The sequence below is a fragment of the Periplaneta americana genome, chromosome 1 (genome assembly GCF_040183065.1).
Source record: "Periplaneta americana isolate PAMFEO1 chromosome 1, P.americana_PAMFEO1_priV1, whole genome shotgun sequence".
In the NCBI taxonomy this organism is placed as follows: domain Eukaryota; kingdom Metazoa; phylum Arthropoda; class Insecta; order Blattodea; family Blattidae; genus Periplaneta; species Periplaneta americana.
The window spans coordinates 505,624-789,549 of NC_091117.1; the positions used below are offsets into that span (position 1 = coordinate 505,624).

At 37.0% G+C, this 283,926-nt stretch overlaps 6 protein-coding genes across 7 annotated transcripts; 2 read left to right on the plus strand and 4 right to left on the minus strand.

Moving 5' to 3' along the window:
- Positions 1-20,787: 20,787 nt before the first annotated feature.
- Positions 20,788-89,419, minus strand: LOC138696537 (protein maelstrom homolog). Its single transcript, XM_069821669.1, has 13 exons — positions 89,313-89,419; positions 85,355-85,503; positions 79,357-79,561; positions 69,960-70,106; positions 64,434-64,570; positions 57,109-57,211; positions 56,551-56,723; positions 53,137-53,316; positions 50,688-50,780; positions 38,441-38,555; positions 33,777-33,854; positions 29,400-29,492; positions 20,788-25,873 (listed from the first exon to the last, which is right to left on the minus strand). The coding sequence occupies exons 2-13, from the start codon at positions 85,496-85,498 to the stop codon at positions 25,818-25,820; spliced, it is 1,524 nt and encodes a 507-aa protein (XP_069677770.1). The 5' UTR covers positions 85,499-85,503; positions 89,313-89,419; the 3' UTR covers positions 20,788-25,817.
- A 10,734-nt stretch (positions 89,420-100,153) lies between these two features.
- Positions 100,154-201,690, minus strand: shtd (anaphase promoting complex subunit 1). Of its 2 annotated transcripts, none has more exons than XM_069821455.1 (33): positions 201,298-201,690; positions 201,076-201,213; positions 199,630-199,888; positions 194,135-194,229; positions 190,466-190,619; positions 188,116-188,246; positions 183,856-184,046; positions 182,158-182,403; positions 180,744-180,927; positions 176,827-176,990; positions 172,846-173,050; positions 169,251-169,311; positions 168,339-168,488; positions 165,053-165,363; positions 161,833-161,982; positions 159,285-159,455; positions 155,663-155,843; positions 151,970-152,304; positions 151,326-151,510; positions 149,084-149,321; positions 147,986-148,148; positions 146,675-146,854; positions 143,087-143,269; positions 138,034-138,160; positions 136,329-136,553; positions 130,547-130,748; positions 122,812-123,240; positions 121,028-121,095; positions 114,700-114,838; positions 111,912-112,100; positions 107,825-107,993; positions 104,299-104,430; positions 100,154-100,328 (listed from the first exon to the last, which is right to left on the minus strand). In XM_069821455.1, exons 1-33 carry the CDS (start codon positions 201,319-201,321, stop codon positions 100,213-100,215), a joined length of 5,895 nt encoding a protein of 1,964 aa, XP_069677556.1. In that variant the 5' UTR covers positions 201,322-201,690; the 3' UTR covers positions 100,154-100,212. The 2 variants fall into 2 exon arrangements, with proteins under 2 accessions (XP_069677556.1, XP_069677644.1); XM_069821543.1 differs by having other exon boundaries at positions 199,630-199,861; positions 201,298-201,689.
- On the plus strand, positions 163,517-164,995 carry LOC138708238 (uncharacterized). The gene is made up of 2 exons (XM_069838581.1): positions 163,517-163,626; positions 164,362-164,995. The coding sequence occupies exons 1-2, from the start codon at positions 163,517-163,519 to the stop codon at positions 164,993-164,995; spliced, it is 744 nt and encodes a 247-aa protein (XP_069694682.1).
- A 678-nt stretch (positions 201,691-202,368) lies between the features above and the next one.
- wrm1 (wurmchen 1) lies at positions 202,369-218,282 on the plus strand. Its single transcript, XM_069821924.1, has 3 exons — positions 202,369-202,525; positions 207,775-208,019; positions 209,929-218,282. Exons 2-3 carry the CDS (start codon positions 207,797-207,799, stop codon positions 210,093-210,095), a joined length of 390 nt encoding a protein of 129 aa, XP_069678025.1. The 5' UTR covers positions 202,369-202,525; positions 207,775-207,796; the 3' UTR covers positions 210,096-218,282.
- A 2,069-nt stretch (positions 218,283-220,351) lies between these two features.
- mRpL17 (mitochondrial ribosomal protein L17) lies at positions 220,352-224,888 on the minus strand. Its single transcript, XM_069821793.1, has 3 exons — positions 224,570-224,888; positions 224,169-224,379; positions 220,352-221,306 (listed from the first exon to the last, which is right to left on the minus strand). Exons 1-3 carry the CDS (start codon positions 224,765-224,767, stop codon positions 221,164-221,166), a joined length of 552 nt encoding a protein of 183 aa, XP_069677894.1. The 5' UTR covers positions 224,768-224,888; the 3' UTR covers positions 220,352-221,163.
- Positions 224,889-242,586: 17,698 nt separating this feature from the next.
- Positions 242,587-273,384, minus strand: LOC138696763 (helix-loop-helix protein 1-like). The gene is made up of 3 exons (XM_069822189.1): positions 273,362-273,384; positions 255,998-256,118; positions 242,587-243,271 (listed from the first exon to the last, which is right to left on the minus strand). The coding sequence occupies exons 2-3, from the start codon at positions 256,099-256,101 to the stop codon at positions 243,031-243,033; spliced, it is 345 nt and encodes a 114-aa protein (XP_069678290.1). The 5' UTR covers positions 256,102-256,118; positions 273,362-273,384; the 3' UTR covers positions 242,587-243,030.
- Positions 273,385-283,926: the final 10,542 nt, after the last annotated feature.

The following is a 283,926-nucleotide window of genomic DNA, read 5'->3' on the forward strand; positions in this document are numbered from 1 at the left end:
GAACTTTCTCCGTTCTCCCGTAGTCATTTTCAGACAGACTGAACACGTCCTGAAATTCTGTCAGTAGATCGTGGACTTGTCTTCTTTCTCTTTTGCTTAAATTCGCTGGCAATTCTCGAGCCAGCTCTTTCAGTGATGGGTCTAGATCTGGATGTGGTCGGTGACACTCCTCGTTTTCTGCCAGCGACGTCACAGATACCACCGGCTCGACGTTACCTAGTACAGTTCCACTAGGCACCTCCTTGTCCCGATTGGTGACATTCAGGACCCTCACCGGTACCACCTTCTGATTCGGGAGTAGGGATCTGGCCACATAAACCCCATCTATCGGAGTTGTTTGCGAGTCAAGGAGCAGGTTTCTCTTAGGTTGTCCGTCCAGTCTTGCCGTCACCACCATCTCGCAGCCTGCTGGGATTGTCACTTGATTCTCCAGGGTGAGTCTGCTGGCCATGGGTTGGTCTTCGACGTCCCTCAGAAACACTTCATCCTGACCAAAACGCAGGATACGGCGCCTGACATCCACCGTTGCATCGAAGATCCGCATGGCGTCGAGTCCCAGGATGACGTCTTCAGTGATGTTGGCGACGAACACCCACATCTCCAGTTTCCTCTTTCCCAATGTCAGATCCAGGAAAACCTCTTTTTGGATGGGCAGGTTCTCGCCTGAGGCAGTACGTAGTTCATACCGGCGCAGCGGTGTCCTCCCAGGTAGTCCACGCACGACTTCCGGTCTGGCGATAGTGAGCGACGCCCCGGTGTCTACCAGTACTCTGCATGGGCGGCCTCTTATCCATCCGTCAGCAATCAGCCCATCGTCGCATCTTCTGTTAACCGTCTTCAAGATCAGCCGAGGGGATGGTGATGACGGCGCCGACGTGCCCCTCGTCGCATCGGCCCCTTTTAGTTTTCCTGTTTGTGACCAGATCGGTCACAGTCCCTCCTCAGGTGTCCAGGCTCGCCGCAGGACCAGCAGGTGGGCACTCCTCGTCTTCGTCGCTCGGGTGATTTCGGTTGACGTTCCTCGACGTCGGCCGCCGCGACGCTCCTAATCCGGTGCGATGTCGAGACGTTCGCCGTCAATTTTGCTGCCTCCATCCTGAGGGCCGCCGCCAGAGCTGCGTTGATGGTGCGATGCTCTGCTAAGAGTAGCTGTTGTTTTATTTCCGGGTCTCGAATTCCGCTGCCGAAAGTGTAGGCCGCCTCTCCAGCGATGAAGTCATTAGGTAGGCCCCTGAGGGCCTTATGGGCAAGTTGTTCCACCGCCATCGCGAATTCTTGCAGGGACTCTCCTGACTGTTGGACCCTAGTTTTTAGTTGGGTCCTAAATGCTGCAGCAAGTTGATGGTCACCATAACGTCCCTCCAGGGCCGCCATTATCTCAGCGGCTGTCCCATCTTCTGGAACGCTGTGAAGAATCTCCGACGCCTGTCCTTGAAGCGCGGTCAGCAGCTGAGTAGTCTTCTCCGCTGGGGTCCACCCATTATGTGCTGCGGTGGCCTCGAACTGGCGACGGAATATCGCCCAAGACGTCGTACCGTCGAACTTCGGCGTCTTGACGTTGTGATGTCTGGCTGAAGGCGATGATTCCGCAGGGCCACTATATGGAGTCCTCAACTCTGTGGCCGCTTCTTGCATGGCACGTCGAACCTCCTCGGCAACTATCTGTTTATGTTCTCTAGCCTGGCGATCCACCAACGCGAGAATGTGCTTGTTTTCCTCAGCGTGTTTATCCATCATCTCACTCGTCTTGTCCAGCAACTCGGTCGTCTGCTCTTGACGACGCTCGAGATCACGGATTTTGCCATCGAAATGGTCTACCTCCTGTCTCAATTCGGTTACTGTCTCGTTTATAGTTGTAAAATTCTTGTTTAGGTTGTCAAGATCGGCTTTGAGTTCGTCTTTCACGATGGCGACAATTCCATCTACGTGGGCCGAAACGCTTTCAATTTGCGAAGTAACGTCATCTTTCACTCCGCTTATGTCACTTTTCATCTCCGTTTTCACTTCACTTATATCGTTCTTGACCTCACTGATGTGCTTGTTCATGTCGTTCATGTCGTCTTTCATTTCTGCTTTCACGTCACTTATATCACTTTTCACCTCACTGATGTGCTTGTTCATTTCTGCTTTCATTTCCGTGATGGCTTGCAGGATCTGCTGTAGGTTCTCCATTGTCGATAATATCCCACTTCTGACACCAATGTGATTTTATTAGTAACACCAATGTAATTTATTCCTCACAACAATAATTCCTTTCTACAATTCGCCTTAAACGCTCTCGGCAACAATTGGAATTTTCACTCAACACAGTATTCGTTATAGCACTCCACCGACGACAATGACAATTTACTTGGACTAGTACGAACAACAATGAACTGTTAATCTTAACTAATATTTACAAAGCACTATTTACAACACAGTAATGTCAGTTCCCAGTTCACAGTTCTTCTATCTCAGTCACTCGAGTTCACAGTATCTCGAACCACAGACCTTCAGAGACAGTTCACTGTACTCGAACTCGGGTCCCTCCTACTGCGGTCCACTGCACTCGAACTCAGGTCCCTCCAACTGCGGTCCACTGCACTCGAACTCAGGCCTTCGGATGCTGACGCAGATGCGGACGCACACTCGAGTCGAACTCCGGCTGGCTTGCTTGCTCTGGCTTTCTCACTGACTGAATAACTGAAAACTCTGAAAACTGCCGTCGTTCCTTCGCGACCGTAATTTATAACCACAGCGACGTAACATCGAAGGTTCGACCCGTCTCTAGAGATGGCATTCCAGAGAAATCCAGGGCCCTCTCCTCTCTACCAGCACCAGATGCGCGCGCAAACTCGTCGCGTTACGTAATACACCCTCTCTCTTCTCTCCACCGCGCGACGTCACTCAATGTTCCGTGGAGCCTGTGCGATCTGCTTTCATGCGGGACGCTGGTCGTGAGTTCGATTCTCACGTCGCTGTCACAATATTGAACCAGTTGATCATTTTTAAATGTAGTTGGGTATGGAGAAATTGAGGTTATATGATTATCCTAATCGTTTTAAAAATTGATCCTTTTTATTGTATATAATATAATGGATAAATTATTTTAAGTCGTGCATTAACATTATAATATTGAGTCAGAGAATAAAAATTAATGAAACATAAGTATTCGGAAAAACATAGGAAAATAATTACAAAACAAAACAGTTGTTCAGAAAGGATTTTACACAAGATTAAGTACTGGTAACCAATGGTGTTATTATTTAAATCGTGCAATAACTACATAATTTATAATAAGATGGAGAAACTACCGCCAGATTGCTGTTATTGTATCATGCGCACGCGCAAACCTACGATGTAGAGGAGAAAATATCAGTCACAGAGTACTGAATACGGAGCAGATTTCGATGGCGATATTTTGTCACAGATATTTCGCGTCATCAGTCACAGGTTTATCTGTGACAAAAAAATACCTGTGACAAAATATCGGTTTGTGAAATATCGGCCATCTCTACCTGGTATCCGATAACGCTGCAAATATGGTTGGAGCCGCAAGATATTTAGGGTGGAATCACATTCCATGTTTTGCACACACATTAAATCTTGTTGTGCAAAATGCAATGGGAGAAATAAAAGAATTGCGAGGAAAAGTGAGAGCAGTTGTTGAATATTGTAAAAGAAGCTCTCATGCTCTTTCAAAATTGAAGAACACACAAAAACAAATGGGACTCCCCGAGCAGACACTAAAGCAAGAAGTAGCAACACGATGGAATTCAACACTGTTGATGTTCGAAAGTGTTGTGAAAAATAGGGACGCAATTTTGTCCTCATTAGCTATACTGAATCCTGCTATTTTGATTTCACAGGAAGATATCCAGATAATTGAAGAAATGTGCAGGATACTAAAACCATTTCTAGAAATCACCCTGGAAGTAGGCTCGGAAAAGCAGGTCACAATTTCCAAGCTCATATTGTTTGCTAGAGGACTAACAAATTATATTAATAAGTATAATCAAAATGATAAGCACGACGTCATAAAAGCAGTTGTTACGAAAATTGGTGAAGAACTGAAGAAACGCTTCAAAGACATTGAAGAAAGAACCATTTTAGCAGAAGCTACATTACTAGATCCCAGGTTCAAAAAACAAGGCTTCCAGAATGAAATTGCCTACAGAAAAGTGAAGGATTCAATTTGTCAGAAAGTCGCTTCTGTAAGAATATTTGAGGGTGAAGATGGTAAAGAATCGAATGTGACAGTGGATTTAGAAGAGAGTGGTGAAGATGAAAGTGCGATATGGGGCGAGTTCGACTCCAGTGCTAAAAGTTCCTTCAGTCTTGTAACACCAACTGCAGCAGCTATAATTGAATATGATAAGTTCATCGAAGAACCTTTATTAGGAAGAAAAGCTGATCCATTTAAGTGGTGGCAAGAAAGGAAATTGTACTATCCGAGGCTGCACGAACTCATGAAAAGAAGATTGTGTGTTGTAGGGAGTTCTGTGCCTTGTGAGAGTGTGTTTTCCAGAGCTGGAAATACTTTAACTGACTTAAGAAGACGTCTAACGTCCAAAAAACTAAGGAAGATAGTGTTCCTGAACTATAATTTGTAATGTGAAGAAAGTGGAATTTTCAACATATTTGTGGTCGATGAGAGTCTACATCATTATTTTCAGGTAGGCCTAACTACAAATTTCTCTTACAGTATTATATATTTATATTATAATTATTGTGTTCAAGGGAAATACGTGTTGGAACGATTAGGCAGACAGCTGTAAATCGCAATTCATTTCCATCTCGTCCGTCGGTCTTTGTATTATGCTGGAAGAAAGAGGCGAACATGATCGGGCTGTTTGAATCATCGTATTTCATTCGGCAGAGTTCGGTAAAGTTCGGTCAGGTTGTGGATGAGTACTGATATAACGGAATAATATTCTGTGGCGCAGTCGTGTCGCTGCGATGTACTACAGTAACGATTCTACGATTCGTTTGAACGACGATTACTTGTATCGACGAATCGATTCGCACGATTCTTTATTTCGATTCGTTCAAGAATCGACCCAACTCTAGTAAAAACTAGTTTCAAAATACAGATAGATAGAAAGTGAGTTTTCGTAAGATCTAGAATCAATGACAGGTCAGGTTTGGTTTGTTTAGGTTTTTTTTAGCCTTTTACTAAACAAAAACCTAAACAAACCAACCTAACCTCACACTGATTCTAGATCATACGAAAACTCACTTTCTATCTATCGTTGTTTGCTTAAACTAGTTTTTACTAGTTGAAACTGGTTTGACGGATTTCGGGTTTTAACGGTAACATAATATATAATATGGAATTATCACTACATTAATACATCCATTATTTCACAAAACACACACTGAAAGAATTAAATGTAATTACTATTATGAAAGCCGCTTATAATGCTAATATGAATTTCATTTCAGAAACTTTAATGATTAAAAACCGCTAGTATTCTCGCTAAGCGGGATAATATAATTTTACCCGCGAGACGGTTATCCAAAAAAGCTAGATTTAGCGGGAAAACCGCTGAATTGGCAACACTGGATGTCAGTTACATAGTACTTACAGCGCTCCAAGCGGTTAGCAACTATCGCGAGAAATGCAAAAAATCATCCCAAGCTCCGCAACTGTATATACTAAACCGTGCTTTATATCACGTCTAGTATAAACAGTCACGGAAATCAATACGTAGTAAATATGCATCCATAGATAGTTGCTAACCACTAGAATCGCTAATATCGCCTCCTTACAGACAACGCGAAATAGCACCGGCAGTCTATTGTTCCTAGCACCCTCACAACTCAAGCTTCGTGCATATGTATTACGTATTGAGCTTCGTGACTGTACAGTATAACTGTGACTTTACCACAGTCTAGTATATACAGTCATGAAGCTTGAGTTTACTTGACTGAGTTTGCTTGAGTTGACTGAGATAATATTACAACCAACAACATCTTGTTGCACTGAAAGTTTATATGACCGGAGATCAAGCTGACTTGCTTTTGACTCCTTCTTTAATTTATAACACTTTGAAATTGTTCAGTCTAGTTCTTCAGTCCTTGATGTTAAACCATGATGAATTTGTAAAAGATATGGCTGGTATAACTTGGGTTTTATTATTTATGTTTGATGATTAAACTTCTGTAGCAGAGGATTTGGATGATTTTTCAATGTTTGTATAAATTTGAATTTTAAATTTTCCGAAAACTCTTCAATTGATGCTATGTCCAAAACTTCATGTAAAAATTTATTGGATGTTGTGTAATCAGCTCCAGCAATTGTACGCAGAACTGTTCTTTGTACACCACGCAGTCTTCTCAGTAGAGACCCATTGACAGATGACCAAGCTGGATATGCATATAGGAGGCTAGCTCTGATTATTGTTATATAGAAAGTTTTCTTAGTCCACAAACTCAGCGATGGCGACTTGAATAAAGAATACAAACGTTGGAACATAGCACATCCTTTGGCAGCAATTTTATTCATGTGAGGCTTAAAAGAAAGTCTATGGTCCAAAAGTATTCCCAAATAAGTTGTTTCTTTTTGATTTGGAATTACTACATCAAAAAGTTTCAGTTCAAATGGTTCTTGCGGTCTTCTTTTAGTGAAAATTACTACAGAACTCTTAGAGGCATTGATTTTTATTTTCCAATTTATGAGCCAATTTTCTATCTTGTTTAAGTAATCCTGTAAATTATTATATGCAATGTGAATATCCATGTCTGAAGTGAATATAACTGTGTCATCAGCATACTGGGCGAAGCGACAGTTTTTGTGGCGAGGGAAATCTGCTGTATAGATATTAAAAAGTGTAGGTGATAAAACTGCACCTTGAGGAACACCTGCATTTATTGGTTTTTCGGAAGAGAATGTGTTATTGATTTTCACTTTGAAGGTTCTTTCTGTTAGGAAGGTCTTTATGATATGCACATAGGTATCAGGTAGGTCAGACGTTATCAATTTTATAAGCAAACCTTGAGGCCATACAGTATCGAATGCTTTTTCAACATCTAGGAAGACACAAACTGTGTGTTGACCACTAACTATAGTGGAATTTATGTGATTACATAAACGATAGAGTTGATGTGTTGTACTGTGGTGTTCTCTGAATCCAAACTGTTCATTAGATATGTAACATTTTTGTTGTGAAATAAATTTTAAGATGATTCTTTCCAGGATTTTACTCATAGTATTTAATAAAGTAATTGGTCTTAAATTTTCCGGATATAATGGGCTCTTTCCTGGTTTTGGGAGTGCAATAATAACTCCTTTCTTCCATTCATAGGGAAAATAATTTAATTGAAGACAAGAGTTGAAAATCTTTGTGAGATGTGTTACAGCTGGTAAAGGAAGATTTTGTAATAACTGATTATGAACATGATCAGGACCAGGTGATTTCGTAGGGTTTAGATCTTTTATTATGTTTCTTACTTCTGAAGGACAAATAATTTCTGGTGAACTTTCTGGACGTTTACTGAAATAGTTTTGAAGTATGAATTCTACATCACGAGTGAAATTATCATTACATTTTGCAAGACTGTTTGTTTGACACCGTGATTGTAAATCTCTGGCAATATCTGCTTTGCCTTGATCGCTATACACAACTGTTCCATCACAGTTCTTCAGCGCATGGTTTTCAGGTCTGGTTCTTTTCCCTGTCAAGGCACGACTAATTTTCCACAATTTTGAAGGTTCTGATTCACAAAGAAGAAGTTTTTCATCAAAATTATCCTGTCTGAGTTCTGTAAGTAAGTTCTTGACTTCTTTTTGAATTTTGTTCAGTGCAGTTTTATCTGCACGAATCTTGTATTTCTGCCATCTTCTTCTGAGTACCCTTTTACGACTTAGAAGTGATTCAAGTTCTATATTTTTATATTGCACTTGTTTATATATATACTAGACTGTGGAGACATCTAGCATGTAGCGCTCCTAGCCACTCCACCTCTCAAATCAGGCGGGAATTCAAAACTTATTAAAAAAAAAAGTTACACAATTCTTCTTCACTTTGATTCTAAAGCATAACATTAATTTATTATGCATTACTTTTTTTAGCTTTCGGATTCTAAGATGCACTTTTTTGTGTTCTTTCTTCCTTTTCCTTTTTCAGTGACTATGATTTAGTACACTGACACATTATTTTGTCAGTAAACACATTCAATTTACTCAAACCAAGAAATGGATTCGGAACACCTCAAAATCTGTGCTTCAGTGGCTGGTCATGATAATATCTTTGAAAAATATTGGAGTGCAAGAGGTCAAATGACTTTTCTGTCAAACGCCTGGCATTAGAAAACGAAAACAACAACAACATTCAATTTGGAAGTTGGACGAAAGGTTTGTAAGCCATTAAAAAAAAACAACTGCTAACCCCTAATATGTGCAAAAAAAAGTGCAATATGGGCAACTGACTGCCTCCGTGGTCTGTTGGTCAGCATGCTGGCTTCCACATCTGGAGGTCCTGGGTTTGCCTCTCGATGAATGTTTCTTGAAGGAAAATTGCCTGAGTGTCTAGAGTTTGTATGAATGTGATTGTGATTGTGCCGGGTTAATATTAATTAGCCAATCTTCAAAAATATAAAATACAATATATCAGGACTGTCATTGGGCAGTAAACTGAACACACGTTTCAGCATCACATTGTTGACAAGTAACACCATCTGTTAGCACAACCATAAAGTATTAACAGATGCTATAGAGTTACCAACAACGAAAAAAAAAAAATGGGCAAAATTACATAGAAACTGGCCAGTGAATGACTGGAAGAAGGTACTTTTTTTCGATGAATCACATTTTGAGATTCATGCCACGGTGTTACATCCATAAAGGATCCGAAAAGGTTTCATCAGCTCATCTGTAACAAGCAACGAAACACCTTCTCCCCGCCTCCCCCCAAAAGGTAATATTCTGGGGTTGTTTTACACACGAAGGGCCTGGATCATTAATTCCCATCAGGGGAATGATGAATAGTGACAAGTATATTCGCATACTGGAAACTAGAGTCTTACCGCAGCTGCAGGAATCCTTTCCAGATAGCAACAAGACTTGGCAACATCTCGAAAGTTCTTCAATCAGAATAATATCGAGGTACTCCCTGGGTCAGGAACTCACCCGATGTCAACAGGACTAACTTGCGGTCAATTTGCAAAAGGAGAATGGCAAAACTAGATTGTTCTACAAAAGAAGAAATGATTTGTTCCCTCATTCAAGTTTGGATTCGCAATGAAATAATTAAGATGATTTGTGAAAATTGAGGGAAATCCATGCCAGATCGTGTCAGTGATGTAGTTACAAACGAGAGAACCGCGTAGATTGAGGTACAGTGAACATCCATTTTATTCTGTACTTGTAGTTTAATGTACTCAGTATGGCTTGTGCGGATTAATTTGCATGCTACTGTATAACCAAGTAGTTTCTTGTATTCAACCTCAGCAAAACTGCAGAAATTCTTTAAGGGCTCAACTCTGACAGTGTGTGTTGGAAATAATAGTAGATTTTGTGAATCACCATTTCTGCATCACTAGTAAACAATCAGAAAGTTTTGTGTTGTGCACAATATGCACTGCACAACCAATGTCAAGGATTTCATGATTAGTTAGTGCCATTTTAAGTTTGCAGAAAGTACTGGTGGGTCCCCTAAGTGCTGCTCCACCAAAATTGCAGTTGGTATTAATCGGTAACAGTTTCTGTAGTTTTGTTGGGATCATTCATCAATGTCTAAAATTTGAGCATGGACATCATGTGGCAGTAAAAAGTACCTAACCTAACAGGAATAAAAGCATCTGTAAAAACCGTAACATAACGGACTTACTCGAGTTTCTGTTGCACGTTTACAACAATGGCTTCACACTTCTTGCGACCACAAGAGAACTTCTGTTCAAACCAGATTTGTACAAGTTTGAATGATTTTCTTCAACACGTGGCATGCCCAGGTCCCTTCACGATCAGCTGGATGATCCTGCAGTAATTTCTGCCTTTTATGTTTGGTTGATTTCAAAGTCGCTGAAGCTACAGAAAACTTGGTGATACAAATGGTGCAATGAACAGTCCGCGTTTTCTTCATGAATGTGAACCTACAATATAAATGAAGTATTTATTGATTATAGGCTACACACAATTACCAGGAGTTCAAATGCATTTAATTTTTTATTAATAAATATTTTGACAAATTGTTTCATTTCCAAGTGTAACTTATGTACTTTATTCTTAGTATATCAAATACTATACATTTTTATTTTCTTGATCCAAGTTTAAACAATTACAGTGTTTTCATGTTGATTTTTGTTCGAAACATAATTTCTGTATAATTATTGTGCAAGAGAGATTTACTGCTGAAAATGTGCGGTTCGTAAGTAATTTTACTCCCTTGAAGAATAAGTGTAATACGTAATGTGGAATTTATAATCCTTGAGTAGTTAAATCATTCATTTACATTTCACAAGAAGAGTTTGTAAAATAGTCCCAATTTCCTACACAGTACTGATATTTTTTTTTAATTGCATGAACTGATCAAACATATTTGTCTTTTAGTCAAGTGAAACAAAACAAACAAATAACATTAAGTTCATAAAGAATCAAGTGATCAAGTGCCATTTTCTTGAATAATGGCAACATTTGAAGGACTGTTATAAAATGTTATGTTTTATTTAACGACACTCGCAACTGCAGAGGTTATATCAGCATCGCCGGATGTGCCGGAATTTTGTCCCGCAGGAGTTCTTTTACATGCCAGTAAATCTACTGACATGAGCCTGTCGCATTTAAGCACACTTAAATGCCATCGACCTGGCCCGAGATCGAACCCGCAACCTTGGGCATAGAAGGCCAGCACTATACCAACTCACAAACCAGGTCGACTCATTTGAAGGATATTGTTAATTTTGACACCTAAGGAAAATAATTTACGTCTTCATCTTCATTTTGACATATGACACTCTTCATTTTTCTTCTTGGATTGAATAGTGATAGAAAGCAACTACCTGTCCTACACGAATGCGGCTCTGGCGACCGAGTCATGGGGAATAACCATTTCATACAACACTCACTGCTGATCTGCCCACGATAATCCTCCCAACTAGGCCTGACCAATGGCAGGGGTGGCCCTCCATACCATGTGGGGTGAGAAAGATACTGTGCTGATGAAATGCTTCCCAAAGCAAAAAATTCCAGAGTAACAGTCCTCCATTCGGATCTCTGGAAAGGGACTGAATGGGACAAATACATCCCATGAAAATATTATAATGGAACTCAAGAGGTTTCAGCCCTGACAACTCGGAAGATACTATACAGAGAAAATGTAGACGAGTTTGGCATATTGGAAGCCAACATATCAGAAGATCAAAAGAATATTACAACATGAAAGGATATAATAACATATCTACTCCCCAAGAGAAGACAAGTAGAAAGTGGAATTTTAATTGGAGTCAAAGCAAAGAGAATATCAACATTCAAAATTGAAAAATAAATCAATCAAACTGATAAAATAGAAGTTGCAAAATTACAACAATAGAAGAACAAAGAGCATTTCACAATATATTTTATATACAACCCCTCAAACAATGTACTCAAATCGGATTTCTTAGAAATTGCAAATAGAACTATATTAATTGCAGACTTTAATGTACATTCGAAATTATGGGGTTATGTAGATACCTATCACACAGGCAAAATCATAGAATACTTTCTAAATACCAACAAGTAGAAATAATATACCACGAAGAACAAGATGCTACCTATACTCACCATACAGGTACCGGTACCACTACTAATCTATAGTGTCTTCTAACTTAGTAGAAAAGACAAAACGGAGAATCCTTAAAAGCTTTGGTTATGGTCACAGAGCTGTATTCGCTGAAATTCAATTACACAAAAAAATCAAACAAAATACGAATTAAAAATTCTTGGAATTTAAATAAAAAAAAAAAAAAAAAAAGGAACTGAGAAGGGTAAAAATTATAATTAGAAGAAACATTACCAAATGAGATTGAAGAAAATTTAAAATCACCAGACGCAAGCAACAATAAAATTAGCAAAATTTTGATTGAAACTGCAAAGAAATGAAATGGTCAGGACATATAAACCATTTTGGTCAAAAGAGTTAATCAATTAAAAAATGATGAAAATAAAAAAGACAGAACTAATGTATTAGAATGGAAACAATGAAAAGTGTAATTTCTACGATAAGAACTGCTGAAAAATTACATTACAGAAAATATGATAATAAAGCCAATAGATTTCTATATACTACAATGAAGAAATAAAATATTCCAAAACAACCCTTCTTACATAAAAACAAAATAATTTACTTACTTACAAATGGTTTTTAAGGAACCCGGAGGTTCACTACCGCCCTCACATAAGCCCATCATTGGTCCCCATCCTGTGCAAGATTAATCCAGTCTCTACAATCATATCCGACCTTCGCCCATATGTGCTACATGCCCTGCCCATCTCAAACGTCTGGATTTAATGTTCCTAATTATGTCAGGGGAAGATTACAATGCGTGCAGTTCTGTGTTGTGTAACTTTCTCCATTCTCCTGTAACTTCATCCCTCTTAGCCCCAAATATTTTCCTATGCACCTTATTCTCAAACATCCTTAACCTCTGTTCCTCTCTCAAAGTGAAAGTTCATTCACAACCATACAGAACAACCGGTAATATAACTTTTATAAATTCTAACTTTCAGCTCCTTTGAGAACAGACTAGTTGACAAAAGCTTCTCAACCGAATAATAATAGGCATTTACTTACTTACTTACTGGCTTTTAAGGAACTAGGTTCATTGCCACCCTCACATAAGCCCACCATTGGTCCCTATCCTGAGCAAGATTAATCCAATTTCTATCATCATATCTCACCTCCCTCAAATCCATGTTAATATTATCATCCCATCTACGTCTTGGCCTCCCCAAAGATCTTTTTCCTTCCGGACTCCCAACTAACACTCTATATGCATTTCTGGATTCGCCCATACGTGCTACATGCACTGCCCATCTCAAACGTCTGGATTTAATAACAGGCATTTCCCATATTTATTCTGTGTTTAATTTCCACCCCAGTCTAATTTATATTTGTTACTGTTGCTCCAAAATATTTGAATTTTTCCACCTCTTGAAAGGATAAATTTCCAATTTTTATATTCCCATTTCATACAATATTCTGGTCACGAGACAGAATCATATACTCTGTCTTTTCGGGATTTACTTCCAAATCTATCTCTTATAATAATAGGTGATTAAAAAATTGTTTCTCTATTTAACACCAAATATACGTCACTCAGAATACCAAAACCATACAAAAAGCAGAAAATGGTTAAAAATGAGATCAAGGAAAAAAAAAAACTTCTCACTCAACTTCAATAAATAAAATATTTTACCGACACTTGATCAAGTCAGAACTTGATGCTGCAATCCAAAAGCTAGTAGTAATGAAGAACCTGGAACCGATAAAACAATTAGGACCTAAAGCTAGAAATGCTCTTCTAATATTTTATAATTATATTTGGAACACTTCAATCCCATCAAATTGGAAAGAGGCCATTATTACTCCTGTACTGAAACCAGGAAAAGATGCAAACAATATTGATAGTTATAGACCTATATCACTGACCAGCTGTATAGCAAAGATTATGGAAAGAATGATATCAGAGAGATTAACCTAGTACTTGGAAACAAACAACATTATATCAGCATTTCAAGTAGGATTTAGAGGTGGTCTTACTAAGTCAAGATATTAAAGAAGCATTTAACGAAAAGAAAGAGACATTAGCAATATTTGTAGACCTTATATCTGCTTGTGACAATATTTGGAAAATTAATTTAATCAGAAAAATAAAAAAAACTGGACATAACTGGCAACATGTTACACTGTATCTTCCAGTTCATCACACAAAGATATTGAGTCATTCCATGTCAAATCGCACAGCAATAAAACACGACCTTCTCGGAAATGGTCGAATTTTTTTTCATGAATTCCAGACATCAAATAAGGAGACCCGTATTGTTTTATTTTCACAATTATTAATTATTTGTGTAGTTATGACTATCTGAAGTTATGCAAATTATGCGTGCACTGTTACATAAACTCACTTGGAACTCTGTGTCTACATATAATTGAGATTTGCGGTTTGGCGCATTTGAAAGACTAAATACAACACTTTTTATTACTTTAGGCCTATCACAAATAAATTTAAAATTTGGCCTATTTTTTTAATCATTTCTTTTTCAAAGCAAAATTACTATATTAAATAGCCAAGTTAAAAATCTGAAAAAAATATAGACTTGTTCGCTGATGTATTATCTGTAAACTACTGCATTTATAAATATGGGATCGGCACCCATACATTTGTAACAATTTATTTTCCGGAGGCATGCACGCGCTAGCGATGCCCAGCTAATGAACTGCTTGCAGCCATAGGCTAGAAGGCTGCCAGTGGAAATTTCCCGTTGCATCTGATGTCACCATACTAATCATCAAATGATTAATACCTTAAGGAACAGTAAATATCTTATCTAAAGTTATTTTATTATTGTCAGCTCAGCTAAGAGAGGAAGCCCTTCACAGTGTTGTATGTTTATACTGTAATATAGCCACGTGTTTGATGATAGCAAGGCTGTGTAAGGCAGTAAACAGATGGCAGGAGACAAAATATAGAAGAGAAAAATAATCCGTTTGGGTTTGAATTTCACGGAGTGACGTGACTTCTATACAACATGAGTGATGGTAAAGATCGCGTAATATATAACAAGTGTTTAAATCCATTTACCTTCCTAATCACACTTAAAAAAAAAGTATACTAAGACGCCTAAGTCGCGATTTATTGATAAAGTTCAATTTAGCGGAGTCTTTGAATGTGCGAATATATGATTCATGCCGTAAAAAAGTCTATCATCTTCCGGATAGGTCAGGTGAAATTATATGTGAAGCCGGTAGTTCTTGTGATATTAATAAACATGAATCAAAGCGGACAGAGAAAGTGATTATCCCAGTTCTTCTTCTAGCAGTTCTATGGATACAGTGCTAGAAATCACTAATATTGAGGAATTAAACAAGAGTTTGATGTCAATAGAATCCCCTATCAAGAAAAGAAAGCTACAACAAAAACGATACCCCCGTGAAAGGTTTCAAAAAGTAAAAGGCTCCCTAGCATGTAAAGTTTTTCATGTAGACGATGCATCGTCATCCCTTCAAAAGTCAGCCATATTTTATTTTTGACGGAATGCAAAGAAATGTACAAGCTGAAAATTACATAGTTATTGCAGACTTTTCTGAAAATTATTCATTTGTAATAGAAGATTCAATGTATTGGAACATATGCCAAGCCACAATACATCCTTTCGTAGTATATTTCAAAGAAGGTACAGAAATTCGTCACAAAAGTATTGTCATCTCAGAAACCATGAAACATGACACCGATCCCTTTCACTTTTTTCATTCCGAAGCAATCAATTTCTTAAAGCAAGAATTCAACGATATGAAAAAAAATCATCTACTTTTCCAATGGATCAAGTTCACAAAAAAAAAGAATTTAAAAAATAATTGCTTACATGAAGACAATTATGGAATTAGTGCTGAATGACACTTCATTGCAATGTCGCATGGTAAAGGTCCATGTGATGGCATTGGAGAAACTGTTAAAAGACTTGCCACAAGAGCCAGCCTATACAAGATCCTATAACAACACCCAAAAAAAAAAAAAATGTTTGATTGGTCACAAAAAAACATTTCTAACGTGTCATTTATATTTTGTCCATTGAATAAGCACAAAAACCACACTGAAAATTTGCAGGCCAGATACCATAATCTAAAACCAATAACTGGTGCATTAAAATTACATTCTTTCATTCTGTTGTCAAAAACTGAAGATTTAGTAAAACAATTTTCTTTCAAGAAAGAAGGTAGGCGAATGAAAATTTAAAGTGTGAATGAAAAGAAACATTTAAAAAGCATAATGTACAAATATTTGAAGATATCATAATAAGTAAATTAGCAGCGTTTCCTCGAGTGACTTGATCCGTACTGGGTGTAATGTTTCAACATTCAGGCAATCATCCAGTGCCGATAAACCTCCCAGCGTGCTTTAACGCTTCCCGTCCACTGCTGCTGCGCCAACCGCTACACATTGTGTCGTAAGTAATTAAATTTCCATTAAACTATTGAAGATCCCATTCTGATTTTTTCTGGAATTATTAAGAATACTTCAGTGCACCTAGTAAGAATTTTTTTAGATTTTTAATAGGGCTATTTCACACTGATATATAACTTTTAAAAATTGAATTATAAAAAAATATTTGTAATAATTATATTAAAATTAGTTAGTAAATATTTAATAAAAGACAGTACTTTAAGCTTTTAAATGCGTTTTTTCAAAAAAATTTTAACATCAATATTGTCAGAAATATGACGCTTTAAATGTTGCATTGTGAGACATTTTTAACGAATTTTAACATGTAATATTTTAAAAACATGTGGACTTAGGAGGAAATAAAAATACACTTGTTGGTTTATTAGACCCATAGAGTTGGTAAAAAAATATAAACGCAATCAGAAATATGAAGGTCAAAATTTGTATAATTTTGTTAGATTTGACGTGGAATGACTCAAATAGTCGAATTTTTTTTTCATGAATTCCAGACATCAAATAAGGAGACCCGTATTGTTTTATTTTCACAATTATTAATTATTTGTGTAGTTACGACTATTTGAAATTAAGCAAATTATGTGCGCACTGTTACATAAGCTCACTTGGAACTCTGCGAGAGTTGGGGTTTGACACATCTGAAACACTAAATACAACACTTTTTATTACTTTAGACCTATCACAAATAAATTTAAAATCTGGCCTAATTTTTTAATAATTTCTTTTTCAAAGCAAAATTACTACATTAAATAGCCAAGTTAAAAATCTGAAAAAAAAAAATATATATATATATACACACACACACACACACACATATATATATACTTGTTCCCTGATGTATTATCTGTAAACTCTGCATTTAGAAATGTGGAATCTGCATAGGCCTACATACATTTGCAACAATTTATTTTCTGGAGACATGCATGCATTCGCGATCCCCAGCTAATGAACTGCTTGCGGCCGTAGGCTAGAAGGCTGCCCGCAGAAAGTTTTATGAAATCCCCCATTGCATATAATAACTGATGTCACCACACTACACAACAAATGCATTCATCCATCAAATGATTAATATCTTAAGGAAAAGTAAATATCTTATCTAAAGTTATTTTATTATTGTCAGGTCAGCTACGAAGTGGAGCCCTTCACAATGCTGTACTATATAACGATAGCAAGGCTGGGTAAGGCAGTAAACACATGGCAGAAGACAAAATATAGAACAGAAAAATAATCAGTCAGAGTTTGAATTTCATGGAGTGACGTGACTTCTACAACAAGAGTGACGGTAAAGATCGCATAATATATAAGAAGTGGCTGCAAAAGGGTATCTGTCGGATACAGGGGGGAGAGCCATTAATCCTTCCCATTGAAGGCTTTAAGGAACCAACCTGGACAAATACCCAATGTCCCATCCCTACCTTCCCGTGGTGCAGCTGTTAGTAAGCATAATTTTACAAGCTGAACTAAAGGGAGGGGCTACTCAACAATTAGCACTGGTCAGCTTGATGAGTTAATGACTGAATTTGGTATAATTTTCCTCTATCCAATACCTAATTCCCTCTCTACACTTTCCTATCCAGTCCTCTGACTGAACTCTTACTTTCTTCGACCCCGACAGCATTAGAGCATTCGAGGCCTAGGGGTTCATTTCCCTTTCCTTCCTCCTCTTTCTACTTTTCTGTTCCTAGTGCTGACCTGCTATGGCACTAAAATCGTCCTCCAGTGGCTTAAGAAGGGAAAGCTGGTGATCAACAAGATCTCCCAGCTAGGTCCAATGGACCCGTCGACCAACAGCAGGTGTGGTCCTCCAGACATTCTGGGGGTTGTGTGTGAATGAAGTAGCCACCAAAACGTTAAAATATGGTGTTCACTTAAATCGGCTACAACTTGCCATTTTTTGCCCATTGTGCAACTCAAACCAAGAAATGGATTCGGAACACCTCAAAATCTGTGCTTCAGTGGCTGGTCATGATAATATCTTTGAAAAATATTGGAGTGCAAGAGGTCAAATGACTTTATTGTCAAATGCCTGGCATTAGAAAACAACATATATAAGAAGTGTTTAAATCTATTTCACCTTCCTAATCACACTTAAAAGTATACTAAGACGCGTAAGTCGCGATTTATTGATAAAGCTCAATTTAGCGGAGTCTTTGAATGTGCGAATATATGATTCATGCCGTAAAAAAGTCTATCATCTTCCGGATAGGTCAGGTGAAATTATATGTGAAGTCGGTAGTTCTTGTGATATTAATAAACATGAATCAAAGCGGACAGAGAAAGTGATTATTCCAGTTCTTCTTCTAGCAGTTCTATGGATACAGCACTAGAAATCACTAATATTGAGGAATTAAACAAGAGTTTGATGTCAATAGAATCCCCTATCAAGAACAGAAAACTACAACAAAAATGATACCCCCAAGAAAAGTAGAAGGTGCATCGTCAAAAGTCAGCCATATTTTATTTTTGATGGAATGCAAAGAAAATATACAACCTGAAAATTACATAGTTATTGCAGACTTTTCTGAAAATTATCCTTTTGTAATACAAGATTCAATACAAGGTGTGCATTGGAACAAATGCCAAGCCACAATACATCCTTTCGTAGTATATTTCAAAGAAGGTACAGAAATTCGTCACAAAAGTACTGTTGTCGTCTTAGAAAGCATGAAACATGGCACTGATTCCTTTCACTTTCTTCAATCCGAAGCAATCAATTTCTTAAGCAAAAATTCAATGATATGAAAAAAATCATCAATTTTTCCGATGGATCAAGTTCACAATACAAAAAAAAAAAGAATTAAAAAGAATATCTGCTTACATGAAGACGATTATGGAATTAGCGCAGAGAATGGCACTTCTTTGCAACGTAGCATGGTAAAGGTCCGTGTGATGGATTGGAGGAAGTGTTAAAAGAGCCAGCCTGCACAAGATCCTATAACATCAAAAAAAAAAACTGTTTGATAGGTCACAAAAAACATTTTTAACGTGTCAGTTATATTTTGTCCATTGAATAAGCACAAAAACCACACTGAAAACTTGCAGGCCAGATACCACAATCTAAAACCAATAACTGGTACATTAAAATTACATTCTTTCATTCCGTTGTCAAAAACTGAAGATTTAGTAAAACAATTTTCTTTTGAGAAAGAAGATAGGCGAGTGAAAATTTAAAGTGTAGTGTGAATGAAAACAGACGTTTAAAAAGCAAAATGTTGTTGTTGTTGTTTTCTAATGCCAGGCGTTTGACAATAAAGTCATTTGACCTCTTGCACTCCAATATTTTTCAAAGATATTATCATGACCAGCCACTGAAGCACAGATTTTGAGGTGTTCCGAATCCATTTCTTGGTTTGAGTTGCACAATGGACAGTTAGGGGACTGATATATTCCAATTCTATGCAGGTGTTTGGCCAAAAAATCATGGCCTGTTGCCAATCTAAATGCAGCTACAGACGATTTTCGTGGTAAATCGGGAATTAACTGTGGATTTTGATGCAGAGAGTTCCATTTTTTCCCTTGGGATTGTGTTATCAAATTTTGTTTGCTGAAGTCTAAGTATGCAGATTTAATAAATCTTTTTACAGAGTAATACATAGATTTAGTAACAGGTCTGTAAGTATCTGTCGGATACAGGGGGGAGAGCCATTAATCCTTCCCATTGAAGGCTTTAAGGAATCAACCTGGACAAATACCCAATGTCCCATCCCTACCTTCCCGTGGTGCAGCTGTTAGTAAGCATAATTTTACAAGCTGAACTAAAGGGAGGGGCTACTCATCAATTAGCACTGGTCAGCTTGATGAGTTAATGACTGAATTTGGTATAATTTTCCTCTAACCAATACCTAATTCCCTCTCTACACTTTCCTATCCAGTCCTCTGACTGAACTCTTACTTTCTTCGACCCTGATGGCATTAGAGCATTCGAGGCCTAGGGGTTCATTTCCCTTTCCTTCCTCCTCTTTCTACTTTTCTGTTCCTAGTGCTGACCTGCTATGGCACTAAAATCGTCCTCCAGTGGCTTAAGGAGGGAAAGCTGGTGATCAACAAGATCTCCCAGCTAGGTCCAATGGACCCATCGACCAACAGCAGGTGTGGTCCTCCAGACATTCTGGGGGTTGTGTGTGAATGAAGTAGCCACCAAAACGTTAAAATATGGTGTTCACTTAAATCGGCTACAACTTGCCATTTTTTCACTCCAATGTGAAATGAGTACCATTAAGGTAAAATTATCCGGAGGTAAAATAGTCCCCCAATCGGATCTCCGGGCGGGGACTACTTTAATGGTACAGAATCAACTAAACATCTTACAATGGAATGCTGGCGGTATAACATCAGCCAAGAAGACTGAACTAGCCAATATACTCTCAGATAATAATATAGATATCTTCCTTATTCAAAAAAAAGCAAAATGTACAAATATTTGAAGATATCATAATAAGTGAATACAAGTGTAAGTTAGCAGCATTTCCTTGAGTCACTTGATTCGTACTGGGTGTAATGTTGCAACATCCACTGGATCATCCAGCACCGATAAACCTCCCAGCATCCACTGCTGCTACACATTGTTGTGTAAGTAATTACATTTCCATTAAACTATTACAAACCCCATTGTGATTTTTTCTGTAATTATTAAGAATACTTCAGTGCACCTAGTAGGCATTTTTTTAGATTTTTAATACGGCTATTTCACATTCATATCTAACTTTTAAAAATTGAATCACAACAAAATGTTTAATAATTACATTAAAATCAGTTAGTAAATATTTAACAACAGTATTTTAAGCTTTTAAATGCATTTTTCAAAAAAAATTTTACATCAATATGCTCAAAAATATGAGGACTTAGGTGGAAATAAAAATATTCTTATTAGTTCATTAGACCCACAGAGTTGGTAAAAATAAATAAATGCAATCAGAAATATGAAGGTCAAAATTTGTATAATTTTGTGTGATTTGACGTGGAATGACTCTACAAAATACAGATCAGCTACCTCTAGATACAGTAGAATCCCTTTTAACCGGCACCAAAGGGACCAGGCTAGTTCCGGATACGAGATTTTGCGAGATAATTGAATAAGTACCGGTATATACAAATAAAGTTCGTATTTCATGGTGCCAAATGTTGAAACTGCAGCCATATGGAGCTTATTTCTCTATCACCTTGCTCGCAACTGAATAAATATAAAAACTGTGGATTTTTTTATTAAAACACATCACACAACATAAATAATACATTAATTTTGGGTTCGAATATTCACTGAAAACGAAAGTTCGTGTGAACTTCCTAATGTGACAACACTGATGGCCCAGACTGTGGCAATGTGGCAGATTTAAATTTTTTTTCGGCCCAGCCAAAAGTGCAGTTGTTTTGGTATTGCCGGTTATGAGGGATTTCACTGTATAAGTAAACTCAGTTAGGAGTTCCCAAGGCTCAGTGTTAAGCACAATATGTGTTAGTGATCTACCAAATGAAATGGAAAGTTTAGGGGTTAAAACTGCTCTCTTCACTGACAACCTGGTCATATGACACTCACAACCATCACACAAAATAAAAACTACCCAGGCAGCATTGGAAAAACTTCACTCATGGTGCAAACGTAATTTAATGATGGTACTATTGTTTGAACTTGAAAAACAAGCACCGCTAACTTATGAAAAGCTAATCATACTCCAAAACTCTGAAAAATGGACACAGTACAGCAAATCTAAATACACTATGAAGAAAGAAATTAGATTCATACAAGCGGTACCAAATTAAAAATACCAAAGCACAAGGAAAATATATTGCATAGTAACGCTCCAGTTGACAGCATTACAATTAATCATAACCTACATTTAAACGAAATCATTAACAGGAAAGAAACATCTCCTGAAGTAGCAAAGTCTATTGCATCAGAAACCCTTCATACCAGATATCGGCTTAATAAATGAACACACATTTATACAGATGGATCTATATTAGATGATGATGATGAAGAAAGTGGTGGTGGAGAAACTTGTCAGTTCTTCTAGTTTTGTAAAAGTGTGGGAAGAAATACTGCTACTAACTTTGATGGAGAGATTGAAGCCATTTATACTTCTGTCCAAAACACATTCATTTGGTTACACCACTGCAAAATTATTGTCATATTATCAGTCTTTAGCTGCAATTCCGGCAACAGCATCCACCACTTACCCCAAAATGAAGAAAATTACAGAAATACATTCTATGATTAAGCAAATTTAAAAACTTGGAAAAAAAATTAGTTATGCAATGGATTCCGGCACATTGTAATACACAAGAAAACGAAAAAGCTGATGTGCTAGCTAAAAAAAAAAGACTCCAAAATCAAACAGAAAACAACTGCATTCCCTTATGAATCAATAAAACGAATAACAAAGAAGAAAATGAATGAAAGTTATCATAAGTTGATGAACGAAAATTGTAAACTTAAGGCTCTTAATCAAATTCCTAAATTGCCTCGTAAATCTGCTGTTGCCAAGTTTCGGCTTTTTACTGGACATGATTCTCTAAGCAAACATCTCCAGAGAATTGGCATATTTCCAACACCACATGCCCTGAACATGAAGACATGGACATGGACCATCTGACGCATTGGGCAGCACTCCAGAATTTTCAAGATATCACCTCCAAATATTGGGAAGCAAGAAGGAGAATAACTTCAGCATTAGATACATACATATTCTTCATTGCATACAAAATGTAAATTTATATATTAGCATTCGTGTTTATGCAAATATTTGGCGCTTGGTTAAATGCTGCATAACACTATCCACATTGCTCATCTAACGAAATGGGACAAATAGGCATCCCAACAAGAACTGTCGAGACACCAGGGCAATGGGACATCTGGTCACTTTATTAGTGTTCCATCTGTGTAACTTGGGCAACTTCCTCTTTAGCAGGGTATCAGTTTTCACTTGAATTCTCCACTCTGAAACCAATATTGAGAGCTATAAGCCAATTGCGTGACTGAAATAAACTTGGTATGGCATGCACTAAAATGTAATTTGTTGAACTGTGTTGAGGTGCATGCTGAACAGAAACTTACCATCAACACTGACACGCTTCACGTCACACGTCTATCCCCAGTATTACATTCTTCCACCTGGTGACCAACTTTTAAAGTAGCTTTTCATACAACTTGGATCGTTTATCCATTTTGTACTTTAGGCACGTGACAGTGTTCATGCTAAGCCACTAGATGGCAGCATCAGTACCTTTTGCACTGAAAGTGGACAAGAAGCATTTTTCCTGCTTGGTATTGAAATAATGTTCGTATTATGCCCCCAAGTTAAATCTGCATCCCATGAATGCAAGAGACAAGCGCTAGTAGCTCTAATTGCTCTAGTTGTTAGTATACAACCTACTGTTTCGTCTGTGAGTGAGGTCATGTTACAAGAGATAATGCAATGAGTGTGTGTATGTAAGAAATACGGTGCTTAATATTAACACTCTCACAGTATTTATATGGGTAGAACACTTTCAGCACCTTCTATACAAGTCTATTCACGACTATCTCATACAACTTGCTGGCATGAACAGTAACCATCTCTTTATCAGCTTAGTATTTACTCATAGGTCACAAAGGCCAGAGGGAACGGTGATTCACATTCTTTCTGGACGCATAGTACAATTATTTAAAAAGATTGTAGTGCAAGGCAGGGTATTGGTATTTAAATAAATCTCGGTTTGAGTAATTTATTATTACTTATCACGTGTAACTATCCACTTCCAGGTACAATTTAAAATATGATCTGAAAATTCACGTTATCCAATCCGACGCGTCTTTGATCCATAATCCAGACTCAGCAAAAGTTTCACTAAAAAGTGAGATTAAGATCGTGAAAAATGTACAGAAGGTGCTGAAAACTCAGATATCGTATTATTCTTCTTTCAAGGATGGGAGTGAGGAAATAGCCTGTCCACTTCACTTGCATGGTTTGGATTAGTGAGGTAATATAATTCATCATTAATTCAGTATTCAAGAAATGTATACAAAGTGTATGAAATTAACTATCACAGCCAGAATATGACAACTGAAACATATGAAAATATAATATATTCTATTGCAGCAAACTTTTCATATCCAGAAAATGTGGAAACTGAGTGTAACTCAGCACAAAATTGTTCTTGTATTTACTCAGACCACACTGTATGCCACCAACATTTCCTAAAAATTGTCTCATGAACAGCATAGTATTACAGTAAAATCGTTTTTACTTGTTACGAAATAGTATTAAAGAAATAAATAAGAATGTATTACCTTCCAAATAATGGTGCGATGATAACTTTATATTGTTCAACCAATTCTGAACTGCAGTTTTCTGTATATGTCCCTACACAGCAATGCTCTTTGTAATAGTAAACTAGATACATTAAATTATTATTATCTCAATGACTTGAAACAGCATCTGCATAACATAGAGCAGGTGCATTGCTGAATGCAGCATTACAAACCGATGTCATCATTACTCAAGTCTTTCTTGTCATTAAGAACAAATCATATTTTTAAATAATACAACGACTGGACACATGACCAACGTAAGGACATGAACAAAGATTATACCCGCTGGCTTTTACCTGTAATAACATAACACAATATATTAAAACCCATTCATTCAAATCTTCCATAAAATGAAAAATTATTAGTAGGGTTAGCATACATGAACACCAATGTCCGGATTTTTGGAAAAAATATAAAACTAAAAATTAGGAACGCAGTATAATAATCTGTGGACTTGGACTGTTCTCAGCTGCGACACATTCCACTTCCAGGCCACCGAGTTCCGATTTTTCTGCTTCAGCACTGTTTACTCATTTTGAACAAATAACCATAACAATAAACACGAATGTTCAGTTCTGAAGAGGGGCTCGTAGTGTGAATATGTTATAAATCTTGTTTCTCAAATAACAGAATGCCGAAGAGAAAGCTTGAATTCATAGGCAAATTGTAGAGAAATTATCCGTGCATGACTTGCAGTGTAGGCCTGTGTTTGAACAGCCAACAAAGGACGTGAAGATCTGGATGTGTGGATGTTATTCCGCAAAATAGACAAATTATTTCGTAAAGTCAAATTCAAAACTCGACGAGAGTGTATGTGCTGCAGAAGACAGCCCTTCTAACTCAAAGACTGCCACTATTGTGAACTCAGAGCATTCTTTTCTGCAGAAGTACTGCTGACAATTACATTATGCTTGGGAAGGGGAGATTAAAGAAAATTAAACAATGCTAGAGGCCATCGGATATTCTGATGGCCAGTCAAAATCTACAGTTGTTGAAGATGGGTCACACACCTCTTGGCATGTCAACATACGTTGGCTCCAGCACCTGAGGACGTACAAATTTTTTCCAGCTATAAAATAATTTTTTCTGTCACAAGACAAGTCACTAGCAATCCTCGGTTCAGTGATTAATTTGTACCATTGCATCTTCATTAATTAATATGTACGTACAGTATGTATGTATGTAACTAAGAAGAATTCTGTGCTGTAAATGTTGGTTTATTTTGAGGGAGGGGGACCATTGGAACACAGGCAGGAAGTGCAATGTGAGCATTTCCTATTGGGAATGAATTTATAAACTCAGAAACTATCGTCTCAGCTAAAAATAATTATGAACCATCAGCAATATAATAAAGTAAAATTTTTTAAAACTTCAATGCAGTGCAGCGTCCATGTTAGTCCAGCTTCAAGTTGCCAACGTCAGTTTCCAACTTCGGAGTAAGTGAGCGCCCTGAAAGCAAGACGTAAGTATCGGTGAGAGAGCTCAAGCTCTACATTTGTTACACTTTTCATCTATTCAAATTTCAAATCAATGTCGTATCATTATAAAACTTATATAACTTCCGACAGTTGGCAGCACATGCTCACTTCATTCAGTCACAAAATATAATATTCACACTAAAATCTTGATTTTCATCATTCTATTAAGCAATAGGATTGTCCAATTTTTCTCCTCTGCAATTTTATATTTTTCGCATTGGCAGACAAAGCAGAGAGTTCAGATGTCAACAATATAATGTAGAATATTGTGTTAATAGCTAAGCCTTCCTTACAGCATTTGTTCAACAGTGAGGCTGAGCCAGACACGAAACTCAATAAAGTGACAGATTTTACAAGACAAGCGTATGTAGGAGGGATTGTCTAACACACATTTCCTCTTTACCATATTTTTATGTTAGTTCATTTCAGCAACAGACAGACTGCATTCATGTGTTTGTGTTCCTAGTACTGTGTTGTGTGTTAATAACAAAGTCTGCAGCTTCAAGTGTTAGCATTACAAGTAGTCCAACAATCCATGACCTTGAGAATAAATTCCGGGTGACAGAAAGTGTTACACATGAAAAGGCATATTGTCCTCACCAAACAAAATTTGGATGACACTGGACATCACTTGGAAAATTCCCCTAAAATATTGCTTTGTCATCTTTCACAGAAAATTGATATCATACAGTTCTGTGTAAAATGTTACAAACTACAAACTTACAGTGACCCTGCAATCAGGCCTTCTACTTAGTTTCTTATGGAGGAAAGAATGATAATGATAATGGCGAAAACCCAAGAAAAACCCTTCACCATAAATTCCTTCCTGACCCAGATGGCGATTGAACCCATTTTGTGGGTGGATTTTTAAATGGTAAAATTAACCATAATCTCCGGTTTTTTTTTCCTTCTCGAACGAGGATTGTGTTAATATCTCCCCAACAACAGGTATGGAAGAGCCCTTCATGAAGAACTAAAATAGAGTATGAGTGGTGAGAGGACGACAATGTGGAAATTATTTTGCAAATTTTTTTTCTGTGAGTTAACCAGAGAGGGAGCATTCCAGACAGACGAACTTCATAGTGGGAATGTGATTACCTCAACCTACATCCACGTAACTTTGAAACCACATTCAAGTGAGGAATGTTGATGAAATTCTCTATAAATAATAATTCCCATGTCTTAAACTGCAATTCGAAAATGAAGCCTTACGTACAGGCATTGTATGATGCTGTATGTCTATCAATCAACAGGTTATGTCCAGTAGCAATTCTCTACTCACAGTCAACTTATGAATGTCATGCATTTTGAAACATGAGAGATGTAACTGACACGAATTTTTAATTTATTTATGTATTTCGTATTGTAATTAATGCTTTCGTGTCTTCCTTATCCACTCAGCCATCAGGGTCAGATGTTTAACCAATACATACATTAGCATAAAGTAAACAATTTTACTTATTCTAATAAAAGGCAAAACAATGTGCACTGCTGCCATCATAACCAAATTACTCCAATGTTACTAGTATTATACTAGATTACAGAGGAACCCTGCGTATTGTGCTTGCACCGGCGGGGAGCGTGTTCCATTACTACCGGCATCATCAACTTCGAAACGCAAAATTTTGTAGGAATGCTAGAGCACTTGTCTTTTTTTCACCTAACATTCCACCAATAAATTCGCTGTTCAACCATATACTTCATTCTCCAATTGATTACTTAATACACAAGCAACAGTCACACACACACACGTTCCGGAGATGGAGACAGTCTTCAGATATGGAGGGTAGCTATGAATATATTGAATAAGCAGTTGTGGACAGCTGATAAGGGGTGGTCCTCCAGCTTGAGGGTTGGGCAAAGGGCTAACAATCCCAAAATAAGCCTCAGAATGGGACTGATTCTCTGGCACGACAACAGCAAAGGAATAAGGTTATGAGATTTGGTACTTGGAACGTAACTAGTCTTTATAGAACAGGAGGGGTAACATTAGTAGCTAAAGAACTAGCTAGATACAGAATAGACTTCGTGGGAGTACAGGAGGTTAGGTTAGATGGGAACGGCATGTCACAAATAGGAGATAACTTCTTGTACTACAGGGAAGGAAACAATAATCACCAATTACGAACAGGATTCTTTGTTCATAAAAGAATAAAATCAGCAGTAAAAAAGGTCGAATTTATCAGTGACAGGTTATCGTATTTAGTACTTATGGGTAGAAGGTGCGATATCACAGTTACAAATGCTCATGCCCCTACAGACGACCATATGAAGGATAGCTTCTATGAGGAATTGGAACACACTTTTGATCAGTTATCTAGATACCACATGAAAATTTTATTGGGGGATTTCAATGCTAAAGTAAGATGGGATGATGTTTTTAAACAGACTACTGGAAAAGAGAGCTTACACGTAACTAGTAATGACAATGGAGTTAAGTTAGTTAACTTTGCCACATCAAAAAATTTAATTGTGAAAAGTACAACATTTCCTTGTGAAAAGTACAACATTCCCGCATAAGGATATACATAAATATAATTGGACTTCTCCAGATGGATTAACACACAACCGAATAGATCACATCTCGATAGATAAATGAAGACATACTAGTATTATGGTTGTGAAACTTGGACTCTCACTTTGAGAGAGGAACAGAGGTTAAGAATAAGGTGCTTAGGAAAATATTTGGGGTTTCTTGAGGGGTGAAAATACAGGAGAATGGAGAAAGTTACACAATCCAGAACTGAACTCATTGTATTCTTCATCTGACATAATTAGGAACATTAAATCCAGACGTCTGAGATTGGCAGGGCATGTAGCACGTATGGGTGAATCTAGAAATGCATATAGAGTGTTAGTTGGAAGACCTGAGGAAGAAAAGACCTTGGAGAGGCCAAGGCGTAGATGGGAGGATAATATTAAAATAGATTTGGGGAAGGTGGGAAATGATGGCAGGGACTGGATTAATCCTGCTCAGGATATGGACTGATGGCGGGCTTATGTGAGGGCAGCAATGAACCTCTGGGTTTCTTAAAAGCCACATAATGTGTAAAACAGTTAATGATAGCTCATATCTGGCTTCACAGACTCCAAGTTCCCGGACTCAAAATGTTCTGTAGAACATCCCCTATTTCCTGTTTTATTTTTGTACATTTTTACTGAATCACAATGTATACACACTTACCCGCATGTACACACAATCTTATGAATTAGTATGTACATTGTTACTTTAATGACGAATTTATTCACTGAATATTGTATACAACATAGTAGAATGTAAATGAAAAGAAAGTTAAATATTATTCAAGTAAATACACACTTAAATCAACATTTATAGCATATTCTGAAGAAAGAAAACCTTAATACCATATTGTTACTGCAAGCCATGGATATGATCCAGTTCAACGAAATTAGTTTTTAGTGTACACTGGAATTTAAGTTACCAGTTCCAATATGCGACAGAAACCTTGTAGAGTGCAATAATATTCAATGCTCACCTCGACCAAGACTGATGGGATTGGCCAGTCTTGCAGCCATTTTTCCACGTCCAGTCACGACAATTGGATCACTATTCATTACCCCGGTTGGCACTGCAACATTCAATATTGTGTCACTATCTATCATAAATGTATATAAACCATAAACTAAACCCTTCAGAAGATTCACGAGAGCTTAGGTTTACATGTGAACGAATTTGTTGTGTATGACTCGCTCTGCTTTATAGATCAAGTGTCATAACATTACACAATAAACACGTTTCCCTAGTCACACGACCCAGGCACTGCCCAAAGTGAACTTAATTAATTTTTTGTGTCTAAGCCTGTATAATCTTTTCGCTGTAAGAAAAATCCTAATATAAACAATAGCACGTGACTGAAGTGAGGCTTCATTGGCCGCTGTTTGGCGCCATAGATTCTCAGTACGTGTTCCCGCATACTGTTGTACAGCTGTCAAAAAAAAAAAGTGGCCGCACTCGTGAACAGTGAATATTTTCAAAGTCCACTTCGGGTCGCGGCGATGTTACACGATGCACGTGCTTGTACAAGCAGTTCCGTAACTATGAAATTTTTCCATATCTGCGCCTTGTAGACCAGCGGTAGAGTGCTTGTTTAATGATTCAAAGGTTGTGGGTTTGGGCCTTCTTCAAGTTTTCATTTTATTTTTTAATCGTTTTTTAGCGATGTAAATGATATTCAAATCATCATTTATATCCAGTTATCGTTCTTTATGGATATCACATTATTTATATTTTGTTATCGTTCTTTAGAGATATGAATAAAATTCAAGTCATCATTTGCATTCTGTTATCGTTTTATAACAATATGAATAATAATAATTATTCTTGTATCTCCAATGGAGGTTAGCCCTATTTTACATATGTATGTTAGGGCTATAGTTTTATACACAAAAAAACATAAGCATAAAGAGAAATGGAAAAGAAAATTAAATTAGCTTACGCGATGTAAACAAAACTAAACAATCCGTAAATTAGGCATTGCGATTGCAAAACAAATATCAGTTATCAATTTGAAACATACAAAAACATTAACAACACACATACGTAACACTTCTATAACACAAATACGCAGCTTTCCGTACCATACATCATAAATTAATACACAATAGTCACACAAACACAATCAAACTATAATTACGACATTGCGACGACATCAAGCATCCCATAACTGACTCTCATACATAACAAATCAAGCATCCCTTGCAACACATACACTTCAACATAGTAACCACACTTTTAAAAGTTACAAATTTGGCTCCAAGAAGAATAAATAGGACACTGTTACTAATTACTATTCTTCTACAATTTCTTAAATACATCTGTAATAAATCTGTGAAATTCCGATATAAATAATATTCACGTTTTTTATATTGTTATCGTTCTTTAGCGATATAAATAATATTCAAGTTATCATTTATATTCTGTTTTCCTTCATTAGCATTATAAAACAATATTCAAGTTATTTATATTGTTATTGTTCTTTTGCAATATAAATAATCTATATTTTATGTAAGTAATTATTATAACACAAATAACCATCTTTCTTTGTAAAATAGGTTATTTTATTTAGATAATTAAATACGTATTATATAATATCTTATATTAATTAAACAAATCGATATTTATCATTTATATTCTGTTATCGTTCTTTAGTGATACTGTATAAATAATATTCAAATTATTTATATTGTAATCGTTCTTTAGCGATATAAATAACATAAATTTAATATTAGGTTTGGAAAAATGCAGTTGCATAATACTGCTATTAGTTTTTCTTTTTGTATTGTTACATTATACTATCCTGAACCACAATAAAATAAAAAGGATAACGAGGAATTGAACCTGAGACGTTGACATCTAAATTCCGACGTTCGTCCGCTGAGCTACGAGGGCAAAAGTGTGAAAACATTTTCGAAAAAATTGGCCTAATCACACTCTAAGATTTTCTGATGATTCGTAGAAGCTAGTCCAGGATGCGGGGGAGGGGGGCAAAGGCTAATTGAGATTTCCCGGTCTCTGATGGGGTCAAACATCCTGATAGAATTAATATTTAACCCTTGCCGTGACTTTCGGTGAAGTCCAGAGGGCCCAATTAGTCAAATCCACTCTCCTCATCTCCACGCTTGGGCCCCCTGGAATTTAATAAGATGCGAAAGAGATAGTGGTGTGCGGAAAGCAATGGGATGTTACTGCATTTAGGCCTATTCTTCCCAAGAAAAGCTGCAAACATGAACAAAGGAAGCTTTTAATAGAAGAAGAAGGATCTTCTGTGGACCTCTGGAAAAAGAACTAAGGAAGAGACTAGTGAAGTGCTTTGTGTGGAGTGTGGCATTGTATGGGGAAGGAACATGGACATTACGACGAAATGAAGAGAAACGAATTGAAGCATTTGAAATGTGGATGTGGAGAAGAACGGTGCGTGTGAAGTGGACAAACAGAATAAGAAATAAAATTGTGTTTGAAAAAGTGAGTGAAGAAAGAATAATGCTGAAACTGATTAGAAAGAGAAAAAGGAATTGGTTGGGTCTCTGGTTGAAAAGAATAATAGACGACATTAGGATACGTGGATCATATGCGGAGACTAAGAGGAAGGCAGAAAATAGGAAAGATTGGAGATTGCTGGGTTTGCAATGAAAGACCTGCCCATGGACAGAACACTTATGTATGTATGTTCAGAATGCCTGGAATATCGTGTCTAAGAACAGTCGCTATTTGCAAAGACTAGTCAATTCCATGCCCACTCGACTGCAAGATGATTGAGATAAGAGGAAGATAGACTAAATATTGAATTGTGGCTTTTTGTTTTGTTTTTTGAACGCTTAATTGTTTGAATGTTTTAAGGCCGACGCCAGTAAATTTGTTTTGTTTATGCCACGAAAGATATTTTGAGAATAAAATCTTTTTTCTTTCCATTTGCAGCCACAATATCATAATGATAAAGTCATGGCATAATGTATTAATGAACCTGATGTTAATTACTAAAATAATCGTAAAAGAGAAAGGAGCCATTATGTATAGTTTGTCTCTCTCAAAAAAGAACATAAAAAGCACGTGGTTGTAGTCGAACGCAGGACCTCATGAATAAGAGGCCTGAACGCTACCATTACGCTATCGAATAACACACAGAATACTTCAATTATAACTGTAGATATCAGGCAACGTGGTCCAACAACATGTAACATCGCCTGTCTCCGAATTGTAGCGAAGATACCCAAAGGGAACTTTGTTTCAGGAGAGCGGCCACTTTTTCTTTTGACTGTTGTACATTCTGTTTCATGTTAAACATTTCCCGTTACTCGTCAAGCAGGCCTAATCTCACTACTATGCAGTCGATTGCTTAGTAAACATTAACTTCATAATTTCTGTAATTAAAACTCACATAACTTATTATATACAGTTAAGACTATTTGTTTTTCTCCGCTTTTGAGAGGGTTTCCACTCTTATGTTTAATAACCACACACACTGAGGATGCAGAAGCCATACTTCAGTACCACGTGCTTATGTGAACAACTACGAGCTCAAGTGACGCCAGCTTGTTATAAGAACAGACTACCTCGGTATTAATGTTGGTATTCATCCGCATTCATAGTACATAACAAAATATAAAAGTAGCTTTTCTTTTACATAGCATTTTACATTTGAGTGAAGTTATATGTTTCATTGTATTTAACAACTAGAATTCAATTTTTTATTTTCAAATAATACAAGATTATGGTTTCCAAATACGAACTATATTTTCCTGCGTCATGTGAGTGTTTAGACTGTGAGCCAATCACGGGTATGACAGCCACTTGCTTGTGTTTACATTGGGATTTTTCTTACAGCGAAAACAGTATACACTGTCAGCTCGTTAACATCACAATGAAGAATATACACAATCATATTTCAATTTTCGGTCCTTACGGAAGTGGAAAGTATATCATTTAATGCAAAGCCTGTCTCTCTATTCCATACAATGTTAATTATAATTTCTTTACCCACAAAGCATTTGAAAATGACATCACATCAGTTCTGTAAGTATAGGCCCAGCCAATTTAACCTAGGTGCAAGATGGCTGTGGTTTAGGCTGGTTGCATAATTTGCTAGCCATTTCTTGAAGGTAGCGCACCCTCCACTACAGCATGCATGCTGTGATGTCACATTTTAAAATTTACTGTGTTTGTGTTTTGAAATGAACAAAGAAGATTCAATTTGTTCTACTAAACTGTGTATCAAATTATTTGAGTTTTTAGGCTTTCACAGTGAATGTGATCAAAAACAAATTGTCCTGCAGGTTCCATCACCGGTCACCTACTGTCTGGTTAGTTTTATATTGGGATGCCACTTCGTTCTACTGGAGTTAATTAAAAGAGTTACCTTTATTCTTTGAAGATCCAATAGCAGGAAAGTTTTCTTCAGTGAGTTCCGGAGCACGCATCACACTAAGTGCAACAGCTGCAACACACAATTCAGCATAGCCAATGTATGCATTTATTCACACTGCAAATGGGTAGTGGTGACTAATAATTACACTCAATAATGACAATTAATAATAAACACAATTAGTAATAAATTATGCAATGTTCATTTACAACCAATAAACGAACTATCCCTATTCATATTCAATGTTATACAGGGTGGACCGCTTGAATGTACCTAATTTCAATTGTATGTGACTGGTGAACGGTTGAAGACAGAACCTTACGGTAACGTTTATATGAAAGGAAAACTCAACAAGTTTCGAATCCTGTCGGTAGATGGTGCGCAGACACGGCTTCTTTTCGTAGATTGTATCGATTGTCAAAATGGCGACACCGCAGATGAAAGTGCAAACTGTGTTGTGGTATGCGAAGTTTAAATCAATTGTTAGAGTTCAAAGGGAGTATCGACGAGTGTTTAACCACGATGCTCCAACTGCTAAAAGCATTAAGAAGTGGCACAATACATTTTTAGCTACAGGATCGGTGTTGAAGAAGCATGGTGGTGGTCGTAGAACATCCGACGAAATGGTTGCAAATGTTCAAGCTGCATACGAGCAAAGCCTGTGGAAGTCATTAAGAAGAGCTTCGCAGGAACTTCAAGTGCCAAAATCAACATTGCAACGAATTGTCCACAAACGTCTGAAACTGTACACATACAAAGTGCAGCTAATGCAACGTCTGGAGCCAGATGACAAACCCAAACGAATGGAATTCGCCAATACGATGCTAGACCGTCTCGGCACTGATCCTGATTTTATGTCCAAGATTTTCTTCTTGGACAAAGCCATGTTCCATGTGTCAGGTAACGTGAACCAGCATAATGTGCGGATCTGGGGATCGCAGAATCCTCACGCTATACAAGCACACGTTCATGATAGTCCCAAGTTAAATGTGTGGTGCGGTATGTCACAGCAGCAGGTTATTGGACCGTTTTTCTTCGCCAAGAAAATTGTGTGTGATACCACATATCTTGACATGCTGGAATAGTTCTTCTTTCCACAAATTGAACACCTGCAGCCTAACATCCTTTTCCAGCAAGATGGCGCTCCTCCACACTGGTTCAATGACGTTCATCCGACTTTAGACAACGTGTTCTCTGGCCGTTGGATTGGTAGGGGAGGACCAATCGTTTGGCCCCCGAGACCTCCGGATTTAACACCGCTCGATTTCTTTCTCTGGGGCTACGTCAAAGATAAAGTGTGCGCCACTCTAGTCAGAGACCTTCGTGATCTTCGGGAGCGCATCTAAGAGGCTATTGAGAGCATTCCAGAAGACATGCTCCAACATGCTTGGCAAGAAATCGTTCACAGTGACAGCTGGAGCTCACGTATAGATATGGTGATGTGCATATCGAAACTTGTTGAGTTTTCCTTTGATATAAACATTACTGTAGGTTTCTATCTTCAACCGTTTACCAGTTACATACAATTGAAATTAGGTACATTTGAGCGGTCCACTCTGTATTACAGTTAAGGACAATTACTGGTTATTGTATTTACCTGAATATAAGCCGCACTTTGTTACTACATTAAGATTGACGAAATATGCCTGTGGCTTAAAATTGTATACGAGTGTTCAAGCAATATATGCAGGCCTGCATACATAAAATTAATCTAAAATGCACTATGGTTTATATTCAGATAAATGCAGAATATTTAACATAGCAGAATTTAAATATGACTGACAGACAAGTACAAAGTTTAGTAACAGAAAGCACTCATCAGCCCAAGGCTTACTCCTATCGTTCAGAACGGCCCTGGAATATTGCATTCTATTGACGAGCTCTAACCAATTTTGTCTATAGTCAAGGAGATATTCAACTACAGGGACTATAATGAGTTCATTAACTATTTAATCTGACACAATTCAAGGAACTAAAAATGTAATTACACAAATTATATTTCATTAACATTTTATTTCAAGGTCTTACACTATTCATGAAAGAGTGTACTATTTGGCCATGTGGGTAAAATGGTTAATGTAACATATGAAGGACATTATAAGGAAAAAAACTGATTGTGACTTACAATACATTAAAACACAGGTGCGCCAACACCCACTATTGTGAAACTTGGGGACTTGGTGTGAAACTGAAGTAACTACAAAAATTGACATTTTTAGGTTTTTACATCAATTGATAGCAAATTCGTTCTTCTACTTGGCTACAAAAAATCGTAACTCAGTTTCGAGAAGTCTTGTATGTAATACAATTCGTAACCACAAAATGTGATGCTATAGTTCATCTGAACTAAGAGTATTGCCTGCTGCCAATAAGACATCTGTTGTAATACGTTAGTTAGCCCTCGAACTCTGCTCTACTACAGAGTTGGACAGATAAAAGAGGCCCGTCTCATTTCATTTCATTTGAAATTATGTTGGCAACTTACAAACGATTTATAACTGTTGTTTGCTATTGTAATGTAAAGAGTTTTTGTGAATAAGCATGACATATTTAATACCAGAGCGAATATTCATTACAGAGGTGTACATACATACCAGCTCTATCAAGGAAACACGGGAATTAATCAGGGACAAATATCCCCTTGTCCAATACCAGCGAAATGTAGTAGTCAAGATTTGGTGTGAAAATGGCGTACGGATAGGTCCACTGCAGATGTGACAGGGAATAGAGTGCCTTTTGTCAGGAGTCCTCAAAAGTCAACAGGTTCACACAGAATGAGATACAGCATTTTGTCTGATGGTACCTGAGTTCCACTGATTTCTTATGATGTGGTGCACACAAAATCAGATGCGATGAAACAGTCATAAGCAGACAAGAGGAGACAACATTGACTGACTGCTTGAATTTAGTAGCAAAGAGATGGTCTGATGGCTGCAGTGTACTGCACATGCGTGATAGGAATTCTACGCAGAAATTCTTTATACACCAGTCGGGCCTCGGTCAACAAAAGAAAACCCCCTTCAGGCAAAGTACTAATACTCATTCAAGTGACATCTTTTAAACCTTTCTCGTCACTTCTTAGTTCTTGCAAGAGCCCATTTAGGTCACGTCTTTTATTTCATGTATCTACCCAAAATGTACATTTATTCTGTTCTTCCAAAATTGTGAAAATGCACTAAGACGTCATTTTCTAGGCTAGGGCAGTTTCCCAAATCCACACAATCGGCAGATCAGTTGTCGCGAGCAACAGTGTTAAGCAGAAATTGTAATACTAGGCATCAGACAACAAATACATCACACGGCACCCATTACTGCAAGAACAAAAATTACCAACAGTGACACATGGAATAAATCTAACCTGGGAAAAATTAACAAAAGGCATCAAAAAAGTAAAAGCTGTTCTAGGTGTCTCCATCAAAACTGGACATCAGATATACAGGAACGAGACGAAGATACTACAAGAAATGGAGCAGAAAAGAGAAGAGCTGTGGCTGGAATTCTTCAGCACAGATGCCATGATAAACAGAACAAGAACTACAGAGTGTGCCAGTCGTTCTGTGACAGAGATCATATCAAAGAATACAGCCACACACATTCCGAGGACAAGTAGAATGATACAGTGTGAAAGTTAAACCATTACTGTATGAGGCAGTCAGCACAGCAGCTTTGACCAATAGAAATTATCAATTTACTGGCACACAATTCTTGCTTTCTTCTTATAGAGTATCATGATGCCACAACAACGAAATTTGAGCATTTCGTCTGTCTGTTTCACAGTGTATAGTGATTTCCATAAAGTATTGGATGTTCCTATTCAGTATTTACAACTCCTTTCAACCAGGAATGATATACACAAAATATAATTAATGGTCTTTCCAGGACATTAAAGACACACAATAGTGATTTAATCTAGAATCAACTTCTTACATGATAAATTAAACTAAGTAGCTGCTATGGCCACAAAAATTTTCACATCACAGAATTTAATTATAAACTAATGTAATGCCTAGGGTAACATTTTCAATCTAAAAATCTGTCATGTAAAAAATTGCTCTGCAAAATTTAAGCAATCCTATCCATTACGGAAATAGAGCAAGGAAAGACTACAAATTTATTAAAGCCTACATAACTGTGAGCCCAACGAAACTTTTAGGGCTAGAGATAATCATTTTGAAAATTAAAGTAAACCTAGGCATTACAGAAGTATAGCACAAAAGAGAAGAGAGAACGTCCATAAATTACTTACGCTTGAGCTGTATCTTCATAAGTAACAAAGTCAGACTCTCATTATAAAGGATGCGGTAATACCTTTTCAAATTTCAATGAGTTTTGAATACTGACTTTTATAGAAAGCGAAGTAATACAGTGAAATCTCATTAACAAGGTTGTCTAAGGACCAAAGAACTGAACTTCCAGTATGCATTTTGTGAAACTGGCACTGGGACTAATGAGATTCCATTATATGGGAATATAATATACATGAATTTGCCTATTCTATGCCCCTTAGGTGCTTTTACTTAAACAGTACCATTTATAAAGGAAGTCGGATATCTGAACTTTTTGGGACTAAAAAGAATGTCTAATCTAGAAAACAAAATATACCTCTTTTCTATGCATAGCATATTACAGCAACAGCATCACAACATGACACTACTCACATTGTGTCTTTGGTAGCCGAAGAGGTGCCAATGACTCCTGGGGTGCTGCTTCTTTCCTTGGTTCGGCTTTCTTACTGACAGTTACAACACCCGGCATGGCTCCCAATGTGAACAGCTGAACATAAAATCAATTTAGTGTCACCCTGTATGCTGTGCAATGTAGTATTACACATCTAATTTTTGAGCGAATGCTATAAAGAATTTGGACGCAAGCAGAGGTGTCAACCTTTCAGTAATCCCATGGTGTCTGTGAAAATTCAGATATGAAGCATATTATATGTGTATGTGTATGTATGTATTTATTCACAGTGGAAATGGGTAAATACCAGGTGGCAGTGGTAACTAATTACACTCAATAATGGCAATTAATAAAAAATACAATTAATAATAATACTAATAATAATTAATAGTAATAATAATAATAATAATAAATAATAATAATAATAATAATAATAATAATAATAATAATAATAATAATAATAATAATGAGCATCCTAAATTAAATGAAGCACGATCACTTAAAATAACATTTAAAGTAAATCTAATTTGTATCTTAACCCTAAGTTCGAACTAAAACCCACGAGTATGATATGTTCATACATGCACAAGTACCTTTCAGCACTACACTCATTTCGCTGTCAATTCACTCACTACACTGGAACTACGACACATTTCACTGATACTATCCTGAGTCAGCGCGTAACGTTAGGGCCTGCAATGTAGGTGGGCCCGCCCGGGGTTTTAAGGGGCCACAAACACCACCCAAAAAAAGAGAAGAAAGTAAAAAAGAAGCCCAGAGCCAGCGTGTCCTTTCCCTAAAGATCCTAAGCAGGATAACAGATCCTTTTCCACGAAATATTACGATAAATTCACATTAACATGGCAAATGGTTGTGTTATTCAATTAAAAATGACTCTGTTTACTGTAAACCGTGCTGGCTCTTTGGACAGCAGAAGTCGTCTTCAGCTTGGAAGGAAGGGGTCCCATAATTCCTTTTTCCATACACTATGATATGCGGACTCGAAGTCAATGAAGAGATGTGTTGTTACATTCTCCTCCCAGCATGTCTCATAATGAATATCAAATCTGTTGTGGATCGACTACTTCTAAAGTCTCCTTGGTATTCTCCAATAATTTCTTCGTAGTACGGTTTTAGTCTATTGTATGCCACGTTGAACAAGATCTTATATTTAGCAGTGAAATCGCTCTACAGTTACCACATCTCAGAGTGTCTCCCTTTTTATGGATAGGAGTAATAATTCCATACTCCCAGTCACTAAGGATGTTTTCTTCCTCCCAGATCTTAATGATGATTTTGTGCATAATCTTCTTAACCTCATTACCGCCATAATTTAAAAATTCAATTGGAATCCGATCACATCCAGGTGCCCTATTGTTCTTCATTCTGTCAATCGCCATTTCAGCATCTACTAAATACATTTCCACACTTTAACCAAAAGCATAGTTACGCACATATGAACACATGCAATTCGTGGCATAAGAAAAACACAGTTGACTCGGGTATGGATTCAGAACTAAAGAAAAGTAACATATGGAAACAAGTCCTTGAGCGTATCATGAATGTTATGTTAACTCTGGAATCCAATAATCTAGCTTTTCGGGGACATAGGGAACAAATTGGAAAATCAAACAGTGGAAACTTTTTAGCAATCATCGAACTTCTCGCAAAGTACGAGCCTGTATTATGCGATCTCATAAATAAAACAAAATATACACAAAAGTACCAAAGCCCTTCTATTCAAAATGAGTTAATAAATTGAAAAATGAGTTCTATTCAGTCAATACTTAACATAAACACAATAAAACATGTTATAATAACATTTACACAGATTTTAAAAGCAAACGTTTTTGCCAATTTTGATTGGCATCTTCAGGTCGTGTAGGTCGAATGGAACATGTTATAAAAAGTGAACACTTGGTATATGACGTTAAAAACCAAAGTTACAACTGTAATATCACTTAAAAACAGAGAATGAATATAGCAAAAAGCCTCCACGATGTGTGAAAGAGGCGTGTGTGAACCAAGGAAACAGCAAAACTCTTCTGTCATTGCAGCTACAGTTTTCAAGATAGATTTGAAGATGCTACGAACAGGTCAGTCGTGTGGCCGTTATGGAGAGCAGGAAAAATCCTGTAAATTGTAAGGATAGAATGAAAGAATATTTAGAAGCATTTAAGTATTATTTAAATCTTCTAAAACAATACTTACAAAAAATGGAAGAACGTCTTGAAATCCATGAGGATGGCGACACGACGGCATTCCGTACCAACAACAAACTTAATAATATAATTCCCAATAACATTCAAAATTACAATAAATTTGCCAATAGCGGTATCTATCTATTACAATGTAAAAACTGTCCCAGTAAATACGTTGGCCGAACAAAAAGGAATTTTCGCATGCGTTACAAAGAGCACGTCTCTGACTTCAAATTCAATAGGAATAAATCAAAGTTTGCCACGCATCTCATTTCCCTTAATCACGAACTTACTGGCATAGAAGAAGCCCTTCAGGTCTTAAAGACTATTAACAATCATAATTATATGAATACTGCGGAGGAACTATATATTACCACCTTTTCTAATAATAATGATAGCCCGCTACTTAACGAACAATACCCAAATTCAAATAATCCGCTGTTTAAAATCACACGCAAGTAACGGTCACTCATCCACTAGTCGTGCAGTTTTCGTCATACGCTACCACTTAATGTAAAGATCAGAACTTCTATCTGCTGTAATTATATTTATGTTATTGATAGGTTATACATTTGGGTGCACTGATACATTTTATTTGAGGGGGCCCGAAATTTTACTTTTGCAAGAGGGCCCGTATCACATTCGTTATGCCACTGTCCTGATTTCACTAACACTTCAAAAACATTTCACTGTTCAAATACTTTCCACTACCACTATAAACTATAACACTTCACTGACACAAACACACTTCACTTACACAACACACTTCACTTACATAATACACTTTACACTTCACTGGCACAACACTTCAAATAACAAAACATAAATTAAACTCTTTAAATAGCGTGTATAATATACTACCGTCTATTAGTAAAGTCCTTAAGCCTATTTTAAAATACATTTTTGGTTATTGGTAAAGCCTTTAGTAAGTCTGTAGGTAAAGCATTCCAGTCCCTGATAGTATGATTGAGAAAAGAAAACTTTCCAGTGTCTGTCATCGTCTTCTTTTCCTCAATTTATGTGAGTGATCGTTCCTTGAAGGGTAATTTGGCAGCTGCTACCCATTTTTTATTTCTCTCCAGGCAGGCTCACCTCTATATGTTTTGAACATTGCACATAATCGAATTCGCGTTCTACTATCCATGAGTGTGTCCCATTTTAATGGTGAATTAATACGACAACACTTGAGAGCCCGTTTCTGAATCTTTTCCAGTGTCTTAATATGTTCTAATCTGTAAGGATCCCAACATGCAGCACCATATTCCATTACTGGACGAACTAATTAATGACTTACATGCAATCTCTCTGGATTTATCAGAACCTTTTCTTAGTCCCTCATCACAAAGTGTAACGCTCTCCATGCTTTTCCCGCTGTGTCAGTAATGTGTTCCCCCCGCCGAGATCACTGCTAAATGTTATTCCTAGGTTAACATTTGTTAACTTTTGGAATGGTGTCACCCCCTAACGTATACGATGTGATTATTTTATTTCTTTTCCTTGCAAAGCTGACGATTTTGCTCTTTAGAGAATTTATTTTCATTTTGTTGTCCATTGCCCAATCTTTATTCTATTGAGATCATTCTGAAGAAGAGTAGCATCTTCATAACTTTTTATTTCCCTGCATACCATACAATCATCCGTGAATAAGCAAACTCTGGACAATATGTTAACTGGCAGATCATTTACAAAAGCCAGGAATAGAAGGGGCCCCAAAACACTCCCTTGTGAGACTCCGGAAGTAATTTCTATTGAGCTCGATAATTCCTCCCCCACCTGTATTCTCTCAGTGCGACAAATTAAAAATTCCTTGATCCACTGGAGTACTCTGAAGTCAATTCCCGTTGATTGTATAATCTTTTCGCTGTAAGAAAAATCCTAATGTAAACAATAGCATGTGACTGAAATGAGGCTTCATTGGCCACTGTTTGGCGCCATAGATTCTCAGTACGTGTTCCCGCCTACTGTTATACATTCTGTTTCATGTTAAACATTTCCCGTTACTCGTCAAGTATGCCTAACCAAACTGCTATGCATTCGTTTGCTTAGGAGACATTTACTTTATAATTACTGCAATTAAATTATTTTTAAGTCTTATGTCTTCACAATGGGCGGTTGAAGGTACAGAAGCCATACTTCAGTACCACGTGCTTACATGAACAACTACGAGCTCAAGTGAGGCCAGCTTGTTACAAGAACAGACTACCCCGGTATTACTGTTGGTATTCATCGTTCATAGTACATAACAAAATATATAAGTAGCTTTTCTTTTACGTAGCGTTTTACATATGAGTGAAGTTAAATGTTTCATCGTATTTAACAACTAGAATTCAATTTTTTATTTTCAAATAATACAAGATTATGGTTTCCAAATACGGAACTAAGTTTTCCTGCGTCATGTGAGTGTTTCGACTGGGAGCCAATCACGGGTATGACAGCAACGTGCTTATGTTTACATTAGGATTTTCTTACAGCGAAAACAGTATAGTTTAACCAACAATATGTCATGTGGAACTACATCGAATGCGCGTGAAAAGTCAATAATCACTGCATCTACTTGGCTATTTGAATCTATTCTGTCTGCTAAATCCTGACATACCGTTACTAATTGACCCTCACATGAGTAATCCCCCAGAAACCCATGCTGACAATTATGTAACCAATTTGAATCATTCCAAAGCTGTCTTAGATATGTGTTCCATCTGTTTGCAAACCACAGAGGTGAGGCTGACTGGTCTGTAATTTTTTTGTATCTGAGCGAGACCCTCACTTATAAATTGGCACCACTACTGCATTTTCCAATCTCGCAGGACAGTACCATTGTTTATTGATATTGCAAATATACACATTAAAAATGGAATCATGGCTTCCCCTCCCAATTTTAACATGTCTCCGGCGATACCATCAGGTCCTACTGATTTATGAGTTTTCAATTCAGAGATCCTTCTCCTTATGTCCCTAGGCTTGACAGAAACTGACCCTCATTTTCCACAAAAGCTAAGTTAGGTATTATTGCTCTCATCCCAAAAACAGTGACGTAATAGGAATTTAGTTTTTCTGCTTTTTCACTGCCCTGTACAATAAATTGATTGAGGTCATTTTTTAGAGGACGGCTTGAATAGTAACCTTGCATCATCTCTTCACACATTTATAAAATTCCCCCCACCTGTTTTGTTCACCTTTGAAAAGTTTATTTAGGTAATTTTCCTGCACTATCTTTTTCGGATTAAGCAGTTCTTTCGATAGTTGTGTGAATTTTGTTTGTTTTACAATTCTTTCCTTGCGCTGGCTGTAGGATTTCCTTAGCTCTCTTTTCAGTTTCCGTATGTATTTATTATAATATTTCGGATCGAGATTGTTTGATAAACATTTAACTGGAATAAATTTCTGTATTCCTGTTAATATAATCTGCTTGAACTCCACCCAGCATTCTTCTACACTACTGCCCTTTACTACCCATAATGAGTACTTTTCTCTAAGATAATTCTGGAAGTCTTCTCTGTACGCTTTGTTATATTGCAAGATATTTTCGTTCTTTGTTCCGCTTTGTTTGTACTTAGCATTCCATAATATTTCAAGAATTACCACGTCGTGGTCACTAATACCTGGAATCACTTCAATACCTGCGACTATTTCTTAAAAGAAATATGTCTAGTAAGGAATCTCCCCTTGTCGGCCTATCTGTTACTTGTATTAAGTTATGTTTCCAGATGAGTGAGTTTACTAATGACTGAGCTTGACCCATCCCTCCCTTTATTATACCCTGCCAGTTTACCTGGGACAAATTTAGGTCTCCCGTGACGATAACATATTGATCATGAATGTGTCTATTTTCCAACATATCTCTTATTTTACACAGTACGTTCAAGCTTTCTTTTGGGGCCCTGTATAAACCGATGATATGTAATAATAATCATCTGCTATGTCTACACCCAACATTTCGAACTCTGAGTCTTTAAAATTTTCAGCACTCTGCAAGCACTCTTTTACACATATAAAAACACCTTCCCCTGTTCCTACACAGTCGCATATGTTATATAATCATTTCTAAATACTTCTGAGTCTGTTACTTCACTAGAAAGCCATGTTTTCATTCCTATTATGACGTCAGGATTATGCGAATCTACTAGGTTCCAGAATTCAACTGATTTATTATAAATGCTTCTACATTGACCTGCAGCACTACTAAAGACTTGCTATTACACGACATAATATTGCTGATCCCTGTTGTTTCTGCTGTGGCTGCCGCTACCACCTCCGTCTCTCCCATTGCCACCGTCGCCGCCGTTATAATAGTACATACTATTTGCCGCCATCATTCTCGGTCGTTGCTCCTCTGCATTGACGCTGACCTCGAAAACAGTGCTCCTAGTTTCGTCGCTCCTATTCAATTTAGAGGACTCCGTCACATCCCAGGTCCCCGTCACTGATCCACGAATTTGGGTCCATGAATGTTGCTCCCATTCTATCTGCCATCCAATCGAATGCCTCATTGATTCGCCCAATCAGAGTCCGGTGAAAAGCTCTTCGCCGCACTATCCCGCTGATAATTATCTTTGCCTGGGGGTGCAGCTCCTTCGTCCTTACTGCCAAGTCGTACATATCTCCCATAGCATACTCAAATCGTCGCCTCAGGTCATTGGTCCCCACATTTAATATTATAGTTTTTTGTCCCTTTTCTCCTAATGCTTCAATTTGTGTCACTTCTTTGATTCATATCCCCGGGTAGCACAGCACTTCGAGGTCCTTGCCTTCCTGTCCCACATGTCGCACCATGGGATGTCCTATCACTACTATCTGCTTCTCCTCGCTCGCCTCCCCCTGTCGTTCCTCACGTAGTCGCCTGTTCTCTGCTTCCATGTCTCAGCTGCAGCTTCCTTTTCAGTTCAGCCACCTCTTTCTTCAGCGATGCGATTCAATTTCTGTATCCATGGCCACAACTATGTCCCTCATACATTCCTTACATCTCCAGTTCTCCTCAATATGCCGGTCCCTCTGAAATGAAGCCACATCAAACAGGTGCTGCACAGAAGACCATCCTCGAATTGTTCCTGCATACTCTGCACTTCACAGGTTACACAGGTCCTGGGTTCAGTTCCACTCCTCCAATCTCCAACAGCATGGCTAATATCAGAATCACAAAACTGCTTAGTATCGGTGCATTCTACCCGCTCTCTGTGATTACCTGTTCTCGACTCAGGCAATATATAATTATATACGAGTATAATATGCTTCATAGCTGTAATTATAACTACAAGTCACCCGTCGCTTATATGGAGGACGGGGGGGGGGGGGAGTTCTATGGCATGTTTTGCACTTCACCTGCAGCTTTTCTTGCAGCATAACTCTCCTTGTTGTAACATCTTGATCTTCTAGATCAGTGTTGATGTGTAACACGTAGCATTGCAAACACAACTTTACTTAATGTTTTATACTCTACAATCTGCTTTTGGCCCAATTTGCATCTACAAGGTTCATCCATGAAGTAAGTTCTAAACGCGTCCAGAGATGCATGACTAGTTGGACGGGAATGCGCATGCGTAGCAGTATGTGGGAATAATGCGTGCAGTTTCAGTCTTGTGACGGCAGCAGTTATTGCACAGCACTAGGAGAAAATGGCTGCACTGATACTGTCTCCCATCAACTGCGAGATTCGTGCAGTTATCCGATTTTTGCACACTCAGAAGCTACCTCCAGCCAATTGTGCAATGTGTATGCACCAACGTTATGAGCGACAGTATGGTCAGACAATGGTGCAGGCAATTAATTCACTGAAGGCCGAACCATCGTGCACGACGAAGACCGTAGTGGCCGACCATCCCTGGTGACGCCAGAACTGATGGAAAGTGTGTGGCAAACACTTTTGCAGAACTGGTGCTTCACAATTTCGGAACTCTCTGGTCAATTCCCCTAGATGTCTCACTCACTGCTGCACTTAATCGTCTCCCGGTGGCTTGGTTTTCGGAAAGTGTATGCAAGATGGGTGCCAAAGCAGCTGACAGATGAACACAAAACCAACGTCTGGCCGCAGCATTGACATTCCTCCAGCGGTACGCACAGAAAGGTGACGAGTTTCTCGACAAGATGAAACATGACTGTCACATGCCACACCAGAAACAAAACAACAATCCATGCATTGGCGGCATAGTGGTTCACCTGTCAGGCCAAATTCAAGCAGACAATCTCTGTCAAAAAATCACTGTCTTCTGGGATCAACGTAGTGTCCTCATGTACGAGTTTTTACAGTGAGGGGAGACCGTTAATGCTGAGTGGTATTGTCAGACATTGCAAAGTCTGAGGAGGACGATCCAGAACAAGAGACATGGCATGATGACAAGAGGCATGCTTTTGCACGACTCCATACAGCCAATCATCATCATCATCATCATCATCATCATCATCATCAGCATTATGGCCCTTGTAGTTTAGCCTTAGCCTCCTTCAGAACATCCGACCAATCACTCCTGTCTAATGCTCGTGTTCTCCATCTTCTAATTCCAACTTTTGTTAGGTCAGCCTGAACATCATCCAGCCATCTCAATTTAGGTCGTCCGACTTTCCTTCTTACTACTGGCAATGCGCGATTGTTCTCCATCCTGGCTACATGTCCCAGCCACTCTAACCTGAGTTTTTTGTCAACAACAATGTTAATATCTTTATATAATTCCTTTAACTCGGCATTTGTTCTGATTCGCCAAAACCCTTGCTCATAAGTAGGCCCAAAGACTTTTCATAATACTTTCCTTTCCCAGGCATTTAAGATCTTTATTGCTCTTTCAGGTAGAGTCCAGGTTTCACTTCCATATACTACTATTGGTTTGATAACAGTTTTATATATTCTTATTTTGGCTTTTCTTGAGATAGTTTTATTCTATGCCCAGAGACCTCGGTTCCCAGCTGCAATCCTCTCTTTTATATCAGTCATAACATCATTTTTGTCTTTCACCATGGAAACTCTATCAAAATTTAGTATTATTTAAATTAATCTTATTAGTATTGTCATTATTCATATTATATATGTATTTAGTTTTATCATTGTTAATTTCCAGACCGGCTTTGATTGCTTCAGCTTCTATTTGTTTGAGTATTTCATCCATTGTCCTTACATTGCGTGATAAGATAACATCCGCATATGCTATATATTGTGCCGTTCTATTGATGATTGTACCTCCTGGGTTTATGTTATCTTTTGAATAATTCTATGTAATCCAACATTAAACAACATAGTAGATAAGTTATCACCTTGTCTAATGCCATTAAAAGTTAAAAAGCTTTCAGAGAGTTTATTTTGCATTTTAACTTTGTTTTGAGTTTGTGTTAAAGTTTTTTTAGTTAAATTAATCAGTTTATTGGGAACTTCAATTTCGCCTAAAGTTTCTAGAATATAATCTCTGCTAATGCAGTCAAAAGCTTTTTTAAAGTCAATATATAATTGGTGCAAAGGTAAATTAAATTCACAAAACTTCTCTAAAATTAGGCGTAAAGAAAATATTTGATCTGTTGTTGATCGACCCTTACGGAAGCCGCACTGGTATTGTCCAGTGTTGCTTCTATGTATGGTTCTAAATACTTAGCTAAGATATTAGTGAAAATGTTATATGTAGTATCTAGCAAAGATATGCCTCTATAATTCTTACACTCAAGTTTATTGCCTGTTTTATGTACAGCTACACTCTAATCACTAGGCATTTGTTCCTGATTCCATATATCCACAATCAGATTATGAATACACTTCCACAACTCCTTTCCACCCTTTTTGATTAACTCTGCATTAATCGAATCTTCTCCTGGTGCTCTATTGTTTTTCATTTTCCTTATTGCATCATATACCATAGTATTTGTTGGTACTGGTATGTAAGGGTCAGGTTCAAAATAGGGTACATATATATTTATATCTTCTTGTCCTCCAGAACTCAAGATTCAGTCCATACTTTTAGTACCTGTAGTTCTCCAGTAATTAGGTTTCCATCTTTATTTTTACATATCGTTCTTGGTTGAAAGCCCTTCTTCTGTCTTCGGACACTTTCAAAAAACTTTCTGCTTTCATTTTTTCCAAATTTTTCATCTAAGTCGTACAATAAATTTTCTTCAAACATTTTCTTTTTCATTTTCCAAACATTTTTAGCATTTCTCCTTCCTTCTTTGTATTTATCTGTTGCTGCTCTAGTTTTCTTTTGTAGCATAACCAGTCTGAGTTCATTTCTCTTATCTATCATTTCTTTGCATTATTGAACAAACCAAATGTTCCTACTTTTATTCTGCGTAGTCTGAATGATCTCTGAAGCAGGTGTAGGTATATTTTGTTTAATGAAGGACAATTTCAGTTCAATATTTATCTCCTGTATCCAATGCCACCCTACAGCCTTGACCTCGCTCCAAGTGATTTTCATCCCTTCCGTCTCATGAAGTGCTTTCTGGCAGGAAAACGTCTGTAAATAGTGTAATAAATATTTCTTACTTATTAATGTTTTTGTTTTCTTTATCGGCCATTGGAACTTACTTCCTGGATGAACCTCTATTCTAGACCTATTTATAATGTAATCAGGAAAAGTACCGAATTTCCTCTTCCAATCGGTTGTGTCCACCTTCATTAATCAAATACGGAAATCTGGCAAGACTCCATGTATCACACATATTTGGCCAGACACAATCTCGTAAACAACAAACAACAGATCTGGCAAGACTCCATGTATCACACTTACCTGGCCAGACACAATCTCGTAAACAACAGATCTGGCAAGACTCCATGTATCACACTTACCTGGCCAGACACAATCTCGTAAACAACAGATCTGGCAAGACTCCATGTATCACACTTACCTGGCCAGACACAATCTCGTAAACAACAGATCTGGCAAGACTCCACGTATCACACTTACCTGGCCAGACACAATCTCGTAAACAACAGATCTGGCAAGACTCCACTTATCACACATATCTGGCCAGACACAATCTCGTAAACAACAGATCTGGCAAGACTCCATGTATCACACTTACCTGGCCAGACACAATCTCGTAAACAACAGATCTAGCAAGACTCCACGTATCACACATATCTGGCCAGACACAATCTCGTAAACAACAGATCTGGCAAGACTCCACGTATCACACATATCTGGCCAGACACAATCTCGTAAACAACAGATCTGGCAAGACTCCACGTATCACACATATTTGGCCAGACACAATCTCGTAAACAACCGATCTGGCCAGACACAATCTCGTAAACAACAGATCTGGCAAGACTCCATGTATCACACATACCTGGCCAGACACAATCTCGTAAACAACAGATCTGGCAAGACTCCACGTATCACACTTACCTGGCCAGACACAATCTCGTAAACAACAGATCTGGCAAGACTCCATGTATCACACTTACCTGGCCAGACACAATCTCGTAAACAACAGATCTGGCAAGACTCCATGCATCACACATACCTGGCCAGACACAATCTCGTAACAACAGATCTGGCAAGACTCCATGTATCACACTTACCTGGCCAGACACAATCTCGTAAACAACAGATCTGGCAAGACTCCATGTATCACACATATTTGGCCAGACACAATCTCGTAAACAACAGATCTGGCAAGACTCCATGTATCACACATATTTGGCCAGACACAATTTCGTAAACAACAGATCTGGCAAGACTCCATGTATCACACTTACCTGGCCAGACACAATCTCGTAAACAACAGATCTGGCAAGACTCCATGTATCACACTTACCTGGCCAGACACAATCTCGTAAACAACAGATCTGGCAAGACTCCATGTATCACACTTACCTGGCCAGACACAATCTCGTAAACAACAGATCTGGCAAGACTCAATGTATCACACATATTTGGCCAGACACAATCTCGTAAACAACAGATCTGGCAAGACTCCATGCATCACACTTACCTGGCCATACACAATCTCGTAAACAACAGATCCGGCAAGACTCCATGTATCACACATACCTAGCCAGACACAATCTCGTAAACAACAGATCTGGCAAGACTCCATGTATCACACTTACCTGGCCAGACTGAGGATCAGGTGGCAATTTCCCATGGTCCACAATCCTGGGCTTCATCCACGGATTGCTTGAGCACTGTGGAATGTCTCCTGCCTGTCGCAATTAGAAACGGAGTTTAAGTTAGAAAAAGAATAATTATTGCAAAATTATATTTGTGCCAACTGCAAGAAGCTTGAACAACGTTGTAAATAACTGTACAGAAAGACAAAATCAATAAGTTTTGCAGAAAAAATTTAATTTGTTTCTTGGAATTTCATTACTTTGAACCCATGTTACCACACTCTAGTAGAGTAAATCATTAGACCTATGTTTAAAATCAATTTACATCACATTAAAATATGTCTATTTTTATGAGCACTACAAAACACTTGGAAAATAAATTTCTTTACGAGTTGGTCCTTCAAGATTAAATTTATTGCAAGCAGAGTACTAACTGTCGTTACTGAAAGGCAGTTTTTACAAGATTCATGCAACTAAACCCTGCTATCTCACTCATTACACAATGGAAATGTTGCAGCGTACTGTATAATTAAATCAATTAGAGGAAATTGTTCACTTAATTTGTTAACATACATTAAATGTACCAATTCCTTGAAATCCATTCCTAACATCTACTGCTCAATACCTTGTTGAATAGTGACTATTCTTTTAATAAACTATATATCGATGGCCCAATTAGAAAGGGAAGCAACTCAAAATTTAAAGTTTGGAGCAACCTGAATTTTAAAGTTTCATATTGCTGTGAAAAATCCAATTAACACACACTAATTTCAAACTTACAATATATATTAAATATCATTAACAGAATTTTAACAACCAATTAAAACTAGAATTAACTGAACAACTCCAGAAAGTATTGTATGGTAATAAGTTACATTCATAGTTCTAGATACAACTTGAAAGTAATTCAGGAACAAACGATTTATAAGTGATAATAAATTAATTAATCACTATATAATAACAAAGCTGTATTTGAAAATATAATAGATTAAAGTCAATGATATTTATTTATAACAAGTGCAGCGAAGCGCATGGGTATGGTTGGTAAGTAAATAAATACATAAATAAATATTGATTCTTAATGTATCTTTTCTCAAAAATTATCATTGGCAGAAGTATGAATATTTTTACACTCATGACAGCAGCCATATTGCTACAAACTGAGGAGTACAGAATCTGATGATATCTTCATTACCATCACATATAAAATATCTGAAGAGTTCGCAGGAAAAACGATGAATGTCACATTTCTGTTAAGGATTACGTAATGATCTAATTGAGTCTATAACTGCAAGATGTAGTGCTGTTTCTATAGAAAATAAAGGAAAGGATTACTGTATCCGTGGTGATAATTCTCCTTTTTACCATTTTTCATAAGAACAACATTAAATTTTGCAGTGATCCATTGAATTAGATAATGACATCAACCTTAAGAAAACTGTGACATTCATCGTTTTTCCCGCGAACTCTTCATTTGTAATTTTCAGCATATCCAATCGAAAAAAAAAACTTTTTCAGATATTTAATATGCAGTATGAATGATGTATCAATATGACTGTTCGTTATTTTGTGTAATAAACATCTGTATAAGATTCGAATGAAATTAAACTTGTAATTTCCGAGAAAATGAACAATGAACAATGCAAAACGTATTTTTGAGAGATACAGCAATAAAAATAAATTTCATTATTGGTGCTATATAGTCTAAATACTTCAAAACATGCTATTTAAATAAAAACCTTAACATTTAATTCATGTCCGCAGAATTTCCAGATCTCATTATTAGTTCATAAATATCTCTGATTTAAAATATTCAAGTGTTAAAAGTGGTGTACGCAAGATTCAAAATGGATCTCTGATTTCATTTTCTCCATAATCATTTTCGTTTCTAAAGTTTTTTCAAGTGCATCCAATGTGATTGCTACATTTTTGGACATTTACACTGAAAGTTTATATTTTTAGAAGTCGACGAGTAAAATGCAACTGTGGCTTAAACTGTGGTCAGAAATCGCCAATACATAAATCACGTATAACAGAAATTCAGAAAGTCATTTTGGTAAGGGCATTGAATGTGAAAAGCAATCTTATGCATTTTCATTTCTCGTCACTGATTTTTGCTTTCTCATTATAAGAGATCTAAAGAAAAAACAAAAATTCATGAAAGTACACTGGAACTTCATTTAGGTCAGTCGGTACAGTAACTGGCTACAGACTGGGAAGTCCTGGGTTATGCTGGGATTTTTCTCTCTGCCTGGAGTCCACTCAGTCTCCCATTAAATTGAGTGCCGGGGTGCTGATCACACAGCCAAGGTTAAAAGCATGAAGCTCTGCCTCCATGTGTCACCTTCATACTGGCCAACATTAGTGAAGAGCAGAATGGTTTCCACAAGGTGCGACTCTGTACTGAGTGCCTCATTTGTGATCCGTCATAATGCATTGATTTATTTACCACACTGGACGGTCGGGATGACAGCTTCTGGTAGCGCGAGGTATCAGCCTGTTTGGGACAATGACTGCCTGGCACCAGGTCGATGCCCAGGTCCTTGCAGCAGTGGTCCAAGATCAAGAATGCCCAGCGCCTCACACAGGACAGGCTGCAGTACGGCAGGGCGTCTGTCTCCTCGTGGAACTGACAACACAACAGTTCTTTATTAGATGAGTGAATAAACGAATAAATAAATAAATAAAATAAATGCATAAGTAGATAGATAAATAAATGAAATAATATTAACATAGTACACATATCTAAAAAAATAAAAAAATAAAAAAAAAATATGTTAGGAAGTTAAAATTTTGTATAGGTATTCAGGACCCAAGTGCAATAAAAGCAGACTATTATTATATTCATGTAAAAACTTCCAAGTAATTTTACATAAAATATTACCGTTAATTTTATTTAAAGTGATTTTTAATAAAATAAAATCTGTGATAATGTTTATTATTAACAACAACATTAAGCTTCTCACACAATTTGTTTCTGAGATATGTCCACTCATACATATATGCATGAATACCTGCGCTTATTTTTTCTAGAATTTAGCAAAGAAAAACTGGGGTGCGCACATTATTTGGAAGACAAATTATAGCCAATTTTATTTTTCTTTTTAATTTTCTCTCCTAAAATTAGGGTGCGTGGAGTATTCGCATATATAAGTACATAAAATAAAAATATATATATATTTTTTTTCATAACTATTTTCATTAACATGTTACATGTTTGCAGATTTGGTTTATACACTGCATATCATCTGCTCGAAGCACAAGGAAAGGCATGCAATGCTAGACATGTTCACACTTTTAATTTGGAAGTTAGCATTGCAGTAATGTGTGCAGTCTATGCATCGTACATCTGCTAGAAGGTTCTACACATGGCTGCAAAACACAAAAATTTCTTCACTAGCCAATCAATGCAGAAGTCTGAGTTCTCAGGTCAGCAGCATTTCCTGAGGAACATCAGTGAAGCACTGCTACTGTGCACTACATGTAACCACGAAAGCTGTTCTTCCATTCCTGCAGTCAAACAAAGTATGTTCTTGTTGTTGTTCAACAAAGACATTAGTCAATGGTTATTAGAAGAGAAAAATTCGCTCCAGTGCCGAAGATCAAACCCAGGTCTTTGGTTCTACGTATCAAGTGCTCTAACCACTGAGCTATGCCAAAGTTCAATCCACAGCGCCGAATCGAATCCCCCTCCTCTAGTGTTTCTCCCTTCGTGGCCTTACTCCATGTTGACATATCTTAAGTCAACTGTCATTATTAGGGCCCGGAAGTTCATGCCCTAAAAACTATGAAATATGCATGGCAATATGCTCTTAAAAACTTGAAAATATGCTAATAAATATGCACTATTACATTAAAAGAATTAATGTCCCTTGGCAGTAGACAAGACGAGTTAGTATTAACAATAATAAACTTACATTATTCCTCAGAGGTTGAAGCAGAAGTGACCCCGCTGCCAATGTTGACTGGCAGTTCACAACCATCACTTTGCACAAATTTTCAACTGAAAAACTTCGTCTATTGTCTTGCAAAACACTTTTGTAACGTGAAAAACTTCTCTCCACGTCACAAGATGTTACTGAGGCATATTTAACTGCTGCACAGAGAGAGGCAAGTCCCTTGGTGTGGCAGACAGTTTCCTTCCAGGATGGCTCGAATATCGCAGATCTTTTATAACCAGGATTTTTTGAAATTACAGAATTCTTTCTCTTTCACTTTTTGTCCTATACTACCAGGAACAGAACTTACATTTCAAAAACAGTAAGTGATTCATTTAAGGGAGATCCTACAGCTTCCAGTGACGTTATGGCTGTTGGTAAGAAAGAAAAATGGGCAGATATGAAAACAAAATTCTCTTCTAACCCAGTGCCTGACAGAATATTTTGCACTATTTCTATTGATGTTGCATCATTCAAGTCCAATGAATTAACAGCCTCTTTGTCTATTTCTATGTGCGGAGCATAATACAAAGCTGCATCCAGCCATGTTAACTCTGGCACAGGAGGAAGTGGGATATTGAAGGAGATTTAACACAAATTCTCTGTGTAGAGACCACAAATTTATCTACCAATTGGAAAGAATTACGTATTGTCTCAGCAATGTGTTGAAGAGCATGTGCCACACAAGTTATATGAATTAAGTTAGGCAGTGTTTGTCCTGATTTTACCATGTAAGTACCTGCATCATTAATAAATAAAAGTAGCCGGTCGTATTTGATTCCAAGGAGTCCATCACACACTGGGTCACAGTTACATTGTTAGTGGCTGGCAATTCACATACATTAAGGTATCGTCTTTTGTTTCTTATTTAAGGCACCGACAAATATATTAGCAATAAAATGGCCCTCAGAATCAACAGACAACCACACAAACTGATCTGCTAGTTCAATTTGTAAATTTGACAATACGTTATTGTAACCATGTCCTACGTAAGTCTTATGCAATGTACTTTCTTCAGGCATGTTGTCGAGTGTATTTAGAAGAAAATGTTTTAATGCGGGATTATTAATTTTCCACAAGGGAATATCAACAGCTAAAAAGGCTTGGCACAAGTTGTAAGAAAATTAAGTAACCCTACTTCCTAAACACTCTACTAGTTGTTTTTTAACAGGCTCTTTATTTGTGAGTTTTCTGCTTAAATTCTCCTTATGTTTTGTTGTGTTTATGTGCTGAACTATTTGAAATCTTTTCTCACTCCCTACATTTTTCTCACACGCTCCACAAAACAGTACCCCTATTATCTGTAGATATTAAGTCACACTGAAAACTCCTTCTGTAAATCAGTTAATCTAGCACTCGAAGTTGGTCTTATTTTCGGCATTTAAAGAACTTTTAACAGACACTTTATACACAACACCGTTACATTACACAACTGCCAGCGGCCAGCCAGGCACATACATGAAATGATGATGAAACAGGGGATTCACTGCATGACACCATTACATCGGCATTACTCCTCGCCACAAGATGAGTTGCATCATGTTACTGCCAATATGATCCAGATTAAAAAAAATAAAAACCCATAAAACTCATTAAAAAAATATGCGATACAGGCACTAAAATATTAAAACATGATGCATTTATCAAAATCACGAAAATATGCAGTTATATACACCATAAAATCATGTTCAAATAACTGAAAATTTCACAATTCGTGCACACAATGTATAAGCATACTAAGAAAACACATGCAAATACGTAACTTCCGGGCCCTAGTCAGGATTGCACTCAAGTGAGTGGTGGCACTGTTGGGCAAAGTTATGGTAACAATGGTTATTAGAGGAGATAAATTCTTTACGTGAAGACATTAGTCCTCTTGCACTCCAGTGTTCTACATGTATCAAATATTGTAATTCAACACTCACATCACACGAGATGCCCCTCGTGAAGTTGAACACGTCCCTCTCTAACTCCCGCTCAGCTAGGCTGAATGCAGGAAAGCCGACTCCACCCGGTTTGCTAACGCAGGCGTTGCGCAGCTCAAAGAAAAGTTTTGGAAGGGGATACACACGGAACATTTCTGTCTCACTCCTGAAATCTGGACACAAATAAAACAGACAGCTTACAAAGCAGCACGAGAATTCTTGGTGCAAAGGGTTACGAAACTTACTACCACTGCCTCTCTGATTCATACTATTCCCAACATGCTAGTTAACATTCATCTGGAAATCGTTGGTGGAACCGAAATGAACAAAAGAACATTAACATGATTCTTAAAATTTTAGCATGACAAACAACGTGTTAGTGCATTTTAACATTGTTGTTGAAAGTGGCCCAATGTTTCAAAAGTTACTTTTATTATCTTTACAATGCTATTTAACAACATATTCGTTTAAATGTAGAATTTAAAATATGGAATTCTACTCCACAGATGAAGCACTACACTCTGAACTAAGTTGCCTACTATTCAGTTCTCGACATACCTGCGACACTTTCCTGTAGTCTCCAGAGAACATTCTTCACAGCATCCTCGCAGTTTGGCTGAGTATAAAGAGGCGGCAAGAAGGAGCCATCTCCTGTTGCTTCCTGTAAGACACAATCGGATCGGTGCCTTCAAATAGTGTTTCCTTATGAAGATATGTAAATCTATCTTTAATGAAAAAGTGTTTTTTTAATGCAGAGGCACTAGAAATGCAGTTCAAAAGCAATGAAACATAAAACAGACGAACAAACAAAAAACACAGACAGCAGCCAGAACGTAAGCAGTCAGTAGATGTTACAGCAGGACACTGACACAACAGGTTGGGCTGCCAGGCTATAACAACTTCCTTCTGTGGCTAATCTGGTAATGACTTCATCATATTATTCCAGTTCCGGTAAAGCATGAAAAAGTGAGGTGACAGTATGGAAGATTTCTTGTACTGACAACTGAATGAAAAAGTGCATGACATAAAATTGCCAATATGACGAAATGTAAGTTATAATGAAAAATATGTGTTTATTCGATGAATTAAGAGGCGTACAATGTTTACTAAAGAAGTACACGGCACATAAATAATCATTTCAATGGAATTATTACATGATGAAGAAAGTCTATAATGAAATACATGCTTCCTGTAATTGGCAATACAATTAATTAAACTGTTAAAAGATTCATAAAATGTTTAATGAAGAAGTACGTGGTATTTAACCGATCCCCTGACTTAAATTGTTACAAGATGCATAAAAGATGACACCATGCGCTACTTACTTATTACAAACCACATAAGATATACTGTATAACGAAAAAGTACGTGTTATATACTTGACTATTTTGCTGATATTCCAATTCGCCAATAATGTACAAGAATCCATCAATCAGAGCAGCTATCAGTGCAATCTTGTTGCTGATGACCGACAACTGAGGCGGGTAGAAGCCAAGGGCTGTAATTGACATTTCTAAAAAGTTATTTATGTGCATCCTGAGTGAACTAAAGGGATATATCTTTTAACCATGTGACACATTAACATTTAAAATTAAAACTTCAAGGAATTTACGAAAGCTTAGTAACTTTTAATCACATTTTTTCGAAAGTAACTTAAGTGCACTTACAGCCCTTGCTTCTGACCGCCTCAACTGTAACATCATAATCTAGTTATCAATAAACATCAGAATGATCAATCAACATAGCTTTCCTCAGCATGAAGTACACACAATAAATTTATTTTTTTCAGAATGTCACTTTCATAAAAATGAATATTTCCATTATTCCTCTGTAGAGTACTGGCTCTGGTCATACAGTTTAAGACACCTCCTTGGAAAATCTATGTATTAAAAGTTGATCACTGACTTAATAATATCATTGGTAAAAGAAAGGCAAGACCAAATCTCTGTGTTTTCTTAGAAGTTACAACAATGATTGTGTTTTTATTTCCTACATGTTTTAAGTAAAATTATCCGCTTAAGAAAATAAAAACATATAGATTATTTATTCACTAGTTAAAATATTATTAAGTTCCACTTTTTCCCATAAATGGGTGAGGAAAACAATACTGCGAAATACGCAAGCTACTGACAAAGAATATTGATTTTTTTTAAGACAAAAACGAATAATTTTAATGGTATTTAATTTTTTTGTTTTTATTACTTAATTTTTAGTGGCATCTGCTTGGCTCTCCCATGGAATCCATTGGCGTTTTTCATAATAATCTGTGTCTTTCAAGCTCCAGATAGCCCATCTTTTAGTTCAGCTAAATTGGACACACATTTTCTATCATGTCGACATCTGCAATGCTTACAGTCAGGTAACCCCATACCTTTCTTTTGGACGCTAACTCCAGATATTTGGATTTGATTTTTCCACTTTTTCCCGAAAGACCCTTTGCGGCCTTGAAATGATAATTCATTGCGCTCTTTTCAACAGTTTCTCCTTGCTACATTGATATGCTTGTGGTAGACGATCTTTCCTTGCCACCATCTATTAACAACTGCCATGTCTATTTTTGTAGTGGTAGCATAGTGGTGCGGTTTTGTTTGACCATTAATTGTATTCCTGACACGTAAATGACAAATTGCATTTTAAATACTTTTATTAATGGCCTCCACATCACCCCTTATAGACATCCGATTCACCCACTTCACAATTTTTATTATTAATATTACAACATTATTTGGGGAAGCTTGAAAACAAATCACATTAACTGTCTATTAATTGCAAATACTTGGAACAGTAAAACTCCTGTAAATAAATATAAAAAACACGCAGCATTTTGTTTAGAACTACATTTAAATAACAGCATTTTGTTTACTATTACAAAAAACAAAACTAAATTTACTTTTTACTTAAATGTAACTTTTCATTCTGCAAAGAAACTTTACAATGTAACATTTGTTTGGATTAAATTTCTGCACATCAAAGCAAAAAACTAAAATTGTTTCAATCGTTTACCATCATAACACACTGCTCTCTTAAGCTGACTGAGTATATTGGGAATTAAATCAATGGCTTTCCCAAATCACGCTATGAAATGTTTCATATAAAACTATTTTTATCTCGAAAAGGAAGCAAAAACGATTAGATTATATTAAACTTTTTTGTTTGAAATATCTCAAAGAGTAACCCCCTGAAATTAATGACATTACTTACGATCTACCCTGTAAATGTCGTGGTAGTTCTTCTGCTGTTGCATGGTCTAAAAAGAAAGATTGAAGATGCTAGGACTGTATTTTTTTTTATCTTGAGACCAATATCTTATCAATACTTGAAGTTATTTTCATTCTATACGTTTGTTGTTTCAGCAAACTGAGTAGTGTAGTATGCATTTTGAGCATCTCTAATCATTTGGTTATGAAAATAAGGATGTAATGCATCAGTGAAGATAACCAAGTTCAGTTTTTGACAAAGAAAACTCAATAAGAACAGAACACTATAAACAAACACATCCTCTATTCCACTGCAGGAAGCAGCAAAATAATCACTGACAACAGATTTCAGAGGCAGTGTTATCCTGTCTTGGCTTTAACACTACATATTGGATGGTACTTGCAGCATGGGCGCCAACTTTTAATGCTCCCACTCTGACACTGATGTAAATCAGTAAAAGTAAATTAACGTGGGATATTAACATTAAACAGATTCAGTAGGCTAAGCATGTAGCATGTATGGGCGAATCCAGAGTTGGGAGGTCAGAGGGAAAAAGATCTTTGGGGAGATCGAGAAATAGATGGGAGGATAATATAAAAATGGATTTGAGGGAGGTGGGATATGATGAAGGGACTGGATTAATCTTGCTCAGAATAGGGACCGATGGTGGGCTTATGTAAAGGCGGCAATGAACCTTAAAAGCCATTTCTAAGTAATCTAGTAAGTTAAAATCTGAGGGAGAATTGCTACCTCATAATATTATCTCTATTCCAGATTCTGCATATATACACACATTATATTATAAATAAAAGAAAATATACACCAAAATGATTGAATAATAACATACACTGTGGTGAAAAAGAATTTCATTGATAGTTATCGCAAATTTTTTTAATTGCATCATGTAAATTGGATAGATTTTATTATTTTTTCAACTCACAATGACACGCAAGTGAAAATTGAAACCTAACTTAATTTCAGCACAAAAATCCAATGGGTGCTAGAGTCCCGGTGTCTATGACTTGTTACATTACACATCTGCTGGCCACACTGAAAGTTCAGCTGGGCTGACTCTGGCTTCTAAACGAAGTTAGAGTGGTGACGACTTTGTAGACTGAGCATGTGGACTCACAATCACAAATAACACAATGCCCTTCACTATCACAACACAATTCCCTTCACTAACACATAACACAATTTCCTTCACTATCACATTTCCCCTCTTCTCACCTACACAGTCTGTCTTAGAGAGCCAAGAAATCTGGAATCTACACTTTACCATTTTTAGATTGCTTTCAGAATCTGTAACAAAAGGAAACGTTGTTAAAAACTTACTTCAACAAAATCACAGAAAATCATAGAGAGGTGATGCTCAGGAAGCAACCTGGTTGCAATACATTCAGTATCCCTAAGGATTACATTTATATATCCATCATACACAAATTTGTAAACTATGAAAAACAAGAAAGATAACTTACCTCAATGGTGAATAGTGTGTGATAATTCTTCCAATCCAAGGAAAAAGTAACAAATAGAAGCTGCAACCCTGCATTCTGAATTTCACTTACATCTCCTACAGTTACACAAAGTGGAACCATGAGATGAAAAAAGACATCCCACAAGAACTAGAGATGGAACATTTGTCGCTATCAAGATATCCACTGAATGTCCAGAACACAGCGATTAAGAATTATAAATCTCGAGGCAATAGATCGTAACACTATAACCTGTTATGACGATGATGTCCAAATAGTTATCAATTTTTCAAGTGAAACAGATAATCTCTTCTGACAACTCTCAAGCTTTAAACAGAGTTACTATAATTTTTTTAATTGTTTTAGAGAGGGAGATTTAGAAAAAAGTGTAGAAATTCGAGAAATCGAGGAAGTGATACAAATTTTAAATGATGCAAGATACAAATATCAACTAGGTCTTAAAATTTTTATGCGACAGTCGTTGTTCATGTATTTCAATAATTATATTATGCACAGAAAATAGTTATATGGAAATCTTAAAATTACGTTTCTAACAGAGGGTTTTTTCTCCCTTTATTTTTTTTTGGCATCCTATTGTATTTGTAAATACATATTTTCATTCCTTCTTTACAAATTCCAATGAAATATGATATAATGTAAGAAAATAGTACGCATTAATAGCTTTATTTCATTATTTATTTAGTATTAAATGTCACGTCAACATTTTGATTGAACGACAAAATGAGAACCTCTTGTGATTCTTTTTAATCGCTTTATTATCAACTGCAATGGTTATCTAGCATCTGAATCAGATGAATGTGATAATGCCAGCAGTGAAATCAGTGCCGAAAGTTACCTAGCATTTGCTCTTAACATCCCAGGAATTTCTTGTGATATTACCTATGACACTTTTGAACTATAAAATAATCACAAGATGCATAAAGGAACAGTATGAGACTTATAAATGATAATATGAAATAAATTATTATGCCATAACAAAAAAGTATCTGGCTAACTGATAATGTGATGAATTACCTTACAAATGCATGTGAGGCATAATTAACATGTGGAATATAACCGACACTGATGAATTAAGTTATTACAAGACACACAAAATCTTTAATAAAAAGTATAGGTTATGTAACTGACAAAATGATTTAATTGTTGCAAGATATATAAAATGTATGAAGAAAACGTTATATGGCATAGCATGACGAACTAAATTATAAAATGCACCGCATACATAATGAAAAAGTACATGGCATATAATTTACATGATGAATTACATTTTTATAAGATACATACACATAGTGAAAAATTATGTGACATTTTAGAGAACTAAATGGCTATGAGACACACAAAACACGGCATCTTCACCACATCACTCGCTTCCTAATATTAATAAGTGAAGCTCGTCATTAGGAATTACTGGGATTCTGCATTAGAAGGAGTCTTAAAAGCTCGGATAAGACATTTTTAATATCACTGTTGTGCAAGTTGTGACGTCACCACAACTATTTTTAAATGGCACCTATACTTTCTTTATATCATATAAAAGAAAATCTTCACAACCAAAGATCTCATTCTTTTAAGTGAATCTGACGTTTGTAGAACTTGAGGAATTTACAAATACACATCTTGCAACATAATTTTGTCACAAATTGAGTTGTATAACTTCAATACTTATAATTGAGAATAAAACTGTTAGTAAATTCTTTAAAACGAATAAATTAATTTCTGATTAACTTTATAACTTCTTTATGGTGTTAACTTTTAGGCAATTACCTGGCTGACTAGTTTCCAAGCGATATTTTTCATTGCCCAAAGCCTATTTCCTACAAAGAAGTTGTAGTTCACCGATACAATCCAGAATGTTCTGTAGCATTGAGATATGGGGGCACTATAGTAATAGAATACAAGATAAATATTGTAAACGAATTTCACAACTTCCCAACTCAGTGCCCAGGAGAACAGCAATGTTGGAATGTGGTAGGTGTAGCAGTAGGGGAGAAATTTTGGTAAGAATAGCAAAATTTTGATTTAGAATTTTAAAAATGGAAGAAAACGAGATTGTTAAGATTTGTTACAGATATTTGGTAGTAATGACAATAAAATAAATTGGGCTAGCACTTTAAAAATTGAACTTTACAAGATTGGACTGGGACAACTGTGGAGAGAAAATCATGAAAGTCAAAATTATGTTTTGAATACTACAAGACAAATGTGTAACGATATAGAAACCAACAAATGTTTAGTTACATGAGTGACAAAACAATTACAGGAAAGTTAAAACTGTATGGAGTCAAGAACCATACACAATATCTGACAGAAATGGTGGAATTGGTGGAATTGGTTTTGCATGGATTAGGTTGGGAGTGTGGACACTGAGAGGTTTTAGAGGTAATATAGAAAATGACAGATGCATATTACGTGGCGAAATAGAAACTATAAAGCATATTGTTAACATGTGTCAAGATAGATTGGAGTGAATGCAGTTTTATAAAAAAGAATGGCTAAATTTGAGTAATGAAATTGTTTTAGACAAAATATAAAAAATTATAAATGAACAAATAATAAAATCCTTACCAACATACCATTGGAAAGTAAGAGAAAACCGAATTAGGGAAATAAATAAGTTAAAAGACATGTAAAATAAATAATGTAAGAAGGCAATTACAAACATGTTTCCAGTAAAAACAATACAGAATGAAAGTATAACATGAACAGTAGCGATGTTAATTTTTATGACTTCATGCCTTAAATCAGTGGTCAGTAAAATGTTTATTTTATTGCACTTAACAGCAACTGCAGAGCATTAAAAAAGTATAAAGTGTGTGAGCATATATTTAAATCAATGAGCTAAAGCGTCATTGTAATTAGAAATTACTAATTATTAGGCCACATATTGCTTACCGTTGCTTTATGCGCAGTCTTACCTAGCCTAACCTGCCAGATATTGATATTAAATATTTTCATGATTTTACACACTTTTGTTATTCAGCTTTGTTTTTACATAAATATGTACATATTTCATACCTTGATATTACATAGAAACCCAGTCCCTAGTTATAAGTACCAAGTATGCAAACTATTAACAAGCAGATATGCAATAAAGTATTTTCTACTAATAAAGGACAAAAAATTAATATACATTCTTTTTTGTGCGATCACAAAGGGTTTTTAAATGAGCACTCCAAATCTAGCACTTACAGTAAGAAAGAGTTTCACATGTTCCAAGATCTTTATGTAATTCGTTTCGCCCCCAAACTCCTCTGGTGGCACAGGAATCTGGTGTGACTCGGCCGAATGCTTGTCTGCTTCAAACTTGTACCCCAGAGGTATACTACCTGCAATGCAAAACATGAACTAATACACATCAAACTTGCTGCCTGCAACATATGCGCACTGTTCAAAACATACAGAGATGAGCCTGCCTGGAGAGAAATAAAAAAATAGGTTGCAGCAGCCAAATTACTCTTCAAGGAACGACCACTCATATAAATTGAGGGAAAGAAGGCAGAGGACGGACACTGGAAAGTTTTCTTTTCTCAATCGTACTATCAGGGGCTGGAATGCTTTACCTGCAGACTTACTAAAGGCTTTACCAACAACCAAAAATGCATTTAAAAATAGGCTTAAGGACCTTACTAATAGACGGTAATTATACACAGTATTTAAAGGGTGTAAATGATATGTTGTTATTGAAGTGTTGTATCAGTGAAGAATTATGTTGTATCAGTGAAGAAGTATGTCGTGTCAGTGAAGTGTGCTGTGTAAATGAAACGTGTTCCTGTCAGTGAAGCTTTATAGTTTATAGTGGCAGTGCAAAGTATTTGAACAGTGAAATGTTTTTGAAGTGTCAGTGAAATCAGGATAGAATCATTGAAATGTGTCGTAGTTCCATTGCAGTGAGTGAGTTGACAGCGAAATGAGTGTAATGTGGAAAGATACTTGTGCAGATATGAACATATACTCGTGGGTTTTAGTTCGATCTTAGTTTTAAGATACAAATTAGAATATTTCAAATGTTATTTTAAGTGATCGTTTCATTTAATTTAGTATATTCCCTGTTGTTGTTATTATTATTACTATTATTAGTATTAATTATTAGTATTATTAATTGTATTTTTAATTAATAAGTTTATTATTGTCATTATTGAGTGTAATTAGTTACCACTGCCACCGGGTATATACCCATTGCAGTGTGAATAAATACATACATACATACATTGACTCATGAACTGAAAGCTCTTTTAATTATTAATCACATAAATGGAAGAAAGAAAAAAAACACACACACACCATCCCCACCCCCACACGCACGCAAGAGCTAAAAATAAACTTGAAGTTTTGGAAGTAGTATAGGTTTCTGATGCTTGAGGCTTATCGGTTACTCTGGTCTAACGCACCATCAGCTACACGGGCCACCTGTCGGACTTGCCAATGTTGACGTCACACCACTTATATCATCTTCATTCTGTATAATCTCAAATCACAGCCTATTGCTGCTTCCATTATGTATTTGGCAGTGTTATTATTATATTGCAAAACATCTGTGCAACACTATACAAAGCACTCATTCGATTTGTAGCCATACGCGAAACTATATGATGGCTGCTGAAAATAAAATTGATTCCATCAGAAAAAAAAAATCTTTGGACCAGTCAACAATGGAAAACTGACAGATATATCAAAGAATTACACAAAAAATTATCATCATCTCAGAGCTCAAACAGGGAGGACTGGTCTGAACGGTGGTAGCAGCAGCAGCAGCCAGTGTTTAATATTCCTCAATGGGGATCGGGTATTTGCACTAAACTGATGGCAAAAATAAAAAATTCAGATCTTACATAAGAGCAACAGAGGCAGTCTATGTAAAAGAGAATATAGAAAAATGATGTCGATTATACCCCGTGTGGTGACCGAGGTTAAAGAATGGTCCAATGTAGTCCATGCATGTCGTGAGAGGCGACTAAAATGGACACCCAGTGCCTGGGGGTATAACTAGGTCACCCTGCCTTCAGGGGGTATAAATATGGAGGCAATGGGAAGGTTACCCATCAAACCACTTCACATTGGGCTAATCACCCATGTGGAGGTAAAAATGATTCCAAGATTTAAACATAGCCTCAGATTGGACAGATCTGTACAATGACGACGACCACAATGGAAAAGGAAAGTGAGATTTGGAACACGGAATATAAAAACAATCGCAGAACTGACACAAGAAATGAAGAGTCATAAACTGGAAATGCTTGGGATTACTGAACTGAAGAAGAAGGATATACTCTACGGTACTCTGGATAGAATGGGTAGGTATAATCAGCTTGAAGCTAAAGTGAGTGGATGGACACCAGTTAATTCAAGGATAATGGTCATAAATCCCGATTCAGAAATTGAAATGTCGTTCATTCAGGTGTATGCACCAACAGAAGGTTCAAATATATTAGAGAAAGAGGAATTTTATGTACAATTCCAAAGGATTGTGGACAAGGAGGTAGATAATGGACGTCATGTATTAATAGGAGGAGATCTTAACGCCAGGATTGGGCAGGATAAGAGAACAGGACATGGACGTCTGTGAAATCATGGAGGTGAGAGGACCCTGAATGAAAACGGTAGGCGACTAATAGAATTTTGTATTGAAAATAAACTGCTAGTGGGAAATTCCTTCTCCCCTCATAAATCAATCAATCAATCAATCAATCAATCAATCTTCTTAATGTATCCAGCTGTTTGCTGACAACATAAAGTCCACTATAGTCCACTGTAGTCTATTCAGTTGTTGTTTTTCACGAGAAATGAGGGGTATTTTGATCGGTGTTCATTACAGATGCCTGTTACTAGTAGCCAGAGTTGGGGCGTAGTCAATATATACTGCAGGGCTGTGTCTTCTGCAACTGGTACTGATGATTTTAATTTACTTCTTTTGTGGTTTATGGATGGACAGTATAGAAGAATGTGTTCCAGATCTTCATCATGATTATTACACCACAGACAAGTAGGATTATCAGAAAGGTGAAATCGGTGTAGGTACAATTGAGTGACAATGTGACCTGTTCTGGCTCTTGTTAAAAATGTTTGAACATGTCTGGGCAAGTTTTTGTACATTTTCAGGTCATTTGGTTTCTTTTGTACAGACTGTAAAATTTTTCCTTTGTCAGAAGAGAGCCAATTGTTGATCCATAGGTTTGTAAAATGAGATTCTCCCCTCATAAAGGAGTACATAAAATCACCTATGAGACTGAAGTATTACAGATTACTTTAGCTACAACATTATGGGTGTCAAGGTCATTAGAGGAGCAGAACTTGCAACAGACCACAGATTGTTAGTGATAGGTACTAGGTTTGAGAGGCCAATTAAACCCAAAAACAAGAAGTTTGAGGTGATTAAGTTGAAAGAATTTCAGAATGAAGGTAAAAAGACCCAATATGCAGAGATGGTGATGGCGAGGTTGCAAGGAAGGGGACTTGAGGATGAGGATATCAATGGACTGAAATCAGTCTGCAGAAGAAGTGTGTGGGAAAGCAATAGTAGATACAAGCTGGTGGAATGAGGAAGTGAAGGAAAAGGTGCAAAACAAGAAGGATGCATGGAAAAGATATATTAGTACTCAAGCAGAAGAAGGTAGGAGAGAATATGGTCTGATAAGAAGAAATGAAGTAAAATGTGTAGTGAATGAAGCAAGAAGGAAATCTTGGGAACAGTTTGGAATAAAGCTAGAGAGAAGAACACAAGAAACTTCTGGAAAATATTAAAGGCACTAAGAGGGAAATATGGAAAGCAGACAAGAACAATCAAGGAAGGAAATAATCTTATATCAGAGAAGGGAGCAGTGCTAGAAGATACTATGAAGAAAAGTTCCAAAAACCTGAGGTCGGACAAGAAGAAGAGGGAATCATGTTCGCACCATATGAAGATATAGAACTAATTGAAGTAGGAATAGCAATTAAGATGGGAAAATCAGCTGGTCATGATGGGATAGCCCCAGAGCTAATTAGGTATGGCGGAGCAACTTACTAAGCTGATCCAGAAAGTATGGGAGGAGAATAGAATGGAAGAAGAATATAATTATTCCGCTGCATAAGAAAGGAGCAGCTATGACCATCTGTCTCTCATCCACAGTATACAAAGTATCCGACTCAGAAGATATGGAAGAGGATCGGATGGCTTTTCGACCAGGAAGGCGACACAGGATCACATCTACACCATAAGAACAATGATGGAGAAAAGCATAGCTAAGAATAAGGATCTATATCTAGCGTTCCTTGATTTGAAAGCTGCATTCGACTCCATTCCAAGACAACATGTATGGGAAGCATTAATGGCAAATGAGACTGCTGAATGCGGTGAAGAATGTCTAAAGCAACCGGTGGGAATAGTTCGAATGAAGGTGAAATGTCCGGAGAATTTTCAATGGAGAAAGGAATTAAACAAGGGGATAGCCTCAGCCCATTGCTTTTCAATATATTTTTTGATGAAATAAAAATATGTAAATGACGAACCCACAGAACGAAGTTGGGTATGTGGAGAATGACAACAGTGTATGCATATTAATGAGACTTCAGTATGCAATATTGGAATGGAATGAAGAACTGAAGAGGAAAAGAATGGTAGTGAAGTGAAGTAATGTGGGTATCAAAGCAGGATAGAAAGGTCTGTGATGGAATGCCTCTAGAGAAAGTAGAAGCTGTTGAATATCTCAGTGTGATGGGAAAATTGAAGAAGAAGTGTTAAATACAACTAAGAAAGCAGTTTCAGCCTACTGCCAAATGAATAATATTATCATAGGAAAGTCAGACATCAGCAAGAAAACAAAAATGAAGATTTACAACTCGATAATGTATGGTATGGAGAGCCTTGCATTACAAGACAAACACATGAGTAAGATTACTGCTAATTTCTAAGGAGAGTAGTAGGGAAAACCAGAAGAGATAGGATCAGAAATGAAAGAATCCGAGAAGAGGCTGGACAGAGGAAAGCTATAGCATGGTAGTGGAGGAACGCCAATTGAAGTGGTATGGCCATGTTAAAAAGAATGGGAGAGGAAAGGAAAGCAAAACAGGTTTCTGAAATGCGAGTGGAAGGAAGACCACGTATAACATGGGAGGGTAGAATTGAGAGAATTGGACAGAAACATGGGAGAAATGAAGAGACTAGGAGTGGCAGAGATGGATAGACCGAGGTTACCCCGACGCTTGACAGCATAAGGGATGGAGGAAGAACAACAACAACAAGATGTCAATTATAGAAATAGAGCTTTCATTCATTTATATTTCTGTTTTTCATTTCATTTAATTAATTACTCACCATTAATAGCACAGACGGAATTATCTGTTCACAGACTTCACTTTTTCTTAAAGCCAATTGAGAATTTTCTCATTAAATGCAACGGATGCACTTTCCATTGACTCCTCTATACATCTTTTCTTTTTAAGAAAAGTAAACAATTCTTGTTTTCACATGGTACACTGAAATATTTATATTTATAAGTATTTTAGCAAACAAAACATTGAAAACTACGCCAATAGAAACACAGCATACCTAACTTCTTTAATAGTAACGATCAAGATTGAAAATTAAGATTGCTTAAATTTCAACCAATCAAGCTTGGCTGGCAGACTCAGCTAAGCGAACTGTGTTGCCAACTATCTTTATAACATCACCATGTTTTGTAAAACTTTCATTATCAATGTGGCCATTTAACACTGGCTGGGAAATGGAATTTCACTCACCTGGATTTATCAATGTGTGATAAGTTCGCCTGACGCCATCTGCAAAATTGAATTCTGCTAATGCTATTTCACATGGTGTGTAGTTCCCGTTTTCCTGGCGGCAATAGTAGTTCACGTGTATCAAGTAGAACGTGTAGGTTGGCAGAACTGAGCAAATAAAACACACATCATTCAGATTCAGTCGTCAAGATACTCTGTGCACATCGACAAATTCAAGTTGGGATGTAGTGAAAGTATTAAATACAAATAAACACATGCCAAACATATACACAAGTGAAGGCGAACTAAAGAAAGTTCAATAACTGTGAAAGTGATAAAACAAAACCATTAGACACAAGTAAAGGCTATTAACTAATAAGGAATCAAGTAACTTGAAGAAACAAAAAATACCTTTCACTCTATATGAGAATATGTCGGTGATTACTTCAGACAGCACTATGACAACAAAGCTCAGTTTGCTACCAACCAACATATGGTACAGTATTAAATTATCCTTCTAAATTTAATGCAGACCATCCGCTGCATATAAAAATTGGCATCATGTCTTTCATGTTAGCAATGATATTCATTCATCATGAACTACCATTCAAGAAACAAACGTAAATCAGGTCATTTACTACGGTCAGAGGAGAGGAATTTTGTCTTCTGCAGTGAACACAAAAAGTAATTTTTCATAATGAGAAAAAGATATTCAACTTCAGATATGAACCATACAGTTTAAGTAAGTTAATCATTGCAGTCGCTTCCACTATTATTTTCACCTAAGCCTTTGAAAGTAGCATCTTACCAAATTAGGAGCCTGGTCACTTGCAAACAATAATAATAATAATAATAATAATAATAATAATAATAATAATAATAATGCCTATTCCAAACGATTACTTACGCACAGTGGTGGACCTTAGTTTCATTCCCCTCCCCCCCGCCCACTGCTTAAAACAGTCTGCTCCCTTTAGCTTCCCCCTCAATTTAGCTCTCAGGTTATCATGGCACTTCATTGTTAATAACTTTACATTTTTTTTAAATGTAGATGGTTGTATTATTTTTTTATACATAACTTTTGTTTTAATAAAAAAGATAAAATGCCTAATGCATCGATAAATAGTATAACATATTACACAACTTTTTACAAAAGTCAAAGAAATGCTTAAAAAAAGTATTGTTTTTACGAAAGATTCTAAAATTTCTTTACTCGGGACTTCGATTTTGCAAATGAATTGATAATCAGATTAAAATCTGCCTCCCCAGCCATATCGTTTTCAATGCTCAAAATAGGAAGTCCACTGAGTCACTCCTGTGACATTGCAGCTCTTAATTAGCTTCAGTTTTCAGAATGATCTCTCAGCCATCGCACTCGTCATGGGCAATGTGATAAATAAAATGTAAGCCATGCAAACATCAGGGAAGCTGGCAGACAAAGTTGAATTTTAATGGCTTTGGATAGCTGTCTGATGTTTATTTCCTTTCTCAGAATTGAACGGAAACTAATCGTTCGTTGAGGGAAAGAATCCATCAGACCCCTATTAAGCATATTGTATTTTTAACTGTCTCAAATTTTGGGACTCAAAACTTTAAATTTGTTTATTACTTGTCTGAAGGACTCAAAACGTTCTCTCATTCGGGAAATTAGAATATCCAACACTTTAAAATAAACCTCAACTTTGAAATTTTTTTCACTATCTTCGATCCTTTCGTCTTGGCTAAGTTCGTCAAAGTCTCTTCTTTGGAAAATTAGGTTCTATTCCCCATCAAAGTGCAAGTTCTGTACTTAATTTCTTCGAAATAATCCCTTAATTGTCTTAGCTCCTCATAAACGTTGTTGATGTAGATATCAGCATCTTTTATATCAATATTTTTATTGCGCCCACGAACCTCCTGTATCTCTGCCCTGCTTACGTGTAATAACTCAATATATCTTACGTACTAATATAACCTCACTTCTGAATGTAAGTCCTCTCAAGTATTTCACTACATTCTAATAACACACATCATTAGTAGCATGACTTCAAACCAGTTTTCTCCATTCTTAAAATTTGAACATGTAGTACTTTTTCTATATTCTATGAAGCAGAATTAAAATTTGCAATGATAACGTAACAAGACGAGTTTTCACTCATCTTATTATAGTGTTAAAAAGCAAGTGTGGCCAGAGGAGACGGGATTATTTCATTTCACGACAAAAATACTAAGATGGAGAAAACTCACTTCGAAATGATGCTCCTCTGACTTGGAAACCTGTTGCATCATAAGTCATATTAACTACTCGTTTTTGTAAAACAATGCTGAAATTTTTTCTCCTTTATGTTAAAATTGGTTTTATTATTCCAGAATCAATTACTTATAGCTCCGTTTTATTAAAATACATGTTCATATTTTCCAGCACTCAGTCGTCCAGAGCAGGATGGTGGAACCTGTATGTAGCCCCAAAACATTGCAAATGTCAAGTTCCAGCATATAGTGGAATACACAAAAGCCTAATTCTGACCACGGTCACCGTGAAAGCCTGAAAACTCGTATATGTGTCTTCTTCTTTATAGCATATGGCACTATTACGAAATGATATTAGGTGTTTTTATTAAAAAACACTGTTTAAAATCGATTAAATTTCGATTAACTGGTCGATTAATCGTTTAAAGACATTCTGTTAATCAAAAGTTACGGTCGAATAACAGCTCTAATTATTATAATCAAAAGTTATATGAATATAATACAAACACAATATTTAAGTTACGTAATTAATCTATTATTATTGATTATAATTAAAAGTTACATAATAATTACCATTTCAATTAACAGAGCAGAATAGCAAACTTCGCACAAGTTAAGTCAGTAGTCACTGTGGCAACGTCGCAACTCTCGCTACCAACATTACAAAAAGTTGTCAGGTGAAATTCAAATTGGGGTTCGACAGGGTGATGGACTTTTGTCCCTACTCTTTAATTACGTATTTGAGAGAGTGGCACAAAGACCTAAGTACAGAAGGAGGTGAAACTGAGTTAAGACTTGGATGTAAAAAGAGAAAGTGATGACCGATTGCATGACCTTCACAGATGACCACAATATTTTTCAGATTCAGTAGAAAAAGCCATAAAACATATCAGTTGGCCATACAAGCAGCAAAGGCTGTCCTCAAATTTCATACGAGAAAACTGAGTTCACGTTGTTTGTCAACTCTGTGAAGACAGGTCTGAACTAGGCCAGGCGATAATGGGGTAGGGTGCCAGTTCCTTTCCCCCTCCATTGCATACATCGCCATCTAGCTACATATAACACTGATTCATAACGAACATTAAATTGGCACCTAGAGAGGTAAGTGTAAACCAAGGAAAAATTAAACAGACAAAGAAGTTTAAATGTTTACCGTCACGTCACTGTGACTCCTCCTCTTTGCTTACGCCTTAGGAAGTGAAGACTTATACAGTCTAGCTAAGTAATTTCGTTCTTTCATTGCCGAACTACCAGACGCACAGTTAAACATCATCATGTCGTAGCTTCCATGATAATAAATCAAACACACTGTAATTGAGCAAATAATTGAGCGGCAAATAACGTCCTTGTGTGCTTTCTGCAAACGCCAACAAAAGAGCCAAAATGGCGGGCGACTATATTAAGCATTTTTCGAGTGCATAACGTCATCAGCAGCGAATCATAAGACACACACACGTTTAAATGTAGCCGACCTGCAATGTGATTGGCTGTCAGAAATAGGAGCAACGGGACTATAGGAGAATGGATAAAACCTAACATTTCTGAACAGAAGCCTTCTCATCAACAATCAACAAGTGGAAATAGCGAACCAACTAAATAAAGGAGTGTATAATAAAAATCATTGCCCTTTAAACCAAAGATAGGACATTGTATGCAGCAGAATGCCTCAAAATTAATAAAAAAAGGCCTAATTGAAAATCTAGAAAATAAGAAAAGGAAAATCCTGAGAAATATTTAGGCCTGATTAAAGAAAACAGTGAATATAGAATACGACATGTACACACAATCAGAAAAAGAGGGATTACTTTCTATGGTTGTATGGCCCGAATGAGTAACTAACAGGAAAACTACAGGAGTTTGGGTCAAAGAGGTACACAAGAAGTGGGGATTACTCAGCTAGACATTTAAGAACGTAAACTCCCTAAAAAGGAACTTAGAGCATTAATTGAACACAGGCAGCCTAGTGAATGAAGAAAGAAAACAGAAATGCGAGAATAATGGAAAAGGGTTAAAGCAAATCAGATGAAATAAAGTGGTCAGCAGCAGCAATAATAATAATAATAATAATAATAATAATAATAATAATAATAATAATAATAATAATAATAATAATAACAATAATAATAATAACGATAACAATAATAACAATAACAATAATAATAATAATAATAATAATAATAATAACAATAATAACAACAATAAAATAATAATAACAATAATAATAATAATAACAATAATAATAATAACAATAATAATAATAATAATAACACTAACAATAACAATAACAATAATAATAATAATAATAACAATAATAATAATAATAATAACAATAATAATAACAACAATAACAATAATAATAATAATAATAATAATAATTTTATTTATTTATTTATTTATTTATTTATTTATTTAGAATATTAACGTGCAAAAAACAACAGCACAAGGCCAATTACAGTTTTGCACGATACAAAACAGAACAAAACAACAAATGATGATGAGAATGAATGATAGAAAATGGCAATGAGATGAAATACAAACAATATAATGGTCTACATCAATCATTGATCAAATAATAATTATAAAATTATAAAATTAGTACAATGAGAATTGAAATAATGGAATGGTCTACATGAATCAATAGACCAAATGCAAGAAATATATGGACAAATAATTATTAAAATTAGATCAGTGAGTTAAAACTCAAAGATATACTACACATTAAATGGATCCAAGTTGAATCCATGCAAATTAGCATATTTAATGCATCTGCAGACCGGAGAGAGAGATTTAGGATTCTTATTATAAAACAATTTATGAAATCTTAAACCATTAGCAGGAATACGAAGACTGATATTGCTTATGAAAGATTCACAATCAATATCACCCTTAATGACTTTGCAAAAAAATAAATAATCAAGATCCTGACGTCTGGTGAACAAACTACCGCAATTGAAATAATTGCATTTAATCTCATAGTTATAATCGGAATTTGGTAAAAATCTATAAGAACACAAGGAAATAAATTTTCTTTGGATATTCTCCAATTTAGCCGAGTCAGTGGAAGTAATGGAGTTCCATACAACAGATGCATATTCAAGCTTGGATCTAACCAACGTATAGTATAAAATTAATAAACACATAGGAGTGGAAAAAGAATAAGTTATAGACCTAATTAGACCAAGCATTCTTAACGAATGGGTATAAATATATTGCACATGATCATGGAAATATAATTTTGAATCAAGTAGGACACCAAGATCTCTAATACAATCTGTCCTAGTAATTACGACATTACTGAGAGAATAGTTAAATTTTAGGGAGATAGTTTTCCGTGAAAAGGAAATAACAAAAGTTTTGGATTGATTAATTTTCATTCCATTTTCAACAGACCATTGTGAAATTGAATTAATGTCATTTTGAAGAATTTGACAATCAACCAAACTATTAATTTTGCGAAAGATTTTGTGATCATCCGCAAACAAAAGGCAGCTAGAACTTATTCTTTTACTTAAATCATTTATAAATAATAAAAATAAGAGAGGTCCCAATGTAGACCCTTGAGGAACACCGCATAAACTATTAAATGGAACCGAGAGAGAATTACCTAGTCGAACACAAGACTGTCTATCTGTTAAATAATTTTCAAACCAATTAACATAGTTAGTGGAGAGACCAAAATTACTTAATTTATTTAATAAAATTTTGTGAGGAACAACATCAAATGCTTTGCTAAAATCAAAATAAATTGAGTCAATTTGACCTTGATTTTCAACTATAGGCATTATGAGATTAAGATAGGAAACTAAATTAGTAGTAGTAGATTTCCCTCTTGTAAATCCATGTTGGGCCGAATTGATCTTATTTTTAACATAAAATGAAATGTGTTTGTGGATAATTTTTTCAAAAATTTTAGAAAAATTGTTTAGGATAGAAATGGGTCTATAATTAATAACACTGTTTTTATTACCATTTTTGAAAACTGGAATAATGGATGCTTCCTTCCAAAGTGACGGGTAAATTCCTGTTTTTAAGCTAAGATTGAACAAAAAAGTTAAAACAGGCAAGAAAATATTAGAGCAACCCTTGATTATAAAATTAGGAATGCTATCAGTACCTTTACATTTATTAGGCTTTAGCTTTTTAATAGCTTTATTTACATCATCGAATGTAATATTAGGCAGGGACAAACAGTCAGTAATATTAGAATCATAAGTAATGAAATTAGAGTTACAATTTTGTTGAACAGATTTAAATTGACTAGCAAATGCATTTGCAATTTCTTTTTCATCTGTGATGTGAACGCCATTTATTATTAGTTCTGTGGGATTACTATTAGTTTTTCGAAAAGTTTCTACATATTTCCAAAATTTATTTGGTTCATGCTTTAGGTTATCATCAATTGATTGTAACCATTTGAATTTATCAGATTTAATCATGGCTTTGACTTGTTTTCTAAGATTAGAAAAAATTTGATAATGATGATCAGTTTTATATTTTTTGTAATTTTTATGAGCTTTATTTTTTTTCTTTATAAGCTGACGTAAATCGTTTGAAAACCATTTAGGATAGTGCGATTTTTTAACAAAGGTGACAGGGACACAAAGGGATATAGCATTGTTTATAATTTGAGACAAGGAATTTGCAGCAGTGTTTACATCAGTAGTCTGATATATGCTAGTCCAATCATAATTGTATAGAATAGAATAAAGGTTCAGATAATCACCTTGAGAATAATTTAAATAAGAACTGATTAGAGAGTGCTCCGGTAACGATAATTTTACTTCAATATAAATAGAGATAGATGGGTGATAAGTATCCTCTAAAACTAGAGAGTGATCGGCAAGTTTAAACTGTACTGTTTTTATCATTAGTAAAAACCAAATCAAGAAGCTTTTTACTCGTAACGGTAGAGTTAATTTGAATTAATCCAAGAAGGCAGGACGAGGAATATAAATCCTTAGCCTTAATTTTAGAGTAATAATGAGTATCATTAAGATTGGAACCAGTTGACCAGTCCATAACAGGAGTATTAAAATCACCAAGGATTACTATTCTAAAATTATGAGTGTCGAGATTTTTTTCAAGAAAATTAAGATAAGATTTTAAGTGAATGTGATCTGTATCAGGAGAGAAATAATGGTTACCTAATAACAGATTAAAACCATCAGTCATTCTAAGTTCAACCCAAACGCATTCACTAATAATTTCTAAGTCAAAACGTCTTTTAGTAAAAGGTAACTGGTTGCTAATCGCTGTTAGGACACCACCACCTCTTTTTTTGTTAGTGTCTTCAAACAGTCTATCTGCACGAAACACAGTATAGTTATTTGGAAATAAATTAGAATTAATAACTGACTCAGATAACCATGTTTCAGTGAGACAGATAATGAGATCATTATAACTCACTATATTCTGAAAAATTTCATCAACTTTAGTGTTAAGTCCACGAACATTTTGGTAGAAAATCTCGAGATGATTAATAGAACTGAACATTGAAAATGAGAGCGAGCAAGACTAAGACTAAGAGGCATTTCCCTGAGAATCAACAGAGTTCGAATTAGCAGAATGCGCAAAGTGCTGCTCAGGCTTTAATTTACCATAAAATGGTGCAATTAGACAACCAGCAGGCCAAACTTCAGGTTTGTTAATGGAATCGAAATCCCTCACATCAACAGTGATGTGAAAGGAAGAATATGATAGATATTTGGTTTTTAGTTTAGTTACAACAAGAGATCTTAGCTGAAGTTGATTCTTCAGGGAGTCCTCTATACTGTTTGTGTTGACTTTGGAACTAAATCTCGAAACAAATAGAGATTTAGTTTTAATTCTCTCAGGGGCCATTTCAATGCTACTCATGGCCAATGTTCCAACTTTAGGTTCTCTTTTTTTATATTTTTTGCGAGTAACTAATTGAAAACCATCAGATACGTTGGCAGAAGTTGAAGCATTGGCCTGATTTAGTTCAATATTGTTATGTCTATCATTAGCAGGAGGAGTTGTTGACACAGATTTGCTTGTTGCTGACGCATCAGAATTGCAAGTATGCAAGTTGTCAGCAGCTTTGTTCACAGACACTACCTTGCTATATGATTTCTTAATGGGGTCATTAGACTGACCCATAGGAGAAATACTATGAGATGATTTCGGGGGGCAGCACCCCTTTGATAACATTTCTGCCATTTGGACATTTAGGATCGAATTTTCATTAGCAAGTTCAGTGTAAGACTTCCTAGGGCCCTTAGCTTGCACAGATTCATATTGCATTGATTCAGAAGGGACATTACCCTTTTTAGTGAGTACATTAGAATTAGTTTTCATAAAAATTTCTGCCACCTGAATTTTCAGAGCCGCATTTTCGTTCTTAAGTTCAATCATCTCCTTTTGGAGACTCTTCACTTATTCCAAAATGTCACTCACTGTGTCCAGAATGTTCACACTATTTAAACGAACAGTTTCAACCTGGACGGAAAGTGAATCTACTGAAGGCAGGCTCGGTAGGTTGAGATCCCTTGTAGGTGAAACGACTTTCTTTGTAGGTGAGATCACCTTCTTCTCACCTGGAGCAGTAGGACGCACTGGCGTGTTGTCCCCCTGTGTTGATTTCATTGCACTCACACACTTTTTACACTTAAAAATAGAACTGCCACTCTGCATGTAGATATCATACTCGGCCTCACCAATATTTAGGCAATCGAGATGATAACGAAGACCACAAGGCCCTGCACACTTCAGAAACTTTTGCCTTCCAAAGAAAGGCAAGTTACACACAAGACAGACGTCTTTACTAGGCGCCATATCCAAATTACAACTTCGATGCACCTGCTGTACGCTGCAAGTTATGGGAGCTACACGCACACACAACCGAACAGCATGACGGCTCACGACCGAATGATAACAATAATAATAATAACAATAACAATAATAATAATAATAATAATAATAATAATAATAACAATAATAATAATAATAATAATAATAATAATAACAATAATAATAACAATAATAATAATAATAATAATAACAATAATAATAACAATAATAATAACAATAATAATAATAATAACAATAATAATAACAATAACAACAATAATAATAATAATAATAACAATAATAATAATAACAATAATAATAATAATAATAACAATAATAATAATAATAATAATAATAATAATAATAATACAATGCATACCTGTGTTATAATCTAGTTTGCGAACTGTGCCTTCTATTTCCTGAACCATCTTCATCTGCTGACCAATGACTTCGTTCCTCTCTCTCTCAAGCTCTGCGTAGCTCTTGCCTTGTGTTGTAAACTTGTTTTCCAGATCAATTTTATCTCTTTCCTTTTCCCTCCGTGCCTCTTCCTCATAGATCCACCTTTGTGTGGTGGGAAGATCCTGGAAAGTGCGACACCCAGACGACTGTTACATATTAAAGGTTAAAGTAACTGAGAGTTTGTGTCGGACAAGTAACGAAAATGCAGCAAGTACTGTCCAGTACAGATGCTCGAGAAAAAGAAACTTCTCTTTCCAACATGCCCTTTCTTAATTCTCTAACAATTCAATAATTCGTATGTGAATCAATTTATTTCAGAGCAATTCCACAGTTACTGACGTAGTGCTCCTCTCTCTCAACGATAAACTCCTGTTTCAGTTATCAATGGGCTTTATGTAGATATGCAACAAGCGTTTGATTGTTTAATTTTATTTTTCCTCATAAAGAATAAAAACTTTGGAATATGTATTATATGATTTTCTTGTGTTAAATTCTATTGCACCTGGTTTACAGGTTTCGACCTTTTATGGGTCTTCCTCAGAACTGGTCGTTGTTGGTCTTGGTCATATAATACATATTCCGAAGTGATACAGTGTTAAAAGTTGTGTAATCAAGATGCATAAGAACTTCATTGTTACTGATGTAACGTGATATGGACACAGATTTTATAATGAAATATTTAATGATGAATTTCTCTGAAGTTGTATAGTAAAATGGCAATATGAATATAATTTATGAATCTGATATGATTACCTTTTTTACAATCATTAACACTTTTGTTAAATGTGTTGTTGTTTTCTAATGCCAGGCGTTTGACAATAAAGTCATTTGACCTCTTGCACTCCAATATTTTTCAAAGATATTATCATGGCCAGCCATTGAAGCACAGATTTTGAGGTGTTCCGAATCCATTTCTTGGTTTGAGTTGCACAATGGGCAGTTAGGGGACTAATAATTTCAATTCTATGCAGGTGTTTGGCCAAACAATCATGGCCTGTTGCCAATCTAAATGCAGCTACAGACGATTTTCGTGGTAAATCGGGAATTAACTGTGGATTTTGATGCAGAGAGTTCCATTTTTTCCCTTGGGATTGTGTTATCAAATTTTGTTTGTCGAAGTCTAAGTATGTAGATTTAATAAATCTCTTCACAGAGTAATACGTAGATTTAGTAACAGGTCTGTAAGTAGCAGTGCTGCCCTTCTTTGCTAAAGCATCCACATTCTCGTTTCCCAGGATTCCACAATGGGATGGTATCCATTGGAATACAATTCTTTTATTGAGTGATATTAATTGAGAGAGCATTTTAGTTATTTCTGCTGTTTGAGATGAAGGTGTGTGTTTAGAGACTATTGATAGAATAGCTGTTTTGGAGTCTGACAATATAACTGCATTCTTAAATTTATTGATGTGGCATAGAAGATTCCTGAGACTTTCACTTATTGCAATGATTTCTCCATCAAAACTTGTTGTTCCATATCCAAGTGATCTATAAAGTGAGAAGAGACAGCACGTAACACCTGCACCGGCACCTTGTTCTCTGGAGATCAAGGATCCGTCAGTGTATAAATGAAGCCAGTTTTGTGGAGGGTACCTAATATTAATGGTCTCTAAAGACAATTGTTTCAGTATTTCAATGTTACTTCTGATTTCAGTATTTCTTGTGTTAAATTTAGATTATATTCTATATTTAATAGAGTTAAAGTGTTTGGTTTAATTTGTAAGTTTTCTTTTAAATTCGGGATATTGATTTTCTGTTTTAATTCTTGAACAATGAATATGAAACTTTTTTGAGTTTTCAATCTACAGAGAGGACTGTATGAATGCCAATTGTTTCCTGGTAATCTGATAAGTTTTTCATATTGAATCAGTGCTTTTTCTTCTATTGTCATTTTGATGCTGTTAATATTAGTGAGGAATCTCATAGAATCTATTGGAATCCTGTAATGAGTCTGAGAGCTTGTTAAATGTAATTAACACGCAAAACAGACATTTCAAATAATTTTACTGATGTAATGTTTCAAATTACATTTATTTATCTCTGTTTAAATTATGCAAGAAAATTATAATCGCATTTAAATTATGAATCAGAACAGTAAAATTGTAAAAATAAGTATTACAATATAAATGGACAATTCTTCTAGACTTGGTAGATATTGTAGAGCTTTCCAAGACAATATCCCTGAAGAAGATGCCAGAGCTAGCCGTCGAAAGCTTGGAAGCTAATCTCCAACTCACCTGGCTGAGAACCCGAGAAGAGTTATTCTATATCAAACGCCAGGAAAGCCTCAAGTCATACATTGCAGCTAATTTATTTATAACATTAATGTTAACAATTGTTATGCTTAAGTTGAACGTCATAGTGAATTTTAAAAATAATCATATTATGATACAAATTAACAGTAACCTTCTTACACGAATATTTCTTTATTTTTAATTCTGTGATCAATAAAGCTTCAATTACCTACTCGAGAAAGGACACATTATCAATGCTGAAAAACTCTCAGGTGCATATATACAAAAGGAGGGAAAACTGACTTCTATAGCAAAAAGTAATTCAAATTGGTGATTAAAATATTACAAGCACCCATTATAGATGTGAATGACGTTACAAGGTTCCAGAAAAAATCATATTAAATTTTTAAGCCTAATGGCCTTACTTTCTGGAATTGTTCTTCAAAGTCCATGCAGACTTCCACACTACATACTGTAGAAAGCACATCCATTTAATGTGGAACATCCTGTATCCAATGTTTGGGGGTCATTATCAGGGATTGGAAATCCATCTGCCTGAACAGCTATCTACCAGGATTATCCCACTAAGTAGGCCTATTTATCTTTGGCCCTAAAAATTGCTTCGTCATTCCTGGATAAGAAACAATTTAAGAATTGCTACATACTAACTAGAGGGACACTGAACTAAATAGGGGCAGGGTTGGAAAACATTAAAATGTCTAGCACAGGCTTAAGTAATGATTTTTTTTTTACCAGTGCAGTCCCATCATCTGCCTTTGTTCATAGGGTAGTTAAAAAACACAGAGCATGTGACACTGAAGAAATAGTATAGATCTTCCAAAATCTTTTTTTTTTATGAGGTTTAGACAATGTTTGCGAATGGAGGGGCAACAGTTCAGATCTCTTGTAATTCATGTAAGTTTAAGTTCGTCACTCATTCACACCAGGGACATTCCATGTGAAATCAGACAACTGTGAAATTCGTCGAAAAAAATATCGTTAAATAAACCATAATTAAAATATATATATAGACAATTACACTTTCGAGGAATATCACTTTTGTTGACATCGTACAAAATTTTCTCCAATATTCTTTTGAGAAGATTAACTCCATATCTAGATGAAATTATTGGGGGTCATCAATGTAGTTTTAGGGGTAATAGATCAACTATTGATCAGTTATTTTGTATTCGACAGATAATGGAGAAAAATGGGAGTATAAGGGTACAGTGCATCAGTTATTCATAGATTTCAAAAAGGCATATGACTCGGTTAAGAGACAAGTTTTATATGATATTCTTATTGAATTTGCTATTCCCAAGAAACTAGTTCGATTAATTAAAATGTATCTCAGTAAAACGTAGCAGAGTCCGTATACATCAATTTCTGTCAGAAACACTTTCAATTCACTGTGGGTTAAAGCAAGGAGATGCACTATCACCTTTACTTTTTAACTTTGCTCTAGAGTATGCCATTAGGAAAGTCCAGAATAACAGGGTTTGGAATTGAACGGGTTACATCAGCTGCTTGTCCATGCGGATGACGTGGATATGTTAGGAGAAAATCCACAAACGATTAGGGAAAACACGGGAATTTTACTGGAAGCAAGTAAAGAGATAGGTTTGGAAATAAATCCCGAAAAGACAAAGTATGTGATTACGTCTTCTGACGAGAATATTGTACGAAATGTAACTATAAAAATTGGAAATTTATATTTTGAAGAGGTGGAAAAATTGAAATATCTTGGAGCAACAGTAACAGTAAATTAAACGCAGAATAAATATGGGAAATATCTGTTATTATTCGGTTGAGAAGCTTTTATCATCCAGTCTGCTGTCAAAAAATTTGAAAGTTAGAATTTATAAAACAGTTATATTACCGGTTGTTCTTTATGGTTGTGAAACTTGAACTCTCACTTTGAGAGAGGAACATTGGTTAAGGGTGTTTGAGAATAAGGTGCTTAGGAAAATATTTGGGGCTAAGAGGGATGGAGTTACAGGAGAATGGAGAAAGTTATACAACGCAGAACTGCACGCATTGTATTCTTCACCTGACATAATTAGGAACATTAAATCCAGACGTTTGATATGGGCAGGGCATATGGCACGTATGGGCGAATCCAGAAATGCATATAGTGTTAGTTGGGAGGCCGGAGGGAAAAAGACTTTTGGGGAGGCCGAGACATAGATGGGAAGATAATATTAAAATGGATTTGAGGGAGGTGGGATATGATGATAGAGACTGGATTAATATTGCTCAGGATAGGGACCAATGGCAGGCTTATGTGAGGTCGGCAATTAACCTCCGGGTTCCTTAAAAGCCAGTAAGTAAGTAAGTATTATGTCAATTAGAAATTGTTAGGTAAATTTTCCTAATTTTCCATCTCATTTCACATGGACACACACTTGGACAAACTCATCTGCCGTTCTGCTAGCAGCGGAGAAACGTACTTGCTCACATCATGCATACAGAGCGAAGCGAGTGCTCACCATCACCCAATTCGGGACTCAGGCGTAGCTAATATAATTTAACGGAATTATTTTTTTACAGGAGCACTTCTTTATGCAACACGGAAATTAAAATTGATATAATTTCTTTAGAGAGAGAGGAACCAGTTGGTATTTTTAAGTAATTGTTTTCCATGAGAAAGTCTATCAAATATTGACATATCTACTTATACCCCTATTAAATATTAATATAAAATATGGTGCATGGATAATTATGAAGATTTTTTTAGTAGGTTAATTTACGATGCTTTTCAACATCTTAGGTTATTTAATGTCTGAATGAGATGAAGGTGATAATGCTGGTGAAATGAGTCCAGGGTTCAGCACTGAAAGTTACCCAACATTTGCTCGTATTGGGTTGAGAGAAAACCTCGGAAAAAAAACCTCAACCAGGTAACTTGCCCCAACCGGGAATCGAACCTGGGCCACCTGGTTTTGCGGACAGACGCACTAACCGTTACTCCACAGGTGTGGACAAATTATGAAGACCGTACTCTCAGCTATAATATGAACTTTTGTTGGAATGTCTATCACAAGTCGTTTCAAGTTTCAAACTGGAAATTTTTACAGAATTAAGATAGATGTAACTCATTAAAACACGAAAACCAATGCATTTAAACCACACAATAAAGTATAGGTATCTCCTATCCCTCTATACATATTTTTTTTTTAGGAATTACACTGTTGTACAGGTTGTGCTGTCCGATTTCACATGGAAAGTTCCACCAGCAGTCAAATACCTACACAAAATAACTTCACTGTAGCATGCTTTATATTTCATTTTAACATCTGACTGACTGTGTAAATATGTGTTACACAAAAACTTGGTAGTTTCTTAGAAAGCGTATGACACAAATACACCAACCAAGAATAACAACACACAGAAACAAACCTAACCTAATTACTGCGGCATTATTAAATTAAACAGTTTGGTAGTTAGGTTAGGTTCGTTACGTATAGTTAAAGTTGATTGGTATATTTTGGAGAGGCCTTTCTAGAAAATTATCAAAAACGAATTTTATTATGAAGAACAATGTTATTTTACATTGAGACTAAGATTTAGCTGTGTTTCTCATTTACAACATAGTATAGTTTTATTCAGTTCTGCATAAAGCTATTCTAGTGTCTAACCAGTTCAGAACCAAGATGGCAGGTTAAATGGAGGGCTTCCTACCTTCCATAATGGGGCCGCCTTTTCAGCAACTTCCTTCATTCCACCACGAAATCTAACACCTTTGTCTTCCTGCTGACGTTTGTAATGGACCATGAAGAAGTAAAAGGCATTTTTTGGCTGCTTTTTTTTCTTTACTTGTAACATCTTAACTGAAAGCATAAAGAATTATGTTGCATAGTACATAACACCACTTTCAGTTCATTATGTTGTATATCATGTTCTTCAGATGAAGTGTCACTGTGCTTGTGAATATGTACACCATTTCAGTTTACAACAGCAAAATACAGCGCGCAGAATTTAAAAACTTGTCCTGAACACCACTTTTTACTGTGCATTAGTTACATTACCAGAAGAAAGCTGTGGACAACCACTCATCATTTCTATATATGTGACCCTTGTGTGAAAAGGGACCTGAAGTCGTGAATGGAAATTTTACAGGAGAATAAAATAACGAATTTGCAGTGTAAAAACTGCATTTCTATGTTTTGACATCTTGTGCTACCTGTAGGTTTTTTTTTACATACTAAACTAGGACGTAGTTTTACACAGTGCTTCTTAAATACCTGAATCTTTCTTATGGTTGCTAAGAAAACAAATGAAAACTTTAATTTGATTTTTTCTCGAAAAGTACATAATATAATATCAACATTCAATAAGTAACTTAATATATTAAAAACTATAGCACCTAGAACCATGAATTTTTTTAAATGCTCAGTATTTCATCCTCTTTTTGAAACAACAAAACAAAAAAAATGAAAAATCCGACTTTAGGTCCCATTTCCTGCAACTAGTCACATATACTGTCCCATGTGGCATGCAGAGCTTGGAGGCACATTTATTGTGGAACTGCTGCAATTATATCCGTTATTCTCTCTCGCAGATCGTCAACATTACGTGGGTCGGTTGCATATATACGATCTTCCTACCTCACAACCAAAAATCGCAAGGAGTAAGATCTAGCGAGCATACTGTCATTGCAGTGGTCCTCCTCTACCAACCTATCTTCATTAAGATAACCCGAGCAAAGTGTGGTGGAGTACCATCCACCGAAAGTATCCACTTTGCAGGATTCGTAGTGGTACGTGGTCCTCTATATAGTTTTCCATCAAATGCAGAATATCGCCACTGGTAATTGTGTTATTTTGGTAATGGCCTTACTCCTCCGCCTGCATTAACTGCACACTAGACATTCATTTTAGAACTGGCATTTTCTTACAATAAATGGCTTGTAGCATCTCAGTCATAACCTCATAATTACCAGATGAAACTATGAAGTAAATTAAATAATTAAAATAGGGCTATTTTGTCCAGGAAGCATCCGTTTTTGGTGCAAGGCTAATTCAGAATGTTTAATTATTATTATATTCAAATAATTAAAATACTATCATTTTGTCCAGGGAGCATCCATTTTGGTGCTAAGATAATTTCCTTGAACATGTTTCTAAATTAGTCTCGAATACCGGTATACTCTTCAATAAATCACTCCAAACCAATGTGAATATAGCGTGGATTGTGTACAAATAACTTACAATTTTTTGTGTTGGCCTCATTCTGCAACATTGTTTATGTACTACACAAAAACAAATGGTTAAAATTAATATGGTATATGGCGGTAGTGGAACTGGTACCAGCAACAGATATCGAGTCTTACCCCATCCAAGTTTCAATAAATTTGTATAATTTAAAGAGTGTATTACCTTTTGAAACTACAACACTCATGTTCCAAAAATAATCATTGTCGCAAGTAAATAAGAATATTAGGCTAAACTAACGTTGAGGTAGTTTCCTTCGTACTCCGCTTATACACCTTGCACATACGAATCTGTGACAGGTTAGGTTTGGTTAGTTTAAGCTTTCGTTATGCCTTGCATAGGCCTATATAAACAACTGCATCTCTACAAAAAAAAATCCCTTATAAATATAAACATAATAATAATGTTCTTAATAACGATAAGGACCTATATTTCATCCCAATTACAGATCAGACTCGCATGTTAGATTAAGTATGCTACAATGAAATATTACGATAATTAATCTAGAAATGTTACCAATGGGCTACATGACACAATAATTGATGTCTTTCACACAATTTTACTATCGTCATCACCATATTAGTATTTATGTACAAATTAAGCATATTATAAATTATACGTACCTCCTTCTCTATGATTATGATACTCAACTCAATCGCCTCAACGATTTAGACAGTGTTGTCACTGACCAAAAATAAAATGTACCAGATCTCTCATATAGTAGGTATACATTGACATCATGATCTAGGATTGACGTTCAAAGATACCTGATCTAGGGTGCAAGCCACAGTCATTGCCATCGTGATCTAGACCAGGCCGTAATGCAGGTTGTGTGACGTCACTCGATGAGTCGGGCTTTTCTATGTGAGTATACGGAGCTGAGTGAAATATATTACTTTAATGCGTGTCGGCGCTCAATTTTATTTAGTGTAATGTGTGTATAAGACCCCTTCACACTTCTTATTGCATAATATGTTGCAGAAATAATTACAAAACTGTGTTATTTTAATATGAACGGAGTTTTACATGGTAACATAACCTGGTTGCATCAACATTTTAAGTTTGGAATGGAAGCTATTTAGAGATTTAATAAAGAAGAATTATTTTTATTGTGATTTTAATTTAGCACATCTACCTTCCTTACTTGTAGGTACAAAATTTACCACAGTCCCTCCTATGAAAATAGTGTATGTACAGTTGTGTGTTAATCTGGTAGGTTAGATCAATATAATTCATTACAACCCAGCATAGTAGGGAACAAATAAATAATACAATTAAATTTTTATCCAATGTAATATGTGCATAAGTTCCATTTATGTGTTGCATAATGTGGCAGGAACAATAAATAAAACTGTGTTATTTTTAGAGAATTTACCATGTTAACATAACCTATCTGCGTCAACATTTTAGGCGTAAGTTGAGAACGAAAACGGTTTTGAGATTTAATAAAGAAGAATATATTTTTAGGATAAACTTCAGAACACGGTTACCGTCCTTACTAGGTAGAAAATTCACCACAGTCCCTCCTATGAAATGTACATACGTTATATTACTTAGTAGCGCTGAGGTATAGTTCCGGTAATTTCTGAACTGAAAACAGTTGAATTTATTTTTTGTGGAGATGCATTTGATCCTATAAGCAAGGCATATTAAAATCCTGAACGAACCGAACTAATTTGTATATGCAAGATGTATGAATACGAAGGGAACTACCTCAGCGCTAGTTTAGCCCTAGTAACATATTAAACTAATCAGACTTCAGACTGGAGTACCGTATGAAACGAATAAATACAATTGAAGTGTAGACAAATTGCATTTATGAGTTATACGTAGCGTTATGCTTAATTATAATGCATAATTGCGAATATGGAAATAAGGCAAGTACTGATAGAATAAACATAACCTATAACTTCAACACATTAAAATATGCGTGCGATGCAACTGAAAATTGTTGAAACGTGCATAAATGAATGTGCAAGAATTTCGTAATGAAGCATGAGTGCTTTATTTCAACTAATTACAATTCCAGATACTGTAACAGTAATGGAAACTATAGGGTATAATTTTTTTATAATATACTATATGTATCTGGAATAACTCTTCTCGGGTTCTCAGCCAGGTGAGTTGGAGATTAGCTTCCAAGCTTTCGACGGCTAGCTCTGCCATCTTCTTCGTCCCTGAAGAAGATGGCAGAGCTAGCCGTCGAAAGCTTGGAAGCTAATCTCCAACTCACCTGGCTGAGAACCCGAAAAGAGTTATTCTACATCAAACGCCGGGAAAGCCTCAAGTCATATATGTATCTCGTTTTTAGTTCAAATTGTGTATATTATCAAACGTCGTATTATTTACTCGTATAATGTAGGTTATTCACAAATAAAAAGGGCGCAATAATTTAAATTTAATAAGACAAATACGGTAATACTTACAGTCACGCAACTCATACGTATAAAATATGCCAACATTTGACAGCTGGCGCGACAGTAGCCCTCTAGCGGCAGGCAAGTTAACAGTGTGCACACGACATATGATAACACATCAGAAAATGGGTTTTGCGTAATTTATTTTATAGTTTTATGCTATACAGTAATTGTATATGTTCTTATTAATTTTACTTTAGAATCATAGAAGAATTTCACACGCAGTTAATCTACAGTTTCAGAAGCTGGGAATAAACGTAATTTTTCTGCTCCTTACAAGTGAATCATGGCCCTGATCACGTATCATGGTTTGAAATAATATAATTGTTCGTACGTGGACGGTTAATTCAATTCATTCCTAAATATATTTATGAATCATTGGAACTCTATATTTACTGTGAGAAGAGTCAAAATTAGTAGCTTCAAAATTGTAGGCCATATCTCGTAGGGTACGTCGCGTGGTGAACTCCTCTCCCTATTTCCTGAGAAATTAACTATTTTCCATACCACAAATTGAGGTAAACTCGGCCGCTGAGGCAAACTTGAAAATAAAAAAGGGGAGGATTTAAACCTTAATATGACATTGATTTATGAAGTTCATTATTTTTCCATTTGTTAAGAACCGGTATTTCCTTTATTATTTTATGTCACAAATAGTGCTGATATTATGGTGTAAATTTTTATGGCAAGTTTACCGCATTTTACATTACATTTCCAGTTTTCACACAAAAGCTTAATTTTAACTTATCCTACCTATATAATACGTAATTCACATGCACTTACTGTTAATATGATGTAGGTGAGAACAAATAAATGAACACACAATTTTGTTGAAAAAATTGTAACTTCAATATTAACTCAGAAAATGCAGGCCTAATTTTATTTTCAGAGCAGAAGTGGCGTAAGTCAAAAATGGGTAATGAGGGTTAAAGTAAACATTCTGTAAAATACAGCGCAAAGTAGCAGTCAATATTGAATTTATTTAAACTATTAGTAGTCAGTTAATAGCACGAAGGATATATTAATTGCTACTTTGCGCTGTATTTTACAGAATTTTTACTTTAACCCTCATTATCTAATTTTGACTTACACCACTTCTGCTCTGAACGGCTCAAATAATCACTGGGAATGTAAAATCAACACCAATAACAGTCATGCAAATTATTACAGAAAAGATTGCTTTTATATTAAATTTTAAAAGGCTCTTTTATTTCTTGAGAACTTAATACGTCTGCCACATGAATCTACACCAACACATCAGAAATTTTATCGACACAGTCCGGATTTATTCAAGAAGTGAATATTTCGCAAAAGGATTACAATACTCCATGAATTCTTGAAAAATTGACACCATGATCCCTACTTGAATGCAATATAACATTCAACTTCTGAAAAATATAAAGAAATAAACACGAATACAAAAATTATGGAATTACTTGCATTAAAAGCTCTAGATACATTATCCAAAATCGGAATGGTTACACATTTACACATATGATCTCTGCAAAAAAATAATATACTATAACAGGTATCTACTTTGACATACAAATACGTAACTGATAACTAATAAATGTTTTATAGAACACAATACGTAGGTTAACTACAACGTGGATTATTAGTTATGACTGATTTATGATTTTCTCTTGGTCTTTAGGGAATCTGAAGAAAGACAAATTCGGAGATTTACTGCAATTTTCGTCATTGCACACATTGCCTTTGTTCCGACGCATGATTAAAACGTTTATAACATCTCGCATCCCTTTAAAGCACTTGCTGGCTGAACGAGATTGTATCAACCCTATTACCAGTGCCTTGCCTGCCGCTTGGGCGCTAGTGTCGCGAATGTTGGCAAAAAAAGTGTTGAAGTTGCGCGACTGTAAGTATTAGACTGTGGTGCAAGCCATTGAGCTCTATGGCCCTTCACAGGTTTACAGTTTCGCCACAGCCTAGTATATACAGTCATGAAGCTCTATACGTAGTAAATATGCAAACATTAGGTAGTTGCTAACCACTAGGATCGCTAATATCGCCTCATTACAGACAATGCAAAATAGTACCGGCACAGTCTATGGTTTCTAGCATCCTCAAAACTCTAACTTCGTGACTGTATATAGTAGACTATGGTTTCGCACTAACCTTTTTTATCCTCTCAGGCACTAACTTACTGGCATGGTTTTAAGGAATCCGGAGGTTCATTGCCGCCCTCATATAAGCCCGTCATTGGACCCTATCCTGAGCAAGATTAATCCAATCTCTATCATCATATCCCACCTCCCTCAAATCCATTTTAATATTATCTTCCCATCTACGTCTCGGCCTCCCCACTAACACTCTATATGCATTTCTGGATTCGCCCATACGTGCTACATGCCCTGCCCATCTCAAACGTCTGGATTTAATGTTCCTAATTGTGTCGGGTGAAGAATACAATGCGTGCAGTTCTGTGTTGTGTAACTTTCTCCGTTCTCCTGTAAGTTCATCTCTCTTAGCCCCAAATATTTTCCTGAGCACCTTATTCTCAAACACTCTTAACCTGTTGTTGTTTTCTAATGCCAGGCGTTTGACAATAAAGTCATTTGACCTCTTGCACTCCAATATTTTTCAAAGATATTATCATGACCAGCCACTGAAGCACAGATTTTGAGGTGTTCCGAATCTATTTCTTGGTTTGAGTACACCCTTAACCTATGTTCCTTTTTCAAAGTGAGAGTCCAAGTTTCACACCCATAAAGAACAACCGGTAATATAATTGTTTTATAAATTCTAAATTTCAGATTTTTTGACAGCAGACTGGATGATAAAAGCTTCTCAACCGAATAATAACAGGCATTTCCCATATTTATTCTGCGTTTCGCACTACAGTTAGAAATATACTGAAATAAAAGCATTCTTAAAGTATTTTAAGAAACCTGCAAGGATTTTATCTCATTTTTGCATCATTCCCTCTAAGAAACTTATTCCGACAAAGCGGGAAAACAGACAAGAGTGCGAGGTAAGGGAGTGAGATAGTATATAGGGTTGCATACAGCTAACCAAGCATTTAAAAACGAAAGCAGTAAACTGTGCCTGGCGCATTTTTAGATGCTGAAATGAATGGGAAGAAATGAAAATTGCGCGCGCATCCCATTATATTTCTTATGGGATGTAGTGCCTGCCTCAGATCCATGCTGCAAACACTGGTTACAACGTGGTTGGCGACAACGATAATATTGGCGGTTGAGTTTGCAAGTACAAGCGTAACTTGTCCGATTTTGCGCGGAAAATATGAATTCTTTTTTTCTCTTGTGTTCTGGTAGTGCCACGGCACGATGGCACTGCCTCTGGTACAGAACATCTTGTCTATTGACTCATTATTATTATTATTATTATTATTATTATTAACTTCGTTAAATGTTGTCTTACAACATTGTAATGTAAAGTCGTGTTGTATTGGTAACTTCAAGCTGTGTGCTGACATCTGCTCTTTATGTACTACTTTCTTTTACTTGGTTATTTAACGACGCTGTATCAACTACTAGATTTAGCATCGATGCTATTGATGATAGTGAGATGGTATTTGGTGAGATGAGGTCAAGGATTCGCCAGAGATTAACCGACATTCACCTTACGGTTGGGAATATCGAAAAAAACCCAACCAGAAAATCACCCCAAGCGGGAATCGAACCCGCGCCCGAGCGCGACTCTGGATCGGCAGGCCCACTGAACTACGCCAGTAGCTCTTTATGTACTTCTGTGGTCAGTTTAACAAGTTTAAAATATGATTCTCGGGAGGAATCTGGAATCCATTTTCTAAAATATGTTCCTATAAGTGTAGAAAGATTGTACAAGTGTTCTACTGTTAGATCACATTGTTTTCACACGATGTAAGAGTGGGTGGTAATATGCCATTCAACTGTCAACATCTGTATAATCGCTCTTTCACTCAAGCGGCATATTTCTATAATCTCAGATGATTGTATGACAAGACTCCCATTATTCTTTCATTAAAAAAATAAAAAAGATTTTGTTTACTGCTGGTACGTACCATAAATTGAGTCTTTAGATTAATTACACCATATTTTCTTAATGATTTAACAACTAAGCCAGCAATGAATACATTCACATTTTTACAATATTGTGTCATTGAGAGTGATGAGGGAATTGTAATCAATGTCTGCAGTTGAAAGTTCTAAAGAGTCATATCGCCTCTGATTCTCAAAACACTGAGGATTATAATTACAGTGCAATCTCTTTTGATTTATCAGAGCCTTTTCTTGTACCCTCATCACAAAGTGTAATGCTCTCCATGCTTTTCCCGCTGTGTCAGGAACGTGTTCCCCCCAGTGAGAGTCCATGTTGGCCCCGACCGACAAACAAGGGCTTTCATCAGAAGCGGCCACGTCACAGGGATTTGGAACTAAAGATTACTAAAATCTTACAGTGTTCCAGCTACTTCTGGTTGCATTCTTCATTATGAAACCGACAAATTTGCCAATAATCATGTTTTTTAACATAATTAATTTTTGAACTCCACCTAGAATTCGAAAGTCTTCAAGTTTGATGAAAATGGCAAAATTCCCGTGCACTAGACTGTAATCATCTCCCTGTCTGCTATAACACAGAGGGTGCCGAAGAAATGTATACACACTTTGACAGAAATTCCTATTTAATATATTTCAAAATTGGACCGAAAAACAACAGTAATGTGTAGTATGATGTCCTGTAAACAGATGAGACTCACATATGTTACGCTAGCATTGCTGCGTGACAGGTCAATCAACAACAACAAAATGGGGTGAAGATTATTGTTTGAACAGCGGAAAGCAATTTTGAAGTGGTATTGAAGAACCGAGAATGTTGTTGAAGTTCAACAGCAATGGAGATGTGAGTACAGAATAGCAGCTCAACGTACTCAGGAGTGTGTCGACACCCACGGTGGTGCAGTTTGAGCAACTGTTGTAACTGTAAAAGTCTAAGATGATTAGTGCGCATCATTTTCTGTTTGTGTGAATTCAGCTTAGTTATGTTAACATAGTTTTTTCTTTGCTTGAAGTATGTATACATTTTTTGGCACCCTCTGTATATTCTACACAGAGTTTCACCACCTTCTTCTCCAGAAGAAAAGCACTGTATATACAGAATGAATCGTAAGTAATGATGTCTATTTCACGGGATTACTCTTCGAAATATTTCAAACAAGAAACTTCAATGCAATTTTGATCGTTTTTGCTTACTTTTCGAGGTAAAACAATGTTTTACATGAAACAATTCATAGCATGTATTGAAAAAGCCACTGATTTAATTCTCAATATGCTCAGGCAATTTATGAGAGCAGTGTTTGAAAGAATTTTAGTTTCGTTCTTTAAATGTGTGTCATCTATATCGTCAACCTTGTTGAAATAACGTAAATCCTTTCTGTCTGTTCACTTGGCATGGTTTGGAAATGACAGCTGACAAGTTACTTCAAATAAGTGAACAAGTAAATAGAATCTGTGGAGAGTTTTCCTCCATGATAGAATAGTGGATTATGGTACCATGTTGATTTCTTTCCTTGAACAATGATTCATTACGATTCTTTTGAATAACAATTCGTTAATACCACAAATCGATCCTTACGATTCTTTATCATTAGTTATTCAAATAAATGATTTGTTCATGAATCGACCTAACCCTAGATGAAACACGACAACATGAACAAAGACGAAATAAATTTATTTTATTTTACTTACTTACTTATTGGCTTTTAAGGAACCCGGAGGTTCATTGCCGCCCTCACATAAGCCCGCCATTGGTCCCTATCCTGAGCAAGATTAATCCAGTCTCTACCATCATATCCCACCTCCCTCAAATCCATTTTAATATTATCTTCCCATCTACGTCTCGGCCTCCCTAAAGGTCTTTTTCCTGCCGGCCTCCCAACTAACATTCTATATGCATTTCTGGATTCGCCCATACGTGCTACATGCCCTGCCCATCTCAAACGTCTGGATTTAATGTTCCTAATTATGTCAGGTGAAGAATACAATGCGTGCAGTTCTGTGTTGTGTAACTTTCTCCATTCTCCTGTAACTTCATCCCTCTTAGCCTCAAATATTTTCCTAAGAACCTTATTCTCAAACACCCTTAATCTCTGTCCCTCTCTCAAAGTGAGAGTCCAAGCTTCACAACCATATAGAACAACCGGTAATATAACTGTTTTATAAATTCTAACTTTCAGGTTTTTTGACAGCAGACTCGATGACAAAAGCTTCTCAACCGAATAATAACAGGCATTTCCCATATTTATTCTGCGTTTAATTTCCTCCTGAGTGTCATTTATATTTGTTACTGTTGCTCCCAGATATTTGAATTTTTCCACCTCTTCGAAGGATAAATCTCCAATTTTTATATTTCCATTTCGTACAATATTATGGTCACGAGACATAATCATATACTTAGTCTTTTCGGGATTTACTTCCAACCCTATCGCTTTACTTGCTTCAAGTAGAATTTCCGTGTTTTCCCTAATCGTTTGTGGATAATCTCCTAACATATTCACGTCATCCGCATAGACAAGAAGCTGATGTAACCCGTTCAATTCCAAACCCTTTGTGTTATCCTGAACTTTCCTAATGGCATATTCTAGAGCAAAGTTAAAAAGTAGAGGTGACAATGCATCTCCCTGCTTCAGCCCGCAGTGAATTGGAAAAGCATCAGATAGAAATGGCCTTTACGGACTCTGCTGTAAGTTTCACTAAGACATTTTTTAATTAATTGAACTAGTTTCTTGGGAATACCAAATTCAATAAGAATATCATATAAAACTTCTCTCTTAACCGAGTCATACGCCTTTTTGAAATCTATGAATAACTGATGTACTGTACCCTTATACTCCCATTTTTTCTCCAATATCTGTCGAATACAAAAAATCTGATCAATAGTCGATCTATTACGCCTAAAACCACACTGATGATCCCCAATAATTTCATCTACATATGGAGTTAATCTTCTCAAAAGGATATTGGACAAAATTTTATACGATGTCAACAAAAGTGATATTCCTCGAAAGTTACTACAGTTAGTCTTGTCCCCCTTCTTAAAAATAGGTACGATTATGGACTCCTTCCATTGTTCTGGTACAATTTCCTTTTCCCTAATTGCAAGTACAAGTTTATAAATTTCGCTAGATAATGCGCTTCCACCCTCTTGTATTAATTCTGCTGGAATTTGATCGATACCTGGAGACTTGTACTTTTTCAGATTTTCTATTGCAATTTCGACTTCAGAAAGTGTGGGTTCTGGTATAAATGGCTCAGCAGTCTGTAGTTCAATTTCGTCCCGATCATTTCTATTTGGCCTATGTATATTTAGTAGTTGCCCAAAATAGTTTTTCCATCTGTTCAAGATTGAATGAGAGTCTGCAATCAAGTTATCATTCTCATCCTTAATCACGTTTACCCTTGCCTGATATCCGTTTTTAAATTCCTTTATACCCTTATATAAATCTCGAATGTTTTTATTCTTACTATTTGTTTCTACCTCATTCAGTTTTTCCTTCAAGTAATCTCTCTTTTTATTCCTAAATGTACGACTTGCTTCCCGTCTTTCATTGAAATAATTATCTCTATTCTCCTCAATTGGATCCTGTAAGAATTTCAATTTTGCCTGTTTCCTTCTATCTACTACAATGGAACAATCTTCATCAAACCACGGTTTCTTTTTCTTAGTTTCATGATAACCTATGCTCTGCTCAGCTGCAATTTTGATATTATCTCGGATATTGTCCCACACGCTATTAACGTCTAACTCTTCCTTAGCTTCGTCGGAAATTGCTAAAGCAGCAAACCTATTTGAAATTTCAACCTGATAACGTTGCTTAGTTTCATCATCCTTTAATTTCAGAATATTGAATCTACTAATATTAGCTTGTTGCTCTACTCGCTTAGCTAACGATAGCCTTTCCCTTAATTCTCCAATCACCAAATAATGGTCAGAATTACAGTCTGCTCCCCTGAAAGTTCGAATGTCTATTATACTAGTATGTCTCCGTTTATCTATCAAGATGTGATCTATTTGGTTGTGTGTCATTCCATCTGGAGAAGTCCAAGTATATTTATGTATATCCTTATGGGGAAATGTTGTACTCTTGACAATTAAATTTTTTGATGTGGCAAAGTTGACTAACCTAACTCCATTGTCATTACTACTTATGTGTAGGCTCTCTTTTCCAATTGTTGGTTTAAAAATATCCTCCCGTCCTACTTTAGCATTGAAATCCCCCAATAAAACTTTCATCTGATATCAAGGCAAATGATCAAAAGTGTGTTCCAATTCCTCATAGAAGCTATCCTTTATATGGTCGTCTTTCTCTTCTGTAGGAGCGTGAGCATTTATAACTACGATATCGCACCATCTACCCTTAAGTACTAAATACGATAACCTGTCACTGATAAATTCGACCTTTTTACTGCTGATTTTATTCTTTTATGTACAAAGAATCCTGTTCCTAATTGGTGATTATCGTTTCCTTCCCCATAATACAACAAGTAATCGCCTACTTGTGAAATGCCATTCCCATCTAACCTAACCTCTTGTACTCCCACAAAGTCTATTCTATATCTAGCTAGTTCTTTTGCTACTAATGTTACCCCTCCTGTTCTGTAAAGACTAGTTACATTCCATGTACCAAATCTCAAAACCTTATTCCTTTGCTGTGGTCGTGCCAGAGAATCAGTCCCATTCCGAGGCTTATTTGAAGGATTCGTAACAAGCTGTTTTTTACGGTGATGGGTTGTTAGCCCTTCGCCCAACCCCCAAGCTGGAGAACCACCCCTTATCGGCTGTCCACGACTGCTTATTCAATATATTCGCAGCTACCCTCCATATCTGGAGGCTGTCTCCTCTATTTTACTAGGTTATTTTACAACGCTTTATCAACAGCTTAGGTTATTTAGCGTCTGAATGAGATGAAGGTGGTAATGCCAGTGAAATGAGTCCGGGGTCCAGCACCGAAAGTTACCCAGCATCTGCTCATATTGGTTTGAGGGAAAACCCCGGAAAAAACCTCAACAAGGTAACTTGCCCCGACCGGGAATCGAACCCGGGCCACCTGGTTTCGCGGCCAGACGCGCTTGCCATTACTCCACAGTTGTGGACGACGAAATAAATCAAGGCAATTTCATCACATGTGGCATATGTGATGAGGTTACAGAAGTGAAGGAAGTAGGATGCAATGGGCCCTGCAAATTCTGGTTCCACATGAAGTGTACAGGCATTAAAGCTACTGAATTCGATATATTATGCAAAAAGTCTTGTAATCTTATGTGGTTGTGTGAAGCAGAAGATCAGGGGTTAATAAAGACTGGACAATTTACTGTATAATTTAAGAACAAAGAAAGTATTAGTTACCGAAGTACAAATTAAATGTACAATAATAATACCTGGGTATGAAATTACTGGAGATAGAAGTATTTTATGCTACAATGACAGACCTATTTAAAAAGAGATCAGAACAAGTATTGGCACTGCATTTAAAGTGATTCAAAGTACCTAATAAGAGGAACGGTTTCTTTCTGTTCAAACTGGTGTACGTGCCAAATGCTTAGTATGTGGACACTCTGTTATAGTGAAAATATATATATATATATATGAAACGTTGAGCACATTACATCAGGCATACTCAAGCATATAATAATAATGTTGGAGATGAAACAGATGTTGGTTGTGAAACTTGGACTCTTACTTTGAGAGAGGAACAGAGGCTAAGAGTGTTCGAGAATAAGGTGTTTAGGAAAATGTTTGTGCCTAAGATGGATGAAGTTACAGGAGAGTGGAGAAAGTTACACAACACAGAACTGCACACATTATATGCTTTACCTGACATAATTAGGAACATTAAATCCAGACGTTTGAGATGGGCAGGGCATGTAGCACATATGGACGAATCCAGAAATGCATACAGAATGTTAGCTGGGAGGCCAGAGGGACAAAGATCTTTGGGGAGACCGAGATGTAGATGGTAGGATAATATTAAAATGGATTTCAGGGAGGTGGAATATGATGCTAGAGATTGGATTAATTTTGCTCTGGACAGGGACCAATGGCGGCTTATGTGAGAGTAGCAATGAACCTCTGGGTTCTCTAAACGCCATTTGTAAGTAAGTAAGAAAGTAAGTTGGAGATAAGCGTATGTAACTAATACAAATTTTGAAGCAATCCATCGTGAGTTGTATTAGGAAAGTAAATCATTGTTTCAGACATTTCCCTGCTTATTGCAAAACACAGGAAACATATAAGAAAATACATAAAGCAAAATCATAATAGCATTTTATTTTAAAAGACATAATATTAAAATAAAGTGATCAAGTATTCTTGTCAACTCTACTAGGACAGTGGTTCTTAATCTTTTATGAGTCACAGACCCTTCGAAAATCTAGAGAAAGCTATGGACCGTCCCTAGAAAAATGTAGAAAAAGTAAGAAATGATTTTATTTTAGATACGCTTCTGGTTTTTACTTTGAAATAATACATTTAATATACATGTTAGTTTTTTATGTGACTTTCACGTATCCCCTGAAGCTCATCTAAGGACCTCCAAGGTGTCCATGGACCCCAGGTTAAGAACCCTTTGACTAGGAGATTAGCAACTGAGTGGCCGCCACTGAACTGCTCACCTTGCCCAGGGCACGTCTGTTGGACGCTGTGCGGTTATAGTCAGTCTGATACGAATGTCATGCTTGAAATGGAAATCCAGGAGGAAGGTGACTGAAGCACCCAGCAATACGACAATGCTGGTTGTTGCCAAAACCCACTGACGAGAAAGACAAGTCAAGTTCTGGACCGTTCTCTGTCTTGCATTCATAGGAGCTGTCAGAGCACAAAACATTTCAAAATTCCGAAGTCTGACATGAATTTATTTTAAATAACTGAAAACACTAGACATACAAAACAATCATTCTTTCATATCTTCACATGATCCCCCTAAAACCTGCTGTATTCTGTACACAGTGTTCATCGGAAGTCCAAGTGGCTGCAGGCGGGTGCTCAGAGCAACGAGATCCAGGTCGCCTGGAACAGCAGGTCAAAATTCCAATTAAGCAGAGTTTTCACTTGTTTAGTTTGTTCATATTTCAATAGTGTGTTTGTGAGTGTCATGTCGGATTATGTCGTATGTTGCTTTTGCTTCTCTGTGTATTCCAGAAATGTTCTGAAGCTCCACCTCCTTGTGACATCTCCAGAACAATCCCTGCATCCTAGTGTTCGGTGATTACTGCAGCAATGTGCTCTGCCACATGTGATGCTTACCTGGTCTATATTTCATTTTGTTCAAGACGCCACAATTCCTGCGATTGTTATTCCTGCCAATTCCAAATTTGTGGCCATTACAAAGCCATATTGTTACAGCAAACATAGTACTAAGCAAACTGGTGTGGCATTTGCAACAATTCATTCCCTGTCTGCAATATTATTTACTGTAATCTCTGTCACGTGGTCAGAGACGGATTCATACATTTGACTGCAGTACAATAGACTATGAGATTGAACACAATGAGATCCATTTTTCCAAATGTCGGAGGGGGGGGGGGAACTTGCTGGAATGGCAAAGACTCCAAAAACCTCGCAAATCAACCAAATAGATTTTCTTAATTACTTTGAAAATGTCTGATTTACCATGACATCATAACTGATGACAGAATAAGTATTTCTTTTACTAGAAATTGGGAATTCCTCTTAGCGTTTTTATTGTAAATATTTAGATATGAAGTATACAGACTGTTGTAGATATTTAAGTTCATATTTGTCTCATATTCTTAGGATAGGTCAGACTTGTCTGTAAGTTTTCTGTGTATTCAGTTGTTTCATGAATTTATATCAGCATTAGTTACTAGTCTGGGAATTATTACTTTAAAGCTGATGGGATAGTAATGACTAATATCCTCTCCAACTAGAAAATGAGATATTTTTACAAATACCTTTTACTTCATTGTTCTAACATTTAGGTGTACATTTATCGCAGATTCTTAGGAGATACAAAACAGACGAAGGATTTTTTTTTCTAAAGAGAAACGAAGATAAATGAAATTAATTTTAGCATTGCTGCCTTACCTTGAAGAAGAAGTGTAAGAAGAGGAAGAAAAAAGGACAGAAACACTGAGCAGCTTGTGGTGGAAATAAGTGATCTGTGGCATGTAAAAGAACCCTCGAGGCATGATTAACGTTCAATTGCTACTCAAAGGCAATACCAAACACAACAGATATTATATAGCTGCACTGGATAGTCTGATGGCAGTTATACAGCTGCACTGGATATTTTAACATAAGGCAGGGTTGCCACCCCTTCCAGATTTTAACCGTAAACTTTCACAAGACAGGGTTGCCACCCCTCCCAGAGTTGGCGATGTTATCCTAATCCTTCAGTACTTAGTGCACCTCAAATGTATGAAACTCATTAACAGAGTAACAGAAATCAGCATCAATGGTTCAAACGATTCCTCATACAGAGATGGAATGAAATGGCAGGTAGACACCTGACCAAAAAGGAGCCACAAATAAAATCTAACATTTCAGTAGATAAATGTTGGGAATACATTAACCAAATCTAGGCAGGAAGCAACTGCAGCCTTGAAACTAACAACACAGCATGACTGTCCAGCGGCTCAGGAATGTGCAACAAAGATACCGTCACCTCCTACAGTTAGACAAAGAACTTCAGGATAGCACTATACTGGATTGCTAGGAAGCAAATGGACTTCACTTCCAAAACTGCCATCAGAAGAAAATGATATTTGAGTTGATGAACATTTTTCGACAGCGTTTGCAAGGTCAATTTTGTGTTCGGTTTAAGTATTTTAAATTACATTACATTTTCTCATCACCAACATTAAACAACAAGTTGATAAAAATGGAAAAACAATGCATCGCTATCCTCGGCTGAAGTGTCTTGTCACTGCAGTGTAGCAGAATAATCAGCTTCATTGTATAAATTACAATACTTGACTTCTGTGATGTTCACAAAGCCTTCCTACAACATCTCATTGCATTCATTACGGCCTTCAGCAATAAAAAAATGAAGAGAAACATTTTGTAATTGGTTTATTTTACGATGCTTTGTCAACTGTGATGATTATCTAGCATCTAAGTGATAATGCCATTGAATGAATCGAGGGTTCAGCACCGGAAGTTACCCAGCATTTGCTATTAATGGGTTGAGGGAAGACCAGGATCTGAACCCAGACCCGCTTGATTCACAGTCAGACATGCTGTTACTTCACAGTGGTTGACAAGAGAACCACTTTAAAACTAAACTACAGTTAAATTCGATATTTCTCAAATGTTAGCCACAGAGACAATTTGTCTTGCTCATTATACATTGTCGAAAAACTTTTTAAGAATTGAAAGATAAGGTGGCAGACCATTGTGGAAATACAATAAAATGTGTGTCCAGGACAACTGACAGTGTACCTTTGAGCAGTGGAGCAATATGTGTATCCAGGACAACTGACAGTGTACCTTTGAGCAGTGGAGCAATATGTGTATCCAGGACAACTGACAGTGTACCTTTGAGCAGTGGAGCAATATGTGTATCAGGACAACTGACAGTGTACCTTTGAGCAGTGGAGCAATATGTGTATCCAGGACAACTGACAGTGTACCTTTGAGCAGTGGAGCAATATGTGTATCCAGGACAACTGACAGTGTACCTTTGAGCAGTGGAGCAATATGTGTATCAGGACAACTGACAGTGTACCTTTGAGCAGTGGAGCAATATGTGTATCCAGGACAACTGACAGTGTACCTTTGAGCAGTGGAGCAATATGTGTATCCAGGACAACTGACAGTGTACCTTTGAGCAGTGGAGCAATATGTGTATCCAGGACAACTGACAGTGTACCTTTGAGCAGTGGAGCAATATGTGTATCCAGGACAACTGACAGTGTACCTTTGAGCAGTGGAGCAATATGTGTATCCAGGACAACTGACAGTGTACCTTTGAGCAGTGGAGCAATATGTGTATCCAGGACAACTGACAGTGTACCTTTGAGCAGTGGAGCAATATGTGTATCAGGACAACTGACAGTGTACCTTTGAGCAGTGGAGCAATATGTGTATCCAGGACAACTGACAGTGTACCTTTGAGCAGTGGAGCAATATGTGTATCCAGGACAACTGACAGTGTACCTTTGAGCAGTGGAGCAATATGTGTATCAGGACAACTGACAGTGTACCTTTGAGCAGTGGAGCAATATGTGTATCCAGGACAACTGACAGTGTACCTTTGAGCAGTGGAGCAATATGTGTATCCAGGACAACTGACAGTGTACCTTTGAGCAGTGGAGCAATATGTGTATCCAGGACAACTGACAGTGTACCTTTGAGCAGTGGAGCAATATGTGTATCCAGGACAACTGACAGTGTACCTTTGAGCAGTGGAGCAATATGTGTATCAGGACAACTGACAGTGTACCTTTGAGCAGTGGAGCAATATGTGTATCCAGGACAACTGACAGTGTACCTTTGAGCAGTGGAGCAATATGTGTATCCAGGACAACTGACAGTGTACCTTTGAGCAGTGGAGCAATATGTGTATCCAGGACAACTGACAGTGTACCTTTGAGCAGTGGAGCAATATGTGTATCCAGGACAACTGACAGTGTACCTTTGAGCAGTGGAGCAATATGTGTATCCAGGACAACTGACAGTGTACCTTTGAGCAGTGGAGCAATATGTGTATCCAGGACAACTGACAGTGTACCTTTGAGCAGTGGAGCAATATGTGTATCAGGACAACTGACAGTGTACCTTTGAGCAGTGGAGCAATATGTGTATCCAGGACAACTGACAGTGTACCTTTGAGCAGTGGAGCAATATGTGTATCAGGACAACTGACAGTGTACCTTTGAGCAGTGGAGCAATATGTGTATCCAGGACAACTGACAGTGTACCTTTGAGCAGTGGAGCAATATGTGTATCCAGGACAACTGACAGTGTACCTTTGAGCAGTGGAGCAATATGTGTATCAGGACAACTGACAGTGTACCTTTGAGCAGTGGAGCAATCTTCGCAGGCGACGGAATGTCACAGTAAGTGAGGTATGTGACGAGCTGGCGCAGGTGGGTGCTGTTGCGCTGGGGGTTAGCACTCAGGTACTGCTGCAGGGCAGGAGCGAGTTCTGCAACACAGAGACAAGCTGACAATTAGTGCAGCAGGATCTCTGGTTCATGAACAGGAAAGTATTCCTAACTATGCATAAACACATAGGGCAGCCATAGCAGAATGACATCACCAGGTACTTCAAGGGTAGTTTTCCAGATAACTAATTTTGATGATGCTACAAATGCTGAAAATTAATTGCAGTATAACTCCATTACAGGACTGTGGCCTTAAAGCGTAATAAGTGGACAGTGCTATAGACGGAAATGAATTATGAAATTGGAAAACAATTTAGACAGCACTTCATAGAAAACGTATTATATTGTGCATTAGTTACATGCGGAATGCAAATAAGAACTAATTTCATATGAAAATAATTGCTGTTTGCCATGTGTTTGTACTGCTGTTATGAGTGATGACACTTTCTATGACTACAGATAACGTCACTTGATGCACCGCTAGCAGCAACACTAATGTAATTTCACAATTATAGACAGAGACTTCTATCAAACTTACAGCACACTCCACAGAATTCAAAGGATGGCTAAATGTTACAGAAAGGACAGGAATATATTGACAGGAAGCTTTTCAGTTAAATCCTTTCATACAAAGGAAAGTACTGGTAAGTGCAACTTCCGACAGTGTCCATCGGAAGGTGGATGGTGAAATTTCTTTCTTGCACTCGTGGTCAGTACAGTCATTTCTTCACCATGCTTTCGAAACATTTCTTAATGGAATTTTTACTCATTTTCGATCCCAAAAAAGTGCTACAAGCGGGATTTAGAAGCATTACAAGAGAGTAAAATTACGCAGGATTAAGTATGAAATATTTAGTGAAGAACTATTTTCAGGACATGGGAGAGGTGATAGTAGGAGGAAGAAGAATAAAGTGCATAAGATTTGCTGATGATATTGCGTTGTTAAAGGAAGAGGAGATGATACTAAGGGATATGCTACTGGAGTTAAATGACAGCTGTGAGCAGTAAGGAATGAAGATAAATGCAAACAAGACGAAAACCATGGTCATAGGAAGAAAAATAAAGAAGGTAAACTTGCGAATGCTAAATGAGGCAGTGGAGCAAGTGGACAGCTTCAAATACTTGGGGTGTACTATAAGCAGTAACATGAGCTGCTGCCAGGAAGTCAAAAGGAGGATAGCAATGGCAAAGGAAGCTTTAAATAGAAAAAGGAGCATCTTCTGCGGACTTCTGGAAAAAGAACTAAGGAAGAGACTAGTGAAGTGCTTTGTGTAGATTGTGGAATTGTATGGGGCAGAAACATGGACATTACGACGAAGTGAAGAGAAGTGAATAGAAGCATTTGAAATGTGGATATGGAGAAGAATGGAGTGTGTGAAATGGACAGACAGAGTAAGAAATGAAGCTGTGCTAGAAAGAGTGGGTAAAGATAAAATAGGCCTAATGCTGAAAATGATTAGAAAGAGAAAAAGAAATTGGCTGGGTCACTGGCTGAGAAGAAACTGCCTACTGAAGGATGCACTGGAAGGAATGGTGAACGGGAGAAGAGTTCGGGGCAGAAGATATCAGATGATAGATGACATTATGATAGAAACTAAGAGGAAGGCAGAAAATAGGAAAGATTGGAGAATGCCGGGTTTGCAGTGAAAGATCTGCCATTTGGCAGAACATTATGTATATATGTGTATGAAATGTCCAGGGACAGAATAAAAAGAGCATAATGAACAGGATAGCGTTGTGAGAGTGTATTAACGAGGTTTTACTGTATGTAGAAAAGCCAAATTTTACAATGCTCAAGGTATATCAAGTTACTGACAGTGAATGTAATCACTTAATTTTCTTTCTTTCCACACACAGCCGTGCTTCTACAGACTGGCTGCTGGTGATAATGATGATGACGATGTCAAATTCATTTTCCTTTTTATAACAAAGTCAACTCGAAAGTAGTATAACAAGAAAACAAACCGTGGCTGTTGAATGGGTGGGGGAACGTAACACATGATAATGTAAAGATAATGTAGTACTGCCAAGATTCGTATAGGATAGCTTAAGTTAATATTAATACTGAGAGTAGTGTTACAATAATACAGTCAAATGTACGCATAACGATAACCCCCCCCCCCCAACTGCAATTAAAAGTATAGTTCTCAGCATAAAATGTATTCCTTCAATGTAAAAATTAACGATATCCTCTATTGAACGATACACTTTAATGGTCCTCAGTGTGGTATATTTTCTCTCTACCATGATAAAATGTTGGTCGCTAAGCAATACAATAAGGTATGTCATCCTACTTGACGGGAATCTGTTTAACTGACCACTGTGTATTTAGTGTATTTGGATTTAATAAGGTCTTTATGTGTGTCATTTCCCTGAAGAGAGCTCTGAAACAAACTGGCATAAGTGATTTTTTTTTTTAAATGTAGAACAGTACAATGGGCTGCATATTAAGAGGGTTTTTGACCATAATATACATACCAAGTAAGCCTCTTATTTTTAAAACCCTCCTTATAACAATACTTCTCTTTGTTCCCCTAAATATCGCTATAGAGAGATTTGACTGTATTTACTTGTAAAATGTCCTCATTAATACCAAAGGGGTCCTTCTGGGTTTTAACTGCTTGAAGAGAAATATAAATACAGCAGGCACTCAAAGTACATTTCATCTATTTTGCAACATTTGGTGTTACTAATTAATTAGTTTTTTAAATACTAAGAAATGTTCAACTAGCAGGACAGTCTGTATGTAATAATGCTGTTCTGCTCCATCTCTGTGCCATGCCAAGTGTGAAGAGTCATGCATAATTAAGACTTAAAAAATCTTTGTCTGAAGAAGTTTTAGTTTTCTACTGGACGAACAATCATGTGAATATTAATTTCTCCGACAAGAAATGTTTTTGCACACGTGGCTATATCAGAGGTTTTAAAACTTTCTGGGATCCTTTCTCTATATAAATTCCCGAAGTTCCTCTTTATAACGAAAATTTCATAGTAATTCTTCACATTTGCATGAACATTCTGTACATGATAGGCCTAAGCAGGCTGTCTTTATTTGTAAATTTGTGGCAACTTGAAGTTTGAGTAAAAAATTGAAATTAAGAGACATTAACACGAGTCAGTGATGTGCAGACCATTACCGTGGTGCACGATTGCAAGACCATGGCACAATTTCGTTTATCACAAGAGCTTGTTGTTTTTTAATTCATTATTAACGCTCTATTCTGGCAATACATGTCAACAATATGACACTGAAACTTGTGTCCAGGTTTCCACCCAAGGGCAGTCCTGATATTGTATTTCATATTTTCAAGATTGGTTAGGTAATAACACAGCACACGCACATTCATACTCTAAACATCCAGGGAACTTTTCAAGGACAATTCCCCGAGAGCCGAGCCTGGGACCAGCAGATCATGGAGATCTTATGTGCTGTACCTGTCTGCCAGGAGTCCAGCACCCTCGTGACGTGCTGCTGCACGGACAGCGCCAGGCCTGGGGTCACGAGCAGCGTGCGGGACTTGTCCGCCAGCACCTGCGCAGCCAGCAGCTTCAGCTGCCACGTCAGGAACACGTGGGGCTGCCGGGCCTGCAGGCTCGTCATCGCCTGAAACAAATGCACATCATCTGTGGCAGACTGCTTTGTACTCACAAGGAACGCTACCAAGTGATAATGGGTTTTCACATGTTCCATTTGAAATAAAAAATCTCCCTATAAATTTCTACATCTGGAGATATCTACTTGACACTCATATCTCCATTGTCATCGTGAAGAAGAAATGTTTAAGCATTGCACTCAGACTCGGGGAAGCTTATGAAAACTCACCTCTTCAAGTGGTTTCAATAAGTATACTTTCCATCTGTCAGTGATCATAGCATTCTTTTGGTGGACCAGTTACCGAGGTAGACAGGCAAAATGGTGGAAATGTTAGCAATTCCAAAGCAGACAACTCCGATTGTTCAGCCTCTTGATGTTTATGGCTGTAGCCATGGAAAAATTTCTTTTATAGTGTTTTGTTATTTGGCACGAATATTATAATTATTGCATCACAGAGATAATGTGATAAAATTGCAGTCCTTAATGTATAATCACCTTCCATCTCCTATGTAGATAAGTAAATATGCTTAAATATGGCTGGCATAAAGCCAGGTATCTTGACAACAAACCTGATAAATTCGTCACTATTGTAGAATTCTGTTTTCACATTGATGTGCAGAACTGCTATCAAGCTGACTGTGAGAAACTTACTTTTCTGAAATGTTCGTGGTGCAAAGTTCCACCGTGTTTTACAACGATTTCCACTACTGTGATCAGTACAGAGAGTAACTTCAGGTATGCTTACATTTCTTCATAGACTATTCTAAAGTCAATTTCAAGAATATATATATATGTATGTGTGTCATTTTCATAACTTATATTATTCAAGGAGATTTTGACAGTACGGTGTGCAGCTAGATGAGATTTATTGCCTGATATGTCTAGCACATAGCACTGCTTGCATTAGCTATTATAGCTCTGGATTGAAGAATTTTAAAAAATCATATCTCGAAAACTAGGATTTCTCTGGATGTAGAAATTATTCAAATGGAATGTATGGGATAACAATCGTGAAAATCCATTATCACCTGCTGAGCCTTCCCTGTCAGCGAGAATCAAACTAAAACTCATACTGTGAATGATCAATACAGAAACTAAGGAAACGGATTAATTCCACTGAGATATTAACAACACTAACAAGATCTGCAAATCATAATTATAGGCACTACAAATTTTGGTGAGCCCATGTAGATAGTCTATTGCCAAGTGCAAAAACCTTGAAAATTCATGTCTGACTCAACTTTAGATCACCTTGGAGAATAGGAAGATCGCATTCAATAAAAGAACATTGCAGTAGATATCAACAGTCAGCTGCAAGCATGAAGGGCACTTTTTATAATTGTAATTGGCTTCATAGATGTAGGGCCTATATGACTAATTTTGTACAAATGAAAATAAAACAGTTATTCATATATTTATTTAGGAATATATTTGTGATGATCACTTTCACATGTTAAATAGTTTGTAAATACCCAGTTGACTAGTTTCAGCCATCTTCAGAACTAGTGAGGTCCTTGCTTCTTCCAGTTTCTTCATTTGTTTTGCTGGGGGTGTTCGTTTGTATAGTGTGGACTCAAATAGTGTGTGTGTTCTTAAATTCAGTTGAGTATTGAGAATTTGTTGTGGGTCTGTATATTTCGTACTGTTTCAGTGCGTTTAGTTTCTGGTTGGATATGTAGAAGTTCCATGTCTGTGCCTATGTTCCTGTGGTTGTGATGTTTTCTGCATATGTGCATATATTGTGTCATTCGGTTATGGCTGTGATGTGTTCTTTGTAACGTGTTTGAAATGATCTCCATGTAGAAGTTCTTGCAGCTAGTGCATGTGAGTTTGTATATGCCTGTTAGGTTGTATTTGTTTATGTGTTGAGATGCTTTTGTAGAGTGTTTTGTGTTCTGTATGCGATGTTGTAGTTTAATTTACTGAATGAAGATGCGATTCTTGTGTTGTTGTTTTCTAATGCCAGGCATTTGACAATTAAGTCATTTGACCTCTTGCACTCCAATATTTTTCAAAGATATTGTCATGGTTAGCCAGTGACGCATAGATTTTGAGATGTTCTGAATCCATTTCTTGATTTGAGTTGCACAATGGACAGTTAGGAGTCGGATATATTCCAATTCTATGCAGATGCTTGGCCAAACAGTCATGGCCTGTTGCCAATCTAAATGCAGCTACGGATGATTTGCGTGGTAAATTGGGAATCAACTGAAAATGGCAAGCTGTAGCCGATTTAAGTGAACACCGTATTTAACGTTTTGGTGGCCACTTCATCCACACACAACCCCCAGAATGTCTGGAGGATCACACCTGCTGTTGGTCGACGGGTCCACTGGACCTAGCTGGAAGATCTTGTGTGTGTTTTTGTTTTCGTATATTAGTGTGATGTATTTTTTATGTTCTTGTGTTTGTGTTGTGTTTCTTTGTTTTTTGTAATTATGTTTCATCGTTTTATTATGTTGAGGTCGTATCCATTTTCTTGTGCTATGTATTTCTTCTCTGTAGTATGCTGGCTCATTGGTATGTTGAGTAGTCTCGAGATCCAGCATGTTTGTGTTATGTTGTGTACGTGTGTGACTGTTGTGGGTTTTCTGTAAATTTTAATGTCTAGGAAGTTTATGGATTTGTCGGTTCTCGATTTCTGAAGTGTAGTGCAGCTTTGGATGTATTTTGTTTATGTGTTGGTGTAGGTTGAATCTGTCTTATGTTTCCTTTGTATAGTGTTAGTATGCCGTCTACGTATTTGTGTCAATGTATAATGTTGTCTGCGTATCTATTGTTCTCTTTGTTTAGTATGTATGTGTGTTCTATATTTTGTATGAATATTTCTACTAAGATGTTAAAAATGGGTGATCCCTTCGGATTGGGTGTAATATTTGTTGCATGTGAAGTAGTTTTGTTATGTGATGGTGTCAGTAACGTGGATGATCTCTTTGATGTGTTTTCGTGGTGTGTTGTTATTGCTGAGCATCTGTTCTAGTATCTGTAGTGTATTAGAATGCCACACGATTTGGCGTAACATTAGGCTAATGTACACAGAGCATTTTGATGTCAGTATTGATAACTGGTGCTTGAAAGACCGAAGTAGTTACTAGCTTGTGCATTGGAACTATTGATTTGTGCACATTTTGATTGAATGCTTTAGGCAGACATGGGATTAATTTCATTATAGTGGTAGCTAGATAAGAAAAATCAAATAGGGTAATCAAATGGTGAATAAATGTAATGTTGTTTCATATTTATTTCTACTATACCTTCTTTCAGAACACATTTTGGCAAAATTTCATAACCTCTTAATGTAACAATAACCCTGATATACCAATACAGAAAACTGAATACCTAACATTCTAAACATGCAAAGTGCCAATTTTTCAAATTTAATTTTTTCCAATCTAAGGGAGGAACATCCACTGAGAATATCATACTAAATTGTCTTGTCGTAGCTCAACTGTAGGTGACTCATTTGTGCGCCAAAAGATGGTGTTGTAGGTATCTCAACATGCATTGCACAGTGTGTTTTTCATCAACATCTCAGAAAGTTGTTTTTGGCACTTAGCACATTTAGAATGTTACGTTCTCAATTATTGTATGCACTATCTTTATATTTACGGAAGTCGATACAAGCCTGTGAGCACAGCCTTCCTGTTTCATGTCAACTTCTGCAAGGCTTTGTAAATTTCTACAGAAACACATGTTAAAATTAGCAACTGGAAATCCTTTAAAAAGTGATTGACAATTCTTTAAAGAGGGGTTTCTTTCTTCACTCCCTGCAGAAGATGCTAGAAACTTCGAATTTCCAACCAAAATTATAACTACTTCTACATACAATAAATTTATTTCCTTTGTTTCTTTTTGCTTGACACGAATTTATCACATGTCAGTTTATTCCACATAATAAGAAAATCACTTAACAGAGTATCTGTTCACCTTGAGCAGTGTGATCCAGATGGGCAGGATGCCCAGCTTGTCTTGCGTCACGCACTCGTACACCAGCATCGTCAGCCTCTGCATCACGTCCAGCTCCACGCTGCTGCCGTCGCACCCCTCGGTTTCTAGGAAGTAATGTGCGAAGTTCACCATTGTGGGATCTGATGAGAATGCGCAGATGGACTCGGCCTGCAACACAATTTATTTCCGTCTTGCCATCCATAATGTTTATTTACATTACCATGACAACTCCCAGGGAGCAGAAGCACACATTGCATTGTTCAGTGACAACACACGGTGCAAGTCTGTCTTTACAGCTAATATAAAGTATAATACAAGGTCAGCAAATTTTCGCTCTGGAGCTATACAGGGTGTAACCGTGACTATGTTACAAACTTTTAGGGGTAATACAGGAACTCATGTTTAATGTCTGTGTTAAATGTAACAATAACCCAAATCTTTGGGTACGTAATTATCAAGTTGTAAGTAATGCAAATTACAATTCAAACAATATCTATCTAGTGTTCAAAATGCCTTCACTAGCTCAACGAAATGCATCATCAGCATTTCTCTTAATGTGAATCTTTCCACGAACTAAAGATATCAAACTTACTGTATGTATGTAGTTACAACTCTGGCCATGTAAAATCTACAAGTTTTTGGGCCTTGCCCACAAGTGTGTTCGATGCTTATGGTTACCATAATTCTGGATACAAAAACACGGACATTTGTTGTGGATATGATTTGCATTAGAGAATACCGTTCTATTACATTGTACATAAAATAATAACAGCAAAATTGAATATCTATCCTGCACAAAGTGATTTAGGCACATAGTATCAATTCTGTTATTCATCAATCATTCTCATATTTCTTGGAATAATGTACTTGCTTCAGAAAATAATTATTTCTTTTAATGAAGACGCATGAAAACTCTGAACTGACTTCAATTTGAACCAACATTTTACTTGGAGTCTATTCCTTTCAGGTGTCCAAGCGATTTCCATCACAGAAAACACATGCAGAAGTTACTGGGAGACAGCTTCTCAAAAGTTTATCAAAGTTGTTACATTTTGCTTCACTTTCTTTCAATTTATTGAAAACACCTTTCAGTTGTACATTTTTCTTTGATTGTTAACCACAAGATTCACAAGTACGACCTCCATACTGATGGCAGCATTAGGTTTAGAAACTCAGCTGATCCTCGATACTAATGAAACTCACAGCTCCACTTCGATATGAAATGCACTCATCACACAAATTCACCATATTCTCTCCTAAATCCTTTAGCTGTGTCGGGAATTAATTTATATGTTCTCTTGGAAATGAGCATTGCAATCTGTGAATGCAGTACTTTGGTCTTTGAACCCACAACACAGTACAAACAGTGGCTACTATATAGTAGTGCCATCTCTTGAAGGATGTAGCAACTAATTATTAATCTCATTTCCAAACCCGATTTTATATTTCAATTTGTATAATCATATTTTGTAAAAGGCAAGGGTTCAAGAGACCTGGTACTTTTAATAAAAAAAAAATCCTAAGCCGAACAAGAAAATACGAACATTTCGTCACTTTTGTATGATATGGACACAAAATACGGATGTATGGTAACCCTATCCATGTCTTCAGCTGTGCCTGATGTATTTAGCCACTGTTATGCTGTGGCATCCTGCCTAGGACTCGTGTTACGGAATGTGTGTTGGTTTGAGTCCTCATGGGGGAAGAAATTTTCTCATGAAATTTCGGCCAGTGTATGGGACTGATTCCCATCCAGCATTGTAATCCACTTGGGGAGCTATGATAAGGCAGCAAGATCTGGTTGCGAAAGCCAGCTATAACGGCTGGGGGGATCTATTTCAACACACGAAAATGTTTATTATAACTATCTCCTAAGAGACATAAAGTGTTAAAATTGTGTCATCAAGATATATGTATCACGTTTTATCTAGTTCTAGGAAGTAGTATTCTTGCACTATTGCTATTCAGCAGTCTTGGATGATAATTATTTATTTATGCTTTCATTTAAAGTGTAGGCCTGTGGTGTGTTATGTAACAGTGTTGTGCACGATAATCACTGCAAACAGTAATATTGCGGAGTGAAAGTAGTTTCTGCATGCACATGAATGAACACCAAGCAAAATGCTGACGAGTTTTGAAACCAGCCACCTGCATAAGGTTCAGATTTCTTCCAAGATTTTGATTACCTACAGCTTTCTTATAGGATGAGACAAACGTCTGATTACTAGAGCCCGGAACTTTAAGCACTGTAAGTTAAAAATGACACCAAGTGTAGTTGGAAGGATGTGGTGTCCGTGGGAGGGTTTTTAAGCCTGGTTCACAAGAGTCCGGGAAGTAATAATAGAGAACTGAGTCACAAGGACTGGACAATAAACGCTAATTTATAAGTGGCGATTAAAGACTGCCATCACTATCAAAGGAAAATACTGAATGGCAAGACTGACATCTGAAAAGAGTGGGGGCATGGCCTGTATAGTGAGTAACAGTATTAACTTTTAGTGCCTGTAAATCCGTGCTCTAGTGGAAAGCAGCTTATGACACGCAGGTTTGATAACAGGAGCTACGTTAAACTATCAGAATGCTTCACGTATGGTGACAGTTGAAGTAGGAGGTCTTCAGAATCATTGCAATCGCCAAATCTATCGTCAAAAATGAAGTAATGTTGTGTCTGCATATGGAACTTAGTTTTATTCACAATCAAAGGGTTTCGGTAAATCTACTACATGGGACAAATGCCTTTACTTCCACTTAGCACTGTGGTAACTACCGGGATTGACCAGGAAATAGTGGAGTCGCTGGTCAGAGTCTGAGCTAGCAGACTGCGGAAGCCTTGAGGATCCTCGAGGTACGACAGGCAGCCCGCCCTCTGCTTCACGTCCAGGCAGCCTGAGTTCTGCAGCAGGATCCTGGCAACAGAATCACAGTATGAGCAGGCTGATCTGCCTTACAGCCTCTGCAGCTTTCTGACTGAGAGAGCACAGCAGGACTTCGGTTAATTCACAGAAAAGTGATGACTGTAGAATGGGAAGTAAATTTCCTTCTTAAAGATTACGATTTTGAACAGAATGTTATATTACAGTAAAACTTCTTTTACATGTTTCGCACCTTAACATTTTTCACTCTCACTAGTTTTTTTCTGAAGTCCTAGAAAAATTCCTATGCTTTCCATGTTAATCTAGCCTATTTCGGTTATATGTTTCTTACAATAGTATTCTAAACCCCAACAGAATACGAAACGTTATTTAGCTGTGAAAATATATTAATGCGACAATGCAACACGTGTTCATTGATAAGATGCAACCCACTCTGAAATTCGTGGGAATTCGAAGCAGCTCATGGTTTGTCCTTTAATGCTGCTGTTACTGCTTTAGAAACAATGAAACATTTTGTAACACACCACAATGTAACTGAACAAATTATGAACAGTGAAATAATAATATGTTACTTGATGAAGATCACAAGGTAAGTCAATATCACACAATTTCCTGCACTGGAGTTTGAAATGTAATATATCAGCCAACTCTGGCTATAAGCACAGGGCTGTGGTTGGGCCAGTACTCACCGGTATTCAGTATCGATAGTTACAGAATTGTCTCAAGAAGTTCTAAAACATGCAGATCTATGGTGATACACACAGGCTTTTACAAGAGCAATGCTGTTCCACTTGTTTGGCTAAAATTATATAAATTTACTGCATAGAAAATAATGTCACATACCTAATGACAGGAAGACGATAATATTGAAAGAAAAAAAAATTGTTTTTGCCACAGCTACAAAAGAATAGAAAGAAGAATGTGTTTCAACAATGAGTTAGTTTGACCCGCCCGACATTAATGATTGCACCAAACCAAGTTAAATGTTAAATGTTATGTCAGCAATAGTACAATACCTCACTGCTTACATTGATATAAAACAAGATTTAATCTTCACTTTATAGTTAACCACACTCCTTGTATCTAAAGTTAGGAAACTATAAATTAAAAAAAAAAATAAATAATAAAATAACCTTCTTAACGTACTTCTGACTTCTTCGCTACAAGTCACACGACACAACAATGTTAAAATAACACTCTGTTCACATTTGAATCAAAATTCCTGTCGCAGTTGGTATTATGACTTGATAGAAATTAGTGCATACAAATGTAGTTGTGAGATAACAAATAAAATGAGTTTATTGAAGTGGCTAAAACAGAAGCAGTGTGGTGAAGTTGAAAATAATTGTGCACAAGTTTCATATAAACGTAGTAATAAAGTCAAAGGTGAACTAAAAAGGCCTGAAAACAACTGCCACAGTGGAAGTGCAGTGGAAAGCTCTGCAGTAAACTGTGTAATGCGTTCATCCAATGACACCCCTCTTTTGCCTTCAGGTCAGTGGAATTATTTTAGTGCTGAGAATCCATGGATCATCATTAATGGAGGCAACTTATATATTCAGAAGCAAATTTTATTCTTAACGTACCTCAGGGGCTTCACATTTCGCAGGAATAGGGCAGGGAAAAATAAACTGCTATGGAAATGATGAGAAAGCTCAACAACAAAGTTTGAGGGAAAAAATTCGGGAACATACACATAGCTTCATCAGAAATAGCAGACCTGAGCAAAAAGCAAAACTCAGAACATGGCGTTATAACAATGCAACAAGAAGCTGAAACAACTGCTCGTGTTTCTAGAACAGAGACCTTATACTGATGTGCTAGTTGATATAAATCTCCAATTTCTTAATGGGAAGAATCCTTCACGCAAATTTCTCTTGCACTAACATTACATCTCCGTTAATAATTATATCAAAAAGCTCGTGAAACACATTGTAGAAAACAAAGGGAAAATAAGTATATTAATAGATGGCTCTACACACTAAGCAAAAGCAGACACTGGTTGGTGTTTAAAATTTTCTATGCAGGACATTTACAGCTATCAAACTATGTTTTAGATCTGACTGAACAGCTTCCAGTATTACTACTGTCCTTCTTGAAAAGCTCAGTTTGTTCGGAATGAGTGAGAAATATTTAAAAGAATCTATCAAGTGTTTCATGTGACAATGCCTCAACAATGATAGGCAGAAAGAGTGGTGTACGAGAGAACTTAAAAAAAATTATTTCCCTGTCATAATGTGGCATAGATTAGAACTAGCTGTTAACGATTCCATCAATCTCCGAAGAACCAAAGAGAACTAAACACCCGTGCAAAACGTTTGAGGCAACGAATTTTGCATACTGGTAAAATTTTCACAATTCAGTGGGTTTCATCCACTGAAAGAACTCTGCAGGCTGTGTGGGAAAAGTTTCAGAGTTGATACTCCTATTTTGAAAAAGCTCAGAATGATGTTACAAGAGATCAGAAAGCTAAATATTCTGGTTTACAGAAATATTTGGCAAATGTAGAATTTGTAGCAAATTTAGTAATAATGCTCGATCCACTCACAGAACTACCTGATCTTTCATGTGATCTTGAAAAGAGGGAAATGCACCGCCAACAGCAGATAAACTGGTAAAAATAACTAGCAGAGTATTTCAGTCACTGCAGCAACATCAAGGTGGCTAATAGTATGACTGAATTAAGTAAATTCAATCTGTGCCTCTGTCAAGAGTCTTGCTGCCAATTTAGAATCAAGGTTATTAACCACTCAGAGGAAAGAATGAATATTACTACGATGTACCGAAGTACATATGGAGTTCCAGTTCCATATGGTGAAGAATCGGTAGAATGCAGGAAAATTCTCTCCGGCACCGGGACTTGAACCCAGGTTTCCAGCTTTACGTGCTGGCGCTTTATCCACTAAACCACACCAAATTCAAGTTCCGATGCCGGATTGAATCCCTCTCATACCGACTGTGTTCCCCTCGTGTACCGTGTCACAGTAGACACAACGTCTCACCACAAGTACAGAGGCGCACTCATTACGAGTCACTAAATAGGTGCCGTCTTGATTACTTACACTTTATCATATTACTATGATGTACCGAAGCACAGCAGAATCCTTCTTATCTGGCACCAAAGGGAACAGGCTAGTCCCAGATACGAGATTTTGCCGGATAATTGAATAAATATTGGTATACTAAAAAAAAAAAAAAAGTTCGCATTTCATGGTACCAAAAATTGAAACTGCAGCCATATGAAGCTCATTTACTCATAACTGAATAAACATAAAAACTGTGTGGGTTTTCCTTATTAAAACACATCACACAACACAAATAATACACTAATTTTAGGTTTCAATAGTCACTGAAAATAAAAGTTCGTGTGAACTTCCTAATGTGGCAACACTGATGGACCGAACATAACTAAATAAACATAAAAATGTGTGGATTTTCTTTATTAAAACACATCACACAACACAAATAATACACTAATTTTAGGTCGAAAATTTACTGAAAACGAAAGTTCGTGCCAATTTCCTAATGTGGCAATACTGACGTCCCAAACGTGATTAAATAAACATAAAAACTGTGTGGATTTTCTTTATTAAAACACAACACACAACAGAAAAAATACACAAATTTTAGGTTCAAATATTCACTAAAAATGAAAGTTCGTGCGAACTTCCTAATGTGGCAAAACTGACAGCCCACATTATGGCAATGAGGCAGATTCAATTTTTTTTTTTTTTGGCCCAGCTAAAAGTGCCGTTATTTTGGGTGCTGGTTACGAGTGATTTTGCTGTACATATGGAGTTCCAGTTCCATACGGTGAAGAATCGGTAGAACAGAGAAAAATTCTCTCCAGCACTGGGACTCGAACCCAGGTTTCCAGTCCCAGTGCCAGGGAGAATTTTTCTCCGTTCTACCGATTCTTCACTATATGGAAATAATGAAGATTTGCAAAATAGTAGTAACTATAATGATCTTCTCTGTCACTTAATTGTGTTAAATCCATCCGGATGGCCTGAGGAGCTAGATATAATGTATGGAGAAGAAAGTAATAAATTCAGAATCTCAGATAACAGGAAAATTTTTGGAGCTTTCAGGAGGTATAAAGAATATACAAATTATAAAAGAAAGCCAGATGATCTACTGCTACTTCTTTGCGCTTCGGACATTATTGCTATATCAACAGCTGAGTGTGAACGGTCAGGAATGAGAATGTAACCGCAATACGAAATGTTCTTTTGGAGGAACATATAGGCGTTCATCAATTTAACCGGACCTCCTCTTTCTGAATTCCACCCCCTGCCATATGTGAAATCCTGGGAGGTGATCAGCAGAAGAATTCTCTAACCGTAAAAAAAAAAAAAAAATGACTGCAGAACAACAACCCTTCGAGCCAGCCTGGAAAATTTTGAAGGGTTAGGTGAGTACTGGTAGTTCTAATTTTCCAACTAAAGTTCTGTATAAGCAGTTAAGATTTCTACAAATAATCTTACATTCTTTAAGAATACATGTTGTGAATTTGAGTACTGTATTACAGACTCAAACATGAGTTAATTTTGAAGTTATAAATTTCACTATATTGACTTAACTCGTTCTCCCCACATAGTATTCAACTGCTATTAACGATGTTATTAAATGTGAATTCAGTTATCTTCAGAGCCCATAAAACATAGAAATGAAGTCTTACTGTACAAGAAATGTTGCCACTAATTACTACTGCTTTGGTTAAATTAAAAGCACTTAATACATGAATTTTCGCACAAAAATTAATAAGTTATAAATTAAAAGAAATACCGCCATTTATCACAAGCACGTTCATTAAATTAAGGAATCAAATTTAATGACTGCATTAGTTTTCTTATAGAACGTACATAAAAACTTTATATTACATAACATAACAACTCATTCCTCCTCATAAATGAACTGTATTCCACCCATAAAAAACTTAACAAACATATCTTATATATTTTAGTATGAGAAAGTTGGCATTCACAGAATTATTTACCTGCCTCACTATCACTAATAATATTTTTTTTTTTAAACTTCAAAGTAAGTAACATTTCTACACCTCTTTACCATTATTCTATTGTGATGCTTTTCTTTGATAAGTTTACATAAAATTATTACTATACTAAAAGCCAGGTTATGAAATGACTAAACCGGAAGCAACGTTCTGTTGCTCGCTTTCTGAGCTCTGTTGCCACATAGTGGCGCGAGATTCAAAGCGTGTTCAGAGTTTGTCGCCGATATGTTTAAAATAACTACTGTATATAGTTCTCGATAACACTATCAACAATATTAGTAATTAAAATTACGGTTTTTAAGAAAGCACGAGCTAATGACGCTGGTACGAAATGCGACTCATAATGCACGTGGTACTCCAAAGGAACTGGGAAGTTTGGCTACACTGTCTCCGTGATTCCGTTGCCAGATTTTCGTTAGCAGACGACATTTTCACGTGAGGTCCAATGAAAAGCTCCGTTCTCCTTCCCCCCTCCGCCCCGCCATACTCAACGTGTCATCACTGCACAGGCTACCCCTCTAACCCGCACTTTCCTCTCGCCCTGCCAACTACTTCCTCTTTAGTCTGTTCATAATCTGGCTTTTAGTATACACTATCCTCCACTGATATCTAGAATATCAACATGGACTGGATGTCACTCATTCAGCAGGGATGCCAACTGCATACAACCAAAATCTAGGAGATGAGGGGGAGGTGTCTGAAATATTTGAAATTGTACTTAGAACGAGTTAATTCTTGATTGTGAGCAACATCTGTACTCACGCATTTCTACAGTTTGGAAAACAGGACAAGTTGAGAATGGTAACTCTCACCTCATGGTGTAAACTTTACAGCATCACACATTTTGCTACTGTTAAGCTTGCTAAATGACATTACAAATATACAAAAATTCAAGCACATCTTCACTTTCTGACACACTGAACTAAGATGGCTGACAATAGGTTGTTTGTATTTATGGTAGTCTTAATTTCAAGGCAAACGCTATCTTCTGAGTCCTCTAACCATAAAAATATCTCGTTTTATCCCATGGCACCATCTGCAGTATATTTAAAAACAATCATCACAGAGAGCTAGTGTTAGGTTATGTTTGCCTCACAGCTTTGGAGTACGAAGGCTGTAATATTGGTCTTTATCAGACATCAGTTGAAAACGGTTTTGTGTTTGATAGCAAAGAATATGAGTATAATGCATAACAAACAACTTACTGCAACTGTCCCCAGTTCCGATCACGATGGAACAGAATGTCCCAATATCGCTCATCTTCCACTTTCACCTGTAACAAGTCATCAAGACTGTCACTAACAAATATTTAAGGTTACAATAGAAGTCTTGCATAAATCTGTTCATGGCAGAGAAAGTACGAATTCTGAAACACACACAAACATAAAATAATTAAACACAAACACAAGAAGAAATTAACACAAACAAAAAAATAAATAAACACGAACACAAGGAGGAGTAGACACAAACATAAAAATAAATAAACACGAACACAAGGAGGAGTAGACACAAACATAAAAATAAATAAACACGAACACAAGGAGGAGTAGACACAAACATAAAAATAAATAAACACGAACACGAGGAGTAGACACAAACATAAAAATAAACACGAACACAAAGAGGAGTAGACACAAACATAAAAATAAATAAACACGAACACGAGGAGGAGTAGACACAAAGATAAAAATAAATACACACGAACACGAGGAGTAGACACAAACATATAAATAAACACGAACACAAGGAGGAGTAGACACAAACATAAAAATAAATAAACACAAACACGAGGAGTAGACACAAACATAAAAATAAATATACACGAACACAAGGAGGAGTAGGCACAAACATAAAAATAAATAAACACGAACACAAGGAGGAGTAGACACAAACATAAAAATAAATAAACACGAACACAAGGAGGAGTAGACAGAAACATAAAAATAAATAAACACAAACACAAGGAGAAATAGACACAAACATAAAAATAAATAAACACGAACACAAGGAGGAGTAGACACAAACATAAAAATAAATATACACGAACACAAGGAGAAATAGACACAAACATAAAAATAAATAAACACGAACAGAAGGAGAAATAGACACAAACATAAAAATAAATAAACACGAACACAAGGAGGAGTTGACACAAACATAAAAATAAATAAACACGAACACGAGGAGGAGTAGACACAAACATAAAAATAAATAAACACGAACACAAGGAGAAATAGACAGAAACATAAAAATAAATAAACACGAACACGAGGAGGAGTAGACACAAACATAAAAATAAATATACACGAACACAAGGAGAAATAGACACAAACATAAAAATAAATAAACACAAACACAAGGAGGAATAGACACAAACATAAAAATAAATATACACGAACACAAGGAGAAATAGACACAAACATAAAAATAAATAAACACGAACACGAGGAGGAGTAGACACAAACATAAAAATAAAAAAACACGAACACAAGGAGAAATAGACACAAACATAAAAATAAATAAACACGAACACGAGGAGGAGTAGACACAAACATAAAAATAAATAAACACGAACACACGGAGAAATAGACACAAACATAAAAATAAATAAACACGAACACGAGGAGGAGTAGACACAAACATAAAAATAAATAAACACGAACACGAGGAGGAGTAGACAAACATAAAAATAAATATACACGAACACAAGGAGAAATAGACACAAACATAAAAATAAATATACACGAACACAAGGAGAAATAGACACAAACATAAAAATAAATATACACGAACACAAGGAGAAATAGACACAAACATAAAAATAAATAAACACAAACACAAGGAGGAGTAGACAAACATAAAAATAAATATACACGAACACAAGGAGGAGTAGACACAAACATAAAAATAAATATACACGAACCCAAGAAGAAGTAGACACAAAATAAAAATAAATGAACACGAACACAAGGCAGGCAGACAGACAAACCTCCCTGAGCTTGCTGAGCTCTGGCAGGATGCAGGGTGCCTTCAGGCGGACCTGCTGATCCTTGTAGTGGGGTGTGTCCAGGTATACGACAGTCAGGTGGACGTAGCACAGGTGGCCTGTATCAATGTCCCGTGGCACCAGCAGGCGCGGCTCAACGGCCAGCACATACAAGTGCCTGAAGGCCTGCAGATGGTATCGGTTGTCATTGCTGTGTGTGGGGAACTTGGGGAAGAAGGCACATATCATGGCTGCCACGGCAGAGGGTGACGTGCCAAGTGTGTAGCGCCCACTGCCCAGGAACAGGAGCCCCAGCGCCATGTGCGTGGCTAGATGTGAACCATATGTGACAACACTGTTGGTGGGGCCCACGCGAGATCTCAAGTATCGGCACATGCGTAGCACCTCCAGCTCTCCCGTGCCGGCCATTACCTGCAGCACAACACTCACTTCTTAAACTGCAAAATATTCATAGTTTTTATATAGAAATCTGTTACAAGGAATTACAAACGAATCTGCGTCACTGAGGGATTTTTCCAGAAACCCTACATTTATTCCAACACATCTGGGTGCGAACTGTTACGTTAAGAAGGAAACCTCAAATGTTGGGAGCATACTGATGAAATTTCAGTAACAATGTTACTTAACAATAACCACACATCATTATTTGTGGCAGTCTGTGTACCTTCAAGAGTGATGTGTCTGCCTATGATCACTGGGTTGGTAGCTTGAATTTCATGTACTAGCTGTGTTTGTGAGAAGTTATTGATGAGCAAATAGTTTTTCATATCGGAAAACGTATTATTTGTCTTTCTTGTGTTAAATTTTATATTACCTTGTTAACATGTTTCAACCTGCTATCGGCCATCTTCAGAAATGGTGAATGTTACGTTTAATGTTAATTTCAGCTGTTATCAATATCTTATGATTATGGCTTCTAAATCTAGTAACAAGAAAAGAAAAGTTTCTGGCCAAGGCAGGTCATTTCAAGAAAATCAGTACTATTTCACTGAAATAAGCAACAAAGCAGTGGGTGTTTCAGTTTATAAGGAACATAGCATTAAACGAAATTATGAAACCAAACACGCATATTCAGCCACCGGCATAGCTCAGTCGGCTAAAGGTCGCTATTTCTGCTGTGCAACCCGAGCGCTGCAAAAGGTGCAAGTCATACACAAGGCACTACTTTAGTGACTCAACATGTCTTATTACCAGACATCGGATTCTAGGGAAAATGCCTATTTTGTTTCTTTAGGAGAAAAGTAAAAATAATTATTAATATTTGTGTTTCATGGAAATTGAAAGGTATTCAAAGAGTTTTATAGTGCCCTAAAATGCCCTAAAACGGTTATTAGAGCCTAATTTGTTAATATTCGCCTAAAAATGCCTAACTCACTGTAAAGTTTCGCATTTTACTCTTACTTTTTATAATTTATACATGCATTCACTGCGAAATTTAAGGCATTTAAAAAAGTGGAAAGTTTGCTTCACACCGGCCATGAAACCATTGATAAAGGAAACAAAATGTTTTGAATCTCACGACACTCGCAATAGATTTCACCGAATTTAACATGTTTGGAGGCATAAATGCCGACAAAGAACCAACCTTAGTTTTGAAGCAGGCAACAATCACAACATGTGCTGCTACCGATTCAGAGATATACTATACTATAAAAATGACTGTTTTCGGTCTGAAACCGATTAGCTGTACTGCCCTTCAGAGTGTCATAAAATCACAATTTTTGGAGAAAGAGTGTTTTTGAAATATTTATGAAAAGTCGTAAAACTGCGAATTAGTAGGGTAAACCGTTACAAAATATTTAAAAGAATGGCCCTCCTAGTGTTAACACTACCAGGAAATGCAACAATAAGTGGAACTTTGTATTTTTGTCCAATTGAATCTCAATAACAACGGTTCATTTGAATGCTCGTTAACAGTTGCTCTTTCCCTCACCTTATTTGTGTTGAGAAGTTTTGAGCGGTAGGACGTTTTCCTGTGAAGTTTAACGCGATAATGCCGAAAAATATAAGTGCAAAATCTACATTGATCCGGCAATGGCTAACAGAATATTCAGAATTCACTTATGATGGAAAAATAATATTCTGCAAGATTTGTAGCAAACAGGTATGTAACAATAGTTGAAATATATAAATTCTATTAATTTTAATGAGTAGGCCTATAATATTTATACATTGACTGAGCTATCCTGAGGTATAATTCTTTTTAAGACCACTACACTTTAACCTTTTAAATTCCGATAGTTAAAGTATTTGCAGGTCATTAAAATTTTGATTGTTCGAACCCACTAACTTTGTGATAGAAATACGGCAATACAACAATTAGGATTTTATTTTAATTCAGTTTACTTTACATTTTTAGATCTCGCAAGAAAAGAAGTGCCACCTAAAGCAGCATGTGCAAGGAGCGTCTCATAAGGCTAAAGCTCAGCAGAAAAATCAACTGCAACAAACTTTACTAACACAGCCTACTTCATCCAATCTCAGCAGCAATTTCTATGCTGATTTAACCAGAGCGTTTGTTGCTGCTAACATTCCCTGGAATGCAATTGAAAATCCGGTTTTAAGACAGTTTTTACAAAAATACTGCAAACAAAATATCCCATCTGAGTCGACCCTAAGAAAAAATTACTCAGACAGAATATACAATGAAACTTTAGCTTCCATTCGGGAGGATATAGATGATTCTTACATATGGGTCTCTGTGGATGAAACCTCAGATCATATGAATAGGTATATAGCAAATATGATAGTAGGAAAACTTAGTCCTGATGGACCTTCGATTCCACACCTCGTATGTGTTAAGGAACTTTCGAAAGTGAATAGCCAAGCCATTGCTTATTTTGTAAATAAAGGCCTACAGTCTTTATACTCAGGTAATATAGACGATTCTAAAGTTCTGTTGTTTTGTACTGATGCTGCCTCATACATGGTTGCTGCAGCTCCACTTCTTAAAACATTTTATCCTAACCTCACGCATGTAACCTGTCTAGCACATGGCCTTCACAGGGTTTCTGAAACAATCCGGAATGAATTTCCTCTTGTCAATTCGTTTATTTCTAACACAAAAAAATGTTTTTGTAAAGCCCCATCCAGGATTTCAATATTCAGAGAGAACTTTCCAGAATCCAACTCCCACCTCAGCCGGTTGTTACACGATGGGGAACCTGGATTCAGTCAGTGGTGTATTATTCTAAGTATTTTAAAGAAGTGGTCACAGTTATTGATAAATTACCTGAAACTGATAGTGCAGCGTGTGTGAAAGCAGTGAAAGATTGTCTGAATGACTCACGAGTGAAAAACGATATTGCCTACATAACATCAAACTTTTCTTTCATACCTGCAAGCATTGAACAATTAGAACGTGAAAAACAATCTCTTTGTAGCAAAATAGCAATAGTAAAGGAAGCTCAAGTGAACATACATTCTGCTTTGGGCGAAACTGGGAAAAAAGTTAAAAATAAGTGGGACAACGTATTAAATAAGAATGTAGGATTTTCATTGTTGGAAAAAGTATCAAGAGCGATATCGGGGGAAAGTGTAAATGTTCCAGTAAGTATTGATGTTTCTATTGTACCTAATTTAAAATTTGCGCCTCTCGCATCAGTTTCGGTTGAAAGAAGTTTTTCTGCTTTCAAAATGATTCTCAGTGACAAAAGGCAAAGGAACTGTGGAGAATTTAGAAAAAATTCTGGTGGTGTACTGTGCAGATAATTATAATAAAGTCTGAGCATGGAACTGAATTTCAATAACTTAAAATGAGTAATCTTGATATCAATAATCATTATTTCATTAGTTTCAATATATTAAATTTGTGCAGCTCTGTTTATAAATATAATATAGTATTCTTTTTTAATGTTTAAACATACTTTTTTGTGCGTATTTTAGTGTATAACTAAAAATTTCAGTGAAAGAAATAAGTATGATACCTTGATGTGCCTAAAATGCCTATTTTCATTAAAATAGAGCCTATTTTACAAATTTTGAGCTTATTTTAGGCGCCTAAAACTGCAATTTTTAGTGCCTAAAAATCCGATGTCTGCTTATTACCTATACACACTCAACACCAACGTCAGGATCATTCACAGATGTCGCAGATTATGAAGAAACATCTTTTACCTCTCAGACATGGATTCCAGCAGTTTCGTAAGATCTCTCAGCTTCACATTTGAGATTTCCCTTGCATATGAATATTTTATAGGAAGGTTTTCCAACACACATCAGAATATTTTTCATCACCATAGGAAGACCGCGCACATCCTTCAGCAAACTGGCTACTTCCCATGCTACCGGTACTTGATGATTATAATCGACTTTGAAGTGGAACTGGTGTTTAATGTTAATGTTATGTTTTATTTAACAACGCTCGCAACTCCCGAGGTTATATCAGAGTCGCCAGTGTGCCGGAATTTTGTCCCGCAGAAGTTCTTTTATATGCCAGTAAATCTACTAACATGAGCCTGTCGCATTTAAGCACACATAAATGCCATCGACCTTGCACGGGATCGAACCCGCAACCTTGGGCACAGAAAGCCAGTGCTATACCAACTGCGTCAACCAGGCCAACAGCTGGTGTTTATGACACGAACAAAACTTCATCACTGTCACTGCTTTGTATTGTATTTTCGAGCTCCTTTCTGAGAGCTTTGGTTTGCTGATCAAATCAGTGACAGCTGCGAAATCTCTATAGTCCTCCTTACATATTTTTATAGAAGTTAAAAGCGTACAGCATGTATCCTAGTCTTTTTAATCATCTCACACCAATTATCTGGGCTAAACACTGAAACAATTTTTCTCTTAATATTTTCTATGTCCAGGCACAAGAAACTTGTGAATAATTTCCTCAAAGGTTCCATACTCGGTAAGAGCATGGAATAGTGATATGATCGTTATGTTCTTATTCTGTCCAGGACAGGCATCAGCCATCTTATTTCCAACGTGCGGGTGTGTGTGTGTGTGTGTGTGTGTGCGCGTTTTTTTTTTTTTTCCAAAATAAGGTGGCTGAAGTCTTCTTTCTTTTTTCTGCTTTATTTGTAGGAATACATACACACATGCTATAACATCCACTCTGTCTTACTAAAGTACTACCAACATGGTATCCTCCTTCAATGTAGAATTTATTAACATGGTATACATCCGTCTATGTTAACAGCATTGGAGACAAATGGTATTCAAAATGCACACATTATGCTTTAGGCCTTTCTGGAATTGAATTTCATACAAGTTTCCAGGAAGGTGATTTTTATTTATTTTATATTTCAGCTAAGCATTAAAACACACATGTTACTGGTTCACAAAATGAAAATAGCATGAAAAATGACAATAACTAAAAAATTGATATCTTGTGCTTTAGGCCCTTATGGAACTAGGTGCCTCAACTATAAATACAAATACAGAAAACACAAATGCAAAAAGGGGGATTTAAAAAATACAAATAGAAAGATAAGATCATTATGGCACAAAAAGTACTACTGCAATACATTGACTGCCTAATATGTTGGTGATTAAAGAAAATTACTTACTTACTTATTTACAAATGGCTTTCAAGGAACACGGATGTTCATTGTCACCCTCACATAAGCTCGCCATTGGTCCCTATCCCGAGCAAGATTATATCCCACCTCCCTCAAATCCATTTTAATATCTTCCTATCTACGTCTCGGCCTCCCCAAAGGTCTTTTTCCCTCCAGCCTCCCAAATAACACCCTATATGAATTTCTGGATTTCCTCATATGTGCTACATGCCCTGCCCATCTCAGTTGTTACGATTTAATGTTTCTAATTATGTCAGGTAAAAAATACAATGCGTGTAGTTCTGCGTTGTGTAACTTTCTCCATTCTTCTGTAACTTCATCCCTCTTAGCCCCAAATATTTTTCCTAAACACCTTATTCTCAAATACCCTTAACCTCTGTCCTTCTCTCAAAGTGAGAGTTCAGTTTCACAACCATACAGAACAACCGGTAATATAACTGTTTTATAAATTCTAACTTTCAGCATTTTTGAGAGCAGACTGGATGATAAAAGTTTCTCAACTGAATAATAACACGCATTTCCCATATTTATTTTGTCTTTAATTTCCTCCCGAGTATCATTTATATTTGTTATTGTTGCTCCAAGATATTTGAATTTTTCCACTTCTTCAAAGGGTAAATTTCTAATTTTTATATTTCCATTCCGTACAATGTTCTGGTCACGACACATAATCATATACTTTGTCTTTTCGGGATTTACTTTCAAACCTATCTCTTTACTTACTTCAAGTAAAATTCCCATGTTTTCCCTAATACTTTGTGGATTTTCTCCTAACATATTCACATCATTCACATAGACAAGCGGCTGATGCAACCCATTCAATTCCAAACCCTCTCTGTTATCCTGGACTTTTCTAATGGCATATTCTAGAGAAAAATTAAAAAGTAACGGTGATAGTGCATCTCCTTGCTTTAGCCCGCAGTGAATTGAAAAAGCATCAGACAGAAGCTGGCAAAGAAAATGACTAAGTTATAAAAATACGTAACTGATTGTACAATTGATTTCTTATGTTAGAGCAGAGAGGAAAGTGGTCCTTGTCCATGATTGTGTCGGCATTGTTGCATGCAATACAATGTGGAGATGTAAATATGCAAGTGGGCTGCCAAACAATCCTGTCCTGTATGCAACACAAAGAGGGCTACGACTTCACTACATGGGGACTCAGGAATTTTTACACTGGTGTTGACTATATGCTGTGCGTTCAAGTTCTAAGTTCTCCTAATTTTTTTCTCAGGCAGACAGAAACATGAAAAGCGGGCACCCTTAGTGAATGTATGACACAGAAGCAAGCACAGAACTCGAGTGGCTGCAGCAAGAGTTGCGACGTGCTTTCAACATTTTAAATGGCGACACTCTCACTACAAGATCAGCGTGTTATCATCCAGTTGTGTCGTGTGACACCCATCAACATTCATCATCAGTTGAGTGAGACATGCACTGATGGTGACATGGATGTTAAAATTGTGTATTTGTGGGTGAGACAGTTCAAAGAAAGCCAAATCTCACGTGTGACAATGAACTGAAAGAGTTTCAGCCATGCACCAGCCGCACCGACAACAGGATTGTGCGTGGAGAACAATTTCTGCCGTCACATCCATGACACCATCACTCAACTGATGATGAATGTCGATGGGTGTCACGCCACGCAAGTGGAGAGATAACACGCTGGTCTTGTAAAGAGAGCATCCCCATTCGAAGTGTCGAAAACAACTAACTCTCGCTGTAGCCACTCACATTCTGTGCTGCCATCTGTGTCACGCATTCACAAAGAGTGCCAGCTTCTTTCAAGCTCAGTCGCATGTTTCTATCTGCTCCCATTTCTGAGAAAAAAATTAGGAGACCTTAAAACGCGAATGCACAGCATATTCTGCCATGATTTTGCTGCACTGCCAAGCTGTAGGGATTCGTGTAAATGGATTTTCATGCAGCTTTTTATCAATCTCTCAGCTGAATGGGAGGAAATTTGATGACTGGTTTTCTACTTAAATTTAATTTAAATGTACGCAGTTGATTTGATAGGATCTCTGGGTCAAGCAGTGTTCACTTCCTCATAATTATGATGGAAGCCCCATTCAGTATTTTTCAGTTGCACTTGAACCTGAAATACTTGGATACGATATGTGTTAGTGAAATAACATTTCATGATGTAAGAATTACGTAAAACATGGATTTCTCTAGCAGCTCACCATGGCAAGTGACAGCAGAATGACGCTAAGGCAGGTCTCGATGGTGGACTTGCCCGCCAACTCTGCAATCGACTTGCCAGTCAGTGATGTGAACGTCTTCGCATACTTGAACAGTGTCTTGAAGGCTTCGTTGTTGGCAGAGCCTGCAAATCGCAGCCCCAGAGCCATGCACGCCCCTGCCAGGATGTTGCAGTATGCCTGACTGTAACATGACAAGCAGCTCTCATGCTAGATGACACATACTGCACATCATGCAGTAAATTATTATTTTATGCGTTCTTTTTTTATGTTTATTTATTTAAATATTGCAGTGAAAGAAACTAATTCACGAACAATTTTATTTTCTCGAAACAAAGTATTTTTACAATCTTAACAATGTCACATACAAGGAAGGAGATAAAAATTGGGGCTTCCAGCCAGGTCATAAGTTGGTGATCCACCGACGTTTCGAGGATGTTCATCTTCCTCATCTTCAGGGTTAAAACAAAAAGGAACCATAAAAAACAGGTGCATGATAGCATACATTAACAACAGAAAAAAGGAACCATAAAAAACAGGTGCATGATAGCATACATTAACAACAGAAAAAAGGAACCATAAAAAACAGGTGCATGATAGCATACATTAACAGCAAAAAAGGAACCATAAAAAACAGGTGCAAGATAGCATACATTAACAACAGAAAAAAAGAACCATAAAAAACAGGTGCAAGATAGCATACATTAACAACAGAAAAAAGGAACCATAAAAAACAGGTGCATGATAGCATACATTAACAACAGAAAAAAATGAACCATAAAAAACAGGTGCATCACAGCATACATTAACAACAGAAAAAAAGAACCATAAAAAACAGGTGCAAGATAGCATACATTAACAACAGAAAAAAGGAACCATAAAAAACAGGTGCATGATAGCATACATTAACATCAGAAAAAGGAACCATAAAAAACAGGTGCATGATAGCATACATTAACAACAGAAAAAAAGGAGCCATAAAAAACATGTGCAAGATAGCATACATTAATAACAGAAAAAAAGGAACCATAAAAAACAGGTGCATGATAGCATACATTAATAACAGAAAAAAGGAACCATAAAAAACAGGTGCAAGATAGCATACATTAATAACAGAAAAAAGGAGCCATAAAAACAGGTGCAAGATAGCATACATTAATAACAGAAAATAAGGAACCATAAAAAACAGGTGCAAGATAGCATACATTAACAACAGAAAAAAAGGAGCCATAAAAAACAGGTGCAAGATAGCATACATTAATAACAGAAAAAAGGGAACCATAAAAAACAGGTGCATGATAGCATACATTAATAACAGAAAAAAAGGAACCATAAAAAACAGGTGCATGATAGCATACATTAATAACAGAAAAAAGGGAACCATAAAAAACAGGTGCATAATAGCATACATTAATAACAGAAAAAAAGGAGCCAAAAAAACAGGTGCATGATAGCATACATTAACAACAGAAAAAAGGAACCATAAAAAACAGGTGCATGATAGCATACATTAACAACAGAAAAAAGGAACCATAAAAAACAGGTGCATGATAGCATACATTAACAACAGAAAAAAAGAACCATAAAAAACAGGTGCATGATAGCATACATTAACAACAGAAAAAGGAACCATAAAAAACAGGTGCATGATAGCATACATTAATAACAGAAAAAAGGAACCATAAAAAACAGGTGCATGATAGCATACATTAACAACAGAAAAAAAGGAGCCATAAAAAACATGTGCAAGATAGCATACATTAATAACAGAAAAAAAGGAACCATAAAAAACAGGTGCATGATAGCATACATTAATAACAGAAAAAAGGAACCATAAAAAACAGGTGCAAGATAGCATACATTAATAACAGAAAAAAGGAGCCATAAAAAACAGGTGCAAGATAGCATACATTAATAACAAAAAAAGGAACCATAAAAAACAGGTGCAAGATAGCATACATTAACAACAGAAAAAAAGGAGCCATAAAAAACAGGTTCAAGATAGCATACATTAATAACAGAAAAAAGGGAACCATAAAAAACAGGTGCATGATAGCATACATTAACAACAGAAAAAAAGGAACCATAAAAAATAGGTGCATGATAGCATACATTAATAACAGAAAAAAGGGAACCATAAAAAACAGGTGCATAATAGCATACATTAATAACAGAAAAAAAGAAGCCAAAAAAACAGGTGCATGATAGCATACATTAATAACAGAAAAAAAGGAACCATAAAAAACAGGTGCATGATAGCATACATTAATAACAGAAAGGAACCATAAAAAACAGGTGCATGATAGCATACATTAATAACAGAAAGGAACCATAAAAAACAGGTGCATGATAGCATACATTAATAACAGAAAAAAGGAACCATAAAAACAGGTGCATGATAGCATACATTAATAACAGAAAAAAAGGAACCATAAAAAACAGGTGCATGATAGCATACATTAACAACAGAAAAAAGGAATCATAAAAAACAGGTGCATGATAGCATTTAATAACAGAAAAATGAACCATAAAAAATAGTACACGATTGCATACATTAATAACAGAAAAAAAGGAACCATAAAAAATAGTACATGATAGCATTTAATAACAGAAGAATGAACCCTAAAAAATAGTACATGATAGCATACATTAATAACAGAAAAAAAAAACCATGAAAAACAGGTACATGATAGCATGCATTAAGAAATAACAGGAAAAGGAGGCAGAAAAAAAAGAGGTACATGACAGTATACAGACAGATCTCTTATATAACATTTAAGAGGACCATGACCTGGGAGGCAAAGACTAATTGGGATTTCCCGGTCTTTCTTCGGGTCAAAAACCCTGATAGAACTGATATTTAACACTTCCAGTGAACTTTGGTGAAGTCCAGAGAGCCTAATTAGCCACCCTCCTCACCTCCATGCTGTAGTCTTCTGCGATCTTTTAAGATGTGATAGAGACAGTGGTGTGCAGAAAGCAATGGGAAGCTACCGCATTTACCTTTTCCAAGAAAAACTGCAAACAGATGATAGACGACATTAAGATATATGAATCATATGCAGAGACAAAGAGGAAGGCATAAAATAGGAAAGATTGAAGAAAACTGGGTTTGCAGTGAAAGACCTGCCCTTGGGCAGAACTCTATGAATGAATGAATGAATGAATGAATGAATGAATGAATGAATGAATGAATGAATGGACCTAGAGGAACATATCCTCTCTATTCATTTTATCATTCTGTACGAGAATATACAATAAATTTTGACGAAGTTATTGCTATTTATATATCTTCCAAAACCTTTTTTACAGATCAAATAAATTCCAAAATGTTGTCATAATATCAGATTCAAGCTATAAAAAAAGGGGGCTAAATTTCAGGATTGTGTAGGTAGGAAATGATATATTACCTAACTAAACTACAGACAAAAATTGGTTTACCGTGGATTCCTTCCCAGTGTGATATTATAAAGATAAATGAAACAGCAGATTTTTTACTAAAAAGGTCACTGAAGTTTAACAACATCTAATAACAGACTTCCATTTTATTCTGTAAAACAACGAATCAAAAGTTAATTCAAATCTACCCAAATACAACAAAATTGTGATCGATCAAAGATAAATCCTCGGAAATTTTACTGACCAACTCCAAAATATCACCAGATTTTTTTTTTTTTTTTTTTTTTTTTTTTGCGAAAATAATGTTTCTGAAAATCGGGTGTGGGTTTTAGTCAAGTCTTTCATATTGTGGTGTCTGATAGGTACATTGCGGGTCTTATTCAGGGGCGGACAGTATTTGGAATACATCCGCCTATGTATTGTAAGATGCAAATGAAGAGATGAACATGGAACACATCAAGAGATGCATCGTACAAAAATAATGGAGTGCAAGATGGCGAATGACTTCATTGTCAAGCCCTAGACATTGAAGCAACAAGCCACTGTATGCTTGTGAATACAATGATACAGTAATATGGACTTCGGGAAAGAACAATAGACACCACAAACAAGTCTTAAGTAAAGGAGTACAAGAAACATTATGAGAAGATCCCGCAAAGAACAGGATACACGAAGATCACAACAGTCAACACATAAGGTAGTGAAACAATAATAACAGCCTCCACTATAAAATGTACAGAACAAAGAAATGAGACTCATCACAGAAGCAGTGAAGACAACAACTAATGTGGAAGATCAAAAATGGACAAAAAATCCAAGTCAGTTAACAGACCCAGTAAGTGAAACAGCACAACACCTATAAAGGATTAAATATCCAATCTAAAATAACCATCATCATTATCACAATGAATTACAGTCGCGTCCCAGCGTGACTCCACCTCTTTTCTTACGTCTTAGGAAGTGAAGGCTCTATAAAGTCTAGGTAGGTAGCATCGTTCGCCATTTTTCTTCTTTCGTTGCCAAGCTACCAGATAAGGGATCTATTTGCCACACCGTTAAACATTATCATATCGTAGCTCCTATGATAATAATAAATCAAACACACTGTAATTCAGCAAATAATTGAGCGGCAAATAACATCCTCGTGTGCTTTCTGCGAACGCCAACGAAAGAGCCAAAATGGCGGGCGATTATATTAATCCAGCCTTAGGAAATACATAACGTCTTCATCAGCGAATCAGAAGACGCACACATTTAAATGTAGCCGACCTATAACGTGATTGGCTGCCGGAAATTAGAGCGACGGGACTATAATAGAGAGTATCAACAAAAAGGAAGAGTCAACAGAAAAACAGAAGCAACTAACAGTGGGAACTGCAGCAAATAGACAGGAGCCTGGCTACAGATATGATATACACAGTGTCTGGGCAAGCGGTATTAAGAAATAATTGTTCACCATTTATTAATAAAAGGATATTTTATTATTATATACTTACTTACTTACAAATGGCTTTTAAGGAACCCGAAGGTTCATTGCCGCCCTCACATAAGCCCGCCAGCGGTCCCTATCCTGTGCAAGATTAATCCAGTCTCTATCATCATACCCCACCTCCCTCAAATCCATTTTAATATTATCCTCCCATCTACGTCTCGGCCTCCCTAAAGGTCTTTTTCCCTCCGGTCTCCCAACTAACACTCTATATGCATTTCTGGATTATATACAGGATTCAGAAATTCTCCAAAATTTTATTTTTATAACAACAATGCTAAAAAAAATCGATACTACAAAGCAAAAAAATTGAAGAAAACAAAAAAGATACGATTTATATCACGAATTGCTAACAGCCAACATTAATCATTCTAATTGAACGTAAAATGTTGACATTACAGCAAAATGTGAAGTGCATGCCTTGGCTTGCTGAATTTAAATCTGTTACCAGAGTTTGACGGCATTTCGTCTGGAATTCAAAGTGGATTCACCTACATTGAAATCAATTTTGCAGTGGGATAGAACTCTCAAATAAGAGACAGGATCCTTGATTCCAGAAACATCCTTGGGCTCTGGTTGAATGCAGTTCATATACAATCAACCATTTCTTCGGTTATTTTTTTCTTAGGATGTTTGTCTGTGGAATCAAGGGATCCTGTCTCTTTAAGAGTCCTATTCCACTGCAAAACTGACTTCGATGTTAGACGAAATCGGATTCAAATTGTGGTAACAGATTTAAATTCAGCAAGCCAAAGCAGATACAATTCTTCAATTTTCTTGCTTTGCTGTATAGATTTCAGTACCCTTAAAAGTATTTCAACCTGATCTGAGACCATAATTCCAAAGGAAATTTCTTAAATTAATGAACCTGCTCACTTCATGGTCTCGTAGTCCACATTGTCGGGCATGCCTGGACGAGGCTTCACTAGGCAGTACGGCTTGATGGTATCCGGCAGGTTCGACTCCACCCATTCGGACGTGGGCAAGATGTCATTCCACAGGATGAGGGAACGAGCAACAATGCGAAGCAGCAGGAAGTCAGGACGCACGAAGTCCAGCAGGTACTGCGTGTCAGGGGCCTTCATCCAGTCCGCCACCGCTCTGCAACAATGTGCAGGGCACTGCAATGCTCTGGGCTCGGGAACGAACCAAATCATTAATACCAACGCCTATGTGGAAACTGATGTTTTGAAGATTTGTGTCGTCTGAAGCTGATATCTGCAATGCAGTTTGAAATGGCAGCACATGTGATCCTAACTTTGCAAGCATGCATCATATTGGCATGAAACTGAAAGAGAAGATATGGAGGTAAAAAGCTGCGGGTAGAATGAAATGCACTAATAAATAAATAAATGCATAAATAAATCAATTAATAAACAAAGGACATTATGGAGCAACACTTCCACTCTGTTCTGTCTTTTGCTAGTTTCTCCCAGTTGCTAATTCCCATTTCCATGCATTCCTTCTGAATTTCATCTTTCCATCTAAAATGGATAAATAAATGAATGAATAAAATAAATAATATCTTGGCACTGAAAATAATGAACAACTTTAAATACATAGGAATGACTGTCCAGTCTCAAGGAAACAGTCATCAGCAACGAACGACATCAAGTTTCTAAACAAGATGTCTGTGGAAAGAGCACTACAGCGCCTCAGGCTGGAAATCACCCCATCGTCACTTATGGCAGAGATAATGTCGGAGCATTTGAAAAAACGAGACCTAATGCAGCTATAGAGAATGAAGTCGACATTCCTAAAGAAAGCCATGTGGCTGATATACAAACACACCTCAGACATCCACAACACTACAATGATTGAGCTGAAAGAGAACAAGAAGCAAATATTCTACAACAGAATGGATACGATCTGCACATATCAGTACATGATATTCCACCAACCAGACGTCGGCTGTGTATGTGAACTGTGCAGTAGTGAATCGGACAGTCTCGACTCTGCATATTATGCACAACCTATCTTGCACATTATGCGCTTTTCTTCTTATTATTATAACTCGGCATCGAGAGCAGCTACAGACCATTCATTTGATTTGTAATCGGGAGTTCTGTATATTGAAGTGATAATAGACACATACGATACAATTTGAGTGAACAACAGTGAAAAATTTGTTGTAGGTTGGAATCAATTTTGGTATGTCGCTTCATATGAAGAGAAACTATATTGCATGCCCTTCAAACTCTTCATTTGTAAACCAAAACAAAAATAAAACATTCAAATTAACACAACTGTAGTTTCATTCCTGCAACTGAGTGACATATTCTACATACCAGTGTATCAGGGATAGCAACCACAATTTTTTCTACACAGTTTCCAGCCCCTTCTTGCAGAAGAGCATGAATTCGTGCCAGAATTCGTCCTGATTGCTCACAAATCTATATAAAATGTTGATGTAATGTCACAGACTGTTCTCGAATATATAAAAAATGTACGATTCAGATTGAAGAAGTGTGCAGGCCAATTAATTGTACCTCCTGATCTTGTCATGGTCGTCATTCTCAAGAGTCACATGTCCCAGCAACTAGTCATACATCTCGAAGGTATGGTTCTTCACGTACTGTACCTGTTGCCGGTGTTGAAGTACATCATGCCCAGAGCCAGAGTTGCACCAGGGCTGGTGACGTCGATATTGACAGAGTCGCCCTCCCTGATCTGGTAACTTGGAGACTTGTATTTCTCCTTTTGGGATCCTGCAACAGTCAATATCTTATTCCAACATATTGAAGCTCTACATTGTTATTTCAAATTACAGTGTGATTGCTCACCTCACAAACTCCATGGCGGCTCAGCATTAGCATGCTGACCTGGGTTCTTAACACAAAGCTGCGATCGCTAGTGACTTCAGTGAGGTTTACACTACAGAATGAGAAAGGCAATACCAGATTCATTGCTTAATAAATTCAATGCTGACATAGACCACAACCAGACGTGAAGTGTCAATCACAACGACTAGGGTGGCAACGTGCAGTTCGCACACTCAACAATCCAGTCTGAAAAGATCGGGGGTGGTCCCCTTATTTGTCTCTCTGTTTTGGACATGTCACGTTCATTCAGAATACCGTATTGGCCCGAGTGTAAGCCGCACCCGAGTATAAGCCGCACCCTTAATTTTAGGGGGAAAGGAGAGAGAGAAAAAAAAAAGAAAAATTGAGTGCAGAATGAGAAAAAAAGGAAAATTGAGTGCAGTGAAATTTACCTGTCACATTATCCAGTTACAAAACTGTTTACACTATTTAAACACTTTTTCTTCAATTACGGTATTATGTGGGTAAATCACCAAAAATACCGGTACAACTAATCACCGTCTTCTCCAATGTCACTGCTGACTTCACTACTACCGGTACCGGTATTTGTTTCATCACTGTCACTTTGTTCATTACTCTCCGCCCAAAGTACGTCGTCCTCACTGCCATCCAGAGCATTAGACACGCAGCATTTCTTGAAGCTTTGATGATTGAATCTGGTGATATCGTGTGCCATGGAGAGAGAATCCACTCACACATAAGGCTGACAGATGGCTTCTTCATCTTCCCAGATGGAGTCAATGCATGACCCCCTTCTAGAAGCCAATCCGAATACTGTTTTCGGAGATGGTCTTTAAAAGGCTTGTTCACGACGACATCAAGCACCTGCAATTTTGATGTCATACCTTCAGGTATGACGATTAGGTCTGTCTTCAATGCAGTAATTTTTTTCTTTACTTCGGGTGTGACGTGACCTTTAAAGGCATCCAATACTAACATAGCCCTCTTACAGAGCAGCGCACCTGGTCTGCGATTCCAAACCGTAGCTAGCCAGTCCACCATTATTTCGGTTGTCATCCATCCTTTCTCTTGGCAACGAATCACTAATCCCTTAGGTAAATTCTCCTTGGGCATAGTTTTACGCTTCAGAATAACATACAGAGGCAGTTTTCCTCCATCTGCCCTAACCGCCAGCATCACAGTGATTCTTTGTTTTTCATTTCCAGTTGTTCTCAATGATATGCTTTTCGCCCCTTTATTGTCAACTGTCATATTGCTCGGCATGTCCCAAAATACGGGCGTCTCGTCGGCATTGCCGATCTGGTGTAATGGGTAAGAGTGGCGCTGACGCAATTCAATGACATGCCTCTGGAAGTTGATGAGTTTCTCAGTAAAATCCTCTGGCAGTCTCTGTGCTAATGAAGTGCTTCGTCGGAGAACAAGGCCACTTCTACGCATAAACCTGCGGCACCAACCTACACTCCCATGGAATTCTGTCTGTGGAATGTTTAGGGTCTTCGCTATTTCCAACGATTTTACCTGGATTACTTGTCGAGAGATAGGCATCCCTTCTTTCCTTTTGTCTTGTACAAAGGAAAGGACCCTACGTTCTAGTTCAGGGTATTTCCCAGCCTTGGGTCCTCTGAAAGATTTTCTGGTTGTATTGGCATTTTTCAGTTTATCCTCCGAGGCGATCCAGCGCCGCACATTAGACTTATCCACACTAAACTTTTTGCCGGCTTCTCTATTAGACGTACTCCTAGCATGACGAATAACTGCAAGTTTGAAACTAGCGTCATAACTGCGCCGAATTCCCAAGCTTGTTGAAGCTTTTCTTTCTACGTTTCCGCTCATGGCTGAACCCGTAGCTACGTACAAACTGTTTTAATCTGTCCTATCATACAAAAGAGTACGATCACTGTAATATGAAGACTGGTACATTGTTGCGTCATATACCATACGACTGCTGACAATTTCAAACACGAGCGCGTGGCATTGTTGCTCCATTTCAAAATGATAAAATTACCGATAGCAACATGCACCACATTTCAAGTTTAAATTTATCGGCTGTGCAAATAAGCAGCATCCCAACTTTTCGAGTTTGAAATTTGAATAAAAAGTGTGGCTTATATTCGGACCAATACGGTACTAAACACAGCGAAAATTCTATCAATCATTTTGAAGGAACACGAAAACCACATTATGACAGGCTCTCAAATGCATGAAAATAAAAAGAATTTTTCCGACAAAACATTTACAAAATAAAATGTCACGATGTTGCATATTTCAGTCTCCACTTCCTTTTCCCATTGGAAGCAAGGAAAATAGAATAGAAGGTAGGGGCCATCAGACCTCTTGGCTCTGCTTGTGACGTCATCTGCTGGCAAGGCATGCCTCGTACTATGGAAAGCAATGCACCGAAGATATTTATGGCACTCATACAAAGACCATGTGATCCAAACAATTTTTCAATTATTTTGGGCTCTTTAGACATTGTCAAAACACTTATTTCTTTACAGTGAGGATATGAAAACAATACAGAATGACTCTCTAAGAAGAATATTATGTTATTGTGCTCACATTACATAGTTGACGATTTTCTTAATTTTCTTCGCTGTTTTATGGGTAGTTGTAGACGATTTACTTCTCTGCCCTTGTCGACGTTTGTTGAGAGCTTTCATGATAATAGAGTTCTGGACTATCATTCAATAACGAATGGATCTACAGGCCGACTAGAGATCTTTTCATTCAGTATATTAGCAAATGTTTGTGCTACGTCTTTGAACATGTTTAATGTAGTCCCATGCTACTCCTCAAAACACTTTTCAAATTTATAAACCACACGAAGCCAGTCAACACAAGGACGGATATTTCTCCGTGAAACACACTGCAACCAATCGGATTTTTTACTTTCACAGATTTTTCTTCACTATAGAAGAGTTTGTTTGCAGTATACACACATAGATATTTCTTCTTCAATCGGTATGAAAGATAATCGGCTAACATTTCAATCAATTCACTTTTTTCATAATTACTTACTTTGAGACTTCGATTTAACTGCTTTGTTAAATTCATTGTTAATCGTATGTTTGTTTGATAATTCAGTGTTTCTTAGTGAGTACAAAAGGGATTAATTTATAAAAATGCCTTGCAGTTGTGCATGAGCAACATGTAAAACATGAAAAAAACTGGGGTGATAAAAACGTAATTTACAATCGATATCCAAAGGCACAAGCTGTTCGTGAAAGGTGGATATATTTGCGTAATGCAGCAGACAGTTTTATACCTGAAATATCGCATATTTGTTCGATTATTTCGATAATTATGATTATCATCGCGATTTTAAAGCAGAATTATTAAGGTTACCACAAAAACTGAAACTAAAGAATTCGGCCGAACACAGTGTGATATCCGAAAGTTCGAACGTGATACAAGGTTTTATTTAAGCAATAGGAAAAACTCTTGTGTGAAGTTTTGAAGCCGGTACATCAAGTACATATAGTGAAAGTTAAAATACCGAAGAAAAGATAAATTAAAAAGTTATTAAAATTCGAGCAATGAACGATAAACTGCAAAAATAACTACAAGTAGAAAATGACAAAATATTGCAGTTGGAACAAAACTTGAGAAATAACTTTCAAAATCTAAATAATTTCTTGTTAAACATGAACAACTCGTTTCAAAATGCCAACGTAAAACCACAATTCGTGGCTCATGTTAAATTTTGGGACAGTAACGATATTTCAGTAGCTGTGACACTTTGAAAAGACGTTCAGAATATGTAAGGAATATTACCCCTTACCCAGTGCACGTACTTTAGGCAAACGTCTTTCGACAACTGAGTGTTCACCAGGCTTAATTAAAATGGAGAAAAATATGATCTTGTGTTACGACAGAATGAAAATAGGCAGTGGATCCAACAAGGAACTGTTTCTATGGGCCATACAACAAAATTGTGGCCAGGTCATACTTGTTCGTAGTTTGCCGGGGAAATGGAAGCAGTCAATGAATCATATGTTTGATTGTACTATCACGCCTTCATTATTATAAAAAAATAATAATAATCTCTGTACAAGCCTCTGGTTCTAAAGTACCGTCATTTCCCATAACTATGGTCCTGGAACACAATTATGGTCTACCTACAACCATTCAAAGAACATTGTAGAGGTAACATAGACAGCTGTAGTGACTTGATTTCAAACTACAGTACAGCAAAAATATAGATAAACGAGGTACAACATTATGGAGTACAAAAATTGAATGGACCATATTTGTGTTCCAGGACCATAGTTATGGAAAATGAAGGTACGTGCTTTCGTCAGTGACATGGGTCCTCAAAATCAGAAACTACGGAAAGACTTAGAAATTAATGTAGTCAGACACATATTTGAAATGATGTGACATCTGAGGTTTGTGCGATATATCACAATGGCGGTCAAATTGAAGTCTTAAAGTAAAGTGAATTGATTGAAATGTCAGCCGATTATCTTTTGTACCAATTGAAGAAGAAATATCTTTGTGTGTATACTGCAAACAAGAATATCAGATAAGTGAACTTGCCATGGCTGTATCTAAGAACTACTGCAAACAAGAATATCAGATAAGTGAACTTGCCATGGCTGTATCTAAGAACTACTGCAAACAAGAATATCAGACAAGTGAACTTGCCATGGCTGTATCTAAGAACTACTGCAAACAAGAATATCAGACAAGTGAACTTGCCATGGCTGTATCTAAGAACTACTGCAAACAAGAATATCAGACAAGTGAACTTGCCATGGCTCTGTAATTAGGCAATTTTTTTACTTCATGTAAGGTTCTACTCCGTCCGTGGATTCTGTAAACTGATGCAGTGCTCATGTGCAGTCATACCTGTGAGGGGCCGGCGATGGCCGCCCACCATGTAGTAGTGCAATGTGTCAGGCACAGCCAGATCGCCCAGGCCACACAACTTGGAGCCCTTCCCCAGCACAACCAGGCCGAGGGCAAGCCCCGCTGCCAGCGAGTACGACTCCCGGTCCACGCTGTTCTCCATCTCGGGACCCGGCGGCCGCCCTGCAAACATCAGCCTTCAGTCACTATGTTCTGCACGACTTTCAAGTAATAAAATGACAAATGGATTTAATTCCCTTAAAATCATCTCTGAACACACCCTATTTATAATCTAGCCAAAACATACTCATAAATTATTCTGAAGAGCGTTTCTTCTCTAGCATTAATTCAAATAACTTTTTACGAGTCACCAAAGGCCACCTGTCACCTAAAATAAAAAAATTATATATTTCTTTGGGGGGACGGGGGAGGGAAACATGCAAGTTTGCAGTTAAACTGTAATACGAGGGTTACAGCTCAAAGACAGTTTGGTATTTTGGTCACAAAAATGAACTTCATGACCGAAAATTTAATTTTAATTTCAGTTAATTTCGAACATTGTTATTACAATGTTAACATGAAATAAATTAATTAAACTTTATATAAACCAAAATTGCGTCATTTAGGCAGACTTTACACGTGCAATTGAAAAAAAAAAAAATATATATATATATATATATATATTTTTATTAAAACAACACAGAACAATCTTCACTTGCACCACTCCAACTCGGACCACCCAAGTGTTATCAATCATCAACTTTCTCTACGTATTTACTTTTCTGAATTTTTCAGAATTTCTTTGTGCATTGTGGATTTATGAAGTGCATACATCTGGTTAGTTTTACAGAAAAGAAACGCCAGCTTCAATAACAATGGAAAAAATTGTCCTCTATGCAACAAAGAAGAAGAAATGACTGAAGATCATCTACAAACCTGTGAAGTTCTACTTGCTGGATCCACCACAGACAAATATTGGAGAGCAAGAAAGCTAATGGCTTCATTGCCAAAGCCCAGCATTAGATAACAACAACAACATAACAATGGAAAATAGAATTATTTCAGCTAGATTGAGAGTCTGACCACTGAGCTGTGGTTCGATCTGCAGAATGGCACATAACAGTAAACCATTTCTAATCACACAAATTACAGACTAACTCCCTAATTTAATTTAATTTTAACTTTTAATTTAAAATACATTTATACACATTAAATACTATAGCACTTACTTTTACTGTACAATACAGATTAATCAGCAGGACTATTAGGCATTCTTTCTCCGGCACTGCAAGAAAAAAATCGCGCTATTGCACTTCCTTCGCATTGTGACTGCAGTTTCCTATTAGTCAGTAAACACGTCAACATTAATCCACATTCTAAAAAGGAGAGGGGAAAGTTAGACCTAATTATAAATTCAGGAAATTGGAAGATAATACAGTGAAACCTCTCATTTACAGACCTCAAAGGGACATAACAATCTGTCCGCATCTGGGAGGTGTCCTTTATTGGGAGGGAGGCTCCCAATCTAACAGTAAATTTATAATATGCATTATGTATCCCTTCACACTTTAGATGAAATGTATTACTGTAGTTTAATTCTAAATACAGTACACTGTACTACAGTAAATTCTTTGCAACTTTGAACTACAGTAGATAAGACCGAAAAAGGAAAATACAGTACTGTGCCATGCAACTTTATTCTAGGGCTATAGTTATGCAGTATTGTAATTTACAGTTTTCAACTTAACCTTTACGTTCAGGTGCCATGTCTCTCGAAACAGAACATCTGATTGAAGTGAAAAGAATAATCCTACTAACCCTATCATGTGTCGAATACAATTTCACGGTCGCGGAAACCTTGGACCCATCAGACAGGTTAAATTTTATGATTTTGTTTATCCACTCGCTTCCAGCTAACAAGGGGTAGCCGGCTGGGTTAGTGGTAGCCTACGAGACCCTTATTTTCTTCTTTCATGTTAAGGAATTTCTGTACAGTTTCTCAAACTCCAATCACAGCAATGCAAGCCCTAACCAAGAACTCTCCAATATGTCTAACTCTAGACACCACCATGAAAAAATGCTGCGGTTAACAACAACGAAATGAGAAAAAAGACTGTTACAACCAACCAAGCTGAAAACACAAAGTTTCCTGTCCAAAGTCACGGAAATAAAAACAGAATTGAATCTCCCTAAATCTAAAGAAAACATTTTAACCAGAGAAAATCCTCTAACCTTCAAACCAATTAATGTTCAGCTGGATTTAGAAGAACCAGTTACAAAATCTGAAACTTCCAAACCTGTACTAAAAGCACTAGCATTAGAAGCTGTGAACAATAGAATCCACCAGAAGAATGGTTACATATCTACACAGATGGGTCTATTATTGATAACAACTCAGGATCAGGAATTACGTGTGTGTTATTCTCATTTTATCAACCAGCAGGATATCATACAACAAACTTTGATGTGGAAATAATGGCTATTCATATCTCACTCCAACATCTACTACACAGAATAGATAAATTTCAAAATGCTGTCATTCTCTCTGATTCTAATGCAGCATTATATGCAATAAATTCATATAAAATGATGTCAATTCAAATTGAAGAATGTCACAAAATTATTCAACAACTTCAAAAACTACTGAAAAGAATTCAATTGCAATGGATTCCTGCACATTGCGGAATTTCTGGAAATGAAACTGCAGATTTTCTTGCCAAAAAAGGCTCCAATTTAATTCTGAACACAAATAAAAGCCTACCTTTTCAATCCAAGAAAAGACTAATTCAAAACAAATATAAAACCAAGCACTATGTAACAAAGCCGAAGATAAAAATGGAACATTTTAATAAAAAAAAAAAACAGAAATTATTCCAGAAATCCGACATAAATCTGCAGTAGCAAAATTCAGACCGCTTACGGAACATGATTATTTGGCCAAACACTTGCATAAAATAGGAATTTACACGAATCCTAATTGTCCTCTATGCCACAAAGAAGAAGAAATGACTGCAGAACATCTACAAACCTGTTGGATCCACCACAGAGAAATATTGGAGAGCAAGAGTGCTAATGGCTTCGTTGCCAAGGCCCAGCATTGGATAACATAAATTAATTATACTGGTACTGAAATTGAATATTACAACATTTTTATAATATTATGGGAATATGATATGAATTTATAATATAACAATTGAGTCAAATTTTATAGAAAAAAAAAAACAGAATGAAGTGTTTAACTGAATTATTACAAGAACATAATGTGAGAAATAAAAGAAGAGTCAGATGGAATTAGAAAAGTAGGTTTATACATCAATATCAAATCCAGAATTTTGGTCAAATGCACAAATATTATGAGAGACAACGAGTATAAGCCAATAGAAAAATTGAACAAAATAAGCACAATAAAGTACAGATTAAAAATGTTGTCACATAGGACCAGGTATTCACGCACTTTAAAAGACCAGCAAGCGCTCATAGGTACTTCAGAGAATGCAGACCTACAGCACTGTGATCGACCCCTGTTTAGAACTTAATGAACTCCCATTTTCTTCCTTATAAGTCGATGTACTTGGTTTGGACGTTTACCTATTTCAGAGAGCAGCACTTCTGCAATATGCCGGTGGGCAGTCCCCTCAAATATGAGCCCCACTCCCAGCAACGCTGCGACCTGAATGTTTTGTGGTATGTCCAGCTCGATGGACGTGGGCGGCAGCAGAGCTTCCACGTGGATGCTCATGAGCTTCGTGGTGGAGACATCCATCGTTCCTGCATTACACAAAGTTCATATAAACAGCGTGGCTTTCTCTGATCCCTCCACGTATAGGGCAGAGTTATACTGTGTTACAGAGAACAGTGCTTTAATACATGAAATACCAAGCAAGAGTTAAAAAAAAAAAAAAAAAAGTGTTTGCAACACAGAAAATTTATTCTTAATATTAAAGAACAATTCGAAGAGGAACATGAAATCAGCTTTTTATGAGCCATTATCCAACCACTGTGAGCTCATACCAATATGAGCCTCATCCAACCACTGTGTGCTTATACCAATATGAGCCTCATCCAACCACTGTGTGCTTATACCAATATGAGCCTCATCCAACCACTGTATGGTGATACCAATATGAGCCTCATCACACTACTGTGTGCTCATATCAATATGAGCCTCATCCAACTACTGTGTGCTCATACCAATATGAGCCTCATCCAAACACTGTGTGCTTATACCAATATGAGCCTCATCCAACCACTGTATGCTTATACCAATATGAGCCTCATCCAACCAACAGTAGGTTTTCAGTTCTTGGACCATCACCATACAGCCCTCGCTTACCACAAAATGATTTGAACATTTTCTTTTTGTTTCATTTAAAGACGAACTGCGAGAACAAGTTTAATTCAACTAAGGATGAAATGCACGAGAGACTTCACAAGAAAATGAAAAACTCATCCAAGATAGAATCCAGTGGTACTCTAGGTGCGCAGAAATCTAGAGCGATTATGTAGAAAAATAACATATCTTAATTCTGTGAATTTTATTAAACGTCCTAGAACATTTTATTTACCCTCGTATGTAATTCAAGGCAAAACAAGCTGAATTCCTACATTACGTTTACTTTATAACATGGAAACAAATAATTTGCTTATAGCCACCACAGTGTGTTGGACTTATAATCCTGTAGACTTGGGTTTGATCCCCTGATGTATGACTTGTGTTGGCTAATCCATGGGGTTTTCTCTGGGAACTCCAGTTTCCCTGTAGCACCTACATCATGAGCCTCCTATGGCACACCTTGGGCAGTGACTCCGGTCTACATAACTGACTTCATATGGGTGAATGGCAAACCATTAGTAAAAATAATAATAATAATAATTTGCTTATTAACTAACCCCCATTACCTCTCTTGGTTGCTGCCACTCCCAGCAGCAAGCCCACGCTGGTCATCTCGTGGCACTTTATCAGGTACTCGTAAGTGTTGAACTCTGCCAGATTGCTGAGGTGTCCATTGAGACCGAGGGCCATCAGGAAGCCAGCGTGCTCTGTTGGCACCTCGCTCGTGCCCTGCAACACAGAAAAGAACCATGCTCCAACAGAATAACTGGATAGCTGCTGCCATCTTCTTCAGAGATTGAAGTGCAGTGGGACCATGTCTAGCTTCCCAGCCCGTGTTCTGGTTTCCACGCAGTACTCAGCTGTATAGACTTAGTTTTAAAAAGTCTGAAATCTTTGGGGGGAACATTCCTTCTGGCCTACCCCTGGATTCAGCACTGTCCATGGTGATTGGTATGTTGCCGAGTTATCCTGAATGTAACCAAATTGTGTGACAACACTTGGTTTTCCACCAGCGAATTGGCATGTGGGTGTGGTGCCATAAATAAGATGTCAGCAGTACAAACACACTGTGGCTGTATCAAAAGGCTGCCATTTGAGAGGGACGATAACAGATCAGTTAGTAATCAGTATGAATCTTCTGGAGCATCTTCACTATGAGCCACATAGTGGGCGGAGATAGAGATTTTCGAACTATAGTCACAGTCTGAACCAGCGACAAACCTATCACAGGTCTTCAAATTACACCCCACCACTACTATAATGAGCATGTCTTCACAGTGCAAATGGAAGTCTCAAATAATACTTAAATTCTTTGACATATGGAGTGCTACTGCTTGCTTCATTTGACTGTGAATTCGTATGGACATAACTAAAGTTTTGAAATCAATTTTACTACGAAATATGTTACATTTTATATGACAGTTCATTTGCTAGTGTACAATACTATAATTGTATTGTTAATCAGACAAGTCAAATTTCTTTCATGGGATGACTATAAATGAACTGTCTTCGATGCATAATAAAGACTAAAAAAGTTTGTCTGCCAAAAAGAGTGATAATCTTCTCCCCAACCCTTTCTGATTCCCTACTCTTACTGTATTGTGTGCCAGCTTGGCTCCTTAGCAGCACTCCATCACACGATCCTTATTATTAGAAGGACGAACCTTGGGCTTATTGAACACGATCCAGTTCGAGTCGATGTTGGATGCGTTAGGGGCAATGCGCAGGCCGGCTGCCACTCCGTTGTGGAACAGCGGCCACAGGTTCATGTTGGGCACGACTTCAATGTGCGACAGATCGACAGTCGTGCCGCGCGGTGGAGCACGTCCTGTCAGGCAGAGGCGTGGGATAGGCAGAGTCTCTGTCACAACAGGGGCTGCTGTGCGAAGGGTAAACATCCCTCTGAAAACAACCAAATAGTACGTTTGGGCTGTATTTATGAAAGTAGGTCATGTGGTCACACACCCTCCATATAAATTTCAATAGTTGAATAGCCACCCAGAATAAGGTTGTAACCAGCAAATACGAAAGTCTTAAAAAATGGGGAAAAACACATTGTACTGTACATATTTTAAACTTTTAGAGCAAGGCTGAAAATCAGACGTGTGTGCTGATTATAATATGAGGACAAGCATTACACATAGTGCATCATTCACGAAAAAGTAAACTTATGAGGAATGAGGGTTACAACCTGCTCTGGCATGTTCATTTTGAGACTATATTTGGCACCTTATTCTATCAATAGTCTCTAAACACACGCCTTCATCTCAAACAGCAGAAATAACTAAAATGCTCTCTCAATTAATATCACTCAGTAAAAGAATTGTATTCCAATGGATACCATCCCATTGTGGAATCCTGGGAAATGCGAATGCGGATGCTTTAGCAAAGAAGGGCAGCACTGCTACTTACAGACCTGTTACTAAATCTACGTATTACTCTGTGAAAAGATTTATTAAATCTACACAATCTCAAGGGAAAAAATGGAATTCTCTGCATCATAATCCACAGTTAATTCCCGATTTATCACGCAAATCGTCTGTAGCTGCATTTAGATTGGCAACAGGCCATGACTGTTTGGCCAAACACCTGCATAGAATTGGAATATATCAGTCCCCTAACTGCCCATTGTGCAACTCACATCAAGAAATGGATTCGGAACACCTCAAAATCTATGCTTCAGTGGCTGACCATGATAATATCTTTTAAAAATATTGGAGTGCAAGACGTCAAATGGCTTTATTGTCAAACGCCTGGCATTAGAAAACAACAACAACAATATATTTTGCACCTGTATGACAGAAGAGCCACATGATTTTTTCTGACTGCAAAGGTAAATCCTGATCTTTTTAACTGCAAAGAATGCCAATCCCACTGATATAGCACTGTTCATTCATGTGCAGCACAAAGTTTGCATTATGATTAATAACTTATCGAGTCATGAATATGAACGAAAAAATTCTTGATGATGAATTTTAAGACCAAACTGAAATGTGAGTTCGAGAAAAAAAATATAAGAAGAAGCTGACTCGTGATGTTGCCAACATTCGTTACATGTGCCAATGATTCTGTACAAAGCAGCAGCTGGAGATGCTTCATTCTTGAGCAACCCATCTTAATCTGTTCCACATCGATATGAACTGGTAGGTTACTTCAACGAGTGTAAACCAGTTAAATGTGATTAATTAATACGCTCAGATGACTGCAGATATAACTGTTCAGTTCTTTATACTGTATTAAAGTTGTTGTTTTCTAATGCCAGGCGTTTGACAATGAAGTCATTTGACCTCTTGCACTCCAATATTTTTCAAAGACATTATCATGGTCAGCCACTGAAGCGCAGATTTTGAGGTGTTCCGAATCCATTTCTTGGTTTGAGTTGCACAATGGGCAGTTAGGGGACTGATATATACTGTATTAAAGTAAAGGAGAATGTTTGTTTGTTTCCAATGGCAGATTCTCGACGTTCATCATTTCCCTTCTTGTCAAAGTACAAACTTGTGAAGTTTAATCCATCACATACCAATAGATGTCATGACAGAGTTTCAGTCTGCATATCTCACATTTACTGAAATTTATAGTGGCAAAACGACGCAGATGCTGTGCTAAAAAGTCGTAATGTGCTGTACATATAATCTAATTTTGTTATTTCTAGTTTTCGTTGTAGGAAATGGAAGTTCTTGCCATCTGGCTTTATATTGAGAATATTTTCCATGTGTGATTATGGTATACTATAGAGAAGGACAGAAGGTGATCAATCTATGAGGAGAGCAATGGAGTATGAGCTGTTAAAAATACTAGTTTACAAAATGTTTAAAATATAATTGTATCTAAGATAAATGTTTATACAAATGACTTTTAAAATAAGTGTCAAGGTTTTGAGCATGTGAGTGTGGAAATGCCCACCTGCCAACAGGCAGCGCCATGGTGCGCGTGCAGATGGCGTACAGGTGCTTCTCCTGCTCCTCGATGAACTCGTGATCCGACACCTCGGGGCGCTGCGTGATGGTGATCTGCACAGGCTGCGATGACTGCAGCAGGTGCCGCACCTCCGCCACACGGTGGTCCTTGCTGAAGCGCAGCTTCAAGATCTGAACACAACCACACAGGCAGCTACAAGTCACTTCCACACAGCTGGGTTGACCGATGGTCAACTCCCACTTGGAGCATTCGACGGAAAATACTAAGTTCGTTTCTGCACACATATAATTAACTTTTCACAATTTCAAACAACAGTGTTTTAGTATTTTTCTGAAGAAACTGAAAACAATTACAACAGTTAAAGATGAATACTGAATCCGTTCTTAGACAGTTTTGTTCAACTGGCTGAAATTCCAACAAATATGAAGGAAAAACAGACTGAAATATGTACTGATAGAATGCTGAAACTTGAGTCTTTTTCCCAGAGAGTAAACGACTTTTGAATCGAGAGAATGCAAGAACAGTCTGCGTTTGTGAAAGAAGCTCTACATTTTTATACAATGTGCAACCTTGTACTTACGGGAAATAATTGACATTGAAGCAAAAGAGAGATGATGATGATTACTCACCTCCTGGTCCATCGTCTCCATGCCGTCGTCCTGCTCGCACTCTGCGACTCGCGTGGCAGCAGCCGCAGCCGTCTTTCTGTTGGCGTCGCTGCCGTTGGCCGTGACTGGGCCGGATGGCGGCAGGTGCGAGCACAGGCTGGTGCCGCTGGTGCTGCTGCCTGGACCGGTCACGTGCTTGGGGCGGCAGCACTGCGCAGCTAGGTCCTGCCGCACTATCAGGCGGTATGCAGATTCCGGCCAGTCAGGCGGAGGGCTTGAGCGGCAGCTGTAGATGGCATCGTTGAGGAGGAGGGCGATGCTGGCCGGCAGGGTCTGCAGCTCCCGTCGTGTTATGCCTGAGCCAACATTGATGTAAAGGAAATGCAGAAGAGCCTTTACAATTCGTCACTTTTATTTATTTTAATAACATATAAATATGGTTCAGTAATTAACGCAAATATGTTAACACTGCATAATCCATTAAAATATGTATCGGACTTTATGTTTGGTAAATATACAGTTAAATTGTAGTTCCCACTATTACAGATTAATACATTTTCATTTACCCTTTTCAGTAATATATCGGATATATTCATAGACTGTCGTACATTTGCATTTATCATAACCTCCAATTGCTCGTGGTGCTTTGTTTGAACTATACCTTGCAGATGATGAAAGGTATTCCAGGACGCAAATCCCGAAGTTATTATTGTAAATGTCGTTTGACTTCGAATATATAATTTGTATAACATCAATTGACAATACTCCACAGTCTGTCTGAAACAATTCAGAGCATTATATTCATTTTTCAAAATATGTTCCTTCCGGATAAGAGCGAATGGATATTTTCATTTCTGCACAGATGGGATTTGGACAATTCGAAGAAATGGAAAGGGTGGTTGTGTTGACCAGTATTTTGTGAACATTCTGCTTGTTAACTTTCAATTTACATTGTTTTAGCCAACATGTAAACAGTTGTACTGTATGTTGTTGAATGGCTCTGTGGAAGGAAATTATAGCAACGCCATTTCTGACAATAGATCACAGTGTCCTCTGCATATATCTGCAGAACCTTGAAACATGCTTGGTTCAAGAAAAGAATGTCGAACTTCAATTTCGAAAGTGCAGTTGGTTAGGAAAGAGCAGTTAATATTTATAAAATCTAATGTAATTTTAATTTTAATAAGATCATCATGCCTGGGACTGCATTATGGAGTACTGAGTTGAGGCAGAGGGGAACAGTCGCATGCGCTGTTCATGGCAGTACTTCTACTACACGGGTCTGCAGCTTTGTGAAATAATATGGCATTTCTATTATTAGTTTCAACGGGCCTGTTGTTTTCAAGTAAGTCTTTGTAATACAACAGAACAGTATTACTTTCTTTTAATGTTAATACAGTTAGTGGTGTTTACATAGGCTTACATAGTTAGGCTTACATAGTTAGCATTTTTTTTTTTTTATTAATTGTAAACATGTTGACAAAGAGGAAACAAGGACTGACAATCCATAGCAAGGAAAGAAACATTATTGAAAATGTAAAAAATGTTGTGATGAAGAAAAACAAGAACAGTGCTTATTATTCCTCTTACGGCAAGGGCAGAATGTATTCACAAGAATGATACAGCAAATAAGGAGTGAAATGAAAGACTGTACAAAAGAAAGTGTGTTGACAGCTGGGGGGGGGGGGGGGGGGGGAAGAATAAATATCCAGACTATCGAACTGCAAATGTAGATGGACTTTGACCGAAGGGCAATAAAATATACAACTGAGAATTTTTATTTGAACAACAAAGTAGTACTATGCTGCAAGAAGCTTCTGGCTGTGACAAGACAGAATTGAATTCAAATGGAAGACAAATACTGAAGGAAATGAGTATCAGGTGGGAGAACTGGAGGTGAAGATACCTACACAAAAACGAAGGGAGTTTAGGGAAGAGGGTAAATGATTTTGCACCTGGACAACATGAAGTGCTGGCAACATAAAGACATTATGGGACTTATTGTTGTCCATCTGGATGGGACTAATGGCTTTGTTGGAGCAATGCGAGTTTAGTATACAATGCAGGCAATGAACTCTAATAATTTCGAAAAATTGGATAGTACAGACAGTGACACTGAAAATGCGGAATCTACGTATTATGTTTATGTCTGACTTCGTTCTCTTGTATCCAAGTAAATGGATTGAAGCTTTCTGGTCACAGTGTAGTGTAAAGTTCCCCCATCCCACCAAGACAGTACACAGTGGCCAGTGTATTGAACTGGTGCCCACTCATGATGAAGCTAAAGTAGACAGTGAAATCTGGTTATGGAAACTAGCATTATAATGGCTGGGGGGATCATCATCCTAACCACAGAATAAGATAATTCTCTGATATGTGATTGATGAATGGTTGGATGATCGTTCACCTCTGCTCAGGCATGTGGAAAAAACGCCAGCAGCTAGCCAACTGGCCTTGCCCTTCATGGGCTGTCGCAGTATGGACTTAATTCTTTAAGATTAAAAAGATCATTACACCATATCAACGTGTTGTGACGAGACAACAGATGTGCTACCATGCAGATCAGCTGATGTACTGTTGAGCTACATCAAGTTCGGGGCAGAAGTAGATATCAGTTGATGACGACATTAAGATATAGGCACAAAATAGGAAAGATTAGAGAATGCTGGATTTGCTGTGAAAGACCTGCCCTTGGGCAGAAAACTATGAATGAATGAGATAGTGAGTAAAAGTATTTTGTTGGAATCCTTTTAGTGTAACTGTGATTTAAGAAGCAGAGATTTTTCAAATTTGGAAAAAGTTCAAATAGCTGCTTCTTTGCAAGTTTTATAAAATACAAAATTTTTAAGGCAATATTAGCTATTTTTATTTCATTGGCCAGAACTGAGCCAGAAGCTCTGTTTGCTTTGCTACAACCAAAGTATGTGATTGCTTGATTAGGAATATCAACATATTAAAACGAATTTAGCTAAATGAACCTGAAAATTGTCAAGTATCTGAGGTAACGCACAGTCGCATGCATACATATTGCTCATTATTACTTCCCCGAAGTTAGATCTTTTTTACACTATCTTCAAATGAATTACCCTATGTGTACACAAATTCACTTAATGTGTGGTTACCCTGTGTTAATTATCTGATATGTGATTTGATCACTTGACACAGATGAAAACCGTTGCTTTCCTATTTTTCTATTTTTTGTTAATATCACTTAAAATTCGAAAAATTCAACTTTACTTAGTAGGACTGTTTACTTGCATGGTTCAGCTTCAGCCAAACTAGCAGACCTAGTTACTTACCCATGAGCAGCACAGCCCTGTAGGGCATGTCGTATGTTACTTACCCATTTCTGCCATGAGCAGCACAGCCCTGTAGGGCATGTCGTATGTTACTTACCCATTTCTGCCATGAGCAGCACAGCCCTGTAGGGCATGTCGTATGTTACTTACCCATTTCTGCCATGAGCAGCACAGCCCTGTAGTGCATGTCGTATGTTACTTACCCATTTCTGCCATGAGCAGCACAGCCCTGTAGGGCATGTCGTATGTTACTTACCCATTTCTGCCATGAGCAGCACAGCCCTGTAGGGCATGTCGTATGTTACTTACCCATTTCTGCCATGAGCAGCACAGCCCTGTAGTGCATGTCGTATGTTACTTACCCATTTCTGCCATGAGCAGCACAGCCCTGTAGTGCATGTCGTATGTTACTTACCCATTTCTGCCATGAGCAGCACAGCCCTGTAGGGCATGTCATATTTGGAGCTGTTGCCCATGTCTTGAGTCGAGAGAAGTTCTTGGGGCTCTGCTCTGCTTCCTGGAGGCACAATCAGTCTCACGAAATTGTCCAACTGCAGGTGCGGGAGCTCGTACCCCAGCATCAACAGTGCAATTAGCTGCATCACAATATTATAAGCTGCACCTCATACTCATAATTTGTCATTTCTTTAAACTATGTCTGTAATTGTGAAGTGAATTATTGTTTGTTAGTTTTTGTGTGACGGCAACCAAAAAAACTGAAAAGAGATTCTTCCTCCATAACAATGTTACAGCATCTAGCTAGCAAATGTTCCTGACCCATTTACTGTATATGGATTCCCCCCCCCCCCTCTGCATCAAAATTGCCTTTCTTGTTTATTCCTGAAATTGAATTAACAACAACTGTTACCATCACTTAGAGTTCTCCATCAATCCCTGTTGCTCTTCCTCTTCCCCTACTTTCCAAGTTTTCCTTCAGTTGCTTTGTCCATCTCCTCCATTCATCTCTTTTCATTAAATTTACTTCAAGGTCCAGGGCTAATCTTGTGGTTGTACTATTTTTAATTCTTTTAGCGTGATCAAACTATTTTAATCTTTTAAATTTCATACCCATTCATTCATTCATTCAGTGTTCTGTCCAAGGGCAGGTCTTTCACTGCAAACTCAGCATTCTCCAATCTTTCTTATTTTCTGCCTTCCTTTTTGTTTCCTCATATGATCCATATACAGTATCTTAATGTTGTCTATGATTTGATATGTTCTTCTACTCCGAACTCTTCTCCCGTTTACCATTCCTTCCAATGCATCCTTCAGTAGGCAATTTTTTCTCAATCTGTGATCCAACCAATTCCTCTTCCTGATCAGTTTCAGTATCATTCTTTCTTCACTCACTCTTTCCAACACAGCTTCATTTCTTATTGTGTCTGTTCACTTCACAAGTTCCATTCTTCTCCATATCCACATTTCAAATGCTTCTATTCGCTTCTCTTCATTTCGTCGAAATGTCCATGTTTCTGCCCCCATACAATGCCACACTCCATACAAAGCACTTCACCAGTCTCTTCCTTAGTTCTTTTTCCAGAGGTCCGCAGAAAATGTTTTTTTTTTTCTATTAAAGGCTTCTTTGGCCATTGCTATCCTCCTTTTGACTTCCTGGCAGCAGCTCATTTCATACCCAATGCTTGTAATATATTTCAATTTTTCTTTTTTAGTTAAAGGCATGCTAACATTTACTTGAAGTATGTTTTATCTTGTTTTTTTCAAACTGTAGTAAAATTAGAAGTATTATGTATCCTTCTGTTAATTTCTCCTACAATTTTTCTCCAGCATTTATATCTCTATCCAATACACCAGAGTGTCTTTCTTTAATATTTCATTGTTTATTTTAATTTTGCCTATACCTGTCTCTTGCAACTTCCTTAGCCAGGTCGATTGTGATTGTATCCCATCTATGCAGGCACTGCTGAATCTCTTCTTAATTCTCTCCCAAGTTATTATGTGATTCTCAAATGCTAAAACCTTAAGAGCCATTTCCATTGGAACTTTCTTCAATTCTGCCAATTATATTTGTTCTTAATTTTATTATGATTGGTAAATCACTAATTTATTAAACATAATACAGTAGTGTGGCAGCTGATTAGTGATATGATAAGGTTCAAAGTCAAAGGAGATTTCCTCTCATAATCAAGAGATCAGGGAGCCATCCTCCGATGCATGTGGCCAGTGCACGTGGGCATGAGCACAATCATCACATTCTTATTTCATAATGAATACTACTCCATGCTATGGAAGTTGTTGAAAATGGTGTCCAACTGCATTGATATGTGCATTCACATACAAAAATTCTCCATCCATAATTTTCACATTAACTGCATTTTACATTAATATTTTACAAAATATTGCTGAGTACATTATTGACTGACATTTAATAATTTTCCCGTATGAGGCATGCATTTATTTGCTTCTCAAAACTGAAGCTCAGACAATCATCAATTAACACACGCAGTTGTTTGAAGTAAATTCAAAGAGGATCATGCACAGCATTTTGAACTGTTGAGACTTGAGGAGATTAATCCATTATGTGGTTATTAGTCTTCACTGGCATTGCAATATAGTTTTGGTGTTCAGAGTTTACCTTCACAAAATGCATATGAAGACATTATTACAAAAACACCCCTTGTCAAAATTGCTATTTTTCAAGAGAACAATAAATATAAATAGAACAACATATGTCAGCTGTTTCCATACAACTGGTGTTTATCCTTGTGGTTACTGCACCTGACATGTGTCATTTTTGGAGTCTATAAATATTTGAAACAGTAGCAAATGTGTCCTTAACTCAATTTCATTAAAAGTGACTGGGGTTGTTTTTGTAATAATGTCTTCATATTATCAACTAGATTCAGCCACTGCCCAGAAGGAAAACTTGTGTGTGTGACTGCAGACGGACACCAACTTAGCAGTCACTGCCTTAGAGGGAAGATGATGTATACATACATTGACATACTGTAATTCTGGCCTTTATGAAACTACCTCCAATTGAAAACGTCTTCAGAAAGAATAATTTCGGGCCTAATACATTTACACGGGTTAATCAGTATAACCCTAGCGACAATTTTATTTTTCTATAGAAGTTGCAGATGTACTCTTAAAGTACGATCACACGTCGCTACTTTTGCAGCGCTTCAGTACAAAAAACTGCGCAACTCTTGTACTGCGACGTGTGAACAACGGTGCAACCCGAAAAGTAGCGGCTGCCAAACCTGCTGCCTGCTACTTTTCCATGCTGTGCGCAGCTTAAAAGTAGCGACGTGTGAACAGGGTTCTCAGGGTTGCAGCCACAGCATTTTTGATATCGGTTTTGTTGAAACTTTTGCTGCGGTTGCAACCAGTGTTACCACCCAAATGTGCCAATGATACTTTTATTACTTGGATATATTTTAATGTTAAATGTGATGAAAATAAATTATTTGTAACAGTTATTAAATACACAACACAGTCTGAGCATAATTGGTGACAATATAATTCATTCTTTAAATTTTCCGTAGCGTAGTTCCAAATAGGAGGGTTGCCAACATTGATTATGTGAATATACTGTTGGTTATCATTTAAGTACATAGGCGTTTTTAAAAGCTTTATAGTAAAAATAATGTCAATTTCTGAATACTAGATACGACAGAAAAGCAAATAATAGATAAGGAAGCTTTCGCATGAGTTTCTTAATAATGCGAACATAACCACAAAATGTATATTGAGAAGTCAACACGGAGATGGAAACCTGCAGCATGACTGCGGCTGCAAAAGTAGCGCCTCGCGTGTGAACAGACTCGCAACCTCCAGTTGCAACTTTTGCAGCACTCGGGTTGCGCAGCAGGAAAAGTAGCGTGCAGCGCGCTACTTTTGGCTTACGTGTGAACACGACACGCAACTTTTGCAGCTGCAGTATAAAAGTAGCGACGTGTGACCGTACCTTTAGTATCAGAAAGGTGTACTCGCAATCAGATGGTTTTTGCTATGGCAGATCAGTTGTTCAACAGTTACTCTACATGAATTTCTTAACCACCCTGTTCACTGCATACCTGCACCACATCCTTGGTTTTCTTGTTCACGTGGCGGATGTAAGGAAAGGGTTCAGTGTCCTGTCTGCGTATCAGCTGGTAGATGTGCTGGAATATGCTTGGCGGGGTTGCGGGCACAAAGCTTGGCAGGGGCAGCTTCTTGAGATCCTGCTCCGTCACCTGACTCTCACACTACCAACCAGCCTTCATTAATGTGCAGTTCCTTACAGTAACATATTTTAATTGATAGTCAATAATTTTGAGGAAGAGCATATGGAAATAATGATCAAGAGCCATTTAATACAGTTCTGAGAACAAACTATTTTAAAATTCAAGTATTTGTAAAGTTGTTAAGTGAACCCTTATGGGGAACTCAATATTATGGAATGTAAAATATTACTGTAATCATGTTGTAATGTTAATGGAATACAACAATGAGAAACGAAGTAGAACGTCTGATTGTGTATATAATGATCACTGTTCATGTAAAATCACGTTTAAACTACATATATATATTCCGTCCATGAAAAACATTTTGTCACGTTCAGTACAGTACAAAATGTTACATTTGACATGAAGTTATGAAAGATTACCACATAAAATTTTTCTTCATTTTCGTTAAATTAAGTTACGAAATGCTATCATATAATTTTAATTTTGATTATTCCACAAATTATGTGAAATGTGGTTGTGCCAGATATAATACATTCAGTCAATATGGTTTTGAAATTGAACATGTATATGTGGAATTGTATTTTAATACTAAAGCATAAGACAATCCAAATTTTGTTCTTAGAATGAACAGTTTCAGCAGCATTCAATACTCGGTACTTGCAATTTTCTTATTCATTATATATATACATATAAGGTTTTTCATAAGGAATAATGCAAATAACTCATTTTTTTTAAATGCTCGGACACGTCAAATTTAGTATTTTGAAAGAAAAGTTTTACAAAAAAAGAAACAAAATTTTCAGCTGCCATTATTGTACAGGGTGTGACATCATCGGCAACATACAGAGTGGCACACGAAATCTCATACCATTTAATTATTTCATCAAAATTTTAACTGCACTAGTGGAAGCCGATAGGTAGCATCACAATTCAGATGTAACCATAGCTACGAGCACAAACATCAATTTGTGAAATGGCGGACAACGGGCGATTGACTGTTCAACACAAGGTGAAAGTTGTTCTGTTTTTCGCCGAAATGGAACATGTTCTGCATTAGAGATAAAATTCCAAATCCTAGTTATTAATTCTGTATAATTTTGTAAAGCTTTAATACAAATCAATACGTGTTATGTGTAAAATAAATGGTATGACATTTCATGTACCACCCTGTATTATTTTTTTTTTCTGAAAAGTTGATATCTTATTTAGTTATTTATTTAGTTTCATTTGTATCATACAAAACATTTGGTTGCTATGGGAACAGTTTCATTGTTGGCTTCTTTTGTTTAACGTATTTTGTGTGAAGAAAATTTTGATCTGTGACATCAGTCTAAAATAAAATGTTTTTAACAGAAACTGAAAGGATTGAAATTCTGATGATGATAGTTGGCAACAGAAGACGTACAAACAAGAGGTATGCATAATTTTTAATGAAGCTCATCCAGATCGGCAACCTATTTCACAAGCAACCGTGTGTAAAATAGAAAAAAATTCAATGAACACAGACATGTTAGGGACACGATGATGTGCAACTTGATTTTTTACTTTCAATTCAACAGAACCACAAGCAACTGCCTGGAGAACACTGCATCGACATAAATACCACCCTTATAAAGTCCATCCAATGCAGGAGTTGATGGAAGATGACTATGATAGAAGGTTACGACTTTGTATTAAATGTGTTATTTTCTCATGAAACTTCATTCTGTTTCAATGGAGAAGGAAAAAGAACAAAATTGCCAGTATTGGTCAATCAAGAATCCACACTGGATGGCAGAAATGCACACACAGCATCCTCAAAAGTAAATGTGTGGGCAGGAATTGTGGGGAAAATTTTTTTAGATTTTTCTTTCTTTGTTGAGACAGATACAAGTTGCCACTATTTGGAATTCTTGCGTGAAGTTCCAATACCATCCCTTGCTGTCTTGTATCCAATCATGAAGATCCATTATTATGTGCTAATTATTATATGGTACTCTGCAGGTGTGTGATAATTATTCCAAGAATATTGGAAAATTGTGTAGAAATCATGGTGACAGATTTGGCAGTGCTTCCAAGACTAGTGGAGAGCGACTCTTTGAAAAGTTTTGTGTTTTTATATATATATATATATACAAGTAAGAAATTACGATTACACCTTGCTCATAGACACCTTGTATGTGCAAAAACTGTTTTTATTAATCTCTCGATGAAGAGAAAAGAAAGGCTTGGTTATTTAACAATACTGAACCAGGATAGCAAGATGGTATTTGTCTAAATTCGCGATGGCTTACCTAACATTCGCCTTATAGAAACTCAACCAGGTAAGTAGCCACGTGGGATTTAAACCAATCCTGAGGAATCTTCTTTGTTGAGATTGCAACACTGCTCTAGTTGTACAGCACTTTGAACTCACCATGGAGCAGGTGACCAGCGGGCAACTGAAAGGGAAGTCCTTCCAATAGTGCAGCACGAAGTCCTGCAGCTGCAGGTCGCACGCCAGCTGGTGCAGCACCTGGGCTAGCAGCGGCAGGCTCTCCGCCACCAGCATGTTCAGCTTCAGCTCCTGCCAACACAGGGACCTCTAATGCTGAGTCTTCACTATTGTCACAAACGACAGCCTCAACCAACCTTTTGCCTATATGTATTATAGTTTTGTCCTATTATGTGGGGCTCAGGGATCTCAAAATCCTTCTTGCCTGTTCAGTACGTATTTTAACTCTGCAGATCCAATTCCATCTTTAGTGACTGTAGTGCCTAAATATTTAAATTTGTCCACCTGTTTAATCTATGCTCCGTCAGCAACGAAGAAGTCATATTTGATACACTTACTTACAGACCTGTTACTAAATCTACGTATTACTCTGTGAAGAGATTTATTAAATCTACATACTTAGATTTCAACAAACAAAATTTGATAACTCAATCCCAAGGGAAAAAATGGAACTCTCTGCATCAAAATCCACAGTTAATTCCCGATTTACCACGCAAATCGTCTGTAGCTGCATTTAGATTGGCAACAGGCCATGATTGTTTGGCCAAACACCTGCATAGAATTGGAACTGCCCATTGTGCAACTCAAACCAAGAAATGGATTCGGAACACTCAGTGGCTGGTCATGATAATATCTTTGAAAAATATTGGAGTGCAAGAGGTCAAATGACTTTATTGTCAAAAGCCTGGCATTAGAAAACAACAACAACAAACAACATATTTGAATACAAATTAATAATAAAATATTCTGTCTTATCCATATTCTTGCACTACTGCAGACATGTTGAGCTTGTCTGACATCTGCTTCATTATTTATATAAAATTCTTTAATATTGAAAGCCAATCACCTCGCTGTAAATTTTCCAAAACTTCCCTTAATATAAGCTGTGGAAAGAATCATAAGTCAATAAAATCTATCATGTATTTACTGTTAATGTGTTGGAGCCAACTGCACTGTTATTCCTCAATATCTTCTATTGTGTACTTCATGATGTAAATGTCTAAATACTAAAATCGGTCTTCAAAAGTGCATTTGAGATGTTTCCATTTGTTAACATTCCTTTGTACATAAAATTAAACTCTTTCTTCCACATTTCAACGTTTATCTGGATGAAATAGCAGTAAATCTTAATTTCGAGTTGATCAATAAAATTTATTGTATTACATTTTTATAGTTTGACATCAGTGTCTAAATTACTTTCCATATGCTAAATCTGACTTTCAATTAATTTTTTTCCACTTACAGTCATTACTTTCGTTTTAGATATATTTTCAAACCATATTTCTGCGCAATTTCATTTAATTTCTGTGTTGCTTTCTCTATTTCATCTGTTTTTCTAATCAGAATTTGATTATCTAAACATAAAATTGTTCTAATCATTCATATTCACTGGTCTGATTTCCATTCTTTTTACATTTATCAAGCGGAACTAAAGGGAGGGGCTAGTCATCAATTAGCACTGGTCAGCTTGATGAGTCAATACCTAACTTCCTCTTTACCCTTTCCTATCCAGTCCTCTGACTCAACTCTTACTTTCTTCAACTCCGATTGTATTAGAGCATTAGAGGCCTAGGGGTTCATTTCACTTTCTACTTTTCTATTCGTAATGCTGACCTGCTATGGCATTAAAATCGTCCTCCAGTGGCTTAAGGAGGGAAAGCTGGTGATCAACAAGATCTCCCAGCTAGGTCCAATGGACCCGTCGACGAACAGCAGGTGAGGTCCTCCAGACATTCTGGGGGTTGTATGTGAATGAAGTAGCCACCAAAACGTTAAAATATGGTGTTCACTTAAATCGGCTACAACTTGCCATTTAACCACTCCAATCTGACCATGATAATATCTTTGAAAAATATTGAGTGCAAGAGGTCATTGACTATATTGTCATATGCCTGGCATTATTTATGTAGAGGTAGAAAGCACTGTCCTACTACACTGCACACTCCATTATTGGTGTGTATAAGCACCGACATTTTCTCTCTTAAGCATCTGATGCATGCCTTTATATTCCTACAGAGTTGCAGAATTGCCATTATCAAAATTAAATTACGCTAGTTGAGGATACCTCGGTCCTTCAATATCTTCCAAAGAATGTCTCTTCTTTCTCTCTCACTTGCTGCAGTGCTAAATTATCATCTGTTATCCTCTGCATTATTCTTCGTCGAGTTCACGTGTGAGTAGGCAGATGGGTGTGATATGTTCACGTGTTCAAAGAAAAGAATATTTTAAAGTGACTACATTGTATATACTTGTAGACATATTTTTCTCTCTGAGAGCTTAAAATGTAATTATCTTATGTTATAACAGATATTATTATTATTACTTATTCTGACGATGCTTCAGAGGCTTATAAACATCTTACACAGCAAAAGCAATAGAAACAAATACAAAAGCAGAAGCAAGTAAAACAGCAAGAAACAAGAGCAGGAGCAATATGAGAAACTAAAGAAGGAGCAGAAAAAAACAAGAGCAGAAGCAACAAAAGTTGGAGCAGAAAGAGAAACAAGAGCAGAAGCAACAGAAGAAGCAAAAGGTGGAGCAGAAAGAGAAACAAGAGCAGAAGCAACAAAAGTTGGAGCAGAAAGAGAAACAAGAGCAGAAGCAACAGGAGAAGCAAAAGGTGGAGCAGAAAGAGAAACAAGAGCAGAAGCAACAGGAGAAGCAAAAGGTGGAGCAGAAAGAGAAACAAGAGCAGAAGCAACAGGAGAAGCAAAAGGTGGAGCAGAAAGAGAAACAAGAGCAGAAGCAACAGGAGAAGCAAAAGGTGGAGCAGAAAGAGAAACAAGAGCAGAAGCAACAGAAGAAGCAAAAGGTGGAGCAGAAAGAGAAACAAGAGCAGAAGCAACAGGAGAAGCAAAAGGTGGAGCAGAAAGAGAAACAAGAGCAGAAGCAACAGGAGAATCAAAATGTGGAGCAGAAAGAAACAAGAGCAGAAGCAACAGGAGAAGCAAAAGGTGGAGCAGAAAGAGAAACAAGAGCAGAAGCAACAGGAGAAGCAAAAGGTGGAGCAGAAAGAGAAACAAGAGCAGAAGCAACAGGAGAAGCAAAAGTAAGAGCAGGAACAAAAATGGAAGCACAAGTGTGAGACCGTATGTTGCTTAGTTTGTGTGCCAGAGTACATAATGTGTGTTGTTGTTAGTACCTCATAGAGTAGGTGCAGAGAGAACAGAATGAGGGGCAGGCTGCTGAAAAGAACAGCATTGGAGTTGATCCGTGGGACGGTGCATGGGCTGGACGGAGGTCCAACTGCCTCCACAGGCTGCAGGCCCAGCTGGTGCGCCAGGCTGTGGCCCAGCGTGTAGTGGTGGCCAGAGAGCAGCAGGTAGTCCCAGTCCGAGTCCGACCCACAGTCCGACACACGCTGCTTTTTGCACAGAGTGTTGGATGCGGCCGAGCCATCTGACTCCGCCTGCTGCAGCACAGTCAACTTGTCCACATCGTACCCCATCAGTTCTGCAGCACACCAAAATGGGGTCAACTCCCTTTATTGCTGTTAGCAGAGGTTTTACTGTCACACTGATCTTCTGGATCAATTCCAGTGCTGACGAGTTTTAAGGACACTTCCTGTGGGAGAGTCACTATGAGGCACACTTACCATATTTACTCGCGTAATTGCTTCCCTCGCATATTTCCCGCCCCCCTTAGATTTTTAAGCATATTTTCAGAATTCTATTTTTTTTTAGCATAATCTCCTCTTAAATCACAATTTTAGACATCCTTTGATCAATCAGTGAATATTGAAAAGATCAGACAAATACGCTTGGAAAACCCAAGGTCAAAATTCAACCCCTCCCATCAACCGGTTCTCGCAAGTAGCATCTGTCATTTGCCAGTTCTCTCTTTTCACGTGTTGCTAAGTAATTACAATAGTTACAAGGCACAATTCAACCAATATTATTTCGTACTTAAGTTTCCTGCTGTTATATAAAAAAAGGGGGAGGGGGGAATTACGCGAGTAAATACGTACTGTAAACACAATGTTTTATGCTCACTTTTATTTCTGAAATCAGCAATTTTGGCCCTATTTGCATCTACTCTAAATCCATTTATAATGTATTCAGCAAAAAATATTGCCTTGTTATGCTGCAAGTCTATCCTGGACACTTTCATTAACCAAATTTCAGAATCTGAATAGAATATTTAAGAGATGAATATCAAACATTTTTTCTATGTGAAATATCTAAAATCTCTATATGCTTAAGAAATTCATTCTCAATTGGAATTTCTTTACACATTTTTTCTCCACATTTCAGTGAGAAACATGCCCTCGGCAGAAAACTATAAACGAATGAATGAATAGCCTATAATATATTTTGACTGGCATTAGAAAACAACAACATATATTTTGCCGTGATAATTTTTTATTTTCGTAATGACTTTCATTTTTGTAGTAGTGGGAGAAATTAGTAATAGTTGGCACTTCCGCAATGGTAACATGAAATCGAATTCTCACAACACCGGATGTTATAATATTGTCCTCACTTCCTGCTTGACAGCCACCACACGTTGCTCTATGGAAGGGGAAGCTGCCGTTTTAGCGCCAATTCCAAACTAACGTAATACTTTGCTGTTTCACTCGAGTGTATTATTTTGTTTATCGAAATGAAAGAGGAAAACATTCTTGAATTATGAGACTACTTGGCTTCAGACTCTTTCTTTCACCAATCACGTGAATACTGCAGTGTTTGACATTATGACAAAACTGACGTTAGTTCACTCTCAAATAATGACAAAGAATTTGTGTCACTTCAAAGCTCTACAAAAAATAGACCAGAATTTATTACCATAATAGGCCTATGCGCAACTATTGCAGAAATTGAAAGAAGAATTTCAGTGCAGATTCAGGGATTTCCCAAGTCTGGAAAAAGATTTCTCAGTTTTCTCTTACCCTTACTCTGTGACTGTGTCGGAGGTTAGGTTGGAACTTCAGATAGGACTCACTCAACACAATTCTGAAGGACAGAAATTTATGGATGACTCTAAAGGAATTCTGTAGACTTTTACTACAACAAAACTTTCTAGGACTGAGAAAGCATGCTGCCAATATTCTCGCGATGTTTAATTCGACATAAGTCTGTGAACAATTGTTTTCACTTATGGAATTAACAAAAAGCAAATACCACTTCAGGTTAACAAATGTACACCTTACAGTCTGGTTGTGAATGATGTCTTCAAGGACTTTGAAAACAGATTATGGGCCGGAAACGTCACCACTCATCAGTGTTCTAACGCCCTCTCAGCTACACTTTAAGTTCCTGTGGATGTTTGTGTTCATGATTTTCAAATAATATTTCTGAAGGGACAGTGCTGTAGTCAAGTAAATTTATGTTATTAACACAATGTTAGCAATGCACTCTTTTGAGTGACGCTCTCCAACATTTAAATTTTAAAATACTTTTAATCATTATCTCTAGGTGAATGTTACGTGATTGTGAGATAAGGAAGAATGAATTTCCAGATGCGACTGATGAAAAAATGCTAAATTTCATTCGAACTAAGTACCAGGTAAGCAACTTGATTTACAGTTATTTTTAAATCTATAGGGTCTCTGTTATACATCTATATGTACGATACAGTAATGAGAACTACTTACACATGCATGTGTTCGTGTCCTTGCTGTTAGATAACAGTTATCTGATGATCCTGCAGTTGTAATTTGCCACTTCCCTTTTCATTCGCCCATGCCTACAATTCAGATGATTTCGGTTTTCCCCTATGCCTACGTCTATGGATGTATCAACTGGCTCAGTCTGACATGACTGCTCTAGAGTTACCACGCACTGGCAGTTCTTGGTAGTGGCCTAAAAGCACAATTTGTCGATCATTTTCCGCCCACATTGAATTAACTGTGCTGTTGAAAGCATATTTACGAGTAGCCCTATGTATTTCTTTCTTTTAATTCCATTACAATTTCTGTATTATGAAATTAGGCAACCAAGGCAGAAGAACTCAGATTTTTTTATAGAAACTGAAGAAGCACTGGATCATTTTTATTTGGTTTAAGTTTCTTTCTCCTAAAAAATATAATGTATAAAATTTCATTTAAATGGAGGGACATTAATTAAAACTGGGTTCCTGAGTTTGTAATCAGAACTTGTTTAAAAGTATCAAATAGTTAACCAGTGCTCCAAAATTTATCTTATTTCCCAAGAATGCATCACTTCACTTATGCTGTACTCAAGTGAAGTGTATATAAATTACGATTCTCGGCAATTTCTGGAATGCTGCAATGATCTACTGTTGTCTCATCCAATCTTCAAAATATTGCGAGTTTTTATAAATTTCAAAAGTCCAAGCTCACCTCTACTGAAAAATGCATCATAGTTTTCTTCCTCAGACTGATAGCTTAATTTCCTTTACATTGGTTGGGTTACTTCCAAGTATTAAAATTTTTAATTATGAATTAAATGTCTTTTAATCCCGCTTACCTAGAAGAACTCCAATGAACAACTGCCATTCTTGAGCTGGAGATATGTCCTGTGTTCCAGGAGCGTTGCGCACGCCATACCACTTGATGAGCACGTGCATGGCCAGATCACGCTGCAGCACCTGCTTCAGGGTGCTCAGGCAGTCCGACACTGCAAGCATGCAGATCAATACTGGCTTTAACGTAATAACGAAGACATTTTTTATAAATGTGTCACATGGACGTCATAAATAAATATTTATATTATGCACAATCTAAAACTCATATTTCTGATTATATGTATAATGGGTCGGCGGATTATCTATGAAAAACAGAGCAGCATGGAGTTCAGCTGAATTCGTGGCACCAGGGAAACTGTGCAACAAAAATCCTACGGAGAAGTTGGCAAGGCTTCAGGCAGAGAATTACATTTCATACTGTGAGAACAGCGTAATTCTGGCTCGAGAAAGTTCGAAAAAAAATAAAGATTTTGACGTATATTTTTTCAAATTTTACAGAGAAGTCGTGTGTTTGGCTCGTAGTTAATTAGAAGTGGAAGGCATCCGTTCACTGCTATAAGCAAAGTGCGTGATGGAAACTTTCAGACATGTACTCTCCATATGCAGGGTTGGTCTGACTCAGAGACAACAATGTTCTGCATTATATTCAACTCCGAAGTGTCATCTCTGAGGAATGATCGAACAGAACTAATTCTATGGAAAATAATTCTCTGCTGAACAGCACTTAGCCTACCCATTTGTGATGCATACTTCTCGAATTATGAAGTGGGTACGAATTGTAATAAATTGTCAGACCTGGAAACATTCTTCAATATACAGAAATAAGAAACACAAGACACTCGTACTTTGAAGCTAATTACAGTTTCTCGATATGAAACTCAGTGCGATTAGAGTTGAAGGGGAACGTAACTCACCCAGGGGACTGGAGCAGAGCTGAGGCAGTGAGATGCGGAAAAGAGAACCATCGCTGTATTCCTGCAACAACAAAGCAGAGGCTCACATTCACATCATCATCATTCAAACATGTATCACGGACTCGATCCATCTTTTTGCGTATGTCCTGGCAGTCTGTATCCTACATTAAGAAAATATAACAGCACACAAACTTTGGGTCCACCTCGAACTCAAACACACTAATAGGAGCAATTCCAAAAGGCAAGCCATAAAAATGTAATATACTCATTGCCAAAGAATGCATTGTAAAAGTTAAAATCCTCACAGAAAAAAATAAAGCCACAACAAAGCAAACCTAATCGGTACACATAAGCAAGAGACAGCAGATTTTCGGTCCCTGCACAGGGACAGACATCACATCCCTTGGAGTGTAGAAATGAGTTCAATGACCTCCCAGTAACGTTCAGTATTGGGACCGAAAATCTGCTGTCTGCTAGTAACACACACAGGTCTGAGAGAATATCTATGCAGATCACTAACCTAAACAAATCCTCTACAATCCACAGAGACATATGTATAAGGCATAGAACTAGGAAGCTTCTCAATATTCTCAGTATAGGCGGAGAAAGAACCGTTTCCTTGGGGGGGCAAAACAAAACCATAGAATCTCCATATAAAGGGGTTATGGGGACATCATTTACCTCTTCTCCCCGTTATAGCTTGACCGTGGTACAGTATATCGAAATACGATCATTTAATAAAAGTATTTTCGGGGGGCATGTTTCTTACAGTGTTACATCTATATCCGCTATGTTGCGGACCGAGTTGTATAGGATTTGAACTGTAGGTCTACTACAAATTATAATAAGGCATAACTTAAAACAATCTTCCTCTTTCTCTCTTTCGTACAGAAACATATGCATACATCAATAAAACTACGTAACAGTGCTAACAGAAACTTTTTTATCTGAAGCTTACCTTCCTGAAGATATCATATGAAATGTAAATTCTAATTATTTTATTTAATCTCGTATTTAAGTTCACACATTATACCGGGATCATTTTTCTTTTTTCTGCATTGTTGTGCAGTATGTTACTCATATTTCTCCAAGTGGCAGCCTGAACCTGAACAGGCTGTTACAAAAAAACATTACAGTGCTTCCATTCCTCAAAAGAGATACAGAAATTCTTATACATTCAGAAATTTAAAATAAATAATATAGTCCAGACATGATCTGAAGACATTAATTCATCAATTTACGTAGAGAAACTTAATCATAAACAAAAGCAAAAAAGATCTTTTGAATTCAACATTTTCTAACGTTAAGAGAAAAAAAAGAGTTGAGACAAGTTTGAGGGGGCAGTGCACCCCCATAACACCGACCAGTGCCAACAATCTTGATGCTGGACTACATCAGGATCAAAAACCTTAGCACCCAAAGGCTTCACCCCAGCCTATGTAGGTGATAGACGAACTGTGGGGAAGATGGGTGTTGATAAGGGTTCCCAGAAGTCCCATAAAATACGGGATTATCCCATGTTTCGGAATTTAAGAATGAATACTGGACAAAGGTTTCTTTAGTAGGTTATTTTACGATGCTTATTCAACATCTCAGATTATTTAGCGTCTGAATGAGTCTGGGGTCCAGCACCGAAAATTACCCAGCATTTGCTGATATTGGATTGAGGGAAAATCCCGGAAAATATCTCAACCAAGTAACTTGTCCCGACTGGGAATCGAACCTGGACCACCTGGTTTCACGGCCAGACGTGCTAACAGTTACTCCACAGGTGTGGACAACAGGTCATGAAGACTACAGTAAGCACATGAGTGGAGTGGACCATCATGATTGGTTAGCAGGGAAACATGCCACTTCAATCCGATGAAAAAGTGCTACTAGAATCTCTTTGTCAGAATGCTGGATATGGCTATAATAAATGGTTGGGTTATCTACAGAGAAATACATGGACGAGACACCCTGGACCTACTTGAATTCGGACGATGCTTGGCTGTTCAATATCTCAAGATGTTTTTGAACTGCAAGAGAATGGGGCGCCCTATTTCATCACCTCAAGAAGTGAAATTTGATATGAGGTATGATAGTAGAGAGCATTTCATGGCAAAACGACCCTCTCAGAAACACTGCCGGATGGAATGGTGTAAATGCAGACCAGTAACATTCTGCAAGATGTGTGATGAAACTCTCTGTCAAAGATGCTTTGAGCCTTACCACACTCGGTAAAGACAGACATTACTAAAATAAATGTGTTTCATTATTCTGCAGTATTGTATTGTTGCATTAAATACTAAAACTGTCATAAATAAATTTATTTATATTGGTGTATATGTTTCTAGTTATAATACATCAAATATGCAAAAAATATATTTACGTTATTGCAAATGAATACGCAGATATGATAAGTGCCCAGCGGTCTTGTTGTCCTATGGATTAAATTTATGGAATAGATACATTCTTTTCGTTTTTTTTTTAAATAAAAAATAATTTGGGCTTTAATGGGTTAAAGTAACGATAGGAAACTTTTCAAAGCTCCGAAACAAAGAAAAATTCGAAGAACTTTATTGCAGTGCTGTTTGTATGGCAGAAGCTTTCGGAATCAGTGTCTCTGCACAAGAAAAAAGAAATCATTGACCACCTCAATCTCTGGTAACAGACTACGATATTTCGTTACTGATGATGGTGGTGCTACGCTGAAGAGTTCTGATTCAGAGCAGCAAGGTAAGATTTTGCAGAGCAAGATTGTATAATACACTTGATATCAGAAATGAAAAGACGGTTTGAAGAAAATTCTGTTTTCTGTGAAGCAGTATCAGCTTGTGATCCAAAGTCTTCTGATTTCATGAACTTCAAGACGTGCGAGAACTGGCTGACTTGTATAGATCTTCAAATTGTGTGTTAAACACAAACAAGGAACTTTTAGAAAAACAGTGTTCCCTAGTGAAATCGATGAATATTAAATCAAAACATGTGTGACCTATATTCAAAACTACAGAACATGAGCATGGGTTTGGCATTCCAAGTTTTACAAATTATACTGATCTGTCCCATCACAACTGCATCTGCAGAAAGTATTTTTTCCATATTACGATGAATAAAAACTTACACCAGACAACCATGGCAAGCACAAGGCTTTGTAATCTAGCAATTTTATCCATCGAGAGGGAGAAAAGTTGGGATTTGTTGAAGGACTCATCATCAGTCAAGAATATGTGTTATAAATTTGAGTACTGGATTACAGACTCAAAGATGGCTTAAATGTGAAGCTATAAATTTCTCTTGTGAAATTTTTACCAAATTGACTTTGTCCTGTCCATGCAGTCTTCAAATGCTATTTAAGAAGGTATTAAATGTCATTTCAGTTATATATTTTTCTCACTTATGCGGTTTTTCCTTCAGACTCCCATAAAAGCGTTTAAATGAAGTTCTAATGTACTGTTAGGCATATAGCTGAAGAAGACTGTCTGCCAAACACACAGAGTCTATTAACACATGCAATAATCTAACATGAGCAAAGCAAAGCATACTATTATGATGACAATCATGCTAAATAAAGTTTTGCTTAAATTAACAGAAGAAGGCAGAGTTAAGAACTTACCAGAGTGATGCGGCTGCCCACGGGGTCCCTGAGCGCCAGCAGCTGGCCCTGCCTGGGGGTGGACAGGATGAAGCCTCCCACCCCTAGCTCCTCTCCATCCAGGCCTTCGTGGTGGGCATGCACGGGGGACAGCATGAACACCTCGTCATCGAAGCGGGGCTCCATGGCCGAGGTGGGGCGGCTGGTGGACAGCAGACTGCTCCGCCTGCAGCCAACGGAACAGATTCTTAACGTGGATGATGGCGTTGCACAGTTTCTGTGAAACGCTCTGGCCTATTCCACAAATATGAAGAATGACTTTGTACTTTCTTATATTACATTGCTACGTAAGTATTTGTGCATCATTATGCAAGAAAGTGCGAACAGACTATATGTGGCACGTAAGACATTGCCATTTTCAATTTAATCGATGTTATCAATCTATTTATACACGCCACGAATTGCAATTCCCTTCCCTTCAGCTTTTTCTTCTTGATAAGACTGCCCAAGGCATAAACACAATAAAAAAATTTTAAAATATGTGGCGGCACAATTAGCAGAATACGAAGGAAAGAAAGAAGATAAACCAAGATAAAAAAATCTCTTCTCATTTACTCGTAATGTATAACAGGTCATTGATTATGGCCGATTACCCTGGTTGTATAAATTCGGAGGATATCAACAGCAGAACATGGCAACTTTCATATTTATTTAATAACGTTTTGCTTGGGATTGCTGAATAATAAGTTGCAGAGGCATGACAAGCTGACAAAGTGAACACAATATCTGAGTCAAGCTTTCAAATCAGCATCAGTGAACAGACTGGATTAGTGACGAGTAACTTTCAACATAACCCACCCATTACACAACACAATATTTTGCTTCCCTTCATGCAAGGTTGAAGCAGCAGGTCTATGGCATAGTTCAAGGTTGTTGTGTAAGAAGTTTATAAAAAGGAATTCAAAATTGAAATTATTAAAAAAAAAAGTGCTTGAACTGATCTTAAGATCATAATAATTATCTTACTGAATTTGTATTATTTATTTATTGTCTCTTTAACAATGCCATATAATATATATGGCTGCCATAGCGTGGAATCTGGCTCTCCGGCAACAGGTTGAGCATCAGCCAGTAAAATGCTGGCTACAACGGCAGAAGCAGAAATGGATTATGAAACCTGCCTCACAGCAGATGTTCAAAGTGTCGTCCTTAGTTTGTGTACAAGCTTGATACGAGTATGTCATCACTTACTCAGCTAAGTCATCAACTGGAATCATCCTTATTTCCTGCTCAATATTAGCCTGGTATTTCTCTATGTGTGTGGATTCATGTGAAACACTTTGTCTTTCAAACCTCATAAATAAAAATCACAACACTAATTACTCTATCACAACATCTCACTGATTCTTGAGCCGCATGTGTGGATGCAGTCCTATTGAACCAACTGCACAATTGTTCTGTCACCTGCTGGTTAGTGTTACACAATGATCCGCATTTATTGTCTCACGAAAAAATATTGGACCTATTATTTTCCTTGCCTTATTACACACCTGTACTAATTTTCTGGTCATAATGGGGGGGAGTTCCATGCAAAATTTAAGGTTTGTCAAACACCAATACTTACAATTCTGCGAGTTCACACCCACTTAGAAGAAATCAAGATTTGCCTGAGAAGAAAAAGGAACTACAAATCTATTTCACCACTCTGAACTGAATTGCATGGTGTGCGTCTGCATCCATCCACTTGCGTGATGCGGGTAGATAGCAGGACTGTGACCCATTATCAAGTTACACACCACTTCGGCGGGCCATGCTGTACATTATTGGGTCCCTATCACCACGGCATGGCGCATCCTCAGGTTGCGGATAGAGAAGACGGCCTCCAGATATGGAGGGAGCTATGAGTATATTGAATAAGCAGTTGTGGACAGCCGATAAGGGGTGGTTCTCCAGCTTGGGGGTTGGGCGAAGGGCTAACAACCCATCACCATAAAAAACAGCTTGTTACGAATCCTTCAAATAAGCCTCGGAATGGGACTGATTCTCTGGCATGACCACAGCAAAGGAATAAGGTTTTGAGATTTTGTACATGGAACGTAACTAGTCTTTATAGAACAGGAGGGGTAACATTAGTAGCAAAAGAACTAGCCAGATATACAATAGACTTTGTGGGAGTACAGGAGGTTAGATTAGATGGGAACGGCATGTCACAAATAGGAGATTACTTGTTGTATTATGGGAAAGGAAACAATAAACACCAATTAGGAACACGATTCTTTGTTCATAAAAGAACAAAATCAGCAGTAAAAAAAGGTTGAATTTATCAGTGACAGGTTATCGTATTTAGTACTTAAGGGTAGATGGTGCAATATCGTAGTTATAAATGCTCATGCCCCTACAGAAGAGAAAGACGACCATATAAAGGATAGCTTCTATGAGGAATTGGAATACACTTTTGATCAGTTATCTAGATACCACATGAAATTTTATTGGGCGATTTCAACGCTAAAGTAGGACGGGAGGATATTTTTAAACCAATTACTGGAAAAGAGAGCCTACACGTAACTAGTAATATATGTTAGGAGAAAATCCACAAACGATTAGGGAAAACACGGAAATTTAACTTGAAGCAAGTAAAGCGATAGGGTTGGAAGTAAATCCCAAACAGATAAAGTATATGATTATGTCTCGTATCCAGAATATTGTACGAAATCGAAATATAATAAATGGAGATTTATCCTTCGAAGAGGTGGAGAAATTCAGATATCCTGAAGCAACAGTAAGAAATATAAATGACACTCGGGAAGAAATTAAATGCAGAATAAATATGGGAAATGGTTGTTATTATTTGGTTGAGAAGTTTTGTCATCTAATCTGCTGTCAAAAAATCTTAAAGTTAGAATTTATAAAACAGTTATATTACCGGTTGTTCTGTATGGTTGTGAAACTTGGACTCTCACTTTGAGAGAGGAACAGAGATTAAGGGTGTTTGAGAATAGGGTTCTTAGGAAAATCTTTGGGGCCAAGAGGGATGAGGTTACAGGAGAATGGAGAAAGTTATACAACGCAGAATTGCACACATTGTATTCTTCACCTGACATAATTAGGAACATTAAATCCAGACATTTGAGATGGGCAGGGCATGTAGCACGTATGGGCGAATCCAGAAAAGCTTATAGAGTATTGTTGGAAGACCGGAGGAAAAAAGACCTTTAGGGAGATCGAGACATAGATGGGAGGAAAAATATTAAAATGGATTTGAGGGAGGTGAGATATGATGATAGAGACTGGATTAATCTTGCACAGGATAGGGACCAATGGCGGGCTTATGTGAGGGTGGCAATGAACCTCCGGGTTCCTTAAAAGCCATTTGTAAGTAATGTAAGATAATATTGGGTTGTAATTAGAAAAATGATTTCATTATCAAATCCTGAGCATTGCATTACATATTGTGGTTTGTTCCATTTTTGCAGAAAACTCTGAAACATTATGCAGGTTTAACTATTTTTTTTTGTGATGACGCTCCAGTGTGGATCCGATTTCATCCAGTTTTTCTTTGTATTATTTATTATAGTACCTACAGTATTTTTTCTTATTATTATTATTTATATGCTGGACTGTTTTTTGCTATCTTTTATTATACTATAAAAGTTTAAGTTAAAAAGTGTTAAAAATCTATTATCTTAACTACATTGACAGCAGGTGCTGGTATTTTTCACACGACATGAGATGAAATCACATAACTGTCCTTTCTCAAGTTCCGCACAGCTGTAATTATGAAAGATTTCAAAACTGCAATTAAATCAGTACCAAACAAACTGAAGAACATAGCGTCATTATTCACTTCACAAGGAGTGCCTGCTGCAAATTAATGTGATGCAAAAACTAAGTTATGTCAGCTTAACAAGTTACAGACCAACTGTGTCAGGCATATCACTCTGTACAGCACTGAACATCAACCAGATCCAACTGCTGGCTTACAAAACACATTATCATGCTTGCCTGGGAAAAGGTGACGTGAACTGAGAGCCAAGGTTGAGTGACAAGTAAGAAGAAGTGGTGAGGGCGGAAGGGATGCCGGCAACGTGCACTTTGCCAACTGTGCTCATGCCGGAGTACAGCACTATGCCTCCACTCTGGTCCACTGTTGCGATCATGTTCAGGTGCTGCAACAAACACACAACAGAAGCTAGTCCGGAAATAAAATATATGTACCAAGATTTGGCAACACTGTGCTGGAAGAGAATACTCATATTGCAATGTATCTAAGTATATGTGAGAAGGATTTTGTTGTACAGCATTATCTATTGCGATATGGGATTGGTTGTTAGAGAGATCCAGTCTTCGAACTTTCCAAAGAAGACACTATCACGTCTTCAACATTTGTCTCAAGAACAGAGTCTCTGGGTCATTCCATGTCACTCAACTTGCCCTACTCAGATTTTTATGGAACTTTCAAAAATCTTTTTCCCCAAAGGTCTAAATTAAAATATATTTTTAGAAAAATTATAACTTGTTAGATTTTGATGTAATTCATTTTTAAAATCAGCACAAAAACACGTTTTTTCGTTTATGCTACCATTTTCAATCTTGAATAACTCAGATTCTATAAATCCTACAGAGTTCTTCTAAACCTCACTTTGAAGGGAATTCTACAGCTTCAATTTGATATGTAACTTGACTATCTTTGGTAAAATAAAAAGAAAATGGAAGAAATCAAAAACATTTCGACGTAGTGTTTTTTTCTTTAATTCTGAAAAATATATATATTGTAAATTTATTTAACTCACAATAGGGTTTTATTCTTCCGACAATAATTCCTTTCTACAATTCGCCTTAAACGCTCTCGTCAACAATTGGATTTTCACTCAACACAATATTCGTTATAAAACTCCACCGACGACAATGACAATTTACTTGGACTAGTACGAACAACAATGAACTGTTAATCTTAACTAATATTTACAAAGCACTATTTACAAATCAGAACTATCAGTTCTCAGTTCACAGTTCTTCTATCTCAGTCACTCGAGTTCACAGTATCTCGAACCACAGACCTTCAGAGACAGTTCACTGTACTCGAACTCGGGTCCCTCCAACTGCGGTCCACTGCACTCGAACTCAGGTCCCTCCAACTGCGGTCCACTGCACTCGAACTCAGGCCTTCGGATGCTGACGCAGATGCGGACGCACACTCGAGTCGAACTCCGGTTTGCTTGACTGGCTTGCTTGCTCTGGCTTACTCACTGACTGAATAACTGAAAAACTGCTCGAGTTCGCTGGCGCTTCTTCTTTTATAGCAAAATCATAGTTGCGAGAAATTTCTACAGATGTGTAGAGAATTATCTGGATATCTCCACTTCGACGCACTTCTGGAAGGGTCGGGAAGATCCATTCCCCCTTACTCCGCATGCAGCAGTTGCGCGTGCACTCTCCCCTCGTCGCGTGGGCCTTTCCCCTCTCCGCCGCGCGCCGTCCCTCATGCTTCATGAAGCCCGCGCGATATGCTCTCTCTCGCGGGACGCTGGTCGTGAGTTCGAATCTCACGTCGCTGTCACAATATTTTTTCAGCATTGTTACAAACTACAAAACCTGGAACTTTTAGAATGGGATCTCAGTTGTTCAGAAGCAGTGATAAAAAATGTAATGTTGTAGGCCTACATCAACACGACTATTTTATTCCAGTTCCTAATAGTTATAAGATATGAAGACCTTTTTAAGTAAACGGTATTGAAAATCTGACTCCCAAACAATGGATGAAGATTGACAAGTCTGTGCTGAAAACCATTACAACAATTTTTAGATGACTTGTTTGAGAGTTTACCAACAATTTGCCTATTTGCAACATCTGAAAGAAAATCTATCTCAAAATGAATGTATTATATTTTGTGATTTCGCTGAGAATTATTAATTTATACTTGAAGATGCTGTGCAAGGATTTCATTGTTTGTTATATACGATACAGCTTGGTTGTTATCTCTGATTATATGGCTCATGATTCTGTTCCTCTTCATTTATTCCATTGTCTCATGACTGACTTCTTAAAACTGCAACTGTAAAAGCTTCATTACTTTTCAGACGAAGCAGCATCCCAGTACAAAAACAAGCCCAACTTCCTTAATCTTTGTCATCATGAGAAAGAATTTAACATTAAAGCTGAGTGCAAATTTTTTATTTGCTTCCTCTAATGGGAATAATGTGTGGGATGGTCCAATATTAGCAACGCTGGCAAGTCTCCCAGGTCTCTAATGAACAAATTATGACCCCTCGCATCTGTACAACTGGGCTAAGGACACTATCACGAACGTTAAGTTTTATATTCCACTAAGGAAGGCCACGAGACAGAGGAAAAGATCCTGAAGAGTAGGTTCAATCAGCAAACACAAGAAAGGGTACTCAACAATTCCAGAGATACAATCCTGTAAATGAAACTAGAGTTTTCATGAAAAGCTCCTCATTTTCAATAGCATAAAATAATGATAATAGTTGATGATGTGGATATCAACGACACTGCTGGCTTTTTGCATGTCAATACTGGAATTATTGATGGTACGTTGTGAATTAGGAGTAGAAAGCAATGAAGTAAGAATAAGTTTTCTGGACCTTCTCCATCCTTCAAACATCCCCATTTTCCGATATATTAATTGGCACAAAATTGTAGCACTGACCAAAGTGGATCCTACAACAACAGGAAGAATTTATTGGCCAACATAATGTGAAATTCAAACTAGAAATTACTTTTAAACTCAACAGATGGGAAACGAGAGGTTTGATAATAGCAGTACAGAGTGCTGTAACTTTAACTCCTATCTACCCTTGTTTCATGCTGATGTATAATATGTGGGTTCCGTAAGTTTCTGGCATATAGCACTTGGTAATTTACTTGAATTAAAATTTTAAAGCACTATTACATTGTAACCTTGACCATAATTTTGAATTATAATTTTATTATTGTTTATTGCTTATAAAATATGTATTTTGATACCAACTATAACCCTAATATATCTCAGAGTGAAATAGGGTTTATTAAATTGGATAATAAAAAAAAGCACTATTACATTAGCCCTAGAATACATTTTCTATCTCCTGATCTCATTGAGATCCCACTCTAAAAGTTTTAGGTTTTGTAGTTCGTAACAATACTGAAAAAATATACTCTTTTTTTTTTCTTCAAATTTAAAAAAAAAAACATCTAAAAAATTTTTTGAAAAAAATTTTTTGATTTTTTCAATTTTCTTTTTATTTTACCAAAGGTAGTCAAGCTGCATATCAAATTGAAGCTCGTGAAATCCCTTTTAAAATGAGGTGTAAAACAACTCTGTAGGACTTAAGAATCTGAATTATTTAAGATTGAAAGCGATACTGTAAACAAAACAGCTTTTTTTTACATCAAAGCCTAACAAGATACAATTTTTCTAAAAATGTATTTTAATTTAACCTGTAGGGACAACGATTCCTAGAAGTTTCATTAAATCCCAGTTGGTCAGATTGAATTCTTTAATTTTTTGGTCGGTTTGGCATGGAGACGCGCCTCTCCCCAGCTCACCAGGAACATCAGATTTGTATTTCATTCATTTCAGCAAACAGTGTGTGTCTTGGCAATATCATTTTCGGTATACTTTACTTCCAGCCATACTGTATATACCGAGTTAGTTACAAGTCTCCTAATATTATGCTCTATGTTAGAATAATACAGATGTTAATAAATCCCCTATGCCACATACAATCCTAATCCTCCACCATTTTGAAAGCCGCCATCTTGGATAGAACTTTTAACATTTTAAATAGAAAGGCAGTCTTGTGACCATACAAAATTTTACGAGTAAACAAATGGATGGCGGAATTGGTTTATGGATACCTTAATTCCATTGTGCGACAGCCCATACAGGGCATTACATGCGGTATATTACTATGTGTACCGGAAGAGGAGCTGCATCCTTGGCAGAGATGCTGTTCACAACTCCAAAGATGAGTTTCTGCTCCAGGTTGTCCTTCTCCAGGCGCGTGCAGAACAGCTGGGACTGCACCAGGTAGCACAGGTACGTCTGCCCCACCAGGTCAGAGCTCAGGAACACCTTGGTGGACGCCCCCGACGGCACATCTCTGCAATATCATGTAGTACACGTGCACTTCATTGTAACAGCTTGCATTCCCAATCTCCTGACTTGAATGGAATGGATCCCTCAAGTAGGCGCATTCGCAACCTACAATGTCTGACTACACTAAGGTTTGATGGGTATCCAGGTTTCGTTCCCTTGCCGAAAAAACATTTTAAATATAGTATACAATTCATTAACATGTAGGACATACTTTACATTGCAATTGCACAGTGGCCACTAGATAGGAATTCCTCTGTATACAATTCATGTCTCGTAACAACACTTTGACGAAGATGTTAAATATTTTATAACCACTAAGAGCTATTGGAAATCCTTCCTTCATTCAGATATTTTTTGACCACTTACTTAGTTGCTTGCAAACAACTGTCAACGCAAAGTAACTGTACAAAATTAACATTAAAAAATTAAAATTTATTTGCTATTGACAATGATTAAAAATAACGAATTACGAATAATGAATAATATTTTCATTTTCGATTGACGAATATTTCGTTATTCATGAATGAATGAATGAATCTTAAATAAACGTGCTGACTTTATATTTATTCGAATAATCACCTAGATGAAACAATATTCGAACAATGCCCTACACCGGTAGTAATAATAGTTATCAGCTCTTCTACATGCAGACGACCAAAAGCAATTGGTTGGGCCACTGGCTGAGAGGAAACTGCCTATTGGTGGGAACAGTTCGAGGCAGGAGAAGATATCAGATGATATGTGAATCACATGCAGAGACTAAGAGGAAGGATTGGAGAATGCTGGATTTGCAGTATAACAATGAGGAAATGATTGGTACTAAAAACAGAATCAGATAACCATGTTTCAGTGAGACAGATGATTGCATCATTACTGGATACTATATTCTGAAAAATTTAATCTACTTTAGTGTTAAGTCCTCGTACATTTTGGTAATAAATCTCAAGGTGATTACTTATTAGTACTACACATGACAATGGAAGAACACAACTAGGAGGAAGTGCCCCGAGTATCATTGGAAACCACTGGTGTAGCAAAATCAAAATGCTGTTCAGGCGGCAGCAGCAATAATAATAATAATAATAATAATAATAATAATAATATGATGATAATAATAATAATAATAATAATAATAATAATAATAATAATAATAAGTAGTATTCAGAATTTAAGAGAAATCAAAATTGAATGACAATTGATGTGAGTTGTGGTATTCTCACTGTTCCAAACATACCGGGGCACACTGAGGTTCTCGGTCCACACGTGTTCCAGGCAGAGCTCCGGGTACACTGGCTTTGTCTCCACTTGGTTGTCTACCAGTGTGTGACTCGTCATCAGCCTGGCGTCCGGGGGAGGGGTGCCGGATCCTGGAGACCACGACGACACTTGTTGATGACGGAGAGGCAGCCAGCCGAGTGGAGAGGGCGTTAAGGTGAGACGCGTCATGTTGTTGGCCGACACACTGGGTGACTGGCACCGACTGCAACAGCACAACACATCACGTTACATATTGTCCAATTATCTACATGAAAAAATTATTGTATCAGAGATGACACAATTTCGTACTACACATTTCATGTGTTTTCAGTTACAGTAACACATTCGTCAGCGCAATGTTTAAAATACGGAATGTTTAGGTCTTATTTCCATTGTATAAGCTAATTTATTTTCTTTTCAATTTGTTTTATGCTTAGGCCTATTTTTTGTGTAAAACTATAGCCCTAGCATACATATGTAAAATAGGGCTACCCCCCATTGGAGATACAATAATAATAATAACACATTCGTCAGGGACTGGCCTAAAGCAGGACAGCACTACAGAAGGGAAGTTGTTTATGAAATGAGGAAGATAATTCAGACACTTCATAGGAAACATATTATACTGTGTATTAGCTACAGAGGTAGATGTAGATAACATTACAATAGATTTGAGGGAGGTGGGATGTGATACTAGGGACTGGATTATGTGAGGGCGGCAATGAACCTCCAGGTTCCTTATAAGCCATAAGTAAGTAAGTATTAGTTACAGTGCAAAATGCACTCATTTCATATGAAAAAATTCTTTGATTGTTGTTTTCTGTGTGTTTGTACTGCTGTTATGAATGAAAACATTTTCTATGCAGTTCAAGTGACTACAGATAACGTCACTTGATGCACCGCTAGGAGCAACACTAATGCAATTTTTCACTTTTAGACAAGATTTCTGCTTTGCCGTTTTGCACTATCAAACTTACAGCACACTCCACAGAATTCAAAACATGGCTAAATTTTACAGAAAGGACAGGAATGTATTGACAGAGAGACTTTTGAGTGCTAAAATCCTTTCACACAAAGGAAAGTACCGATAAGTGCAGCTTCCATAAGTTTTGCAATTTGTAAGGCTTTTTTACTCATTTCTAATCAGAAAAAAGCACTACAAGTGGGATTTGAAAGTATTACAAAAGGTTAAAATTACGCAAGATTATACAGTATATGAAATGTCCAGGGAACATATAAAAAGATGTAATGAACAGGAGAGCGTACTAACGAAGTTTTACTGTATTTCCTAATGGTAAATTGTGGCCCTACGTTCCCCATAGGGAGACGCAGGACAATGTATATATAAGGTAAATTGTAAAAATCGAGTTATAGCTTTCGCTGCACCCATGATTTGAGCGAGCCAACTAACCTTAATATGGATTGCTACCTTTGAGTACAGCAATGACTTCTTAAAAGAAATATGCAATTTTCTTTCCAAATATTCCTTTAGCCGTATGCCCACTTCCTCACAGTGTGGACCTATTTGTACCAAATTGTCAAAAAATACTGCCTAAGAGGCATCACCCCGAGGCCGAACCACCACAAGGAACTGGACTTTCGACATATTTTAAATACGAAAGTGATTTCCCACACAAGAAGAACTGAAGGATTTAATGAATGTAAGGCTGCAAACCTGATGGCTGCCATGGGGCTGTGTGAGCGGGACAGTTGGGGTGACGCGGTGAAGCTGCTCTTGCTGCCATCCACGGTGGTGCTGGCGAACACAGAGTGGGTCTTATTGCTGCCACTGCTGCCAACCACCAGCAAAGACAGAGACGACTGGTTCAGGGATCCTTCCGCGAATCTGCATACCGTCTGGCATTCCTGTCAGATGTTCAAGACCAACTTCCTGGGAAACCTTTGTAGAACTTAAAAGACTGTTCTGTTTAGAAACCAACATTCTCTACAAAGAATAAATTACAGACCGGTACTTCTTGTGTGTGTATTTAGTTAGTGGTAACAGAAGAGGATGTTCCTCAGATTTTCTTCTAAATGTAAATTTTTAAACACCCGCAATAATTTAAATACTGAAAACACTACGGAAAATATATAAAAAGAATTAATAATAATAATATTATTATTATTATTATTAATAAAATACATACGGTTTTAATTCCAAGTTTAAACGAATATAAAAACCGTAAATTCTACTTTTACCCTTAGCACTACTGAAAATCATTATCTGAATTCTCACAGAAGCCAATCTCACTTTCTTGACTACAATGAGAACATGACCTGCATTCTCACAGACTCAAAATCGCACTGCACTCTTTTCTGTACTACTGCAGGAAAACCAACTTCAATAAATAAATATCCCTTCTCGCAAATAGAAACTTTGTTGTCACAATGCAACTCACTGTAATATTGCACCAGGTAAAGGGACTGGCTGCACTTATAACAGTCAAAGTTTCAAAATTGCTTCTTGCTCCAAGCAAATATGAAATACTTGCGTCTACCACCATTACAATATGTAGCGAATTTCTCCAGATTTGAATACAGCTATGACAAGTTTCTACTTCAGAGGAGGGGGAAACCTCCAGACATCATCTCTGGTCAGAGTCAGATCACAGGACAAGAACAAAATAGGGCATACGGTAAGAGAGTTCACATAGCAGACAGTCTGCTTTGTAAAGCTTGCCCAACTGAAACAAACTCCCAAACACACTGCTAGAATACAAACGAACCAAGGAAGTATATCAACCTCACAACTCAATAAACAGACTTTATCTGAATTCTTAACCAACCCAAGACTCGAACAAATGTACCAGAGACATACTTCAACATGAAAACAACTAGCAAGAAGAAAGACTAATGTGATTATTATTATTATTAAATTGTATTTATATACAGAATTATAATGTACATACTACATCTTTCTGTGTCTCATTGTATGGATCTTTTCAATATTAAACTTGGCTCTGATTGACTGGACGGTGTGACTTTTGGTGTTCCAAATAAGTACTTTAGTACGATTCTGGGCATCTCAGTGCAGTCCCTACCCGGAGATCCGATTGAGGGACTATTTTACCTCCGGAGAATTTTACACTGAGGGACTGCATGAATCATTAGCAGTGAAAAATATAGTGGGACTGCGTTGGTGTTAATGCAGCTTATGTGGGTACCTCTTTGTTACTTGTTAGCTTAAAGAAGTTTAAGCCCCCACACCACGACAAGGTAACTAAAAGAACTCCAAAAGGAAATAACATTTCAATGGATACCTAGTCATTGTGGTATACCTGGAAACGAAAAAGTCGATAATATTGCAAAACAGGCAACATATTAGCACCCAACGCCTCTTCAAGTGATATCTCTATCCAGTGCTTTTGCTTCAGTAAAGTCTCATTTTACAGTCTGTACAAAAGAAACCAAATGACCTGGAAATGTACAAAAACTTGCTCAGACATGTTCAAACATTTTTAACAAGAGCCAGAACAGGTCACATTGTCACTCAATTGTACCTACACCGATTTCACCTTTCTGATAATCCTACTTGTCTGTGATGTAATAATCATGATGAAGATCTGGAACACATTCTTCTATACTGTCCATCCATAAACCACAAAAGAAGTAAATTAAAATCATCAGTACCAGTTGCAGAAGACACAGCCCTGCAGTATATATTGACTACACCCCACCTCTGGCTACTAGCAACAGGCATCTATAATGAACACCGATCAAAATACCCCTCATTTCTCATGAAAAACAACAACTGAATAGACTACAGTGGACTATAGTGGACTTTATGTTGTCAGCAAACAGCTGGATACATTAAGATGATTGATTGCTTGATCTTTCTGTGTCTAAAGTTTTATCTTTCTTTTCCACTCTTGTTCCTCTTTCATCTTATTCTGACCTCTTGCATCCATGAGTTACATCTCTGTTGGATACCATTCCAATACCTTTCTGGCTGGGTAACCTTTCCACTTGTATTCTCCTAATATGTTCACACCTCACATAATTCCGCATTGTCCTGAACGAAGTGCCATGCTAGTTGCGGTGTGTCCAAATGCTGAACATTTACTGATCTCCACAAACAATGTAACACAATATCCCTCTCACAAATAAAAATTCTAGCTACCATCACTACTCTCTTTTGTGCATGTGAATATTTCTTTTCAGCTCAATTATATTTTTTTTCTCAAAATTTTGCCGTCCCGGGCCCAAGTCCAATGACCGATATCAACCCACTTCCCCACAGTCGTGGCACTTCTTCTCCATCAAACATCTCTCATATTATTCCTCAACAATTTAAATAGTTTGCTCGTTCTATATTTAATCAATCCTGTCAATATTCCTCCCACTCCAGAAGCAGTTCAATTGTTTTAGAGACAATTGCCAATTTAACTGTCTCAATATCCAAATTTATGTTGTTTTTATTTTCCTTACCTTCAATCTGATTTACAAACTGTACGATTTTCAGTGAAATTATCAAAATATAACTTCCATTTATTTAGAGAAATGTCCTCAATATTCATTTTATTCTTAAATTTTTTTAAAACTCTACAGCCTTTGAACACCTTTTCCTTCCAATGTAACTCTGGATTCCTTCGCAAGTTTGTTCGCAATATAGATTCTTTTCTTCTGTTATCCTCCTCCTTATTTTTCACCGAGCTTTATACTCCATTTTACCTGCCAAACTCTTGATATTTAACCATTTAAGATATTCATCTCTTTTATCATTTAAACCTTGCCCAGTATCTATGTTCTAATAATAGATTTTCTTATGTTCTACTTTTTCTATAGCAGCCTTGTGTATATACTACTACTGTTCTTCAGGATTACCAAATCTAGCCTCAGCGTCTTTTAGTAAAGATAGATACTATCATCCTTCAGTATTCTTATATTATTGACATATTCAAAAATTTTTATGTCTCTAATCTCTCATTATTATCCTCAATATTATTTTAAAGTGGAAACAGTATTTTAAAATCCACAAATAGTGAGTGCTGCTAAAGTCTGGTCGATATCTTGTACCTTCATACTTGTAGTTTGTCTTACAAGTATAATAGTTGTGTAGTTTGTCTTACAAGTACCCTTCATACTTGTATTTGTCTTACAATACCCTTCATACTTGTAGTTTGTCTTACAAGTATGATAGTTATGTAGTTTGTCTTACAAGTACCCCTTCATACTTGTAGTTTGTCTTACAAGTATAATAGTTGTAGTTTGTCTTACAAGTACCCTTCATACTTGTAGTTGTCTTACAATACCCTTCATACTTGTAGTTTGTCTTACAAGTATGATAGTTATGTAGTTTGTCTTACAAGTACCCCTTCATACTTGTAGTTTGTCTTACAAGTATGATAGTTGTGTAGTTTGCCTTACAAGTACCCCTTCATACTTGTAGTTTGTCTTACAAGTATGATAGTTGTGTAGTTTGTCTTACAAGTGCCCTTCATACTTGTAGTTTGTCTTACAAGTATGATAGTTGTGTAGTTTGTCTTACAAGTGCCCTTCATACTTGTAGTTTGTCTTACAAGTGTACCTTCCCCAGAAGCTGTTGTTTCCTACAAGACTCTCAGCAGCTGGTCCATTGCCTTAAGATGCATCATAATTTCAAAGTCATTTTTTTTTTCACCAAATGGACGGGTAATGTAACTTCCTGCCTTCAATGTTCATTTTTCCTATGTACAGAAACTAAAACCATTTGCTATTTATTTTTGAGTGTATGCTTTTATTTTTATGTCTTGTCGAAAATAAAAAAAAAATAATCTAATAATTCTATTGCTCTGCTCTGAAAAATATAAGGAACTTGGACTTTCTCCCTGGACTCACCTCACTAGCATTATCACTTTCATTTCACTCAGAGTTACCCATGGAAAGTAGATACAAACCAACTAAAGTAGCAGTAGCATCATTCAAATCATTATTGCAAATTCATCTGTGTCTTTACCTCACGATGTGCCTTGCGTATCTTCCAAACGCTGTGCAGGCCTGTCTTGGAGTCGTACACCATGCAAATAGAAGGCTCCTCACTTGTGAACACAATTTTTTGACTTGGGTCTGACATATATGACAATCCTCCTGCAATTTTAAATTTAAATATAAGTGAGATGCTTCATATACAAAGAAGTAAACTTCTATGCAAAAATGCTCAAAAGAATAAAATAAAGAAAAGTACTTCTGAAATAATAAATAAAATTATACCTCATCGTAAAACATTTGTTGCTATTTTTTTAAGATTCATTACTTCAGTGACAACATGGCTGCCGTCGAATGATTTTCTAACCGAAATGAACCGATAGATTTCAATTGTCTTTACAGTAAGGTTGCTATGCAAGCCTCAGTGTCTAAAATGAATACAGTGCAGCTATGAATACTACAAATCACGTACCAGTTCATTTCTACCAACTGCTATTAATACCATTAAATTCAATCATCGCGAAATTCTGCTAATCATCGTTTTTGCGAACTCATACACCACTGCATTTCTCCTAGATATTCTAAAGTGGACAAGGATAAGAACTGACAGTTCAAATTATTTAAATACGTAAATCGTGAAAAAGTGTCAGTATTTACATACTGTATGTAAATCGTGAAAAAAATCGTTATTTAAATATGTAAATTGAGAAGAAATATCGTATTGATAACACAGGGTGATTCACTTACGGAGCTTATTTACGAAGACATTCTGAGCAAAAAATGCCATATAAACATTTGTCCTAATCTCAATATTTTCAGAGTTACAGTAATTTGAAGTTGTTAGTAAAATACTTTTTTGCTTTAGTTTTAAAGGTAAAAGAATATCACAAATAGGGAATGAATTATTCCGAAGTATTTCTTTAATTGGCTAGTGTTCTGAAGCTAAAAATGTGTTGTTAATTGCTTTGTACAGATTTTGTTCTTCAATTTTTAACTAAAAATGACATCATTCTTGCGTACTTATCACAAAAATTGTTACAAATCATACGACTTTAGGAATTTGATTCTTTACAGTTTAATTATGCATCCTAATGTACATTCTTAAAGAATTTACAAGAGTGGCATGATTTGTAACAATTGTTGTGTAAATGTGTAAGAAAATGTTATTTTGTAGATAAAAATCGAAAAAGAATTCTGTATGAACAACTATGGAATTCACAACACATTTTTAGCTTCAGAATGCTAGCTAATTAAAGAAATTATACTCCTGAATAGTTCAATCTTTATCTGTAATATTCTTTTACCCTTAAAACTCAAGGATAACGGTATTTTACAAACAACTTCAAATTCTGAAAACATTGAGATTATGACATGTTTTGCTCACAATGAGCTCCATGCATCACCCTGTATATCAGGCTTCTTTCGTATGAATAAGCCTGTCACACTAGATGGAGGAAAGTGTCACGTGACTATCAAAAGCACTAAGCCTATGTCCATTTGCACACTATGACAAGCTGCTTGGCTACAGAATTATCAAAATATATTATTTCTTAGTCTTCGCTGTGCAATACATAGATTTTCATTTTTCACAGCTGAGCAGCCATCCTTTCCAGATGATAAAACATTAAAAACAAACTTATTTTTAATGTTTTTTTTTTTTATTCAATGCAATGGCACTTGACCGGAGTCACTGGCCGTACAATGGCGATAAAAACTAAGACAGAAAACAAAATAAAGTGAACAATGTGCAAGTGAAACTACGAAGGAGAGGTTGTCAGCACTGCTGCATTCTTATTTTGAATGTTTCACTGTCGAAAATAAAATAATGGAATTTCATGACAGATGAATGTATGATTCAGCGATATTCGTAAAATAAAATGCATTTAACATGATTTAATGCAAAAAATTGTCAGATTCGCAAAAAATGGGAAAAAAAGAGCAAAATTCGCGGGAAATCGCAATCACAAAAGTGTCTACAGAATGAGTCTCGTTTGTAGCTACAATTTTAACTCTGTGAGTCAATTAGCACAAATTCGTGAAAATCAGATGTCCCTACAGATAACACACATCAGGCACCACTCCTTCTCACGCTGCCAGCTTACATTAACCACCACTAGGAGGGCTGAATACTTGCAGTGTTGCCACTAAGTTGCAAATGATCTCTGTACGAGCCAGGTCGATTTATTGTAATAAAAGGATTAATTCCTTTTCAATAGTCAGCAGAGAAATTTTCGTTATGCAATATTCTCCCCTTGCACAGTGCGTGGCAACACAGAATCTCATTGTACACAATTTATATATATAATTGCAATACATGAGGAAGTTGTGTGTTTTTTATATTATTTGCATGAGCCCAATGAAATGCAACTCAAGTCACACACCATGCTTTGCAAGCACAGGGGAGACCTCGTCCAGGGGGTGCAGCAGGGCGAACACGGTGGGCAGCTGCATGCCGCACTCGGAGCTGCTGTCTGCCTTCACTGCAGTGGCTCGCTCCAGCATGATGCCGAACTTGGTGCTCCACACGTCAGCAACCTACAACCAATCAAAACCCAATTTAAGAAAATGGCTGACAATCAACTGGCTCAATTTGATACTCGTTTTAAATTTTTATATGTGCACGACTGCGGAGTATGCTCCTCCATGTTGTTCAGAACAGAGGGACAGAGCATTTTTCTAGCTTCATCTTTGCCACATGAGGGCAAGCTACACTTGGGATATATTCTGCCTAGAAATTCATTATTCCAGTGGCATAAGGAAGTACAATCATTATACTATTACTACTAACACCACTAATAATAATAATAATAATAATAATAATAATATACCTTATCTTAACCCTACTCTTTCGTTGGTCGTAAGCTGGGGAAGAGACACTGGAAGCTTGCAACCTAATCATTTTCAGACTTCTAGGTCAATTTGTATTTTTTTCATGTTCTTTAACTATTGTTTTTACTAGAGCTACAAAATTACATTAATTCGAAAATATCAATCTAATAAGACTCACGTTGTAAAAGAAAGAAAAATATAGCAGAATTAAACACATACAGGCCAGATAAAATGCTCAGTGATTGAACAATTAGTAGGAACTATAATCGTGTCATATTTTCAGTAAAAATTATCAACAGCAAAAATCAGAATTCTTGCAAACTGACTGTCAAACAGAACACAAAACATTTATTCCACAGTGGAATATTTCTATTTAAATTGGCGAGGGATAACAAAGCAATGTGTTGTAACATTTTATAATAGTACAAATACTTACTTACTTACAAATGGCTTTTAAGGAACCCTAAGGTTCATTGCCGCCCTCACATAAGCCCGCCATTGGTCCCTATCCTGTGCAAGATTAATCCAGTCTCTATCATCACAACCCACCTCCCTCAAATCCATTTTAATATTATCCTCCCATCTACGTCTCGGCCTCCCTAAAGATCTTTTTCCCTCTGGTCTCCCAACTAACACTCTATATGCATTTCTGGATTCGCCCATACGTGCTACATGCCCTGCCCATCTCAAACGTCTGGATTTTAAGTTCCTAATTATGTTAGGTGAAGAATACAATGCGTGAAGTTCTGTGTTGTGTAACTTTCTCCATTCTCCTGTAACTTCATCCCGCTTAGCCCCAAATATTTTCCTAAGCACCATATTCTCAAACACCCTTAACCTATGTTCCTCTCTCAGAGTGAAAGTCCAAGTTTCACAACCATACAGAAGAACCAGTAATATAACTGTTTTATAAATTCTAACTTTCAGATTTTTGGACAGCAGACTGGATGATAAGAGCTTCTCAACCGAATAATAACAGGCATTTCCCATATTTATTCTGCGTTTAATTTCCTCCCGAGTGTCATTTATATTTGTTACTGTTGCTCCAAGATATTTGAATTTTTCCACCTCTTCGAAGGATAAATCTCCAATTTTTATATTTCCATTTCGTACAATATTCTGGTCACGAGACATAATCATATACTTTGTCTTTTCGGGATTTACTTCCAAACCGATCGCTCTACTTCCTTCAAGTAAAATTTCCGTTTTTTCCCCTAATCGTTTGTGTATTTTCTCCTAACATATTCACGTCATCCGCATAGACAAGAAGCTGATGTAACCCGTTCAATTCCAAACCCTGCCTGTTATCCTGAACTTTCCTAATGGCATATTCTAGAGCGAAGTTAAAAAGTAAAGGTGATAGTGCATCTCCCTGCTTTAGCCCGCAGTGAATTGGAAAAGCATCAGATAGAAACTGGCCTATACGGACTCTGCTGTATGTTTCACTGAGACACATTTTAATTAATCGAACTAGTTTCTTGGGAATACCAAATTCAATAAGAATATCATATAATACTTCCCTCTTAACCGAGTACAAATACTAGAACTAATGAAAAGACACTCACACTGACACAAACACGGGGAATACTTAGAGAAAAGGGGATTTTGAAAGAGAGTTATGACAGATGGAGTGTAGGCTTGCAGAGTGGAACCATGGAGGACACTCTGTTTGCAGTCTTTGTTAAAATTATTATTTCCAATATAGTATGGTATGGTATGGTATGGTTTATTCTCACTCAAACCTTTGGTCCTACTGGCCCTTCACATTACAGTATTCGGGCCAGCAGTCCCTTCCATATACTATTTACAACTTGTACAATACTCGATGTTAATGACCGACATCTCTTCATCATTTAAAGTTCACCCACTAAGTCTTTCATGTTCGTTCACCACACTTCTTATATTTCTGCGTTTATTAAATATTCCTTCTTTCCCTCTACTCCTACCTTCTACTATTTCCTATTCCTAATAACAACGTAACAACTACTTTTTCTACTCAGTATTTTCATAGACCCAACTTATTTAACATATCACTACAATCATTTTACTGTACTATAGTCTTAACTAAGCCTACCCTCTATTAATTGCCTTATACCTATCTATATTACTTTTTGTCCTACTGATACCTATCTAGTCTAGTCCTACTTTTAGCTCCTCTACTCTTCCTATATTTACAATACATCCTACTCATTCCTACTAATTAAATAACTCATCATGACCCTTCTCATACTTAAACACTATTCACCCATATTCACTGCACCCTTAATTAATCCTTCATTCCACTGACACACCATTTCCTTAGATTGTATGCTGGTTTATCCTTGCTGCTCTCCGCCTTATTTCATTGTTGGTTGAGTGGAAGAGAAGGCCTTACGGCCTTAACTCTGCCAGCTAAAATAAATTATTATTATTATTATTATTATTATTTCCTCTAACTGCTCTATTTACCTTCTCTATACTTTCACTTCTTACCCCTAACCCCACTTTCTTATCCCTATCGACTTTCTTTTGCACATTAACCTTTCCCAGCTGTTGGCTCACGTTGCCTTCATTTCTTTCGCTGACACCACACACGTCTACATTACCGCTCCTATTCGTTTGACACATTACAATTTCCAATATATTGAACATAGCATAAGTCTCTGCAGTCTCATGAATTGTGGAAAAAATAAATAATTCAATAATTTGTGTTACAGGGAGGTGGGAAACATAGACTTCAGCTGCGATAGAAAGTGAACACCCTGTCTTAAATGAAAAATAACCAGAAGGTTAAGTCTGCCACCTTTACAGACAATAGGCATTAATGGCAGTCCTAAGTGTCCGCTGCCTTTACCTCCAAGGAAATGTCTGAGTAGACCACAGGGCCAGAAGAATTAGATCAATGGAGAAATCCACGACCCCATCGGGAGTAAAGCCAGTGTGAGAAGTGGCTTCATCAGTCAGAAGCCTCTAGCACATGTATGAACTTTAGAGCTCGTAAGCCATTGCACTCAGATAACCCAGAACTGCGCAACGTTTCTTACTTCTTACACAAAAAAACTATTTTATCCAACTGAACATAAACTTTATTCTTTTCTTGATAAGTATGAACAATTTTCAATATGCCCGCAAATGTTATTTGAGATAACACAAATTCTTAAAGCATGGAAGGATGCAGAGAAATACACAGCATCATTAACTGAAGGGTCAGCCAATCAAGGTAAATAATATGTGAAACTTGCCTGGAATTGCAGTGATGAGATGTAATCCTCCCCTTCATTTGTAAACACCTTTACGTTGTCGCAGTCTATTATGCAGATACAGGACATCGGCGTTCCTGGAAACAAAAGGCAAATAATGACAACATCTACCTGAACGTTATGATTACATAATGATGAAGTCATTCTACGTGCAATATATTATTTCCATTTACAATCAACATCATGTGCTGTATGCGTACAGCATTCACGTAGACTGAGGAAGCAAACAACTGATAAGCATGGCCCGAATTTTCATGTTTTTATATAAGCTGGTTACACTTCTCAAACTTATCAATTCCAAATAGGCCTAACCGCATTTTTTGCGAGTCAATTCATGCAGAATGCATATTTTGAAGATTTTAGATTTCATTCATTCATAGTGTTCTCCCAAGGGCAGGTCTTTCACTGCAAACCAACGTTCTCCAATCTTTCCTATTTCCTGCCTTCTCTTTGTCTTCATGTATGATCCATATATCTTAGTTATCTATCATCTGACAATATCTTCTTCTATCCCGAACTCTTCTCCTGTTCACCATCCTTCCAGTGCATCCTTCAGTAGGCAGTTTCTTCTCAACCAGTGACCCAATCAATTGTTTTCCCTATTTCTGATCAGTTCCAGCATCATTCTTTCTTCACCCACTGTTTCCAACACAGCTTCATTTCTTATTCTGTCTGTCTGTTCCACACACTCCATTCTTCTCTATATACTGTATTTTAGACTTATTCCCTTCGTTACGCCGGAATTTCCAACTTCCAACTTTCGCTCGTTACATGTCTGAGGTTAAATAATGAAAGAAGGAAGACAGAACAGCAGCTTGCAAACTGCAATTTAGTACACTACTGTGTCGAATTGTGAAGTGCTGCTATAGCTACTGTTAGAACTACATGAAGAGATCGTGTCAAAATGGATTGAGGGAAGGGAATTCTAAAGATGGACAGTGATGTAGTTCACTGTGTATTTTGGGCGTGCAATAGCGCAATGCTGTGAAGTCAGAAGATCGCTACCAAGTAACTTGCCCCAACCAGGATTTGAACCTGACACGCTCATTTCATGGTCAGATGGACGAACCATTACTTCAGAGAGGTGGACTAATGAAGCCTATGACCAGCAGAATTGAAATCCTTAAGGCTGATCTACAATAAACTGGGAACAGAAACGACGAGAACAAGAACGCAAAAACTGTTTATATATCTTTTTTTTTTTTTTTTTTTTTTTTTTTTTTCCCCCCCCACATTCAGCAATTTATTGATAAAGTTCCAAAACAAATATGTTTTCTGCCTTTTCGTATTTTAGTGTAAATTCAAATAATGATGCACAAATATTGTTCATGTCCAGCTGTCAAAACAATTGGACACAGAGACATTAGTGTAGGTTTAAGGAAGTCAGAGGTTGTGGAAAAGTGCATGTTATTCACTTAAAAAGGATTTTGGCGTTCTGTGTTTCTTGTAGAAATTTGCATTGTATTGACCAAGACGCTTGATGAATGGATTTTCACTTGAATTTGCACTGTTATAAAACTTCTTAACTTGTTCACGTAATGAGTCTTTCAGAAATGTCATGTCCAAATCAAAGTGTATTTGTGCATTTGTTGTGTACCAGTCTGAATTATGTATTATTCGGAGCACTTTATTTTGAACAATTTGAAGAGGTTGAAAGACTGTTTTTGGAATATAACACCAAGCTGGGGCAACGTAAGTTAGGATTGGTAAAATCAGCATTTTGTAGAGCATAACTTTTCTTCTTAGACTGAGAACAGGAGATTTGAACAGGGGGTAAAGATGAGATATTCTAAGAGAGCTCTTAGTTGTTACAGATTTTATGTGCTTGTGCCATAACAACTTGTTATCAAGAGTAATACCAAGATATTTTACATGGTCACTGTATTGAATTTCTCGATTGCATATTTTTATTTTGTCGCGAGGTCTTTTTAAACACTTGAAGAAAATTATTGACTGACATTTTTCAGGATTTAAAGAAATACGCCATTCTTTAAGCCATTCTTCTAATAGAAGTACATGGTTTTGAACTGCAGAAACAGCATATTGAGGACTGAATTTAACACTATATATAACTGTGTCATCAGCATACAGAAGTGTTTTAGTTTTGAGAGTAGTAGGAATGTCTGAAGTGTAGAGACAGTACAATATAGGACCAAGTACAGAGCCTTGTGGAACTCCAGCTTCTGCTATATAAGTTATATATCTATGTGTGTGTGTGTGTGTGTCTATATATATATATATATATATATATATATATATATAGTGGCGCCAGTCTGGATTGTTCTGGTTACCTCAGGAGTGTGCGCGCGCACCTAGCGAGAGGAAAGACACAGGGAAACGGAAACTCGAGCTGCAGTAGGAGCTGTATGCGGTACGGAGCGAGGGGAGAAGGCTACGGTGACGGCGCGGAGCGAAGAGAACAGGGAAAACATCTAGAAGCGGACTGCTCTCAAAGGTCCAAAAGCCACGCGAATCGAAGATTCCAAAATATGTGGTGTAGTAATAAAAGTGCGAGTTGCCAATAGAAAGTCAGTCAGTCTTGGACAGCAGCGAGCGACGCAGCAAGGGAGACCTGAGTTCGACGTGCAGTGGACTGCAGCTGGGAGACCTGAGTTCGACGTGCAGTGAATCGCATGTGGGAGACCTGGGTTCGACGTGGAGTGGACCCCAGGTGGGAGACCCGGGTTCGACGTGCAGTGAACTTGATTGAGTGAGTCCGTAACTGTGACCATGTCGACCAGGCGATTGTGACGCAGTTCGGGAGACCCGAGTTCGACGTGCAGTGAACTTGAACAGTGAGCTAGAAGAACTAGCCAAGGCAAGCGAACTGTGAACAGACTGTTTTGTTCTGCACATAGTGCATTGTGAACATTAATTGAAATTAGGAGTACATTGTTGTTCTTCTCAATAATACACGTCGTGTATTGTCATCGTCGCCGTGTGGAGTACAATAACGACTATTGTGTTGCCGTGTTGAGTGGAATACCCATTGTTGTAGGGTTAATTATTGAAAATAAAAGTCCCATTGTTGTCGGGTGTGTGGTGGTTAAAGTAGAATATGTGTATATATATATATATACATACAAGTATTAACAATTAATGGAAATGGAAAAGTTGTTTTGTAGCAAGGCGGCTGTGACATAACTTCTTCTTCATCCATTGCTTGTAACTAACCCAGAAATTCACTTTCAACATATGCAATGTGTATATGTAACCAAACTACCGCGTGAACTGAATTCTTAAATATTCTGTGTCATAAATTTTGAAGTTAGTTAACCTGTGTTCATGTTGCCTGACTTGTATTCATGAGAGAACACCATTGGTGAATTATTCACAAATAACATCAGAATGCGTAATATCGACTTTACATATGTATATTTATTCAATATGAGTAGCCATTTCCATTCTCGCTTTATTGTGAATAAAAAATCTTCACATTCACGTTCTGCTTCTTATTCTTCTTAGTAAATCTTTATGCATTCAAAGAAGAAAAATTAGGATTAAATTTAAAACTTTTTATATCTGATATACTTACTGCATGAACATTTAAAAATATTTACCAGGCTGTGTACCTCCTATTCGCTGTTTTTGTCAGAAGTCACTAGCTTCCAACTTGTTTCAATATGCTTCTGCTGTTTTCCCCTTCATTGTCTCCACACTGCTCACTGTCACCAAATTTGATTCAGTAGAGGCTCCTACCCAGAATTCATACTTCTGCATGGGCAGAAAATTCCTGCTAGTTTTGATACTACTTCTACTACACTTGATGCATTTCAGAAAAAACTCCCGCTGCCCTTCATTTAATTTGCTAACACCAACCACAAGCAGACAAAATACTACTGCAGTAGGCTCTGCTCCATCTTACCCACTGTACTATGACAGCAGATAGTCTGAGATCTTCCTTATACAGCTACGATTAATTGTGTGTGTTGCATTAAGCATCATATCTAAGGAGCAAAATTTCAAGTCACTGTATTTGTTTGTATATCTTGACTATCTCTGCCACCATGACTGAGAAATTAGTGAAATTCGACTCTCAACAAACAATTCATGCATTCTTGACAAAATAATAATTCAAAACCAAAGTCTTCGGTCCATGTGAATGCAATGAAGAGAAGTTACTATTTGTGCTACACGACATTATATGTAGGTGTGATGCATTCTAGTAATTAACAATTGCTTTTCAAATATTTGAGGGATCCTTTCATTCGATTTAAACTCTTTCTATGGTGAACTATCAGCAAATGGATCAGTCAGGCTCGCTCAATGTCATGTAACTCAACTGCCTTTTCTCTGCTCTGCATTCTTGCGTTTGTTCCAGTTTACTCTTTTTCGTTTCTGGCAGTTCATTTGCACGCTTTCATGCCATGCTCTCGTTTGTCCAGCTGCTGATTTTGGTATTTTTATAGGGAAAAATTTCTCAACAATGTAATTTCTCTCACTATATACTGTAACAACATTACACACAGAGTGCACTGTGTATTCCCAGTAATCTGTACATTGATTCGTGAAAACTGCAAACAAATCGTATAGCAACAAATGGAATGCCCTCATAAAACGTCTGTCACAGAATTTCACAGTGTTCACTGATATCCTGTCCAATGAAGTTTCACTCCACAAAAACGAAAATGAACCAAGATTGCTGCAGTTTAATATTTCATCTTCTAAATCTCGAGAAAAGAATTATATTACTGTACATGTCATAATGGGAAGATAATATTAAAATGGATTTGAGGGAGGTGGGATGTGATGGTAGAGACTGGATTAATCTTGCTCAGGATAGGGACCAATGGAGGGCTTATGTGAGGGTGGCAATGAACCTCCAGGTTCCTTAAGCCAGTAAGTAAGTACATGTCATTGTTGGAAGTCCTGGAAACCAATCTCCATCGTTAACAATATGGGAACCATGTGAAGCTTCTACAGTAAGTGTTGTAATTAATCCCCATTTCAGTTTGGTTGATGGGCCTTTGCCTCTACCATCAGCGAAGGGGAAGATGCTCCTGTCCATATCACAAACTTTCGACTAATTGACTTTCAACACAGTGACAAATTTTATTATTAACAATTTTTTCCTGTAATCTATACAGTATTTTGAAAGTCTATGCTAAGCGTTTGCATTTCATTTTTATTGCTGTTAATATCAACTGGCACATTAAAAGCTACAGAGAGCAGAAAAGGAATGTTTTCTCCACCACTAGTTGCTACTGCAGTTACAGCACACACAATGGGACAATCTGCGCATAATACAAACTGGCATTCCTTAATTTAACTAATTATTAGTTGAAAATATTGTAAGAACGCAAACATGTAATTGTCAAACATCTGTGTGGCTGTATTTCATATTCACTTATGAACTTTTTAAATAATTTATTTTCTTGTGTGTACAGCTTGCGGGTTCAGGTATAAGAGGTAACAGCTACCGCTCTGGCCTTCGCATCCTCTCAACTTGTATGAAATGTCGTTTAGTTCAGCGGTACCTTTAGGCTCATCCATGGCTGCAGAGTTGCCAGCGTCAAGAACGGGCCTGTCAGATGCAGACGTGTGGAAGGTGCACCACAGGGCGTGCTTGACGGGGGTCTCACACGTGTAGCAGCACAGCACCACACGGCTGCCGTCCACGCCGCGGCTCCACACAGCCGTCCTGCCCTTCACGTACAGCTCCTCCTCCTCGCCGCTGCTGCTGCTGCAGATGTGCCACCATTCCGTCTCCTGCAGCACACAGCAGTCTGATGGCACCTTCCACACATCAATTTTAAGCCAGCTCAAGAAATCTTTACGCTGTGTTAGAAGGGAACTGTCTACAGAACCAATTAATTTAGAAGATTTAGGGGAAATCCCAAACTGCTATAAGATAATACTAGCTGGTGACAACTTTATCCTGCGTGATGAAGATGAAGATGACAGATGGGTAATAATTTTTGCGACTAAAAAAAATTTAGAGCTGCTAATACAATCGAATGTGTGATTTGTAGATGGCACATTCAAAACATCTCCTAACATATACTGTCAAATTTTTACCATAATAGTTCTGGTAACAAGTACATGAGATGGTGTTGAAACGAGGATCCCCTTCCCTTTCCTTTATGCATTAATGTCTGACAAGAGTGGATCGCTCTGTAACATTATTTTTGAATGTGTAAATCAGAAACACAGCACATTCATACAAGGGCGGGGGGGGGGGGGGAATCGGGGCCGGACCCACCTACCAAGAGATAAGTTGTAACATTTTTACTGAGTCTTTAAGCATTGATAGCATATAATTCTGTTATCTATAATTTCACGAAATGATTCACGTGCATGTATATAACACTCTTGATTTCACATCCATCGTGACATCACAGTTTCTCCACAACATGTTAATAAACTAAAGAAAAAGCCAAGAAGACTGGATTTTTTTTTGTAAAACGATAGCGAGAGAGAGAGAGAGAGTGAGAGGGGGAAGAGAGAGGGGGGGAGAGAGAGAGAATGCAATAATCGTCTATGGTAAGCACCACACTGCATATGTTGTTACTGATGTAATAATCCTGTGTATACATTTCATATTTGCATTTTTACATATAAACATAAGAATAGGGATATCTTATGCGAAGTTCTGTGGTAGGGCTATATGTCAATGCTACACACAGTTGCTTAGAACAATTAATAGCAATTCAAATGTGAGCTAGATCGTAATTGACCATAGGGCCTAAGGCCTAATACTTGAAGGGAAGGAAAAAAACGAAGATAAATAATGGTATAAAAGTTACAATACTGAACAATTCGTCTTTAGAAATGGATGAATATAGTTCTACTATGTAGACTAAGTGTGAAACTTCGGTATGCTCACACATTAGACAAAATAACCTCCTAACCTAACCTTAGGTGGTGTTAGCAACTGAATATTGCGGAACGAATAAATATATCAGATGAAGCTACTGACATACCTTAGAAGTGTCTGATATTGCCACCTGACTAAGGCGATGCAGCAGGAATGATTCTGGATGTAACTGTGGTTGCGTAGATGGCAGCACCACCTCCCCGGGATGTCTTTTTACCTGCTGCCGGCCACAGGGTACAAACTCCTATAACGTTGTTCAATCACACTGAATTATTTTCCTGAATCTAATACACCATTACAGCTATACGTGTTAGTTACGCGATACTACCTGGGGTTCGGAGGCGGCAATCATTATTTCCTTCTTTTCATCCAGATTTGCTGAGAAATTGTATTTGCAGCACCAAACTAACCTTGTCTACACTTTTACATAACAATGAAACCAACTAGAATACCGCAATTTATTTCTTAACTTATTAGTTGTGATGATAGAAATACTCAGTTACAATTTTATTGTTAGAACATTTCAAGCGTTGAGAACACTTCCATAAACATTTACACATTTTCCCGCTTAACAGCATTATCATTAGCTCAACCACAGACCACAACGAAGTACACGCTAGTCAGTGTACCCAACTCCAGCAACACTAAATCCCTACGAAGCTGCCAAACAGTGTCGCCAATACATAAATTGTATCCCCCGTCACATGGAAATCCGTCAAAATTAAGAAAATAATAATAAGACCCACTCAATATATCTATATTAATACAAATAAAAAAGCATATTTTAACACAACTTACTTACCAATCTTGATTAAAATATTAATTCGTCAACCTCTGACTTGATTACTACAAGGAAATGAGAAACTGGGGATTCTTTAACATGGTAGACCCTAGATCATAGTAATCTCACAGTCTAGTACATAGTCACGAAGCTCGAGTTGTTGAGGGTACTATAGGAAAAATAGATTGTGCAGGTACTATTTCGTATTGTCTGTGATAAGGCTATATTACCAATCCTAGTCGCTAATGCAATTCAAATGGAAATTTTGACGTGACTCCTTATGTAACAACTAGATGGCAGCGTAGTAAACCTGACAAAAATTGTTAACGTCAAAGCCTATGAGGCCGACTATCTGTTACATACATGATCTAGGTACGACACAGTTCAATGAAAAAGTAAAATCCCCAAAATTAAACAAATAAAGTGACAGCAGCTAAAAAAAGTCAAAAGACGATGTACAGTAAATCGTAATTTCCGCCAGTCAATTAGTCAGCCGTCAAAGGCATTCTTTTCCCGCCCACTACGTTGAAATTCCGTCAGCTTTGACGGAATTTCTGTCCCATTGGCAACACTGCTGTTAAAGTTTCGTTACATTCCGCGAAGCTACTGAAGATGGCTCTGATAGATGACATACAGAATCGAATCGAAATCCTGGAATGCAACGGTTACATACGTGATCACATACTGACGCGAGGTCAATTGTGGGAATTGAAACAAAAGGGCGTTGTTCATTAGTTTTTATTTTGTTGTCAAAACCGAATGTGAATAAATATTAGTAAGTATTGTGAGCTGATAATCGTGGCTATCGAACTTATAAAATATGTTCGGGCAATTTTCGTTTATATTATAATGTCTGTTCGATGTGAATTATATTTATAGTCGTTAACTCTATTGTTTCAAGTTAAAGCGACTGAAGGGAAGATTTTCTCAACAGATTACCTACGTTTCTAATTCACTATTGTTTCATTATCACTGCATTAAAATAATATAACCTATAGGTCCAGTGAAAGTTGGTTACGGTATGCCCCAAAAACTCAAAGAGGTCGTAATGTGTATATAGGTCATGTTCTTGATTGAATTTTGGGAGGGGAAAATACGAACTAGAAGATACATTGCGCTTACCTTCGAGCTAGACGCTTTTCCAAGCCTTACCTGCCGACTACACAAAGGTTCGTTTTGTATCCAGGTTTTGAGCCACAGACAATCTCCCCCCCCCCCCCAACTCATCCCTGGACCAGCCTCCTCCATGCGTCGCCAGTCAGCGTTCGGGGAACTCTATGAAATTGTAACAGAATTGATATCAGAGAGAATGATATAGGTGCCCAATATGAGGAATTAGAGAACATCGAGAAGAACTCCAGCTAGGGTTGCCAGGTTGAACTACAAACCCGGAGATTTACGATTATTACTATTGTTAATTATTGCTATATTTCATTTTGTATTGCAAGTTAAAGGATCGGTTAAAAATTCAACAATATCGGATTTTATTTGATGGATAGATTAATATTTGAAATCGTGGAAGAAAAAGTTTTCAACAAGTTTCCTAATTTTAATGCCAGATTTGCAGACTTTGGCAATTTATTTCTCCGTCAAATAAAATTAAATCATGGAGAAATTTTTAGGCATGGCACAGAAAAATATGCTCTCTTAAATGCATATTAGTTGATTTTTTCAGAGTCTCGCATAAAAAAGTTGTAAAATTGTTAAAAATTCAGCAATAATCAAATCTTTACTGTATTAAGAATAGACATAGGCCTACCTTAAAATTTGTATTTTTTGGAACTCCTTGCAGATTCTAGAAGTCTCTTGTTTTCCAAGGCTATTTTGTAGAATTCCTGACAGCTTACACTCAAGTTCATTTTAATAAAAATTTCCGCTTTCACTAGTTCTGCTGACATTCTGTTCCTGTCCACAAACCATTCATGACACTAAACACCCTTTGCACATGCGCGTTACTTACTGGAATTGCTAGCACATGTCGCATTATTATTAACGTATTAGAGGCCGTAGCTTTTTCGAAAAAAGATACCCAAAGTTGGCAACACTGATTTTTATCTTTGTCTTGTAATTTGCAATTTCTTTGCTACACGAACCAAATCATTAAATGAGAACAGTGATGGGCTAGATACATCAAGAACAGATATAACAGAGAATATGTTATTGTCACTAAAATCGTACCACTTGGCTAGATACTGCAACAATGTCATAAACAGTGGTGAACTCTTTCACTACAGTTTGTTTTTCGGCCTCTGTGAGATTTTCAAGCGACATATTCACTTCAAAACCGAAAAATGAGTCCTTTTTACGACTTTCTACTTGAGTTTTTACTCGCAACATGATTTTGTACACCTCGGTTGAAAGTGTATTTTCATATTTTAATATTTTAATCGCCTTACAGAAAATTAGAAGTGTACAATTAACAAAATACAGAAAACATTCTGCCACTCTAACAATGAATGTTCATTTACTTCATCTTCTTGTGAACATACAAATTTCCAAATTAAAGGATGCGTTTCTTCTTCACCTTTTGCCAAATAATACATTTTCAAAGTGTGCCACGTTTTAACAAGGCGTTCAACAGCTAATTGAAGGGACAACTATTGAACTGGAATATGACGCAAAATCTGAAAATAGTCCTGTTGAGCAAATTCACAGAAAGATCCAAGTTCCTCGACATTCTTACAGGACGACGAGAAGTCGGAATATATTTTCAAGACTAATGCCTCAACATCATACTTAAAGAATTTAAAACCAAATTTGGCACAATTATGCAGTACATGGGAACAACAATTAGCCTTTACTATATTAGGATTTTTGTCTTTCATTTTTCTGAACACTGAATTGTATTTACCACAGTTAACAGATGTATTGTCAGCCAAATAAGCTACAATGTTACTTAAACTAAGTCCATTTTCTGCAACAATTGATATAATTTTATTTGAAATGTCCCCATTACTGTCTTCATAGAAGTCTAGAATATCGCTACGTTTTCCATTTTTTACAGAAAAATGTGTCACCACTAATGGGAAATGCTTCTTGTTACCTTTATTTGACGCATCTGAACCAATTGAGAATGGAGTATATTTTAAGTCGTTCAGAAGCTTTTCCTGTGAGAATGGTAAAAGAATGCTTGTAACTAGGGCTTCACTTTTGGTTCGCGCACAATTTATTTATTTTTTTTTTTTTTGCTATTGAAGAGTCATTGAAAACACAAGAGTAAAGTTTATTCCCACAATCTTGTGAACTGTAGGAGTGGCGATGTTTTACACCATGAAATGTTAAAGCCAGCTCAGTTGCTGTATATTTATCATGTTCGACTGAATATCGTGGGGGCATAAATTTCAGAATAGAATTATTCCTACTTTGTACTCTGCAACATTCTTTGTGCCCCTCTGATTCCAAACGTTTATTAACAGCTTTAATGCCATCATACTTTACTGTAAATGAAACATTGCACACTTTACACCTGCAAGAAAGTTCATCCTCTTTTTCTAGCCAGTCCTTGTACTTATCATTCGTCAACCATTCATCACGAAAAGAGCTAAAGTATGTTTTTGCCGGATTCATAGTGAACACAACACAATATTTAAAAAAACTCACACAAATTTCCGCACTTCGTATAACAGACTGCACTGCACTATAAAGCTGTAAGAACTGACTTGTGAAGGATCAAGGAAGTGAATATTGAGCTTTAAATTTGCAATTGTTCCATTGTTATGCATTCAGATTTCGTTAAAATATTGCTACAAAACTTTATTAATGGCAAAAATTAATTGAAAATAGTTGATTGATGTCATATTTCTGAAATATATTATCATCATATCAAAATTATCTGTTTTAATTTTTTATTTGCATTATCTTTCATTGTTGGTGATTGTTGGCTTAGTGTGAGAGACCAGTGTCTGATGTGCGAAAAGAGAGTCGCGCTGAACATCAACACTACCGCAGACACTCACTTTAAAGTTATATGATGGACAGTGAATTATTAACATTTCGAACGCAATTTCTCCGGGCAAAGATTTCCTGTCGGCCGGAGATGGATTCATAAAACCGGGCACTCCGGGCGGTGCCCGGAGATCTGGCAAGCCTAGCCCCAGCTGCGATCTTCACTGCCACATGGATTCTTCAAATGAAAAATTCGAGGACTCAAACCCGGACTGCCTGCGTATCAGGCCTCTGATCATTTTGCCTCTTGGGGGGGGGGGGGGGTTGTATGTCAAATTAGGGTAATTCTGCAGAAGAACTCTAAAGGAGGCACATCTCGACCAATTACCAACATAATATCAATGGGCCAGTTAAAAATGCGACATTTTGAGATAACTGCATTTTGAAGTTAATGTTGCACTGAAAAATCCAAGGAACATTGAAATTACTCCAAGTTTTGTTAACGATGTTTGTTGTATAGTGTAAGTGGGGTTGCCAACCATCCAGAAAAAGGATTTTTGGTCCAGGCAACATTGTGATCCAGCCCTGGACGTCGAAATATCCAGGAATTGACATTCGTGCTGTCCGGACGAGTTGGGTGATATGATGGCTCTGTGTGTGAGCAACCTAACAGTCTATGGACTACTGACATGTATAACATTTGTAATGCCAATTCCAGTATCTAATCCGTTCGATTGGGTTTTCATTATTTGACTCCAGTTAAATATCTATATTTTCTTGCGTTCTACCAGTTGAATCAATTTAGGTGCTGCTATTTTCATGTAGGCTACAAAGTTATTAATTTATTACATAGCAATATTATATTTTGTCCACACCTGTGGAGTAATGGCTAGCGCATCTGGCCGCGAAACCAGATGGCCTAGGTTCGATTCCCAGTTGGGGCAAGTTACCTGGTTGAGGTTTTTTTCCGGGGTTTTCCCTCAACCCAGTATGAGCAAATGCTGGGTAACTTTCGGTGCTGGACCCCGGACTCATTTCACCGCATTATCACCTTCATATCATTCAGATGTAAATAACCTAAGATGTTGATAAAGCAACGTAAAATAACCTACTAAAAAAATATTATGTTTTAGTTTAATAAAGTTATACATACATACTTATTTAACAAGACAAAACGAAAATTATTTTTTTTTCTCAGCATGGCTCAGTAACTTAAGGAACGAAAGGGATTAAGTAGTTTTGTAATGACAACTTTCAACTAACTTCCTTTAGAAACAGAGTTTTAACACATCCCCCGTGTTTTAAGAATAATTTAAAAAGACTTTCTTTTTAAGATTATTTTAATTCTCAGTTAATTGATTTATTTAATGATTTCACACTTTTTCATCTTCCTGACCAAACTTTTGCTTTCTTTCTTTAATTCTTGAGATATTGTATGTTTTCCACAGACTGTAGTGTCATGACTTTTTAAATTACATTGTGCAACATATGTATGTGTTCGTGTATAGCACCTCATGAGTTATACTCGTTGGGGCATATTCAGTAAATTAAAAAAAAAAAAAAAAAAAAAAAACTGTCTGGAAATCTAACCAAGGCAGAGTTGCAAGTAAAAGTTAATTGTGGAGTACGGTATGATGATCTGAAATTGTCCAGTTTCTTAAGGACAAACCTAGTATGATTTCTGCAGCAAAACGTGAAAAGAAATACGGGTTTAAGAGGACCTAATGATGATTTTTCGTTAAAAACTTAATACTGTCTGTCTACTGTTTCTGCTGTGTTGTGGTTCTGGGGGCTACTACACTTCTACGGTTATTTCATGTCAGTATTTGCATTTAGGCCCAAATGTAAAATTTGAAGTAAGTTGCATTCCTAAGTATAAGTTCCAATTAGAATTGTTATTCGAGTGTAGGCGTCTCCTATAGAATTATGTTAATTTGCAAGAGGCCCAGGACGAATTAGTCTGGTCTCATAGGACAAATCGGTAGCCTTGCTCTTTTCTCTGTTTTCCTTCCCCTCTGCCTATTTGTCTTTATGCCCCTCAGAATCTTGGTTTCTGTACTCTGCCTTGTGTTGCATTGAAATTTCCCATAAATACAAAAGTCCAACCCTCACGAGTACAGAATGGTTATATAATTCCAGATTATGATCACACGTTTCGACAATGACTACGCCATATGACGGTGACTGGGAAACGAGGCCTACGATTGTTGCGACATACTCTACGACTCCCAGCAATCCAGTGCTGGAGAAGATTTATGGAGATTTCACGTCGTTTTATGTAACAATAACAATCTGCACAGTACTGGGGTTCCTGCTATTCCTGCTCAATATCGTGCTGTGCTGTTGCTCCAGGCACAAATATTACTGGCAAGACAGCAACACAGGTGAGAATGTCCAAGATGAAGAGGGATGCCTCGCATGTCAAAACGAGTATTTTTATACTGTGACATAGGCCTACGCATTTAAATAAACTTCTATGTTGAATGCACTGCCATTACCAAGAGTGCAGTTTTCGGCTTTTTCAAACTCTGGCGCTGCCTTATTACACAAGAGTTTGTTCCTGACTGTTCTGGTATCAGAAGACACTTTCCTGTAACCCAGCAGATTATGGTTGTGGGCTGTCTGAAGGCAAGAGTGTTCCTGAACAAACCTACGACATTAAAATTGATGAGGTAAATGACTCACTGCTCACACTGGCAGAAATTCCAGAATGGGAACTCAGAGCTGTCATGGCAGTGAGCTGTGATGCAAGAAATCCAATTTCTTGTGTAATATGCCAGTGCCAGGATTTTTAAGATTGTGTAGAACACATGAACAATTGAAGTTGGTATATGATGTGCGTCAGTTACAAATAGCAATGAGCAGCTGTAACTAAAGCATATTGAAAAATTGAGTAAATGAATAGTACCCACTTATCTGTCCTAGGTGTGTGCTGTTGTTTCTTGATGCAAGTTTTCCTACCCTACAGTTACTTAGTATGAACATCTAATGTTTTTATATCTATCTATCTGCTGTAGAGATGTGTGCCCAGTTTGAGGGAGGTTTCGATGTGGGCTCATTAACAGTTTTTTTTTTAAGCATAATGACTATGATTGAAGCATACAAAATAAAATACATGTTGTAAGAGACCTGTAGAATAGCAAAGGCTATGCGCCGAAAGTTAGTTTCGTATTGTGTAAGGACGAACTTAATGCTTTTCAATGAAGATTTCGTTGATAAATAATCGAGGCATACCAACCATCAGGAAGGCTTATCATAAAAAATAAAAAGTGGCACATTGGTGGATACGCTTCTGCTATATATTCTAAGGGTTTCATATGATCTTTATCTCCAGAACTCAGGGGGGGGGGGGGGAACCTATTAATCACATCTAATGCACTACAGTGTATGAGAAATACTGCTGATAACTCGTAAAGGAAGTGCTATTCCAGATTTATTGTGTATCTCTTATCTGAGACTAGACTTCTTTTAAAAGCATGCAACAACCAGTATTCAAGGGCAGCAACAAGTCAGCATAAGTCAATATAGGTAATATGAATCTTGTTTATAATGCATTTATAAAATGACACGGAACCAAATATGTGTAGCAACCTCGCCTCTCTTGCTAAAACAGATTTTAATGTATTCATTTTCGTTGATTTTTTTTTGCATTAAAAATATTCAGTTTTTCTATGAAAAGATAATGATCTTAATTTTATCACAATAATAATAATAATAATAATAATACTTACTTACAAATGGCTTTTAAGGAACCCGAAGGTTCATTGCCGCCCTCACATAAGCCCGCCATTGGTCCCTATCCTGTGCAAGATTAATCCAGTCTCCATCATCATACCCCACCTCCCTCAAATCCATTTTAATATTATCCTCCCATCTACGTCTCGGCCTCCCTAAGTAATAAAAATAATAATAATACGGTTTATGATGTTCAGTCCTGTCTCTGGGTTCATTTAAATGGAGCGTCAGTTCGAATATTTGTTTCTTTGTAAACAAATGTGAGAGTCTAATAAGCAAACATGGTATATGAATTCTAATGTTCGAGTTCACTTGATCAGTATGAATGGAGTGTTAATTCAGTGTTCTTACAATGCTCGATTTCCAGTATTTTTATTTCAAATTTTGGTTTTTCTCAGTAGCTCATCCACGAGCCACCAGCAGCTAAAATGTCGTAGCTCTGCTTTGCAATATCAGTGCTCTTTTGAATATATTCTTATTTGTTAGCAAATGAAAACAATGAAAGAAGACTATCTATCATATTATAAGGTTTTAAATTATCATCGCTTGCATCGTCAGGGAATCGTTGGATCCTCCCGATCTGGACGAAGACGCCGCACCAGCAGCCGCCCCTGGACTACACAGAGCTGGAGAAGTGTGCTGTGCCCGAGCAGCACGTGTTCGACACGGCCGAGGGCCCCGTAGAGTACATGGAACTGACGCACAAGAAGGAGAGTGATCTGTGAGTCAACATGTTCCACGTGTACTGGCCTGCGGTGACTGCCCTCACGATGGTCGTGTTCCTGGGGGTGGTCGTCGTCATGCTCAAGTTTGGACCGCGCCTTTGCAGGACGCGGCACACTGCCAAGCCTTCCGAGCTCGACTGGCAGGACAAAACCTACGAACAGAAGGTCTCGTACGCCTGACATCAATGAAGATTGAACATCTGTCAGATTAGAATGCAGAAACCTGTTCCTTTTTCTCTCGAGTACCATTTCAACAAAAAATAGTAACCATTTGTTACAAATCTGCAAATGTATTACTTTTATTATGTTAAGTATCTTAACTATATTAATTCAAGTAATGCTTTTATAATTTTAAAATAAAAACTAAGCCCACCCACAGCAGTCTCCTAGTTGCCCAGTGTTTTGGTAGGGGTGTACGAGGAAGTAGATGAAAGTGATAATTATATGCAAATGACGAGAATGTTCACTTAATCACAGATTTGTGTCAGTTTCTGTTATTTAAATGTCTTCTTTATGTTCTGAATTGTCTAAAAGGAATATTTTTGCAATTCCCGTAAAAATATTTGGCAATCCTAAGACAGTACGAACTCTTCTTGATGAGTTTGATATAGCATTTCCAGAGAACTGTGGCAACAAAATCAATTCTTGTTGGGTCAATGATGCAAAGTCATTGGATTAGAAGTCAGTCATCATTAGTATGTAGAGGTTAGTTATTAGGCATATTAGTCATTCTGCTTTACTCACTGAAATTCATATCGTCACTTGTTTCAAAATGGCGAACTTTCAAATTTCTGAGGTTTTATACAGACCCCCAAGTCAGCAATTACGGAATTTTGTAAGGTAATAACATATGAAAACACACAACTTCCATTAGAAGACTTTCTAAAAATTCTGAAAGTAAAGCAATAATGTTCATTTTGAGATTATGTTTAAAGTGGCTTAATGTTCAGTCTGAACATGTAAAATACAGTAAAAGTCTGATGCAGCATGAACCGATGTGACATGGTGTTCCCAGAAGAAAAATAATTTTTATTTAGCAGTGAGTACCAGTTTTGTGGATTCTCACCGGAATTATAGTAAATTAGTCCCAAGCAGACTGTTTAACTACCCTACTACATACTTCATAGGAGTACGGGTTGTTTGATGACAATAGCAGCAAATTATTACATATATTGTTTTTTCCTCCATCCCCGTCACTCTCCAATTTACCTTCCGATACATTGTTGGTGGTGAAGCATGTTCAACAACAGTGTTATATCGAGCTTTTGCTGTATCACAGTACCTATATTATTTAGTGAAGTACAGTAGAACCTCCATTATGCGTCACCCTATTAACCGATCATCAGATTATCCGACTGTCTTTCTTTACTGCGAAGAAACTTAATACTATACCTTATATTAGTACCTATTTTCTCTAGAGTGTTCTATTACCTTTACATAGTACTACTGCAGGCAATAAGAACAGTTACTTGAAGGTATTTTTCCCAACTTGTAAAATAGTCCCTAGAACTTCCGCACAAAAGCTATATAGCAAACCTGTGCAGCATTCAATCCTTATTTTACTGTTCGAATGCCCGTACTTCTATGCAAAATATCTTCCATGGGTGTCAAAAGTGTTTTGCTAAGTATCGAAATAAAAATGCAAATAATTGAGAGGTTTGGGAAAAGAGAAACCGCAGCTCATTTCGCATCAGAATACGTGACTGGCGTTACAACTGTGCGCGATGTAATGAAAAATAATGATAAAGTGTATAACGCATGTAGATCTACTATTCCTATCCTTCCGCAAACAACCATCATAAGGAATTTCCTTGGCCCTTATAAATACGTTGTTGACAACCAGAATTAAAATAGTGAACTTCTGATCCACTACCTAGCATGCTGAACACGGACTATGGAGGAAATTATGAGACTGTAATGTGGACTTACGAAAATATTTTATAGTACAGATTATCTGATTAGCCGTCCAGTCCACCCCCTTCATTACCACGGATAATAGAGGTTCTACTGTAATTTGTTGTCGTGTTAATGTTAACAATTGCAGTAAGTAACGTCTTTAGTATGAATTGTGTTCATTAAATCTGCCTTCAAATTTACAATGGCTATTTTTGGCTGTAATATTTTTAAAGCGATCTCCAAATTCGTTCCTAATACATAAGAATGTAAGAATTTATTTCTAGACTGTATCGAAAGTTCTCACTTTCTGCGTGGATAATCTTTTTTGTTGTTCTCTCTTGAACATTGGACATTCCTCACAGCGCAATAGCTTGTCTGTTACCTAACTGAAAGACTAGGGGATTTTAACATAAATTTGGAACTGCAGAGTCACAAAATTATAAAAATATATCAATTGTACCTGTTTTGCCAAAAACTGGGAGTCGCATTAGTGTGAGTTTCTTTTTACAAGTATGTGAAACATCAGATCCTCTGGGAGTCCACAACTGGCACTGATGAATCTCATTAACATGCCTATGAGCAGCTCAAAGTTTAGTATGTTACGCATTACAACAACCAAAATCATTCAGTGACACTCGAGTGTTTCTGCAATATTCCTTTAGATTTATCATATTTCGTTCATGCATGTTTTGTGTGCAGAAATTTCTTTGTCCATTTTAATTAAAATTTTTATATTTTCATTGTCCGTAAACAATAATGTTATAACATTGAATCTCAAAATTGAAACAGAACCACCACCTGTCTGCTGGGTTTTCCAATTTATGAATCTAATACATACAGTTGCTCAGGAATATGACTCACAGTCAGTTGTAGAACTGTGGTACATTAAAGCATAAGGCTTAAGTTTGTTGTGGGTTGTACTTTGAGATGTTGTTTTATAGTTTTAAGGAAGGGACAAGCAACCTTGATCTACTGGGAAGTGACAAAAGTATCATTGAATTGCTTTTTGATGTGTGTAAAAAATTTTTTTTTCCTACTTGTTTTTATAAAATATAGTTGAGAATATGGAAAACATGGAGTTTTTAAGTTAATGTCTGCAACTTTGAGCGACTGTCCGTGAGCTTAATTTTAATATGGCCATTACAAATGCTAATCACACTGAAATTGCTGTTACTTAAAATGGAAAGGGATGTTAGTGGGTGTCATTGGAATGCGTGGGATAAAAACATCATCTTTCGTTTTGCCAGTTAATATTGTCACTTCTTACGTTTTGAAAGAGTTTTTTCACACCAGTTCTTGTTCCACTGCGTAATTTTGGTGGGTCAGTATTTCGCTATAGTACTACTGGTTATTCAATATTAAGTATTAAATTATATAATAGCAATCCTTGTGGGTTCAAGGAATTCAAGAATTCAGTTGGATAAAACACAGCCTGCTCACTATCTACAATGCATAAAGATACTTATTGCATGAATTGTGTAGTTTTAGCCTTCATGATGTGTACCAACAATGCTATTTAATTTCGTGTTATAATTTCCATGGCCTCGTGAAAGTCGATGTTGAATACAGCAGACAACAATAAAGAACAATTGACTACAGAAGATGTTAATCGGTCAGTTTTGTTCTGTATTTATTGTTTATGAAATTCGTGTTTGAAAATTAAGATTCACAAAGACGAGTTGATGAAGATAGGCCTTTTCAGCAGATTCAAAGAGAAATCTGAATAATGTTTATAATAGCAGTTTTCTTGAAACAATGTATAAATTATAACAAATTACAAATATGTACCCGCTGCAGATGTGTCCTCAAACATTTTGGGGGTTGCATGTAGGTGATACAACCGCCATAACATAAAAATATGGTGCCTACGTTAAAATGGTTATACTTTTGGCTACATTGGAGAGCAAGAGAGTTAATGGCGTTATTGCATTAGTTAACATATTTAGTAAACAGCGCTTGTGAGACACCAGTAGATCATAATGTGTTGCTGGCCCTTGTTTCAAGGTATTGGCTTTTATACATTTTGTACTTTAATCTTGTTGAATATAATATAATATTGTGTTGTATTGGTTTTAATATATTTTGTACTTGAAATCTTTCATATCATTGTACGCTTTATTATTATACCGTAGTTTTAATATATTTTGTACTTGCAATCTTCCATATCAGTTTACTTTGATTATATATACATTATGTTAAGATCATTGTAATGCCTGAATTGGTGACCAGATTTATTGCTTGTGACACGAAACAGGCCAAGAAAACTTTTCTCAATAAGGCATTAGAGATCTTGTCAGATCTTAACGGATAATTTCATTTCAAAGACAATGCTTCCTTCTACCAGAAAGGAAAGAAAACCTCTTCTGATAGCAATACCGTGTAATTTATGAAGATGATGCTGTTCACAGTTTGAAGTTCTGACACATCCAAAGTGTTTGACAAATAAGAAGTAAAACTTCATTTACACTTTGATGTGATTGTATTTTAAACCCCGGGAGGTATGAAACTTCATATGTTCTTAATTCATTTTGTTCGAAATTAGTTTGCTATGAAAATGTAAGAAAGTGAAAACACCATATTTACTCTAATATAATACGCCATTGAATATAACACACACACCAATTTTTGTATCCTAAAATCCAGGAAAAAAAATACTGGCAAATATAATATGCACCAGTGCTAAAGAAACCACTTAAAATTATATTATCAAGACAGGTTATAAAGGTACTCCCTTAACTCTAGTTGTACATCACAGTCATCGTCATTTACAGTATCGGAACTGGAACTTCATGTCAACAGGTCTGGATTGGTGACAGTAACTAACATCATGCCAGTCTTTCATCAGGAATTATTGGTAAATTCTTTTGGTTTAATTGAAAACGCGCAATTGCTAAAAGTCGTATACATAAAATCTCACTATAAAAGAAGAAAAAATGTTACGTCATTCTCGTTAGAAATATCATTCGTATTAATGATTTTTGCCAAAAATGGACAAGAAATTACAAATGAAAAGACGAGGAAACACGAACTCGCAGGCATCGTTTGTCAGTTTTCCCACCATATCAAAACTTAAATAAAGCATTAATTTTAAACTTTTTATATTATTTTTTAATGAGTCACGCATGTTTCCATCTAACTGAAACTCTGTGATAATGTGAACAGCGCTAAGATTTGGCACACAGGAAGGAATATGCTGAAGACGGATTTTAAACTGCTCTGAAGTGTACAAAGCTCTTTTTTTTCCCCTGTACTCTTCAAGTGTGTTCATAACTGACTTTATCACATGTTATTCATTATTAATGCTATTTCAGATGTTATTAAATGTCATTTCAGTTATACATTTTTCTTCAGGCCCCATAAAATGAAGTTTCACTATACCTAGGGTATGACAGCTGTGGTTTAAGTTTCCATCAGGGTCACACAAACTTTAAATGAGATATTAACGAACATAAATAGAAACTTGCAATTTAAATCTAGAGAAGAAACATAAATCAGCACTTGCAGCAATACTTGAAAACCACGGAATACGACGAAATTTTTCCAATTTAATTTTGTATTGCGATAATGACCAACAATCTCTGACCTCATTAGGTAAAGAATTCCAGAGGCAGAGGCGAAGTATTTCTATAGTGTAGGAGGATGATTACAATGAAGTATTGTTGCCATTTTCGTAGGGTTGTAACAACTTAAAAGATCCTTAAGAATAGAAGTGTGCACGATTCTACACAGAGCGAGATAGATGCACCCATGAAAGTAATGTTATGCCATACTCACTGTAACAAACAGATGTTGAAAGAAATTATCCTTTGAGATGAGGAACTGCTCAAATATCTCTACAGGTGTTAACAATGGTTCACAGCATGTCTGGTCACCATTACCATTAACACAGCCACGCCTTGTTGGGACACGACATTGCAAGGAGTTTGTACATCATTGCTGAGTATGTACTGCAGCAAGTGCCCACTTGTCAGTCACAAGCACTCAGGCCTTACTAAATATTACTGGTTTGGTTGGGAGTTACGTAACTGAAGCTCTTTTGTTCTAACTTTGACATGTTGGGTGCACCATCCAATCTCTCACAATCATGAAGATCTTGCTTATAATCGAATATCATAAATCTCGCGATTATTTCAAACAAATCGTACAGAAAGATATCTGTGGTCTCCAGCCTGTGCCACACATGGGTCACATCTCTTATTAAAACATTCAGGGATGATGATGATGATGATTGCTTTATTGTCCGTTATTCACAGTTTCCTAAATTGGTATACTTGAGCAGCTCCGTAAAGTACTTTGAAGATACAAATAACGAAATAAGTCGTTCACTTAATTCCTCCCACATTCTTTTAGTTCCTGCCAACACTTGTCTTAGCCTAGCTTGGCCACTGTGCCAGGATTCTTTGTGTGAATGCATACACGTGCGCATAATTTGCTGTCTCTTCTATGTCATGTGTAAATAATTTTAGTAAATATGTCTGTGGGATAGAAGATTTATTGAACTTGCATTGATAAATTTGGTGTCATTTCGAAAGGTCAATCTACATCTCTGATTCCAAATGTAACTTCAAAAATAAAGAAAGATGATTATGAAACGACCAGTTGGTTGTAATGTAAAGAAATGTCTAAAATGTTTTGCTGAATGTGTGGAGTTTCTGATCTAAATAATCTGCAAAATTTACAGAAAACACAAAAGTTGTCTCCGAGTAATACTACTTCACAAGTGACTGTGAAACAATTCAGAAAACCAAATTTATATTGAATTTACAATTACAACCAGGCTAAGGGTACGGAACTGTCCTCTCCAGATACTAAGAGTTGTATGAAGTGCAGCAGTGTTTGATTCTTGAAATCCTGGCATAGCATAAGACAGTGTGTTGTCATTTTTTTTTATTCTATAAATAGCTTTTATCTTCTCGCAATGATGTACAAAAACATTGTTCATGTTAGAACTTGAGGCTTATCATTCCCCACAACTTAAAAATGTTGCCGTCCATCTTTTCTATCATAATAGCATTTGAATATTTATTTATGATTCCAGTCTTATAATTCATTGATTGGGTCCAACATATCAAAGCGAATAATCCGTCCAACATTCAACTCATTTATGATACTGACTGAATTGGCTTTGAATATTTTCAAGCAACATGTAGCAGCTCTAGTGTCTTTATTTTTAAGGTAAAAACTCATAAAGAATCTTTATGAAAGTTGTAACAAACTATAAACAGCACCTTGAGGAGTCACAAGGAAGGAAGCTAGTGACTCTCACAGACCGTTTAAAGGAAATAATTGATTAGGTTGCTTATTAGCATATACAAACAATTTTCTGTTTTATATTAACTTGTTAAAATGTTTGTAAGAAGGATGTGTGTATGTCATTTCACGAGGAGGTAAAATATGTTATAAAACACCATTTTGAGGCCAGAACATACATAAATCTAAAACTGATGGAATGGCTTCACACACCCAGACTGTAACCCACCATGCCAGGACACTTTTGTTCAAGTGTGTTTCTGTAATCTGTATTCAGAGATTGCTGAACGATGTGTTCAATTTTTATATTTTTTGTAATAATTGCAAATTCTAAATACATATTTGAGGAGCAATTGTTTATGTAAGTCAGTGTGCAAAAAAGTCATACACTAAAGTAATAATATTTTTACAACTTGATTGCAGAAAGTACAAAGTCTGAGAACAAGTTCTTACCGAACTGGTGACAATCCGCATCACGGTTATCAGTTTTGCAGTACAGTTTGTAAATTCCTCTACCTGAGACCAGAAAGTGTAAAGACTCAACAAAAGTATAGAAATTTGATACATTGTCTTGGTTAAGAAGTGGAGATTTCAGCTTAGAATGCAACCCAAGTTCTAAAGCTACATAAACTCGATGTAGTTCATGAAAGCACAATATAATTTTGTAACCATGCTTTATTCTGTTTGTGATGAAGCCACATTTTATTTTATTATAAAACCTGGATTTGTTGAACAATTACAGAAAAAGCAATATTGGGATGCAAAAGATTCTTGATAAATTGAAAATTGGCATGTGGTGGGTATGTGACTGGACTCATTTGTGGAAGTTAGAATTATTAATGATGGGTTACAGCCACGTGCTGCTGCTTTATTTTTTGGATTTACAAGAGCAGCTAGTGAATGGTAACAGTGTTGATGTTGCTTTATTAGCCAAGTCCGTATTCTGTTGGCTGAGAGAGTAAGAAAATTCACATTATTTGATATAGGAACATGTTTGTCACTGTATTGTAACATTTTTGTAATAAAGTTTCTTTAAAATTACAGATGTCGGTTACTAATGAGTATTTCCATTCCCAAGGACAATGCAAGACATGTGCAACATTCAGGAGGCCTGGAACTGACGCTGGGCACACTTCAGGGCATGCTGTTCCTGTAGGGACTTTAAAAAATAGTACTAGTGGGTCGAAAGTTTTAAGGGTACACTCTGATGGTTCAGTTTTCTAAACTATTCAGACTAGACGCTGCATACAAATACTCTCTGTACAGTTTCATCTAATTTAATTGAGACTCTCAGAAACAAGACTTGCTTCAAGAATTTCTATTCCATTCACTCAAAAGGAAAAAAAAAATATTTAATGCAGTCGAATATAAAAATTGTTCCAAAAATTTAAAGTATTAAATATATATAATATGATATCTAAAAGAAGTCTTGATAGCTAATATTATACATCACGCATCTGCTACATTTTAGTAAAGGTAAATGTAAACCAAGAAAAACGAGTTTAAATGTTTGGAACCTGCAGTTTCTTCTAACTGTAACAGCTGGGCAGATCTATGGACATGACATAAAAACGGAGAATTCCACCTTGGTGTCCACGCCTGTGGAGTAACGGTCAGCGCGTCTGGCTGCGAAACCAGGTGGCCCGGGTTCGAATCCCAGTCGGGGCAAGTTACCTGGTTGAGGTTTTTTCCAGGGTTTTCCCTCAACCCAATACGAGTTGGACTTTCGGTAACTTTCGGTGTTGGACCCCGGACTCATTTCACCGGCATTATCACCTTCATATCATTCAGACGCTAAATAACCTAGATGTTGATACAGCGTCGTAAAATAACCCAATTAATAATAATAATAATCCATCTTGGTGTACCCTTAAAAGAGGATGGGAGACACAAAATTTGATTTTTTATCATGCCATAAGAAAGCTGCTCTGATATTTCAACATATATATTCCAGCGGTTCTGCCATTGTTGGAAACAGTCATAAAATTCTTGCTCCTCGGAATTATTTTCAGACTCACTACATTGTCTTCTATGTCTTCAACAGAGTTCAAACGTTTTCCTTCCATGACACTTTATACTTGGCAAACACGTAAAGTCATTAGGTGCCAAGTCTGGGGAATAAGGTGCCTGCAATTGATTGGATGATCAGCAGGCCAGTATGACTGCCATGGTGAAGGTTCCGTCTGCTTGTCTTCTTATCAAGCCTTTTGCGATGGATTGCAGTCCTCAGACATGCAGCACGAACAGTACAACACAAGCAGCAATGGCATCCCTAAGAGTGCAATCAAACAGGACTACCAGCAGCCACAACACAGGGTAATTTCTTATTGGAGAACCAAACAACTGGTCTTGGAAAGGACAATTCTAAGATAGGTTACTGGGCTTCTGACTGCACATAAGTCCCTTCACATGTTGGGTCTCAGTGTAGGAAATGTGGGATGGAGGCTGAATCATCACTCCACATTTTGCTGCACTGCTCAGGTCTAAGCCAAATCAGGCATAGTTATCTTGGGAAACAACGCTGTCTGCTGAGGAATTTCAGGAAATTGAACCCAGTAGTATCGCGAGGCTGGTGTTAACTGCTGTCTTCGGGGTTGATTTCCAGAGCATTGGGTGCACAATGGGCCTTTTCTGCCTACATGCTATAGTTTAATATAATACCCTTAATTCAGAAGAAGAATACCGACGAGTACTTGATGAACAACAATTGCCACATTAGCACTGTTCACTAAATTCTTTACTTTCTTGCCACAGCAAAATGAATGTTAGAGAAATACTCCAACATGAACATATGAGGAAGAAAGTATCACTCCCCAATGTCACAGACAAAATGTGACAAAGGAAAATTCTACAAAGAAGAACAGAATTCAGGTTGGAAAAGTCTTTCACAGCTGAACTTTATGAGTCAATGATTCAACAAACGTACGTAATTTCTTCATGGATTTTTTTCTGCTGGTTTTGAAACATAGTTGACCCAAAATGGGGAAGAAAGATAATTTAATTATCATACAACTATTGCGGTCAGAGACAGACGTGGTATAAACGAGATCTCATTTCTTACTGCACAGTTAAAAATTGATGAACATAAGGAATGTTAATCAAAAGCTTCATTCAGAAAAGTTAACAAAAATTTATTCGTCAACAAGATAAAAGTTGATATTAACACATCATTTTGTTAAAAAAAAAAACTTCCAGTGTGAACGCACAATTAAGCTGCCAGATCTACAGGGTGTGGCAGAGGAAAGGCACTATAAATAGTTTGTTGTTGACTCAACAATTTATTTTTCGCAAATGACAAACATGAAATCATGAAGTACATAGTCTGCCATTTATTTCTTGAAAAGGACGCCCTTTAAGTGACTATCACTGAGATGGAAATGTGCTTCGTCAGACATCCACCAGGTGTCAATAAAGTCTTCATCTTTATCCTTGCGATTTAAAATCTTCTCACAAACCGCTCCACCATTGAGAATATCGCGATGCTTTAATTGATGTGACACCTGAATTTGTAATGATGAAAATGTAAGCCTCATGGGATCATGGCGCCATAAATTAAAATGACGAAATTCACGCCCAGTAGCCTTAAACTGTTATACTTATAAAGAATTTAAATTACAAAACTATGTTTTGCACTGTTCCATCTTTCCATGATGACTAAATGGCACTGCATTGGCAACAGGATGTGCGCACAGTTTATTGGGCTTCAAATGTGCTTTGAGAGATACACGCTCCTTAAAATCAGCCGTTCCTCTGCCACACCCTGTATTTCCTAATGATCCAGCAAGTTCTCATAATATTTCACGAGTTTTTCTGCTAATTTTTAATAAACATAACTATTGCTAAGAAGACTTTGTTACCGAATATAACCAGGATTATTCAACATGGATGCCTGGTACCTTCTATCAGCTTGGCGAGCTACGCGTCACTGCGAAGTGCTGTTCAACTTGCCGGCTATCTCGGCGTACTTCTGTGCCCTGAACTCCCTGCGCGCCTCCTCCAGCAGCACATTGTGGATCAGATGTCTGTTGCTGCTTGTGTCAGGCAGCAGGGGAGGGTACGGGTTGCCTGCAACACGGAAACAAGTCTACAGAAACTGAATGTAATCAAGTACTACGATACGACCATGCTAATTACCACAGTCTGTTTAGGTCACGGAGGGAAATGTGGAGTGGCTTGCTTCTTATTTAATTCAACACGAGCAGGTGCCTTAACGAACAAACTGTTGTTCCTAAAGACATTCATGTCCAGTGCACAGCAGTTTGCATATTCAAGTTGAGAATCATTCTTATTACTTCCTGAATCAGAACTCACACTGAATAACTGAAACTAATTAAATGATCACTTTAAGTAACTGACTTACTGTTAAAATTTCTTAGACGGAAATTCAGGTTATATAGAGTGACCAGATTCACATCGATAAAAAAGAGAACACAAAGCTTAAAAAAAGGAGGACATTGTTCGAAAAAAAGGAGACAAAATATGTACTTAGATTTAGGCTTAGGTCTTATATTATAGTACTTTGAATTACGTCAATATGTTTTATTACAAAATATTTATAAGGATTTCTCTCATAAGCCTCTAAGGAGGTGCCATTTACGCCTATTTGCAGACAGAGCAGCTGATATGGAATAAACAGGTTGTTGTTGATGTGCAGCAGTTGTGAAGCATGTTTCGCAGACAGAGCGACGGCAACTGTTAGTATGCTGTCTACACCACTGTACTCACATGTGTAGTGTGGCCTGTATAACTCACAAAATGTGTACTTCAACACAAAGCACGTAAGCAGACATGTGTAGTGCTTATAAATACATTAAGTGTGTTCCTTAATGATTTTGTTGCTGTATCGGAGTCACACCATGTGAACTTGCCAACGTTTTGCTACGGATTCGTATTTTTATTTGGTTCTACTTCATCATGTGTTGGGATCCAGGTCCATGTACTGCTCTAATCAACAAGGAACTATTTCAAATACTTGCTTTCTCTTCAATAAACAAAGACAAGAAAAATGAAGTAGTGCTATACATCGTGCTAATTTTGAACTCAATAATTATGCTGTCTATATTAAGCACGTAATTCTGGCAGACACTACATGGAAACCAGACGGTTTTATCTTAACTGTCCTTAGGATAAGAACAAAATTAACGATGTTATCTTTCCAACAATACTTGCCTGGTAATCCTCATAGACGTTACAACCAACTCATGTGAAGAGAAAATCAGCAGAAGAAAGGAACAGCGGCAGACATTGCATTTCAAGACACGGTGCGAGAAACACAAAATAAATTATGAAAATTTATTGGGTAAGTTGCATTTTTAAGCAAAACTGATTTTGATAATGTTTTGCTTTACGAACTTAAAAATGAAAGACATTTCATTTGTTACGTTTTGAAATATCTAAGTGTACAAATAGTTGCAAGTATAGCTGGATTTTAGGAGACAGTCTGCTATGTTCACGTTTAACACCAGGGAAGCTTGCCACACCATCTCAATGCTTTCACTTCACTAGATGCTCATAAATTGCGCTCAACTATGGATGAGACCGCCTCCGTGGCCTGGTGGTCAGCATGCTGGCTTTCAGATCTGGAGGTTCGTGGTTCGGCTCTTGGAGAATTTTCCTTAAAGAAGAAAAGTTCCCTGGGAGTCTAGAGTCTGGAAATTTGTATGAACGTGAGTGTGCCTGGTTATTAAATAACCAAACTTCAAAATATAAAATATATCAGGACTGTCACTAGGCAGAAACCTAAACACATTTCGTCACATTGTTGACATGTAACGCCATCAATTAGCACTAAGAGATGCTAGAGAGTTAAAAATGAATATAAAAAGCATGACTTTCTGATTCTGAATATATAGGCTACTGATCAGAAACTTAAGAAAGCCTACAAATGACGGAAATATTATACTTGTGCACGGGATAGGGCTGAAACAAGCGTTGAAGATACGTATTATTTCAGACTTCGATATTATCTCAATTTGAAAGTGTTTAAAAAAACCTTTTGGAAATGGAAATTGAAGAAATGTGTGTTAATTTTTACACAAGTGCATGAGGAGTATGGACCTTGTGACTGTTGTTAGAGAGGTGTGTCATGTTTTGCAAATAATATACTAATAAGAGCACTCTACGCTCCAACAAGGCACAACGGTTCTCCTGCTGCCCACCATGCAACCCGCCTTCTTACAATAACTTACATTTCAAGTGCATAGTTTGTATTTATGAATTATTTTTATGGGTTATTTCATTTCATTTCCTTTTATATTCTGTAAAATTATCGCATCAGTGCTGAAATTAAGAGGGCAACTGTGGCCACGTGGGGACAGAGGTATTGGTAGCGAGCGGTGTAAAGTGATGGGTCTGTAGTGCTGCATCATGTTCTCCACTATACCCACCACCCCTACGAGCAGTCAGTTTTGTACTTTTACTACCACTGATTTCTTAAACACACGGTTTTCACGACTACGTACGAGTGTATTTTTCATGTACTTGGTTTCTTACAATATGTCGGGGGCCAGATAATCATCACAAAATGTTATTCTTTGAAATTAATATCATGGGTAACGAGGAAGTGTTTGCCCCTATCGAGATGAAAACCTGGGGGCACTCCTGTCCTCAACGCGCAAATGTTTAAAATCCATCAGCCTGGCAATACCGTACTTTCGAAGTAAAACAGAAAATTAAGCTGTTATCCAATTATTAACAATGGTATGTAGAACTATGAATGACACAGGTATATGCCTTCTGAATTAACTCAATTCAGTGCTCGGAAGTTTCCTAGTACTCAAACTTCCTAGGCACAGATTTTCAATTACACAAATTGTTGACATTCAAGAGTTTAGGTTCACCTACTTCGAAAATAACCTAGAAATTTCAGCGCTGATGATGCAAATGAAAATGCAGAGATAAGATCTATGCATAAGATCTCAACGTTACCTCTTAGCTCAAGCACTGCTCTCTTGTTGTAGTGGCCGGGATAATGTTGTGGTGCCCGATACATGCGTGTGTATGAAACAGGAATATTCTCAAATCTCGGTACTAGAACCTTGAACAATTTATGCACCAACTGTTTTTCCAGCAACCAGTAGTCTGCCATCTCCATTGTTGCTCTGTGGCAATCCCCATATCTGACTGCATCTGATATCAACTGTGAAAACAACCATTGAGATTATAAGTGACTTGTATCTTACAACTGCGCATACATCATTAGGTTATGGCTAAATATGTATCTAATAAAAGGACATTTAGCCTACTGTGATTCCTATACTTAATATCTACCACATCGTTAGTACCTCTGTTCTTATAAAGGCCTGTATTACAAAAACACTCGCACTTACACGTTCCACATAACCTCTAGTTTCGTCGGCCCTGTTATAATTCAGTTCAATGCGTTCGTGTTTGATAAGAGCTGTCAATGTTTTCCTAATCTTCTTCAGCCGGCCTTCTGGTCCTTCCGCATTTCTCAGTTTTCTCCTGATAGGATTATATTTAATCCTCAATTGTGACATCAATTTCGTTACATCTGCTTGATTCATTTCTGATGCTCATTTAACTGTTGCACTAATTCGTATTTTATAATTCAGCTTACAATATATAATTTCTACTTAACTCTAAAAAAAACACTTCTCTTTCAAAGCCCGAATTCATAAGCATGGCGCATGCCGTCAGTGTTGCCAACAGTTGTTCATATAATCCCACTAGATAGCTTTCGAAAACCCGCGATTTTCTAACAAAAATCTCTAGATTTAATACACATTCATTATTCAATTTTATAATAATAAAATAAGTGGTATAGTGCACAAGTTTAACTTTCGCAGATGCTGGTCAATGAAGCTTTCGTTTCGGCACAATATAAGACATTCAATTTTATACGCATGCAATTAGTATTGATAAGAAACATGTAATTTAAAAATCACTCACTCAAATTAGCAGCTCCTCTGGATCATCTCCATCTGAACCTTCTAACGCAGGAATATAATACTGTGACTGTGAGGTCCCCGCGGTAGTAAGTTATTCCTAGCCTGTGCACTTTCATTTTTGTACGTAGTCAAGGTATCTTTTTCTCCAAAACTGGTGGTACCTGATAATTCTTGCAACACTTGTTCACATGATCCAGACCTGCCTCTATTATCAGAATTGCATCCATTAATTCTGTCCCCATCCGTTTTCGTAGACTTCACGACATCCATCATACTAAAAAAAAAAATATTCTCTTCACTTGAGTATAAGACCAAGAAAACAATAAGATCAAGCAATTCTTGAAAAGCATTTATATTAGATGCATCCCTGTAAATGGCTACTTCGCTCCAGAATTCAATTGTGTTTGTCTTTATGTTACACTTCACGTAGCCACTCTTTACGAAACCGTTGCTGATATTGAGGCCCCACATCTCAATTATTTACGGATAAATAGCACAGAGAAAGGTTTAACGATATTGTACCGGTATATTTGTAAAACGAGTAATAGTTAACACTGTCATGGTACACGACTTACACAAATAATATTCTTTAAGCAATTGAATTTAGTCTGTATGTAATTTCTAATATATTATATTATTAAAGTCTTTGTTGATCATGCGAAGTACTTGTGCACGGCGACAGCAGATGTTCGATGTTTAACGCTTAATTAGAATGCCACCGCACTTAAATTTTTTTACTGTCCGATTGTTTTAGAATCGACCGGTATTAAACTTGCAAAAACAACAATATGAATATTTTCTTTTCAGAACTTCAATGATTAAAAACCGCTAGTATTTCTGCTAAGCGGGATAATATAATTTTACCCGCGAGACGGTTATCCAAAAAAAGCTAGATTTAGCGGGAAAACCGCTGAATTGGCAACGCTGCATGCCGTATAGCCGCCAGTGTAGCCAACACATAAATTGTATCCGTCAAAATTAAGTAAAAAAAAATTAGACCCACTCACTATATCTATAAAAATAAAAGCAAATTTTAACACAATTTATTTACCAATCTTGATTAAAATATTAATTCGTCAACCTCTAACTTCATTACTACGAGAAAATCTGAAATAAGGGATTCTTTAACACCGTACGACAACTTCAGTGAGAAAGTATAAACAAGAATGCATTGTTGAAAATCAAATTGGATGTGTTTATTATATTATTGATATGAAATGTTATGTTTTATTTAACGACATTCGCAACTGCCGAGGTTATATCAGCGTCGCCGGTGTGCTGGAATTTTTTCCCGCAGGAATTCTTTTACATGCCAGTAAATCTACTGACATGAGCCTGTCGCATTTAAGCACACTTACATGCCATCAACCTGGCCCGGGATCGTACCCGCAACCTCGGGCATAGAAGGCCAGCACTATACCAACTGTGCCAACCAGAGCGACTTATCGCTATGAATAGTAATCAGAACTCTCAGTTACATTTCCAACATAATATTATATCAACAGCAATGCTATTTATTTTCAAATTACTTTATACTTCCTATTGAAGTAAGAAATGCTCATAATCATAATAATTATATCACCAACAAAATCAAAATAATAAATTACAGTTTGCCTTTCACAAATCAATTTTGTTTCAACAATGAATAAGTTTGAATATATTTCTTTGATCGAGTCTGATGTGCTTCGTCAGATCGAATTTAATGACATCATCAATGCTTTCTCTGTGAAGAAAGTGCGAAGGAAATCTTTATAATTCACAAGTAACATGCATAATATATTTCGATTCCAGTAATTTATTGATTTCTGAATTGTAACATTTCATTTAAAACTAATTTAAACTAAACAAGATCTGTATAACAGCTGCTCATAAACTGTTTGTAAGAGTTGGGGGTAGCAAATTTTAGCATTGCCTAGGGATGGCACTATACCTAAATCCGGCCCTACAGGAAAGTACTAATATGTAATTGTGAAGACATAGGCTCTATAGGTCATTATTATTATTATTATTATTATTATTATTATTATTATTATTATTATTATTATTATTATTATTATTATTATTAGGGCTAGGATTTTGATGAAATTGCATCTTTTTTCTAGTAAGCCAGAAACATTGCTGCTTTAGTATTTATATGTTATGTGATAAACTGAGTGTTTTAAGACATATTTGTTAGGGCATTTTTTAGCCTCTTGTAACTAATTAGAGCGTTTTTTTTATTGGGTTATTTTACGACGCTGTGTCAACATCTAGGTTATTTAGCATCTCAATGAAATGAAGGTGATAATGCCGGTGAAATGAGTGCGGGATCCAGCGCTGAAAGTTACCCAGCATCTTTTGTTTTACTCGGTAATTTTTGGGGTATTTTCATTTAATTTTGGCCATAAATTCCCATTATTAATGTAAAATATTATTTATTTCCTTTTATATTTTCTCTACATATTTTGTCCATTAATACCCATTATTTTATGTTCTATTTTAATCAGTTTTTCTACACAAATATTTCATTTTAACGTAGTACACTCCACGTAATGGATCAGTCCAACCACCCCTTCAATATAGACTCCCCTATACCTGCTAGGTCCAAATAAGCGTGGCCTTGTGGTGGACTACATGGAACTACATCAGGTAAAATAATTAATTAAAGTGTACTACTTTAGAAAAATTATGTAAAATTAAATAAACTTGAATGTTGGTATAGAATTTAATTTACTATCTTCTTCGTACCTCGTGTCAGCAGATGTCCTGCAGTAACAATGTTATAAATTCATAAATATGCTTACCATATAGTATAATCAGAAACTAGATTAAGATCTAGAAATAAGATTGACGAAGCCATGTTATAAAAATGTATATGGTGAATAAACTAGGTACGGTGGTACTACTACTACTACTACTACTACTACTACTACTACTACTACTACTACTACTACTACTACTACTACTGCTGTTACTGCTATTACTACTGCTGCTGCTGTTACTACTACTACTACTACTACTACTACTACTACTACTACTACTACTACTACTGCTGCTGCTGCTGTTACTGCTACTGATCTGAATGAAAGGGGGAGAGCAAGGGTGAATTGTTCAATGGTTGAGCTGTTTGGACTCTTTCCATTGGTCAGGTGAAAACCTACTGTGGGAATCGCTACAAACAGCTAGCCTGTCTGACTGAATTGTCCACCACCGCCACTGCCACCACAATAAAGACATATTTTTAAACAGAAATACAAGTAAGGCGTAGTGATATTATTTTATTTAAGAATATTTATTTTATAAAGAGAAATCTGAATGCAAGTTGCTTTACTTATTCTTTTGTCTGTAATAACATACTGCAAATGTAAATTTAGGCTACTTATAGTACTGGCGCAGTGAGGGGTGGTTTGGGGGTAACTCCCCCACCGACAGGCCCCCAAAAATACTGTTGAAGCTCTGCAACATTATAATGGTGACCTCCAGTGCTGCAAGTCTGTTGACCTACCTACCTAATACACAACCTGTTCACAGTAATGGTAACTCTCTGTATATGTAACTATCCATACTCATCACCAGGGAAAGGATTTATATGTAAATACATATTTACTTATAAAGCTAATATAATTTATATTTTGCATTATCTTTATGTTTCACAATGTGTAGGGTTGAAAAATCCTACTTTTATTTTCCATATTTTTCCATATTTTAGAGTTTAGTACATATTTTCGTTAATTTCCATATATTTTCCACATTTCATATAAAACAGTCCATATTATATTAGGTTTAACAATAAAACAAAACAAAATTCCATTAACTTTTAAAAATACATTTCAACAATAGAGATTTAAACACATGTTCAGTAATCCCTTTAACATCAGAGTTATTTGAAAATTAACAGTCCTATCAACAATGGGAAAGTAAGTTACAAAACTGTATTAATTTAATTTAAAATTTTTAACAGACTTCAGTTGTGCAGCTCAACAGTTAAATGCCAGTCAGAATACACAGGTTCAGTTTTGTAAATCATACTATAAAGACGGTAAATATGCCAAAAGTACGTCATTCAGTCAATTTAAAATCAAAACTAACAAGTTACATTTCAGAATTTAAAGAAGATGGTTTATCAACTGACAATAAAATATTATTTTGTAATTTGTGTCAGTGTGCAGTATCATCTACACAAAAGTTCCTGGTGCAACAACACATTACAACTAGTAAACATCAGGCCAACAAACAACTAAATTCCAAGCAGAGACAATTGTTTTTAACACAACCAACAACATCGAATGTAAGATCTGAGTTTAACATCGACCTGTGCCGTTCTCTCATCTCTGCTGATATTCCTCTCTACAAACTAAAGAATAAGGTCTTCAGGGAATTCCTTGAAAAATATACTCAACATACAATCCCGGATGAGTCAACACTTAGGAAGACGTATGCTCCATCCATCTACGATGAGACAATACAGAAGATAAGAGATGAAATTAAAGATAGTTCAATTTGGGTTTCCATTGATGAGACTCCCGACAAAGAAGGTAGACTTGTTGGTAATGTAGTTATCGGTTTGTTAAGTGAACAATATTCTGAACGAATTCTTTTACATTGTGATGTTCTAGAAAAGTGCAATAACAAAACTATAGTTAAACTGTTCAACGAAGCTATGGGTATCCTGTGGCCAAAGGGTATTATGTACGATAATGTGTTATTCTTTATTAGCGATGCTGCCCCTTATATGGTCAAAGCTGGACAAGCATTATCTGTTGTATATCCTAAATTGACTCATTTTACTTGTGTGGCGCATGCATTTCATCGTGTGGCAGAAGTGGTCAGAGACAATTTCCCTAAAGTAGATTTGTTGATTTCATCAGTGAAAAAAGTATTTCTCAAAGCTCCCAGTAGAGTTAACGTGTTGAAAGAAATGTACCCTGAAATTCCATTGCCACCAAAGCCAATTTTAACTAGATGGGGTACATGGCTAGAAGCAGTTGAATATTATGCCGAACATATAGACTCTATTAACAATGTTCTCCTTGCATTGGACTCTGAAGATGCAGTCTCAATTGATACTGCGAAAACAGTTACCTGTGACATAAAGTGTGAAGAATGACTTAGCTCACATTCAGCATACATTTTCATGCATCATAAAAACGCTCAAAAGTCTCCAAAATAGGCACCTTTCACTATCTGAAAGTTTTGAAATTATAAATAGTACTGTGGAACAACTGAATCGTGGTAGAGGTAAAGTTGCAGATGCAGTAAGAGCTAAGGTGGACACTGTACTTTCAAAAAACCCTGGATATGAAGAACTACAAAAGGTTGTTGCTGTGATGAGTGGTGAATCAACAGTGAAGATTAACTTGGACTTATCCCCAGCAGACATTGTGAAATTGAATTATGTACCAGTTACTTCTTGTGACGTCGAACGCTCTTTTAGTCAGTATAAATCTATCCTCAGAGACAATAGAAGAAGATTCACTTTTCAGCACTTGAAAGAAATGTTTGTAACCTATTGTTATGGTAACAGACAATAAAAATTGTGTTTTGTTGAAACTACATTGGAAGATAAGGTACGTCCATTATATTTTTTGTTTAGTTTGATTAAAATGTACCAATATTTAACGTACATAGTCATTTTTTTATAATTTTAAGTCCATATTTAATTCCATATTTTGGTAAAAATCCATATTTAATTCCATATTTTGGTAAAAATAACTACATATATATTTACATATTTCATATATTTTTAGTCCATATAAATCCGTTCCCTGCTCATCACTATGAAACCTTAGGAAGTGGCTGTCATGTGGAAAGTTTCTGTGAATGAAAATGATGTGCTCAAGGAACTAGTCAAGAAATGCAGAAGGTTGAAAAATATTCTGTGCGGCTTAAACGTATAATAAAAGAGAAATGGCTGTTATCATTTCTCTTTCGAAGTGTATTGCTCGTACTGATTCAAGACGAATAATTCCTTACGTGTTTGTCCATTCTGCTTTCTTTTTAATGTCCTTCCCTTTTCTATTTCTTGCATTTTAGTATGTACCGGTACTCACAATATGTAGCCTATGCTTTTATTTTAATACATCTCTGACCAAAAGATAAGTGGATATGTCTTACAAAATGCATGCTGCAGTCCATTGTGCCGCATCTGTAGTTAGAAATTCCAGTGCTTCAGAAGGAAGGTTGATGTTTCAATATAATGAGAAAATTTAAAACATTCACTAACAGGAGAGGACTCTGATATTAGCTGTGCAAGAACATGTGATACTTCTGATGCTAGTAAACAGGAGAGACCTAAAATGAAAGTTTTTAACCACTTTCGGATTTCAGATGTTTTGTTTCAGAGCTCCTGGTTTGATGGACAGTTTCCTTTAATTTATTTTTCTAAACCAACTCTGTCCTGTCTGTAATCTTAACACTGGAAAATTAATTCTGGCTGCATTATGCGATGCCATTTCATAATCTAACAAAAGATTTGAAATTATTAACTGCTCTTCAATATTTGGAGACACACTGGTAATTTCTTCAGAAGCACCACATGTTATATGTTTGGATATTAGCATTTAGCCAAAAAATAAGTAACCACAGGAATATTGAAAGCGTTAACAGATGATTGTATGGTGTACATTTGATAGAAATGGTTGCGAGCAAAACAATGATGCATTCATTATTCATGAGAAAAGTTCGATTTATTAAGACAATTTTACTGTCCTCCAATGTGTGTAACTACATTTTCGGCAGAAGCATGTTATAAGGCTTCATCGATGGAAGAAGAAACAGACGGAAGCATTTTACAAAATTTCCTATAAACTACTTGCCTGAATGGATCAATTTCAGAAAAGAAATTTCAGAATTATTATTTCCTTTCATTTCGGCCACACGCACGCGCACACGCACACACACACACAGAGTGATTCAGGACGTCTGCACCGAACTCGAAGGGAACACAGATCTCTCACAGAGGATTATTTCTTGTCAGACAACTCACTTTCTTCAAAGTGTCGTTCAGGAGGTATGTACCCCTGTTTAAAATATATCGCTGCAGACACTGGTTTGAGCGCCAATATTTACAATGTTCAACCGAACCACATCCCATTTTCCTCGCCCCTACTCGTACGTCTGTGTGCACTAAACTCACAAGAAAAATGCTGAAGCTGGCAACACTGTAATTTGTTTGTTATGATCGCATCAACCTCCCCCCTTTTCAATGTGCCTGCTGTCTTGTTGCCGAGGTCATGCCTGTGTTTGAGCTTAACGTGGATTACCTGAGCAGCTTACCTTCAGAACTCAATGTCACTGAACGTATCCCTCGTGATGCGTGGTTCCAGCAAGATGGAGCCCTGCCGCATTCACTGTTGCTGTGCGAGCACATCTCAACAACTATGGGGAGCGGTGGATAGGGAGGGGGTGACTCATTGGGTGGCCATCGCGATCGCCCGACTTAACGCCCCATGAATTTTTTCTTTCGGGATATGTGAAGAGTATAGTATACAGAGGAACTGATTGTGCGGATATCATACAAGCTGTCTTTAACCAGCTTCACCAGAGAGATAGTTCAATGGTCAATGTTACGACCGTGTCATGAATGTGATGCAGACTTTGAACACCTGCTGTAAGATCGCGTAGCTCCTATGGGTTGTCTGGCAAAAAAAAAAAAAAAGGTCCTCCATGCGAGACCTATCATCCATCAGAGGACTGAACTGATATATACGTTTGTACCTATTTATAGTTTACTTGAACGTTCTGGGCTGGATTGTTCTTCATACTTACTCTTATTTCATTTCATCCATGAATCCATCTCTATTCCATCTCTTCTCTGGATTCCATTTTGTAACTTGATTTAATACAATAACATTACAATCTACATTTACATTTTACCTCAGTTTTTTATATTAAAACATTATAGGCTATGCGACGGCTATAGAATAAATCTTGAAGATATGCAACAGAAATGCATTAAGAGTAAATAATTGTACAAATTGTTTACAATAAAATACAAGTGCAGCTTAGACATAACGAAATTTGCAAATGGACAAAGAAATGGAAAATAAGGTAAATCCAAATACATCCGTCATATTCACTAGCAGAAGACCAAAAGCTTCGATTCCTTTGCTTCCAGAATATCACATTCCTTATGCTCCAATAGCGAAATATCTAGGATTGCACATGGACAGAAAACCGTTACAGAATCGTCACTGCCAGCATCTTCCATAGTCTGCATGATCTAAGTTGTATTCAAATTATGACTCCTATTAGAGCGAGTAGAACTGTTGGGTAACTCGGTTCTATCGGTTTATGTGTTTGGCGGTGGAGCACCGAAGTTACTCGGTTAATCACAGTCGTTACCGGTCAGTTCAAACGTTTGAACAGAGTTCACGTGTTTCACTTCGTTCTACCAGACAACAACGTAGGTACTGTTGTATTTAAATATTTTCTGCTAATTATTTCCTTATCCCCAAGGCGGGCTGAAACTCTAGTATTGAAAAGGAATTCATCCTATTATATGACCTGTCAAGTGGGCCTAATGAACACTGCCAGTCTGAACATATTATTGTACATATTAATAATAATAATAATAATAATAATAATAATAAGTGCAAGCAACTACTAGTATTGCAAGAATAATGGTCGTAAATAATAATAATAATAATAATAATAATAATAATAATAATAATAATAATAATAAAAGTTTTACTTACTATTATTATTATTATTATCATCACCACCACCACCATTACCATAATAATAATAATAATATTATTATTATTATTATTATTATTATTATTATTATTATTATTATTATTATTATTAAAGTCCAGGATAAAAGAGAAGGTTTGGAATTGAACGGCTTACATCAGCTCCTTGTTTATGTGGATGACGTGAATATGTTAGGAGAAAATCCACAAACGATTAGGGAAAACACGGGAATTTTACTGGAAGTAAGTAAAGAGATAGGTTTGGAAGTAAATCCCGAAAAGACAAAGTATATGATTATGTCTCGCATCCAGAATATTGCAGGAAATGAAAATATAAAAGTCGGAAATTTATCCTTTGAAGAGATGGAAAATTTCAAATACGTATCTTGGAGCAACAGTAACAAATATAAATGACACTCGGGAGGAAATTAAACGCAGAAAAAATATGGGAAATACGTTTTATTATTCGGTTAAGAAGCTTTTATCATCCAGTCTGCTGTCAAAAAATCTGAAAGTTAGAATTTATAAAACAGTTATATTACCGGTTGTTCTGTATGGTTGTGAAACTTGGACTCTCACTTTGAGAGAGGAACAGAGTTTAAGGGTGTTTGAGAATAAGATGCTTAGGAAAATATTTGGGTCTAAGAGGGATGAAATTACAGGAGAATGGAGAAAGTTACACAACGCAGAACTGCACGCATTGTATTCTTCACCTGACATAATTAGGAACATTAAATCCAGACGTTTGAGATGGGCAGGGCATGTAGCACGTATGGGCGAATCCAGAAATGCATATAGAGTGTTAGTTGGGAGGCCGGAGGGAAAAAGACCTTTGGGGAGGCCGAGATGTAGATGGAACGATAATATTGAAATGTATTTGAGGGAGGTGGGATATGATTGTAGAGAATGAATTAACCTCAGGATAGGGACCGCTGGCAGGTTCATGTGAGGGCGGCAGTGAACCTCCGGGTCCCTTAAAAGCCATAAGTATTATTATTATTATTATTATTATTATTATTATATTAAAGTGTTTGATTAATATTGAAATATGTTAAAAAAGGAAGTGCATTAGAATTTTTCTATTTGTGTTACCTCATCAGTCATCATTTTATTTGTATTTATTTCTACGAATTATTTTACGTAATTACTTTAATGTATCAATAATACTACTCTTCACCAAAGAGAACATGGTTGTATGGAAGGCTAGTAATGTTACAAACTAAATAAACATTATGTTCTTCAGTTCAAGATTCCACGTTTCATTGATTATTTTATCCACTTTCCGTAATAGTAAAGTCCACACCTGTGGAGTAACGGTCAGCGCGTCTGGCCGCGAAACCAGGTGGCCCGGGTTCGAATCCCGGTCGGGGCAAGTTACCTGGTTGAGGTTTTTTCCGGGGTTTTCCCTCAACCCACTACGAGTAAATGCTGGATAACTTTCGGTACTGGACCCCGGACTCATTTCACCGGCATTATCACCTTCATTTCATTCAGACGCCAAATAACCTAGACGTTGAAAAAGCGTCGTAAAATAACCCATCAACGTCACGTAATAGTAAATAATTCTGTGTGTTATTTTTAAGTGCTTCAGGCAGTGCTTCATGGAGCCCGTTTCTTTCTATCTTCTTTTTTACTTAGGTGCAGCGTTTAACGTTTACCTCACATGTTAATTTATTAGCTGTTAGTATTATAAATTATTTTACCAATTTTATTTCGTCTGTCATACAGTATATAACAACACTGAAGGTTAAATAGGCCTTTCATATAAAATAACTCCACAAATAGTTGTAATCACGCAAATAAAATTTGCAACCGCCATTTTATAATGAAGAGAAGCACTTTTTTTCTCGTCAATTGGCAAAGGAAAGCGCTTTATTACAACGCCTGTAAAACAATCTATCTATCTAAATTTTAAATCTGTCGCCACAAATTTGTACTTGGTACTGTACTCGGATCAACCGAGTAATGACGTCACAGTAACCGCTCCGTCCCCAACCCTAACTCTTATCCTCCGTTCATGTAATATCCCACTGACAAAAATAGATCTATGTAAATCTTATATTAGATCTGTCCTCATCTATGGACGAATGAACGAATAAATAATTAAAAATAAATAACTAATAAATAAATGAATGAATAAATGAATGAATAAACAAATAAATAAATTAATTAAAATCAATCAGGTAGAGATGGAAACATAGTGAATTGTAATGGTAGGCAGAGTAATTATCTCATGCCTCCATGTTAATTTTAAGTTCAGTGCATTCATTAGAACCAGGTACACATCTGTTGCCGAAACGGTTAGCCTTGGAAACTTGCAGTTTCTTTATTTCCATCTGCTTAAATTGACTTTTCTGTTTCCAAGATTTTGTTACATATTTACCACATTGTATACTGCATGCTACTTTTTACACGATAACATTTTCAGAATTGCGATTAGCGTAATGATTTACGAAATTTTTTGCATTGAAAATAAAGAGTAAATTTATATTTAAAGGGCTGCGTATTATTTCAATTTAATTTTTTTTCTTAACTTTATTTACACACGCTATAACATCTGCGGTCTTATCGCATGTGTAGGATCTTTGGGTATCAGTTTCTACTATTATTGAGTTCCCGTTTCCATCGACGAGATGGCTTGTATTTATATAGCTGATTTTAGATTTCGATTAATGTTTATGATATTGGTGACTGAGGCGGTGATGAATCATGCTATGTGAATTTACAATCCGTCTGAGCCAACTCGCTCGATTCAATCCATTGTTATACATTCAAGGGAGTATTATTTTGCCAGAAGGATTAGGAACGTCCGTATGATCATACATCCGATAAAACATGGCAGCTGAAAGCGATGATTCTGAGACATCCGTAGATATAAATAAATAGACCTAAATATTGAAGAGTTATGGAACTGCTACTGCTACTGCCACTACTACTGTTGCTATTAGGCCTATTACTACTCATTATATAGGCCTAAGAGAAATATTCAGCTACGCAATTGTTACGTCATGTCGAATTAGTATGAATCATTATTTTCTCTCTTTTTCGATAAAATAATTATTTGATTTAGTAAAATAACTGCTGTACATTTTTCTTGTGCAACTTTTCGATTGAATTTACTCGTAAACGTAGACAATAAGTGCAAAATCGGTCATACATAACTCAGGTATAGTTAAAGATAAATCGCAGTATACAGACAGACAAAGAGATAGCTTTCCTAAAACCAGTTTTTGTGTGACTGTCAGGGATCTTGGAAAACGCGTATTTGTTCAAATTTCGAAATCGATGTCTTGCCGTGTGGCGCGTCTTCAGTTAACGAGCAAATTAAATTGCAGGCCGCCAAGTGCAGCTGGGGCGCCGCCATCGATCCATTCAGTACAATCATCACATGCGAGCAGGAAGTTCTCCGTGCAGTGGCTATTTTCCTCCAAAATCCCTTACACACTGAAAATACAGAAACTGCCCTGTACTTACACAGAAGCCACATGTGAAAATAGCAGCTAGGCGTGGGTTCTTCGCGTGAGCTATTTTTATTCAATTATTTAAAATCAACAACAGCCTCCATTGTGAGGCCTCAGAGGATGAGCAGGAGAAACCAGAACTAACTGCTAAATTATATTTAGTGCATGCTCTCTATAACAGTTGCTTTTCGAACTGTTATCAGTCCGAGAAAATTAACTTTATTGGCCTAAAACCACTAAAGTCGTCATAGCAACACTTTAGCGGACTTTTAAACATTTTTTTTTACTTTTAAATTAAGTTATTCAACTTTAATTTCCTCATTTCAATTTACCACCACCACCACTATTATTATTATTATTATTATTATTATTATTATTATTGTTGTTGTTGTTATTATTATTATTATCATCATCATTATTACTATTCTTATTTTTTATCATTATTATTATTACTATTATTATTATTATTACTATTATTATTACTATTATTATTATTATTATTATTATTATGAATAATTGTCTTATTTTTTTATGCTTTGTATGCCTCATTTATTTTGACCTGCTGTTCACATTTTATTATGCTTTTTTCTTTCTTTCTGTATGTTATATATTATGTCCGATTTCTTCTTACTTACTGTTTACATTTTATTATTATTATCTTATTCAGTTTTGTGTGTAAAATTGTAGTGTACTTTGTAAATTTGTAGTGTTTTTGTAACGCAGTCTTTACTCCTGGTTGACTGTTAGAGAAGGTCGTATGGCCTTAACTCTGCCAGGTTAAATAAATCATTATTATTATTATCATTATTATTATTATTATTATTATTATTATTATTATTATTATTATTACTTACAAGTATCTTTTAAAGAACTCGAAGGTTCATTGCCGCCCTCACATAAGCCTCCCATCGGTCCCTATCCTGAGCAAGATTAATCCAGTACTTACCATCATATCCCACCTCCCTCAAATCCATTGTATTATGTTTCTCTCATCTACGTCTCGGCCTCCCCAAAGGTCTTTTTCCCTCCAGCCTACAACTAACACTGCTATGCATTTCTGGATTCACCCATACCTGCTACATGCCTTGTCCATCTCCATTGTTCCTACTGACGTATGTTAGGTAAAGAAGGTAAAAGTATCTGCTGTGACGCTATCGAGGCGCATGGAAAGCTTGGAGGTAGAACTCGGGACCGTTCTGGAAGTTTTGGCAAAGAGGAAATCCTATCACCATCCAAGATGAAACCCAGGGCCTTCCAATTGAGCTAGCCGGCCGCCTCAATTTCGTCGCACGTCTCGTTAAAGGAAAGCGCTCACTTATCGGCACGTTCGCATTTTTATTATATTATGTATCACACGCTTCGAGTCATCCATTTCATTCATAGCCTACCTTCAATATTATCGCGATTGCTATCGATATAATTTTCATGGCATCCTTTATTTCGATCTCGGCCCGTACGGAAATCCATTAAAGAATTCTCTGGCCAGAATTCTGCACGGAATCCGTTCAAGTGGCGATGCTCCATTTAAATTAACGCAAAGAATAAAAATCCGAACGAATTCGTTCCGGTAAGTGAGCGCTACCTAAAATTCAGCGCTTTAAACCCTTTTTTAACAAGAGGTAAACTAGAGGTACAATTTAAAATAGAGTGGATACTCATAATAACCAAGAGGTAAGTAGCTATTATTTACAAATAAAAGCAACATAATTTGTTGTTTGTATTTTTATTTCACGTCTTCGGTAGGAATGCAATTTAATGACTAACATTATAAAGTTAGCATATCAATGATAGTATACTTTCAATATTCAACCTGATAAAAAAATGTAAATCAATCTGTGATATTATTTTACATTGGTTTCATTCTATCATGTTAAGAACAAAATTAATGAGAAATTTGAGCTTGGTGAGATTTCATTACATCTTTGTGGCCTCATGACATCAGATACACAGGGTCCGGCGGAGGACTGGTTACTGACTCAAGAATTTGTTTTGAAAATGATCATAAAGTACATAGTATGCCATTCATTTCTTGAAAAGGACGTCCTGTAAGTGACTACTACCGATGGAAATGTGCTTCCTCAGACATCCACCAGGTGTCAATAAAGTCTTCATCTTCATACATGTCATTTAAAATCTCTTCACAAAACGCCCTTCGGTTGAGAAAATTGCTGTGTTTTAATTGATGTGTAATGATGAAAATGTAAGCCGCATGGGCAGGTGGGACGGGATCGTGGCTCCATAAATTAAAATGACGAAATTCGTGCCTAGTAGCCTGTCGTTCTTGTAAAAGCCTTTAATTACAGAAGCATGTTGTGCACCGCTCCACCTTTCCATGGTGACTAAATGACATTGTATTGGTAACAGAATGAGCGCGCAGTTTACAGCCCGTTCCTCTGTGTAATGTAGGAATGCGAAGAACTTCTACAGCTCTTTTGGAAAAGCTGCCAAAAGGAGCTCTGAAAATCATAAAACAAAAAGAAGAAGAGGCCTGGAACGTCCGAGGAAGCTGAGTCTTCTGATCCAATTACCGGACATCGTTGTAATGCAATTTCACGCTCACAAGCTTCCAGTGCTGAGGATTTCAATTCCTTGTGTTTTGAGTGGTCTGCACATGATTACTGGACAGCACAGAGAAGGGCGATCAGCCGTGACGGGGTCGTGAACCGTGAAATAGTGAATAGTGTCCAAACATGGCGAGGCAGAGCCCTGGGGACCGTCAGAATTGCAACAATACATCAGACGCAGGCGATCTCTCTTGTCTCCATGCAGTAACATCGATATCAACAAACAGTGGGGAATTATCAGGGGGTTTGGCCTGTTATATGCAATATTATAATGCCCAATTCACATGAAAACATATCATTAACGTAAGAATGTACGACCACATTACCATAAAATTGAAAAGTCATGCCACCATTCACGATGGGAACATAAACATAACCGCAAAGATACTTGGTAACCATGGACACATAACGACGTCATTAAATTTCATCATCGTCATCATCATCATATTCTGTTCTCTACTTCAGCGTTCTAAGGTTGTGTATCGTTTTAAAATAATGTAAGCGGGAGCATAAAGCTTGGAGTTCGCAAACTTTCATGTTATCGTCTTAGGTTTAAGTTTACGCTTACGTAATTCTTTGCATATGCAGTACATTTACGAAGCTGCGAAAGTTGTAGTTATAATAACATTTTGTATAGCTTCAAAAATTATGAATAAAATAAATTGAATGAAATTCAAAATTTACATATACAAATAATTATTGTTACGAATTAACAACTGAAAATGTTTACTTACCAAGAGACTTAAAAATTCGGCAACGAGGTACCGGTAACCAAATGTCTGTGAAACCACGCAATGACGACGTCTTAGTAATACAGCTGCGCTCGCCGTGAGCTGGACATTCACTTCGCGCTCACGCAGACAAACCGTTCAGTCTCATTTTAAGTCAAAACGAAGACAGAAGTGAGGCTGTGATGAAAGATCTGGAATGGAATCGCAAAGAAGAAGAAAACAACGCACCAAGATGACTGCGACAAGAAAACAGCAAATATTCCAAGCCTGAACAAGGCACACACTGACCATTATTACTATTATTATTAGGTATACATTCCTAATTGTGAACGCTCAACTTGTCTTGCTGATTTTACACGATTCAACTGCACTGAGCAATTCGGCTGTGGATGTCTTAAAATGTGATTGATTTCGTTTCAACGTGATTACTTTGTTTTCGAGAAAATAGTGTTCTGATATCGACCAATCTGAGAGTGCGAGGTCAAAGACATTTCCATCAATATGTTGTTTCTATTCTATTTTAAAGCTGGTCGTGTATCGATTAGGCCTATCTATGAGTATAATGAAAATTGCCTTTCTACTGTGATAGAAAAATCACCAATCAGGAGAGCTGGCGTGTAGGAGTGGATGGAAGTGTTTGTGATGCCGGTACTAGAGTTCGCAGATGATATCAATATTATTATCGAGAGACATTTTTTATCGTGATATTGATTTTTACATACGTTTCAGCCTTTTATATAAGGCTGTTACCTTAAAGTGATTAGGAAGATGCTACAACATTTTTGGTTCCAACTTCATTATCCTTTTCTTGAAGGCATCAGTTTAATGGAATTGAAGTAGCAGAGCCAGAGTTCGAATGATACAGCAAATAAAATCATAAAATGATTCAGTCTGTAACATGATGTGTCGGAGCTGTGATCGGCTGATCGTTGATGCATGCGGAATTCCAAACTTCACAACCATAGGTCATCGCTGCTCTTATTCAAAGCGGGGAATTTTAAGATACGGAGATCTATCTAATCTTTGTTTCTGGCACATTCTATGTGTTCAGACGTTTGTCAACAATCACTCCTAGATATTTGACTTTTACTTCATTTTTGTAGCCAATGTTTCAGACGAAGGCACTATTTACGTCATTATAATTTCTATACCGTGTACTTTTCTGGGTATAGGACATGGGAATTAACACTCATAAGAAATGTACGTATAAAATAATTAAAAAAGAACTTACTCAGTGGGCCATGTCTATAAATTAGCAGTTAGCAGCATTTGACAATTTGTAAAACAAGAAAACGTCATTTACGTTTGTTAAGTCAAACCCTGCTCTATCTTCTCGGATAAAAATGGTTCCTATTTGGTGAAGGACGACATTCACCCAATCCTTGAGGGCAGAGAGCGCGCCATGAACCGTTATTTCGATTTTCTTGAATTAAGAATACTGAAAACACGTATTTCCGTGAAAATACAGGAAATCAACTTTAATGTTTCTCGCTCAGCGGTAGAATATTCCTAGATTTATTTTATCGAGCCTTGTAAGGCCTTTGACAGCTCGTGTGATAGAGTATTATCTAGATTATTTGTCCAGAGCATGATGGCAAGGATATTGCTCCTTCGGTTCGCGTAGGGGAAGGTGACTGATGGGGATTCAAACGGGATAATGATTCCTTCAGCTCGCTTACCGAAAGATCATTTCAGTTGGATATTATAGCCAGGGCAGGTTTTCCTGATTCACATTTTTCAGCTATTTGGTGAAAAGTGAATAAAATGTCGTTACTTACTATGGTTAAAATGACAGTAATTTCATGAAAAATGACATGATTATTTTTTTCATCATGTAGTGTCCTACACTAATACACATTCTTAATTAGCAATAATCTTATAGGCTACATTATGCAACATTCATGACGAAATAAAGTTGTTAATCATAATAATAATAAATAATAATAACGATGATAATAATAATAATAATAATAATAATAATAATGATAATGATAATAAGTTGATGATAATAACAATAATGATAATAATGATTATTGAGACAATGATATTGATGATGATGATAGTAACAATAATAATACTGCACTATTTGTAAATTAGCGTTATCGATACTCAACTCCCTGTGGACCATTAAAAAGAATTCCCAATCATTTGTCCGTCTGTTGTTTTCAGCTGATTTCTTCAAAACACTAATATACTGCATTTCTTTAAAGTAATTAAAAAGAATTGTCCTTTTTCGTTTTTATCACAAAAATGAAGATTTTTCGAAGGAACAGCCAAAATTCGCGACAGATTGACTGTCATAAATCAGTCACATTTGTGATAAAAGCTGCATATACTTCACATTTCACGTTTTCGCTAATAAAACAGATCTGGCCCTGACTACATCTCATTTCAAAGGGGCAACGGAAGGTTCGTAGGGAGACAGCGAAATGTCTCGTCACCAGAGCAATGTCACACGTCCAGCACGTGGTTCAGGTAGGCGATGTAGCAGATGGCCAGCTTGAGGATCTCGATCTTGGACAGCTTCTTGTCGGGGGGCAGCGTGGGCAGCAGCTTCCGCAGCTCGGAGAAGGCCACGTTGAAGGCCTCCACCCTGATGCGCTCCCGCGTGGCGTGCGCCGTGCGGTACTTCTGCGTCGCCCTCCTGCGCCTGCGCCGCTCCTCGCGCGTCAGCGCTCCCATCTCCTTCTCCCTGCGCAACACAAGCCACATGAATGCCCGCACGTTCGAAAAAGAATTGGGAGGAAAAATTTTAAAAGGTACGCAAAACGCGTCCTTGCAAGGGGTTGGGGGCTGTACAAAGCTATATATGTGAGCTCCAAGCCTGTTGGCCACTAGTCTCACTCCGGGTTACGCTGCTCCACTGAAGGAACTCTAGAAAATTTTGAAGGGGAAGCCGAAATTGGACGTAACCTCTTAGGTACCACACACGCGAGGGGGACTGAGATTTGATCAACCGATCACGGAACGGGAAGAGGAAGAGGAAGAGCTGGCTGGTGTTTGCCGTTAGGATGGCAAGACGCTGTCATCTGTTGTTCGATGACAAGGCATGTGAAGGCCGTCGGAAGAAGCGCCGTGAAATCTAAATCTGCAATTTGAGAGGTCCCTGTCCTTTCAATTGCGAATAATTGAGTGACCTCCTATATTTAATAGACAATTTATATAAGTTCTGAACTAGGGCATACTTCGTTTATAATAAAGGGAATATATATGGGGAAGGGCGTATAGGTCCGTGGCCCATTTCTTATAGGGCTCATCCCGACATTTGTCTTACGCCTGAGGAAAACCACGGAATACCTTAGGCAGGATGAGTTGTCTCATGTAAGAGACTAGCCAATTTGGCTATTATGTAGGAGGTGATTGTTGTCATGAGCCTTGTTGATTTGTCTCAGTTCCGAGACCAGCCATTTGGCTATATGATGGCTCAATTGCGAAGAGGGGGGAGAGATGTAAATGTTAATTAATTTAGAGTTAATTAGGGAGATTCATGGGGATATGAGTGCAGGTCCGTGGCCCATTTCTTTTAGGGCTCATCCCGACATTTGTCTTAGCGCCTTAGGAAAACCACGGAAAAACCTTAGACAGGATGAGTTGTCTCAATATCAGAGACTAGCCAGTTGGCTCTTAGTTTGAATGACTCTATGAATCGATGGATCTATACTAGCCAATTGGCTCTATGATAGCTCCATCGATCAACAAAAGTAGATATTGTTGGGGAGGGATTTTGTTTAGCCCAGTTAAGACAAGGTCATTTTAAAGTGGTTGCACTATCCAAAGAGTCTCATGGAGTTGGGTCGTGGCTACCAAAACCTGGGAGTAACGCCAGCCTCCCTGTCCTCCTGTCTCAAAAGTATAGCTAATGGACCTGTCTGGTGTCTACGCCGTAACCTAGGATCATACTGGCCGAGGCAAGATATGAGCGGGTTGGGGTTAGCACGAGCTTCCGCATACAGGTTCCTAGCCAGTCGAGCAATGAACTCGTCTATGGTTGGCAACTCTAGTTCATCATGGAACTTTCTTCTCGAGGCGACTCGGAGGAGATGGGTAATGAATCGAATCACCTGGTTTTGGATAACTTGGAGTTTACGGAGATGGGACACTGCCGCAAACCCCCATGCGGGTGCGGCATAGGTAATGACAGAGCGAATGAGGGCCTTATACATGGTAAGTCCTACCCTCAGGTTGTCAGGAGTTAAGGCCGCCAGAATGGGATAGTGTCTAACTATCAGCCCGTTGGCCTTACGAAGAAGGGATTGGATGTGATCTCGGAAGGTGAGATGAGAGTCCATAATGATCCCTAAATATTTAATTTGGTTCATCCACGGCATTTCTCGTCCGAAAAGTGTGGGTGGTGGTGGTATGTCTTCGAGCCTCGCTCTTAGTGAAAAGAGTATGGCCTGACATTTCTCTACATTGACCTTGATTCTCCAGTCGTGAACCACGGCTGGAGGTGATCTAAGATCGACTGCAATCTACGGGACGCTAATCTATAGGTTTTTCCCATCGCCAAGAGGGCAGTGTCGTCTGCATAGATATACAGATGACTACTTCTGCCGTGGATATAGCGAAACGGGAGGTCATTAATGAATATATTGAAAAGTATGGGCCCGATAATGGAACCCTGTGGGACTCCTGCGTGAATTTCACGGGGGGTGGAGAAACTAGTGCCTACACGGGTTTTGAATGTACGGCCTCGGAGGTAGTTAGAAATGAGGCGTATCATTCCATCTGGGACTCCCATGCCCAGTAACTTAACGAGGAGTCCCTCATGCCAACCAGATTCCTCAGTGCTACAGCACAAGCGAGCGCAGCAGCCGAGCAGCTCTCGGCCAGGGAGGCTCGAGGCGCCGAGCTTCGTACTTCTGTCGGCCAGGCGGCGGACACCCACACGTTCTTGTCGGTACCGGTACTCATTATTTGAAGCTTCTTTAGTATGTGCGCAAAGTTTCAGCGTGTTCCGGGAGATGGCGAAGCTGTTGCAACAATGCAAAATGGAGTCATACTCGTTACAGACAAGTGCTGTAAAAGAATTTATACCTTGTTGTGGAAGAAGAAACAGTGGTGAATATTTCCAATCGTTTGTGTGAAGTATATGAAAGGCCGCAGTTGACATCGCTGGGAAAAAGAGTGAAGGCTTCACGAAGAGGAAGTAAGAGACTAAAAGAAATTTTGGTTAGCAGAAAAAAGAGGCCTAATTAGAATTCTAAAACTTGCACTGAATAAACCCCTTGCAGACCATTGTTTATAGTTTTAGGTATTTTAAAAAAGTGTAATTTATTTATTTTGGATGTTTTGCATTTAATGCATAACTCCTTAGATCATTTTAATCCAAGAAGTGACCAACACAGTTATCCGACAAGACTTAGGAATGAAATAACTCTTCCGTATTTCAGGTTGAGTAAAGGCAAAGGCCCGCTCCCGCTTAGCGGAATCGAATCGAACCGAAAAGTCTGCTGCCGCTCACATCTAGTGGAATCGAAGCGAACAGCACTTTTGTGTTTTGTCTTACAAAAGAGAATAATTCTATACAGGATTTATTAATTTTTCTTCGTTCATATTATATTGTTATTTTTGTATACGTACTTTTTTAGCAATAACTTCCAATAGTAAACAAATTAAGCCGCCAAGAATGGAAGTGGTTCATTTGTTTTTTCACGAAGGCTTCGCGAGAACTTGATTATACCCGAAACAAGCAATTCTATTCCGGCAGTGGAATAAATATTCTAGCTCATCAATTCTGTTCTGTTCGAGTCGCTTCGACGCGCCGCTTTCTGCCATCTTCCATTTAAACACATTGTGAAGAGAAATTCTGTTCGATTCGATTCCGCTCAGTGGGAGCGAGCCTTAGGCTCAAAATAGTCACATAGCATATCTTGGGCCGAAATTGCACAATAAATTTCCGGATAACTTAAAAGCTATTAAATATAGGCCTAATTGCTTTTAACTCAAGAATTGAGAAATGGCTGATTTTAATCCTTAATATTCAATCGACGAGTTTTTAGATTTGAAAGATATAAAACAATATATACTGTAATAAAATTATGAGTTTTTATTACGGTATAAATATAGAGATGGTCATGAACGAGATCGGAGAAGCAGAACAGTTTTACGTTATTTATGTGAACTTATTAGTGTCATTTAAAGTGTTTCGACTTTTTTCTACGCAAGATATACATAGTATTTTTTTTTTCACACAAAGTGATATTTGCATAATGATTTATTGAATGACTAATGAAAAACAGTGACTTTTTCGCCTTGTTTCCTGAACTGTTATGTGTTGCTATAGACATTTTATCAACAACCTCCAGTTTTTATTGGTTTCGCATATCTTGATATGAAAGTTTTATAGTTCTGTGTTGGAATGTACTGTAGGTGAGATACTGCGATATACGAAACTTTACAAATATCATATATTATTAAGTTATATAGGCTATAATAATTTATAGACCCTTACCTGGTCAAGTATAAGCAAATCTTTGATATTTCCTACTACGTGGAGGCTGCAACAGGAGAAGAGTCATCTTCCATAAATAATATTTATTTAGATACTTGTAACACAACGCAGAATCCTAATCAAATTCAGTGTGATTATTGTGGAAAATGTTTCTTAAATTCAAGAGGAATAGCCATACATATTAGTAAGTCTCACCCAGATATTCATCGAGAATGTCTCATTCGCAAACATCCCCAATATTCAACCATCGTGTGGAAGAACGATTCCAATAATTTAACTAATAATTCTGAAAACCACTCTACTGCTACTAGAAGTCCTTTATCCTTCTACAAACAAAATCTTTCTACTTGGAAGGATAAATTTAGCGCAGAGTTATCCGACAATGTGTTTGATGATGTGACACAGCAATTCCTGATTTTCTTATCCGAAGCAATTGATTATCTGCCGGACCCAAACATCCAACCAGAAAATATTACGAAGCAAGAAAAGTAAAGAAAAATTTCAATAACCAGAGGACATACAACAGATCCACTAACCCAGAAAGAGCCACAAAACGAGACCGACAGAAAATAAGGAACAGATTTCTCTATGAGAAAACACAATTCGGCTACTTCAATCAACGGCGGAAAGCAATAAGAACAGTACTGAGTCAAAATAAACCAACGTGCAAATTAGATGTCAGCGAGGTGCAACAACTTTACAGTTCAAATTTTTCTCAACCAAATAATATTCGATCAGAATATCCTCGAATTAGATGAAACATTCCAGAAATCTATCACCAAGTCAGAAGTTGCGCTTTCGATATTTCGAATCGCGGTGGACACCGCTCCTGGCCCAGACCACGTCCTGATGAGAGTTCTGAAGGATGATAGTGCTGCAGAAATCATCTCCTCCATAGCTACAAGAATGCTCCAGACTGGTCACGTACCTCCATGCTTCCAGACCGCAAGAAGTGTTCTCATTTACAAATCCGGTGACGAAAATGACTTTAAAAACTGGAGACCAATTACTATTTGTTCCGTGTCACGTAGGGTAATTGAACGCGTCCTCGATAAACGCCTTCGAGAATATTAAAATTCAATCCTCATCAGAGATGATTTACAAGTTCTCCAGGACAATAGTTAATACATCCCTTCTCAGGTCCATTTTAATGTCCGCAAAATCTAAAAAATGTGATGCAACTGTCGTTTTCCTTGACATTAGTAAGGCATTCGATAATATCGGGCACTTGCAACTATCAAACACATTAGATAGCTTGCTTATTCCAATCTTGTTGAAAACGTTAATTTTGAATCTTCAACTAAATAATTCCACTAGAGTAGAAATCAATAATAAAAAAACCCCATAGATTTACGAAAAGGAATTTTGCAAGGATCGCCCCTTTCACCCGCATTATACAATCTATGTACTGATCACATCCTTAATGAATTGTCAGAAGACTCGATCGCTGCCGAATACGGTTTCAATCTTGTTTCAGGTTCAAAACCCATTACTGTACTTGGTTTTGCAGATGACACTGTTATCATAGCTAAAAACAAAAACACTGCTTTAGAAGTCACAAGGATGGCTATTGATCGTTTCAAAGCTATTGGTTTAGATATAAATGTAAATAAATCTGTAGCTATTAATATTTCTCGCGGTAAATTGCAACCAAATCAACTAAACATTTCTGATGACACTACTGTTACATGCTTAACTGCAAATGAGCATGTACGCTACTTAGGTGTTAATTTTTCTGACGTTTGTATATTCGATTCCCAAACCGTTTTAAACGACTTGAAAACTAGATTAGATTTACTAATTTCGTCGCCTTTATTACATCCTGATCAAAAGTTTTGTATATTAAATTCCTCAATTTGCCTATCATTAATCTACACATTTCAGACAATGCCCTTGAATACAACACCCAATACTTTTTTTAGATAACGCTGATACAATTATGAAAAGCACTCTTAAAGAAATTTTGCACCTACCAACTGATACACCCGATTCTATGGTATATACATGTATGTATGTATGTATGTATGTATGTATGTATGTATGTATGTATGTATGTATGTATGTAATGCGAGTAATTTTACGGCTGTCGCCGTCTCCCGCTTCTCAACTTCCAGGTACTCCGGTTTTGCCAATCGCCCACTTGTAGACCCCCGCAGACCATATCCTCCTGAACCTCCTTGCTCCATTTTTTCATTGGCCTTCCTCTTCTCTTTTTTTCCGGGGGAGTCCAGTTGAAGACCTTATTAGGCCAGCGGTCGGCTGACATTCTCTGGAGATGCCCATACCATATCAGGCGTTTAGTTTCCACTGATTGTAAGATATCTCCTGATACCTGCATTATGTTACGGACATCCTGATTCCTAATGTGGTCCATCCTCGAAATTTGACAACTACGGCGCCAGTAATCCATTTCTAGAGCCAACAATTTCTTCTTCATCCTGTCTCTCATTTCCCAAGTTTCAGATCCATAGGTAGGCTACACATAGGCCTACTTTCTATTATAGTTTTATATATACTTGTCTTAGTTTTCCTTGTTACCTTGTCATTCCACAGGAGTGTATTTAATTGTCTTATGGCCCGCTTTCCTTGACCAATCTTATTATTAATATCTTCATCACTTTTGGCCTGACTGTTGAGGGTAACACCCAAATATTCTTTGGTATATAGCGCCTATGGTATATACACATCGTAAATACAAAGGTCTTGGTCTTTTTAGGGTACGCTGGGAATCCACGCTACAACACATTAACGACTTAAGGGTATTACACAAAACTAATGTCCTTACATTACTTCCACTAGGGACTTTATTGAGGAGAGTAAAACATGTTCAAATAGCCTTAAATTAACTCCTGCTAAATCTTTTTTAAATAGCCGTGAAAGTTTTGTGGACTCTCGAAAAGTTGGAGACGCTTTAAGAAGAAAAGAATTTGAAAAGTGGTGTACATTGCAACAAAAGGGTAAGCTTAAAGGAGTGATTCTTAACAAAGAGTTCCCCCCAGCAAACAGCTGCATAAGAAATCGCAACTGTCTAACCCTCTCGGAGTGGATAGACGCCCTTAAAATGGAGGCTATGTCGCTTCTGTCCGAGCTGTACCGGGTAGAAGTCGGGATGGTACCCGCTGTAGGCGCTGTCTCAGCGAGATTGAAACTCTTCCCCATATCCTTGGCTTCTGCCCCTATAGTGAGGCCCTTCGCAACATCCGTCACCATGCTGTCCGTTCTACAATACTTTGAAGGGGACTAAAGTACCTACTGTGAATGTAGTGTTCAATAAAAATGAAAAAAAAAAAAAAAAAAAAAAAAAAACATTCCGGTTATTTTTGGGTCCAACTGGCACTTACAGCGCAAGGTTTTAATGACTGTTTAAACACAAATGTGTATGTCGCCTACACTATACAACTTTCAGCCATTTTTTATTGTTCTTGAGACCTGGCTCTGGACCTCACAGAATGAGGGAGATTGTGGAGTAATGGTTGAATGATGACAATGGTGAGGAGAAACGAGAGAACTCCGAGAAAAACTCCTCGTGCCCGCGTTTTCAATGAGACGGGCATCGAAACCGGATTGGTTGAAGTCAAACCTGGTCGAATCAGCCTCTAGCACGCGTCATTAAGCATAGTCTTATTGCTTTATTGTTGTTAAAGACATCCGGATGTGCGAATGTTTTAGTTATCCATCCATTCCAGAGAAGCCTCGGCATAGACCTAAGTTACTGGCGACGAAACAAACGAAAATAATATTTTTCTAAGTAATATAATGTCCCTAAATTTAATAAACCAAGAATATTTTTTTTTTGTAATGAACTCATAGGCCTATAACATTCTTTAATCTTAAGCTACTTAAAATTAAGCAATCGTTAAGTATCTTAACAGTGGTGTATTTCTAAACAAAAAAAGTGCCCTGGCTCTGGGATTTTGGTAGTAGGCCTATTGGTAGAAGCTGTTTTCATCGTCTTCATCATCATCATCATCATCATCATCATTTCTGTAGGAATAAGTTACTTATGGAATGTCAGACGAATCTAGATATGGAGGTTGTTAGGCTTGCGGAGTTGACTTCGTTACGAAAATATTTAAACATGAATAAAATATTATTTCTTATGAATGAAAAATTTACGATTAGGCCTATATGAGAATTATAAAATCGACCTGGCGCCTCCTGGCCTCGAAAAATATAAGTTACCCTGGCCAGCCTGAAGTATGTACACTCCGGTCTCTTAGCACAACGTGCACTGAATAAAAGACAAGTAACATTAGCTGAACTAGCGAATGTTGAGACAAGCCACAATGCACGATTGTTCAACAGACCCGCCATGCAGGGTATCGCACGCCGGGAAGAGCAATGCAAGCAATATGGTAATTGAAGCTGTCAGGATATGGACATAAATCACGCGATCCCTGGGGACAGGTACGCACTTCAATACCGAGCAGTGACGTTTACGAGGAAGTCCGGTAGGGGCAGGGAGGGAAACGACTGCAGATGGGCCAAGAATTCTGCATCCCATTCTCATTGCAGTATTCTAAACCTGTATGTTTGGACATGGTTATCAGACATAAAGCATCCAAAACAAGAACTTGCGAGCTGTTTCGTAGGATTTTGCTTCACGATCGTCAAATTAATAAGTGTTAGTGTTGCAATAAGAACGACTTCGCCAACAAGCAGCCACACTAACGACGTTCCCTTAGAATAATTGTTGTTTTGTGACGCCTTCGATTCGAAAATCTTAGGCCTATGTCTGGTACTATTTTCAGGGTGTGTCACAAATACATAAGTTAGCGAAGAACAAGTCCATTGTCGCTGCCTCACAGTCCCCCCCCCCTTGTACGGAGGAGGGACCCATTGTATGAATGATTGGGTAGCCGAACGGCGGCGCTCTTGTACAAGTACAGCACGCTGCACCGTGAACTGATATCGTGCTATGGTATGGATGATGATGATGAAGATGATGATAATATGTGAATTAATGATGGCGAAATGAGTCTGAGGTCCAACGCCGAAAGTTACGCAGCAATTCCGCTTCAATCGGGTGAGGGAGAACCCCGGGTTAGGCGTATTTGTGGGCCTACATTCTAGTAAGGGGGCGGCCGGGTAGCTCAGTTGGTAGAGCAGCTGGCTACGGACTGAAAGGTCCGGGGTTCGATCCCAGGTGGTGACAGGATTTTTTCTCGTTGCCAAACTTTCAGAACGGCCCCGAGGTTCACTCAGCCTTCTATAAAATTGAGTACCGGGTCTTTCCCGGGGGTAAAAGGCGGTCAGAGCGTGGTGCCGACCACACCACCTCATTCTAGTGCCGAGGTCATGGAAAGCATGGGGCTCTACCTCCATGCCCCCCAAGTGCCTTCATGGCATGTTACGGGGATACCTTTACCTTTTTACATTCTAGTAAGTCGTGATTTATTTTGTCTATTTTTGCACGTATAGAATTAGAATTACTTTTCCAGTTTTTTGTATAACGTGAAATATTTTAAAACGTACCGTGGAAATTATATTCATCAATTCATATATTAAAAATACATAATACTGTATTAGATAATAGGCTAGTTGAATACTGTATATCAATAGATGTATTATTTGACCTTGTTTCTGTACATTTTATATACATTCACCATTCTTCACTCAGAATGGATTTAATCAGTTTTATATTTTCAGATGGGGTAGATATCTTAAACATTCACCCTTGAACTATGCATCCTTGCTAGCCTATCCGCTTCCTTGTTTCCAGCTATATGAAAAATCACGCTAATTCGATTAAAGGTATTTAGGCCTATATCGGTGTAACGATTCTCTAACATTAGTCCGATACCACTTTTCTGAAATTTCACCTCTGCTAGATTGTGTTTTTATATTATTACTAGCCGTACCCGTGCGCTCCGCTGCACCTGTTAGAAATAAATATAAAGTAATTACATAATTAAAATAGGACGTTTGATCCAGGGAACATTCGTGTTTGATAGAAGGATAAATCGTTTAATATGTTACTTAATTTAAATTGCATTTAAATAATTAAAATGCGATCATTTTGGTCCAGAGAGCACTCAGAAGTTACTGCAATAACATTATAGCATTATGCCCATCTAGAGAAACTACACTTTCCAATGGTGAAATAATAATTAATTATACAAATCGGTTAATTTAGCTTTCGATATTACTTCATACAAACACAGAAACATTCTCTGTAGGCTATGTTTCATAGCTTTCGATTATTGTTGTCCAAGGCCCCTTATAGACGTAGTCATTTGTTTTCATTTCATGCCATAGATGGCATTGTATTTTAATTTAAAACTCATTTATCCCATTAAATATCAGTCCTATCAAAAATTTTCAAAGAATAAAACTTATCGCAAATGATTTTTAAAGAAACTTTGTTATGTAACATTTTTTCACAAAAATCAATAATACGCGAGATATTTCGATTTATTTAATTCAGGTCCCCTTATAACCCCCCTTTTAAATAACGTATTTTGAATGTCATATAGCCTAAAATCTAAGTTGCAGCGAACTTAATTTATATTCCAATTTTCATATAAATCGGTTCAGCCATTATCGCGTGAAAAGATAACAAACATCCAGACAGACAGACAAAAATTTCAAAAAAGCGATTTTCGGTTTCAGGGTGGTTAATTATATATGTTAGGACCAATTATTTTTGGAAAATCGAAAATTACCAGAAAAATTTCGGCTACAGATTTATTACTGTATTAGTATAGATACTAAGCTTACACAATACCGAAGCCCACATGTTGATTACACACTTCGCCAGTTCTGAAGATGGCTGACACAAAGCTGAAACTAGTCAACTAGATAATTATTTTAACATGAAAGTGGTGAAACTATATTCCTAAATTATTACATTCTTTGCGTCGGGGTCCAATGTAAGACAGTCTTCAATGTGAACTAGCCTATAGCTTGTCGGACGGGAAATGATTCTCCCGCAAATATAGAAGTCGTATCTTGGGGCCATACTCGTACTCATAGACATTCTTAGCGCGGGCTTCCGGTGGATGATCAGCGTTTTTCGTATTCATAAACCAGTGTAAGCGATAGGATATGATTTGAATTCTGTACTAGTAACCAGTGGATAGCCGGGGCTAGTTCAGCACCCTCGTAGCGCGTGCTGCGAAATGTCTATGAATAGCACCCCTAAAGTTTAAGTCAGGGAGTAAAAACTGCCGCTCTACAGTCGCGCTCAAACCTCCTGGCGCTTTCAGGTGTGACAGCGATGCCTATAGCGGCAGTGCTGCGTTGCAACATGTGAGCACGCAGACCAGCGATCTCAACATTATAAACTGGATACACAACTCCTGTAGAGAAAGGCTGAAATAACGTGACGTGTAACTTCCGTACTATTGGCGTATCTTTCTCTCTTTCTAACGCACATGGCATGTGAAATATTGTGGAGCATACGGCTGTACCGTCCGTAACAAAGAAATGACGTATAGGTGTACTTTATTTTTCCAAACAAGCCTGGATATAGAGACCCTAGGCAGTTAACAGAGTAGGATTTATTTAACGTAATTTGAATTTAGAAAATAGACAAGCAGACTTAGAAATGAAATAGACAAGTACCAATTATACTTTTTTATATTTATAATTACAAGATTACTTCTGACTGAGGTTCTGGCTGATACGTGTGTGTATGTATGTATGTATGTATGTATATTAATAAACAGCATTACATCACTTATATGTCAGATGAAGAGCAATTGTTTGTATGTACATCTGATTAGTGAAATATGTTACTAGTCATCGATGAATGCAATGGAGGGGATGAGTGATGCCTCATTAGTGTCACTTATGAGGTTCAAACCTGTCTTCGAACAGTTGACTAAACAACAATTTATAACAACATTTATTGCCACGGGAAAGTTTGCCACAGCAAATAGCACTATTATTATTATTATTATTATTATTATTATTATTATTATTATTATTCCTGGCGGGACCCCCTCGAAGTTAGAGCCCTAGGCAGCTGCCTAGTTTGCTTAGGCAGAAGTTCGCCGCTGTTCCTATATAATGTTTATATATTTCATATTTAACGATTGGTCTTTTGGTGGGGTACCGTATAGTGTAATATTTTGTGTGTATTGTTATTTGTGATAAATTGATGTAATGAATTTTTCTTCTAGTGTTTATGTACCGTTATTTAGTATTTATTATGCTTATACTTGGCTTTTTTTTATTTTAGTGTATTTCTGTTACGGTAACAAGAGAATAATTTTTATAGGAAACTCAGCTCTTATATCACATACAATTAAGTATACCGTAACAGGTTTTTATATTCTGAGGTCGAAGTATAGATACCGGTACTTATAAAAATCGGTGAATTTAGTTAGGCCTACATTATTTTATATTGTGTGTAAGGTAATTAAACTTGTGACAAAACCAAAAATTATACAATTTGGACGAATAAATCTTTCCAGTTCAAAATACTGTACTGCCGCTGAGACAGACGGGGAGAGTAGTTGTGACAACGTCGCGCTCGCGAAACGTCAGGAGGTTGGAGCGCGACTGTAGTGCCGACCAACAGCTGTACGTCCGTGTAGAATTGAGTGGCCGATCTATCGTATGTTCTTATGTTACGTAGGAGTTGCTAAACTTCATTAACCAGTTGCCTTCGAATCGGATTCAACAACACAGATTTTTGTTTAGTTCGTAATCTGGCTGGTCGGAAGAGAAGGCCTACTGGCTTTAGCTCTGCCAGATTAAATAAATAAATTATTATTATTATTATTATTATTATTATTATTATTATTATTATTATTATTATTATTATTAATCCCATTTTATAAGTTGTAGCTAGGATAATGCTAGTGCAATGACCACTTATTTTTGTAAGTATCTGCTTAGGCACTTAAAGTTTATAGGAATTTATCTTGATTCGTTCTAATAACTTAGCAGTTCGTGGATTGCGTTGTAAGGATCAACCAATGTTACAGAAGACCTGCTAGTGCTAGTGCTCCTTACCTCCGCCTCTGGTGCAGCGCTGTGCAGTTGTTTATATTGTTGTGCTGGTTCTCTCGGTTGTAGTTCTCGGAGCTGGATGTAGGTGTCAGCAGCTCACAGTTCATCCCTCTTCGGCTCCAGGCTAGCAAACAAGATACAAGTTATTGCATTATAGGCCTAAATCTTGTCTGCGGGAGTCGCTGTTTACTTGTTTCATTACGTGGGGTGCTTCGGCTCCAAGTATGGGTGCCTTTAGGGGGACGGATACCACTCGAGGGGGTCCGGCGCGATTTTTAGATATTTTTTTGGGAGAGAATGATAGCCTACAAAATATTCAATAAACTTTTTTTTTTTTTTTTTTACCTGAAAGAAGAATTTTGTTACATCACGTGTAATAGAAACAGCAATTATACGTTCAACAAGTTTTAAGAACTAGGCTACTACTGAAGGGTTAAGCCTAAAGTAGCCTTCTATACTGTAAGTTAGGATACTACATCACACTGACTTAGTTATATCTGCATATTAATTTTTCTTATATTATATAACGGGTCACCATTTTGTTTTTACTAATATTAACCTGGCTATACCTTTGGATTAACGCTTGAGAACCGCAAACACTTTGCTACCCCCTTCCACGGCCGGAGTTTGATGATACTAGAGTAAAATACAAACAAATCACTTTACAGGTATAGGAGGGAAGATAAGTAGTGCACCCATTTACGTAAACTAAGAACTATCACCACTTTCAGTTTGATAATTTTCGTTAGGTTTTTATTTACTCACAATAGAGTACAGTATTAGTAATAAGTGTTTTACTCACGAACTGAACTATCCTGGCGGACGTATTTATTATGCAGCGTACAGTACACTGTCTACAGCATATTAGTATACAATATGGAGAGTGCATTTAAATTCAAAAATAATCAAAATCTAGATATTTAAACAAATTGTTGAAAATAATGGTCGTTCATTTCGATACAGGCTTAAGTTCTTTTGTGTACATACTATCGAGAACGTTTTAAGCATATCTTCTCAAACTGAATGTATTGTTTCTGGAATGCAATTCTTTAATTCTTCTATTGTTGTAGTATGTTTAACAAACACAATATTGTTTTACAGTAACCTCAAAGTATCAGTCGACATGGGGGCCATAATCCTGTGCCTCTTGAAATAGTTCTGTATGATACCTACTCTGTAACAGAGTACCTTTCAATCTTCACTTCGGCCAATTCGCACAGATAAATTTACTTTATTCACTGGAAAATACGACCAGATTTCTGGAACGTACTATACTCAGTCAGTACTCTATACTGCGGCTTTGGTTCTATGTGGAGTACGGTGGAAGTTTACTAGTAAAGGGGTGGGAGGGAAGTACATTAAAAAAACTCGGGTACAATAAAAATTGAAGTAAAAATAAAATGATGTCCCTGTATAACGTTTTCACTGAAGTATGCCTGCATTTGTTTTTAATGTTACATCTTTTTTTTTTTTTTTAATGATTGTAATACCCATTATTAAACATGTCTATAAATTGAGAGTTTTTTTTAATTCCTCTTGCCCAAGTAGGTTAAGGATTAGTAATATTGTGATACGAGTAATATTGTGATAGTTCTTTTTGAGAATTTATTACAATTTTACTGAGCGAGAGGAAGATCGGTTTTCTTTGCGTCAACGTATTAGGGAATGTTCGTGGACAAGTTGCTGCACAAAACCGGTCCTTCTCTCGCTCAGTAAAATTGTAATAAATCCTCAAAAAGAACTATCACAATATTACTTATATCACAGTATTATTAACCTTTACCCTAATATTTCAATTTCAATAACAAACAAGGTTACTAGACATTGCAATAAAATTGTCTTAGTAGGTACTGTGCACTGTATTTATATTATAGGCCTAGAATTTCAACATTTATTAAAATATTGGCGAGTGCAAGGGCCCTGACAAACGTTTATGGGAGGACTCACAATTCCTGCGCCCAGCGAAGTACGGATTTATTGCCGAATATTAAAGAAGTCAAACAAAGAGAGAGAACAGAAAGTTACGACAGTTCATTTACTGCGATTAGTAAATTGTCGTAGGCGTAAATGAGTGACACTGTAGGCCTACATTGCAAATTTGTTGCAAACATATTTCGATCTGCAAAGTTTGATCAGTTGTACATTGTGCAGTATTTTCGTCATCTCCGTACAAACAGCTCTACAGTAATGGCGATTGAAAAACGTATATTTGTATACATTTGAAAGAAAAGTGGCATCGATCACAATATTATGTGAGCCACTCGTGTCGCAGCCCACGACTATTCTTCAGACAGAATGCAGATAGTCTCGTGGCGTATCTCTGCGATCGATAATCAGTCTACATGTTTTACAGTTAGTGTTAATAATGTTATTGCAGTCTAATGCTGTTATTTGCTGCTGATAGATCATTGCGCCCAGCACAGGCCTGTGACAGATTACAGGACGTTTCTGTTTGTTTGCAGTAAATTATTTTCCTCTCAGCGAAAATTCTTATTAAAAGCAACAAAGCTGAAAAGCTAAATCTTCTAGCGATTACTCTTAATAATAAATTTACTTCTGAATGCCTTACTTACTTACTCACTTACTCTTTTTGGTTTCAGTTAAAAATAAGGATAATATTTATCTAAATGTCAGGTCGAAAGTGATTGCAATTAACTGCTAATTATTTAAGAGACTTACTTACGGCTTTTAAGGAACCCGGAGGTTCATTGCCGCCCCCACATAAGGCTGTCATCGGTCCCTATCCTGAGCAAGATTAATCCAGTCTCTATCATCATATCAAAATTCTCTCAAATCCATTTGAACATTATTCTCCCATCTACGTCTCGGCCTCTCCAGAGGTCTATTGCACTTACGAGCTACATGCCCTGGATTTAATGTTCCTTTTGAATGTCATGGAGATAATAATTATTCAGTACGGTATGTAGTACATTTTTCCCTAATGGCGGGTACTTGACTGTTCGTTATGAAGCCAGTTGTGTAGATAAATTTACCGACAGGGTCGTTGCTCATAGGAGGCGTCTGCGCTACACACGCGATGGGATAAGATGATGATGATAGGGATTTGTTGGGAATCGGAGTTCCCGAAGAAAACCCCTGTGTTACCTGCACGACAAATTATAAATCGGGGATCGAATCCGAGTCCACTATACCACCGTAGCAGCTTACAATAGATTATGAAAATAATTTTTTTCTCTTAAGGAATTTACAGGCTTTTTTGACACGTAACTATTTACTCACGAATCATTATGCTCTTCTGAAAGTCATATTAGATATGAGGTCATGCCCCTGGCACCAAACGAAGAAAAAAGTCATTCGTATGATAATTCCAACACGAATATTCATGTTCATTGCAAATCTGCATTTTAAAACTTGGTATAACGACAATTAGGCCTACTAACTGCCTGTGTAAGCAACGATTGGATGCGATCCAACAGGCAGTGTGGACAGTTTAATTTTTATCAAGATCAATATACATGACAGATTTGAGAGAAAATATGCATTATAATATGAGAAACAAACACAAATTGTTGTTTAAGTAAAATTCTACATGGCCTTCCTGTAGTAGTTAGGATACGTTATAATAAATTGCCTGAGAAGATGAAAAATTATTTCCCCCATAAATATAAATTGATTTTAAATTTGAGATTAAAGTCACATCCATGTTATACTTTAGACGCATTTTTTTAATTAATGTTCTCCTGGTGATCTTTGATTTTAATATCTGTAATTGTTACATTCTGTTGCACCAAATGGCTGAAAATAAATCACCAATTGATTGATTGTTGCAGAAAGCCTATTAATTTTTGCTTGGGACGCTATCTAATGAAAGTTTCACAGTAAACGCATGAATTTTACTTAGGAGAATTGTGAGACTTAAAAAAACCGATTTTCAGACTTTCTGGAAGACAGACCTACAAGTTGTCAGAAAGCGATATTTAGTACCCGTGTCATCTGGGGGGTCTTTGAATGCTGCAGATTAATTATTAATTATTAAATAAGTAGTTATAATAAAGATTCGCTCTTCTTCACTATATTTTACGTAGGCTATATTTTACCCTCTTCAGACAGTTACGGACGCACTTCACGATATCCGTTTGCTGTTCCCGTCCCCTGCTTTGTGCATCCCGACCTGCGAATAACAGCCGCTGCAAATATAACTGAAAGTAGGATCTTACTGTCACCAAGATTTATCTGAAGTGTAGGTTTTTGAAACTGTGTCTATGTACCGGTACTTCATTTCAACTCTGATTTTTCCCTATGTCGTATGTTTTTAAATAGGTCTGCTCGGCTGTTCTTAAGCAAGAAATCTGTTGTGCATTGGAGCAGGCTATAAGTAATTTCCCCCAAAAATTCCAATTTAGCTTTGTTAGGCGTGTCGTCAAATTCTTAGTTTCTGTAAAGCAAATTATAGTCCCCAAATATTTTTCATAACAAATGTTCCTCTTTTTCCATAGGTACAATTTTTACTTTTGTTGCGTCGTCTTCAGCCGGCAGATACGCAATTAGCCACGTGGCAGTGGTTTGTACGCACCGGCCTGTTTGCGTTGGGGCGATGATGTATGCACGTCGGATCTTCGGTTAAGCCCTCAGAGCAGCGGGGGATCCCCAGGGACTCGTTCCGCCGCTCGGGGGTTTTATCGAGCGATGCAGAACAGATGCGGACCAGCAGCGGGCTGACGGGAATCGGGGTTCGACACCCGAGGACCGGACTCGCGATGATTGTCCAAGTCCGACGCTGACAGGTGGTCATCCTGGATCCGCCATCAGATAAGCCCTTCCTGTATCAGACTTCACTCTGTCTGTTTTTAACTACTGCAGATGAGGGGAAAGCGGAGAGTGTGGAGGGCAACGGGAGTACCCGAAAAAACCCCCTGCGACGTCTGCTTTGTTCACAACAAATTCTAACGTGATCTGGCCTGGGATCGAACTCGGGCAGCCTGGATTTAATACCAGCCTTACGCCTCGCGGTACACGACCAAGTAACGATTGAGTCGTTCAAAGCAAAAGTGGTGTAAGTCAAAATTGGGTAATGAGGTTTAAAGTAAAAAATTGTGTAAAATACAGCGCAAAGTAGCAATTAATATGTCCTTCGTGCTATCCACCGACTACTAATAGTTTAAATAAATTGAATATTAATTGCTACTTTGCGCTGTATTTTACAGAATGTTTACTTTAACCCTCATTACCCATTTCTGACTTACACCACTTTTGCTCTGATCGCTTCAATTCTTAACCTTCCGCATTTTAGCGTTCTTTGAGGACAACCTGACGTTAAACTTAAGTGAAACATTTATACGGTATTCCCATACGAGCAAATACTTAGAAACATATTGACAAGTTCTATACAGTTTCAAAGTATGAAGGAAACAGAGTCAGTATGATTCGAAATTTAAGTTACGTGAAATACTGTATGCAAATATCTCTGAAAAGACTGAACAAAGAGACTTAAAATTTGAGCAATGAGATAACGAAGTGCACGTTCACATGCTTACACTATACGCTATGATTTCCAAAACCAGCGTTTTCGTTGCACTGGAATTTGAAAATACATTAACATCGTAAGCCATTGTGTGATTTTCACAAAGTATGGCCTAATTTTAGTCTTAGTGAAGTCATTTATCAGTGCAAAGAATTTCAAAACAATCGCTGTAACTTGAAGTTTTAATACGCAGAAGTAGGCCTAACTTATTTTTAGTCATGGACTGCAGCGGACCTTTCCCATTATTAGTGATAACAATGTAAAATATATCACTGCGTTTTGTAGATTGGTTCTGTCTTCGTCGTCAGATGTCTGCATCACTGCGTAACGAACTCTTGTTTGCAGTTTTGCTCATGTTGAGAGATAAAGTTCAAACTCCTAGCCACATAAGGCATAATAACACGCGATGTTCGAACATGTGAGGCGCAACAAGACTTTACAAACTGCGTCCCATTTCATGTGAAAACTAATAGCGAGATCTGTGCTAAAATAACACGCAATGTTCGAACATGAGAGACGCAACAAGACTTTACAAACTGCGTTCCATTTCATGTGAAAACTAATAGCAAGATCTGTGCTAAAATAACACGCAATGTTCGAACATGAGAGACGCAACAAGACTTTACAAACTGCGTCCCATTTCATGTGAAAACTAATAGCAAGATCTGTGCTAAAATAACACGCAATGTTCGAACATGAGAGACGCAACAAGACTTTACAAACTGCGTCCCATTTCATGTGAAAACTAATAGCAAGATCTGTGCTAAAATCCTTCAAACATGAAGGGGTGGGAGTAGAAAGACAACAGAGCGAACTTGAAGAAGTTGAACCGACGCTACGCATGTTCCATGCAGGTCATACAGGCCTACAGAAATTAGCCTATAAGGGACTGCATTAGCAGCGTCCGTCAGACCCTTTCCACGAGGCATATTTGAAAATAATAAAATGTTCATAAATGAGTGTGTGTAGCTCATTGACGCTGATGTGCGCCAAGTTTTACACATTTAGGCTTAAGGGAACGAACAAGTGAAAAATGTGGAAAAATGGAAAAAAATACAAATTTTTGTTTTTATGTTCATAATTTTATTTAAACCTTCTACTTTCATAATATTGCCTCATTTTTTATTTGGGAGCCCTTTAAACCGTGTCACATGACGTTTAAATGTCTGCTTGCACGTGCTTCGTTGCCCTTTAAACGAGCTGTCAGCTCTAAAGTTTATGTTGAGCTTTGTAATTTGAATAAAGCGGGCTAGTTTTTTTTCTGGTGTGTATCTAGTGAAATTAAGTTTGTTGTCACTCCTGAATATACTATCAGCTTGCCTGTCAGCCCTGCAAATACTTCGTTTTGAAACTGAACGGCAAAATATTGTTTGTGGACCGTTTCTTCTCGAGTTTGTGCGTTTGTACGTGAATATTCATACTTGTTTTGCTGATTTCGTGTTATTTAGGATGTTATTAAAGTTTTACACTAATTTTGTATTCAATTAGTTGTATATATTAGTGTGAATAAGTTAGTATAAGTGCATTAGGTTAGGAATCGTCACAATAACATTCAAGACCACGTGTATAACTCAACATTTAGCATTTCAGGCATAGTTTTAGTTTTCTAAACATGAATAGACTAAGTGACATTCATAATAAGGGCAAGAAACGATCAAAATATGCTAATAGGGCTAAAAATTTAGCAAATATAAGGTGGAAGAATGCCAAAACTATTGTGGAATGTGTGCAACAAGAAAATGTGTTAGGCCTAGTTGGTGATAATGAAGATCAAGTGTCAAAAGAAACAAATAATAAACAAAGTGCTAGTGAGATAAAGTTGATAAAATATGGCAACTTGCAGGAGAATTCAAATATAAGTGCCCCCCAGTGTAGTGAAGACTACACATTAGTGCATGTAAGTTTGTGGAGTGAACTGTATAAAGGAGTAAAATGTGGTGAATGTGGAATGGATAGTGCAAAAGCTGAGCTTACTGAACCATCAGGCTTTGCATTTAAAGTGATAGTGAAGTGTTATAATTGCAACACAGTGTTGAATGAAATGTATACAAGCCCTAAGGTAGGTAACACTGAGTCAACTCGACCTTCCTTCGATGTAAATAGGAGAATGGTCAACGCCTTTGTTACCATGGGAAAAGGACACTCTGCTATGGAACAACATTGTATGGCTATGGGTATGGCAGGTTTGAGCTCACCATCCTTCAACTCTCACCTGATAAAACTGACGGAAGAAAACAAACTTGTTAGACAACATGTGTTGAGAAATGCTCACTCTGCAGTTAGACGAGCTCACATGGAAGTGGACAGTTCTATTAGTGATAGTGATGTTATAAATATTGGTGTGTCATACGATGGCACATGGATGAAGCGTGGACATACATCAAAGTATGATTTAGGTTTAGTCATAGATATTTTAACAGGGCTAGTGTTAGATTTTGAAATAATGTCAAAATATTGCAGTACTTGTGAAAAGACAGAAAAAAAAATGGATGTTGCAAGTGACGAATATAAACAGTGGTATCAAAGTCACAAAGATGCTGGTGTTTGTGAGGAAAATTTTGATGGATCTTCAAATGCCATGGAGATGAAAGCTGCAGAAATTCTCTGGACCCGGTCCATTAGGTTGTGTAATATGAGGTACACAACCTTATTGTCTGACGGGGATGCAAAAACACACCATCACCTTCAGCAGCTTCAAGTTTATGGTGAAGGCATTGACATTAGAAAAGAAGAATGTGTGAACCACGTTGCTAAGAGAGTAGGTAAAGGTCTACAGAATATTGTTAGGGAATGGAGAGGGACAGATTCCTCAATCGGAGGCAAAAAAAAGGGAAGTCTGACTGCAGAAATGATACCTCGACTGCAAAATTACTACAGAAAGGCCATTATTGATAATATCCCCGATGTAAACAAGATGAAGAAAGCCATCTATGCAACACTTGACCATGCAATGTCCACGGATGACAAGCCCCTGCATTCAAGATGCCCTAGTGGTGAAAAGTCATGGTGCTTCTTCAACCGGGCCATTGCGAAGCAAGAAGCTGTTCCGAAGCATGACTTGAAAACCATGAAGACAGTGTTGCGACCTGATGTTGTGGCTAAAATCATGCCAGTGTACTGTAGACTAGCTAGTGATGAATTTCTTAGCAAGTGCACTGCAGGAAAAACTCAAAATGTGAATGAAAGTGTTCATAGTGTGATATGGCGGAAGTGCCCAAAAGAAATTTTTGTATCAAAAAAAAACTTGAAGTGGCTGTTACTTCTGCTGTGACTGAATTTAACATGGGTTGTACAGCAAACATTTCCATGAGAGATTTAGTGTCAACAGTGAAATTATCTCCTGCAGCATACAAAATTGGCAATAGGAGAGACAAGCGTCGACTGCAGCAAGCGGCTACTTCAACCAGTGAGAACTTCAAAACAAGCAGGAAGAAGCTACGTTTGTCAAAAAGTGTCACTGAAAGTAGGAAAAAGCAGCAGGAGGGGTCAACATATCAGGCAGGAGGGTTTTAAGCAATTTCCATAATGTGTAAGTACTCAAACATAGTGTTGTACTTTAAAACTTGATTTTCTCCCTTTTAAATTTTATTACATTTTAACATGTTCAAATTGCTCCATATGATGCATTTCTTAACCAATAGTGATGAAATTTTTACCACAAGCCCACATTACCTAAAGGAAAAAGACTGTCACATGGATTTTTAAAATATTTATTATTTGCCAAGATATAAATTGATTAAGATGCATGAAATTAATTTTTTTCTTTAAATTGGCACTCACCCAGTTTTGAATTTTTTTCTCAGTAACTGAGAAGTGCTAACTAAAAATCATGTGATAGATGTTTTATTATTGTTAGAGGAACTGTTCTATATTTTTTTTAAATTCATAATGTTAAGCGTTCATCATGCAGCATTTTTTAAATATTAATTAGTATTAATTGGTAAATAATTAATTTCTTCAAAACTAATTAAGATACATTGATGAAATTTATAGGGATGTTTTAAATACATATCAGCACTCTGTGGTAAAAATTTCAGTCCATTAACATCACAAATGCATAATTTGAATATTTCACTTGTTCATTCCCTTAGGCTACATTTATTTTTACTGCGTGGTGAATGTTTTCCTTGACGCTTGACTTCGTAAAGTTTTGAAATTATCTTTTCGGATCACCACATATGATTTCGCAGAGCGGGATTATGGATGCCAAATAAAATAACTATTGTTCTTCCTCCAAATATCGCCATTGCGGACGTCAGTCTTCAAACTTCGTGAACAATCCGAACGCTTGGTGCTCAGTCTGTGATCCGTGATCAAACAGGTGCAGTGCGAGCTTCATCTGTAAAATATGTTTCATGGTCGTAAAAAATGGTTTATTTAACGACGCTCGCAACTGCCGAGGTAATATCAGCGTCGCGGTATGCCGGAATTTTGTCCCGCAGGAGTTCTCTTACATGCCGGTAAATCTACTGACATGAGCCTGTCGCATTAAGCACACTTAAATGCCATCCTGTGCCGGATCGAACCCGCAACCTCGAGCACAGAAGGCCAGCGCTATACTAACTGCGCTCATGGTCGTCAATTAAATTTTAAACCACGCACAACAGAACAGGACATGGCTGGCTTAATAGTCTCGTCAGCGCGTTCGAATCCCGGCCACGTCGTGCTAGACAAAACAGGCCAGAAGATTTTGTTAAGCTTCACCAGATGGTGTGATGGTGTATAATTTTGCAACAATCCGTTACTTTTTTACTTTTAGTTAACAGATTGGTTGTTATAGCAATAATAGCTGCTTTAGAGTCACTGAACGTAACAGCTTGTACAAAATCCTACTTGCTGTAACAGTACGCTTCCCTTATCATGATCAAGTAGTCTGTGTCGATAATTAGACGTGTTTGGTTATGCTGAAACATAAGCTAAGCGTGTGTTAGTTATGCTTGAATTGCTTGTGCAGCATAATATCGCGGCATTACGCACACTAACAATGGGTTCTTGGCTCAGGTTCGTGAGTTAACATAATTTGAAATAAAATAGTTACTGGATGAAAGTCACGTACGTAATCTGGTGATGTTTAAAAATTAACAGGCGGGGAAATTCCCATAAGTTGGCCGATTTCCAACTTTGCAGAATTGAGTCACGTAGAGCGGGCTTGCTTACTCAGCCTGTACGAGATACAAACACGAACACAATCACTAACGATCTACAGAAATGCTTCAAATGTAATATTGCAGACTTGTTCCTGTTTTATTCCATAAGCCTATTTTTAATTTCACTGGTTTCGTTTTCTCCCCCTTTACGAAGTCTACAAATGGAATTAAGGTAGGCCTAATGAAAAACATCCATTTTCAGGAAGTGCTCGCTATCAGAAATTCTGATATTATGTCCGTGTGCAACGATTTCTCCTAAACTATGGACGGATAAAACAATATGAAATCAATTTTATCGAGCATTAATGCGTGTCGCGTCACTACACAGGACGAAGCAATAAATAAAATGGCATAAGTACTATCGCCAATAACTTTCAGCAGACAGATTTATTGTCAATCATTCCACAGTTACGCTTCCAATAGAAAAATTATTCTGGCATCCTCCTATAAGCATTAACGTATTATCGGTCCTTCGGAAAAGGAGTAAAATAAAGGCTTGCTATTCTTTTACAAGTATTAATATTTTTTATACTTGCACCTTGATTTGAGAACTCTTTAGACGTACAGAAAATAAAGATAGAATTTGCAAGGATATTGTCTTGTAAACTTGCCCCTAGCAGTTACTAGAATGCACCAAAATAAGTCTAAATTTATTGTTCTGTATACAATGTCGCAATTATAGGCCTACCCTCAGAATACTAAAACATTACGAAGTACAGTACTTGGCCAGAAAAATACTTGAATCTATAATCTGATCAACGCTGCAGTCTACTGGCTGATATCAACTGTTTCTAGTTTGAGGCCAATATTAATATTGTCAACAACTGGCGGTAGGCGCTGACAGTCTGAACGTTCAATTCATCTCTAACATTTTCGTGTGTTCTGCTGATTCATTGGTTATTGTCTACATGATCGCATAAGATGCAAGTATTCCACAAATTTAATATAGAAGCATAATCTGGTATGCTATAAGACCTAGTGTTCGAACCACACGAGCTCAGCTTAAAGTACATGTACAACAATAAACACCGTTCTTTTTTAATTATGTTCCTTGTACCTATAAGAACATGCTGTTGGCCAGAACAGACGATACACGGAACTGCTTGCTTGCTTTTAAACATAAAAGAAAGAAGTTAGAAATTTATAATAACAGCGTGACTTATGAATTGCATTGATGGATGCAATGGAATGTCCGGCATGCTAGTCGTCAAAGCTTCGTTTAGATTTAACTTAGTGTTGTTATTAAGGGCAGACAACGTTGATGACAGTAACATAAGGGATGCTGCAAAGTAACAGATGATGACAGTCTCGGCCTGGGTGCACTGCGTTATGTCTGAATGTTTCATGAGGACTCGCTAATTCTGCGGCGTTGACGCGTGCAGATTTACGCGGCAGTAAAGACGACGCGCCGGGTCCAGGGAGACCGATTGCATGAATGTTTGATGCATCGTCCACAAGCTGGGAATTCCGATCGTTCTGGTCTGATCTTTATGCAACGAAAGGAATTCCAAGTGAGCACGCTCCCAAGATGTGTGGCCAGTTCCAATAAAATTGCGTGCACCTCGTACCGGGCGCTGTGTTGTTAGCCATATCGCTCATCGCACAGCAACGGAGTAGTTGGGCAGGAGATGGTGCCCAAGGACACAGCCAGAATCGCCAGCAAATGTCGCAACGCTTGACAACAGAACCCAGTTTCATACATAAAGGAATAACAGCTGACGAATCGTGGGAGTTTGAGCGCGATCCGGGGACGAGAAGCACTAGCCTAGATCGAAGAAAGTTTGTGTGAGCAATGCATTTACTGCACGTTCTTAGATTTACATTACAGTGGTCAGGATCAAAAGTGGTTCCCGCACAATCAGAAGCGAGATTTATTGCCTAGGATCTTGTATTGTTGTCCGCTGTCAGGCACGCCACACGCCGACCTCAAAGACAGACTACGAATAGGATACAGGCGAGTGGGCCTCATAAGCAGTCACCGGACGGTGCCTCACAAAGCTAACTGCCTGCCTAGGCTATCCTCCGCTTCGCTGTGGACACTTACTCACAAATTACTTTTAGAGAACCCGGAGGTTCACATAAGCTTGCCATCGGTCCCTATCCTGAGCAAGATTAATCCAGTCCCTACCATCATATCACACCTCTCTCAAATTCATTTTAATATTATCCTTCCTCCTACGTCTCGGCCTCCCCAAAGGTCTTTTTCCCTGCGGCCTCCCAACTAACACTCTATACGCATTTCTGGATTCGCCCGTACGTGCTACATGCCCTGCCCATTCACTATGGACACACTTTTACTTTGTTTATGTTCACCTGACATGTTGGATTTACTTTATAAATTTGAACTTAGTTTTGTAACTAATGCATTACTAGCCTATATCTACAGTATAACTAAGTGTGCATTGCCACGTGGTCACAAAATAAAGGCAAGAAGTGCGCTGTAAGCTTATACCCAGTCTTAGGAAGTTCGTACCGAAACAGCAGGCATGTAGCTCTACTGCACTAGCGTACTACACAACTCACAGTGTATCCGCAGCTATGGGTAGATGACTACATCACAATAATATGCACAGTACAGAAGCGTACTAACGTTCGCAGTGGAGTTGTGCAATTTAATGAGCGTTTTTCAACGTGACAGAAGTTAAATAATCCAGTCACAAGAAGCTGAATGCAATACTTCAAGAATTTGGTTGTAATCGTAGTAATGAATGGACAAACACTTTACTGGAGATTATATAATGTACACAACGAATACTAGTTCAGGAACACCGGTTATGAAAAGCACGTGCAATACCTCGCTTCACATGGAAATACAGCAATGAAGACACACCGTCTTCTTCAAAACCTGAGTCGAGTATACATAATTATTTTGCATGTAAGTTATATATGTATAATGTATTAATATGTCGTGCACTACTACATTCACAAAGCTGTTGATCATAGTCTGGTAAGGAATGCTGTAGGTATCACATTTCAGGTTTTCTCCAGTCACGTCTTGTGACGTAGAAGAAACATTTACATAAAAGTAGTTTTTCGAAATAGTATAGGAGTAGCATTTCGTTTGATAAACTGAAAATGTACATTATTAACTACTGTAAGAAGTCTAGAGACATAGACTATCACTGTGTGTTGGAGTTCTTATTCTAATAGACTACTGAAAATTACGAAGGTTCTAATTAACAATTAGGCCTAGTATCTTTTATATTATTTGCTTTTGTGTTTCTTGTTCTATGGCCATGGACCATTGGCACAAAGACAAGTTTGGTTACTACCCGACTGTACATATTTGTTTTGCTGGTTTGTTGACGTTTAGAACTGCGTTAGACTACTACTGTTAATTCGTTAAATATATAGTTCAAGCTCACACAACTTAATAGTTTCGGTACCAACTTCCCAGCTTTGTTTATAACATGGGACCCTCAAAGGCATAATCCTCCCTCTCGGCTGGACTTGAACCTCGGACCCAACGACCAGCATGGTCACCGCATCAATAATCACGGGTCAAACAGTCGTACTTACTCATTTGCAATACAACCGTCACATAATAATAATAATAATAATAATAATAATAATAATAATAATAATAATAATACATTTTACTACATGACAATAATTATTAAGCTTGAAACTCGTCGATGTATTTGTATAGAGAAAAAAGTGACAGGCGATTTAAGAAAACGTCTATAGGCCGACTGGAATTAAAGTAATAAAATAAATTAGTAGGACACTTTCCTTAACTCTGCAATGAATTCTATAGGCCTATACCAACCCACATACCCAATATTGTGTGGAAAACATGGAGGAGGCACATTAAATAGAGAATGGAAATCACTCTCCACAACAATGCCAAGAAGAAAGTCGTATGATTAGATTAGTCTACTAGTAAAGAGGCCTAGCCTATCAGATACGCAATAATGAAAAATGTTGAAAACGTGGATGAAATAGGAAATTGTCAGGTGTAAATGTATTTTGCATTAGACCTACATAATATATATGCTACAGACAATTCCACAATTGAGACATCTACCAGTAGGATCCAGAAAACAAAAGTGCAATGAAGAATAATGAAATGAAGTAAGTAATATGATGTAGTGTTTGTGTCAAATGGATCATGAATCTCTCAATACCATTAGACGAATTTTGTTAATGTCCTCATTAGAGAATTTAAGAGAAAGGAGAATGGTTTTGGTTAACTTAAATGAAGTTCCTCGAGCGCCAAAAAGAAGTCCTTTCACTTCCCATGTAGGCTATTAATAATCATTTTGTATCTCTCACTGAAGTGAGGAATACATGGACTACAAATAAATATTTCTTTTTATCGTTAACGTTATCTGTTTGTTCATTATCCTTCTCAAAACGGACATTAGGGTCAAGAATGAGGCTTCTTTGATTCCGGCGATCGATGGCTATAGGCCTAATGTCTGCTCTTCTGGTTGACCATCCTCGGCCAAGCAGTGCACTTCTTCGTAAACCTCCCACCTTGCCTTCCGAAGAGTGGTTGCACTCCCACTTAATGGTGGCGACTGTTCCTCAGTGCATTAATAAATAATCTAATTTTGACTGAAATGTGTTTAACTTTCCTTGTAAGCAACAATGGCCACGCTAATGTGAAGACGTTTCATTTCGCACATTTTAACGGTAGAAGTAAAGTGTTCCGGATTTTCACTTTTAAATAGGCCTATGGCAATCCTAGCCTAAACGTTTCACGTTAAAAAACCATCAGTGTTAAAGCACTTTATTGTTACTGGTAAATCGTGACGCAAGTTTACTGGAAACAAAATGCTTAGAAAGCTACGCACAGTGCCACGAACTTCAACGAAGCTAGTCTATACAATCTGGAATCTAAACCAGCAATGCTATTGTTGACAATGACAGAAAACAGGTAAATATATCTTCACTGCAACACAGAATGCAAAGATGAGTTACGTGAGACAGATGAATTGGCATTGTTAACAGATGACATCAGACTTTGAAATCATCTTGCGAGAGAACTGTGCCAGCGAAATAATTTCTAATGAAAGCAACTGAAAGATAGTGAACGGGGATGTGAGACATCTTAAACTAGTCCTGACTTCTGAACTGAGCACGACTTATAATGTTGTAACAGTTTTTGCTAAGTGAAATTTTGAACAGACAAAAAAAAAAAAAAAAAAAAAAAAAAAAAAAAAAAAAAAGGCGACTACAGTCTAGAGTGGTAGAGTGATTATTATATAAGAAAACTATACTTTGTTCTAGCAATAAAGTATTATTATTATTATTATTATTATTATTATTATTATTATTATTATTATTATTATTATTATTACTATCTATACTAATAATAAATCTGTAGCCGAAATTTTTCTGATAATTTTAGATTTTCCAAAAATAATTGGTCCTAACATATATAATTAACCACCCTGAAACCGAAAATAGCTTTTTTGAAATTTTTGTTTGTAAGTCTGTCTGTCTGTCTGTATGTTTGTTACCTTTTCACGCGATAATGGATGAACGGATTTCGATGAAAATTGGAATATAAATTATGTTCGTTGTAACTTAGATTTTAGGCTATATGGCATTCAAAATACATTATTTAAAAGGGGGGTTATAAGGGGGCCTGAATTAAATAAATCGAATATCTCGCTTATTATTGATTTTTGTGAAAAATGTTACATAACAAAAGTTTCTTTAAAATAATTTGCGATAAGTTTTACCCCTTGAAAAATTTTGATAGGACTGATATTTAATGAGATAAATGAGTTTTAAAATTAAAATAACTGCCATCTAAGGCCGTATAATGAAATAAAAAACAAATGACTTCGTCTATAAGGGGCCTTGGACAGCAACAATCGAAAGCTATGAAAGATAGCCTACAGAGAATGTTTCTGTGTTTGTATGAAGTAATATCGGAAGCTAAATTAACCGATTTGTATAATGAATTCTTATTTCACCATTGGAAAGTGTAGTTTCTCTAGATGGACATAATGCTGTAATGTTATTACAGTAACTTCTGATATAATATAATATATGTAATGTAATATTATATAATATAATTTAAGTTATTTGAAGGGTTCAGAACCATAGTGGGCCAAACGCCATTTACTGAATACGTAGAAAACAAGGGTCAAAATTAAGTTATTACCATAATTCAATGGAAACCTATAACAAGTAAAATAAAATATACACATTAAATCTAAATGATGTCAATGTTCATTAAATTATGGTTGCATGTAATAAAAATTAGAAACTTGTTAAAGGAATTGTCATTGCACCAATGAGTGTCTCTGGACCAAAATGATTGCATTTTAATTATTTGGATGCAATTTAAATTAAGTAACATATTAAACGATTTATCCTTCTATCAAACACGAATGTTCCCTGGATCAAACGTCCTATTTTAATTATGTAATTACTTTATATTTATTTCTAACGGGTGCAGCGGAGCGCACGGGTACGGCTAGTTATTATAAAAACATGAAACTCTGTTTAACTGCAGTTCATATGCATGCGAAGTAGCCTGAGTAGGCCTTGTCAGTGAGAAGAAGCGACAACTGTTCAAATTAAAAACAGGCAATACTTTCGTCACCATATTTAATAATAATAATAATAATAATAATAATAATAATAATAAACAACGTGTTTGTTATAGTTCAACCCATTCCATCCTAATTCCCGAAAGTGATCCGTAACCCCAATCCCCATGCTTTGAATAGCTACTCAATTAATGTTTTACTCTCCTCCCCAGACTGCTCCACGTACCTCTGGTCCGGTCGGGGCGGCTGCCGGCGGCACAGTGAGATCAGACGGGCAGCATCCACTGGCTCCAGCAGGACACGCCCCCCGACCAATAGCGGCAGGACACGCCCCCACGCGGCGACAAATCAATGCAGTGCGTAACTGCCCCATTAATAAGCGTCACCAACATTATTATTATTATTATTATTATTATTATTATTATTATTATTATTATTATTATTATTTCCACGGATCTAAAACATGCTTATATACTAGCTCTGAATGTTTCTTCGTATTTATTGTTTATAAAACTACATTTAGCACATACCTAGGCTACTGAGTCCATTTCCAGACAGATCTATTCCAGAAAAGAAACTCAAAATCTCGGGAAAGATTTGAAAGCTTTAGCATTAAATTGAGGAAACAGAGATTAAAGGAAACAATAATCACAGCGGAACCCGAATCGCGCAAGTGAAGTGGATAGACATTGGATAGTCTACATCACACATTATCACAGCATCTAGACAGAACTTCTTCTGATTGAGGTTCTGTCTATTATCAGGCAGTACTTCTCACTTGACGATATGTGTCTGAGGAAGAACAATTGTTTGTATGCATCTGAAATCTATGTAGCTAGTCGGCGATGTATGCAATGGTAGGGGAAAGGAACTGGCCACCCTACCCCATGTACCTTCTGCACTAGTTGCCTCATAAGTGGTGCCTTCTTGGTATCACTTGTGAGGTTGAAACCTGTTCAATTCTGTTACCGTTCATTGCAGTCTTCTTTATTAAAAATGTATCCATTACCAACACTTAGATACATCGCCATCACTGATCACTTAAACGGAGACGTTAACGGAATTTTATACACAGCAATGAACATAATGTTTGCTTTAAAATTTAATATAATCTATAGTATGGTTTTGGTGTTGTAAAATACATTACTACTGTACGTTTTTTCATTCCAGAAAGGACTTGTATTTTATTTTATTTTATTTTATATAATCAAACACAAAAAAACTAGAACCAACATAATCATAGTTAAGGATTTAAAATACCTGTAAAAATACCAGATTGATGTAAACTGTAATTTTTCGAAAATTTGGGTGAAAATGAAAATCGTTTTTACTTTAGGTACTGTGGTAAAAAATGAAATTCTCTTCATTAAGAATTATGAAAAAATAAAATAAGTCGTTTCTGGTATATATAGCAAATTTGAAGCAGGCTACCTACCTCTGAAACTGGGAACATTATAAGAAGTTGAATACAACTACTTTCTTTTTTTACACATTTCCCCTTAACATAAGGAAACTCTATACGAATTATTTGCAAGGGCAAGACCCTTCTAATAATTTTGTTTGGGCCCCTGGCTAGAAGGTGCCCTGTCCCTCAAAGGCAGCTCTCAGTGTAGCAGAATTAATTACGTGAAATTAGACCTGCTGTTTATGAAGATAGTAGGCCTATGAGCATTATTAATAAGCTATCACTATCAAACATTCAAAATAGAATTTACCAGTAGGCAAATGTCTTGCATTCTCTAATAAGACTACCAGTAGGCCTACATTCACTTACGAACTGCAGTGGGCTACTATGCAATCTATTCTTCAACGATAGCAAGTACTGAAATATAGCTAATAGCTATTTGTGCAATGCATGGAAACTGGAATACATGCCCTGCCCCTCAAACGTCTGGATTTAATGTTCCTAATTATGTCAGGTGAAGAATACAATGCGTGCAGTTCTGCGTTGTGTAACTTTCTCCATTCTCCTGTAACTTCATCCCGCTTAGCCCCAAATATTTTCCTAAGCACCTTATTCTCAAACACCCTTAACCTATGTTCCTCTCTCAAAGTGAGAGTCCAAGTTTCACAACCATACAGAACAACCGGTAATATAACTGTTTCATAAATTCTAACTTTCAGATTTTTTGACAGCAGACTAGATGACAAAAGCTTCTCAACCGAATAATAACAGGCATTTCCCATATTTATTCTGCGTTTAATTTCCTCCCGAGTGTCATTTATATTTGTTACTGTTGCTCCAAGATATTTGAATTTTTCCACCTCTTCGAAAGATAAACCTCCAATTTTTATGTTCCCATTTCGTACAATATTCTGGTCACGAGACATAATCATATACTTTGTCTTTTCGGGATTTACTTTCAAACCTATCGCTTTACTTTCTTCAAGTAAAATTTCTGTGTTTTCCCTAATCGTTTGTAGATTTTCTCCTAACATATTCACGTCATCCGCATAGACAAGAAGCTGATGTAACCCGTTCAATTCCAAACCCTCTCTGTTATCCTGGACTTTCCTAATTGCATATTCTAGAGCGAAGTTAAAAAGTAAAGGTGATAGTGCATCTCCCTGATTTAGCCCGCAGTGAATTGGAAAATCATAAGATAGAAACTGGCCTATACGGACTCTGCTGTATGTTTCACTGAGACACATTTTAATTAATCGAACTAGTTTCTTGGGAATACCAAATTCAATAAGAATATCATATAAAACTTCTCTCTTAACCGAGTCATATGCCTTTTTTAAATCTGTGAGTAACTGATGTACTGTACCCTTATACTCCCATTTTTTCTCCATTATCTGTAGAATACAAAATATCTGGTCAATAGTTGATCTATTACGCCTAAAACCGCACTGATGATCCCCAATAATTTCATCTACGTGCGGAGTTAATCTTCTCAAAAGTATATTGGACAAAATTTTGTACGACGTCAACAAAAGTGATATTCCTTGAAAGTTACCACAGTTAGTCTTGTCCCCCTTCTTAAAAATAGGTACAATCTTGGACTCCTTCCATTGTTCTGGTACAATTTCCTTTTCCCAAATAGCAAGTACAAGCTTATAAATTTCGCTAGATAATGCGCTTCCACCCTCTTGTATTAATTCTGCTGGAATTTGATCGATACGTAGAGACTTGTACTTTTCAGATTTTCTATCGCAATTTCGACTTCAGGAAGTGTGGGTTCGGGTATAAATGGCTCAGCAGTTGGTATTTGAATTTCGTCCCGATCATTTCTATTTGCCCAAAATAGTTTTTCCATCTGTTCAGGATTCAATGAGAGTCTGCAAGCAAGTCACCATTCCCATCCTTGATCACGTTTACCCTTGCCTGATATCCGTTCTTAAATTTCTTTACACCCTTATACAAATCTCTATTGTTTTTATCCTTACTAGTTTTTCCTTTAAGTACCTAACCTCTCTTTTTATTCCTAAGTGTACGACTTGCTTCCCGTCTTTCATTGAAATAATTATCTCTATTCTCAACTGGATCCTGTAAGAATTTCAATTTTGCCTGTTTCCTTCTTTCAATAATAATAATAATAATAATAATAATAATAATAATAATAATAATAATAATAATAATAATAATAATAATAATTCAGATCAATGAAGCTATTGCAAGGAAATTTAGGAAAAGAAAAACATATGACAACAATTTTAAGAATGCGCAACTCATGTCAATTGTGACTTCGCTTAGATCTGTACATGTAGGCCTAAGTTAAACCACTCTATACTGTCTACTGCATTAATTCAAACTAGTATGATTTTAGATTCTGAAATGTTGTCAGGCCAATTCAGGCACGGACATAGATTGGAGTCGATCCTGCGATAATAAGAGTGACCAGCGAGCGGTGCGATTTGTGCCAGGCAATCAATAGAGATTCGGAATCGAACTTCAGACCGATGGACGCGGCATTGGCTCTGCATTTAATCTTGCATTATGGCTCAGAGAAATATTCTAAATTGTTGTGACGGATTTCATTAGGAAATATTTTAAAATAAAACATAAAGGGGATGTGCGATGCTCTGTTTGAGGAGGTAAATAATAATTACTGCAAACTGATTCGAGACTTGGAAGGACCGCAGCCCTGGGCCTGTTTACATTTGAGGGGCCCGAGATCAAAATGGGCTATGTCATCCAAAGTAAATTTTAAGAAAAATGCAAGAATGTCCTACATCTCATAGAAGAAAGATACAAATGCGGAAATGACTCTAATTGATGAAGACGTCAGTAGTAAACATGCATTCCATGTTTATTCAAATCATAATGTCCAAATATTCGTTGTGTAAGAAAATTTAAATTTTGATATCCCATTTTGATACATTTATTTTGAAACTCATAACTCTAATTTTACATTGCTTGATCTAATTGTGCTTTTGAACATGATTTCGTTAAAATAAAGATTTCGAAATAATTTTATTTTATTTTTAATAGCACTATTCCCAAAACAGTCACAAGAAACTTCAAAAACTGAAAGTGTTTTACTTAATTATTAGAGTAATTGCATGGTTTTACGAAAATTATAAGAAAATCACTCTTCAAACATGTTCACAGGATTTTTTAAAAAGGAAAATATCCGAGCGTTTCGTATGGGACTCGCATTCGGGGGGCCCGTGGTTCGATTCCCAGACCAACTAACCTGAATGTTGCTTAGGCAAATGCCGGGTTGGAATTTTCATTGCAATGTTCCATTTTCTCTTCCCCTCCCGTGTAGAAAAAAGAATTTAGATTTTCATATCAAATCATTCATCTTTCTCATCTCATTCAATAGCCAACCGTTCTTTGGTTCTCACTCTTCCGCTATATGTTTTATTTTTATTTTAGTAGGTTATTTTACGACGCTTTATCAACATCTTAGGTTATTTAGCGTCTGAATGAGATGAAGGTGACAATGCCAGTGAAATGAGTCCGAGGTCCAACACCGAAAATTACACAGCATTTGCTCATATAGGGTTGAGGGAAAACCCCGGATAAAACCTCAACCAGTTAATTTGCCCCGAGCGGAAATCGAACCCGGGCCACCTGGTTTCGCGGCTAGACGCGCTAACCGTTATTCCACATGTGTGGACCTTCTGCTATATCTCTGTCAGGATTCATTCCTTAAGAGCACTTCCAAGGGCACTCCGACACCTTGGAAGGCCCGTTGGAATGGATCCTATGCTGCTTGGTCGCCTTTTCGGTATGAGGGTGGGAGACCTCCATTGGTTGAGCAGATGAGGGGTGAGATGCGGCCGGTTGGCTGGTACAACCTCATCCTCATTCATCCCATAAATTCGGGGTGCACAATAGGTCTTAGTATGACCGATGTGCAAAGGGTCATCCTAACCGCCCGTAGCCACCATGACCTAACCTAACCTAACAAGGGAAAAGCATGTGCAAAGGCCATTAACATCCTCTTCTCCATCTTGTTCGTTTGTTGGCACATTCCTAGTCATACGAATTTGCAGGCTTATCTGCGAATGGTCTTCTTCCCAGAACAATCCAAAATGTTTCTACAACAATCCCTCTACATCCATGATGTATCGATGTATTGATAACCTACAGAAAAATTTCCTTGTTTGCACTGTCCTTATGATAAATATTGTTTGCTCTAAAAGCGTAAACATGCTTGTCCTTCAAATAAGATGAAGAAAAAAGATGTTTAAATTCTGAGATCTTAAATAGAATGTAGAAGTCTCATGTTCTAGCATGTGTAAGAAAATGCATTATGTCTCAATATTTTGTCTTATCTCTGCTCAACTACTGTTTCATTGTACGTGTAATATTGCTTGGTTTAATATGTTGCTTGGTTAGAAGACGTGGAAATGTCAAATTTTGCTGACAATCATAGATCAAAGTGAGAAGGTCTGGAGATATCTCATTCTTGATTTCATAAAAACCTTTCACTCTCAGCAGATGAATACGTTGAGCAGTCATAGCCTGTAATCTTCTGTCTGACGTAGTATTAACGTAATTCATAAATTAAAGCCTATTACATTAGTTTAAATAAATATTTTTCATAGCAATACAGTCCTTGCCTTATAAATTAGAACAGAATTGTAGAGGCATAATTACTGTGCAACTAAGGTCTAAGCCATGTTAGTTTTCTGACAAATCTAGAGGAAAGACTTAAACCACGCAAACTTTGGCAAACATAGACCATTCTGTTTCATGTGCTCTGCAAATATAACGTAAAGATGTGAAATATAGCCCATTTTGATCTGTTCAAATAACGGCTGGCATATCCCATTTTGATTCATTCATTAATAATAACATATCCCATTTTGATACATGTACTAATTTTCTCCATGCATTTTACATGTCTAAAATAAACCATTTTGAAACTGCACCTTTCACAGTGTAAAGTATTCAACCCAAACTTGCCAATGACGTCAATAACTCATTTTATGAAAAAAAGTCACATAGCCCATTTTGATCTCGGGCGCCTCATTTAATCCCATTGTTGAACAGATTTTGTTCACATTCTGTAATCTGCATGCTAAATTATTAGCCTGGACTTAGCCTACACATGCGAAATCGATTTTGTTTCAAAATTAATACGGACTGGCAAACAATTGTCTTTCATACTTTTCTTCTTGCGTGCGGACAGTAGCTGTGCACAACCAGGGCTGGCCTTAGTGACTTCAGTGATTCTTACGGGGATAACAGTTACTGTTAGACTGTGAATATTACTTGACGAAGTTACTCTTTCTCAAAGTATTGACCATCAGTAGTTGTAAATCTTTTTTATTAGCGGACGTATAGCCACGATATAATATAAAGCTGCCGTTTACTTGCTCGCACTTCTAAACACAATGTTCTGCAGTCCAAGTTGTTCACAACATTCAGCAGAGCGAGGACGTGAGAAAGACTTTTCTTGCGTAGCTATCGGTGTCACTGTTTCAGTTAATTCTTACGGTTCCGTCTGATTGCTCTCTGTGCTGAATTCATAAGAACCTAAACAATACTGCAGTACCCAATTAGTATTTCTTCTGCGATAGTGCGTGGAGTTGCATTTTACCGACTGTTATCAGTGGCTAAACTGAGCCTTTAAAACACTAGTGCGTGAAAAAGTAGCCTAAGTAATCACTTTAGGCACTACTCTCCATTTTAAGCACTGTCAAAGAAAATGTAATATTTAATGTACAAACTTCAGTAATAAATTAATACATTACTTAAATATTACACGTAACACAAATAAGTAACAAATTTAACATTCATATCTACATTTTAGCCCTTATTATTCTGCAGTTACAAGATTTATCATTCAATTGTTCCTAACCGCTCGCTTTACAGATGTAAGGGGCGGACACTGGTTGAGATGAAGACCAAGTCTTCTCTGCAGGAAACAATAGAAACTAACCGATGGAAATAATAGCGTAGGCTACCTGATGGCTATGCAGAGCCACCACTTCGCTGGAAGCCTGTTGAGCAAAATATAAAGTAAAGTTTATGACGACGTCCACCGCTGTGGAGTAACGGTCAGCGCTCCTGGGCGGGACAAGTTACTTGGTTTCGTTTTTCCCGGGGTTTTCCCTCAACCAATTGAAGCAGAATTGCTGCGTAACTTTCGGCGTTGGACCTCGGACTCATTTCGCCATCATTAATTCACATATCATCATCATGCATACCACAGCCCGGGTTCAGTTCACGGTGCGGCGTGCTGTACTTGTACAAGAGCGCGGTCGCTCGGCTACCCAATCATTCACAGAACAGGAGTGGTGAGCACAATAAGCCTCAGGTGCAGTGCAAGCGTACGAGAGAGAGAGAGAAACCGAGATTAGAGGAGGTCATGCCCAAAACAGATCGATCTGCCGGCTATTGGAACTCGACTCATCTCGCTGTTATTTATATGCGTACCGATCGATCCGGCAGCAAGCGATGCGATGCCAGTCAGCTGCGTCTGTCAATTAGGAAACATTTGCTAAGTCTGCACGTCTGTTGCATCACTATTCATCTGTAAATTGTAGGTTTAAGCAAGTCCGCTCTTTGGACAGCGCGTGGTCCGAGGTTCGTGGCATTCAAAGAAATTTACCTTCCGTCCACGGGACGGCGTTGTCTTGTGATGTCTCATCCCATGACCAGAAGGGGTGCAGTCGTGCCAGGGGACGCCCTGCAACTTTGGAGCGCCCTGCTTCTTTAGTTCCACTTCTTACAACAACAATAATAATAATAATAATAATAATAATAATAATAATAATAGTTTATTATTATACTCATGATAATAGATCTAAAATTTATTTATTTATTTATTTACTTATTTACTCATTTATTTACTTATTTATTTATTTATTCATTTACTTATTTATTTATTTATTTATTTATTTACTCATCTATTTACTTATTTATTCATTTATTTATTTACTTATTTATTTATCTATTCATTTATTCATTTATTCATTTACTTATTTATTTATTTATTTATTTATTTATTCATTCATTCATTTACTTATTTATTTATTTATTCATTTACTTATTTATTTATTCATTTATTTATTTATTTATTTATTTATTTATTTATTTATTCATTCATTCATTAGGCCTGCCTGTTGAACATCCCTTTTATCCGGCTTACACGTCACTGCGACGGATTATTCTGATGCGGGCTTGCCTGGTCTTCAGGGATAGGCTATAGCCGGAAAAGGGCGCTTCGCGAAAAGTTTCCGTTTAACACTTAGGGCCGTATTCATAGACATTCTTAGCGCGGGCTTCCGGTGGATGATCAGCGAACTAACGTTTTTCGTATTCATAAACCAGTGTTAGCGATATGATATGAATCCTGTACAAGTAACCAGTCGATAGTCGGGGCTAGTTTAGCACGCTCGTAGCGCGGGCTAGCGAAATGTCTATGAATAGCACCCTAAGGGTTTTGTAATGGGAGTCACAGCCACACACACTTGAATACAGCACAGAAAACAAGCTGACCACAATTATGGCCGACTGAGGAAAGTTGTTTGAGAAATAGGGTGTAGGAGAAGGGTGGGGTATTGTAACTATCCAGCCCTGGGCTTAAGCGCAGGGGTGAAGTGTCGAATAAAAGGGAGGGTATTTATGTAGGCTTAAGTGCGCAGGTAAATTCTGTATAAATCATAACTAGCTCGACTCAGCGTTAATGGCCCTTGTCCTTGGTTGTTTGGCTACTGAGAGAGCTGTAGTATTTAGTATTTTTTTATTTAACCTGGTAGAGATAAGGCCGTCAGGCCTTCTCTGCCCCTCTACCAGGGGATTACAACTATAACATGAACAATAAGATTACAAATAATATTAAATTTACAATTACAATTACAATAAAAATTAAAGTACGACAAGATTACCTGATTAATGAAAGCTAGACATTTTATCATAGAAGTTAAGAACAAAGAATATTTTTGTATTCACTGAATTACAAATTAAACCTAGAATAACAAAATTCTATAGTGATGAAATTACCGGATATTGAAATATTTTGTGATAGATTAAGAGAACTATTTACAAGAAACCATGTCTGAACGAGTCTCAATTACTGACCAAGTGCCTAGTAAGTCTGCGTTTGAATTCAATTTTATTTCGACAGTCCCTGATGCTAGCAGGTAGCGAATTCCAGAGTCTTGGCAGGGCTATTGTGAACGAGGATGAGTATGAGGAGGTGCGATGGGATGGTATTGATAGTATTGTTAGTATTGTTTCATGGCGAGAGCGTGTGTTCAGATTGTGGTGGGAAGAAAGGTAAGTGAAGCGAGACGACAGGCACGAAGGAATAGAAGAGTTCAAGATTTCGAAGAGAAGGAGAAGTGAATGTAAATTTCTTTTCTTATCTAGTTTAAGCCAACCTATTGCTTCCAGGGATGGGGTAATGTGATCATATTTACGAACATTGCTTACAAAACGTACACAGAAATTATGAGCACGTTGAAGTTTCGTTTTGTTGTCGCTGGAAAGGTCAGTCAGTAAAATGTCCGCATAGTCAAAATAGGGAAATACAAGGGTCTGCACAAGGGACTTTTTTAAGCAAGAGGGAAGATGAACAAGCTGTGTGTTGCGTAAAAAAAAAAAAATTAATCACAAATGTGCACAGGAGGGGAGAGGAAGAATGAAAATAATATCTAAGTTATGCTCGTAGCTGAGGGACTCATATCAGTCATCATGACATTGTTTAGTGAACAGACTAGTGATTAGTAGCGGGACGTGTGGAAGAATATTGTATTTTAAGACGGACTGTGCATCTATTATCAGGCAATACATCTCACTTGACGATATGTGTCAGAGAAAGAACAGTTGTTGTATGCATCTGAAGTCTGATTAGTGTAATATGTAGCTAGTCAGCGATGTATGCAATGGAGGGGGAAAGGAACTGGCCACCCTACCCCATTATCTAGTTGCCTGAGCACGCCGCACCGTGAACTTAACCCAGGCTATTGCATGCATGATGATGAACTGATGATGTCAATTAATGATGGCGAAATGAGTCCGAGGTCCAACGCCAACGAGATATTCTCTGTCTTAGGATTCCATCCCCCCTCATCAGAAATTCGTACCCTGCTACTAGATGTAGCCTGTTAGGTCTAGACGTACCGCTTACTTCCTCAGTAATCAACAATATTGTGCAGTCCTGTATTTTACTTTGCAAAGAGACGTCTTCACAACTACTGACAGCACGTCAATCCTTTAGGAAAGAGTTGTTCTGTCAACCTGTCTGTAACAGTTGCAAGAAACGATTACATAATTATGTAACTACATATGAAGAAAATTTCGTTTCAACAAACTAAAAAACAGTAGACAGTCTAACTTTAATATTCATCCATTCTCGTTTACAAAACTCCTTTCCGGAAAAA

What these genes read in the sequence shown, in the direction of transcription:
- LOC138696537 (XM_069821669.1), bottom strand. Translation starts at nt 85,498, where the DNA reads ATGTTACAAGTAAAGAAAAAAAAGCAGCCAAAAAATGCCTTTTACTTC. An exon ending in TGGATCTTCAAAGAATAAAG is followed by an intron (nt 29,493 to 33,776) that starts GTAACTCTTTTA and finishes TGAATGTTGCAG; the next exon opens with TGCCAACCGGGGTAATGAAT. An exon ending in TCCCATCAGTCTTGGTCGAG is followed by an intron (nt 25,874 to 29,399) that starts GTGAGCATTGAA and finishes TCTTGCTTTCAG; the next exon opens with GGCGCTCACTTACTCCGAAG.
- LOC138708238 (XM_069838581.1), top strand. Translation starts at nt 163,517, where the DNA reads ATGCTGACCTGCTATGGCATTAAAATCGTCCTCCAGTGGCTTAAGGAG. An exon ending in GACCCGTCGACGAACAGCAG is followed by an intron (nt 163,627 to 164,361) that starts GTGAGGTCCTCC and finishes AAACTAAAGAAG; the next exon opens with GAGCAGAAAAAAACAAGAGC.
- shtd (XM_069821455.1), bottom strand. Translation starts at nt 201,321, where the DNA reads ATGATTGCCGCCTCCGAACCCCAG. An exon ending in TCTCATCACTGCAATTCCAG is followed by an intron (nt 190,620 to 194,134) that starts GCAAGTTTCACA and finishes GATTGGTTGTAG; the next exon opens with GTTGCTGACGTGTGGAGCAC. An exon ending in AGTGCTGCTCTCTGAAATAG is followed by an intron (nt 143,270 to 146,674) that starts GTAAACGTCCAA and finishes TGATGTTTGCAG; the next exon opens with GGCGGCCGCCGGGTCCCGAG.
- wrm1 (XM_069821924.1), top strand. Translation starts at nt 207,797, where the DNA reads ATGACTACGCCATATGACGGTGACTGGGAAACGAGGCCTACGATTGTT. An exon ending in CTGGCAAGACAGCAACACAG is followed by an intron (nt 208,020 to 209,928) that starts GTGAGAATGTCC and finishes TTGCATCGTCAG; the next exon opens with GGAATCGTTGGATCCTCCCG.
- mRpL17 (XM_069821793.1), bottom strand. Translation starts at nt 224,767, where the DNA reads ATGAATCAAGCAGATGTAACGAAATTGATGTCACAATTGAGGATTAAA. An exon ending in CTAGAGGTTATGTGGAACGT is followed by an intron (nt 224,380 to 224,569) that starts GTAAGTGCGAGT and finishes TTGTTTTCACAG; the next exon opens with TTGATATCAGATGCAGTCAG. An exon ending in AGCAGTGCTTGAGCTAAGAG is followed by an intron (nt 221,307 to 224,168) that starts GTAACGTTGAGA and finishes TCCGTGTTGCAG; the next exon opens with GCAACCCGTACCCTCCCCTG.
- LOC138696763 (XM_069822189.1), bottom strand. Translation starts at nt 256,101, where the DNA reads ATGAACTGTGAGCTGCTGACACCTACATCCAGCTCCGAGAACTACAAC. An exon ending in GCGCTGCACCAGAGGCGGAG is followed by an intron (nt 243,272 to 255,997) that starts GTAAGGAGCACT and finishes TGTGTTGCGCAG; the next exon opens with GGAGAAGGAGATGGGAGCGC.